This window comes from Primulina huaijiensis, chromosome 7, assembly GCF_012295235.1.
Source record: "Primulina huaijiensis isolate GDHJ02 chromosome 7, ASM1229523v2, whole genome shotgun sequence".
NCBI lineage: Eukaryota > Viridiplantae > Streptophyta > Magnoliopsida > Lamiales > Gesneriaceae > Primulina > Primulina huaijiensis.
Window position 1 is genome coordinate 123,147 of NC_133312.1, and position 254,465 is coordinate 377,611.

Genomic DNA, 254,465 nt, shown 5'->3' on the forward strand with positions numbered 1-254,465 from the left:
ATATAGATATAAAATATGTGTATCTACGGTATTAATATATCGTGTATTATCAAAAGTTGATAAATACATTATATATATTAATAATATGATAATTTTCATATAATGAAATTATAGAGTCATAGTGGGAAAATGATTAGAAATCTTTGTGGGAGAGGGACTCTTGATAGGATCAGGAGTCACACTCTATAAATATACCGCAAGGGGTCATAATACATACCGGAATTTTTGCACACAACACAAGCACACAAATTCACAAAACTCTTTCCTTCCCAATAAAAGTTTCGGCCACTTCAATTGTGATTGAAAAATAATTTTCGGTCATCTTTGTCTCCACTCACGCCACGCCTCTGACGTTGCACCGACTGCGGATTTTGAAAATTCGAAGGTCACAGTCTCAACTCTCAAATCGCTTGAGATTTCTAGTGCAATCCAAGCGGGGAAGATTGTTTCTGATCGTGGACCTAATTAGACGATCAAAGTCGAAGATCCGTTCGTAGGAAATTACAAAAAAGGCTATCTCCGCTTAAAAATAGGAATAGTTTGGTGCCAAGTATAATATACATGCAGGTATAACAATCCTAACACCATCTGAATAGTTTTAAATATACGACGTCCAATGAACATTTCGAATGTCGAAACATAAAATTTTAAACTTCTGCATTGTCTTGGGTGCGAGAAAACGGTGCCCCAAGAAAATTACTCTCCCCTTCCTTCAATGCCAAAGTCCTCGGAAAATTTTCAACAAGCTCTTTTCCAAGATAGTGATCTATCGTTGGTGATACCCTGGTAAGAACCCGGGTCATTGATGACCCGGGATATTAAATGGATTCCCAAATTAGGGTCAATTTGCAGGATGGATTCTTCTGAAGCCGGGCCGGTGCAAGCCCGGGCTCTACTCCCCGGGCAACCAGACGCCCGAGCTCTTGTATAAATCTCCAGGGAGGAATTCTACCTGGGAACCTCGAAAAGCGTGATGCACTTGAGTATATTGATATGGACAATCTTATCTGTCAGAGCAACTTGACTTTGGCGTGTCATATAAGTCATCAGGAGGTATGGACGGCCGACTTGACATATTTAGTAGGTAGGCGCGGGAAACGAGGTACCTACCCCATTTTCTCCTATAAATAGCAGGTATCCTTCTCATTTACTGATTCTGAAATCTTTGAACTCTTAAGCATTATACATATTTTCTCCCAAATATTGCTTGTGTTCATCTTCAACCTGCTGACTTAAGCATCGGAGTGGCTATGCCGGACACTCCTCCGGCGCCCATTCACGAGTTCATTTCTTGTTTGCAGGTGATTGTTACAACCATTCTTTCACTCAAATTCCCCAAACATTATAAATTATTGATTTGACCCGTTGGAGCTCCTTACCCGGCTCATCTATTTCAACGAGATCACATCATTGGTGCCGTCTGTGGGAAATTGAGACTAAAGCGTTGATATGGCTCATACTCGAAGAACTAACCAAGAAAATTCCCAGGCTCATGGGGATAATGCGCGTACTTCGGGGCAAGGTGATAGTGTTCCTCCCACGGGACCCAATCTTATTACCATGACCCCGGAGGAGTTGGCTAGAATAATCTCCGAAGCAGTGGAGAAGGCTGTGGCCAGGAGAGAAACTTCTCATCAAGTTACACCACCCGGAGAGGGGCAAATCAAGGAGCAGGAGCAAGAGCAAGAGTTGAGGGAGGAGGAAGTGAGAGGAGATGATGAGGAGTCTAGTGCTGGATCCAAATCACCTACCGTGGCTGAGGAGCTGTTGGAGCTAAGACAGAAAATGAAACTTCTAGAAGGGCAGTTGGAGAGCCGTAGTATTTCTCAGACGATTACTAAGGGTTGCCCGTTTGCTGATATCATTATCCGGGAACCTCTTCCCGGGAACTTCAAATCCGTCAAAGTAAAAGATTACGATGGCAATGCGGATCCTGAGGAGCACCTAGCCAGGTTTGAAAACATGGCCATGTTACACTGCTACACAGGTCGAATCAAGTGTAAAGTGTTCCTCACCACTTTGGTGGATTCAGCTCAAAGGTGGTTTGAGGGACTGGCCTCTCAGAGTATTAATTCATTTAAAGATTTCCAGAAGTTGTTCCTACACCACTTCAGTAGTAGCAAGAAATACAAGAAGACTACTTTTAGTCTTTTCGAAGTTAAGCAAAACCTGGATGAAAGTTTAAGGGCTTATATCAAAAGATTTAATAGAGTGGCTTTGGATGTACCCACCTGCGCCACTGAAACAAAAACTACGCCATTCACACAAGGCTTGAGGGGGGGTGAATTTTTCAAGTCGTTGACCAAAAAAGTGCCCGGGGATTTCGAGGACTTATTATCTCGGGCAGAAAAATACATTNTGCCAAAGTCTGTGACGGATAGGTCAAGACACCGGATGTTTGGTCATATCGAAGTGGATAGAATTGGAGTTGCTTCTATTACTGATGTTCGATATGGAAAGGGCCAAAGTCTGTGAATAAGAACGTACCACCACCCCGATCGGGAGTGTAGGTGGGTGTATGTTCTTACTCAGATCGGGATCCCTAGATTAGGTCTGAGTCGAGTCTGAGTCTCACGGAGAGTGATTCATTGATTGATATTGATTTATGTTCCTGATTTTGGTACATTTTTAGAATATGACTGNGAATTCACCCCCTGCTACAGGATTGATAAAAATGATATCAGGAGGCTCTACTGATGGAGGCTCCAACCGGGCAAGGAAGTTGAGGAGTAGGAGGGAGTGTGTGGGGACCCGGACGCTAATCATGTTCTTAATCGTCATTTGGGATGATTTAATCAATTATAATAAACATGGTCTAAAATTTTTTTTATACAAAGCGGAAACGTAATGTAAATCGATCTGAAATACATATTAAACATAAACATACAAATCTTGTATTGTCTATAATAATTCAACTAGGTCCAACTACATATCAGTGATGAATCCTGATTTACTTCTGAGCCCGGATCTCCACGCTAACTAATCCTGTCTCGTTCTCTTCTTGACCCTGATCCTGTCTCACCTGTTGTCATGCACACATACAAACAAGACAACAGCCGGATAACTCCGGTGAGAATTATATTCTCAGTATAAACCATGTACACATGCAATCATATAATCAATGTAAAAGCATATAAAAGATATTCATAACATGCATCCTAATCAAAACATGAATAAAGTATTCGTCGCATGTATCACAATCCGAAACATGGATCAATATCAATAAACAGTCATATTCTAAAAATGTACCAAAATCAGGAACATAAATCAATATCAATCAATGAATCACTCTCCGTGAGACTCAGACTCGACTCAGACCTAATCTAGGGATCCCGATCTGAGTAAGAACATACACCCACCTACACTCCCGATCGGGGTGGTGGTACGTTCTTATTCACAGACTTTGGCCCTTTCCATATCGAACATCAGTAATAGAAGCAACTCCAATTCTATCCACTTCGATATGACCAAACATCCGGTGTCTTGACCTATCCGTCACAGACTTTGGCATTTTCACCAATATCCTATCCTGTGACAATGTGCAATGTGCCAGTGACGATTCCATCACTATCCGGCACTACTGTCACAAGATTACTCATTTACAATTAGGCGTATCCGCTTATGACTCAATACATAACTCAATAATTCAAATATATCAATCTCATTTAATTGCAAATATCAATGCAATAAAGTAAAGTATGTGATTTTTGGAAACTCGAGTCAAACCTCACTCGAGTTGTGCAATCCCAACTCAACATTAATTTATACCTTTTTCTTCTCGGTCCGACGAAGACGAAGTCTCGAATTCAACTCTGTCCATACCCAATCTGGCAATGACAATATCGAATAGATACAATATCAGTAAATAACTCAGTTCAACCTGTTCTGATCAATATTCAAATCAAAACACAATCTGATCAATGTCAATAGACATACGGTACCACAATACAATCTCAATAATGAATCTGATCAAATGTCAATCTGCTGATGTTTCAACGGTATAACAATACAGTCTCGATAACCCCGCCAATCTCAACATCACAGAAATAATACCAGAACTCATAATCAGTAGCAGTACAACTCATAATTTGAATAACAACACAAATCTGATATCGAATCTCAATCAAATCGACTCAAAAAAAAATCATAACAATTTCACACAGTACTCGTTCTTCAATCCGGTTTCGATGATACGATGTCTGCTATATCAAGAATAGCATATATGAATCATATCCGATTCTGACAATATCATACTTTCAATTCATGTCTAAACGTAACAAAACTTACGTCCAGTCGTAGCCTGCGTTGATAGGAACACAGTACTGAAGTCGGATTCAAAATCGGATAGACGGATCTTCCGTAACCTTCAAATTTCTAAAAGAAAAGGCGTAAGGATTTTCTACAGAGCTTTCCTCGATCGATTTCCTTGAAAATCTGAAGGAACAATTGCAATTCTTATATATATCAATGCATGCTCAAGAAAACGTGGCTTCATCTTCGAACAGCACGTCTCGCGCATATGCGCGAGACCTTCGAGTCTCGGCGCTTGTGTTCTTGACAGCTCGCGCATATGCGCGAGACTTACTGTCTCGTGCACACCCACACTCGCGCATATGCGCGCCTCCATCCGGCGCATATGCGCCAACTCCTCTGGACTTTTTCTTTGGCTAACTGGACACCTCGCGCATATGCGCGCCTTCACTCCGCGCATATGCGCGCAATGTTCTGCCTACCTCGCGCATATGCGCGAGGGCTCATCCTCGCACATATTTTACGTCTTTTCTTGTCTTTCCCGATCTAATCCTTTCCGTCTATAATTACCGAGATTAATCAATAAATCATTTAAGATTAATCTCAGATTACGGTAATCAAAATCTCGGGCCTTACAGAGTGTATGGAGATAGAGGGAATGAGGAGGAGTGAGGCGGTCATCAGTTTTGGCCCAGAGGATTTGAAGGGGGTGAATCTACCCCACAATGATGCCCTGGTTATCCAAGCCCGGGTGGCAAATTATAACATTCTGAGAGTCTTTGTTGACTCGGACAGTTCTGTAAATGTAATTTTTAAAGATGCCTTTGTGCAGATGGACTTGCAGGGTTATCATTTGGAAGCCGTGGAAACTGCCCTCTTTGGCTTTGCTGGCCATGTGGTTTACCCGGGGAGATTGTCTTACCACTAACCCTGGGATCCCAGGATCTCAAGAAAACGGTGATGACCTCTTTCACTGTGGTGGACTCCCCATCATCTTATAACATCATACTAGGGAGGCCGGCCATGAATGAGCTAAGGGCTGTGGCATCTACCTACCACCAAAAGATAAAGTTTCCTGTGGGAGCCCGGGTAGGAGAAGTCCGGGGAGATCAGCCTTCTTCCCGAAAATGCTATGTGGAAGCAGTCCGGGCGGACCAGAGCAAATCCAAGAGGGAAGGGACGAGAGCTAGAATGGATGAAGTAGGAGGAAGAGTGGTGGAGAAAGGAGAGGTGCATTTTGTCGCAGAGGAGGAGCAGGAAATGGTAGAAGTCGGACTAGGCCAGCAAATCCGAGTGGCTCGGGACCTCAGTGCATCCACCCGGGTTAGACTGATTGATTGTTTAAAAGCTAATATTCATGTGTTTGCCTGGTCCCAACAGGAGTTGACGGGGATCTCTCCCCTGATATCGGAGCACCAACTGAATATCCTCCCTGGATCTCACCCGATAAAGCAAAAAAAGAGACACTTTGGTCCTGAAAAGGACAAAGTTATTGATGAGCAAGTAAAAGAGCTTTTGAAAGCCGGCCACATTCGGGAAATTCAATTCCCTACATGGCTCTCGAATGTGGTATTAGTACCCAAATCTACCGGAAAGTGGCGCATGTGTGTAGACTTCCGCGATCTCAATAAGGCTTGTCCCAAGGATCATTATCCTCTGCCCCGTATTGATCAATTGGTGGATTCCACATTGGGCTTCGAATTACTGAGTTTCATGGAAGCATACCAGGGGTATCATCAAATCCCCCTGGCCAAGAGTGATCAGGATAAAGCTAGCTTCATCACCTCGGGAGGTACATTTTGTTATATTGTAATGCCTTTCGAGTTAAAGAATGCAGGAGCTACTTACCAGCGTTTGATGAACAAAGTCTTCGAGAAGCAACTGGGACGAAACGTGAAAGTCTATGTGGATGATATCCTGGGCAAGACCTGGGAGGTTGCCAGCTTTATTGATGATCTAGAAGAAACCTTTGCCACTCTCGTACATTACGGAATCAAGCTTAACCCAGCCAAGTGCATTTTTGGCGTAAAGAGTGGCAAATTCTTGGGATTCATAGTGACAGATCGGGGAATTGAGGTGAATCAGGAGAAAGTCAAATCCGTGCTGTGCATGCCATCTCCTCGATCTGTCAAAGACGTACAAAAGCTGACCGGGAGGATTGCTTCCCTCTCTCGATTTATTTCCCGATCAGCACACAGGAGTTATCCTTTCTTTCAAGGCTTGAGGAAGGCCCGACAATTTGGATGGGATGACAAATGTGAACATGCCTTCTAGGACTTGAAGATCCATCTTGCAGAGCTCCCTGTGTTGGTGAAACCAGAGCCCAGGGAAAAATTATTTGTTTATTTATCCACCACAGAGTACGCTTTCAGCTCGGTTCTAATAAAAGAAGAAGGCTCAGATCAAAAGCCTGTTTATTATGTCAGCCATGCTCTGAGAGGACCCGAGCTCCGGTACAGTGAAGTGGAGAAGATTGCTCTGGCCTTGATCATGACTGCCTGGAAGCTAAAGCCTTACTTCCTGTCACATCGAATAATTGTCTTGACTAATAGTCCTTTAGACAGGATCATGACTCATTCTGAAGTATCTGGGCGAATGATCAAATGGGCAGTGGAATTAGGAGAGTATGATATCGAATACAAACCCCGGGTGGCCATTGAAGCACAAGCCTTATCAGACTTTTTGTCCGAGATGGTACAACCCGATGAAGATGAAGTATGGAGGGTGTTTGTGGATGGGGCGTCTAGCCTTGCAGGGCGTGGAGTAGGTGTTGTAGTAATATCTCCTCCAGGAGAGAAGATTAAATTGGCTTTAAGAATTGATTCCCGGGTGACTAACAATGAAGCGGAGTATGAAGCTGTCCTTGCTGGAATCCGAGCTGCTCAAGAGATTGTAGCTTCCCGTGTTATTTTGTATTCTGATTCACAATTAATCACTCAGCAGATAAAGGGTGCTTATGAAGCTAAAGATGACAGGATGGTCAAATATTTACTCCTCATAAAAACCCAGGCAGCTATCTTTGTGGATTGGAGTATCGAACAAATACCACGGGAGGAGAATGGAGAGGCAGACGCTCTAGCAAAAATGGCTGCTTCATTATCAGAAGTCAACACCCGGGAAATTTTGCATGTTTCCCGTTTGGTCCTGTCCACCGAGGAAGAAATATTACCAGTACGCGATGACTCCTGGATGACGCCATTGATCAAATTCATTACAACAAATGAATTACCTAAAGACAAGACTCGGGCTCAAAAAATCAAGAGACAAGCTCCCATGTTTGTTCTCTTAAATAAAATCTTATACAGAAGATCATTTCAGGGACCTTTGCTAAAATGCTTATCTGAAGGAGAAGTGGATTTTGTCCTCCGAGAAATACATGAGGGATGTTGTGCTGAACATCTCGGAGGAATGGCTTTGGCCCGGAAGACAATGCTTGCCGGGTTCTGGTGGCCAACTCTTAGCCAAAATTCTGCTCGAGGGGTTCAGGCTTGTGAGAGATGTCAACATCACTCAAACTTCCAGCACAGTCCGGCCACTTCCATGAAGCCTATCTGGGCATCTTGCCCCTTTGATCAATGGGGCATGGATATTGTTGGCCCTTTCCCAACTGCCCGGGCTCAAAAGACGTTCTTGCTGGTGGCTGTGGATTACTTTTCCAAATGGGTAGAAGCCGAGCCATTGGCTAAAATCACTGAACAGGAAGTATTGAAATTTTTGTGGAAGAACATTGTGTGCCGGTTTAGAGTGCCCAGAAGACTAATCTCAGATAATGGGAGACAATTTCAGGGCAAAGGAATTACATCTTGGTGTCATGAAATGAAAATCACTCAGTCTTTAACTTCTGTTGCCTACCCTCAAGCTAATGGTCAAACAGAAGTTATTAACATAATTATTGTACAAGCATTGAAAACCAAGCTATAAGGCAAGGGAAAAGACTGGGTGGAAGAATTACCCAGTGTTCTCTGGGCGTACAGAACTACTCCCCGAGCACCTACTCAAGAAACTCCTTTCAACTTGGTATATGGTTCTAAAGCAGTCCTTCCTGTTGAAATTGGGCAAACTTCTCCCCGGGTAGAATCTTACCCAGACAGCAATGATCAAAGTCGGGCCATGGAATTGGATTTGGTAGAAGAGAGAAGAGATCGAGCAATAATTCGAATGGAAGCATATCGAGGTCGGGTCATGAAATCATACAATAAAAAGGTCCGAGTTCGAGATTTTCAAATAGGGGATTTAGTCATGAAAAAAGTTAATCCTGCCGGGGATGTTGGGAAACTAGAAGCTCGGTGGGAAGGACCTTATAAAATTACCCGGAGGGTTAGCTCGAGATCTTTTTATTTAGAAGACACGCAAGGACGCTCTCTCAAAAGGCCTTAGAATGTATTTAATTTAAAGCAGTACTATGCCTAACAGATGTAATTGATTGGTTGAAGATATAATGAAAGATCTGTTCGTCTCAAAGACAAGTATTATATTATTTGTCGTATCTTAGACTCGGGAAGAACCAATCTAAAAGCCCAGGGCACTACACCCTGGCTCGGGGAACCACACCTCGACCATTCACAAGTCCCGAGACATGCCAGGGGAACCACACCTCGACCATTCACAAGTCCCGGGACATGTTCTCCGGCCCAAGGCTCCGCACCTTGGTTCTAAAAGTCCAGGGATCCGTATCCTGGTTCGGGGCTCCGTACCTCGACCATTCATGAAGGCCAAGGCTCCGCACCCTGGTTATCTATTAAATCCAGGGACCCGTACCCTGGCCCGGGGAACTGCACCACGATCATTTCGAGCCCGGGAGACACGAGGCCCCGACATCTTATCTCAAGTCCATGAGACGCGAGACTCCGACTCCTCATCCCATCTTTGGGAGACATGAAGCCCCCGATGCTTTTATATAACAAGATTGATCATCTCTTTGGGAAGCCAAGCATGACTAATCGGGACAGCGAGTATGACTCTAGACCGACTATTTAGGGATGAGTGGTGATACCCTGGTAAGAACCCGGGTCATTGATGACCCGGGTTATTAAATGGATTCCCAAATTAGGGTCAATTTGCAGGATGGATTCTTCTGAAGCCGGGCCGGTGCAAGCCCGGGCTCTACTCCCCAGGCAACCAAACGCCCGAGCTCTTGTATAAATCTCCAGGGAGGAATTCTACCTGGGAACCTCGAAAAGCGTGATGCACTTGAGTATATTGATCTGGACAATCTTATCTGTCAGAGCAACTTGACTTTGGCGTGTCATATAAGTCATCAGGAGGTATGGACGGCCGACTTGACATATTTAGTAGGTAGGCGCGGAAAACGAGGTACCTACCCCATTTTCTCCTATAAATAGCAGGTATCCTTCTCATTTACTGATTCTGAAATCTTTGAACTCTTAAGCATTATACATATTTTCTCCCAAATATTGCTTGTGTTCATCTTCAACCTGCTGACTTAAGCATCGGAGTGGCTACGTCGAACACTCCTCCGACGCCCATTCACGAGTTCATTTCTTGTTTGCAGGTGATTGTTACAGCCATTCTTTCACTCAAATTCCCCAAACATTATAAATTATTGATTTGACCCGTTGGAGCTTCTTACCCGGCTCATCTATTTTAACGAGATACATCAATCGTGTAATAAGATAAGCATCTCAAATCAACATCGGTCAACATATTTGTTATATTTTTAAAGCAATAGAACATAATTGTTAGATTCATCTACCGGAAAATTTGATCCTCGGCCAATTATTGCGTCAGAGATATAGTAATTGCAGCCGAGGACTCTGAATCCTGGCCAAGTTTTTTCTCAACGATGATCCTAGTCCAACCATCAGCAGTGGAAGCAGAGCAACTTGCACATTTTAGGGCATCTACAAATATGTTTGGTGGGTTGATAAGTAAAAAAGTCGATTTGATACGCATCCAGCCTAAAGAAACCAATAACCATTAGAAATAGATTCATAAATAGGAGTTAATTAGACCACATAAAATGTCCAGTCTCACCTATAACTTTCCACACATAACAGAGTTATGTTTTGAAAAGAAATTCTACTTGATTCAAAATCAAAAGGCCACAAATTGGGGCAAGAAATTTGCGTAAAATATTGAAACCGCTAATTAGATTATATCTAAGCCAGCCATGAAGAATACACAATCCCACTTATTCATGGTTCCGAGCAACAGCATCGAAATACATCAGTGAGATTTGTTTTAAAGTTTTGGACATTATTTGGTTTCAGATCTGGAAAAGAAAATTTTGTTTGAAATTTTTTGAAATGGCTTTAGATCTGGAGAACTTTGGTTGAAAATAAATCTTTTAAAGATTCAGTTTCGGTAAAAAAGATTTTGATTGAAAATCTTTAGGATCCAGTAAAGAGATTTTGGTCAAAATTTTTACGTTTTTGGTATGGTATTTTTGAGATTTTCATCCAGTTTTTTTAAATAAAAAAGATAGAGAAAAATTCGAAGAACAGGGTAAAATTTTTGAAAAAATCGTTTTTCGGGCTTCAATTCGCGTAGGGGCACGTCCCCAACACACAGGTGCACGATTTCGGGCCGCCGCACATGCTCAAGATTGTCCTGGCAATCACAGGCGGGCAGGGGTGCGATTTCGGTGTGCCTTCGTACACCGTAGTGAATTTCTGGGATTTTTTTTATGATTCAGATTTATTCGGTTTAAATTTAAATTTTCAATTATTCAAATAATGATAAGGTTATATATATTTTAAAAGAGATTGAATGAAATAAAATATCGCCAAGTGGACCTCTTTTATAGAGATTAATTTTATTTTGAAATATCAAAGAATTTTTAAAATATGTTATTTATATGAATATTGGAAGATTAAAATTTAATGCAATTTCATATGCAATTGTGGTAGTAAACATGTGCTAGTTGTTTGGTTTTTCATGTGAATAATAAACCGACCCAAAAGAAGATTGTTATTTGACATGATAGTTATTATCAGTGTTTGACTGTTGAGTCAAGATATCTCTTACAAGTTAATCTTTTATCCAAAGATGAAACATTAATGGAGTGATCAGTATCTTTTTTATGAGGTTTATATTATTTGAATTTATTGATTATTTTATTAGGATATTTTGTTGAGCATGTATATTTGGTTTTTTTTTTGTTTTCTATTCAGATTTGACTCATGCATATATATTCAACAAAAACTCTATTCTTATGTTAAATGGCTCGAAATTTAAATCGTGCAAAGAGAATTTAGTGATCGTTCTCGGAGTCGTGGATTTGGACCTTACGATAAGGGTTGACTCTCTTCCTGACATTACTGAGAAGAAGTTGCTGAACAAACTGAGCAAGTAACTGTTCCTTGTCCAAAGGATGCTCAACCGTCACTTTCTGCTCTTGCATCTTCTCCAGCAGGTCTTCAACTCTACACCGATACTGAGTTGTCACTAGCAAATATTGATGAAGTAATACAGTCCATTGCAAATGACATTCAGCTGAATATGATAACTATAGAATCAGTTGAAGACCCAAGCAAAATTGTACAGCTAGCATCAGAGGCTATAATATCAGAAGTTGAAACATCAGTTCAGTCGCCTGCCACGACTGAACAAATAGTCCCAGCTGAAACTGAAGTGGCTCAGCTGCAATCAGTGTCAACTGAAGAGCCTACTGAAGTATCAATTGCCAAACCAACTGACGAGCCTACCAGCTCAACTGCAGTTCAGATTCCTACCTCTACTCAAAAACCTCAACAGAAAATAGTTGAAGAAAGTGTTTCAGACATGGTTGAGACTGAATCACCAAATCGAGCCATGGTAGTTTTTAATGAAGCAGACAAAGAGCAAGAACCGGAATCATTTGAAGCTCTGTCTCCTCAGAAACCAATGGCTACTGAATCTATGATAGAAGACATTCAGTCCAACCTTCATCATCTGATTTCATCTATTTCTGATATAAAGTCAACCCAATTGCTGCACACTTTAAAGATGGACTCTATGAAGGAGTATACAATGAAAAACCTACAACAGGTTACAAAAGATATCACTTCATTATGCTTTCAACTAGACCAATTGAAGAAAGACCAAGTGATAGTTCAAACACATTTCCAAACTCAAGACATGTTTAAAAATCGTATTGAATTTTTGGAAACAACAGTGACAAAAAGAATGGATTTGATGCAAGAACAATTACTGACTGCTAGATATAATATCAACTCGGAAGTCCGTGCATTGTCCAACAAGGTTGATAGGTTTGACAAAAAAGGGGGAAGAAGAACAGCAACAGCTATCCAAGAAAAGACCAAGTCAACCAACTGATCAAGGACTAGCTGATAAGAAAGCAAAGAAATGAAGAAGTCCAGATCAGTTAGAAGACAGTCGTTATAATCAGTTGAGAGCTTTTGGCAGCTTTTCAGTCAGTTCGTAGAAGATTCTTTCATTCTTTCATTTTTGTACGAATTTGTACAGTGAATGAGTTGTCAATAAAAGATTATTTTATCTACTTAAAGTTCAGTTTGATCATTTCATAAATTCTAAGTTTTGTCAAATACCAAGAAGGGAGAAGTTGTTGAATTCTTTATTCCGGAATTTGACAAATTAAGCGTGAAAAGATTAAACAACCGATCAAGAGAACTAAAAGTAACTGAACTGAGATTCGAAAACTAATAGTTGTCCGAACTGAAGGTTAATGCGTATATAAAGGCAACTGAACTATGTAGAGCTAACTGATCTAATTAATTAACTGAAGGATCAGTTGAGACTGATCAGTTAACATCAATCAGTTAATCCTATCGGCTATGTCAACTGATGAATCAGCTAGACACATCAAAGATTCAAATGCATTCATTGTTACCGTTGGAAACAAAGCCTATAAATAGCCGAGAAGATCAGTTGAGAGAGGGTGACGAAGTTAAGCAGTTACAAAAGTTATCAAGCTATACAAACACGAACTCTGCACTCATTCTTTCATTTCAAAAGCTCACACTCATTATTCATATTCATAGTTTTCATGCTATAATTTGAGCTTAAAGCACAAACACTCACTGTTATATTATTCGATCTTGTATAGATCAGTTGTGCTAAGAAAATTACATATCAGTTAATTACTGATAAATTATATTGTTACTAAGAGTTTCAGTCTTGACAATGTTAACTCCAAACTGAAGTAGGTTTGTACAATTATTTATATAGATCAAAATCTTTTAGGGAATATCCTATCTTCGAGATAAATGAGGTGACGTTGGAATATTTGAAATGTCCAAACATCCAAAAATCTTGTGTTATCTTCTTATCGGTTTTTATTCTATCTGTCTGTCAGTTATTTCCACACTTTTATCAAGTTAACTGATAGATATTGACAACAAAATTCGTGAACTCAGTTTATCACTAAACTGATTCATAATATAGAAGTTGTGAAAATTGTAAAGTTAACTGATAGACATTGACAACAAAATTCGTGAACTCAGTTTATCACTAAACTGATTCATAATATAGAAGTTGTGAAAATTATAAAGTGTTTATTCAATCCTATTCTAAACACTTTTCACTCCCAACCGATCCTAACAAAATTGATTACTATTTATTAAAAAAAATACTAGCCTTTTTTCGTTCTGTAGATTTTCTAAAACACGAAGGTTATTATACATTTTAATTCGTTGGACTTAACTTTCATGCAATAACCAATGAAATATCATATATTTTTTACGAAATTATCCTGAGATGTCCAATTTCCATATAAAGATGAGAGATGTCTGAAAACAGCGAAAGACCTCAAAGAAGCTAAAAAGAACCACTAAAACGAGCCGCCCTAACTTACCAAACTGCTCAGAATCAAGCATCCTCTATGTTGGACCACAAAAAAAATATGATCGACTCCACAAATCTAAGAAAAGAATCGACAATGGCATGAGCATATCACAGTTTCATCTCTCCGACAATTTTGAATAAGTAATACTCCAATCCTACACCACCTCTAAACTCAAAACCCGTAAAATTGAATCGGCCTAAAGAATTTAGGCAACTTTTCAAACCGTAGAAGAAGTTGATAATCCTCAGATGGTCTAAAGAACCAAGGTAACTTTTTCTTGAGATACAGCCACCGAATGGTGAGCTATAAGTGGTTCATAATGATCAGCCCCGGCTCCACACCATCCTGTGAGAAAAAGAACAAGGGGTTTTTATCATCTCAAGTGCAATTTAAACATTATATCTAGTAATAATTTGTATGCTTCAAGCTTTATCTCTTCAAATTGTGCACTAGGTCGTTAGAAATGGTAAATATGTAGTCACAAAGAATAACCACTTACCAGTTCCTTTCATGAACAAAAATAAAGGAGGCTCGCAGATTTCGCTTCTCGGATGATGAGGTAGGAAGAAAACACAATTTTCCTCGTCAACCATGGCATCAGATCCATGTGCTTGCACCTGTCAGTTATGAACCAACACTTAAATTCGACATGAACAAGTTACTGAAATTCTCTAATATGAATCTGAAAATAAAGCCAAGGTATAAAACAGAAACTTGCACAAACAAATTTGTTGCTAGTTCTATAGGGAAGAGGTTCCAACAATGAAGTGATGCATCATCATCAAAGATACCACAAAAAAAGAAATCCGCTCACCACAAAAATCTCTCTTTTGTACTCCGTTGCAAGACATTCTATTGCAATGTCGTCGCCGAAGGCAGCCGCATGGCCGTATCTATTCTCATCTACAGTTAATAAACCATCCTCAGTATATTGCATATTGATGATATCATATTCGTCATGGGATGAACCAGATATTGACATGTACTTGGCCCAACTCGGACCATCTTCCACAGCTATACATCTTTCTTTGTAAATAGATTCGGCAGCCAATTCTCTTCAATAATCAATCACAAGAGCAAAAATCAAATAATGAAACCACCGGAACCACGTATATATTAATGCATGCTAAAAAATGAAAAACTCCACTCTTCCAAAAGCAGCCAAAAAGCAACATAAAAACGCATCATGGCATCAGGTCTCGGAATGGATCCACAAATTTGGATGGCAGGCATGTGCAACACTCCTATCTAGCAATAGCTAAGTTAAAACGCAAGAATCATGACAAAAGCCCTAATTTCTTTCCCAAAAAATAACGACCGAAAAAAGTGATTCACACATTCCATGACACTTTAACAAAAAGATTTCCACCAGATGAGAATTGTACATTCATAGGTGACAGTAAATTCAAAACGATTAATTTTAATCCACAGGTCAAAATGAATCAAAGCTCGAGCGCTTGATGTAGCATTGCCTCAAAATCTACATAGAACAAAATCTTCAAAATTATTTTCTTCAAAAGACCCTGATAACTCGAACATGCAGCGACCTTGCCCCTTTCGTGAGAACCAAACACCACCTCAAGAAAATGAGAAAGAACACAAAAGGTGGCCTGCATTTTCTTTTGCTCTACAGTAAATCAAGAAATTTAAACGGGTGCAGAATCAGCACTTTCCGCCACCGGAGGATAACCACAGTAACAGATCCGAAGAGAATAGCAGCCATAGAGATTACAAAAAAATAAAAGAAAAAAACAGATCAGGGAAAATTTAGATCTTTACCTCGGCATACCGATCTGGACGAGCTCATCAATGGCCGAATCCATACCCACGCGATCTTGTTTCTTCGCCAGAAACTTCAGCTCCTGCAGGACATGAACTCCCCAACCGGACTTCAGATCCGGCGAGTACATGTGCCGAATCGCCAAGTCAATGGATTCTTTGGTTCCGTCATCCGCAGATCCAAGATCCTCAAGGAACCTCCTGACGGTCTTCATTCTGAGTTCACGCGGCAACACATCTACGCACATGGACTTCCGCACGGCCGTGAAAAGGCAGTTTCCATCCCCGTCCACCTCGCCCCCATGCATCAGCCTGAACACGATGTTCAGGTTCTTATCCTTAGGGTGCTTCCACAGGACCCCCTTGCTGTAGAGACGAGTGAGATGTTTCTTCTGCTGGTCTCCCAATCCAGGGACATTCTCCCAGGACGAATCAGGACAGGTAATCCCCGGCGGCGGCGGCGGCAGCGGGTTTACCACACGGTCAACGAGATCAGAAGACGGTGCTGCAGTGGGGTCACGCCATGGGATTACCGTCGACGACGCCGTCGAATCACGTATCAGCTTCCCCATTCTTTATTTATTTTTTGTAATTTTTAATGTCAACTCGTCGATTCGATTCGATGGGGAAAGAAGACGAAGAAAGAGAAAGGTAACGGATAGATTTTGACAAAGCAGGGGAAGGGTTAGAGAACACGTGGGGCTATCGTAGTGGACCATCTATAAATCGGAACCATCTATGTCATTTCACACGTATCCCCGTTTGCTCCGACCGGAGATCCCAAGGATCATCGTCGGATCCCATATTCTATTTTTATCCAGTTAGTATGAAGGTAATTATTTTTAATTTTGCGGACATCACTTCAAATGATATAAATTAATATTAAGATAAGTTGGATTTGTCATTATCATTTTTGACCTAACATAAATTAAATCATTATCTCGATCATCACATAATTAACATGAGATGACGAGTTGGATAATGAACGAGATTTGAAAGTTATGAATTTGAGTTTTTTTGTTAATTATTTGGAAGACAAAAACTTGTGTGAGACGGTCTCACGGGTCGTATTTTGTGATACGGATCTCTTATTTGGGTCATCCATGAAAAAATGTTACTTTTTATGCTAACAGTATTACTTTTTATTGTGAATATCGTATGGTTGACCCGTTTCACAGATAAAGATTCGTGAGACCGTCTCACAAAAGACCTACTATGTTTGAGAATTTCATTAATAATAATAATAATAATAATAATAATAATAATAATAATAATAATATCGGGGTCTCAGGATGAGATAACATTTTCATATCAGTCCACGATTTGCTTCGGAGATTTGAAAAATCCTCAAACTCGCTTCATTTCGAGTTGTTCCCAAAAGATCTCAAACAGGAAAATTTTTATCCTTAACCAAACGTAACTGTAAATATCTTCGTACAATCAACAACGATTTTAATAATAATATAAAAATTGGTTTAGGACTATCTATCTATATATATACAAATTTTTTGTCATATTTTAAAATTTTTGGCAAAAGAAAATTGTTATAAAAGAAATTATTTATTAATATTAATATATTTATCTACTTAACTAAATATTTGAAAAAAATAAAAAAATAAATGTGTAACTAAATGTGAAGTCTTTTACATTTTTTTTTTAAAATTCAAATTTGAATTTGATGCTACTTAAAAATATAAATTATATTTAAGTGTCTACATTGTTTATATCATTTTTTTTTAATTTCAGTTATAATTTTGAATTTTGTCTTACTTTTATTTATTTAGTTATCAATACTATATCATATACATATTAAATGAAAATATAATTTTTTGCATATAATATTACGTTTACGACTTTTAAAAAAGTGCCGTCGAGGATATCGGTATATTGGTTGCTTGTAAAGTGCTATTATTATTATTATTATTATTATTATTATTATTATGTATTTTAATTTGAATTTCAATATAAATATTTTTTTAATAAGTTCTAAAAAATAATTAAATTTTTAATCAAAATTTATTCATCTAATAAATAAAAAAGTGATTTTTTTGAAAAAAAAATTGTTATTTTTTTGAAAAAAAAAATATGTTTAGATAGACAAATAACATATGACTTTTCAGATATTTTCTATTTTTATTAATAGCAATTCCACTCAACCAAAATCAAAATGTCAATTTAACGACAAAAATCGTTATCCTTATTCAATTGTTATCTCAAATGACATAAACATTTTTTATATAATATTTTTTATAAAAATATTTATAATTTATATATATTCATTATATCATATCCATAATTTCAATAAATTTTCAAAACGCTAAAACTTAATTTTAATAATTAATTACATAAAAAAAATTACGTGCTTCAAGCAATTAGTTTGAATAATTTGATACACGTATAAAATATTTATATATAGACCCACAGTACTTTTTATCTTGAGTAAATTTTGGTATACAAATTTAAAGATTTGAATGAAAAAAAAAATCAGTTACAAAAAATATTTTTAAAAATTAAAAGAAAAAGAAGAAAAATTAAAGACCGAATGATTTCACGGAGACCGAAGTTTGAAATTGGTAGCAAAAAGTAAAATATATGAGTTTTAAAAAAACAAACGAAAAAAAAACGTTTTATGTTCATCTTTTTTAGAAAAAAATGTGCTATGCATGTTCGAATAATATATTAGACGATATTACAGTTCAACAAATATACGAACAACAATGTGAATGACATCATATGTATATACCATGAAATTTTAGGATTAAATTAAGAATACGAGGAACGAGAGAAAGCATGAAAAGATTGGAACTAGCACGAGGTGTCCATAAAATCCACCAACAAATCTTTAACCATAGCTCTATCTGGCATTTTTCCGGCAGCACCATATATTGGAGCCAACCCTCCATCGAGTGGACCTGGATTGGCTTTCACCTGATGGGATGACAAAAGAGTTAATGGTCATGAAAAACACACTCTCGTGTCAATTTGCACAGAAGACTCTGTATAGACGTAAAACTGGGAGTAAGAGGGGGTGGTCATACCTTGAAACGCACAAAATTTAAGTAAAATAAAATTCTATGCATTATATTTCATTACAGAAATGCAAGTTACGCCCCAAGCATGACCCTGCAATCATCTCTAAGTCTACAGTCAGACCTAGCAGTGGAGAACAAAGGTGCTCGTACTTACTGTTTGCACGGAATCTTTCAGATCCTTCAGCAACTCTTCCACGACATGTATGTGTTGAAGAGTCACGCAAATATGAATGCTGGGAAGAGGTTTTCAAAAATGATCAAGCAGGAAGAATGAATCAAATGAAATCAATAATTAGAATCAAGACACATCTAAACGTTAAAAACCATAACTTGGCACTTATTCTCGCATGCCCTGTGTTTCTCCAGTATTTGTTTTACTGGTTACCTGTTAGGTCTTTGCAATGCATTTAAGTGCCAGCCTTTTGAAGACATAATATCATTAACTTCAAAGATGTCCAAAATGTCTGATCCAAAAGCCACAATTGTCATATCAGGCTTTCCAACGACAAACAAACCATGAATCTCCCGGATTCTGCAATTAAAGAAATAATAATACATATGGACCCAGTATGATAATCAAGATGTTCAAAGTTGTGACGGTATATAATACCCCCTCTCGATTTTCTTTGAAGTCTCCATAATCTTCCTTGTGTTCTCCAGATAACCTGTTTGTTTTATCCACAAATCAGTATAAATGACACACATTTGTTTTGAGAGTCTGAAAAGCAATGGTCTAAATAAATGGCTAGCCTTCTAGCCCGAGAGACATCATTGCAGCCCATGCACCAGCAATAAGACCTCCAGGTCTGCTTCCAGCAATTGTTGGAGAAACGTAAAGCCCACCAGTCCATTCAGTGACTAAATGTTGGTGAAGCAACACATGAGTACATATTAGGAGATATGCTGATGGAACACAACTGTCACTTGATGAAAAAACTGTACAGTTCTGTAGGAAAGTAACTTACCAGCAACAAATTGATGCTTTACAGGAAATCCAATTTGCCAAGCGATCACCCCAACAGGAACCAATATATATATATCAAAATTGGAGGCAAAAAAAGAGTATAGGCTATGATGAACAAAGGGGCAAATAATCCAAAGAGAAATGAAATATATATATATATATATCAAAATTGGAGGCAAAAAAAGAGTATAGGCTATGATGAACAAAGGGGCAAATAATCCAAAGAAAAATGAAATATATTTTGCTCACAAAAACCTCAATGGACACATACACAGACATATTCATGTTAGTGTGGATCACTGAGTGGCTAAGATTTCTCCTTTTCCTAATTTACAGTACAAAAACTACTGTATTATGTTGAGTAGTAAGTTTGAATCAAGTTTGGCCTTGGTGGCAAGAAACGAAATTATGGATAAGGTGAGTAAGAAACTTTAGATAGGTTGTATAGCATTTAGTTATCTGGGCTAAAAAAGCCTCGCCTGGATTCAGGAACCAACTAGTTGATTAGAAAAAGCAGCACAGAAGAAGAACAAAGTATAGATGGAGAACAAAATAGTTTTGGCATTACATAGTTAACTCCATAGGGACATCAATAACATCATAATTAAACGGAGCAAAAATGAGCAAAATGCTTGCGTTCACACATAAGATAAATGGAAGTAGAATGCTTCTCCCAATAGACAACGAGAGGCAAGTTTTACAGCCCTTCCAAATTATGGTAAAAATAGCAAGTGATAGAATGTATTACCTTCCGTATGTCATGATTCCTATACAAAACCACACTTGTCCCTTTAGGAGCCAGTCCATATTTATGTACATCAACAGATATAGAGGTTACTCCTTGGACGGAGAAATCAAATGGAGGTATAGGATACCTACAAGGCAAGGGCCAACAATTATAAGGAAGATTGAGGAAAGAAGAAAAATAGAAACCAGAAGAAAGGTGATAAATCATTTCTTATAATCGATTGGTTTCATAATGGACCAAATTGGCAGCAAAACGCTAACAGCAACAATACTCGAGGAATGCCAAGTTAGCGTAATTGGAAACAAACATACCCAAGCTTACGAGCAAAAGGCAATACAAAACCACCAAGGCAAAGGTCAACATGCAAACATATCCCGAAAGTAGAAGCTAGTTCACCGAGCTCCTACAACAGCAACTGTCACTTTAGCAATTGTTAAAAGAGAAAGGAGTTGCATAGGAATAGCGAACATTCGGTTGTTTTTGCATGCCTCAATTGGGTCAATTATTCCATGAGGGAAGCCGGGTGCCGATCCAACAACCTGCGAGAGATGAATTTGGGATATAATCAAGAGTAGATAAAAGAAGGCGTAGTAAGAAGGAGAGTAATCTTGTATCTCAGATTAGAAGGCATACGTGAAAGTTCATTGGAACTAAATTGCAATGGACTTGAACATATGAAGTTGCTATCGGCTTCGCCAAAGAAAATAGCATAGTTAACCATTCAAAATTTTAAACTTTAGGTTGTGTTTGCCATGAAGTTCAACAAGAAGCTCCAGAATAACCAATGCAATAAATTAAGCACCCCATAATAATTATTGCATAAAAGTCTTACCAATATGGTGTTTCGGTTAATACACCGTTTGATTGCTTTAACATCAGCTCGAAAATCTTCGTCAACAGGAACACGCAACAATTTGATATTAAAATATTGCGCAGCCTTGTCATATGCCGAATGTGCAGAAACTGGTATAACCCTATTTTCAGGTTAAAAAGAAAAATTATTGGTATAAATTCAAAGATCTCTAAATAGAATATGACAAAAGAAAGGAAAAAAAACCAACATTTCCGGTCTAGTTATGCCCTTCTTAACTTTCATGTAGTCACGTGAGGTTTTCATAGCGAGCAATATACTTTCTGTTCCTCCTGATGTCATATTTCCACAAACTTGTCCTCCAGAAGACTTTTCCTTACTTCCTAGTATTGCAGCAGTCATTGCAACAACTTCCGTTTCAAATCTTACAACACTTTGGAATACATCTAGATGCAGGGGATTTGTATGCGCAAACCTGAAAGAAAATTTAAATTTACTGAGAGACTAATCATATTTGTGTGTCACAATCAAGGACATCATAAGAACTGACTGGTTCGAAATTTTTGGCTATTTATGGCAAATGATGTCTCAACTCTCAGGGAAAGGAATCAAACATTGATTATTGCCAGGTTTATGGTTTTCCTCAGGCCAAACACACACCAACTGAAGTGAAGATAACTTCTATGATGGGGTAACAGGTGAACCGTTCTTTAGTTTATTTAACCAAAAAAATTTGATGAAGGCAAGAAAAGAATGTAAAAACTGGATTTATCTTACTAACATTGAGCATGCCTTGTTTATCAAAGCAAAGTGTCCTTCCTGTTCATTTCCAGCAATATAGCTACAGAAAATAAATGAAGTTAGTAACTAAGTTGATGAAAATGCAGCATGGAGCATAAAAAAAATATGACCCCCGATACATACACTGTACCAGAACATTTGCCCTGCCACACCACATCCTTTTGTTTCTCATCTTTCATTTTGTCGATGACCCCACCTCCTAAACCAGCCAGGGGCAACCCAGTCCTCCAACCATCTCTTTTAGATTTGCCAGAACTTTGTAACTTGTTCACAACCTCCATGCATAGAGAACCAATGTAGCAGGTGAGGGTATGTACAATAAAAAAAATGATAAAAAAATGTGGCAGACAGATACTTAATAACCTCAGGGACGTAATTAGACTGCAAAATTTAAAATTCTGCATTTAATACTTCGATTCAATATGAGGATGCAACAGATAGATACAGATGTTAATTTGCTGAATTGAACCAGAGAAGGCAAGATGACATTAGTGAGACTGCACCAGAGCATAGGTTTTTTCAAGCACAAGTTTCAAGTGAGTCTAGTTCAACCACAAATGCAAACGCTCTTCAACTATGCAAGCAGTTAAGTGAGCTTGTAGATATGATGTTTATTTCATTTTGATATGTTACTAGTCTAGGAATGAATTTATATAAAATTGTATTATTTTCTAAAACAGGAGCATTAACTGCATTGATGAGCTGGAGCTCAAGATCATGAAGATGATCAAGATGGAGTTCAGAAATTTTCAAACGAATAAATGCAACACAAGAATTATACCTGTCTGGTGGCTATAAAGAAAACATCCTACGCACATGCATATTAAATGCTCCCCAAACAAAATCTTGCAAATCACCTGTATTTTGTCCTATTAAAAATTTCACATAAATCCTGGATATTTTAATCAAGCACATTAAATGCTCCCCAAACAAAATCTTGCAAATCACCTGTATTTATTTCTCGGAAAAAAAAAATGTATTTTGTCCAATTAAATATTCCAGTACGTGTATGCCACATTAATACTGAATCGATAAAAAAAATCGCCTCATCAAATGAAACAAACCTCAGAATCATAAAATCATAAAAAATAGTACTGCATAAATAACTTCTCGATAATCATCATAAACTCCAAAAAAAAAAAGACAAGAAAGAAAAAGAAAGCTTAGGCATACACGTACCTTTTGCTTTTCAGCATCGATGTACTTCTTGACACCAGGAATCGACCTCATAAAATAGAAATAAATAAATAAATAAATAAATAAATATAGTCAACAATTACCATAACGCACCCAAAAAAAATCACATAATAAGAAAAATTACTTGACAGCGATCGTGACGAACTCGAAGATGGCGGATTTTAGTCCTCTGTCGGAAATCACAGCAAGAATGGACCAAAGAACACGAGCGACAAACAGTGTAAAAATAAGAAAAAATATCAGCGCAAGAGGCTCGAATTGAGACAGAAATGAATTCACCGAAGCTCTAAAACGATTCAGAGGAAATAATAAAAACTCATCAAAGTCCATGGTTGCCACCAACGGAAGTCTGAAGCTTCCTAATCTGAAACTTTAATATGCTCAATCTGTAAAATTATTATCTGTTAATGAAACTTTTCGATAAAATAATAATAATTAATTACACGTATTTCTGTCTCAATTGCTAAATTTTCGTTCCTTTTTTACCTATCATTTTATGCATCTTACTATATTGGAATATATATTTTTTTTAATCGGAATGGGTGATATTATCAAATATTTTTTTTGACATTATTTTGTCTTTTAGCTTTGGGGTTAGACTCCATTATCTCCACGGAGACTAGTGTTTTTTTTTTTTAATGAAAATCTTGTAATTTATTGAGAACGGAAAATGTCTTTTATTACAAGATCAATCAACCCAAAAGGAAAAGAACCACACTCCTAAACAAAAGGGAAATGAGACGAAGAAGCAAAAGATGCAATGACGTGAGCAACACAATTCGCAGAATGTCGAGCATGACTAAGAGTGGGACTTCCATGAATAGCCAGAAGTCGTCTGATATCTAATGCTAGGGCCCCGGCATAACTGAGATTCTCTTCTTCCCACAAGACTGCTTGCACGGCGAGAAGAGAGTCTGATGAGATATGATGAAGCCGGAGATTATGTGTTCTGGACATGTAGAGCACTTTTAATATAGCGAGAAGCTCAACATACAAGACAGATGAGGGCTTCTCGATTTTGTTTCCAAAAACTAGTACCGGTTGACCTTCATGATTACGGATTACATCGCCAACTGAATATCTATGCGTGTGCTCATTATAACATGCGTCAACGTCCATCCGGAGAGAGTGCATAGGCGGGGCCATCCAGGCTATCGGAGCACACAATGGGGTCCGGGCAGGAGAAATCCTCAAAGCTAGACGAGATTCCTGGAAGTCGTGAAGAAGACTGTCACACCACTCTATATTGATAGCAGAATGACAATCTCCGTGGATGTGAGTGATACGAAGTCTCTCACTCCAAATCGCCCAAGCACGCATCACAAATGCCTCAAATTCATGAATACTCAGCTTTTCTTTCATCCAAAGGGAAATATCTATCACATCCAGATGACATGATAACTTTAGAATCTGCCAATAATACGTTCCTTTCCAGCAACGCTTAATAACCGGGCAAGTGAAAAGAGCATGGACAGTAGAATCACAATGATGGCGACATAATGGACATTCTCCAAGAACCGGGACATGATGTGCCCTTAAATTCTGCTCCGTCGGGATAATGTTATGCATAGCCCGCCACCAAAAAATACGAACCTTCGGAGGAATACTAAGAGACCAAATAAAGTGCCACCATTCAATGGAGTGATTACCCGAGCTCGAGGGAGGAGAATCAAAGAAGCCAATCTCCGCTTTATAACCGTCACGGACTGAATATTTACCCTTTGGATCGTATGCCCAAAACCGGAAGTCCTCTTTTTGAGATTGGGAGAGAGGGATAGCCAAAATGTCCTTAACAAGATGGGGAGGGAAGAGATTGTGGATTAGAGGTTCATCCAAGACTCCCTATCGAGGAGGGTACTAACTGTAGCAAAATGTTCCGACTCAAGAGGAGGTGGCACACAATCTCGTGTCCCTGGGATCCAGCGCTCTCCAAAAGTAGGAATTTTCGAGCCATCTCCCACTTTCCAACACAACCCTTTTTGCAGAAGTGGTCTACTCCATAATATCGATCTCCAAATGTAAGAAGGATTACTTCCAAGGGAGGCATTCATAATATCTTGATGACGAAAATACCTTGCTTTCAGGACTCGTGCAACCAAAGAACCTGGCTTAGTAATAATGCGCCAAACCTGCTTAGCCATCAACGCTCTATTGAATGTCTCAAGATGTCGAAAGCCCAACCCGCCCTGGCATTTCGGCTTGCAAAGATCACTCCATTTTTTCCAGTGAAGGCGCCTCTTTCCTTCCTCCTTACCCCACCAGAAGTTAGCACATTCTCGCTCAATCTCCTCGCAAATAGATTTCGGGATTCGAAAACATGACATAGCATATGTGAGAATGGCCTGAAGAACAGATTTAATCAGGGTTTCCTTGCCTCCAACAGAAAAGAATTTATTTCCCCATCGTGTATTCTCTGCACAATCCTTTCAACCAAGTAACGAAATTGTATCTTTTTGCTTCTACATGAGGCGATAGGAAGGCCTAAATACACATCATGTCCCTGAACTACTGGAATAGCCAGAGCAGATTTTATTTGATCACATACCTGTTCAGTAGTGTTAGGACTGAATGACAATGAGGATTTCTCAAAATTGATAAGTTGACCTGAGGCTCTTTCATATAACTCAAGACAATTACGAACCACCATGCAGTCCTCCAATGTCGCCCTGAGGAACAGAAGACTGTCATCAGCAAAAAATAAATGGGAGATAGACGGGCAAGATGGAGCAATCCGCACCCCAGATAAGAGCCAACGGTTTTCTAGAGATATGAGAGCCGAGGATAGGCCATGAGCACACAAGACAAAAAGGTAAGGAAATAATGGATCTCCTTGTCTCAACCCTCTACTAGGAGAAATATTCCCAACCAGCTCTCCATTTAAGGAAAAAGAATATCTAACAGAGGTCACACACCGCATAATCTTCTCAACCCAAGCCGGAGCAAATCTCAGTCGAATCATCATTTCTTCAAGAAAGCACCATTCAACTCGATCATAAGCTTTACTCATGTCAAGCTTTAACGCTGCATAACCTTTCTGCCCTTTTTTTCGATTTTTAATCCAATGCAAAGTCTCGAAACTCAGAATAATGTTATCAGAGATGAGTCGTCCTGGTATAAACGCACTTTGGAACTCATTCACGGTGTGTTGAAGAATAGGATTGAGTCTGTTCGTCAGTGCTCTGGCAATGATTTTATAGCAGACATTACAAAGACTGATAGGCCTGAAATCTTTCAAAGTCATAGGGTTTTTAATTTTCGGAATAAGTGTAACAGTAGTAGCATTCCATTCCTCAATGCAACCCCCATCGTTTAGAATACTAAGGACAGCTGCCGTTACCTCGCCTTCGCCCAAAATTTCTGAAAGAAGAAGACCGACATCCCATCTGGGCCCGGGGCTTTGTCTGGGTGCATGTCAAAAAGTGCCTTCTGGACTTCAAGAGCTGAGAAAGGCCCACACAAAGTCGCATTAGGCTGGTCATCAATTTTTGGCAACACGCGATCTAGGACAAGCCTCCTTGCATCTGCTGAGGAATTATTTGTAGAAAATAGATTCCGGAAATATTGATCAATAATTTCAGCCATACCACGTTGCTCAGTGCACCAGTCACCATGTGATGAAACCAAGCCCTTGATGAGGTTTGTTGCGCGTCGGTTCGAGGCTCGGGCATGAAAGAACTTGGAATTGCGATCTCCATGTGATAGACAATTAACTCGACTTCTCTGTCTCCAATATATTTCTTCTTTATATGCGAGATGCTCGACCTCATCCTCAAGAACACGAATCTGGTGAGTTGATTTATGCTAGTTGCTATGCGATTTCAGAGCATTTAGCTGATGACGCTTTAGTCTGAGCTGCCGAGGGAGATTCTTGAAATGCTCGCCTGCCCACACCCGTAACGATTCCTTGCATCTCAAGAGACGGACGGGTAATGAGATAGAGATATCAGACTTGCACCAGCCCTGTTCCACGACATCTTGACAGTCCGTTTCTGTAAGCCAGTGAGGTTCGAACCGGAACAAGTTAGGCTTACGAGTGGGTTGTTTCTGAGATCCCCTGAGATCAATGAGAATAGGCCTATGATCAGAATGAAAAAATTCCAACGAGGAAGCAAGAGAGGTCGGGTAGAGAAGCCTCCATTCAAACGTGGCCACATATCGGTCAAGGCGCGCAAAAATAAGATCATCCGTAGAGCGACGATTAACCCATGTAAAAAACTCACCTACTCCATGAAGATCCTGAAGAGAGCAGTCATCGAGAACATTCCAAAATTCTCGAGTCTGAGAGAGGGGCCGAGGATTGCCCCCAGATTTCTCACGATCAAAACATATCTCATTAAAATCACCCCCAACCAACCACGGAAGACGGCTAAACTCTCTCATGCAGTTTAAGCGACGAAGCAAATCCCAAGAAAAATGCATGCGGCTAGTTTCAGGGTTCCCGTAAAAACCAGTAAACCTCCAAAGCTTCTCATCATGTTGTATAGAGCAGTCAATATGGCCTAGGGAGTAAGAGTGAATGTTAACATTAAAATGAGGCTTCCACAAAAACATGAGCCCTCCACTTCAGCCTTTGCAATCTACACTAAAAGAGGCGTTGAATCCCAAAACATCCTTCCACCTTTTGCATTTGTAACCCAACATTTTAGTCTCACAAATGAAAACGAGTGTTGGGCTCTTTTCCGCGACAAGTCACTTAAGTTCGCGGAATGCTCGTTGGTTCCCAAGCCCCCGAGCATTCCAAGAAATACAACTCATTGGTGTCGACGGGGTTGCTTAGCAACCACCGCCGCTACAGAGAGATCAAGTGGATCCGAGGAAATATCAGCATTACGTTTCTTGCTGGAGTGTGGAGATTTACCAGAAATATCCTTATCAGAGTCAGGTACGTCGCTGTTCAAATGACCAGTGTGTGCTCCATGTTCACGAGCACGACGTTTCCATTTTTTCGACCCAGAATTCATCAAGGTTTCATCACTCCCCAATGGAACCGTGAAAGGAGGATCAGCCGGTGCATTGATGTTGCAAATGGCACCATCATTGATAATAAGGGCAGAGGGCTTGACCATAGGTGGATCCCGTGTTACACCCCCTGCATGTATGCCAAAACACTCTGGGGTAGAAGAAGCTTGTTTTACCGTAATACTTGTATCAAGACTGGGAGGGACCATGATAGATTTTCCTTTATTCATAGCAACTAGAGCAGTGCTTCCAACGAACTCTGACTGGGAATCCGATTCATTACTTCGAGTGTCTTCACTATGTTGAGCAAATTTACTCGGGGAAGATTTACGATTTTTGTCGCCACCACGCGGGCTACTTGCCCTAAGCCAAGTACCATACGGTAGTTTACCCATCACCGCTGGTGAAGATGCACAATCCCGAAATGAATGTCCAATACATCCACAATTGTAGCAAAAATCAAGAAGACGTTCATACGCTAGAATGACAACAGTTTCCTCTGCTTCATTATTGATGTTGACCGTAATATATTTCTTGAGAGGTTTAGATACGTTAATACGTACCTTGATCCTTGCAAATTTGCCCATAACTAAACCATTCTCACGAGTATCGATTTCCTCAACCACCCCGATTTGACTTCCCAATTTCAGAAGAATATCCTTGTGCATGAAGATGAGTGGTAAATTATAGCATTGAACCCAAATCGATATTTCATCGAACTTCATATTTCGATGGTTTTGCAGACCTTGGTGTGCTGAGAAGATAACCATATCACGAAAAAAATTCCAACAGTCTGAAGGGCCCGACATCGATCTATGGGAGATGTGAAGTCCATGATGAAAATATTATCTCCCATCGATCCGATCTCAATTGGTTTCACAGCCTGAAGAATTCTTGGCATTTGTTTTTTAAAAGCTTCACAGTTAATCATCTTAGGGGAGAGTACCTTGGCCACCAAGCATCGATCCAAATTTTGACCACTGATTTCTAGATCCGACTCATCTAGTGTTAGGGTTGCCGCACGATCAATAGAGTTCGAGAGCTTCAATTCTGTCACCAAGCGAGCCACTTCATCCGGATCCATGCTCAGAGATATTGTTTAGGAAGGATCCTCAACAAAACAATCGGAATATGCTACTGACAAAGAGGAAGAAGACCTACAGGAAGTAGGAGTGCGGAGTATATATTTTTCCGGAGACTAGTGTTTTTATTAATGCGTTGGGCCAACTTTTATGAGATTAGTACATCATACAAAACTAAGACATAATCATAAAACTTAATTAAATCAAATATATTTATCATCAAAATAGAAACCAATAAATAAATAACATAAATCATAATGTCCTAGCAAACAGATAAACCTCCTCTGAAAGCACGGTCTCCACTAGTCAACTCCCGATCCAACATGAGACATGTCTCGTGAAAATAGGGTGTCCAAGATAAAAATCAAAGACTTGAGCGACCTAATCATCCAACACGTAATGTATGTGTATACAAACCTATATTTGCAATTGTACATGCATGAATTATGAACCGGTAATCAAAGATCAAACTGAAAACTCAAGCGCGATCAGTGTCTGGGCGTCTGAGTGTGTAGCAAGCATGCTAGTCCCTTGAACCAGTTGGTGTCTCTCACACTCGAGATCTTAGACATGCAATGTCCCAGGTAATTGTAGCATGTTGGTCCGTAGAGTCAGTCGGTGGCTCATGATACTCGGTCTTTCATGAAAACAGAGTTGAGCTTCTAAAGTGATGTATTCATTTTGCTCGTGCTTTGGTGAGGATATGATTTGAATGATGAATTTGATTCGAAGAGTGATTTGAATGATGGATTTGAAACGATACTCATGTTGGGTGTATTTCAAAATCATTTATACTATATATATAGGTTGGGCCTAATAGAGACAAAAATGGACACCAAATTTTTCTTCCAACTTTGCTCTTATGTGATATCAATATTACACTTTTGTTTTAAATTAATCCAAGTAATCAAATGGTTTTATAATCCATGGATATTTCACTTTTATTTTAAATTAATCCAAGTAATCAAATGGTTTTAAAATCCATGGATTTGAAGTCCATGGCTTCAAATCCTTTTATTCAAGCACGATATTAATTATTTAACAAATAATGTCTACAAAAACATTAATATGTCTTTCTCCATCTCCCTCTCTCTAACATATCATTTTCTATTTAGATCTAGAGTTATTTTAATTATTAATTGAATGCAGTCCACTTTTGTGGTTTTTTTATATTGTAGTGATATATAGAGCCGCAAGCAATAGAAAAATCGTTGGCTTCTCCATTCTCCATAAATTATTTTTGATAATTGTAATGTCCTTACCCGAACCACTACTAAACAGACTAATAAAATTCATAATTAAACTTCATAACAGTAGTTAAACAACGAAAACCAAATAACTTAATCATCTTACAATCCAAACGAAAACATAACAATAATATCAGTTTTAAACGTTAATACAACAAAACGAATCTATAATCCTACATGAGAATACGAGAAACTAAATAAAAAACTCAACTGGATCACCACAGAAAACTCAGCTTCTCTGGCCACTGACCTGGTCATCCGAACCGTCCAAACTAAGACATCTCCCTTTAAATCTCTGAGTTACAGGCCCCACCCCGTCTACACTGGATATGTTCCCAAGAGTACCCTAAAAAAAACATTTTCTCTCCCCGTCTATTTCGGGTTAAGAATATGTGAAAGAGTGTTTATCTCAATAAGAACGTGCGTTCCGAGGTGTGAAGTGGCAAAGAAGGGATGTCATAATTGAGGTTTTGAAATGGGGCGTCCAAGATGAAAACAAGGACGTGAACGACAATCGTCCAATACGAGAATGTACGAGTATACAAACCGATATGATGCATTCGAAAATGGATATCAAGGATCAAGTCTAGAATCTCATGCTCAGTCTAGAGACTCATGAATGTGTAGTCTCTTATATACCATAGGATTGTTTTGGCTCTCGTACTCATCATCAAGACGTGAACCTACAATATTCTGGGTCATCAGATCCTGCGTTTCCCATCAGACACTGTAACTCTCAATATCCAACAGTCCACAATACAGAACATGGTTGAGCAGCCCAAACAAACAAGGTATATCTCAAAAGATATCATGTCCAACGTGATATGTCATGCATAATATGTCAGAGCAGTAAAACAAGTGTTAGGATTGGTTGGGTGAGTGAAAATGTTTAGAAAGAGGGTTGAATAAACATTTTATGATTTTCGAGTCTTTTCGGAAGAGTGAATCAGTTTAGTGATAAACTGAATTCAATAATCTTGTTGTCAATGTCGATTAGTTAACTTTAAAGTGTGGAAACAAACTGAAAGACAGATTGAATACTTGAAAATAAAGAACACAAAGTTTTATAGATGTTCGGAGACTTCAAATTCTCCTACGTCACCCCTTCTATCTCAAGGATATGATATTCACTAAAAGACTTTGATTAATTACAGTATTTGTGATAACCCACTTCCGTTTAGTCTTAAACACTGCCAAACTAAAACTCTTAGTATCTTTACAATTTTTATCAGTACGCAGTTGATATGTTTTCTTAAGCACAACTGATCTAAAAAGATCGAAAATGATAACAATGAGTGCTTGTGCTATTGCTCAAAATATAGCCTAAAAGCTATGAATGTATCTGATAAAGTGTGAGCTTTTGTAACTGATATTTGGTAACTTCTTCACAGCTGATCTTCTCGACTATTTATAGGCTTTGCTTCCCAATGGTAACATTGAATGCGTTCAAATAATTATATCCGTTGATTTTTCTTGTCTAGACACGTCATCATTTTTCTGACACCAGTACACTGTAGCATTCTGATATGTGGCGTTCCCACTACAAGTTTCAGACTGCTTTTGTATAAACTGTTTTTTCCAAATGATTCTTAAATCATTATTTAAGGCCTTCAAGATTATACTTGCCTCCATCGTTATCCTGCTGATGGCATCTCGATCTACGTGTCCTGATTCACGACCCATCCTCAAGTCGACACTAGCTTCAAAGCTTCTCGATACTAAACTGCATATAAACTGGCTAAAAACTTAAGGTATACATCTATAACTCGAGAGAGAAACTGAGGAAAAGGGCTGTAGGAAACAAATGAAATAAGTTTCTATTTATAAGCTGTATCCGGACTAGTTCAGAAGATCTGAACTCAATCTTATCAGTAACGTGTCATAATCTCATTCGTCTAGTTGGATTTATCAGGATAAGGAAATCTGAAGTAGATTGAGTTATATATTCTAAATTCGGTGGATCCCAACATGGTGATCCTTGATTAATCACTTCCTTACTAATGCTTAATTAACAAATTTTAATCATGTCTTAATTAGTACTTCATTCAAATAAGGATTTGAGTTTTTACACCATCTCCTTCTTGCAAAGATTTCGTACTCGAAATCAGAACTGAAATACAAATACAACTCAGGATTACAACGATACAACTCAAAACAAATGCGGATACTCTGAGCGCATACTGCTTACTAAGTCTCATGTCGCCTCTGCGGTACTTCGGTGTTGCCATTGCTCTGGAATAAATGTGATGTGCTTTAAATGTGGGGAGCCTTACCACCCACTACATCGATGCGTGAATAAGAGTTTAAAGGTGACCATTCTGGCCGAGGAGGATAGGGAAGAAAGCGAGATAGAGCAGGGGACAACTGAGGAGGAAATTAGCCATCAGGAGAGTGAGGTTGAAGTGTGGTAGAAAAAGCCCATGTTATTGAGTACAATACATTGGAGCTACCAATGTATTATGTCAGCGGAATTAATCATCCGCAGATGTCGAAAATGAAGGCGAAGGTGGCAGGACGAGAAGTGATGGCAATGATTGATAGTGGTGCGAGCCACAACTTCATCTCGAGAAGCTAGATCGCTGATTTGGGAATTAAGGTGGATGATGAGGTGCGATTTGGTGTGTGTTTAGGCAATGGGGTGCTGCGTAGCGTGTCAAGGGTTGTGTAAATAAGTGGTAGTCGATTTGGGTCTTTGCCAGATACAAATCGAAGGATATTTGTTTGAATTTGGTGAACTTGATCTCATTTTAGGAGTCGACTGGCTCCGAACATTAGACGACGTCATGCTGAATTGGGCCAATATGAAGATGAGATTTACATGGAAAGAGCAGATTGTGGTTCTACGGAGGGATCCGATGCTCAGTAGATCCGTGGTATCTCTCAAGTCAATTGCTAAAGTACGGGAGGTGGAAGTCTGTGGGGGCGGTACTAGTAAAGTGGAATGACAGTGGGATGAGCAAACTGGAGGTAGAGCAAGGAAATTTAAATGGGGTAATTGACAGTTACCTCACTAAATATGGAGGAGTATTTTGAGAACCTACCGAATTGCCCCCTCATCGTTTACAAGATCATGTTATTAACATCAAGGAGGGATGTGGGTCGGTGTCGGTGCGGCCATATCACTAAGCCCACCATTAAAAAGATGAGATAGAACGTATGGTGCGAGACATGCTCAAATATGGTGTCGTACAACCCAGTGGCAGCCCGTACTCTAGCCTTGTTATTTTGGTTAAAAAAAAGATGCCAGCTAGCGATTTTGTATTGATTAAACGGCCCTAAACGAAATTACCATCTCAGACAAGCATCGCATTCCAGTGGTTGAGGAATCGTTTGATGAATTGCATGGTGCTAAGTACTTTTCGAAGTTGGATCTCAAGTCGGGGTATCATCAGATTCGGGTTCAACACAAGGACATTCCAAAAAGTTTTTTGAATGCACGATGGGCATTATGAATTTGTGGTAATGCCCTTTGACTTAAAAAACACCCCAGCAACATTCCAAGCCACGATGAACGAGGTATTTCAGCTTTATCTGAGGAAATTTGTTCTTGTATTGTTCGATGACATATTGATTTATAGTAAAGGATGGGAGGAACACTTGATGCATGTGAGAACGATTCTCGATATGCTGCTGCATAACAGTCTAGTTTTGAATAAAAAGAAGTGTCAATTTGGGATGAGTCAAGTTGGATATTTGGGGTGATGGTGGATCCTGACAAGATAGTAAGTGTTAGTCTTTGGCCGAGGCCGAAAAACACAAAGTCCTTGAGGGGATTCCTTGGATTGACTGGTTACTATAGGAAGTTCATTTGAGACTATGGGAAGATTGCAAGACCGCTGACAGACCAGCTGAAGAAAAACAATTTCTCTTGGAATGACATGGCGGAAAAGGCGTTTGTTAAGCTTAAGAAGGCTCTTAGTACTGCTCCCGTTCTGAGAATGCTCAATTTTAGTCAGGAGTTTGGGGTGGAGTGTGATGCATTAGGAGTGGGTCTAGGAGCAGTGTTAGTCCAAGAGGGCAGGCCCATCGCCTACTATAGCAAGGCGTTGGCCAATAGAGCATTAACAAAATCAACATATGAAAGAGAGTTAATGGCTTTGGTGTCAGCTGTTGAACATTGGTGCCATTATCTTTTGGGACGAAACTTTACGGTGATCACGAACCATAAACTATTAAGAAGCTTCCTGCAGCAATGAATTACCACTCCGGACAAACAATAATGGTTGGCCAAACTACTAGGCTATGAGTTTGAAATCAAGAATAAGGTAGGATCGGATAATGGGGGCAGCATATGCTTTGTCACGAAGAGAGGGCATAGGTGACTTGGTTGTTTTTCAACAAAAGAAAAATAGGTTGAGATAAATGAGATTAAAAAGGCAGTATGGGAAGATCAAGAGATGAGAAAAATTATTGATAAGCTTCGAGAGGAGGATGGGGGCATCACACAATATACCTTAGTGAATGATTGTTTGTTGCACAAAGGCAGATTGGTGGTTCTGCGATCTTCGCAGTGGGTCTCCAAGTTGTTAAATGAGTTTCATAACACCCCATTTGGGGGTCATTATGGAGCATTAAAAACGTATAAAAAGGTGTCGAGCAATTTTTATTGGAAGGGAATGAAGAAAGATGTAAGTAAGTTTGTGGCTCAATGTATAAGCTGTCAGCAACAGAAGTATGAAGCCACCAAGCCTGCATGGTTTCTACAGCCGTTGGCTCTTGTGGAGGTGATTTGGGAGGATTTAGCCATGGATTTTTTTACCGGACTTCCAAATCAAAAAGGTATAATGTTATATTAGTTGTGGTTGACATGTTCTCCAAGTATGGACACTTTCTTCGTTTGAAACATCCCTACAAAGCAAGTACAGTGGCTGAGGTGTTTTTAAAAAATGTGGTGAAATTACATGAGGATCCAAAGACGATTGTAAGTGACAAGGATGCTCTGTTTATGAGTCTTTGTGTCAGAACTTTTCAGGATCCAAGGGACTCAACTTAAAATGAGTACATCGTATCACCCGATAATCGATAGACAGAGTGAGGCTTTGAATAAGTGCGTTGAGATATATTTACGTTGCTTCTGTTCGGAGCAACCCAAAAAGTATTGGTACAATGCTAACTATCAAACATCGGTGGGGATGATTCCGTTCGAAGTGGTAGATGAACGCAAACCACCGAGCATGATTCGATTTCTTCCTGGAGAGACAGTGGTAGCAGTGGTATCGTAGGCATTGTGGGATAAGGATGAGATCTTAAGGCAGCTAAAATTTAATCTTGAAAGGGCTCAACAACACATGACAAAGCATGCTAACAAAAAGCGGAGGGAGGTTCATTTTCAGAAAGGGGACATGGTACATTTGAAGTTGCGACCACATCGACAGAACTCAGTTTGCACCAGAGTTGTTCAGATATCAGCTAGGAGGTTCTATGGGCCTTTTAAGATCGAAAAAAATCGGGACAGTTGCCAATAGGTTGCAGTTACCCGAGGGTTCTAGGTTACATCCAGTTTGTCATGTTTCATGCTTGAAACAAGCAGTGGGTAACACCGATGCTGAGATCAAATTACCTGAGGAATTGGACACTGATTTACTCATGACTTTTGAACATGATATGATTTTAGCAGGGAGGATTAAACACTTAACAAGGCATATCATGATATTTAGGAATCTCTTGGATGTATAGTCTTGTCATGCGATCAAAACTATATTCCTGACTATACGGAATGAAATGTGCTAACTTATTCAGTCGATCCAAAACTATCCAAATCGCATTACAATTCTTGGAAGACAACGACAAGTGGGTGACAAAATCCATCGTCACATGCTCTCACTTCCATTCAGGGATAAGAAGATTTTGAAGTAATCCTCCTGGTAGTCGATGTTCAGCTTTCACTCGCTGAAAAAAAAACACTTGACTATAAAACGTTAAACACTTCTCTTCATACCTTTTCACCAAAACCCGACTTTCAAATCCTTATACATTTTAATGCTTTCAGGGTCATAAAACTGAGCTTCTCTGATTCTGACGTAAAACACCGATTCAGATAAAATATTCGTTACTCAATGCTTACATTCATTTCTTACTACGTAAGTGAAATATCAGATAACAACAATCTTGGATTACGCTTGAGATAAGACTTGTTTGAAGTGCAGTTAGATAATCTCACCTTGCGACTAAGAGTGTCCGCTGTGGTATTTGCTGATCCTAGATGGTACTTGATTTTGCAATCATAATCCTTTAACAAATCCATCCATCTTCTTTGACACATATTTAACTCTGTTTGAGTGAATATATACTTCAAACTATTGTGATATGTAAAAATCTCAAATCTCTCTCTGTAGAGATAATGTCGTCAAATCTTCAATGCAAACACAATCGCTGCAAATCCAGATCATGAACTGGATAATTCTCTTCGTGCTTCTTTGACTGTCTGGATGCATATGTAATCACATGATCATTCTCGGTTGAAACACACCCTAGTACTTGAAGTGATACATCAATTTAAATAATGTGTCCACCGATTCGGATGACAAAGCTAAAACTGGTGCAGTTGTCAAATGTTGGCGCGGTTCATTGAAACTATTTTCACAATCCTGTCTCCACTCGAATTGCACATTCTTACACGTTAGCTGTGTCAGTGGATTGACAATCTGAGAAAATCCCAAGATGAATATCTAATAATAACCTGTCAAACATAGAAAACTTCTTATCTATTGATCTAATTCAAGTCGTGCCCAACTCAACACTGCTTCAATATTGCTAGGATCCACCGATATCCCATATTTGGATATGACATGTCCCAAGAAGACAACGCTGTCGAGCCAAAACTCGCATCTCCTCAACTTAGCATACAATTGGTGATTCATCAATGTTTGCAAAACAATCCTTAAATGTTGTATATGCTTTTTAAGGCTACGAGAGTATACCAGTATATCGTCAATAAATATAATGATCAACTTGTCAAGATAGTCATGAAATACTTGCCTCATCAAATCCGTAAACACTGCTGGAGCATTCCTCAAATCAAACGATATCATAAAAACTCATAATGCAGTATTAAGGATATCACGTTGATGAACTCAAAGCTGATGATATTTAGACCATAAATCGATATTTGAGTATACTGAAGTCCCTTGCAGTTGATCAAACAAGTCATCTATCCATGATAACAGATATTTATTCTTGACTTTTACTCAATTCAACTGCCGATAATCTATGCAAATTCGCATAGACCATCATTCCTCTTAACGAACAACTATGGTACTCCCAAGAAGACACACAGAGTCTAATATACCATTTGTCAAGAAGATCTTGTAATTATGGCTTTGACTCTTTCATCTCCGACGGTGCCAGTCTATAAGGTGCTCTTGAGATATGTGCAGTTTCTGATACCAATTCTACCTCAGCTTCCACTTTCCTTTTATGAGGAAATACAGATATTTCATCGTAGAAAACATCAGAAAATTCATTTACAATTGGATGTTCTTCACATCGATTACATCCTCCGATGCGTCTACAACATAAATAAGGTATACATCACTACCTTTCGCTAAAGCCCAATGTGCCTTTAAAGTAGACACTACTGGCATTGGAGGTTGAGCTCCCTCACCGTAGAGGAACCAATTCTCGTCTCTTTCTGGATGAAACTGAGCGATATGTAGATAACAATCTACGGTCGCTCTATACTTGGTCAATATGTCGATTCCCATAATACAATCGAAATCTTCCATGACCAATATCATCAAATTGGCATAAACATATTTTCATTCAAACTCTAACAAACAGTCTACGACTAGTCGTTTAGATAAAACCTCTTGTCGTAGAAAATGACATTAAAACATCAAATGACAGGTAGAGTAATTTATAATTCTTAACAAACCTTGATGCTGTGAATGAATTTGATGCCCCAGTGTCAATTAATACATATGCAGAAATACCATATAAAAGGAAATTACCTGCAATGACTATCTTGTTTTCTTCCTCAGCTTGCTTTTGGTTTAGGCCAAACATTTTCCCATGGACTTGTGTGCGTTGCTGAGATCCTTGGGATGTCCTTTATGACGGGAACCTGGAGCAGGAAAACCTTTATGTTGTACAGTGGTCTCAGAATGTTTTCCACTGTAAGACCCTACCATAGAGCTTCTGCCTCCACTCTGATCTTCCAAGCTAAGACAATCCCTCTTCATGTGACCAAAACCACCACAATTGAAACAATCATTTGTCACCCATTGACATTACTTCGTCTAGTGGTTGCTTACCCAATGGCCACATTGATGCTTCTTCCTGCCAAAGCTGTGCATTCCTCTAGAACCGTAAGAAGAAGATACAAACTTTTTGTAATACTGACACCTTGGTTCCAACGAACTAGAACTCTTGCTAGCTGGCATAGCCTTCCTCCTAGTAATACTGATCTCTGCTTGAACGATTCACTAATCCTTCACACGAAGTCAGATCGTTGCAGACAGAATCTCGATAAAAAATTTACTGCATTCATAAAATGCGAATATTTGCTGTAGAATTCTTACTGATGTGAGGAGCATACGACAATTGATCAGACACTCACCATCTATTTTCATTGTTCAAATCTTGTATCGAATTTTTTATTTGTCTTCATATTAAACGCTTCTGGCCGTAATCTTCAATGCTCGAATCTCCTTACTTAGCGGTCAACAGTTCCATCTTCTTAGCTCGATGAAAAGCTGGCGGGAAGTGATGATTGATGAAGATTTAACGAAAATGTTCCCAATGAATCAACATTCCTATCACATGTCAACGGCGGAGGTCCAATTTTTATGAAATCCAAAATGTTGACACGGTTTCTACGTCTCATTTCATCATGGTCCTGGTGATGCCTTCTGTCACGATTTATACAACAATGTTCCTGGCGTGCATCGTCGTTGCCATAACGGTCATGTCCCACGCTTCTGTTTCTGGTTCATTATCCCGACTGCCCAAACAAGAAGTATTGAACTCTGAAATAAAACAAAAATCAACCTCTAGATCCTCGAAACAGAATTATTAATGTCCCAAAATCTTTGCATGCTCTAATACTATTAAATGTAGCACTCTTACCCGAGACACTACTAAACAGACTAATAAACATGCATAATTAAACTTGATAATGACAATTAAACAACGGAAACCACATAACTTAATCATCTTATAACTCAAATGAAAACAGAACAATAATCTCAGTTTTAAACGTTAATAAAACTATATAGAATTCATAATCCTGCACAACAAGAATACGAGCAACCAAATAAAAACCTCCACCGGATCATCGCCAAAAATCAAATTGCTCTAGTCACTGCACTGGCCGTCAGAACTGTCCAATCTAAGACCCGTCCCGTGGAATGGGGAGTCCAAGATGAAAACAAGGACGTGAGCGACAATCGCCCAATACGAGAATGTACGAGTATACAAAATGATATGATGCATGTGAAAATGCAATATGCTCGGATATTAAAGATCAAGTCTAGAATCTCATGCTCAGTCTAGAGGTGCATGAGTGTGTAGTCTCTGATCTGCCATAGAAATATTTTGGCTCCAATACTCATCATCAAGACGTGGACCTACAATGTCCAGGGTCATCAGAGCCCATTTGTCCCGTCGGACATTGTAGCTCTCAATATCCAACAGTCCACAATACAGAACATGGATGAGCAGTCCAAACAAATGAAGTATATCTCAAAAGATATCAAGCCCAACATTATATGTCATGCATAATATGTCAAAGCAGTAAAACAAGTATCATGCAACAGATAAATATGCAGCAATAAGTGTGTATGCTACGTTTGAATATCTCAGTCAAAACATCATGTATTTCACTAAAACAATCTAATGGAAAGTCTACTGGTCTGAACCTATACAATACAAACATACTGAAATTTTTATCATGTCGGATCCAGAATTTATAAACATGCTTCAAAGTTTTTCCTAATGATTCTTAAATCGCTATTTAAGGATTCAAGATTATATATGTGTCCGTTGTTATCCTGCTGATGGCGTCTCGATCTATATGTTCCGATTCCTAGTTGGAAAAACTTAAGGTATGTAGCTAGAACTCGGGAGAGAGAATCTGAGGGAAAGCCGTTTAGGAAACAAATGAAATCAGCTTCTGTTTATAGATGCATCTGGACTAGTTCAGAAGATCTGAACTCAATCTTATCTGTCACGTGTCATGATTTAATTTGTCTAGTTGGATTTCTCGGGATAAGGTAAATTGAATTAGATTGAGTGATTCATTCTAAATTAGGTGGATCCCAACAAACTGATCCTCAATTAATCACTTCCTTAATAATAATTAATTAACAAATTTGAATTATGTCTTAATTAGTATTTAATTCAAATAAGGATTTTATTCATTGTGGATGTTTTCTACGTTGTGTTTATTTTCTCCTTTGAAATTATTAATTATGTAATTGCTGATGGGCTTCATCATTTCCTACTGTTTACAGGATCTGGCAAATATGGAGTCGTTATTGTTGTTGTGGTGGTTGGATATGGCTAAATATGGTGGAAAGTAATTCACAGTTTTTTATGATTTGGTCCACCTGTTTTTCTATATCATTTCATCAATGCTTTATTGACGCACCTTTGCGTTTAAATGGACTTTATACCGTTATATGTCTTTCTGGTATTAGGCTCAATTAATTTCTTTCTGCTATTGTATAGAGTCCTTCATCACAAGGTTCGGAGATAATGAATACTTTCCTCACAAGTGTTGAAATATTATCATCGAACAGGCTTCATAAAACTTGATACCCGATATAATACATGGTGCTATCTTTAGTTGCAATGATGGGAAATGACAAAGAACAAAGCTTTGCGAGCGCATATTTTATGACTCACACAAAAAGAACTAGAAGCAATACCAAAAATATTCAGAGAATAATAATAGGAAAGAAATGGAAATTATACTCAACTGCAATGTAAACCCAGAGTTTTAACGCTTTGTACAACTTCACTCTCATCCTGGCAGACTCAACAAGCAATAAAGAAGAATGCCTATAACTAGCCGACTCCCTCGAATCGTTGTTCCCTCACTCACGTGTTTCTCCTTCCCTCTTCTGGAATAAACCAATCTGATTCTGGGCTTCTCCTTCTCACTACCTGGTGGGCCATTGCTGTTTGGGCCCAAGTAGTTTGGGTTCATAACATCATGCTTCCGGTGCTCTTTTTTCAGCCATGGTTATCTGCTGGCTATTGGCAAAAACTTGTGTGAGACGGTCTTACGGGTCTTATTTGTGAGACGGATCTCTTATTTGGGTTATCCATGAAAAAAAATTACTTTTTATGCTAAGAGTATTACTTTTTATTGTGAATATGGATAGGATTGACCCGTTTCACAGATTAAGATCCGTGAGACGGTCTCACATAAGACCCACTCCTGGCTGTTTACTGGCATGAGCATGATGTATCTTGGTCCTGCGTATGGACAAATTTTTTCTATTGCTGGCAAGTTACTGTTCTGAACTTAGAGATCTTCCTTTTGTCAGGTGGTTGCCGGCTTTTGGGTAGTGACAGCATAAAGTAGAAATAGCGAATGTGATGGGCATGATCCTGTTATTGAGCTAACTAGTCTGCATGTTTTCATGTGTCGAGAAAAGTTTGAGAGAAGGGATTCTTGTTCGAGATTCCTCATGATGTTCACATTTTATAGCTATTGAGCTTAGCATCACGAAGTTGTACGTGTAGCCGAGTAGCCTTTTGTCGTTTGTGAGGACGGGACAGCCATTTATTATAATCCAGTTACTGTACATTGTGAAATTAGTACATCCTTGTGTGTTTCATGTTTCTCATATGTTTTTGGATTTATTCTCATTTCCTTTTTAGTTTTGATACTATTTGGACTTCCGTGAACTTTTACGCAGCGTTTGGTTGGGCGGATTAGGTGTGATAGATTATTTTATCACACCTAATCCTGCGTTTGGTACGATTTTTATTTAACCAGCCCAATCCTTCCTATGAGTTATTAGGTGGTATTACGTGTGATAAAATAATACCTCCTTCCTCCGTAGGATTATTAATCTCTCCTCTATCCCTACTCTCTTTCCAATTTTACCCTTCTTCCTTCATCGCTATTGAACCACCTCGGCTGCCGGACCGCCGTCGCCGGACCGCCGCCGCCCTCGCTGGACCGCCGCCGGACATACGCCGGACTTTCGCCGGACCGTCGACTTACCGCCGTCGTCGGACCGACGTTGTCGCCGCCACGTCGGCTGCCGGATCCGTCGCCGGACCACTGCCGCCTCGCCGGACCGCCGCCGCCGGAGTGGAAGAAGAAAAAAAAAGAGGAAGGGCAATTTTGTCCTTTCATCAAAAATTTCAAAATTATCCTACACTTAAAAATCTTACCAAACATACTACCATATATTACATATCTACGACAATCATTTTCTTTATCATTTACATACTAATCATTAGTTTATTTTATCCTGCAACCAAACGCAGCCTTAGGGTTGGAGATTATCTGATATGATGTTTGGAACTAGACGAGGCTTAAATGATGCATGTAGTTCTGTGGCTAAGCAACTAGAAAATGTTTACTCCTCAGTGTCGGTAAGTTTTTAAAATTGAAGTTCGTTTTCATTTATATTGCATTTATGGTGTTTAATAATTTGGACTTGGGCTATTGAAAAGTTAGCAGTTTTCTCTTCTCTGTTGAGTTCTTATGAAACTAGCTAGTTTTCTAGCCCTTTTTTTTCGCCTTCCCAGGCCAATAGGAAGCATTTATCATCCAGAATTGACCGTGCAGACCGTAAAGTTGACGAGTGTGCAGATAATATAGTTGAAACAAAAGAAGAGTTTAGGCAACTATATAATTGATTACCTGTTTTAGTTTATGCCCATTTGTTTTGCATGTATCCTATCAAGTTAGAGCAATTGATGCAGGTTTCTGAGCTACGAGGTGACCTGAAACTAATAGGTTCCGATGTCAATTCGTCCATCATGCTGTCAGATCCCTGGTTATTAATAACTCCCACTTTGTTTCACTCCTATTATGCTTTCACACTAATTTCTTAATTTTGGGACTGAATCCCAAATTCATTTCTTCTCACAGGAGACTAAAATCAGTAGGATAGAAGGGAGACAGGCTATTTACTTTAGCATGAATTCACTTCTCATGGTCCTCCTATTGACAGTGGTGTTTAATGCTATGAATGTAGAATGAAACGAAATTTGGTGTGGGGAAGCTGGTCGGTCGTCCTTGTCAGGAATCTCGAAAATACTAAAACCATGGAGCAAATAGAGGCACGAGCTTAAACTAACGTTTTTGCATTTTTATCATCGAATTACTATTATTGTCATCGATGGTGTTATTGTTCCTATGTTTCCTAGGGATCTGCATCCAGGCCTGCTCTTGAATTGCCACAAGTATCTCCTTCCAGGGTAGAATCTTATCTCCTCAAGACATAGTGTTTTACATAGCCATGAAAGTTCAAATTATTGTGTTTGATTTGTCATCCACTTGTTCACTTTTGCATGTTCATAGGCCGTGTCTTTACCCTCTAATTCTTTACTTCAACCACCACCACCACCCTCGACTTCCAACGAATCTCAAAATAAGCAGGCCATATTTGCGTCTTCCGATTCTTTGCAAAGCTCTGCATCAGGCCTTAAGGTATTTCTTACTCGTCCCTGTTTCTTTCACTTGTTGTGTAGCAAGAGTCGGTAACTTAATTAACTTTTCTAGGCGAGACTTCTACTGAAGATTGATGGAATATCCGAAGGAGATGGAATCTCAAGCCTAAGCACCCCTGAGTCTACAAATGAGATTCATACATCTGAAGTAACAAACAGCGATAGCTCAAATTTTAGTGTGCTTGGGCGAAGATTTTCTTGCACAAGTTCTGCTTTTCTTACAAGAAGCCGCAGTGTGATGCAGTCTTTTAAGTAGCAGAACCTTGCAGGATGTGTTTACTTTACTGGAACCTGAGAAGAATATCTATATATATTTATGTGCTCAGAAAATGAAGAGTTTTGATAGTCGGTACTCGATGAGCCTCGCATTGTAGGAGCCAGATCCGAGGTCTGACCTTAGCTTCGAAGACGAGATCGTATCGTCATTTACCCATAAAATCTGATCTCCTAGCAAACTTCTGATTTTCATTAACATAACAATTAATCCAGAAAATGCCCTCAATTGTATTAACTCTGAGTAAAATAATCAATAGATCATTAGTTATTAATTAATTTTTTTTATCACACAATCAATTTGACTAATTAGTGATTGTCGTTAATCAACGATGGCAATTATAGGTTACAGATCGATAGGACTTTGGATGTGACTTAGAGGTGTTTGGATTAAGCCATTGAGAATTTATAAGCTTTGTCAAAATTTATTTGTGAAATATTGTGTTTTAATATAATTGCCTCTCGTATTTAATATTATGTTTTTAATTAGTTATAATTTTACATGATTTTTTTTTTTGACCATTAAACCATTTATATGTGGACTAATGATTTAAGTTAATGCTATAACACTTGTTGAAATTAATCAAAAGCTGATGTCAAATATGTGTAGCGCGCGTATGAATATTGAGATGTTGAAGAAAACTTTTTTTTAAGTGTAACACGGGATTCAAAGAGAGATATGATCGTACATGACACTTGTGTTATCTCAAATGAAAATTGGGTGTTTTTTTAAAAAAAAATAAGAACACCAATCTTTGATCCAAAAATAAATGTTTTATTTTGGAACTGTGAACATGGTCCTACTAATACCACTACCTCCACCACGGGTACTCTCGTAATTTCCATACATAATATAATATATAGAAAAAGGTCGTACGTAAACTAATTTGTTATTATTTTTACAATATTTTAAATTTCAAAACATATGCTCGCATAAAACCCGATATTAAATTTACGAACAAAAAAGAAAAAATCATCAACAAATATAGTATTAATTACTTTGAGGTATTTTTGTCAATTTATGTGGAAATGTCAAAAAATATAATTATTTTCAATATATGGGTTATTTAGCTACTTTTTTAAAAATTGAGGGTTTAACAACATATTAATATTTTATTGGAGGTTTAATGCCAGTTAAAAGTTTCACAGAGAGGTTGGATGCAATTATCTCAAATTGTAATTGATACTTAATGAGGTATATCTATCTGGAAATTTTTGGCTTTCTTTTTGGTAATATACTAATATTAACTTTAAGCATTCTATTTATTTTTTAGTTATTATATTTTTGTTATTGAAAATTATATACAAACATATAATAACTATTTTTGTCATTTTACATGCTAACGCAGTCCTTTCAAACATTAAATCTTGGATCCGCCCCCGTATACGTGAACTCGTCAGACCTATACTTGTTGGAAATATCAAGTAATTTTAAAAATTGAATAATAATTATGTCTCATGCATGTGGGAGTAACTTTTGGCTCTCCACATTCTTGAGTTAGTTGTGGCTCATTATTGTGGAAGTGTCTTTTGACTTTCCACATTCTTGAGTTGATTGAAGACTTTTGGCTCTTCATATTCTTGAGTTAATGAGAAGATTAATTGAGTTAATTAATCTTGCACGACTCTTGGTGTGCACTTTGGGGATTATAAATAGTGTGTTCATTTCCTCGTTCAACATACATAAAAAATGATTTTTACACTCAAGATCTCTTTCAAGCATTCTCTTGAATTTTATATTGTTAGCTTTCCATTTGGCCTCCGTTAAATCTCGATGATAAAGTGAAGGTATGTTTTCGGTTCGCTGGTGTAGTTACTTTGTGCTAAGTTGCTGTAAGGTTTTGCCGTTGTATCCTGGGAAACAGTTGTCCGTCGAGATCCTCGAAGCACCGTCGGAGGGGATAAATATGTTTTAAGGAAACTGTACTTCGTACAGAACTCGGTTTGATTTACTGTTTTATTGTTGTTATTTTATACACGATATTCATACTTTCAATAGTATGCTCATTTTTGTATGCTGTTTTTGATTGTCGACTATCGAGACCTCAACAAGGCGTGCACAAAGGATGAATTCCCTCTACCGAACATGGATATACTTACTCATCGACAGTGGTTTGAAAACTTTTCATTTATAGATTGATATATTAAGTATAATTAGATAAAGATAGCTCCTGAAGATGCTGCTCTATCTGTATTTTTACGAGATTGCTTTCGTTCCCTACTTCTATATTATTGTTATTAGCAATTTGGCTAACAATCTTAAAACAGATTTTGTTATACTCATTATGTTATTTGTTGACGACATGGCTACTGATTGAATGAATCGAATGTGCCAAAATTTAGTCCCTGATTATGAAAGTCATTGTTGTCGATGTGCCAGCCATGCTCATACACCGAAGAAATTCGACGGCTCAAATTTCAAAAAGAAGCAACAAAAGATATTATTCTATCTTACCGTCTTGAATCTAGCAAGGTTTCTCATCGAAGATGCTCTCAAACCAGCTGTGGTTGATGGAGATGTGTAGAGAGCTAGTGATATTGATGCATGTCACCACTCATATTTCTTGTGTAGAAAATGAATGGTTTGGCTGATTCGCTATAAAATGTGTATAGTGAAAAGAAGAAGACTCGAGAATTGTAGGAGTATCTGGATAGGAGATACAAAACCGAGGATGTCGAGGCCAAGAAACTTATTGATAGTCGATTCTTGGACTACAAAATGGTTGACTCCAAAATGGTTATCAGTCAGGTTCAAGAAATCCAAGTGATTCTTCACGAGATTCACGACGAAGGGATGACTTTGAACGAATTTTTCCAAGTAGCTGCTATTGTTGAGAAGCTACCACCGGCCTGGAAGGATTTCGAAATCTATTTGAAATTCAAATGAAAGAAGATGAATGTTGAATAACTCATTGTTCGACTTCGTACTGAGGAAGACAACAAGAGTTCTGAAAGACGATTGTTTTCTCCAGTTGATACCAAGGCAAATGTTGTCGAGCATGGCCAAAGCTCGAAAAGGAGAAATTTTCTCCTTCCAACATAAAGAAATAGTAAACCACTTGATCTAATTCACGGTGATATATGTGATTTAAAAGGTGTGCAAACACGTGGTGGAAATAAATACTTCATTATTTTTGTTGACGATGACACAAAGTTTTGTTATGTGTATCTTCTTAAAAGTAAGGATGAAGCAATTGAAAAAATTTGTCCACTACAAAAGTGAAGTTGAAAACCAACTTAGCAAAAAAATTAAGGTGCTAAGAACTGATCGTGTATGTGATTATGAATCATCATTTACTGAGTTTTGTGCTCAACCAGGAATCAAACACTAAAAAGCTGTACATTATTCTCCTCAGCAAAATGACATTGCAGAGAGAAAGAATCGCATTTTGAAAGAAATGATGAATTTGTCGTTATTAAGTTCTGGTTTACCATAGAACATGTGGGGGGAAGCTGTTCTAATAGAAAATTACCTTTTAAATAAGGTGTCCCGAAAGAAGCAAGACAAAAGTCCATACGAGTTATGGAAAGGTAGAAGACCTTTCTACCAATACTTGCGAGTGTAGGGGTGTCTTGCAAAGGTTGCAATACCCACTCCAAATAAAGTAAAGATAAGACCAAAAACTGTTAATTGCATTTTCATTGGATATGCTCAAAACAGTAGTGCTTATCGTTTTCTTGTTCTTTGAACACATATTTCCATGCAAATATAAGGAAGAACCAAGTTCATCCAAAAGATTATATGAGGCAATCGAAAGAGAAAAAGAGCTTGACCAAGATATTGAACCTAGACGTTCATCCAAACGATTATATAAGACAATCGAAAGAGAACAAGAGCTTGATCAAGATATTGAACCTAGACGTAGCAAGAAAGCTATGACTGATAAGTCATTTGGTCCGGATTTCATCACTTTCATGATGAAAAGTGAACCTTAAAGCTTCAAGGAAGCAATGAGTTCATCTGAGGAACCTTTTATGGAAAGAGGCTATCAATTCTGAAATGGATTCCATTTTACAAAACCACACATGGGAATTAGTGAATCTTCCTCCGGGAAGCAAACCACTAGGCTGTAAATTGATTTTCAAAAGGAAAATGAAATATGATGCAACCATAGATAAGTATAAAGCTAGATTGGTAATAAAAGGTTACCATCAACGGGAAGGGCTTGATTACTTTGACACATATTCTCATGTATCGAGAATAACCTCTATTCGTGTGATACTTGCTATTGCAGCCTTGCGAAATCTTGAAGTACACCAAATGGACGTAAAGACGGCTTTTCTAAATGGAAGTTGAGAAGAGGAAATTTACATGGAATAACTTGAGGGATTTTCTGCGATTGTGCAAGAAAATAAGGTTTGTAAACTAATGAAGTCTCTGTATGGCTTAAAACAAGCACCAAAGCAATGACACTAAAAATTTGATAAAGCCATGATAGAAAGTGGATTTAAATTCAGTGAATGTGACAAATGTGTATATATAAAGAATACTGAAAATGGATATGTCATTTTATAGATGACATACTTATTATTGGTAGTAATGATAAGATGATTAAATCCACCAAGAAGTTATTAAACTCAAGATTTGACATGAAAGATTTGGGCTTAGCTGATGTAAATCTTGTAATTAATATTCATAGAACATCTGACTGTCTGGTTCTAATTCAGTCACATTATGTGGACAAAATACTTGAGAAATTCAATAAAAATGACTCTGCATTGGCTAGAACCCGATAGATACCAGTTAGCATCTATCAAAGAATCGAGGTGAAAGTAAATCTCAATTAGAATACTCTCGAGTCGTTGGAAGTCTGATGTACTTAATGAGTTGTACAATATCAGACTTAGCTTGTGCAGTAATAAAATTGAGTAGATTCACAAGTAATCCAAGAGTCGAACACTAGAAAGCAATTATCAGATTGCTAAGATACTTAAGGTACACTCGTGATCATGGGCTGCACTATACCAGATACCCTGCTGTTATTGAAGGATACAGTGATGCGAATTGGATATCTGATATGAAATACTCAAAATCTACAAGTGGATTTGTATTCACTTTAGGAGGTGCATCAATTGCATGAAAATCTTCTAAACAAACTGTAAAAGCCAGATCCACGATGGAATCTGAGTTTATAGCTCTTGACAAGTGTGCTGAAGAGGTTGAATGGCTGCGTCACTTCTTAGAAGATGTTCCAGAATGAGAAAAACCAATGCCGACTATATGCATACATTGTGATAGCCAATCTAAGGTCACAAAATAAAATGTATAATGGTAAGTCTAAGCATATACGTCATAGATACAATACCATTAGACAACTGAAGTTATCTATGTTGACTATGTAAAGTCAAAGGATAATATAACGGATCCGCTAATCAAGGGATTAAACGAAGAGTTAGTTGCGAAATCGTCAAGGAGAATGGGGCTCAAGACTATAAAATAAATTGGGGCGAAAGAAAACCCAACCTACACTAACTGAAGATCCCAAGAACTAGGTTCAATGGGACAACCTAATCGCACTGATTTGGTATATCACTGTGGGGGTTATCCCTAGCCCATTCCTATTATGAAACAGTAAATGTTGAGGACAAGCTTACGAATTTTAATGATTCTGATGAGAAGAATATAGAATCACCTATGTGAGAGAGAAGTGGGGCCGCTTCGAAGGAATTGTAAGGCTCAATTCTAGATCATCTCGCAAAACCAGGCGTGTGTTCATGGCCAAAACGAACACAATCATGAGAAATGAATAATATCAGAGATAGTCTTGTGTGAAGTATATCTTAATTTACATAAACGGTAGAACAATTCAAGGACATCATGTCTACTGGTCAGCTAGTAAAGCAAATATATTTCATAAAAGAAGTAACATCTATCCTATGCAGGATTTAACTGTAGAACTTTGTCACCAAGATTTGTATCAATTTTCATTCATGTGAGGGATTGTTGGAAATTTCAAGTAATTTTAAAGATTGAATAAAAATTATGTCTCATGAATGTGAGAGTGTCTTTTGGCTCTCCTCATTCTTGAGTTAGTTGTGGCTCATTATTGTGGAAGTGTCTTTTGACTTTCCACATTTTTGAGTTAATTGAAGACTTTTGGCTCTTCATATTCTTGAGTTAATGGGAAGTTAATTAATCTTTCACGACTCTTGGTGTGCACTTTGGGGATTATAAATAGTGTGTTCATTTCCTCATTCCATATGCATAAAAAATGGTTTTTACATTCAAGATATCTTTCAAGCATTCTCTTGCATTTTATATTATTAGCTTTCTATTTGGCCTCCGTTAAATCTCGGTGATAAAGTGAAGGTATGTTTTTGGTTCGCCGGTGTAGTTACTTTGTGCTAAGTTGCTGCAAGGTTTTGCCGTTGTATCCTGAGAAACAATTGTCCGTCGAGATCCTCGAAGCACCGTCGGAGGGGACAAATCTGTTTTAAGGAAAATTTACTTCATACAGGATTCAGTTTGATTTACTGTTTTATTGTTGTTATTTTATGTACGATATTTATATTTTCAATAGTATGCTCATTTTTGTATGCATTTTTTGATTGTTGACTACCGAGATCTCAACAAAACATGCCCAAAGGATGAATTCCCTCTGCCGAACATGAATATATTTACTCATCAACAGTGGTTTGAAAACTTTTCATTTATAGATTGATATATTACGTATAATTAGATAAAGATAGCTCCTGAAGATGTTGCTCTGTCTGTATCTTTACGAGATTGCTTTCGTTCTCTACTTCTATATTTTTGTTATTAGCAATTTGACTAACAATACTTACTTCTGTATATTACATATTGGCAGTCTTTCAAAATTCTTTGATTTGTTTTATGTTTTTTGGGGTGTTTGAGATCTGGGCTTATCTAAAAATCCAATCTTTTTTAGGGAAATACCTCAATATATCATCTTTCGAAATATTTTTTCATTTTAATGAATGCCAGGTTTAAGCCTGTGCTTAAGAGTTTTGTTGGATCTTCGAGAGAGAGGAAACCATGCACGAAAATATCATTTCTATATACACTTATGTTAAGTTTCTGTTGTGCACTGTGCAATTCGCTTCTGTTTCTTTCTTTACTCTTCATGATAAGATCTGTGTTTTTTCTTTTATCTAGCTGGTACTATTTAATTTGATACTGATAAACATTGGTCCTGATTCTTCTGGAAGTACACTTGGAATGTCACCGAACAAATAAGAAGTCACATGTGAAGAAGTAACTCAGAGTGTACTTGGATCACTTGGTCATATATTCAGTCAGTTGAGAGCAGTCACATTAGTTGTTAGGGTCAACTAGTATCTATGTAAATGCATGTTATAGAAAGAGTTCAGTTCTCATTTTTTTTACTTCTGCACTTATATTATAACTTATTGTTCTCTGATAATAAAGAAGACTACTCTGGTTTTGGCTATCATGGACGTAGGTTCCATTGAACTGAACAACGTAAATCTTCTGTGTCATTTGATCTGAATTGAATGCTTTTATATTCTGTAAATTATAGACTTACTCTGATAAGCTGCACATAATTGGTTCTTGATTGATCCAACAGTTTTCTGGGAAAGGTTCGTAGCTTTGATTGTGTGTGCTTTGATATGATTATCAAATGATCACACACGTGGTATCAAGAGACAAGTTGCGAACATGGGATCAACGAAGTTCGATCTTGATAAATTTACGGGCTCCAATGATTTTAGCATGTGGTGAATCAAGATGAAGGTGCAATTAGTGCATAACAAGTTAGGAAGTGTTGGAGGCCACTCCAGACAAGAAGAAGGTTATGAATCTGGATACAAAAGCACACAATGCAGTCTTGCTAAGTCTATGTGATAAAGTCCTGAGAGAAGTGATAGAAGAAACAACCACATTGGCATTCTAGGGTAGATTGGAAAGGATTTGATCATCCTCGCTGATAGAGTGACCACAAGCAGCTAAAATATCAATAATGTTTTTCATTTTTCTTAGGTTATCCTTCATATTCTGATTTCCCTTCTTCATGGTTTGCAGTTTTAGCTTGTATTGCATCACCTTAGCTTTTGATCTTGAGGCAAATAACCTTGATACCCGAAGCCAAAGTCGGGAGGAAGTATTACTGAAATATCTACTACTAAAAATACCGCTAATTTTTTTTTTTAAAAAAAAACCAAATTTCAAATTTTAAAATCTTGCATGCATGCGCTACTACTGAGAAATACACCTTTTAAAAATAATCGTGATCAAATATCATATAAAAACACTACAGTTTAAAAATTGCCAATTCGGCCCTTAACCATGCATGAACGAAATAAAATGAGTAAAATACTGAAATTCAACATCATATCATAATAATGTATAAAATTGATCATGTCTACTCAAAGCTAATAAAAATGTGATGTGCGGAAAAGTGAGGTCCTCAGGTCTTGTGAGCACATCCAGCCCTGCCTACTCAGAGTTTGACACCTCCAGTCTCCTCCTCAAAATGCTCACCTGTATTACACACGTCTAGTGAGTCTAAAGACTCAACACACCTGTACAGATAATAACAAATACATATACATAACATGCAACAGTTAAAAATACTGTAACAAAATATGTTTCATGAACTTAAAAGCATAAACGTAAAAATGTCCTAGAAATCATATCGTGTTAAAACAGCTCATCATATCATCATATACTTATACATTTACTTGAATTGAATTCAGTTCATTAGTTGTGACTTCCGTATCATCTCTATTTGATGGATCCATCTACGTAACCATGGTACCCGGCGGCTGTCGGACCTCAGCTACAGTATTACCCATCCACTGTGCCTTGGCCTCATCATCATCGTATACATATATCGTCAGTCACAGCCAATTCACATCTTTCTAAAATATCATCATTTTCATCATTTAGCAAAAATCATGCATATACGAAATGTTTCTTAAAACCAATCATGCAACGTATTTTCATAATTTCATAAAAATCATATACGTGATACTAAACATTTTAAAATATGATAAATTATGCTCAGGGCGCTGTCAGGACTAAAATCTCGACTCGAGTGCAAAATGACCATTTTGCCATTGGAAATCCAAAATGACAATTTTACCCCTGGACCTCTACATTTCAACCCGAAACTTACCAAACTCCTTAAAACATCCCAAAACATATTTAAAAGTATTTCTTAGACGTAAACTCGAGCCCGTTTCAAAACTTAAATGATTCGTTTTAAAACTTGGACCGGGGTCTCGGTTTTAACCCGAATCAACCCGAAACTTAACCAAATCTTATCTCAAATCAATTCATGTCTTAAATATACTAGACCAGCCCCTAACCAAACAATTTCAGACCCCGTATGGCCCCCAAACCCATGCTGAAAGTTGCTGGAAAAATCTGCAACTTACCACTCGAAACCCTAGACGCACCACCTTCCATATTTTCGATCCTAGCCTACAACCGACGGGACCAGCCACACACCAGCCCCTCCTAGCCCACCTTAGAACCCTATTGGACCTACCTGACTCACGGCCACAGCCCCATGCAAGCACCACAATGCACACGCTCGCCATTTCCTGAAACTGCAACAACCGAGCCAACCCTCACCCGTCTCCCTCTTGCGACTTCTAGGACAGGACCAACAGTGTTCGAGCCTTTCCAGACCATGACTCAGACCCACCAGAGTCTGGTCCAAGGCCTGGAGTCGCTCTTGCACCATCGGTTCACACATAATCACCGACCTAGCCAAAACAAGCCCTAACCGAAAGTTTCACACTAGGTTACCCAACAACTCAACCAAGCCGTGACTCCAGCTCCTAGTTCCCTTAATCCTAGTCATGTGCAGCCCCTTTACATCATATATCTAGCAGCCCCTTGCAATAAAGTCAAGAAAACGCGAGGATACAACACAAGAATGCACAATCATATCGAAACTTGCACAAAAACGAACCCTCACGCTAGTCGAAAGGAATCATCATGCATTTACATATATAACCGCAATAATATGGCGTGGATGAAGAGGGAAGAAGATACATGCGTGCCTTGATGATTATAAGCTCACAAACTCGAAGAAACGCGCGTCAGGGAAGCACCAGAAGAGCAGAGAGGGAACTTTCTTGAAAGAAAATGGAAGAATTTCGATGGTTGCTGGTTGCTGCTGCAAAACCGAGAGGTAGAGGCTGCTGATGGGGAGAGAGGGGCGGCCACTAAGAGGGAATAGGGTTAGGGTTTGCTAAGGTAGGTTTTAAATAGATAATACGGCTTAATCAAAATTTTAAAATGATAAAAAGGAATTTTGAGCCTATTAAGCTTTAAAGCAACCCAACAAGTCCACAATTGCTCCCGAAAAATATTTCGTTTAGGTACGTTTTTGAAAATATTGCTCGCGCCTTCAAAAAGTCCTCCGAATAGTTAAAATTTGCATACCAGTTAAAAATATAGTCCGGAGGGTAAAAAACTCAGCCAAAGCTCATTTTCAAAAATCATACTTAAAACACCTCTTATAAAATAATTAAAAATAATTATTCAATAAAAATATTGTTTCCTGAATATCCCCGCTCTCCGTCCCTCGATCGAGCGCGAAATGCAACTTAAACCTTAATGTATGGAACTTTAAAATAACTCATGAAATGAACTCTACTCATGTAACAGCCATGCATTAAACACATAAAAATCAATAAACACATATTTAAATAAAATCATAGATTGTATACATTCATATATGTTACGTAATTTAAATTTCATGGACCTTACAATTATACCCAATCATTTGGCTTTGGACAGCTTCAGTCATGGAAGATAATAGAAAAGAAAATAAGAGTTGATCATGTCTACTCCAGGTGATGAACTGGGGATTGATATCATCGACAGTTCTTTTTTTTTCTTTTTTTTTTTTTTCCCAGAAACCACTTTGGGAGGGTCATGAGGATGCTTGAGTATGAAACTTTCTAACCCCAAACCACGAATTCCAACAATAACTTGGAGATGTGCCATAAAAGAAAATTATATCGCTAAGTTTAACAAAATTAATCTGGTTAGCCGAAGAGTAGAAGGCTTGCTATAGCAAGACGAATGCCTGTCTACTTGGGCTTCTCATTTATTAGCGAATATTATAATTAATAAGACCAATTGTTTATAGAACCTAAAATAAGTATTTTATGATACGATCTAATTGATCTTTTGGTTTTTGTCACAAATCTTTTTGAGTAGAACCTACGTGACAAGAAACGACGGGGACAAGTCTGATAATTCAAGACCTTCTATTATTAAAGTTGGAGAGTAGTTGGTTGGGGAAGAGAAGACAAATAATCCATGGTAATTATAATTGGACCTTGACCTTTGAATTATAAAGAAACCACAATAATAAAACTAACGTGTCTCACACATAAAATTACAGTGAATAGTGCAGTTACGCGCAGGGCCAAATCCCGCCACGCGTCTCGTTTCCCCCTGTCAACCTATTTGTCACACTGAAAAAGGCTTCATTATCCCTTGTAAATACGCTTACCTTTTTCCGTAATTACGCGATATTCGGATTCTCCGCGGATGCACTCCGGAATATACATACAAAAGGAGCTAGAAGAACTGTATATTCTTATCTTGTGGGAGTATGGGGAGGAGGAAGCTGGAGATTAAGCGAATCGAGGACAAAAGTGCCAGGCAGGTGACCTTTTCCAAACGGAGGAATGGCTTGCTCAAAAAAGCCAAGGAGTTATCGGTTTTATGCGACGTTGATGTCGGGGTCATAATCTTCTCCTGCCGGGGAAAGCTTTACCACTACAGTAGCACGAAAAGGTCAGTGATTTTGATTTGTGGTGATTGAAATGGCGCCGGTTCCTTTTCTTTTTCATGTTATATTCGTTTTCCCAACCATGAACTTCAGATCTCGTGTGGTCCGTACGTCGTTTTGCTGCTGTCATGTGGGTTTTGTTTCTTTTCGAAGCCCCAATTACCCGATTACCCAAAATAGAACTTTCGGAAGACCCGATTTAGCAATATCCTCGTCCTTTTCTTTATTAGTTTATTATCCTCGTCCTCATAAAGTATCGATTTACCAAATTCAGCGACCTGAATAAATTTATTATCGCATTTGCGACGTTCGTGCTTATTTTTGAACAATATAATGGTTATTTTTTTTGTTTACTGTAACAATGGTTTGCCAGAAGACCTTGAGACGTGCAATTTACCTGCTGCCTTTCTGCTTAGTGGAACAAATAAGCTAAAAATACATTACCGTTTGAAGTCACCGGAGATTTGTTCTTAGTGGATACCTACCAACAGTTTGAATGTTCTTGTTTTACCAAGTGTACATTTTTCGTAACTGCATATTCTTCTGGTTCTGATTTGAATCTTGATATTTCCATGTACTTTAACTCTATCATGATTTGTCTTGAGGTCCTAGACTATAAACTGCAACTTTTCATGGGTGGTGTTTTCGTAGTATGTACACCTTTTTTTTCGTTTCTCTCTTTGAAACTACATGTGATTATGCTTTCATTAGTTGTATATGTATCATATATGAATTTAGCAGTATGCAATTAACGAGTGGAGGAGCTGAAACTTAATTATAAGTCTTCGATCAGTAAAATTTATTGTCCGACAGTTACTAGCTAGCTCAGATATCTTCGATAGTATGTTGCCTCACATGAAATATAGTCTCTAGGCGGCACCTCAGCTATCAGCAGTTTCGGGCTTTTCTGGTGGATGTCAGTTTATTTCGTGTGTAACACACGGACCTTCCACATATTGAATGGAATTAAATCATAGTGTGAAACGACCATACTTCTAAATTCATTTAATTTACACTAATTTTTTTCTATACCATGCATAATTAGCATAAATAATCAAATAAACAGAATTCCATAATATCCAAAACCATTCATGCGGAATAAGTAAATAAAGCAATAAAAGTCTAAAATTCAACTCAATAAATTCTAGCACCCTAACAGTCTATAAATAAAAGCGATAATCCATAAAATCATCAAAATTCTTTAACATATGCGGAATTTCTAGCTCCTCAGGTATGCACTGCACCTCCCGGATGACTCGATAGTCCGCACCTCACGACTCAACATCATCATTACCTATAACCATTCAAACCTAGTGAGTCTAATGACTCAGCATGCTCAAACCTAATATAGAAAATATGTAGATATACACTCACATGCATAAAAATTACTTTTACTAAAAATAGATTTTTCCATGCATTCATGAAACCTTCAACATATGCAACTTTTGAAATCATGCGTGGATATGAACATTTTCCATTTAAAATTATCCTTTTATGTGAAATTTGATCCTCGAAAATGACAACATTCATTCGATTGATCAATCTATAAACCATAGTACTAGGCCGCCGGGTTCAACGTTTACTTTTTCGACGATCCCACCGACTATCATAAAAATACCTTCATCGTTCACTTCTTCAACGGATCCATTATCATTGAGATTCTCGCCCCTGTTTTCGACGGTTCACTCCCTTTTCATTGTAAGTTCACCATTCCCGTTTTCAACTGATACCTTACTACTTTTTCGTCACAATCAATTCACATTCCTCAAAAATATTTTCCTTTACTTTATCATTTCATAAAACATTCATAACTTTCCATATTATTTAAAACTTCCAAAAATGGCTTATACGTTGAGACTGCTAAAAATAGCATATACGTGGAAATACGTTAAAACTTCTAAAAATAGCATATATCATGTATATACTTTAAAACTTCTAAAAATAACATTTAACATGATTTGGAATTGTTTTAGGAAGTTGCAAACCACCCTCGACTTTTCTCGAACCGACCGCACAAGATTCAACGCTATACGTACCCGGACGACCCTATTCTTTGACTCAAGGAGACGACTCGATTTCAAAACTTTAAAAACACCCAACAATATTCAGTAGCTTGCTGGAAATTCAATCTCAGGACCTAAGTTTCAAAAACTACTCAATTCGCTTACCGGATGGCTTGTTTACCACCGTTTTCGCGTTTTATGTAAAACAAATGACCAAACTACCCTCCCGACTCGAACCAACCCGAGACCAAACCTTTATTAACATCCTAAGACACAATTTAAGCTGATGGAAGTCCCCAAGCCCAAGCCAAAACCAAAAGATGGAATAAAAATTTAACCTAGGCTCAATTCGCCCTTTTTTTTAACACGTTCGGGCAATTTACGACCCCGAACGGACCACGGCTCGAAACGACCGTGAACCAGGCCTTACACCCTAAATAAGACCATGATCAGGCCCTTTCGGACACAGACCAGACGCCCCATGCTCTGAACCCCTCGCAACAGCCGCGCACAGTATGGCTCTTCACGTGCAGCCGAGGAACAAACGCTCCAGCGGCTGTGGCTGCCCTTGACTAGACTTTTGGCTCACACTAGAACCTCACCAGGGCCCTAAGGCAAGTTCCTGGCCCCTGGACCATCCCTTTCCACCATCCCCTTGCCCAAGGAACCACATGACTCCAAAACAAGCCAACATGCATGCCTAAGGAGTCACGGCTGCTGTGCTTCACCAGCTCGTCCAAGCCCTATCCGAACCCAACCAAGACCTACCTAGGACCCTAAACAAACCCTCTCGAGCATGGCTAGGGCCCCATGCAGCCCCCTTTAGCCGTAGGAGTCCAAGCCACTCGACTTCCCTCTCTCGGCCTGCACGTGTGTTGCGTGCAGGCTGGTCCAGCAACTTCACCCTTCTCTTTTGGCTCGTATCCCTTCATGATCTACCCTTAGACGTCTAGATCGAGGCTTGATTCCCTTGGTTTGTATCCATCCCTCAACAATTCTCAGAACTTTAGAAAAATCTTGATGGAAACAAAAGATACACATGCATGAAATTGAAAACAATCAGCTTTATAAACTTTTCACACAAAATCAATTACATACAATATTATGGATTGAATGGTGCATAACGAAGGGTTTAAAAACATGCCTTGATCCTTTATTTTTACAAGCTACGAGAGACGGCACGACGACCGACGAACGGGGTGTGAATTTTTTCCTTCCTTCCTCTCCCCTATGGTTCGGCCACCTCTAGGAGTCCTAGTGTGTGTTTTTGTGTGTGCTGCAAGGTGAGTGGCTTGAATGAGGATTTGTGATACGGTAGGATTCTATTTAATTAGTTCTTAATGGGCTTTAGTTTACTTAAAGGGCCCAAATCAATTAATTAATTCCTTGCTAATCTAGGCCCAATTAAAGAATTAATTAAATACTTAATTTGTCCATTAAAAAGTCCCAACAATATTAAGAAAATATTTGGTGCCACTCGTTTCTAGTATCGTACGTCCGAAACTCCTTATTTCCTAACAAAAGTTCGTTACCGATTAAGTTCGTCCCTTACTCTAAATAGATTGTCGTTTTCCTAATTTAGACTTACTAAATATACATTTTCTATTTATAACTTTCTAAAAGTAGAAACTTTATCAAAATCGTCCCTGGTTCTCTCGTCTTTGCCGTACATCGCGTATTCGATTACAGACAGTTCACATTCATAACATTCGATTAAATAATTATTAAACCATGCAAATACTTAACATGCTTCTAGACCACTCATTTAAATAATTTCAAATAAATTTTCATTCATGCATGTGTTTAGTGTGGTCGGGTTTTCGGGCGTTACATAGTGTTTGTTAATCTCTATCATGAAAAATGGTTACCTCCAAGAACTGTGGAGTCATTTTATATAGAAAAACTTTAGAATGTTAATTTCGAGCTCATTTTAAAAGTTCTCCTTAACGATTCTCATGGGAGTTGATTATTCCAATTTGATGGATTTTAGTTTAAGTCTGTTTCCTTATTCATCGAAGCACTTGGAGTAAAAAATCTTGTTTCCTTTAAATTGTACAATCTTCAAACTATAGCTTCTTAGATCCAAATACTACTGACATGAAAATAGCCTTTGAGGTCATTTGGCTGCTAAGTATTATAAGTTTTATAATCACATAAATTTAATACTTTAGGCAATAAATTCACCATGATTAAAAAGAAATATGATTTTGCAATATATTGAATTATGAGAGGGCCCTGATGATATTTGCTTCCGTAAACACATTTTTTATGGAGTAGTTTGGTAATAAAGTGTCCATATATTGTGCAATTAGGCTATCTGTGCATGTAATTTATTTCCTTGCACTAGGGTTTCTAATGCATAGCTGAATGTTGATCGACTCGACTTAATGATCACGAACTCATTTATGGAAACAATGCAAACTACACTTTTGACGAGTTTTTCTTTATTAAGGGCTGTTAAGTTCATAACCTAACTATTATACCCACACCCACACTCACACTCACACACAAACATACACAACATTGGACTTTTAATACCCATCACACTTTGGTTTGAAGAAAGCCAATTTCCTCCATCTGTCCGGTCCAGCATCATATACTGTTTAACATTCACTTTTCATTCATCCCTTCAATTTGTGATGATTATTTAACCTTTATTGTTGTGTATATGCTGTGAGAACTATGCTATGACTTGGAATTTGGTACATATGTTTCCTATTCTATTTTCAAAATTGTATTTTTTGAGGTTTAATTTGAGTTTACTTCAATGCTCGATAATGTATTGTGTCTCTTGGAAGGGTTTAAGTTGAATATTTTTGTAATTACCACGGCCACTTTTATATTGAAATTTAGGTGGTCCGCGAAATTGCCTAAATGAGATATTTAATTTTCTTGCAAATTTTTGATAACCTGTATTGTTGGCGATCATGGTTGTTAAAGGCGCAAGACGCGAAGGGGTTTTGGAGCCTAAGGCACAAGATGCAAGGCAAGACGCGCGTCTCATGAAGCAAGGCTTTTTACTTATATATATATATATTATATTATATTATAAAACGCTATTAAATGGCAAAATTTAGAACTGAAAAATTAAGTAGTCAAAACAAAAGTTCATTAATCACACACTAAAAATTCATCAATTATCTAAATTCTTCCATTGGCTCGTCACAATCCCAAGAACTTTCGGACTCATATTCTTCTTCGTCTTCATCAGTTTCATAATCAATATCCATTTATTCTTTCTCTTCGTTTAAGATACGTGAAATCGTTCTTTTTAATAGGTTGTTTTGGACGTAGATACCTTGCCTCATTTGAACAAGATGATACATGAGACCTAAAATCGCATAACTATTCACCAACCCCGGAAGCATGAGCAACATCACCTCATGTCAAGCTATCATCCCCAAAAACTAGATTATTTTCCTCTTCATTGTCCAATCCTCCCATCAAATATTCATTGCTATCATCGATATCATTCAATGAAATATGATAAATTTTGTCACGCATGTTATATCGACATCTCAATACTCTGTTATATTTAATATAGACAAGATCATTCAGACGTTTTTGCGCTAACCTATTTCTTCTTTTTGAATGAAGATGTAAAAATTTTAAAAGAAAACTTTTATGAATTGTTATATTATATCAAGTTATGAACGATCAAATATTAAATATTTACAAGCTCAAACACACTCCAGTTTCGCTCACAACTAGATGCACTGCCAGTGAGGTTGAGAATTCTCAAAGCAAAGTCATGCAATTTTGGGGCCGAAAAACCATAAGACAACCACTATTTAAAATAAGAAATTCGAAATTTCAAATTACCATAAGAATATTCAAACATCAACTTCCGATCTTGAAACAAATAACAATGATTATTATTTCTCTGTCTAATGGTCACAGGCAAGGCCAAAATGATGTTTGATTTGATCTTGAATATCAACATCTTCACACTTCCTTTCAATATAGTCAATCTTGAATATCAACATCTTCACACTTCCTTTCAATACAGTCGTACAACTCATTCGTAACATATGCATCCTTTTCTATTCGGGGATCATATAAATTCTTGATTAAAAAAATCAGTTACTCGCAAAGGCCTATGAAGTTGAACCGTCTATCTATCATCAAAGATTTTGAAAATATTTTGGTACTAATCTTTTTTGTTGTTGAATGTCAAAGCAATAACTTCTTTAGCTCGATCCATGACCTCATATATATACCCCATTGCAGGTTTTCTTTCTGCATCAACTAAGCGAAACACTTTAACAAGTGGGTCACCAACTTTCATGGCATACACAATGTGATTCCAAAATGAAAGCATCAATATAATCTCTGTTACACGTTTACCTTGTGCTTCCTTTGCGAATCGACTTGTGGTTCACTTTTCTGAAGTAAACATCTTTATCAAATTAACCTTTTGTTTTTGAAACCGCTTCAATGTCAAAAAAATAGCGGCAAAACGAGTTTTTCCTGTCCTAACCATATCTCTTTGACTTGTAAATTCTCTAGTCATGTTCAAGACTTGTGGTCTATTATATATATGTAACTATTTATCATCACGTCCTTTTCATAAACCTTCTTCAACACATGAATCTTAAACAAATCTTTAAACAATAAATCCAAACAATGGGCGGCACATGAGGTCCAATACATGTGTTTGTACTTCAACATTAAAAGTTTCCCATGCATGTTCAAGTTTTATGTTATAATTATTTGTAATAAATGTAGCATTAATACTATAATAAATGAGAATGTATCTAAATTAATTCGTGTTCATACTTGCTGAAACAGAGACATTATCTTTAACCACTTAAACAACATTCTTATTACCAATTTGCTATATGTACTTTACAAGTAAATCATATATCTTCGTTCATGTATGAGAAAATCCGGAACCATCCGCAAATTCTAGAAATACATTCCCTCTTGAACCCTTCAACAAAAAGTTAATCAATGATATATTTTTTCCATCTGTCCATCCATCAGCCATTATAGTACAACCATATTTTGCATAATCTGCATGGTGTTCTCTCAAAATACTTTTTGTATGCTAAATTTCTTTATTCAAATAAGTTACCGTTACTTCATGATAAGTTGGAGGTTTCCAATCATAAGTGTAGCAAGTCACTACTCGACAAAAATCCTTGAAGCAATCATAATTTACAGCATTGAACGGAATGACTGCATAATACGTTCATCTAGAAAAAAATTTCACTACATCATCCCTCACTCTTTCTTGATTTTCATCATGTTGTTTTGAATCTTTTGATCATTTTTTATTTTCCTGACTCTCAGTTTGATCCAAAATATTGACAAAAAATAATCAAGTGGACCAATTATCTTTGTACTCTTACTTGAGAAAATAGGAGGGATGGTGGAACTCGCTATAGAACTTGCGATTGGTTGTTTGCTTTTTCTTAGGATTGGAAAAAACTCATCCATCATCATCCAAATTTTCAAATTGATAAGCAACTTCATCGAAATGAGACATCATGTTCATATGCTGCTTTCTTTTTTCTTATTCATAAACTGTAGTAATTCAGTTCTCACATACTCGGGAAATTTTGGACATGCTTTGGCGTTTCGATGACCTCCAACAAAATGTTGTTTGAGTCGATAAATCCCTCTATTTAAAACTTTTCAACAAAAAACACTTTGCACTACATTAGTGTCTTGGATTGTTCAATTTCGTATAAATCCAACCCGGATCTTTTCGATTTTCTGTATTTTCGAACTCGACATTAATATAAAAAAATATGATTTTGTTTGAACTATGAATGAACCTTTGTGTGCGTCTGGGTTCAAGCCCAGGCGTGGAGGCTGCGCCTAGTGGCGAAAGATGCGACTTGCTCGCCTTTTACAACTATGATGTCGATTAAATTGTATCAAATTATATTGTCCGTGATTATTCAAAAGTGAGTCAAATTTTTTAATATTTGTTATGATTTTGCATAACAGAGCCAAAAAACTTGGTGTCATGGTCTTTATTTGTTTTGTATTTTTTTCTTTATTTTTTAATTCATTATTTCAAAATTGCAGTTTAGTCCTTACTAAATTGTGATAATTTTCATGTACATGTTTAAAAAAAACTCTTTTATTTAATATTTCAATCTCTATATTAATTAGCAGTTCCAAAATAAATTCTACATAATATTTCCATAAATGTTATTCTTTATTCTTTAATTATTTTTTTATTCTTCAATTATAGCCCACAATTTCAATCTTAACTTATAAACCCAACCATAAAAATAATGATCATGGTCCTTGGTCAAAATGCCTTTTAATCATACTTTCAATCACAGCCGTAATCAATCATACAAATACCTATTTAACAAGTGTTTTTTCACAGCATATATTGTCGTGAAATAGTCCTATCATAACTCATCCATACATTATCCTATCCATCCAAATAAAAACAACTTAACAATGTTTTTAAACCGTTCAATATCCTTGATTGACCTATACGAAACCAAAAATAAAAATCTTGATGATGGTCAAATGGCAAAATAGTAATTTGGGGTTTAATCATATTTTTAATCACAATTGTAATCAGTCAAACAAACACATTATTATTTATCAAGCAAACACGTTATTATTATTTATCAAGCAAACACGTTATTGTTTATCAAGTGTTTTTTTGCATCCTATACTATCGTGAAATGATCACAAGATAACTTATCTATACATTATCATATTCATCCAAGTAAAAACAACTATGTTTGTTAACTGTTTTTCAATTATCCTTGATTGACCTCGCTCCGCTGCTCGCATAGTTTAATAGCATTCATGCTCATGGATCCTCTCTCTACACTCCGTTTAAGAAAATTAATAATAATGGTATATCACAAGGTCTTTGAGTTTTGGATGGATCAATCTTGAAATCCTCAATAATCCCTAATTGAACTCTCTTTTCCTTCACCGGTTAATAGTTTGTGTGGAAATATTTGATTGTATTGTAAATAAATATTGTTACTTTACAAAATTATAAAAATAAATTAGTGGGTATATTTTGTAGTATCCCTAGAATTGATAGGTATAGACATTTTCCTTTCCTAGGCGTGTACCTTTATGTTATCTGAGAATACTATGTAGAATTGATTGAGTTTAACGGTAGAATTGATTGAGATTAACGAGAGTTTTTCTTTTTACTTTTCTCCCATATTTCACATTATGGTACCAGAGCCCTAGATTTTTTCGTGGGTCAATTGGCCTTCAACCGTCATCACATGGGGCTTTTCCTTTTTCAATTTGTTTTTTGAGAACTCATTTTTCAGTTTCATCCATTTTCATCATCACCAATTCTTTCAAACATGTCTGAAACCAAAGTTACCCATACTCCTCAAATTGAAGACGATAGTTTCCACCATAAAAATGGTTCTGTAGAATATTCAAGCCTTAGATGGTCTCATTTTTTGCTCAAACCTAACTCAGTCATCTTCTTAGAAGTAGCTGAACAAGAGAGATCCAAGATTTAATAATTGGGATGAAGAAGACTGCATGATCATATAATAGTTGTGTGCTTCAATGAATCCTAAAATCACTAAAATTTGTATGTTCAACCACTGCCAAAGCTTTCTACAACTCCAATAGGTGAATGTACTTGAAAGCTCAAGATGCATCTTGAGTTACTGGAATTAGTGTCGAGGCTAGTGCAATTTAACAAGAGACAAAATTATGATCGAGTGCGCCGACTCTTTTAAGAATTTATGGTAAGATACCAAGTTATTGCAAGGCATGGGCTATTGCATATTTTCATTGCGATTTTAGCGAATTCGCAAAATATATAATGATTTATGGGGGCCCTGTGTGATATATAATTGGGGTTTCATGATTCGTTGTTCTACTAATAGATGATTGTTCGAGTCACTTCTTACTCAAGAAAAACGAGACGCGCACAGTTCCCAATTTTCATTCCAAGATTCAAAACCAATTTGGAGTAAGATAAAAGATTTCTGATCTTACAGTGCTCAAGATTATTTTAGTCTAGTTTTATCTCCTTATTTCAACAGAAAATCATCATGTGTAAGAACACCCCTACAAAACGGGGTTTTCGATTACTTAACTCTACCCAAGCAGTAATATTACATGTTAATGTTCGTAAAACCCATTAGGTGAGGTCGTTCTTATTTCTAGATATATTATTGATAGTTTGTCTTTTAAGAATATTGAATTTCTAAACAATACATCTACTTGCAAATTTGTCCACTCATTTGAACTTCTAATAGCCTTTCACCTAAAATGTTTTGGTGTATTTCTTTTGTTTGTGCATTTCTTCAAAATAGAAGAAAATTGGATCCTCAAGTTTGTAGGTGTCTTCAACCGTTGTTCTTCCACCAAAAAGGATACACATGATACAATCTCTTTTTTTTTAAAAAAAACTTTCTATAATAATGAATGTCACTTTTGATGAAACATATCCTTATTTCACCGAGTCTATGTTAATGGGGAGACATCAATGGAAGATAAGAACCTTGGCTTCGCACTTCATCATCATCATCATAATAGCACATTATCGCTAGTTGTGGGGTCGGATACATGAATATTAATTATCTAAACTAAACGATTTTCCCAAATATCATCTCTAAAACCTAGATCTAAGATATTCTCATTAACCACTTTTTTCCAAGTTTTCAATGGCCTACCCCTTTTTCTTCTTGGAAGTCAATCTAAGATGTGTCGGATTGGGTTCGTGTTTGGTCTTCTCTTCAAATGATTAAATATCTCATAATCATTTCATTCTTAATTCTATCATCGCACGTTTTTCCATACATCTATCTTAACATACCCATCTCTGCTATCATCATTTTATGCATATGTAGTCCTATAGTGGCTCAACACTTCTAGTCATAAAGCACAGCTGGTCGAACAATAGTCTTATAACATTTTCCTTTCAATCTCACAAGCATCCTTCCATCGCATAAAACTCCTAATGTCATCCTCTATTTCATCCATGCTGCTTTAATCATATGATCTATATCTTTTTTAATGTCCTCAGTCTTTAGAATAATAGATCCTAAATAACGAAAAGCTTCACACTCTGGGACTTCTCGACCATCAATCTGAATTGGAAAACCAATTCGTCAAATTCAGGACCAAAGTTATTAGCTAAATATTCTTTTTTCGAGCGACTAATTCTAAAACCTTTACTTGTGCTTTACGCCATATATCTAATTTTTTATTTACACCTTCTCGTCTATTTGGACGATATCATTTGCAAACAATATATACCAAGGTACCTTATCATGAATATGTCCCGTTAGCTCATCCATAACCAAAGCAAAGAGTTAAGGGCTTAAATTCGATCCTTGATGAAATCTTACTGCCATTGGAAATTCACATGACATCCCTCCAACAGACCTAACACTAGTTACGACACCTTTATACGTATCTTTAATGGTCCCGATGTAGTATTGAAGCATTTGCTTCATTCTAAGCCAGATTAATTATCTAGGCATTCTATTATAGGCTTTCTCTCAGTCGATAGATATCATATGCAAACTTTTTTGTTCTCTATATTCTGTATCATTTTTCTAATCAAGAAAGTAGCTTCCATTGTAGACCTACCTGGCATAAAACCAAATTGGTTCTCTGATACAGTAGTGTGATATTTTTAAGTCTCCGCTCTATCACTCGCTCCCATAACTTCAGCTTATGGCTCATAAGCTTAATCACTATATATTTTGAACAGTCTTACATATCTCTTTTATTATTATAAATTGGCACTACAATATTATGTCTCCAAGATTCTGACATTTTCATAGTATTTAGAATCCTATTAAAGAGCCTAGTTAGCCAATGGATCCCAACTTCCCCTAGAAAATTTCATACCTCAATTGGGATCTCATCCGGTCCAACTGCCTTCCCCAGTTTCATCATCTTCAGTGCCTCTGTTACTTCTTTAGCACTAGCTCTACGATTGAACACTGGATGTCTTATTTCCTGCATCTCATGTCTACCCACGCTGAAATTCTCTGCACTTGTCTTATTGAGTAAGTTCTTAAAGTAATCCATCTACCTATCTAGGAAAGCTTTATGTTGCATTAAAACTCTACCATCTTCATGCTTGATACACCTGATATGACTCAAGGCTTTAGTGTTTTGATTCTTGGCATTCGCTATCTTAAAAATATCTTTATTTCCTTCTTTTGTACCTAGCCTATCATACAAATCATTATAAGATCTTTTCTTAGCATCTCTTACTGCTCTACTACTGAGTCTCTTGGCTTCTTTATATAGATCATATGATCCTTGGTCTCTAGATTCTTACCAGTTCTTGAACCTTATTATTTTTTCCCTAATGGCTTGTTGCAACTCATTGTTCAACCACCATGTCTCCTTGTCGTGTTGTCATTTCCTTTTAGCCTCTCCAAGTACTTTTCTTTCCCCACTCTTTATATGGTTAGCCATGAGTTCAAATAACTTAGATGTATCGGTCTTATCCTTCCTCCTTACATCCTTCGAGGACGGGCTGACTGACTATCTGAAATCTTATTCCTGAGAGTTTGGCACACATCTCCCTTCATGGTCCACCATTTGATCCTCGGCCTAATCTGACCTTTGTTTAATCTGCTTTTACTCTTAAGGCAAAGATCGTCGAGCATTCTCTTGCTATGATCTTACAATTTTTACAACTACTTAAGTCTTGTCTCCTTACAAGAAAGTAATCAATTTAACATATATTATGCAGACTCCTAAAGGTTTACTAAATGATTTTCCCTCTTCTTATAGAAAGTGTTTACTATCCCAAGATCACCAGTGGCAAACCTTCTCGTACCCAACTCTATCCTTATCTACTTGGCCATTTAAATCTCCGCCTGAGAAGATATTTTCTTCGTGGGGGATTATACTAACTACATCTCCTAGAGAGTCCCAGAATTCCTTATGGTTAGAGCATCTCAAACGGAACTAGAGAAGTGCATTTAAAGTGTGATGATGAATATTTCAAACTTATCAAAGTTTTCTTGCTGAGGTGTTGGTAATCTAGTTGCACTAAAGATGCTGAAGTTTCATGTTAGAGCTTTTTTAGAGTTAATTAATAATTGAACTTTAGAAGGTTAATGCATCTAACGATTATTATGCGTCAAAAATTCAATTATTGTTTCAAGGACAAATGCACCCTAAGGTCCCATTTCATACTTTCAACCGAGTAGGCTACCTTACTGGTTGGTTCTAGCGTAGATCTTAGTTTTCCACATGGCTTCATTTATATAATTTTTTTAGAACCAAGTCTTTAAAATGTAGAACACAATTTAGCATCGAATACAAATTTATTTGACACGGAACAAATGGGCATCATGAAAGCAAGACATTTGCCTGGGATTGTTAGTAAGATGGAAAGGGTGTTTGAAATTTAAATAAAAACGTATCGTCCGATTCTTGAATTTATTTGAGATGGATATGCCTGATATTGTTAATAATATGGAGAAACTGTTTGAAATTGAAGTAAAAAAGTATTGACTAATTCAAGAATCAATGCAGCATTTTGAATGCATTTCATATATTTTGGCTCAAAGCTTTTTTAATGTTTTCGTAAGAAAAACGTCTTGGTCCTTTACTCTCAACTAGTTAATCAGTGGAGTTGGTCAATGAAGTGCAATCTAAAGGGCAAAGTCAATTTTTCACATCCCCATGTTTTGTGAGAAACTATACTAGAAGGTAATGTTCTTCAAAAGGGACATGACATGTTGATATACCTGTATATTTCCTTTTTGATATCTCAACTCTCAAGTTACATAAGATTGACTGGCACTTGATGTTTGATATGCTAAGGTGCTTTGTGGTTTAGCAGAATCCGGATCCTGAAAGTTAGCATAGCATGCTAAGGTGCTTTGTGGTTTAGCACAATCCAGAATTCCGGATCCTGAAATTTAGGTCAATCAGTCTTGAAGTATAAATATTGGGCACTTAATCTTTGATTAGGGTAGCATGCTAAGGTGCTTTGTACTTTAGAACTAACAGGATCCTGAAAGTTAGGTCAATCAGTGAATCTCATTTATTGTACGATGCATAGACTGACATATGACAGGTCAATCAGTGAATCTCATTTATTGTACAATGCATAGACGGACATATGATACATTTTTATTTTCTGACAATTATTCTGTTCTTAGTTCATCTCTGTGTTCTGATAACTGTGCCTGGTTTACATCCTTAAATTAGGTAACATTCCTAGATACATTCATCTGCCCTGGTTTTGTATACTTGATTGGTTTTTAAGACGATTACAATAAAATGTTTTCAGCATACATATATTAGAATGCAGTATTGCCTAGTTTATACATTTGTGAATTTGAGTAAGGTCTTGTGATGTATTAATCTGCCCTGGTTTTGTATCCTTGATTGGAACTTTAGAAAATTAATAGTGTGGTTTTAGCACATCAGCTGGATCAGAGCCATGCAAGCTATCTGGGCCTCTTAGTGTGAGTTAGCTTTGTTGAGAGCTTTTAAAAAAAAAATTGCTGGCTACGGTCTTGTGTTATTCTTATGAGCCACAAGCTATTCCCGTTACTCTTAGAACTTGAAATGGCTTACTTAATTTGATCTGTAATACCTATGTTATTCTTATGAGTCACAAGCTATCTCGTTTCTCTTAGAAATTGAGATGGCTTACTTCATTTGATCTATGATACTTATCCACCGGGAGGAGGGAACTAGAAGTTAAGGTAAATAATGTTCATTGTTCTGATGATGAAATTGTATGGTAACATGAGGTAACCAAAATAATCGATTACCTGTGCCCGTCTAAAGTATGAAATATAACATATCTGAAAAGCTGACCATTGCACGAAAACGAAAATATATGCATTGTGGGCAAAACATAGAAGTCTACATGTGAAAAGCTCAGGCATTCAAATAATTCTCATTTTCAATTTCACATTGTTCCTTGTTCATTGGTTAAAAAAAACTTATTATTGTTTAGCTCATCATTTGTGAAACTTGTACATTTTTTTTAACTAGGAATGTACACGTGCATCGCACATAGGTGACTAATAATGAAAAATATAATTACGAGAATTAGATAATGTTTAAAGTCGTTTGAATAACATCATTTTATAAGTATTTATCAATCTAAATATATCAAAACATAATACATAAAAATACATGATGACAATAAATCATATATATATTCACTTATTTATATGATATTTTTCAATCCGCGACCTAATACAGCTCTCTTAAATGATAAATCAGCAAAAATATTTTTCATTCAAAATTATTCAAAAAAAAAACAATAAAAATAAAATTAACAGAATAGTGAATTTTACCAAAATCAAAACTAAAATCTACTTAAATAGAGTACACATAGACAAGCGTCAAATAAAATTATCTTAATTTACTAAATTATCATAATAATGTTAAAATAAAATCATTAAACTTGTTATTAAGGTAAATATCACTTTTTCTTTTGCTAACTCTTAACACATTGCAAATTTTATTTAATTTCTATGTTTTTTTTAAGAATACATATTATAGATAATTAATTTTATATCAGAATCAATCATTTATAAATTAATATTCGTGATTAATAATTTAAGAGAAATAAAATTTTAACATAATACCACTCAAATAAATATATATATATTAAAAAACATAAATAAATAAAATAATATATAATACTTAGTTAAAAAATTTTATATGTAAAATTGTAATATATAAGAAATGATAATAAACTATCAATATAATTCATATTTATTATAAGGATTATATTGATTAATTTTTTTTAAAGATTATATCATAAATTTAGTTTAAAATTTAGAAAAAAAATAAGAATGTATATTAATGTCCAAATATATCTAAGATGTACAATGAATCACAAAAATTGACTAAGAAACGTAAATAAATAATTTTTTTACATAAAATTGAGAAAATAAAAAATAATGTGAATTAATATTCAAATCTATCTAAAATGGACAATGAATCACAAAAAACCTTCAAAAGATATATTAATTTAATTTGCTAACTTAAATGAACAAGGAAGTGTAAAATAATAATTTTTTTGGCAAAAAATTTAAGAAATAAAGAGGAATGTGTATTAATGTCCAAATTCATTTAAGATGGACAATGAATTACAAAAAAAACCCTTAAGAAAATTGCTCCAAATTTATCATAAATTTGTATGCATGGCTTGTTCTCTCATTAATTATATTACATGGTTTAATTCCTTTATTACCACACGCNAAGAAAATTCACAATTGAAGTGGTATATTTATATGTATGTTAGATTCCTGGCTCTTGTGCAACTTCAAACTGATGTCTAAGAAAGGATAGCCCGGTTTGTATAGGTGTCTGACCCTCGCGGAGTCTCTTTTTTGTAAGGATTTTATTTTATACGTTGAATTACACTTTTCTGATAGGAGAAATAGGTCATGTTTGAGATTTTCCAAACTGAAGTCATGAGTTTCTGAAAGACATGATCATGGTACCTGAGATGGCTACTTGAAAACATTTTCCCTATCATTAGTACGTCAACTTTATGTTGTTAGCTTGAGTTTAAACTGTATGATGATTCTCATATATGGTTGTTCCAAGTAGATTTTAATCCACCCGAATCGTTGTGTATTATATCATTTTTGCTTGCATTAATTCACCTCCTGAATGTTCTATTCACCTCCTTGGTTTATGTGCCTCGTAATTAATTTCTATAGACGAGTATCTCTTGGGACTAGAACTAATCTTGATTATTTATCCAGCCTTATGGAAATCCTGCAATCATATCACAGTCGTGCTGAGAAGGAACCAATTTCATCAACAGGAGTTACTGAGAAACAGGTGCGCATAAAAATGCACTTCACGAAGAGGACATCAACCCTGTCGTGTGTCCTATGTATGATAGCACCATGCACAAAATACATTTGTGTATTTTGTTTGAAGTGAATCTCCTGATAACCTTTACTATTTTCCGACGTAAAGAGTTTTGACGCTATTTGACTGTTTTTATACAGAAGGACTACATTGGGTTCTTTTAGATACACTGTAAAGCAGAATGTGTCCCTGGAATTCTTGGTAACATTTAAAGTTCAACTTGTTTGACCATGGACGATACATCATCGAATATTCCATCCATGACAAATAACATTTTGTATTATTCAAACTACCCTTGCTACCCTCCTCAAAAAATATTGCCACTGACAATAGAACCTCCACTATAGCAATGCAAGTGTCATGACTTCTCCCTTTCTTTTCTGGATCTCTCATCTCTCACCAGACTCTAAATCAGAATATTAGACTGAATATTTGATATATCTTTTATTTTGTCAATAATCATTGTTCCGTAATCACTTCAAGAATGATAAAGCAGTAAACACTTTACAAATTTAACTCATGAACCATGCATCTGACTTTATTTAACTAGTAGTTGTATAAACTACTAAGGTAAAACCAATAAATGCATGGCTCTTCTTCTTGAGATTTCAAGAGGAGTGGTACCCTCTTTTTAAATTAAGCTTAAAGTTTTAAAGCTAATGGATGTTGGCTTGTTTGCATTGCAGGAGCAGTGCTCTAAATTTACAGGTTTCCTCACTAGTGGAGATCTCCTTCAAATTGTGGAAAGGCAGTCATTTTATTCCTCTGCATACTTTCTTAATTTTCATAGACCCATTGACTTGTTTTATACATGATGTTTGACTCAATTCTCACAGGGAACTTGGGGAGCCATGCATTGATAAGCTTAGTGTGACTGACCTTGTGAATCTGGAGACTCAACTTCAGGCTGCACTTATACGAGCAAGATCGACAAAGGTTCACCTTTCACATTGTAGATTTTACTTACTATAGCATCTGCAAACATCATAATTTCCTTTTTCTGCTCAACATTGATTACTTTTTGAGTCAGTTTTACTACTTGTTTTCATCTCTTTTTTACTTGTGAGATGAAATATCATAAATAAGATTAGAGTTTCTGGGTCAACCAGGTAGGGTGATGCAACCCAAGTTTAAGGTTTTAGTTTTATATTATCGACAAAGGTTTACCTTTCACATTGTAGATTTTACTATAGCATCTGCAAACATTACAGTTTCCTTTTTCCAATCAATATTGATTATGTTTTCTTTGCAATTTTTACTACTTGTTTTCATTTCTTTTTTTAACTTGTGAGATGAAATATCATAAATAGGATTAAAGTTTCAGGGTTCAACTAGGTAGGGTGATGCAACAAAAGTATAATGTTTAATTATATTTTCAAGAATTTTATGTCGTTAAAGTGCATTAGATTTAAAGTCTTTGTGTTCTACCACGACTTGGTAGTAATCTAATTTCCTTAGAATTAGTATATCATGCATTCTGTTTTTTGAGGGATAGTATTTTATGTATTCTGATTACATAAGAACTCTTGGTATTTTAAGAGATGAGCAACATTAATATATAACTTTCTTTAGCTACATTAGTATATAACTTTCTTTAACTAACCGCATGATCCAAAGCTTGTTTGATTAAGGTAAATTTTTAAGACAGAAATTTTGTGTAAGATTACTTGTCTAGTTCTCCCATGAAACTATTGGCTTACAAGTAGATTATAGGCAATTCCTATACCAAAAAAATCAAAATTACAATTGCATGGTGGATGAATACGAGGATTCTTATTGATTGAATGCTCGAGTCGATTTGTATGAGACGGAGGATCACTTAATTGTTCGTTATATTGGAGGTTTATAGTTGATTATTATTCAATTCCGACTGCTACTTCAAGGAGTTTGGACCGTGACGAACGTTGTTGATGTGGCAATGAAAGTGGAAAATAAAGTCAATAGATCACTATGAGACCTCCTTATTGACTACCAACTTAGGAGGGTTTGTCCACTCCAAAGGGACCTACAACTTTTCTTAGAAACGAAGACCATGGTAATGATACCCATTCGACACAAAATCTAATCCCTAATCAGAATAGAACTTCAGCTCCTATTCGACCTAATACTCTGGATCGAAATCAGCGACCACAACGAATCAATAATGACCCTGATGCATGTCCTACTCTTGGGAAATGTTTTTTGTTGCTACCAACTGGGTCATCTATCAAATAATTTTTCACAGAGTCTCAATTATGTAGAAGATAATGGTGATGATGAGATAGTCTCTTAATTATGCAGAAGACAGTCATATTTTAAGAAGATATTTATGAGTGGTTCCGAATTGATGTGGGCAGAGTGGAAGAATGTATTGTTCAACATTTCTTACTAGCCCTTGAGTGTTTCCAAAGTTTTGGCAAAGACGCTTAATTTTGGCCAAGGGCTGGAAGGTTTTGAGAGGCTTCATTGTTAATTGGTGAATTTTATAAGAATGAGCTTTTATATGATATGGTGGATATGTTTGTCATTTCCCATTGGGAAGGCCGTAGCACTATGATGCTTTTGTCTTGTGGCGGTTCGATGATAAGATTGTCTTGATGCTACAATCTCAATTGTTTAACATCAATTAGTTACTAAGAAAGATAAACCGGTGTTTTACCAACATAAAAGTGTTAACTTACTTTGCTGCAGCGAGATTTTTAATGAGGGAAGTTTGGTGATGCTGTGTTTATGCAAGAACAGATTTCTGGCCAGCAAGTGCAGTAAGCTGAAGAACAAGAAAATTGGTCATTAGAACTAATATTAGTACTCTGTTTAGTATCTTGTTTGTATTAAAAAAAACTTTCGTGCGAGACTTGGTGACCAGCAATTTTTTAATTTGTTGTCTTTGTCCAACTTTCTAAAATGCCCTTTCTTGCTTGTCAAGAATTTTTTTTCTTCTCTTTTCTCTTTTTATTATTCCATTGTCTTGTAAATGTTGTCCATTTAGTTATATAGCATAAATTGGCAGAGTATCTTCACACACATATAATATATATACGCACACCATTAAATGAGTTGATAATCATTTATTTAATTCACGCAGACACGTTTGATGCTGGATTCAATATCAAGTCTTAATGAACAGGTATTCTGCCATCTATTTTCCATTCCATCACTGTTTGTAGGACTTCGCCACTAAATATTATACTTTAAGAGTTCAAAAACTCTAGTCACAAACTAGATGAGTGATCATCGTATTAGCTTTCTTGATTCAGAAGCAGATATTCTTCACCTTGTTACCATAGACTCAAATACCTTCTCCTGGCATACAAACTTTCTTCTCAACTAAAATCCGCTTAATTGGAAGTTTTTGGACGGCAGCGTTATAGTTATTTTAGTCAATTAACAAGAAAACCAGACAAGCTTCATCTAGTTTGACTTCCTAGTAATTTTGTCTCCTAACTTGAGCTCATCTCCTGCAGCAACCATTTGAGAACCCATATCTAGAGATTCTATCCATGAAACGCCTATCTAAATGCTGTAAATTACTTCATCGTCCTGCTAAATTGTTTATAGCTTTCATTAGCACTGTATCTGAAGCTAGTCGATTATAATCTTGAGCCATTCAAATTAAAGCTCCTCCAGTTGGCGCAAGTATAATGTTCGTCTAAAATGACTTGACTGGAGCATTCGGAGATGAAGTTCATGGTTTGAATTCAATGAACACCGCGTCTCAAACAAAATTTACGCATATAAAAGATACACGAGCAAAATATTTATAACGGATGAAAGTATTTGTGTTGCTACTTACCTGGTCCCCCCTGTATGAGCAGGAAAAGATGCTGGCTGAAGATAATAAGCAGATGGAGGAAAAGGTGATACGAGCCCGAGACTTGCCATTTTATTTGAATGAAAAAGAGATTAGTTTTGGACCTAAAATATAAATAGAAGAGCAAAATAACATAACCCGGGAATCCATTTTATGTACAGATTGTTGGAACTAAGAACAGCAATGCAATGAAGATGATAGATCTCAACGTGGTTGCTGACAGCCAAACAACGGGAGCACAACAGCATCATTTCTAAGATCGAGCAAGCCTACAACATTTTCGTTCTCCGGTGTGGAGACATTATGTGATGTCGTATTTATTTAACATTAACATAATAAATACGCAGCAGAAGTATTCAGTTGGTCGAATGACTCGAGTGGTTTCGTATTATATAGTTGCTTCACGGTGAAGACACCCCCCCTCATTGGTGGAGCCGGGGGTCCTCGGAAGGGTAAGTTTATAGATAGACTTAGTCTCGTTTTATCCCCTTCTAATCAATCAATCATCATTTTTTAAAAACAATTTTATGTCGATTATTTCAAATACACTTTATCAGATTATTTTTTTAAAAAAAAAAATTTGATTGACAAAATCTATTTTCTTAAATATCTCTGTTTTAAATTTTAAATTTTAAATTAAGCCCATCAATAAAGTAATAGGTCACCAATTAAAAACATCGGAATTAAAAGAGTATGGCGGTGAGGGTAGAAACCCACCAATCAGAATTGTTCGTGCATGTATGCATCTATTAAATAAATACTTATAATTTTTTAAATGATTAATTAGTGAAGAGTATAATATTAATATTATTTTGGTGTAATGATATATTATACACATGATTGGGTGTGAGTGCTGTTTTTAGAAATCTAATATTTCTTCTAATTTCTTAGCTGTTGTAGACTTTCTGTTAATCAAGTTTCAATAATAATAATAATAATAATAATAATAATAAAATGAGAGAATTTAATTTAAGAGCTCAACGATGACGTGAAATGGGCTCGTGAAGGCCATGGGACCACCGTTCACTTTGTTGTCTGCTGATGCTTCGATTTTCTTGTTTTTTACATGAATGAAATGTCGTGTTTTCTTGATAGTACTTTTACTTTTATTAAAAATAAAAAATAATATATATAATAATTTAATTAATACCAGGGCGTGTTGGGTCATTAAAATATATAGGCTTTATCTGAGTTGAAATGAATATGATTTTTTTAATTGAGTGAATTTAAGGATGTTTTAGTTTTTTCACTCTTATTTTTTAAAAGGAAAAAAAAATTTTGATAGCAACTTATTGAAATGGTTAAGACTCGAACCCAAATATAATTTTGCAGGAACTCGTCTTACCATCAAGTTAATTTCAACATTTTATTTTTATTATGCAAGAAAATACAAAAAACCCATAAGAATTCTGGGGTCGAGTTTGGGTCTAATTTTTTTTCATTGGATCGATTTTGGGTTTAATTTTTCATCAATAGGTCGATTTTTTATTCATTGGGTCGATTTTTCATCATTAGATCAAGTTTTAGTCATCATTGGGTTGAGTTTTTATATTGAGTTGAATTATAACTGGATAGAGTTTTTCATCACTAAATCGATTTTGAGTCTAATTTTTTATCTTGATGGGTTGAGTTTTTTTATTTGAGTGGAGTTTGGGTTGATTTTTTTATATTTGGATCGAGTTTTTATCACGGGGTCGAGATTTTCAACACTGAATCAAGTTTGAGTCTAATTTTTCATTACTGGGTCGATTTTGAGTTGAATTTTTTTATTTGAGTTGAGTTTTTATATTTGGGTTGAGTTTGAGTTGTGTTTTTATATTTGAGTTGAGTTTTTCGTATAATTGGAGTTCGAGTTCAGTTTTTATGTTTGGAATGAGTTTTAATTTTAAGTTGAATTTTAATACGGCAAAAATTGTCTTTTGATATGTTAAAACAAGACCCCACCCGTACCATTCATTTTCACGGCGGGTCGATGTGAAATGGAGTCGCAGCAAAATTTGAAGGTGATACAGGAAGCCATTAATCAACTGCTGGTGGAGGAAGAAGAAGATGGGTATGAAAATGGAACCTCTGTCCATCGGCGGACTTTGCTCTCCGACCTACGTACTCAGGTATCCATCCATCCACCCGCGATTATTTACTTATAAAGAAGCTTTCTTTTTTCTTTTTTCTTTTTTTTTTGGTTTCAATTCCTCTGTATGATTCTTCTTATTTGAGTACCCCTGTTCCCACCACTTGAGGTAACTCATAGTTTTTTGATTTTTTTTTTAAATTATTCACCAGGGTAGAAGAATTATTAGGGTTTTACATACATTATTAGTTATTGGTGAATTGATAATTAAATTATTGGAAGGAAAATAATTCCTGTCTATCTTCATTTCTTGGCTAGAGCTGCAATGCAAGACATACTGTTTATATTTGATTGATTGGGAAGGTTTTACTTGCAATTTTTGCGAATTGACCGACAGTTGGAACAAGAAAACTGGGAGCCTGATGAATCCGAATCTGGACATGTTAATACTCATAGCTGTGACGAAATCATGGAAGAATTGAACAAGGTAAAGAGGCAGAACTTGATTACACACGGCCTTCTCTCAGCCATGATTCTGGTAACCCTTACCTGGCAGCTATCGGAAGTCTCCCTCATTTTGAAAATCAAACATGTATTGTCCAGTCCTCTCGAATCCCTGGGAGGTATTGCGAAAAGATTTTTCAATGGCCAGCCTAAAGTGAATGTGAATGTGAATGTTCAACAAGTGATGAAACAGGTCTCCTCTATCAAGGACAAAGTTTCTTTTGAGTCTCCATCTGTTCCGGAGCTTCCCCAGTTGGAATTGCCTGGTTTCGATACCAGCGAAGAAGAGTTGTAGGAATCATATGGCAAGATTGGATCTTTCTTTCTTTCTTTCTTTCTTATTACCTTGTATTGTGAGAGCTTAAAGTCAATGTTGAAGAATTAACAGACCTCCTCTATCAAGATAAATACCATATATATATATATATATATTTATAGAGTTCTATTTGTGACCTTACTATTATGACCTCTTATTTTGCATTTTGACATAGTTGATAGGGTTATTTTAGTCATTATCCATGTTAAGGTTAATAGGATTTAATTCATTTTAGTAGTTATCATTCAATTGTATTTATGTTAATAGAAATTGATGTCTTGTATATTTATTTTTTAGTTCATGTGTTTATTATATTCTTGTGACCTTTAGTATTAGCTTTGTATTTTTTTTCCACTTGTTTTATCATTCTTTTCACTTTTTTTAAATTGTTTTCTCCATGCTTTTCTTTTTCTTCTTTGTGACATTCGTTTTTTTGTTATTTTCACCTTTTTTTACTTCTTTGTGGCATTTGTTTGTCGAAAGAGGTTTTCAATTCTATTATGATGATGTAGTATTTTGTTTCCTTTTTGTTTTTCATTTCATTTCTTCACATACATAATTTGTTTAACCTTTGATGTTTCAGCTTGCAATTGATGATACAAATAAATTGAAATACTTTTATTGTGCTTGACATTCTTGATCCATTTTTATCTGATGTCTCTTTATTGGTTAGTGCATTTTTTTTATCATCTGAGAAGAAAAGTAGAATATATATTTATATTAACTTAGTTTTTAATTTAGTCCCAAAGATGATGTTAAATATTTAGAAATTCGCTCTATTATAGTTAATAATGTTCGAGTCATTTTCATTTTTTATCATATCTTATTCTGTTATATTACAATCATGTGAATGAAAATCTTTCATAATAGCAAGTGATTCAAGTTTTTTGTAATAAAACTTGATAGTTATAGCAGTTGATTTACTGATTTAGCATATGATTTTTTTATCGATCATTAATGAATTTTTGACTAAATTTGAGATTATTTTGAAAATAATTTTAGAAATATTTTTTCTCCTTAAAATGGATGTTAAAGGAAGTGATCTCTATGTTTTGTTTACAATCATTGCTCGAAAGCTATAAGATGTAAATTTTTGTTTTATGAAGCATTTTTGCATGTAGAAATTTTTTTAATGAAATTTAGTTAAAAGTATCCACCGGAAAATATGTATTCTGATATAAAATTAATTATCTAAATATGTAATTTTAAAAACCAAACATAAAAAGGTAAACAAAATCTATAAAGGGTTAAAAGTTAGCAAAAGCAATTGAATTAAACTTGATAACAATTTTAGTGGTTTTATTTTGAAAATAGGATGCTAATTTTAATCAATTAAGAGATTTTTTTTATTATCACTTATAATTTTGTGTGCTTCATTTAAGTATATTGTGATTTGGGCCATAGTAAATCCATTACTTTATTAATTTATTTTTATTATTTTTCTTTTATGAATGGTATTTGGATGGAAAAAATCTTTTCTGGTTTGACAAAGTTGTTATTATGTCATAATCACGTTGATTGAAAAGTTTGTCATATAAACAAGTGAATATATATGTTTATGGTCATGATGTTATTTTATCTATTGTGTTTTGATCTGTTTAGGTTAGCAAATACTCTAAAACATGATATTAATCAAATGATTTTAGACAATATCCAAATTTCATAATTATGGTTCGATCATTTGTTAACCACGTGTAACGCACGTGTCCTTTCTAGTATATATATATATATATATATGCTCCTAGTCCTAGTGCGGCGATGCAGTTGTATTACTTTCAGAAAACCACATTTGATTTATAAAACGTGACCTTGAAAGATAAGGACTTTATCGAATTGTAATAAAACTTGAACAGATTGAATAAATGAAAACGCAGTTTCAAAAAGAAATTCGTCAATTGTTTTAATAAATAAATAAATAAAATTCATTTTTTCGTGTGGGGCCCACATAAATTTATGCCCTAAAATCATTAGGGGATTCGCGGGGACGAATTCGCAATAATCAAATTTTCGTGCTCCTACTCCTGCTCCATAGGGTCGGTCTGGTCTGTAGGCATTTTTCTCGTTTAAGGTATCCATCTCTCTATCACAAGGTTTGTGTTTTGATGATGACCGATCATCTGATTAAGGGTTTGTTTTCGGGATTGAAATGTGATTTCCTAAGCTTTTAATTGGTATGTTGTTTTAGAGTTACGCTCCAGTTCTTCAGCTTTTGGTGCTTGTAATCTTTTTTCATTCACTTGTTTGCAGTGGCAAGTTAGCGTTACTGGATTTTAAATGACATTTTCTATTTCTTATTTTGTTGCAGTTCTCTTTTCACAAGTAATTTTGAGATCTTGGTATTGTTATATCTTGGAATTATTTGATGACTTGATGAAAAGTGCTGATTGTGCATTTCTTGGCTGTTTTTATTTGTTCTCTAGCTTGGTTAATTTACATTCTCCTATGTTCTATTTGAAGATAGAATGTAGGATCAGTTTTCTTCTTCCTTTTTTTTTTTTGGAATTCTGATGACGAGTGTGTTTTGTTTTAAGTGCCGTTTAGTGTGATGATACAAGGAGGATGGAGGTAGAGAGAATCCAAGTGTCAATGGAGTGCAACAGAGATGAGGCTGTGAGAGCGAAAGAAATTGCTGAGAGGAAGTTTGTAGCAAAGGACATTAAGGGGGCAAAAAAATTTGCTTTGAAGGCTAGGAATTTATATCCTGAACTTGACGGAATTTCCCAAATGTTGATTACTCTTGAGATCTATCTTTGCGCTGAAGAAAAGAAAATGCAAGAAGAATGTGACTGGTATGGTGTGCTCGATGTGAATCCTTTCACTGATGATGAGACCATAAGAAAACAGTATAGAAAACTTGCTCTCCTCCTCCATCCTGACAAAAATAGATTCATTGGGGCTGAAGGGGCATTTCAACTTGTCTCGCAAGCCTGGAATTTACTTTCAGATAAGTCCAAGAGAATAGCATATGATAGGAGGTATGGTGTGGCATTCCAGCAAAGAAATCGGTCTATGAAGGCAGATCCTTCAACGCCAATGCAAAATGGGTTCTACAAGTTTGCAGTAGCTTCGCAGCCAAGGTTTACAAATTGCAATTCTAATAAAACGAAACGGATTCCTAAGGATTATTCTAGTAACAGGAATGGGGTTCCGAAGGATGATTTTCATAGCAGAGATGGGGTTACAAAGGGTAATAATACTGTCAAGAGGGACCTCTCTTCTGCTCCTCCCCCATTTCTCATGGAGCGTCGCACGTTTTGGACTGTCTGTGATCGATGTAGGCTGCAATATGAATATCTCAGAGTGTATCTCAACCACCATCTTCTTTGCCCCAATTGCCATGAGGCCTACTTTGCTATTGAAATCGAGCCTCCATCTAGCCGAGGCTCCAAGAGATCATCATCTCAGACTGCGAATTCTAAGCTATGGAAAAATACAAGCTATCAGGGAAGTAATGCCCTGCGAAAGAACTCAGCCACAACTCATGCAAGAACTCCAGGTTTCAGTCGCGATAACGAATCCAATCATAGTAACTTCCGGTGGGCTCCATTCTTTGAGTCAACAGGTTCTGCTACTGCTGTTCAAGCGGCAAATATGGTTAAGCAAGCTTATGAGAAAGTTAAGAAGGAAAGGCAGAAAGCACAGGCTGCCACAAGAAGAGGGGAGACATTGCGAGGAAAGAATCTTGCATCAAAAAGACCAGTGGGTGCTGAAATCTCTGGCCGTTCTGATGCTGTGAAGAGGAGAAAAGGTGTTGACAGCTTTGGTAATAGCATGGAGACTACAAAACATGGGATCTGTGAAACTGGAACCATTCGGGTCACAGATTTCTCTGCTGTCAAACAGGATACCTTGAAGAAACATACAAGCAACCATTTGCTAATGGAGAAGGGTCGTGAGGAAATACTTAAGAAACTAAATGAACACGTGCCATATAACATGATGAATCCAGTAGCAGTGGTGGTTCATGAAAATACCAAAGAAAATGGCACGTCAAACACAAACAATTGTAGTTGTACACGTGTTACTAAGTTATGTAAGCCAGTCGAGACTAACAGTCGAGTCCCTTTGAATAAACTGTGTTATAGTACTTCAGGTCTTTCTGCGGAACACGTCGAGCGAATGTTGGTGAATGTTCCTGATCCAGATTTTCATGGTTTTGATAAAGACAGGACAGTGCAATGTTTCAGAGACAACCAGGTATGGGCCGTGTATGATGATGATGATGGAATGCCGAGACATTATACCATGATTCACAGTGTGATATCTCTAAATCCATTCAAGATTAGGCTGAGTTGGCTAAATTCTATGACCAACGATGGACTAGGCCATGTAAATTGGTTTATTAATGGCTTTTCTAGAACATGTGGGGAATTTAGAACTGGCAGACTTGACATCTGTACCTCGTTGGACTGTTTCTCACACAAAGTCCAATTTGTAAAATTCACTTCTGAGACCGTTAAAATATTTCCTCAAAGAGGTGACATTTGGGCTTTGTACAGGAATTGGTCCTCGGATTGGAATGAGCTCACTGAAGATGAAGTAATACACAAATACGACATGGTGGAAATACTTCAAGACTATGTTGAGGAATACGGTGTAATTGTAGTTCCCCTTGTTAAAATCTCTGGGTTTAAAGCCGTTTTCCATCAGCATTTTGACCCAAATAAAATACGTAGAATTCCTATGGAAGAAATGTCTCGGTTTTCTCATCAAGTGCCGTCCAATTTGCTCACCGGTAAAGAAGGAGCAAAGGTTCTAAAGGGTTGCCGTGAGCTAGATCCTGCATCTATTCCATTAGAAGTTCTTCAAGCGTTGTCAGAATTTGAGGGAATCAACTTTCTGGAGACTGACAAAGACATTGAGTCTGTGAAGGAAGTTGATTGTGATGGAAATGCCGACAACAACATGGATGGAGGAGTTTCTCAAATTAAGGGAATTGAACTTCTCTCGGAGAACAACGGGTGAACTAAATCATCATAAAAATGGACACATGGATAACTCTTAGGGTGTCATCAGATCACAAGGGGCGAAACTTTTTCATAGCTGGATGCACTGAGAATACCCTGTTAACCAGCATATGAACATGGATTAGGACACTAAATCTATGTAGAGAAATGGTTGACAGGGTATTCTTGAACTTCAAATGTTGTTGAAGTAGAGCATTTGCTATTTTTCTTGGAATTGTTCGAAGGTGCTCAAGATTGTATGAAATTACGGGGGGTGCTTGTATGAAGGCTATACACACTTTTTTGACAGTCAGATCTAAGCAAATGTATGAAAGGCTGGATTTTCCTTTCATGGATCATCGCTCCAGGACAGCACAAGGCCACAATCGTCGAGCAGATTAATCAGGCACCAAAACCAACTCACAAGGCCACAACCCAAAAATGAGTATCCAGGATTTTCACTTGTGTAATGTCCTTAGAGCACCGAACTGTGTTAATTCTCAGTTCGAGTGTCATCTGTATGTCTGAATTGAACTTATTGTTTAATTTTTCTTTCTTTTTTTTCCTTTTCGATCCGATTGGAAATTTTTTTATTAGTACTATCGAATTTGGCCCTCTTCTGGCTATTAGGGCTACGGCATGGTTTGGGCAGGAAAAGGATCAGTCGGGGCATTTGCCGCATGTCTTGGCCCTTGGGTGAAATTTGTGTTGAATTATACATCATGTGCCAAATATTCAGAAATTGATGCATCATAAATGTTCTGTTAGCATAGCATAATAATTGGATTACTATGAACAATTGCATAATGGTAGTGTATGTATAGCAATACGAGTAGATACTTCTCCATTGAAAAACTTGGATGACCATTTGTTTCTGTCAACTTTGTTTGAGCCCAAACGGCTCTAATAGACTGTATTGCGAATGGAATCGACTTAGCCTAAGACTCTATCTAGGTGCGATTCATGACTTGTTGATGGAATCCATTTTAATGCTAAATCAGCTGTGTTTTGGCAAGAAAAAAGATAATTTGGAAATGAGATGGAGGTGATGTCTGTCGAGGGCAGCCAGCCAGCCAGCCAGCCATTTTTGTTCTAAACTCAATGTAAGAAAACACGCCAGTTGCTATGCTACGTTTTTTATGGTGGTAAAATGTAATTGACTCGTGTGGAGAAACAAGAAACAGAGTGTTGGTAAGCTTCCCACTATATCATATAATAATAATAATAAATAAATAAAACTCCTCAAAAAATAATAATAATAATAATAATTAAAAATAATGGATTTGTATCGAAATTTGAAGCAAAATAAAAGTATTAAATTTCTTGGAAAATTTTGCGAGGACAAGGATTTTACAAATAACTTTCCATCCACGTATTAAAGTAATTGGTCGTTGTGCACAAATTAATGAGTGATTGATTAACAAGGAAATCGGATTAACCAAGCTACTTCCATGTATTTCGATTGTCTAGTCTAGACTTAAGAATCATTTTTGGGATATATTCCAATAATCCCCCTTCCACTTCTTCACACTCTACTCTCTCTCTCTAATAACGGCTCATTCCATTTTCTTTATCGGGTAATTGTCCTTTTTCCTTTTTCCCCTGTTTGCATGTTTTTTTTTTAACTATGTGCATCAGATTAACTGACTCTCTGTTGCTGTGATGATTACCCACCAAACAGCGAAAGGCCTTATTGATTTCCAGCCGGGGGAAGTAAATTCAGTCATTAATGAAGCGTTTACGGTAAAAATGATGGGTTTGCTTTGATTTTTAATTCCTATTTTTGGAAGAGCAGTAGAGTGATTTTTTGTTTTTTTTTATTGAAAAGATGTGCTAAACGCGAAGAAAATTCGGCCTGGGAATTGGGGAAAAGATTATATCTTTCTCCATACCTCTGCTGATTTTGCATTTTAAAAAAAAATAAAAGTTAGTGGCTTTTTGTATGGTGTTTGATGCGTTTCCACGTCCTTGCAAAGCGATCTCGTTAAGTGGTTTTTTGTTCTGATTTTCCTTCGGGAAAGACATTCTGTCTGGAGCTGAAAAGCTTTTCCTTCTACTTTCGGTTACCGAGGACACTAACAAACCCTAGATGGGGGGACCATAAACTAGACCCATTATTTTAATTGTGCTCAATTAATCAATGTATTAAAATAAGCGAATTATACTGCATGTTTATATTATCTTCTGTTCTAGTGTAGGAAAAAAAAATTGTAGGCCTTTGTACTTCACTTGAGTAGCAATCCATGCAAATTTTATTGGGGAAAAGGACTTGGTTTGGGTTTGGTAAGGAGGGGGAAGTCACAGATGGCGACTCCCTGAGGTTTTTTTATCCTTGGGGATATTTTATTACTGATGGCTTTGTTTGATGAATGATAAAGTTATTTTCCAATATTATGCCTATAATATTAGCTTCATTCAAAACATGGAGTCCCCTTTCATTTAAATTTCTTAGTCGATCTCATTAATGTATATGGCCTTCTCTGTTTTGAGGAAGTCAAAGGCAATTCCTTCACTGTAATTAAAAGTTACTTTTATTTTGTAAACAAGAATTCTTACAAAATTTGTTGAAGTAAAATGGGTAGCAGAAGGAAAAGCGTTAGCTTGTCGGCCTTTCTTCTTTTTAATAGAAAATAAGTAGTTCTCTGCTTCAAGGGAGCTGCATATATTCACCACTATAGTTGGATACTTTTCTGTTTATATTTTGTTGTTGTAGGCTTAATCTGGCTGCTTGATTCTTGAATTTTGAGGATGCAAGAATTAAAGTTCTTTTGAATTCTGGAATCTGGGGCTCATTGTTCCTTACGTGTGGTGATGTTTAGGAGTCAGTTTGTCTGAAAACCGTGATTTTGGGAGTGAAGTGTATTGATATTTCGCTTCACTATCTCTGCATGAAACAGTGAGTTGCAACCTCTCCATGGGATGATTGATTAGCAAATCGTACAGTTAAAGTTTCTCATTAATTTCTTGAAACCTTATATTGTTGTCTCTGTTCTTTGTGAGGTTGTTTTGTGAATGCTTGTTCTTTAAATTTGCAAATCCACTGTGAATTCATGTATAGATCTCATTGCTCAAAGATCAAGTGAGTGAGGTTGTTTAATGAGCTACTTTCCTGACATGGAGTGAAATTCTAAGTGGGTTTTCCCAAACTTTGGTGGATTCGGTTGGAAAGCTAATGAAAGTCCCTAGAGGTTGCATTTAGCAGACTGGATGATTGTTGATGATGGAGAAATCAATGGCGGATACTTCAATCCGTCAGGCGGAGGCGGTGTAAGTAGTGCCTCTGGCTCTGATGGTGATCACGGCTCTTCAGCTAAAAGCTCAATTTCAGCTTCTGTGGATTCCTCTACAAAGGATGGGATGCAAACTCCTAACTTCAGATTCATGTCCTCTGGAAATTTTGGCAAGAAAATGGACATGAATGGAATTGAGATTTCTGGAACTTCTTCACCTTTGAACGCTTTAGAGGAACCGCTAATTGATCTGAAACTTGGAAAGAGGACTTATTTCGAGAATAGTGGGAACATGGGAAATACTAAGATGGCTTCATTTTTTGTGATGCCTACTTCGTCCAGCAGTACACCTAAGAAAACAAAATCATCTGGTCAGAATATCCCTATGCCACGGTGTCAAGTCGAGGACTGCAATCTTGATCTTTCAATGGCCAAGGAATATCACAGAAAGCACAGAGTTTGTGATAGCCATTCTAAATGTCCAAAGGTTATTGTTGGAGGTGTTGAACGTCGTTTTTGCCAGCAGTGTAGCAGGTGATACTCTGTGGATAAAAACCCTTTTATTGGTTTTACGAGTCTAATAATATATCTGGCACAGGATATCTATGGGAGAGTCGAGAGTACGACTTAAAATATGACATGAGTTCTATCTCTTGCTATTATTATTATTATTATTTCTGGGAAAATTTTAAGAGATTTGAATTTTCTTCTTTGATTCTTTCTCTGTGAAGGTTTCATGGTTTGTCTGAATTTGATGAAAAGAAGCGCAGTTGTCGAAGAAGACTTTCTCATCATAATGCACGACGCCGCAAGCCACAGCAGGAAACTATCCAGTTAAAAGCAGGGGTTTCATCGCAATTTTATGGTATTCCTGCTGTTGTTTATTTAAACTTTATTCTATAGACAGTGTATACCATATTCGTTACCCCATTTTCAACATGGAATGGTAATGGACTTCTTGTTGCCTGTAATATTGCAATGATTCTTCTTCCAAGCTAGAGGTCCTGCAGTATAGTATATCAATATTTTGAATTATATACATTTGATAAATTTGTAGTTTTAAAATTAATATACATAGCGCAGTTATGATATTCGGCCAAATGAACTGTATGATTTAGTGGTGTGATGTGAAGCAGTTTCTTTTTCATTAAAAATATTTTTTTGCTAGGTAAATTTTTTATCAAACAAATTGTAAATTAACTGAAAAAAAGTTGTATTTGCAAATTTGTAGTGTTTTTACCAAAGAGATCTAGGTAGTTACTCTAGCATGCTCTCTCTTTACTTGCGGTCATGCACGATATGTTTCTAAACTTAAAATTAAAATACAGTGTATTATGATATTTTGACAAATGTTGTATGATTTAGTGGTATGATGTGAAACAGTTTTCTTTTTTCCATTCTTCATCTGGATTAGTTTTCTTCTGTCCATGTCATTAAGCATTTTTTTTAATTAAAAAATATTTTTTCCTAGATAAAATTTATATCAAACAATCGTAAATAAACTGAAAAATGGGTTGTATTTGCAATTTTGGAGTGACCATACCAAAGAAACCAGATTAGTTACTCTAGCTTGTTCTCTCTTTATGATATGGTAAGATAGTAAGATAATGACATGCTTTTGGATAGTTCTCTACCATCTAAACCAAAAGCAGGTAATAATTTAAAATCTCAAATGATACTGACGAGGACAGGAAATGGTCGAGGACTAGTCTCATTATGTTTCGTAAAATTTATTCAAAGCCCATCTAAATTCCTTTTTTACCTGTACAGGAGGAAGGCAACAAATGAGTTTTCTGCCGAACAACACCCCAATTCTTCATTCTCGAACTCCTGCACGTTCTATATGGGATAGCGCATGCAACCCCGAGTTCACTATTACTAAAGGATATTCTTTGAAGTCTAATGGATATGGAATTACTGATGAGCAATTGCATGTACCAGGTCCAAGTATCAAGTTCAATATGCATGGGAATACAGCCAGTTTTTTGACATCCAAGAATTCCGCATCTGAGATCTTGAATCCAGGTTGGTTTCCTACTTTATGTGCTTTCAGAAATTTTTTCCAGATTATATGAGCATTTCGGATCATATTGGTTAACTTTGCTCCTACCCTAATAATTAGTCCAGAATAAACTATATTGAACTTGGTTTCTTTCAATGTGGATAGCTTATCACTAAGAATCATTTATTGGTTCTGTAATATTATATTCTGAAAAAGAAAATCTTAATTGAATTTTCTGCTCTTTGTTCTGATGCCATAACATGTAGACAAATTCAATCTGATAGCTGGAAGCTCAATGGTGATTCAAGTTACTTGATCTTACTTGATTTACTTCTCAGGTTCTGAGGGAGCCCTTGGGTCTTCCCAAGTAGATGCAGCACCGGAGTTTGACCGTGCTCTCTCTCTTCTGTCAACTAATTCCTGGGGTTCAGAATCCATTGCAATGCATGAAAATGTTGCCAACTTCACTCATCCTATGACACAGCATTCGATACTAGAAAGCGTTCCCCTCGCTTCTTCAGAAATGTGGCTGTCTGGACAGCAGTCCACTGATTCCAGACCTCAATTATTGGCCACCACCTACAAATTTCAGGAAAACCACCTTCTCAAAACGCCGTACGAGCCTGATTTTTATCTCAGTATCTTGAACTGACCATTCAAAACTAAGCTTCTATTTAGGCATGTTATGTTTGATTCTTTTCTAAAGGATTTGATTGCTGCTGTCTATTATGGTGAGTGGTTTCTATAGCATGTCGCCTCGCCGCATGTAAACTGAGTTTTGGTGGTTGATTGATTTTGTATTCAAACCCAAGCAACTTGATGTAATTTTTATGTAGTGTATTAATTCTGTGCGAAGCAGCAGTATTATGTGGTTTCCTCGTTGCTTGAATGCTTTTGAGTTAATTTTTCGGCTTGTGAACTTCCCATAGATACACCGGTTTTTTTATTTTATTTTATTTTATTTTTGGCAAACAAAATATGATCACTGTTTTAATAATTTTCTGGCACCTTTTATTTTTTTTATTTTTTAAAAAAAGCAGAAAACGAAGAGGAATAATATTTATTATCTTTGTTTTTGTATTTTTAACCTCTATGCATATCATCTTTGTGGTCATCTTGATGATATTTATTAGCATAAATTTCATCATTGCGCTTGTCATCTGGATATTTCACATCAAATATACAAACTTTGGCAAACACCGTGCTTGTGAAAGAGTCCTATCGCCAATTCATTTTTGTTGGAATTGCCAGGTTTTAAAAGCTATTCTTATCAGATTTTATGGGATTTAATTTGGATTTGGAGATTTTATTAACCTCCTTTTGCTTCTATTTTTTCACCATCAACGTTATTCTTCTTCGATCTCGCCTCTACGAGGTAATTAGGCCTACTTTCTTTGCTTTTTTTTTAAAAAAAATCTTAATCTTATTTGCTGATCGGGAAAGCATTTTTTCAGTTGTTTATCTCTGGTTGCTACAAAATTCTAAACCAGAAGATCAATTTATGGGGAGAAATACATGAAAACTGGATGTTATAATGTCAAACGATTGACGTAAAAAATAATTCTCCACTTCTAACATCTGTTTTTTGGAATGCATGAGAATTTTGAGATGTGTTTAGAAGATCCACTTATAATTAATGTCAAACGGTATGACGTAAAACAGATGAACGTCGTCACATGTGTCAATTCTTCATTGCATGGAGCTACAGTGTCAACTTCTAATCAGATCCAATAAATTGGCCATCATATTATTCACATATGATACAAAATGGTTTGGTACATTTTATTTGACAAATGCCTCCGGCCAACCACTAAATCGTTGATTTTGAATATGTCATTTGGATATATGCAACAAATTCGTTCGTTTGTAAAAGTTTTTTATTTTGTCATGACTATATCATTATACTCTTATTTGATCAATAAACGAATATTGTACATCTTTATTTAATTATAAATCTATATATGGATATAGGTAAAAACATTTAATCAAACTATATATTTAACAATGCAGGATCAAATATGAATCCGGAATATTATTCATAATTTATTTAATTAAAGTTCACATAAAAAGAAGCCAAACAATATTACAAAACATACAGAAATAAATCGAAAACCAATATAAGTACGTAACGTTTAATTTTTTTTCTTTTCTTTTCAGTCTATATGAGACGTTTGCATAGACTGAGACCATCTCCGATGGAAAGGAGAGCTAATTCAATTCGAGAATCTTTTGCCAAGAAATTGTTGAATTCAATTATATCATTTTTCCAGGTCTTTAAAAAACTTGCAATTTTATCCTCGTCGGTTTCTGCTACTGATCCACCCCACAGAGTATTGTCGTAGGCTATTATCCCTCCGATTTTGACTAATTTCAATAGTTGTTCATGGTAGTTTATGTAATTAGGTTTATCCGCATCCACAAATGCAAAGTCAAATGTCCCTTCTTCACCCTGCAAAATTATCATTGTTTTTTGAAATTATATATATAATGCTAACAATTAATTAATTAATATCAAAGTACGTAAGTCGTCATACGTACTTTGGCAGAAAGTCCCTCGAGAACTTCAGTGGCATCAGACAGGATGAATTGAATTTTGTGCTCCACTTTTGCCTTTTGAATAAATGGCAATCCCGTCTCATAAGCTTCCCGGTCTATGTCAATAGCCATTATCTAAAACCAAAACAAGTATTTAATTAATTAATTTTCAAAGCATGCATATATATATATATACACACACACACATTAATTCCATGATTATTTAATTTGACTATTAAGTACTAGTTAACTCACTTTGCCATCATCAGGGAGTGCAAGAGCAGTCGACAAGAGTGAGTAACCAGTGAAAACCCCGACTTCAATCGTTTTCTTGGCGTTCATTATTTTCACCAGCATTGATAGGAGTGATCCCACATCTGCCGTTATACTCATCGCGCTCCTGATCATCGATCGATATTGATTAATGTGTCAATCATATCATTCCATTACTAGCTAATGATCATATTTCAAAGAAAAGAAAAATGCATATATATATTCTCCTGAAAAACATACATGTAGCTGTACTTTTCGATGGTGGCCATCCTTATTGCCTCGAGTTGCTCATGTTCTCTGGGGTATGCAAATGTATCCAAAATGTACTGCNATATACATGAAGTAGTCATCCAAGTGTAAACGAACAAATAAGATCGATCACCTTTCCAAGTGCATGGCTTTTCAGAATAGTGGGGTGATTGAACGTTTCTTTCATCTCGGAAGGGAAACACGATCTTTGAGGTGAATGACAAAAGGCAGATTTAATTTGGTTATGCTTCCTTTGCGATAACTTTGGCCCGATTTATAGAGGTGGCCAAACAACACAAAACAAAAAAGAAAGGAATATTTCTGAATTTATTATATGATTAGCGATATTGGTTATTTTCCCACCGATGCCGCCGTGAGAATTGCATCTTGACATTAATTCTTAAATCCCACGATTTTCCAATTATTTGAGTTATATAATATACAATTTATGAGAGTATAATGATTGTAATTAAACTGATTAAAATTAAGCAAGCTAAGCTAGCAACATGCAAGTCGTTGGATTTAATTCCTGATTAAAATAACAAGTCAATATGCATATTTTTTTTTCTTTTTATATATGAATTAAAAATAAGTGGGCATTTTCTCACAATGGAATTCGCTCTAAGAAATTATTAATTAGATTTTGTTTATGATTCAACACTAGTTTGATATTAAAATATAATTGATTCTTGCTAGGTGGGGTAGCTGACCGAACAATGAAATTTATTTATTAAATATCCCAAAAGTTGCTGATGCGCAACTACCAAACTTCACGTTGGTGTTTGGTGAACTGCGTGTGGTCATTTCATGTGATGTTTGTTAGGTTTTTTTTTACTTCTCTCCACTACTTCTTCTTTTTTTTAATTTCAAAACACAATATTCTATATGACTGGGAAGTATTTTAATATATATACTAGCAGATTGATATATATTATGATTTCAAGTACGCTTCCGCCACAATTTGTTAGTTAAATTCTTGATTATATAACATGATGGTTCTATAAGGATTAAATATTATGAAATCTACTAAATTCATCGAAAGCGATGCGGAGGTACATTAGATGCAACATGTGATTGATGTCGCTCTTCTTCGTTTAGAAGTAATAGTTGAATATTTATGTCAGGTTAAAGGCTTGGATGTGGATGCGCTTTTCATTTCTCACATTCAAGTTAACCAGACTCAAAAGCAAAGGCGCACTCAAGAGATCGAAAATAAATCGTATGTTGTTTATTTATTCAATCATGTGTTGTCCAAAGTTTGAACTAATAATAATTTGCTATCTCCCTACCACATTGAGCTGATTCTTTCGAAAAAGAAATAGCCGGTCAAGAAAGAGGTGAGTATAACGATTCATTTGAAATTTGTATTGATAATCCCAACATTTTCTTGAGCCCAAATCACATTCAACCTTGAGTTTGTGAGACATCATTGATGGTGGTAGGTGTTGATTGTTATGCGAAGCGAAAAATTCAGTGATTGTGAGGTAAAGTTGATGAAGAGGATCACACGATTGAATTGCACCTATAAATAGATGTGTTTTTGCTTCTTTCCAAGTCATCCAAAGCATCTCATTCTAAGCTCATTTATCACATCTCATATATTTGAGTTTGTTGTTCTATAATATTTGTTAGATGTTTGTTTTCATGTATTAATAGATTGTTTGTTCTCTTTGAAAATACAGTGAGTTGTTGTACACTACAAAATATTATAGTGAAATTCTTTTCAACTTGCATGTGGTTTTACTCTAATAAATTTTAAGAATTTTTCACGTAAATATCGGTCTTCAATTTTATCCTTTATTTTCATATTTATATCTTAAAATATAGCACCTGAGACCCAGGGGCGGATCTAGGCTTTCGACTCTGTGGGATCGCTTATAAAATATAGACAAAAAATTAAAAGAAAAAAAACAAATTTCATCGGTTATATTCAACTAAACATAAACAATACGTTTTTAATAAGAATATTTCTGACTAAAAGTATTTCGACGTTTTTTAAAATTTTCAAAGTCTTCAATAATAGCATCTATACAAATATTTTTAGCAATTTCTCTTTCAATAAATATCATCAATACATTCTAGAGAAAATCATCCTTCTTTTTGCTCCAAAGCATAGTTTTGACAATATTCATAGCTGAGAATGACCATTCTATAGTAGCGGTAGAAGCTAGAAGAGTCGACACAAGCACGATCACTCTAAAAACAAGGTCATGTGTAGCAGCTTTTTTAGTCTTCACCAACCATTGACACAACTCGGAAATGGTTGAAAACTTTTGTAGTATCCTTTGACTACATTATGTGCATAGTGCTTCAACTGCATCTTTAACTGTTTTTTTCTTCGTTAGTAAAATCTTGTGGATAAAAATTTTCAACCAAATTGCATATATCCAGATATCTCAATGAATCACTTGCATTTTGAGGATTTAAGGTGGAACTAAGCATGAGCAACTTCATCGCAACTTCACTAAAACGCATATTAATTTCTTGCATTTGTGAATCTATCGTGGCATAAAAAAGCCTCCCTGATAATGATGCGCAATGGTGTAATTTCCTTGATGACGACGGCTCGACCTCGCCTATCAACATACTGAGCACTTAAATCAAGAACATCAATATTACGAGCCACACAAAAAGACTTCACTTTTTCAAGTAAATCATCTCATTTGTCATCCCTTAGCTCTTGTATTAGTTTTTTTGTAGACGACACTAGCTCCATTGCATTCAAAATATCTTGAGACTTACTTTGCAATGTCTGACAAAGCACATCCGTGATCTCCATAATCTTGTTCATTAGATGCAATATGAATACAAAATAAAATAAAGTCATTTCATCATATACAGACGTTGCATCTGCTCTTTGAGAAGGAAATCCATCCTTCATAACTTTGAACAATACAGTATATGCTGCACTAAACATCTTGATAAAGCTCGACAATGATCTAAAATGAGAACTCCAACGCGTATCAACTGCTCGTTGTAAATTACATATCTGATTAAGTTCACGCCCTGTCTCGAGTTCATTAATAGAAATCAAATGAATAATGTCATTATGTGATCTTCCTTCAATTCATCATTACACTTGCACGAAGCACCAACCATATTAACTATGAAATTTAATTTATCAAAAAACTTATGAATGGGAGTTACATTTTTTGTTGCCGCAACAAGAGCCATCTGCAATCGATGGGCAAAGCAATGAACATAATAAGCACTATTATAATCTTTCAAAATCAAAGCTTGTAGTTCATTGAACTCACCCCTCATATTGCTAGCACTGTTGTAACCTTGACCTATAATATTTTGGACATCCAAATTCTAATGACTCAAATAAGAATATATAGCATTCTTTAATTTGAAAGCTGTCGTATCTGATACATGAACAAGCCCAAAAAAACGTTCTTGTATGCATCCATTTTTGTCCACGAACCTCAACACTATAGATATTTGTTCTCCTTTTGACTTATCACGTGCTTCATTGATGACTTTGCAATACTTGCCGGCTGCAATTTCTTCACTAATTACATTTTTCACTCTCTATGAAAACATGTGAAGTATTTGCTTTTGAATATCATGACATGTATACTTGGAATTTTTCAGAGTTTTCTGTATTGCATTTGAAAGCTCATCATTATAGAAGGCCACCACATCAAGAAATTCAAGAAAATGTTCACGATTAGATGAATTAGAGCTCTCATCGTGACCTCTAAAAGGAACGCCCTGAAGCGCAAGCAACCGAACTACATATATACCAACTTTCAACCGAAGGCAATTCTTTGCAACTGCTTCTGAGCTAATTTTGTTGAAAAACCTTGGTATATGTCAAGGTTGGTTCATTAAATCCTCACATGCATTTTCAGTCATACGATGGGGTGAAGATACATTAACTTTCCCAATATGACATTGTAAAGAACATGTTTTCCACTTCGAGCCTTCTTCCAATTATCAAATCCAACAACAGTAAATACAGTTCGCTTAAGACATCTCAATGGATTGTTAAAGATAAAGCAGGAACAACAGAAAGCTTTATCTTTTGCTAGGGAATACTCCAACCAAGGAAAAATCTCATACCAGGATGATTGAAACCTGCGAGGATGAAGATTATTTTTATTTAGTGGATATTCTGAAAGTATAAGTTACTTTGTTTTCAGATTAAGATAAGCCCGACAAATTTCTTTTTACTTGTTGGGAGAGTATTCTCATATTTGTCGACGTAATCCTAGATCACGCTCTAAGAAGTGAAGATCAACCTTTGCACTTTCAACCTTCCTTAACTTTTGAGAATGAATCTTGGGTGGAAGATTATTAGCTGAGGGTATAGATGGGGATGTAGAAATGGGATGATCTAATTGATTTGATATCTCCTCTGAAAAAATTTATCAATTGTAACATATTTTCTCCTTTATGAATAAAATCACATCTGACACAATAAATAAAATCTAGTCATTTAAATCTACTAACATCATAAATAAAATATCTATAATAATACATTACCAAAATCACTGCTACACTTAAAAATCTCAACAAAATATAATAAACAAGTGTATAAAATAATATAAACAAACAAATATCAATAACTACATAAATTAGTACAAAAATAAATTACAGTCCATAATAGTAGCATCTCAAATAATCATATGTCATGTTGAGATGACAATTTCTGAAAATACAAAATTTAACCCAACATACTATTAAATGATAGATGAATTTTAAAGAAGTTGTTGAATAATTTATGAAAAACATTTTACCAGATTAATAAATTCTGTCAAAGGTATGTAGCAATGTGCATTCTAGATGCATGATGTCAAATGATTATTACAGTTGCTAAAGTTTTAATTTAAATCTTAGTTGAATCAAGTAATTGGAATTTTAATCAGCAATAATGATCAATTGCACAGAAGCTCCACAATGTAATGAGAGCAAAACATTTAAATAAATCATAGTTTTATGCTTTATATGACATGTGTATATGCTAAAGATTGAAAAGCATATACCCGAGGGCCTAGACTTACTATTTGTAAGCAACAAATACACCTGATTAGGTTTTAAGTAACAAATAATCATAAACAAGCATCAAAGATCATGTATAAATGAAATGTAAAAGAGATTTATGGATCGGTACTTTTGAATTTTTTGCCTTCCTCATTCATTTATGTTATCTATCTTTCATGACCTCAGTTCTTAATTTTCTACAAGAATCCAAGATTTCAATTTCATAATAAACTCACAATGTTAAAACTCGTATTGATCAAGTCATTCCCAAATTTTTTGTTTTCAAGAAATGGGTTTAGAAACATTTCTAATAAAGAAGATGAAACAAATATAAATATTCTTCGATGGAAATCTTAGAACAAAAAACTGTAACAATGTGACACCACAACATGATCGCATACAGAATCACAGAAAACACATAGACATGCCCAAATACGTACACAAGCCTATTGAAAATGGTAATCGAAAAAATAACTGGAGAAAAACTCCAATCTCATAGTCCATTGACACCAAATAACGATTTCACTAGTTGATCTTCTACCACACCACAGTACCACCAACGAAGAATTGATTTGGGAAAAAATCTAAATTAGGGTAATCCATCTTTGGAAGAGTGTTATTTGAGCATAGTGAAAATAGAAAAGGCTTTTCATTGTGATAATAAATAATAAAGTATTAATTTTTTTTTTAAAGTAAATCAATTATTAAAGGGAAAAAAATAAGATGAGAATTGATGATTCGAAAGCAAGTACAGAAACTCTTATCTTGTCATGAAGATACATGCTCTTTTAATTTATTGTAATGGGCTTTTATGTATATATACTCAATTTTTCAAAAATTAATATCAACAAAAAAATTTGGTGGGGCGATGGCCCGCGTTGGCCCTTACATAAATTCGACCAACAAGTGGTATTAAAGCCTTAGTTTAAAATTTTTTTAACATTTTCTAATATTTAGATTATATGGTTAAATTCATATAATTTAAATAAAATTACTAAAAATTTTAAAATTGGATAACAAAAATATTTTCTCAAAATTTCTATCCATTTAACATAATCAGAAAATAAATCCAAACAAATTGAGAAAAAAAAGTTAAAAATTCAGTCATCAATTTATCAAAATAAACAAACCAAATTAATTGGTCCGATTGATTGTTATGATATATCAAGTAGAGTGGAGCAGGTCAATATTGTGTGAGTTCCAGGTAGCTCGATTTCAGCTCGTTAAAACATTAGATAATGGTAGCTTTCTTTCCTCCCAACGGAGATGGTTGATAGCACTACCAATAGACCAAGTAAGATTGAATTGTGAAATCCAACAGTTATGCAATCAATCATAAGAGTGATACAAAATCATGAAAGACAACCGATGATTGTGTTTGAAAAAAAAGATCGATAAGCCACCATGTTGAAACTTTGTGTGATTGAGGATGAAATCAAAAGATGCCAACTTACATGTTTATGAGATGACTCCAAACTCTATTCTAACCGCGCAAACAGTCATACTCTCATAAAAACAAGACCAAGCTATTAAAAAACAAAATAAAAAACATACACACACACACACACACACACACACACACACACCAAATCTGAAACGAAACCCTTTCAAGTCCAAGCAAGCCCTAAAATCTAAATCCATAAGAAAACTCTCTCAAACCTGCGCAGTCTCTCAGCGCCGGCCACCGGAAGCAATAGCCGCATCAGCAACTGCAAATCGCCAGAAAACCCAGCACAATCTGCTGGTTTTTGCACCCTTCAAGCTTTGGGGTTTTACTTTGTTTTTTGAGTTTTTCCCCAGTCCCATCTCCCGACGAATTATACGGAACGTATATAAGCTTGATTTTTACTGATCCTCGGGCCTCTGAAGGGTAAAATCTCAACGCTCATTTATTTTTCTTCAATTGTTTTGTTTTCGATGGTTTTTATTGATTAAAATTGTTTAAGCTTTTTATGTCAGATTTCAAGGGCATGAATGCATGTGAAGCATTATAGTGTCTTTGTAGATCGAGTTTAGAACTCGGGAAATGCAACAAGTCCACATAATAATTTTTTTAAAACTCGATTTAGATCAAAGGGCAATGCAACAGATCAATTTTAAATTTATTTTTTAATTTAATTTCAAGACGAGAAGATGAATAATTCAAATTTAGAGCCCTCACAACTCTTACCTAAACCCACGCTAACGTCCCCTTTAGGGTTTAACAGTGAATCCAAAACCCGAACCAGAAACTTTCTGTTGTGTTTCAGTTTCCAGAACCATAAAAACTTCTTCAAAAAAGTTTGGAGCGTTGTAGACAATTTAAGTCGCTAGATTTTCATTAGTGAAGTTCAAGTCCTATTATTTTCTTTTTTAATCATTGAAAATTAAAGGTTTGAAGTAGGTATTAATTTGTTTAAACTTACTTTATAACTCTTATGAATAACTGCATCCCAAACCGTGACCAATCTATCCCTTCAGGTTTTTGTCCCTACTGGGGCATCAGTCAGTCAGTCAGTCAGTCGAACCTCGCATCAGTTTATTCAGTTCCCAGCTTTATCTATTGACTTGAGGTAGAAAGATATATTGATATAGTCGTGTAATTGGAGAACAACACTAGGTAGATGGGAACAGAGAGGAAAAGGAAGGTAAGCCTGTTTGACGTGGTGGACGAGGCATCGGCGTCGGTTAAGATCTCCAGAGCCAATGGAAACGATGGCATGGCTGCTTCTGCTTCGACAATTAACCGGTGGAATGGAAGGGCTTTCTCTCAGAGATATTATGAGATTCTGGATAAGAGGAAGTCCCTCCCCGTTTGGCATCAGAAAGATGAGTTCTTTCAGGCGCTTAAAGCTAATCAAGCCCTAATTCTTGTTGGGGAAACTGGCAGTGGTAAAACCACTCAGGTCAGTGTTCGTACATGTAATTATCCTTAAACTTTCTCTGTCACGAGTTATGGCATCTGGAAAATTAAGTAGATGGTAATAGTAAATAGTCAAAATTAATTACCAGAAAGAGGTGAGGACGGACTCCTTGTTTGCCGTGGTGCCTTGTGATGTCTGATCAACTTAAGTCGATATTTTTTTGAGAACTTAAGTCAATATTTTGTTCATTATATTAAAGATTATTTTTTTCCTCCATCTTTTGTAGGGACACGTAAGTTTCTTTTGTGACTTAGTCTTGCATTTTCCTCTTTTTTTCTCTTACCCTTGTACTGCAATAGAAAACTAAATTTGATGATGAACTAGAGGGGCCTCCCGGTGCAATGTTTGCTTGCTTCAAATTCGTAATTTCAGCTTGACTCTTTATTGTGTTAGGTGTTTAGCCTTACGCTTATGCATATTGCATCCACACACACTCATTTTTATGCTGGACAAGAGGCCTTGCCGTTTACTTGCGTTGAGCACACCCTTTTGTAGTACTACATTTGAACGTTCAGAAAACTATCCTTTTATTTATTTTATTGTTTGAGCTCCATGATTGAATTTGTTTCTCGTTGCAGATTCCTCAGTTTGTTCTGGAGGCTATAGAGATAGAGTCCCCGGATAAGCGCAAGAAGTTCATGGTTGGATGCACCCAGCCTCGGAGAGTGGCTGCAATGTCTGTTTCAAGAAGAGTGGCCGAAGAGATGGATGTGACTATTGGGGAGGAGGTTGGTTATAGTATTCGTTTTGAAGACTGCAGCAGTGCTAGAACAGTTTTGAAGTAAGTTTTTTTCATCTAAATACATTATTGCTTATTATTCTCTTGTCTTTTTTATTGCCATGCCTTTATCATGATATATGTTTTTTATTTGTTAGATACTTAACAGATGGTATGCTTCTGAGAGAAGCCATGACTGATCCACTCTTGGAGAGATACAAAGTGATCATACTTGATGAGGCTCATGAGAGAACTTTGGCAACAGATGTTCTTTTTGGACTTCTGAAGGAAGTGTTGAAAAATAGGCCTGACTTGAAGCTAGTAGTCATGAGTGCTACGCTTGAGGCTGAAAAATTTCAGGGTTATTTTCATGGTGCACCATTAATGAAAGTGCCGGGAAGGCTTCATCCAGTTGAGATTTTTTACACACAGGATCCTGAAAGAGATTACCTGGAAGCCGCTATTAAGACTGTCATTCAGATACACACTTTTGAAGGTCCTGGGGATATACTTGTGTTTTTAACTGGAGAAGAGGAAATTGAAGATGCTTGTCGCAAGATGACAAAAGAAATAGCCAACATTGGAGATCATGTTGGACCAGTTAAAATAGTACCACTATACTCCACCCTTCCTCCAGCTATGCAGCAGAAGATTTTTGAAGCTGCACCACCCCCAGTGGTGGAGGGCGGTCCACCTGGAAGGAAGATTGTCGTGTCCACAAATATTGCCGAAACCTCTTTAACTATTGATGGTATAGTTTATGTTATAGATCCAGGGTTTGCAAAACAGAAGGTTTATAACCCACGGATTCGTGTTGAGTCTCTCTTGGTTTCACCTATATCAAAGGCTAGTGCTCATCAGCGTTCAGGGCGTGCTGGTAGAACTCAGCCAGGCAAGTGTTTCAGGCTCTACACTGAAAAAAGTTTCAATAATGATCTTGTGGCGCAGACATATCCAGAGATACTGCGGTCAAACCTTGCAAATACAGTACTCACATTGAAGAAACTGGGAATAGACGATTTGGTCCATTTTGATTTTATGGACCCACCCGCTCCAGAGACACTGATGAGAGCACTGGAGGTCTTGAATTACTTAGGGGCCCTTGATGATGATGGAAATTTGACCAAGTTAGGTGAAATCATGAGTGAACTTCCATTAGATCCTCAAATGGCAAAAATGCTAGTTGTCAGCCCAGAGTTCAATTGTTCAAACGAGATTCTTTCAGTATCTGCTATGCTTTCAGGTATTCAATGTTGCTATTGTGGTCTTAGTCATGGGTGTTGTCCCAATTATAATAGATCCTCTTGGTCGATTTAGTCCTTCACTATTCGTGGAGTTAATGCTTAGTTCGCTTTTATGCATAGAAGTACATCTGTGCATTGTAGTCTTAAATATTTTACTCCATACATGACTGCAGATGCACTCGTGTATGTGGTTGATATTTGAGTGTCTGCTTAGGTGTCATCAGCATGTCTTGTCTGGGTTTCATGCCTCCATAGGCATGTGCCAAAGATTTCTAAGTAAATGCTGATGCAGATAGTTGCAGTTTCTCAGTATTCTCTCATGAAGCAAATGGTATCTTCTCGCCTCTATGCATCTGCTGACCTTCCATGGGCCTCCTCTGTGATTATCAATTTTTTCTCTAGTACCCAATTGCTTTGTCCGGCCTAGGGAGGCGCAAAAGGCTGCAGATGAAGCAAAAGCCCGGTTCGGTCACATCGATGGGGATCACCTCACTCTGTTGAATGTGTATCATGCATACAAGCAAAACAGTGAGTAGACGTGATTTGTTTTTCATTTTTTTCCTCGGTCGGTGCTAATATTGCCGTCTGAATGATCTGCAGAGGAAGATCCACAATGGTGCTATGAGAATTTCGTCAATCATAGGGCTCTTAAATCTGCGGACAATGTTAGACAACAGCTAGCTCGCATAATGGCTAGGTTCAACCTGAAGTTATGCAGCACGGATTTTAATAGTCGTGATTACTATGTGAATATTAGGAAGGCTATGCTAGCTGGATATTTCATGCAAGTTGCCCATTTGGAGCGCACTGGCCACTATCTTACAGTAAAAGATAATCAAGTATTTTCTCATGACTCCGTTATTTTGTTCTTGGAATGGGCTTGTGTAGTACATTCCCAAACAATATACATTCCTGTTATATGTCTGATGTTATTTGCTTTACTTGCAGGTTGTACATTTGCACCCGTCAAATTGCCTGGACCATAAGCCAGAGTGGGTTATCTACAATGAATACGTTCTGACAAGCAGGAATTTTATCCGTACTGTAACGGATGTGCGTGGTGAATGGTCAGTTAATCCACCATATCATTTGACTTGTTTGTTGTATGATATGTTTTCCTGTTGAGTGTCGACACCTGTATACCCTCAATACATAAAGCAAAAAGTTATCTTTTGACAATGGGAAAGGCCTCATTTTAAAAAATTGGTCCAAAAAATACACTGTATAGTTCATGTGGTTTTCAGCATTTCCACGTGGTTATGTTTATGCTTATGCTGTTTGTTTTCTTTTTGGTTAAAGCTCCTTGCTATTGGCTGAATTTTTTTTATCCATGGCATTACTCCATGAGCTAGCTGAATAATCTTATGCTACTGCTGGAATTAAATAATGGTTTGCCCCTGTTTTACGACTCTTGAAGAGTCTGTTGTGTAATCCCTGTGTTCGGATTGTACCTTTAACTGCATGTTATTGTGATGACCAGGTTGAGGCTGATTTTCAGAATGGTGGTTTTTGTTTATAACGATTATTTGATTAGTGATTTTGGGTTTGGATTATTTATTTTACTTGTCGAATCAGGTGGAATGATGATCTTTTCCCTGTGGTGTTAAATGATTGCAGGTTGATTGACATTGCTCCCCACTATTATGATTTGAGTAATTTCCCGAATTGTGAGGCGAAGCGTCAACTGGAGAAGTTATATAAGAAGCGGGAGAGCTCGAGGGAGGAGGGCAAGAATAGGAAGTGATGAATTCAGTTGTTAGCATTTTAGCCCAATGCGTCTGAGTTGATATTTGATTGTGCTTTCAATTTTTAAGATAAAATCATTCAGAGTTATTAATCATTGTGTATTTTGATTTCTATTAGCATTAATCTGGTTTGACTGACTGAATGAATCAGTTTTGTTAGTGGGCGTACTTGTATTGTTGAACTGTGAATAGCGGACGTCAACATTGCATGATAATAGATAATTCTCATCTTAAAAGAACAAACGAAGAGGAAAAAGGTGATGAGAATGCCTTTTGTGATTGGTTGGGTTTGGACAAGAGATACACATTTTGATCGATTGTATTATTAATGAAACAATTATGTTTGTTAAATAATGGGTTGGCCGGCCTCTTCATTTCTATATATATAGCAATCAGATTTAAAGATATTTTGTTTGCTGGTAACCACGGAATTTTATGCGATGAAGTTGTAGGTTTCGGTCACTTTGTGGCCCTTCGTTGAGCTAAAAACAAATTTGACTCTATATTGGATTTGTGGTCACATTAGCAAAAGACACACATACGACTAGGACTAGGTATTTTTCTTTTTTAAAAATAATAATACACGTACACTTCTTAAATATATAATTGGATTTGAATCTTTAAGTTATTAATATAATAAATCATACATTTAATTAGCTATTATTGCGTGTAAACATGTACAAGTCAACTAATCTCAAAACAAAACTAAGTCATACAACAATTATATAATTATTATATCGCATTTTAGGTTCAAATCAGGGATTGACGATTTCTCCTGCATTAGCTGTTGTTTGGTTCATTTATTGCAAGCCAATCGTAATCCTTATTCTCATCGTGAAACTCTGATTATGACAGAGAATGAATCTCCCCTAGTTGATGTGATATCTTAAAAACAAAAACATGAAATTACCAAAATAATGGCTATCTAAAAGACTTTTTATGCAATCCTAAAAGAAAAATTTATAATAAAATATTCAAGTGTATTGTGGTGATTTATGTTGTGAAATACACAAATTTTATGATTAATATTATATTTAAACCAAACACCATATATTTTATAACATAATATTAATAATCCATATACTTTAATTATTTATCGTTCTTATAATTATCTTATCATAGACGTCAGTTATTTATATTTAAATGCATGAGGTTAAAGTCAATGATTTCAAATTTACAATAACATATTCATTAGTCAATGTCTATTTAAAATTTCATCATTCATACATAAGTTCATGTATAGGTATACATATTTCGGTATTTAGAGTTTTTATTATTCATATGTTTGTGACATTTATATATTAAATGAACGATATCAAAATTTATTATCAATTAATTAAATATGGTGACGAATCAAAATTGTGTATATGATTGAGACGGTCTCATGAATCTTTATCTGTGAGATGAGTCAACCCTACCGATATTCAAAATAAAAAGTAATACTCTTAGTATAAAAAATAATATTTTTTCATGGATGATACAAATAAGAGATTCGTCTCACAAAATACGAATCATGAGATGTCTCCAACAAATTTTTGACAATGTTATATTTTCATGGATGTGTATATTGTCTTGTCACGATTACCGCATTTCCTATATTGTCGCCCCTCTTTGACTGAATCCTTATCCATTCTCCCCCATTTCCTTATTTATTATTTATTCCCAATTTCTAGCGTTATCGCTCTTCACTAGTGCCTCTGCTTCCTCAAAAGTTTCCAATTTCGCAGGTAAATTTTCCCTTTTATTTAATCGATCAATCCATCTGTTCTTTTTGGATGTCTCATACTCGAGTTTCTATTAATTCTTTATGATTTTGTAATGTTAGTCTCTTTTCGTTTGAATCTACGAATGCTTTTGCTGTAGCGATTTTACTCATTGAATGAATGACTGATTCGTTCTATAGCATTTGTTATGCTTTCGAATAAGTAGATCTTGAACAATTGTGAGTTTTAAGCTGTTTATTTCCGCTTTTACGATCCAACTTCTTATGCTAAGTGACTGATTGTTTTGATCTGGATTGCTTTTTCTCCATTCTGGATCCGTTTACGTTTATATGCATCATTTTACCACCTTTTCTCATCGTGCTATTAATAGCATACTTTCAGTTAATAGTGGGCAAGGTAATTTTAGAGTTCTGATATCGTTACCTTTTTTTTCATTCTTCTTTTATTGCTTGGTGGTTGGATGTTTGTGGTGGATTTTGTGTTTGGGGTTAGTTGAGCTAAATAGTTCTCTCTTGCGAAGCTCAACTTAAGCACGTATGGATTTGTTGATTTATAAATATCAAGTTGGTGGCATATTGACTTCATGTCATTAACCTTTTTTCATTGGTGGTTTGAATCATTATAGATGCATTCCAGCAGCAGAATTTGACTAGTCATATCTCAAGCACATCTTGATTTCTGATTTCAGGAGTCCTTCGTTTTAAAATAGCCATAGTTCTCTTGATAGTTGAATCTCTAGATTAACAGTTGAATCATTTTCTAAATCTCAAAGAAATTATTTTGCACGACATCCATCAGGTTCAATGGAAGTGACGGGGGGTTAAAACTCATCAGGTTATGGCCTTGTCAGGTATTATTTTGTTTCCTTATCGACTATTCTTGGATCTGGTGTATGCTATTTTCATTAGATTTTTAATTTTATTTCTTGAAATTATTTTATCTTAATATGTGCTGGAAACTATAGGTACTCAGGAAATGTGCAAGAAGAAATATATATCAACAGAATTGAAATTGGCCACCTGCCTAGTTTGTTCAAAGAAGTTGGAACATAGAAGGACCACTGAAATTGGAATGGAATTTAAATCTTATTGGATGAAGCATAAAAGATCGGCATTAGCAGATCATGAGGTCCATTTCGCTACAACTTTCTTGCCTTGGTCTCGTAAAATTCACATCACTGAGGGATTTCATGAATTTCTCTAATTGGTATCCAAATATCGTTTAGTTGCTTTTATGCTTGTCTTCAAAGACATTTGGTTAAGTGTGGTGTCAAACTCCTGTAGTCTGTGACTTGAAGAATGCCAGGCCCTTTTCCCGTGAAGAGAATAAAAGAATCAGACATGTGTTTCTCCCATTTGGCCCATAAAGCTACTCCGGATGCTAAAAGTGATTCAATCTTAAATAATTTGAAGGTTTCCGATGATTGTCATAGTCCCATCTTACCTGGATTGCCTGATGATGTCTCTAAGCACTGCCTTGCTCTTGTTCCTCGATCTAATTTTTCCTCCATGGGTGCTGTGTGCAAGCAATGGAGGTCTTTTATCAAAAGCAAGGAGTTCATCACCGTCAGAAAACTAGCTGGGAAGCTCGAGGAATGGCTTTACATCCTTACTATGAATGCTGAGGGAAAAGAGAGCCACTGGGAGGTTCTGGATTGTTACGGACACAAACACCATCAACTCCCACAAATGCCTGGACCTGTCGTAGCAGGCTTTGGCGTGGTTGTTCTCAATGGAAAACTTCTTTTTATTGCTGGCTACTCTGTGGTAGATGGAACTCAATCTGTTTTAGCAGATGTTCATCAATATGATTCTTGCCTCAACAGGTATAATATAATTTGTCACTTTTCCATTTCCTCACTGGTTCCTATGAACGTCTGTTTGCTCAAACAGCCTAATTTGCTTATCTGATTTATTTTATCAAAGTATGAAAGTAATATAGTCTTTTTCAACTTCCTATTATGTGCAAATTAATGTGGTTTACGATATATCAGCATTGATTCAAGCATCAATAGATTTATGTTACGTTGTCACTGATTTGGCTATCCATCAACTTATTGGACATATTTTTCCCTCTCAAATTAAAGAAAATTTCGGAACATTCATGTGTACCTCTGTCCAAGGCTAACTTTTTTGGATCATCCATAACAAAATTTCTGACTCTTGCAGCTGGAGCAAATTAGCTAGCATGAATGTTGCGCGGTATGACTTTGGTTGTGCTGAGGTGAATGGTGTAGTCTATGTGGTTGGAGGATGTGGGAAGGATGGAGACTCTCTCTCATGTGTTGAGATTTATGACCCCGATACAGACAAGTGGACTGTGATAGAGAGTATGAGGCGACCAAGGTGGGGATGTTTTGCCTGTGGCTTCGAGGGGAAGCTCTATGTTATGGGAGGTAGGTCGAGTTTCACCATTGGAAACTCGAGGTTTGTTGATGTCTATAGCCCTGAGAGGCACACATGGTGCCAGATAAAAAATGGCTGTGTTATGGTTACTGCTCATGCAGTACTAGGAAAGAAGTTGTGTTGCATGGAATGGAAAAACGAACGTAGACTCGCTATATTTAACCCTGCGGACAACTCATGGAAGATGGTTCCTGTTCCTGTGGCAGGAAGCATGAGTATTGGGTTCCGATTTGGAATATTGGATGGAAAGCTTTTGTTGTTTTCGCTGCAGGAGTATCCTGGTTACCATACTCTGTTATACGATCCAAATGCCGCCCCAGGATCTGAATGGCAGATATCAGATATAAAGCCATCGGGGTCGTGCTTATGCAGTGTCACAATCAAAGCTTGAGCTGCGTGTTGAAATCAAATTTCATTGTCTGCTATTGAATTGTTGATTGTCAGTGTTCCGTCAATGCAAGAAACATGTACGTTGTTTTGGGATCTGATCTTGGTTTTGAAAAACTTCGAAATTGTAGTGTAATTCATGCTAGTGTACGACTTTGTCTTGTTGGATGTGTTGGTGGTTGGTTATTAATATTTCTACTCGATTCATTCAATGTTACTGACACCATCGGTATGTACTTTCCCAATTTCGAAAGCTTGTTCTGGAGCATCGCCAAACACTAGTCGTTCAGTGTGGACACCAAATTCAATCCACTTAATTTCCTTGACAGGATTTACTTGTAGTACGTAGTATAACTTACTATTTTTGCTACAAGATGGTGGTTGACGAAACTGACAATCAAATTGCGATTTTACCACGGAGCATAAAAGTACAATAGATAAAGATGGCGAATACAAGCTGTTGATATCAAAATGGCGAGCATGCCCCGGACCTCGTTGAACTACTGGTAGCGCACGGTCATATACGACCCAATAGAACATTTTGTTGGATTTTTGGAATCATATATTTTCTCATGCGTCTGGCTTTTATAAAGATGTTGGCGGATTATTCTATGTTTCGGAACAATGTGCAACTTCGATGAATAATGGGTTGGATTGAGAGTAGAGCAGAATTCATAAATGTCAAGTTCAGACAGGTGTAAGTAAAATTAAGGTCGTCGTAGTACATGCGACGTATACCAAATATGTGCGAGCACTAAAAACTTTGTTCGCCTAATTGGGGTACAGCTAGCGGAAAAATACAGACAACATTCAGTTGCCACATAATAACCACATACTCCTTCAGAATTTTCGGCGCCTGTTTATATTGATGTAACTTGTTCGAAACCTCTGAGAATCCATAATACTATTTACTTGTACTCTGATTCTTTCAAATTTAACATTCTGAAGTTTTTACTGAAGCCTATCTCCATTCATCTGCGGAGACGAAATAAAAACTTGTCCTCCAATTCACCTGCCCTCGTCATATTTCAACCTTTGAAAAACCCAGACAAATCTCGGGCTTTACATCATATTGATCCACAATAAAAGTAGAATTTGTGGCGTAAATAACATCAAAACTCCTTCATATGCTACAAACCGAGCCTCTTTGGTCTCAGATAGGTAGAAGAGCCTTGCTTCAAGCCAGGCAACGAAACTCGCTGTTGCTGCTCGGCCCTCTTCCTCTTTTCCTTCTCCTTGCTCTCTCTCTCCTTATCAGCTTGAACCTTCCTCAAGTTCTCCATTTCTTCTTCCATGGAAGTTTTCTCTTCCTTCTGTCTCTTCTTATGCTCTATCATTGATGTATCTGAGTCCTTCACTGAGAAAAACATGGGTCCTAACTCAGCTAGCCACTGGGGTTCAACTGCTGTCGCGCATTGCATGTATTCTTTCGTTGTAAGTATCAATTCATGATAAACCACGTAATCTGGAGTATAACCCAAACCATATATAGCACTGCTTGGATGTAAGTGGCATGGCATTCCATTCCTGCAGTTGACGTACTCCCCGATACCTTTCAGTCGTGCAGCGTTGTGAAAATAAGCCGAGCATATGGCTTTTCTCACAACATCCCAATCAGGGCCACTAGATGTAAGTGGAATCTTCAGAGTTTTCAAAATATCTAGTAACTGGGATCTTACCTCTCTGGCCTTGCGTAACCCTTTCACGTGCAAGAAATGATCATTACACCAATCACCCCGATATTGATTAGCTTTCCATTGCTGATACACGTTGAGAAGCGTTAGGTGATCGGACTCCGGCACAAAGAACTTTTCCCTAGCAGCATCACTCTCCTCAACCCTATCCTTGGGTCTGAAGAAAACAGATGGTACCGACAGCATCGACACAATTGTCAAAACCTCATTGATGCATTCGAGCTGCTCACCCATTAAAAGCATCTTGGCAAGGGGAGGATCGAGCGGAAACTCAACCATTTTCCAACCAAGGTCTGTAAGACCCCCAACATTGTTCAAAGCACCTAAGACCCACAGCTGGTACATGGAATTTAGGATGTTTTCTTGAGGAGGGGGATCCATAAAATCAAAATCCAATAAATTATCGATTTTCAGAGACTTGAGCAATAAAACCACATTGCCAAGATTGGTTCTTTGGATTTCTGGCACAGGACTAGGTAGCATTTCATTTAGGTAGGCACTCTCTGTATAAAGACGATAGCAAGTTCCTGGACCAGTTCTTCCAGCACGCCCAGCTCGCTGGTCAGCAGCAGCACGACTAACAGGAAATACTTGGAGAGCATCCATCCCCATTCGGGGGTTATACACCTTTATTTTACCGTAACCCGTGTCAATAACATAGAAGATTCCATCAACAGTCAAAGATGTCTCCGCAATGTTGGTAGCAACGATACACTTCCGAGCACCATCTTCAGCTTTTTGGAAAATCTTTGCCTGCAAATCAGCGGGGAGCTGGGAGTAGATGGGGAGGATTAAGAGCTTTGGAGCATCCTTTTTGGAAGCAATCAATTGTTCCATGCGTTCTGAAAGCGCGTAACATGTTGCCTCAATCTCATCCTGGCCAGTCATGAAGATGAGGATATCACCGGGAGCACTAGTGATGTGGATCGTCATGACCTGCTTCACAGCAGCTTCAACATAGTCCTCACAAGGAGTTTTACTGTACAAGATCTGGACCGGAAATGTTCTTCCGGGAATGTTAAATACAGGTACGCTGCATGGAGAATGAGGTCAAATTAGAGAAGGTTAGAAATGAAAATACCCAAACTTCAATGCAAATTAAATATAAAATATACCTTCCAAAAAAATTCGAGAATTTCTGAGCATTAAGAGTGGCAGAAGTCACAATGAGCTTGAAATCACGGCGCCTTGCCACAACTTTCTTGAGGATGCCAAATAATACATCCGTGCTCAAGGATCGTTCGTGGGCTTCATCCATTACAATGACCCTACACAATTAATGTAAAGAAGGTAAATGGTAACATAAACATGATAAATAATTTAAAATCCGAGTATTTTAAGTAGAAAAACACACCTATATTTTTCCAGATCTGAATCTTTAAGTGTCTCTCTCAAAAGCACACCATCAGTCATGTACTGCAAAGTAAAAAAAATATTGATTACAAAGCTCAACAGGCACCAGCGATATCATTGAACAATAGACTTGAACTGCAAAGTAAAGAAATCATCGCTTGACAACAATCATGAGGAACGAGTCTTACTGTAAGCAAGTACTATGATACAGGTATAGAGGGTGTGGGCCTGAAGAAACAAGGGCCCATGATCCAACATGTGTACTCTAGGAGGGAAATAGGAAAGCCACGTGAGGGAGGGGAATAGTAGAAAAAAGAGAGAGAAGAATCATTCTGTTATTCTTGTGATTATGAGTTGCAACTAGCAGTGGCTAGGGAGGAAGGAGAGTACTTGTACAAAAAACTATCTCTGGGATTGTTTTTTTTGTTCCTTTCATCATATCAATACAAAATTCCTTATTACATTTCTATATTTGGTTCTTAAATTTTCCAAGCTCAGGTGAACTCTATCAATTTGGTGTGAGCCCAAAGAAACAAGGGCTCATGATCCAATATGTGTACTCTAGGAGGAAAATGGGGGAGGGAAGTAGTGGAAGCATAAAAGGTGCGGGCCTGAAGAAACAAGGGCTCATGATCCAATATATGTACTCTAGGAGGAAAATGGGGGAGGGAAGTTGTGGAAAAAGAGTGAAAGAAGAGAGAGAAGAAGCATTCTGTTATTTTTGTGACTATGAGTTGTAACTAGCAGTGGTTAGGGAGGAAGGAGAGTATTTATACAGATGCTATATCTGGGATTGTATTTCTTGTTCATTTCATCCTATCAATACAAAATTCCTTATTATATTTCTATATTTGGTTCTTAAATTTTGCAAGCTCGGGTGAACTCTATCACACTAGCATATCAAATCAGTAAGTGCGCCAACTACATATCATCATAGCCATTTATAAAAGCATCCACACATTGGTGGACGGAAATGAAAATTTTGTCGTTGAAAATAAAACATTAAAAAGATGCCTTCTTAAAATTGTAGTGAATCTATTAATGCCATCAAATCAACCAAACACTAATTTATCTTGTTAAAGCAAATAAACCTCTATGAAAAGACTGGACAAGTCGTTACCTTGATAACCGTATTAGGCCCTGTCACATCCTCGAACCGTATTGCATATCCAACTTTATCACCAAGCTCAGTTTCCATCTCTTCACTCACTCTTTTGGCTACGCTCATGGCTGCTACACGCCTTGGCTGTGTGCAACCGACAATGCCGCTGGTTGTGTACTCGTCTTCATGCAGATACTGCAAATGATTTCACAGAACACACAAAATTAAGAAATGCACATAGACAATACAAGACACACTCAAGGAGTCAGAGAGAACAAAATTAGACAAACCTACAGAGAGTTTTAACAAACTACAAACCTGAGTTAATTGTGTGGTCTTTCCAGAACCAGTTTCGCCGACCACCACCACCACCTGATTCTCACGAATCACCTGCATTCGTGATGATCATGCCAAATACGAAGATGATGATTACCATCAGAAAGAAAGTGAAAATTATAAAAACCAACAAGTTTAGGTTTCACATCGTAAAAGATGACAATATCAAAGAAAAAAATTACAATCAAAACAATATATCTGATCTTCCTCTCATCTTCTACAATATACCGACTAATTTAAATCCACTACAATTATTAATTAACAAAAGTTAGAAGACTCTTATAATATCATAAAAAGCCAAGCAAAACAAACAGAATAGTTTCCAAACCTGCAGTAATTCATCTCGTACAGAAAAAATGGGTAAATACTGTCGTTGTTGAGATATTGTTTTTGATTTTGCAAAATCGCTCACTGCTTCACCTTTCTTCAAATGCTGCGCAAATTTAGCATCCTCCTTGAAATCAACTTCACCTTGTTCACCCAGTACAGCAGTATCCGCATCAATCTTGTTATCGATGGAAAAAGCTTTAGATACTAGCACAATTTAAAAACTCAACCCTGAACTTCACAAAAATGATTCGGCATACCTGTTCTGCCGTTTTCTCGACACCAAGAATATCGCCTAGTTTTGAACCTGCAAGCTCCCAAAAACGTTGCCGCGATTTGTTCATGCTCTGTTTTTCATGGATTTCCTTAACAAGAGTTGATCCTTTTCGGGATATTATAGCCATATCTGATGTAGGGTCTTTTAATGGCATGATAGGCTCAGCTTGTTTAGTAAAAACAATCCTCCCGTCCAGAAAAGGGGGTTTGGTATCTGAAACGAGAGACATCTGAAACCTCTTTGCAAATAACAGTAACCATGACAATCATACCACGAACTACAACATTATAACATCGATACCTACCATGCACAAGAAGAATAACCTTTCGTTCATCCTCATCATCAAAGGTAGTTTGCACCTCAGTCCCTCTGACAGCCCCTGACCTCATAAGTTGCCGGTCTTCCCACTGAGCGTTATCAGCAGTGAGTTGGGATAGTTTTTTGCTCTGAGAGAGAGTCATCTTACTTCCATCTCTTCGAGTCTGTAATTAAGGAAATAATTAGTCGTAGAAATAAATTTCAAGTGGAATAAATGCTCAAAACATAAAACTAGAGGCAGATGGTGGATAACAATGAATGAAGGATACCTATCACGACGGTAACAGATCCAGACATTTTCTATTTGAATGAACTATGAAGCAATCTATAAAACAAGTAATAGAATACCATCTGCAAATTTAGCCTGAGCTTATGTTTAAAGACAACAAGAAGTCGAGAAAGTGTCATTCTGGACAGTTGATTTTCCAGAAACTTGATGCCACAAAGTAAAGAGTGAGTCTGCCAAATATTATTTTATTAACCATATTTCCTAAACTTTAATCAGATATAAAAACCACAATATCTGAGATGAATGAAATCCTAAAAACAGACCCAACAACTGTTGAAAGCAACGCCCCCGCCCCTTCTCACCTTTAAAGCATTGTTACGCTATCAAAAACTTTTACAAACAGAAATTTAATACACACAAGATCCAGATATCAGTTTTTGTTACAATGTAATAACCATAAATGAAATATACGGGTGACACAATTACACGACCCACGCTCCTATTGACAATTTAACCAAACTGTACACATAAGCAGCATCGACAACAATTCTCTTCAGAAAGTGACATAATTTTATACCGCTTGGGAAAAAAAGAATTTTGAGGTAAAAAGTATTGGTTGGACAGATATCTTCTAAATGCTACTCAAAACTAAGTCACGCTAAGGCCATGTAAATTCATACCAGTCTTTTAGCCAACTCTGCCTCTTTCTTTTGAAAAGATGCCTCGTCACCAAGAAAAAGTGAAGAACTATCTGCATCATAAATCGTGCCACCCTCTTCTCGATCATACCTAAAAAATGACAGCAACAACTCGTTCTTTATATGGACAAAATATAAAGCATTCACAGTAAACAAAATAACCAGTCACATACAATACAGCCAAAAATAACTGAGTGTTGCAGATCAAATTTGAAAGAGCTCTTCTGGTCGTGCCTTTACATAAAAAGGCATTAGAGATTCATTAAATACAATCCATCTCAATATCTTTCAAATATGAAATAAGTACAAACTATGTAAGAACTCAACTTAATAGCACATTCTCAAATTCATTTATTACGCATCTTAATAAATTTCTTTTTGCTAAAATGCTACATCCATCATTGAGGCCGCTGAGCTGATGGACCAAAAGAATTCCAATTATCAGTGACCAAGTCAACAAACTGCAAACACTACTAAATATAATATGATCTTTGACAACGCATTTCACAGAGATATAGTGAGTTAAATTACCATGCGCGATCAGAACTGTACTCCATTTCCAAACGCATGCTTTCCGATATCTCGTGATTCCGGTCTTTAGACCCATCATCCAGATCTTCTTCTCCATCCTGTTATCAGAAAAATGGGTGATGGTAAAAAAACAAGTGAATCCAATCAATCAGGTAGACTAAAACTAAACATCAGAAACATTGAAGAATATGTGGCACTAAAAAAGGAAAGTAACGATTTACCTCCGCAGATTTCAACTTATTTGCCGAGAATGCAACCTGATTGTACTTCCCTCCAGATCGGGAACTAGAAGACCTAACAGAAGACCCAGATGCTCGAATTGGAGTAGGGGAAGGAGCAATTGTATCCCAAGGAGATACGGCAGCTTCAGTGCATAATCAACGTTTAGTTAATTAATAGTAATTAGGTGCATAATCTTGCCGGAGAAACCAGAGAAGTAATTAGGTGCAGAATCTTTCCGGAGAAACCAGAGAAGATAATACCAACTTCCAGTGTGCAACTAAAAAAATGTCACGCAAAAGTATAAAACTTACAGGTAGAATTAGGGGTCCGTCCACCCAACCACGGAGAAACAAGTCTTGCATCAGGAGAGGCCCCAACAAGCATGGGGGATGGCGAAGGTCGATAGTGTTTGCTGCTAGAACTATGACCACTGTGACGAGGTGTGTCTTCCCATTCCCATCGTCCATCATCCCAGTCAGATCTGCCTGCAAGGGATTACATCATTGTCTAAGAATAAAAAGGAATAAACATGAAAACAGATTCATTAAGTTCGAGTCAAGTATTCACAGGAGAGATAATACTGAGAACATGTTAGGGTATCTGTATTTCTGTCGTGCTCTAAACCACATTTAATTCATCTTATTTATTGAAAGAAACAAAATCATTCAGGTCACAAAATAGACATACCAGGAGATTTCCTGGAACTGTGATGGCTACTTCTTTTTCTTCCATAATCTTCACCATGAATATTGTCGTGACTTTGTGATGATTCTCTGTAAGCTCTCACTTCCCTGTCAAATCTATGGCTATTTCTAGAGGCATTACATGAGCTTTTGTACTCTTCCCTGAATTTGCTTCTAGTACTATCATAATTAGCAGCATCAGAGCTAGGACTTCTATGTCTGGACCTTCCAGTAGATTCAGCTAAAACCTGAAATAGAATGCCAGTGTTAAACCACAGTTACTAACATATTTACTAGGAATTCATGAATGTGACGACACAAGCAAACTTGAGAAAATATGTCCATACGGTTTGAAATTGACAGCTTAATTAGCTACATCCAAAGCTCAGCACCTTAAAAACTTTCTGACTAAGTAATATTTCATTTACTATCACCATTACCAACTTCCAGCTGGTAAGTATTTCTTATCATGCCTAAAGAAAAAATATTTCAAAAGAATGCAGCATAAATGTACATTTATCCTTGCTAAAAATTAACCAAAAGTAAAATTTTAGAAAAAGGAACTTTCTGCTGGAATAATATCAAATTCTACAACAGTCGATAACATAAAAAGATTATCAAAATTAAAAATAAGGAATAATTATCCTCAAGATTAAGAAAAAAATTCCAGGTCTCGTGAATCATCAAGAATGATGTAACTTGTGCCCTTTGTTGATGTTACAAGAAAATAATTGCTGAGAATTCATCTCAGGCCCAGAAAATATCACATCTCAACATACCAACTTCGAACAGCCAATGACAAGAGAAAAGATGATATCACGGAATCAGCGCCAGAGGAATATAATACAAACCTTCATATTATTATCTGCACCATGATGTACATGCATTTCATTACCACGTATTTCTTCAGTAACAACACTTCCTGACATGCAGAGAACGACTATTAAGAAAAAATAAACTTGGAACAGAACTGAGAAACAAGAGCTAAATGCAGGGATCGTTCGATATCTACACAAAAATATATAGTCTGTGAAAGTAAATCCATTACAATTCTAAAAGTCATGTTCTTATTGAAGCTTTGTTTTAATAAATTTATTAAAATGGTACTAAAAAATATGCTACCTGATTCAGATGTTTCAATTGTTGCTACTTCGCGATATCGTCGGTTAGAATACTTGTGCGCGTCAGTTGACATTTTATTCTCTACTTCATCAATTACTGAACGAGTAGGCATTTCCTCTTCTTCATCCAGAGATGCTGCAATAGAGGCAACCCGGTCTTTTGGAACCTTGAAAGCACCCTCCATACTTAGTTCCTCACGTTTTTTCCTAGCGAGGACATCAAGCCCTATCATGGTAACACACATAATTGTGATAACATTATTCAAATAAACATTGCTCAATTAGAAAATTCAGTTGGAATAGAAGAAAAAATGAAATGCAAAGACAAAGTGACAAGACTAGGTGCAAAGCCAAAATAAACAGAAAAGGTAGCAAGAATGTTCCAAGTTGTAACATGAGATTATAAACATGTTCCCCAATTTCGGGCAACAATTTATCCTATGCAATTGAATTTGCCGCATATAAGCAGTAAAGCAGAGTAAAGCACGAAGCAAAAATTCAGATTGGAATTGCTTAGTTACAAAGCTAAACACAATTAGATATGATACACAACACATCCATAATGATAAGCTTCTATAAAGGTGGAAAGGAGTAAATCTGATCCAATTCCAGGAAAACTATTAAAATGCATCTATTTGGAAGATGTTTAGAGTTTTAGGTTATAGAATAATGTGAAACTTTTTCAATGCATTCCAATTTTTTTTTACAAAATACTGAATTAATAACTTGTACAACAAATAATTAAAAAACTGAACTAATAACTTCTACAAAGCATAATTAAGGCAGAACAATAGGTGCTTTAAACCCAAATTGAACCCAACCTAAAACGGATTTCTTCTCAGAAGGTCTGAACACAACTCTGTCCTTTCCAGGTACAAAAAGACCACCAAACCCGGTATTGTCTGGTTCAAGTGTATCTGTTATCTTATCAAGGTCAATTTGTCCTCCATCTCCATTTCTCTGAAGATCACAGAAAATAGAACAAAGAACAAAAGGAGCCACTGAGTCAAAAGTAAATCACATCACTAAGTAGCCAAGGGAGTTTTGATGATAGGACACTGACCTCCATGTCAATTCAATTCACCAAGGTTTTCTCAAGCAATTGTCAAAAAGTAAGCTTCTGCAATAAAGAAAATCTATTTGTCATGGCCATACCCCAAAAGGCGAAAACGGGATGACATAAAGAAGTAAGATGTTTGTAATGAAGACAAAAAATATACAACTTCCACCTTCAGAAAATAAATGCGCAAACTTTCAACATTCTCCTGATGTTCACATGTACAATCAGCAAAAGATGCCATAGTCAACAAGTACACGTGCTCCATAGTTTTAGAATTAAGATTCTTCTAGCCTGTTTTCATTATTTGACAATCTAACCACGTCCCAAATTCAAATTCGTTATGTTGTGAAATGCATGAGAACAATATTTTTGTTCAAATAGACGACACAAGGAGAAACAAACATTCCAGATCATGAGAGTTATACCGTCTCTCGCATGGGATATTTGTTTAAAACATTAGCAGCAGCAGTACTATAGTGAAGTACGTACAGGAAAAGGGTTACAAACCATAGTTGTGCTGCCGCAAGTATGAAAAACTCGGTCAAAAAAGAGAACTTATTAGGGTTTAATGAATGAAAAGAAAATACCACAAGACCGTACTAGTAAAAGTTAAGGTAAAAAATATTAAAAATCAGAATCGAAATATTCTTTTAAATCCGTGCACATAACAAATGAAATTCACAGAATGCGTCAAAAAGTACATCCAGAGAGAAACGGGGAAATTTATACAAGGAAGATATATATGTGCTGAGAAGTCCAAATCACATCCCAAATAGATAAATTTGTCGAAAATAAAGAACCTGGTGATCGACTCGAAAGAAACTCCGTACTCGAATTCAATCTGCCACCGTTGTTCTCGAGCAAGAAGAAGAACCAGCCTTGGGGGGGGTATATGTATGTTTGGTTGGTTTAATTTAATTTAATTTAATTTAATTTAATGGAAGCCCCAGTTCAGTTGGAACAAGAGCAACAAACTGAGTTTTTCTAAATAATACATACACCCACGATTGTATTTATACCTGCGAATGGTAACGATTCAAATAAATTGATTATTTTTAATAATAAAATTTCTACATGCTTTCACTTTAATAATAATAATTAATGTTATAAATAGTCGGTAATCTGGAAGAAAATACTCGACAACTCGTAAATATCCATGTATTTTGCAAAATGTTTCTCAAGACTTGGAAAATTTCGAATCGAACCCGAAGGAATAGGCACCTTAATCAAAATACATGAGATTAGGTGAAGTAAGGTTGTCTTTATGCGTGGACCATTATTGGGTAGTAGCAGTAGTAGATCTGAAATCATCCAATTTTTTTTTTTTGTAATTAATCAAATCACTTTTACGTATTTTCGACAATGATTGCACCGTTGTAATTTTATTTTTAAAAGTTTTTTATATATATATATAAACTAATCACATGGTTTTTTTATTTTAAAAAAAAAATTCTTCGGAACTTAATCAACTTTTTTGAATTGATTTGATTTATATTAAAAATGAAATAACATTATAGTCATAAAAATTGATAGACCATACTGTGATTTGACGAGAAAATATAAGTGTATATACGTATGTATAATTTTTTTAGATAAATCAGAAAAACATGACACGATCTCAGATACTTGAACCTTTAGAAAGTCACCTGAAACTGCTCAAAACCAGTGCCCCATCGCTCAAGAGTTATACGAGCTCCTCTTGCTCCCTTTATCCACTATAACCAAAATAATCATGTCTTGGTTATTAGACGTTCATTCTATCCGACAATCACTTATAACAACATCAAGAATCATCCGGTGTCGGTTCAAAGCCATCATATGAAAAAGCTCTCCCAACACCTGCCTTTTATCAGTCAATATGTTATATCGAGCTCATTGATGGTCGAAACAACATAAGTAGATGATCATCCAACGTTTTACCAAGGTGACAACTATTTATGGCATCACACCACCAATAACTCTCATTAACCAACAAATGTCAGAGAATAAAGATGTACGATCTGTTCAAATTATTGACAGGCAAATCGGTAGCGAGGTTCTTAATACAACATAAAAATGTTGAATTAACAATATTTCATCTGTATCCCTTATGTCTAAACACAACAGGAGGAGGTTAAAAATTCAAATACATCTTAAATGCTCCACTTTGTCAATGTGTATTCAGCTGCATCAAGTAGAGACTGCTTTCCTACAAAACAGATATTCAGAAATTTGAGGTTATTTTATTCGGAAGTGGAAGAGCAAAAGTGCTACCAGTTTTTTTGCACGAAACTCCAAAAACTCGAAACTTCGATAAATAATGAGGACAAAAATCAGCGTCTGCTCTTCACATTACTGAATACTTTTAATTCCAAAGAAAGAGGCTCCATGCAAAAGCAGAGCCCAGAGACAATAATTTCCACCTCTATTTCCAAAATGGCTGCACTGGATTAAAATGTAACAGACACAACATGGTGAAAGTAAAAGAAATCCGCATTTATATTCAAGACTAAAACCCAACACGAAACATTGATGCATTTCTGAGTAAGAAAGTTGCACCAAGATTGTTAACCAACAGAAAAATACCAGATTTTCAAATCCTAAGTTCTTTCGGCAAAAAAATCTGGTTGAACTGTGACATTAAACAGTTTATCCCCTTCAATATTCTTTCTACGAATCTAACTGGCAACAAAACTTAGGTTCAACGAGAAAATATAAAGTTTTTCAGATCAAGGAGGAGCAATTTTTAGAACATGGCGTAGTTCAAGCTTTAAGCATAAGAACGTTACTGGAACACTCTTTAGAGTTGGAGGTAAAAGAACTTCTGCGAAAATGAAAATTCGTTACTAGCACAAACCTGTGAAAGAATTAAGCAGCAGCAGCCTGTTTTAACTCTCTACCTGCTCGCTCCCTGATCCTTCTTTCAAGTTCAGGTCTAAAGTGCCTGATAAGCCCCTGAACCGGCCAAGCTGCAGCATCACCCAAGGCACAGATTGTGTGGCCTTCAATTTGCTTGGTCACTTCCTGAAGCATGTCGAGTAATTAGACAACCTTCGAGTAATTTGTGGGGATCGTGGCGCATGATTTCTCTATCTTTACATGTTCCAGGTTCACTTTCATCAGCATTAACAACAAGATATGATGGGCGGCCATCAGAAGTCTTGGGCATAAAGGACCATTTTAGACCAGAAGGAAAACCAGCTCCACCACGTCCACGAAGACCGGATTTCTTCATCTCATTGACAATCCAATCAGCACCCTTGAGTACCAGATCTTTTGTACGATACCAGTCTCCACGTTTCATGGCGCCTTTGAGAAAAGGATCATGTATGCCATATACATTCGTAAAAATGCGATCCTCGTCTTTAAGGCCACCGAAGTGGGTTTTTTCTGGAGGAGGTGCAGGTGGAGGAGGCTGTGGGGTAGCAGAAGTTGTTGCGGCCTTGGTTGTACTGAAAAATCTAGTTTCCAGGTCCCAATTCCCACTGGATCTCCAAACCAAAGCAATTCTTTTCAGGGAAAGAATGCTCTTTACACATGCCTGTGAAAACAAAGACGAAAGAATAGCATAACTTGAATGCACAATAAAGAGGCTGTAGAACCTAAAACTTAATATTGTAGGAAAAAATAAGTAAATCCATACTTCTTCACTAAAGAAATACGAATAACATACAACGAGTAACTGCAACCAAAACATCACAATAGTCAATCATTCTTCAAAGTATCAACTACATCCAAAATAGATCGGTAGCTGCAGAATCCCAACTATGAGGAAAGCTGTCACCATCTTTGTCTGGTGCAAAATAATGTTACTTACAATAAAATCAAAAACGTGCATGAGGGAATAATAAACACAATATTAGCAACTTTTCCAAATAATGCCTGGTGGTTGCTGGCAATTTTATTTTATAGACTCACATAGACCAAAGTGTTTGTGAGAAAATGAATTAACTAGTCACATCAACACCCTGAGTAAGACCAGGGACTGGGAAGAAAACAGGAATCTGGAACCCTCTCCCATGTGCAAGAGTAATGGCATTCTATTCCGAATAAATGTAATTGAAAAAAAATTGGCACATAGAAAATCATGATTATCTGGGATTAAGAATGGCTACAATCAAACATTAGTCATTCACAAATTTAAGCCTTCATTAGCCTGAATTTTGGCATATATCCTTGAGGCCTTTATCAATCCAAATTTTCCAAGTTCCCCATTCTAGAAAACACTAGAGACCTGAATTAGTACATAATCCCAACAACAAATGATAAGACAGAACGCACATTCATTAACTTCAATGCTCAAGTTAACTTAAATCTCATTCTCAAGTGATATTATTGAAGAGTGGATCTACTGTGAGAGAGGAGCCATAAATTTCAACTAAGATACTACTGGGCAGTCACACTCAAATGGAGTGATTATAAAAATTTAAATCTGAATTTCCTGAAATTGTTGCTGACTAAAAGGCAGCAAATTTCCTAGTTTCACCACTGTATGCAAGCAAACACGTAAAACTAATAAAGAATTGCACATGAGTCACAAAAAACTCGTAAGAGTGCATTTGGATGAGTGGATTTGAGGCCAATTTGAAATCAAATGTATTCCCTTGTCGCAAAATTAGAATAAAGAATTTGAAAACTCTTCTGTCGGCCCAATCCGTTTTTTATTTTTAATCCACACCCCAACCTAATCATGAATTTCAAATGCTATCCCACACAAATCCATATACCTCCATCCAAAAGCACCCTTATTCAGATAAAGGACTCACAACAAAAACCCTTCAACAACAAATCGATCAGTTCAAAAGCCAAAATCTCATCATTACCACCATTTCCATAGCCAATATCCAAACTTTAAACTTCTACAGGCATGAAAAATACATACCATGACGCATGAATGCTTGACCGATCGGCGATGGGGCTGGGCTGATTATCAAGTTCGAGTGTCAAGGGGGGACAAGGTGCGTGCTTGTGAGGCAATCCTACGGTCACGATGCGAGTCGTCGAATAGTTCGATTGGTACTGGGATCCAACGGTGAATGATGTTATGTGATGATCAAATGTGCGCGTGTCAGCCACGATTACAAAACACTTGGGCTTCCTGCATCGACCGCCTATAAAGAGTTAGCAAAATAACATCAGTTAAATATTTTAAAAAAAAATAATATATATTTGAATATTATTATTTTTTAAAAATAAAGTTTATTCAACCAAAATTATTTACTTTAATATCCCATACATTCCTGAGAAATTGCAAGGAAACCCCTCAAATCAAATGTAAATGATATACAGATTTTCAATTAAAAATTATATACAAGAAACGGGGATACAATAATGAATAATATATTTAATTCAATACGTACCCTAACCTTTAATTTAATTATTCATGTTTTGTCACATTAATACTATCAATATTAATATTACTATATGTTTTGAAATATGGAACTTTAGACATACGATTATGGTATTATCCTAAATATAATATCTCATTAACTCCTCACATATATGAACTTAATTCTTGATTATTTTTATTTTACAATTGTTATCCTGTTTCACCGTAAATATTTTTATATTTGAAATTGTTTTATAGATGGGACATTAAAAATCAACGGAAATAATAAAAAAAAACCGTCAAATAATAGTAAAATATATGTTAGATTTATAATTACATTTGCAATTTATTTATAAATATAATTCTAAAATTATTTTTACTATTTTCATTTTATTATATAAAAAATAATTTAGTTACGAAGATTTTATTTTTGTAATACTTTTTTATAAATATAAATCTAAATTACATTTATTGTTTTCATTTTATTATATTCAGATAATGTTGATAGACTAGTCTTTAAGTTGATCTGTTTTATTCGAACAATTTGGTTCAAGTCGTGGTGAGGGAAAAACTCTATCAGATTGAAATAACTGAACAACTCAATTTATCTGTTCGTTTTAGCTGGTAACAACGTAAATTGATCATCGTACTTATAGTCTTATTTAGTTTAGTTTAATAATATGCATTAATATAAGTTTGAGTTAGATTAGTCTATTTTGTGATCATCAAAACTTATATCTAAATTTTTTCTTAGCAGAAACCAACTTTTAAGTGTTTTTAATACAACCATTGTGAAGTATGTGTGATGTAGATGTCTATTGTATATAATTTTTTTTTAAAAAAAATGTTGGAGGGTTTGAGCTAATAAAAAGATTTCAATCATTATGTGTTATAAGCTTATTTTAGTTCTTCTTATTATATAAGAAGAATGAATAATACCTTATTTGGAAATGATTTTTCTTAGATTTTTTCTAAACAATAAGAAATTTAATCTCTAACAATAAATTTTATTTTAAAATTAAATTGATATTTGTTATTAATTAATTTCAGAAATTTTAAATGAAAACAATCTAATATTCAATTAAAAATAGTGAGTTGAATTGTGTAACGTCCAAATTGTTCTTATGCTTAATTTATTATCTTAAAATTGTATTTAATTTGTGTTTGATTTATTGCATGTGTTAAATTTGTATTTAAGTGTTAGTTTATTATGTTTGATTTATTGTGTTTATTTTTTTATATTATTATTATTAAGTTTGACTTATTGTGTTTATTTTGTACGTGTTTGATTTATTATTGTAATATTACCTTTAAATCGTGATTTATTTATGAGTTTCGATTGTGATTTTATAAAATTACCCCCTAAGTTGTACAAATAAACATCAACGTTAATGTGGATGTGTAAGTGCATGCATGTCTATTTGAGTTTAATTGTGTATTGTTTAAATTGTCTTTGTGTTTAATTTATTGTCTTAAATTGGTGTTTAATTTGTGTTTGATTTATAGTGTATGTTGAATTTGTGTTTAAGTGTAATTTATTGTGTTTATTTTGTATATTATTATTAGTTTTAAGTTCGATATATCATGTTTATTTTTTAGATTATTATTAATTTTAATTTATTGTGTTTATTTTGTGTTTAATTTATTGTTGTTATATCACCTTTAAAATGTCGATTTATTTATGAGTTGTGTATTGTTCAAATTGTCTTTGTGCTTAATTTATTGTCTTAAATTGATGTTTAATTTTTGTTTGATTTATTGTGTTTGTTAAATTTATGTTTAAATGTTTAATTTATTGTGTTTGATTTATGGGTAAATTTATTTTAAATACCCAAATTCAAAATTAATTTTACATTCAGTACTTTTCGAAAAAAATATATATCTGTACTCCATGATCGATAAAAAAAATGTTTATGTACTCTCAGAGCTACATGTTTTTTCTCGAATGAAAGTCGACACAAAACATTGAAAGTATGTTACTAATATATGATATTTGACATCAATTGTTTCAAATATTATACTAATATATGATTTGAGTACTCAAACATGTATGCAAATATTGATATTNGAATATCAACTATTTTAGATTTGTTACTAATATATTATTTTTGAGAAATCAAAAATATAAGACTAACGCAATAACCTGCAAAATCATTCTGTGTGTAATGGGTAAATGGGTAAATTAATTATAGGACTAACGCAATAACGTCAGAACCCACAGCCACTATCATTCTATGTGTAATGGGTAAATTACAGGACTAACGCAATAACTTGCAAAATCATGTTAATCAAGTAAATTTTACTAAGCAAGTCTTGTGTGACATACTCACCTAAAAAAGTCTTTGCACGGGAAATCGAGCACTCACATGCTCTACCTACTTGTTCATCTCTTAAGAATAATTTTTTGTAATCTTGTTTTATCTGGAAGACATCATAAATGTAACAACTAAGATTACGTCATGTTTGTGTTATATTTTTGTCATTATGTTCAATTACAACAAACAATATAACATATGAAAAATTCTCTTTTGATAATCAATATACAAAAACGTACAATAAAAAATTATTCATAAAAAACACTAGAGATGAAATAAATAAAAAATATAGAACCAAGTACGTTGAAATAAAAATTCATTATCAAAATCAAATACTCTTGAATATGAATTAAGTGTAAAAGAAAATTAATCATAGACTATATTCGTCAGATGAAAATGACATCGTTGTCCATTCACAATTTGAAGGAACCATGAGTGACATGGTTACTATCAAAAGTCATGCAACTCAATAATATATTATTATTATCCATAGTTATTCCTGCAGTAATATCTCAAAAGGTTGTATGGATAGCATTCTCGTACCTTTGTTGCCGACGGAGTGTGATCACAATTGATTTTACATAAACTAAGACCAAAACAATTGTTCGCTATCTTCAAGATCAAGATCAAGATCAAGATCAAGATCACAGTAATATTATAGTACAGCACACCACTCTTGCTTATTATTATTAAAATACATACAAGCTCACTCCACGATAAATATTTCCACCAGCAATCTTGCCAACTGGTTCTTTCTAATTTTGAATTTACTCGTGGAAAACCCTTTGAAAAAGCAAAGATGTTGAAAGCTCACGTGCAAGCACAATCATTTAATCTCCGGCGACTCGGAATCGATCCCGGCGCCAGGAGACCAGCTGGGAAAGTCGATATCTTTTCTGGGTCCCGGCCAAAGGTGATTCTTGGGCCTGTTATGGCTGTGATCAGCAGTGGAGATAGCAAATCTAAGTCTCGTGTGGAAACAACAGAAAAGCTTTTGGAGAATAATGGGTCTTTGGCTTCTTCCTCAAGCAGTGAAGGAATAAATTTGAGGGCAGTGATTAGAATAAGGAAGAAGATGAAAGAGAAGTTGACTGATAAAATAGAAAATCAGTGGGAATCTTTAATGAATGGGATGGGCAGAGGAATCTCAATTCAGCTCGTCAGCGAGGATACTGATCCTGGTCAGTTTTGGTCGACTTCTTTATTTTATCATAGTTTTGCCCACCATTTTGTTTGTAGTTCAAGATTATCAGCGATTTATTATTTCATTGATTTTTGGTGAAAAATAATGGTTTTGGGTGTTCTAGGTACTTAGCTAGGATGACTCCATGATTTGGTCTGTCTACACTGTGCAGTGTATTATGTTCTTTTCCCTTAGAATTATATGAATGATGTTGGGATTTGACAAATTTGATCATATTGATGCAAAGATCTTATTCATGGAATTATATGATGAGCATATTATACAGGAGTTGGAAGTAAAAGTTTATTTCAGCCTACTGCAACTACCACTCGACTTAAAGGGGAAGTTCATGCATTATTGATGTATTTCTTCTCATATAGAAATAGATCAAACTTCTGTTGAAATTTGATAAAGTGTTGAGGAATCCTAGTATCAAGCACCGATGAAACCTTGCTAGAATCTTTCATTTATGGATAACCCCATCCTCCCATGGTACCATAGGTGGGTTTGTCGAGAAAAATCAGACACAAGGTTAGAAATTATTTCATTGAGGAGCGCACGTTTTACTCCTTTTTTGGGAACACCCTTGGCCATGAACCTCATCTTCTTCTCCATGCCATTCTCTTTCTTCATTCATCTACCTGTTGATAAATGAAAACTGTTGAATCATGGTGGTTTGCAATTTAACAAGAAGTGCTAGCTTTATTTCAACTTGTTTAACTGATGAATTTTTTGGGTGTTTTTTTTTCTGTTTTTCCTTCAATCATCTCAAATCACGTTTTTTATCAGTTACCAAATCAAGAAAGAGTGTCGAGTCTTTTGTAAGGGGGTGGTTGCCAAAGCTATCAGACAGTCCCTATGTTGTCGAGTATGGTGCTGATTTGACAGTTCCACGTGATTTCGGAGATCCTGGAGCTATTCTTGTTACAAATCTCCATGACAAAGAGTTCTTCTTGATGGAAATTTTGGTTCATGGATTCAGCAACGGTCCCATATTCTTCCACTCTGACACATGGATCCATTCAAGAAAAGATAATCCTCAGAGTAGGATTATATTCAAGAATCAGGTAAGAAGCAAATCTCACATACATGACGAGTACTTGAAAAACATGCTCCGGTGCTATCAAGATCCATCTGTTTTGATGCCTTCTTTTTTTTACTGCAATAGGCATATCTGCCATCTCATACACCAGCTGGCATTAGGGATCTTCGATGTGAAGACTTAACAAGTCTTCGTGGGAACAAGAAACAAGAGAGGAAGCTTCATGAGCGAATTTATGATTATGATATTTACAATGATTTGGGAAATCCTGATAAGAGTAAAGATTTAGTTAGGCCTGTGTTCGGTACAAAAGAATGGCCTTATCCCACGCGATGTCGAACCGGTAGAAAACCAACTAAAACAGGTACTCAGGTCCTCTATTTCTCTGTTTTTTCTCTTTTTTTTTCTTTACCAAGACCAGTGATTTAGCATTCTAAAATTGTTTCTATGGATTCTAATCAGATCCTTACACCGAGAAAAGAATTGAAAAACCACATCCAGTTTATGTGCCTCGAGATGAAACATTTGAGGAGATTAAGCAGAACACATTTTCGGCTGGAAGGTTGAAGGCTCTGTTCCACAACCTGATACCATTAATTGCCGCTACATTATCAAGTTCGGATGTCCCTTTTACCAACTTTTCTGAGTTAGATAAGCTGTATTTTGATGGTGTTGTCTTGAAAGATGAAGAGGAGTTACAAGGAAAAATGAATAAGCTCTTGAACAATGTAATGAATCAAATGTTCACTGTTGGTGACAAGCTACTGAAGTATGATATACCAGCCATTATAAAACGTAATCACTTGATACTTAACATAATTTATCATTTTCGGTAGATTTTGAAGAGTTCAAAAGTCTGTTTGTGTAAATTTTCTTGAATTTTAAGCTTGAGAAGAGTTTCTTTTCTGCAGGAGACAGATTTTCGTGGCTGCGTGATATGGAGTTTGCTCGCCAGGCCTTAGCTGGGGTGAACCCTGTTACTATTGAGTTGTTAAAGGTAGATTTTTTAGTTGACACCCGATTTTACTTGATAACAAAGTACTGAAGGAGAGTTGTTAAAGGGCAGTCATGATTCGCAGGAACTTCCAATTCTGAGTAAACTAGATTCTGCAACATACGGCCAGCCAGAGTCTGCCATCACCAAGGAATTGATAGAGAGAGAGCTTCGCGGCATCTCCATAGGAGAGGTAAAAATTTCCACTTATCAAATTTTTGGTGACATTGCCTACACTCAACTGTTCAAGAACAAAATACAGTGCTGTGATTTGCTTTATATGGTTTATTTTAGTAAAACTTTACCATTCAGGACCGCTCACAAAGTGTCAGTAGCAGTTGTAATAAGAAATTTCACCAAACTACAAAATGAGTTTTTTGGTTGTAGTTTTTTGGGAGCAATGACTCTCTCATTGGCCTATCTGACTACCTATGATGTATAGAGATCGAATTGCAGTGTTTAGATCACTGTAATTTTTTTAAAAAAATGTTTGGGTTGCCGCCATTTATCCATCTATAACTGGTGGGATAGTGATAAAACACTTTTTTCTACAATTGTTGGTGGCTGAGTAAATGTCCAGGGTAATTGCTCTTCAAAATTGAATATAGTATTGTTCTTATTTTTCCCGATTCTTTAGATCGTCTTCACTTTTTGGCCCGTTGCTCCCTTTTTCTCTAATGCAGGCTATCAAGGACAAGAAACTGTTTATACTTGATTATCATGATATGCTCTTGCCATTCATAGAGAAGATAAACTCGTTACCAGATAGAAAAGCTTACGCGTCGAGAACAGTATTCTACTATACCCCTGATGGCATTCTCAATCCAATTGTCATCGAGCTTTCACTTCCTCCTACAGCTTCATCGCTGAGGAACAAGTATGTTTTTACTCACGGGCACGATGCTACTACTCACTGGATTTGGAAGCTAGCCAAAGCACATGTTTGTTCAAATGATGCAGGAGTCCATCAACTAGTTTATCACTGGTAAGACTGGTATTCTCATGATCGTTTGAATATAAGATTCTTTTGGATCTCTAGACGATACACAAAACTTTACTTCTTTTTGACATATCAATTAACTTAGGGGAGTTCTTTTATACTGGAATGAGATTTTTTCAGGCTGAAGACTCACGCTTGTGTGGAACCTTATATAATTGCTACCCATAGGCAGCTTAGCTCAATGCATCCAGTGTATAAATTGCTTCATCCCCATATGCGATACACCATGGAAATAAACGCCCTTGCGAGGCAAAATTTAATAAATGGGGGTGGAGTAATTGAAGCTTGTTTCAGCCCTGGAAAATATGCCATGGAAATGAGCTCAGCCGCCTATAAGAGTTTGTGGCGGTTTGACATGGAATCATTACCAGCAGATTTACTTGGAAGGTAAAACTTTCTTCATATCTGTTCAAAATAATCTCCGAATTTTGGATGTTATAATTTTTCATGTACAGTGTAGCAAAACAAGAGAGAGAAAATGGGAAGAATGTGGAATAGGAAAAGTCAATAGGTAACAGCATTATGAAAATGTCTAATAAAAAAAGATGAATAATTAAGTTGTGGGGGATAATTAATAAGTCAAGACAATAATAAATAATAAAAGTGGAGTGTGAGAAACAATTTTTGTGGCGGAATGACACTCCCCAATTAATTATACAATATTTATTTTGATTTATAATTATATGATATAGAAAACGCCTTTGAAATTTAAAGTTTGTCGAAATTTTTGAAGGGGTATGGCTGTTGAGGATCCATCAGCACCTGGTGGTGTCAAACTTGTGATCGAAGACTATCCTTACGCAGCTGATGGACTTCTTATTTGGTCTGCCATTAAAGAAATGGTGGAATCTTACGTTGAACACTACTATTCTGAGCCAAATTCCATCACATCTGACATCGAGCTTCAAGCATGGTGGGATGAGATCAAGAACGAGGGACACCCCAATAAAAAAACCGAGCCCTGGTGGCCAAATCTAATCACTCAAGATGACCTTTCGGGGATACTTTCAACCATGATTTGGACTGCTTCTGGTCAGCATGCAGCAGTAAACTTTGGACAATATCCATTCGGAGGGTACCCTCCTAACCGTCCCACACTCATGCGAAAACTTATCCCTCAAGTAGGCGATTCTGAGTATGAAAAATTCCTGAAAGATCCTGAATATACGTTCATGACCTCATTGCCAACTCAACTTCAGGCAACTAAAGTTATGGCAGTACAGGACACGTTATCAACTCATTCTCCAGACGAAGAGTACATCAATGAGTTGCACCATATTCACAGCCTCCCTCATATTGATCCTGAAGTTCAAAAACTTTTTGAAGCATTCCATGTGAAACTAGGGGAGATTGAAAGGATTATCCATCAAAGAAACAAGAACGTAAATTTGAAGAACAGATGTGGTGCTGGTGTTCCCCCGTACGAGTTGTTTTTGCCTTCTTCAACTCCAGGAGTAACTGGTCGAGGTATTCCTAACAGCATTTCCATCTAAGGAAATCTTTTCACTCGATTTTCTTTCATTCTAGATGGAGTGTACAATATGGTTTTTTCCCTGTTCCGTTGGGTAGATTCCTTGATCGGTTGTTATGTTGGAGGAGAAAGGAAACTTTCGTTGATGTGCAATGGTCTCTTTTATTTTGTGTATCAGCAAAGATTTGGCAGTTGCTAAACTAATCATAAGCTGGAAATGGACATTCGATGGTTAAATTATTAATCGTTATTGCAAATTTCAGTCCATGGATTTATTTGTAATTTCTCGCATATATCTATCGTTAATGTTTTTTCAATATTTTTCTCAACAACTCTTTACACATATCACTTTAAAAGGTAAAAAAATCATAACTAAATCAAATATTTGAAAATATCTTTCGGTAAAAAAATAAATAAATAGATCAAAGTATATTATACATAACATAATATTTTATTTATACATCTGCTAAATAAATCAACAGATAAATATATAGGTGATATAACATGAAAGTAAGGGTACAAACAATTATGGAGTACGCTTTGAGACTCTCTAAGGCACATATGGCATTGAAAGAATGTGTGCCGTTTGCACTTTTATTATAGATCGGAAGTTTTGCCCCGCTGGGTTGAAATTTAAATTGATGGATTTAAAATTTGTCATTCAACTACATCGTGTATGCCTTGGTTACGTGCAGTGCCAATGAAAATACTAAAGTTGTGCATGGAGCAATTTTGACAAATGACATTATTTTGAATGCTAAAATCAACACCACTATTACTATTAATGAACTTAAATATGAAATGCATTGGATAATTTTATGCAACCAATCAAGTCAACGGTTGAAATCAATAATCTTAGGTCCTCGATCCGAACACAACCTTGTTTATGCGTTATTTGAAACTTTGCCAACATCTCTTGATCTTATCTCGTAACTTACCTATAATAAATCGAAAATCATTTTAACTTACTCATACACAATTAACCACTACATTTTTTTTAAAAAAAAAAAGGAAACAAAGCTCGTTCTAATAAATTTAATTGGACAACTAACTTCCTGCATAAAATATCAGACTTTCAAACTTGACAAACCCTAACACCCACCAATCCTCCTGGAAATAGCCAAAACAGCGACCGTTTGACACCTAAAACGTTTCACAGCAATTAAGAGGAAAAAAAAAAAAAATACGCAAGCGAACTTTGTTCTTCAATGTATAATCTATACCGATAAGCTATATATTATACATCTGATTTTGGCCGGTATGGCAAACATACAGAATTCAACAACTAACACATTGCCACTGGAAAAACATGAATCCCCCCTTGTTCTCTCTTCTACGTACCATCCTCCTCAAAACAAGTTAATTGTAACATATTTCGTAACTCATGAGACATTAGAAGTCAAAGCTCATGGAAATTTGGGAAAAATAACTTCAGAATAAATCAAAAAATAGGCAAGATGCATAAAAAAATCGTGTTAGCTTTCATTAGGCGGTCGCATCCATCTGATTGTGGCAAGGCATATCGTCCAACATTTTATTCAATGGTAGTAACACAACCCCTGCTGAGCACAACATTTGATTCACCACGTTACCCAATTTTTTCCCTCAGTAATGAATCATCAATGCATTGTAGCTAGGCTAATTTTACCGACAGTCTCAAAAGAATGTGAAGTGTTCATATTATTGTATTTACTTTTTAAGTCTCCCCTACAGTAGCCCCATTTTGAAAATGAAAAATTGCAAGCCATTCACTGCCTCTTATGCATATTAATTCCTTATTTACCTCCCTCTCATTCACACAAGATATAAAGAAATCCATCGTGCCTCTGGTTTGGATCATAAGGATCCGATCAAAGATAATGGGTTTCAATTTGAAAATATATATTTTTTAAAATATTTTTTTATGAATGAAATCCGCAAATCTCTTTACAAATGATCAGAGATACAAAAGCATCTCATATCAAAAAACAAATTTCTTACGAGAAAGAATACTTCTTCGAGCCAATTTGTGTTTTACATGATTGGCGCTACGAGGACAGTGCTTGATCGAAGTATTTTCCATATTCGAGTTTAGAATGCGGATGTAATCTATCACATGAGGTTCCAACGAAAAATGTTGAAACTGATCTATTGCTTGGACTGCTAGAAAGGCATATGATTCGATGATAATCTTGTCCCAACTCAATCCTATGGCACTCAAAAAAATAGACTTAATGACAATTTACTCAGTCAGATGGAAAATAAAACCGCCTTGATTAGTCAATCATTCAACAAATATCACTGCTCTACAACTATACCTTCCCACAATTCTCACTCCAAAGCAATCCAAATTAGTAATAACAAATGGATCAACATTCACTTTGATTATTCATGGAGGTGATTCTTGTCAATGTTGAATGTCATCCAAGTTTAACTCAATATTAAGCGCTGATAAAGAATATAAGTGATATAAGCTACTTATTCTTTTTGTTCCGACAAGCACTTCAATATAATATTGGTTTTTTCCTTGGAACACATCGAGCTTTCTTGCATTCCAAATATTCCAACAAATCATTACAAACCATTAACTCTATGAACGAGTCACTGTTATCATCCAATGAAATAGATCCCCCAATCCTCTTTTGAACCCATTCAAAGAGTAGTTAAGGGAAAAAGTATATTGTCTAACAAATCACATAACACATTATATTATGATATTTGAAAAGAAAAAATGCGGATAAGATTCAGCCAAAGCCCACTCACCCACCTCGCAGTGAAACTTTCACAGGTTAGGCATGTCTTTGAATCAATTGGTGAGGCTGCCCTTATCCTCCAATGGAAGAACCAGGCGTGAAGATTCACTTATCAGGCACTCCCTGTTTTCTACGAGCAGAACCCTTAAGCCATGCCAGCAAAAGCTAAAACTTCCGATGGTGGTTGAAGCTAAAAGCAAGAAAGGAATGGCGGCGAGGCAGTACCAGCGGCAGGCACCTCCTCCATTGCCAAAGCTTGAAGATGACGGCAACCCAAAATTTGTGATATTTATTCGCATGGCTAATGTTAGTTTTTTGATTCTGTATTTTTTGCTTTTTGACACAACTTTGATTTGGTGGAATGCAGAAAAAGTTCAAGCTTTATATATTAATTCATCGATCCCCGTACCTGTTCCCACCAAGATCTTCTAAAGTCTATTTCTTTGTCACTTTTCTGATGCATTTATTTGAAATTGGTGACCTTTCATGATGTAAGAAAGGCTTTCTGTTTCTGAAGATTATGATGTCCTAACTATGAGTCTATGACTGTTGGCTTGTTTTTCTTCTTGCTCAGGTTTACCTTTGGTACCCTCTTACTATCGTGACAGGGGGGACGACTGCGAAAATCATGGTGGCTGCAAAAGACAATTTTCTGGGAAAATATATTTACAAAGATACACTAACTAGAAATCTTGCAGCTGTTATTTATAAAGTGAGTTCCTTATTAGAGTAATTTCGTATCTGGTTCATTGCAATCCCATGATATATTTGCATCTTACATTGAAACAGGATGAAAAGGAAATGCAGAAGATGGCTATGAAACAGTTTCGTGTCTTGCGGTCTGCTACTGAGTTTAAATATGGCTACAAGCTTGTTGTAATTTTTTCACCCTCTGCTTTCTTACTGTTTTTAAGTTTCAGAATTTGATATTGTTAATAAATAACCGAGGCTCATTTTCTACTTTTACTTTAACATACAGGAAAACAACAATCTGCGGGCTGCGCTAGCTGCAAATGATGTAATTGAGGTAAGGATAATGTATGATTTTGGATTTTGCTTATTGGCAAACAATCCCCTCGAGTTCGACAATGGCATCTGATTTTCTTTCGACGTTTCCAGCTCCCATCACAGGAAGAGCTCAAAACTGTGCTTGATAAGGTGAAGGACTTCTTCGGGGATGCCAAAGAATCATTCGGGAAGATGACATTCTTAAACTCAGAAGCAGAAACATCAAAAGATGATACTGAAGAAAAAACCAAGGAAAAATCAACGTTAGTACGATGAACTTTACAGATTTTCCGACACATTTTTTAAATTGAGTGTTTGCCTTTTTGAGTTGACAAGTGAAAATTAATCGATAGGGCAAAGAGCCGATGATGATCATCATAATTATAAGACAAGGAGTTCAGTTGCCGCTAAAGCTCCGGTTGTGTACACAACATTTGTTCATAGATTTTTCTTTCCAACTTCAAGTGATGTGATTTTCTCCACTCGTCTGCGCTATTTAGTTGCAGGTGCTGTGATCTAAAAACGATAAAAGAAGGCATAATCTATTAGGCATTCACATTGCACCATGCATCCAATTATGCCAGGAAATTTTGCGAATAGCTGTTCCTGAGGAAAAATGAAATTTATATCGCTATAGCTATTTTTTAGCAGCCAAATGTATATTTTCTGAGTATTCAGAACTACAATTTTAATCATCTCTGTGGTTACTTGCTTTCTATTGACAATACATTATGCGCAAACGGAAATGACAACTACAAATTTCACACCCACACACAATATGGTAACAATTTTGAATGACTGATAAATTTCCCATTTAGTTTTTGACATAGAACATATGCAAGTATTTGTATTATAAATAAATCTTTCTGGTTAGCGTGGAACAAAATTAGTTCGCACAACAGACATTACATGTGCACTATACACTGCTGCAAATATATACAAAACACAGCAAATCTAATTTAGAAAAAGCTACGCGGCAAATGCGGTTTTACATATGTGAAACTGCTTGCTTGGACCCGAAGAATTGAAACCTATACAACATTGCACCCATGGTGGATTCTTTGAAGACTTCTCCCCATATTCGTCTACTCCAAGCAACTTTTTCATCTTATCAGAAACCGCATAATCTTCTAGGTCTCCTCCAAAAAGAAAAACCTATAAGATAATCAAAGTAAAGTCAATTATTTTTTCTAAAATGATTTTAACTACTCCCCTTCAATTAATATCAAATTTATAGAAAATATCTTATCTTACCGCGTCTTCGTGGGACAAATAAGCATGTATCCTTGCAGTTGGATCCTCTAAAGTAAGTCTTAGCCTATAAAGTCCTTCTGGTGTTAGAAAATCTTTGGCCCGTGAAGGATAAGTAGCTACTACACGTACGATACATTTAAATCCACCACAAACCTGTAAGAGGAGAGAAAGACTTTGTAATCTCACATGTTCTGAGGCCCAAAAAAGAACCAGTTTCATGTGCAATCGAATGAATCCAATCAAGTGATGATAAAACTTTTAAAGAAATCTCAATACAAAAGTGTTGAGTAAAATATACCAGGGGAGAACAGAGAAGATCCAATAGCGTAGTGAAATCAGCGTCCTCGTTACCCACCACTGAAATTACAAAATGCAGAAATGTAAATAAACTGGAATTCCAGTAGAATCATTACACTCTTTTCGCATGCCATTACGATGTTGCAAAAACTTTCTTTACGCTGAAAAACTGAAAATGGGCAACTACAGATAAATTACCAGTTAAAACATCGTGTCCAGGAATCACAGCAGAAGGAATCCGACCTTGTTCGGATAATCTATCATGACCGACCCTAGCAAACATAAATTGTGATCGATGAAAATTTCACCTACATAACTCTCAACTCATTTGGGGCAAAAGAAACCAAGCAAAGGTGGATACCTTAATCTATCTTTGACACTGTTGTCCTGCTCTGACAATAGTCGAAATTTGGTTTCCAAAGTAAATATTCCCTTCCACAACCCAGATTCAGTTTTACACATTAGATTGCGCAGCCTTACCCACTTATCTCCGTGTTGAAAATGAAAACCGAATGACTCATATTTTTCATCTACTAGAACTCTCAATATGGTCCCAACACGAGGAAACTCGTGCAGAACATGTCGAGGCAAGGAGACTGGCTCAATATGAAGTGGTAGTGAGTTCCACTCGTCATCTGCAATCCTACAACGAAGTCCATTCAGAGAGGGGGTTTTGGTCATCAGAAGATAAAATTCCTACATCACATATACTCAACATTTTAAAAGCTATTATGATCGTGTCAAGACAGCAAGAGAACAAAAGCTATTATCATTGTGTCAAGACTGCAAAAGAATAACATACTCGGTACTCAAGCTTATAGGGGGAGCATCAGTCCCATCCCATACAAAAAGCATCCAGTTGCCATCAGATACTTCAGAAACATGGAGAACCTTCACTCAAATGAACATCTCAATTTAATAATAGTTCGCCAAAGTGAATATATTAAACACGCTAAATTGTGAAGCACGACATAGATAACATGAATACCTTACACACTAGATCGAAAAAGTCCATTGTATTTATGTCTGCCAACCGCAATGCATAATTGCTAACGCCTGCATAGATAAATTGCAACTTTGGAGGTGACCGGAAAAAATAAATCATAAGCTCAAGGAAGTCACAGCTTATCATAGCATTTTGTAACCAACATCCAGAAGAGTGTCGTTCACCAAGTGTTGAAGAAGATCAAAATTATTATGCATTTTAACAACATCCGAAAAAATGTACATGTTTTATATTTCAATGTGGAAATTGACAGAAGTTTTATTTAAGTCTCTGTATCTCACAATGAATTCACAATTAAAAGACGTTTTTTCCTCATTTGTCTGTACATAATGTGGATGATTGATCTTAGTGCTCAATTTCCAAACTTATGTGAAGACAAATAATGAATCAGACAGGAGTAATAACAAGTAAAAGCACAATGGTGGAGCTTAAAGTAGAGATGATTAACCCGCATCAAATCTGGTCGTAGATGACCAAAGCCGCAAGTCGCGAACAAATTTTTCAGCGCTTTGCAGGCTACGAATTCCTGGAGAAAGTTGATACGGTGTACAGTCAGGAACATCTCGGCCATCGAAGAGAGCAAAATAGCTAGTTTTAAAGAAAGAAGCACAAGGACTCTGGTTATGGATGCCAATCTGCAAAAAAAAAAAAAAATTAAAATTAAAAGCGGCAATTATTATGGCACCAGCAGAAAAGAAAAGGAAAACTCGTACCCGGACATCGCGGAGAAGAATGATGTCCAGATGACCACGTGGATGAGGCAAACCATCGATGGTCCTGTTGAAAAAATTTACGGTCAACTCGCGATCGGTGCCAGAATCGTCTATGATCTTGAGAATGACACAGTAATCTGCGAGAAAATAGTAGAAGAAGTATATGAACAAGCAGTAACTAGGGTTTAGTAGGACTCACATACATTACATACCAGGGCCTCTGCTCTTATGTGGAACGCCGGCCTCAACCACAATACCCAGCATATCAACCGTTTTCTTCAAATGATGCGGCGTTTCAGCCACCGTCACCCAGTTCCCAGCCCCAAGTCGCCGTCGATTCATCTCTGAGGCTCACGATAAACTAAAGTGAAAAAGAAAAAGGCAGCCTAGTGTTTTATATATACATGAATCCAAAATTGTGATTTTTAACGAATAAACTTAGTTATTATTCAATTAACAGTTAGGAAGCTTTTGGAGTCCATAGTTTTATATCATTGATTGATTGATAGCACATTAAACCTAAGAATTGATGATATGTTTCTTCTACTACAAGAATTAAATATGTTATTATGTAAATATATTAATTTCTTAGGATCAAAGGATTAGAAAATTATTTAAGTGACATTTGGGAACCTATCTTCACCAAAAAATGCTTGCTTGTAGTGCTTTTGTGTTGATTCAACCAAAAGTATGGAAATATTCTTTTTTTTTTTTTCCCATTCAATACACACACCCCCAACAAACGTAACATTACATTCCTAATCATTAGTTTAGGATTATGCAATATACAGACCTCGGCCTATTACAGGGTGTTCCAGAGTGTCACTCCCGTACTCGTATTCGACATCCAATGAACCATACAAATGTGGTGAAACATCATAAATGAGTTCTTGATCACTGTGACCGAAAGATTCTGCATTCCCAAGTTCCTTGGAATAACCATGGATTAACTCATCCCACAACCTGAAAGCCGTCGATCCGGTTTCAAGAATCAAATTTCTTTGGTGACATTCTGTGTTACCAAATGGGTTCTGTCCCGTGTCGTGGCTCTTGATGTTCAATGTAGAACATGCAATCGATCTCTCGGGTTGAACAGAAAACAAGGCATCTATACTTTCAACTTTTGTGACTTCTCCAGTGCCTCGACCTCTGCTCTCGCTATGATCTTCTCTTGGTATACGATTATGATTGAAAATGCTTTCTAAAGAATCCACTTGAATCGGAGACATCATGTGATCAAACCCTTTCTCTGGCTGCAATTGTGGATTATGTTCTTGTTTGAATTGAAGCGACGCGTATTGGACTTGGATCTTGTGTTCAGATTTTACGTCAGAATCACAACTAATCCTCGAGGGAGCGCTTTTCATAGAATCTTTGATGTCTCCAAAGAGAGAATACTCGCAATCTGCCACTGGCATTGAAAGAATCCCTTTCCCGTTTATATCACAGAATTTGGCATCAGTGTTCGGCGTCAGATTCTTGTGTTTTTGAGTATTTGAGTTTTCAAGACAAACATTTTCAGTAGGGCCTTTTGAAGTGATAGCTGAGTTTTTCACCCCACCAAACGTGATTTTCAGCTCATTTTCTTTCTGTAACCGGCTCAAGTAGAGCCTGTACTTCTGTAAAGCATATCAACAAAATTTCAGAGGATTTACAAAACCCTTAAAATTTTTCTTCTTTATCCGACGAAGATTTAACTGCAGATTTTTAAAATTACCACCATCCCTTTCTCACGTTTACCTGCAAGTGGCTAGCTACGTTTTCTCTCGTTAACCATGGCACTCCCATCAAGTCGAGTATTTTCTTTGGGCCAACTTCTGTCACACAGTTCAACATTCGAACATTTGAATTGATTCACAAAAAATTGATGGAAAAAGACTTTATTTTACAGATGAGAAACAAGAATGATCGTAAACTTACTGCTAAGTCCAATCTGATTCACTGCTGTCACAAACTTCTGATGAAGATCAACGGTCCAAAGGACCCTTACTTTCTTCACGGATAAAGGGTCATCACTTGCTCTTCCATCGTGCTTGTTATCAACATCTTTTCTTTTCTTTCCTGAAATCAGATCTCCACCAAACAAGTAGACATCATCAGATTGCTCAGTTACACTTTCGTGCCCTTCAATATCTCTCACCTCATGCATCCGTTTCCTCAAAACATGCTGCCATATGTTTCTAAGCTCTTTCATCCTTATTGGCTTCAGAAGATAATCACAGGCGCCATGTTGAACCCCCTTCATCACCCTGCTTGTTTCTCCATCAACGGACATCACTGTGTATGATCATAGATTAAGTCTTGTTAAAATGTAAAATCCATGAGCTCGAACTTTGGAGAAAAGTAGTAACGAGCCAATCTCTCACTTCTGATACCAACGTATCAAAAAATTGGACAAAATAGAAAGACTTTACTGATTTGTAAGCATTAATAGGAGATAAGTAGCCTACTTATGACAGGAAGATCCATCTCCAGGCCAACGTGCTCCAGAAGCTTGAAACCATCCATGTCAGGCATGTTGACATCACTGATTACGATGTCAAAACCGTTCTTTCTTTCTCGTAGCAGGTCCAGAGCCTCTCTGGCTAAGTTACAAGTCATCACTGAAACTCCAAAAAAAGAACAAGAAATTGGAGAAGGGTCAGAAGAAGTATTGGAGATTTTCGCAATCAAGGAGAAACGGCTGCCAAGTACAACGTAGATACGATTAAACCCAAAGCCTTCTGGAAAGGTCTCAACCACGCAGAATATGAGCAGGAAAAGGGTAGTATGCGAACTCCAAATAAAGTTTGTTAAATATCAGGGACAGGTAGGATTATTCTGGACAAGTTCAACCATGGCAACTAAAGCTCTTGTTGAACTAGGATTTAATGTCTGAGTAGTACCTTCGTAGTTTACTCTCTTCCCAACTCATAGATAATGAAAATCTACCCCAACGGCCCAACCCAACACATGTAGCATGATTTGAAATCTCAAACAGAATCAAACATATTCCTCTCAAAAGTAGCAAACCTTACAGTTCAAGATGCCAAATTAAATTTGAAACGAGTCATCAAAGTTCTAACTGCATATTTTAAAGGGGTGATGATTTTGAAGGAGAATAGATTCCCATTACATAAAAAATAAACAGTGAAATGAAAGGAAAATTTGGGACTATTACAGTTTCCACCTCTAGTTGATTTTGTAGAGTTTCTATAGAAAATTAACCTGGATGACAATCAAATCAACAAAGCTTGAGTTTCGAATTTAAAGGCTTCTTCATTCCTTGACTGCAGTTGATTAGGAATATTCATACTGTAGAAAATATTACACGAACTTTAGTGCATGGTACTCACGCTCAAACGGTTTTTTTAAATAAAAATTATGTATAATTTTTCAAGATCCAACAAGATGTCACCTTCCCTAATCTAAAATCCAATAATGCAACGAGTATATAGTCTGAACTTTGAATTCTCAGCAGCAAATACACTAACAATTTTTTATCACCTGGCTACACTCGGAAAACTCAACTCATTCACCTCCACCTTTCCAACAGAGAGCAGCTTTCAAAACAATTCGACCCACAACTTTTTTTTATAGTAGAACGGAGGAAAATAGTAAACAACAATCCCAACATATAATCAAAAGCAACATCTGATGCATCACAGCCAAAAAGAAACAATTTTTACCAACAAAATAATTCCCCCAAAACGTTCAACACAAACAGAAAAGAGCAATTGCGTATCTGCATGAGAAGAAACCTTCATAACTGCACTTTTTAAGCATCTTTTCAAGAATCTTCAACCAAGTGGGATCATCGTCCACAACAAGAACCCGAAGACCCGCGGGAAAACTATCAGGCTTCGGCGAAGAGAATCCATTTAAATCCATCATTAAATTTGGGATATTGATTTTGAGACAAAAGACTGATCAGTACTGAAACCACGCACAAGGTGTGTATCCGTTTGTAAACACAATAATGGATGTATTAAATGCGTAGATTGGATTTTTTAAGGGAAGAAAGAAGCGAACAAAGAATATATGGCGCCGGCTAGAGTTAACGGTCTATGAGCACACCGCACTTTGCTTTTCTACTTTGGATTGACCATTCATGCTTGCACAACATTTTATATTTCCAACCATAAAAATTAATTTATTCTTTTTATGATTTTGTATTTCAAACAAAATTTCGTATTTCAGATTACATTAATAATTAAATTTTATTGATAGACAAACAGCCAGTTTTCTTTTAAATTAGAAAAGCAGTTGCAATTAGATTAACATAACATGACAATCAATAATTAGCATCGATGCACGCTCACGCATGTTTGTACAATATTTTTTAATAATTCATTTGATTTATATTTAAATAAAGATCAAAATATAATTATAAGAAATAACGAGAGACTACAATACAATTTTGATATATGAATTAAATTAAAAAAATAAATAGATAAAATAAAGGAATTAAAAAAAATCCAAGTAGAAATTGAACATACAACTTAATGCCTAAAAAACAAAAACTATATTCGCTGAACTACATGTGGTTTACGTTAAAAAATTTAACATTTTATTAATATATATATAATTACTAAAACTGACCATGACATCAAAAATTAGTTGTTTTAAATGTCTCAAACTTAATAATATAGTATAGATAACATAAAATATCGCAAGACAATTCTAGTATGCTCCACACAATAATGTCTTTCTTTTTTTAGGTCTATTTTTTTTTTTTTTTTTGGTATGGTTTCAATTATTTTACTTGAAAATCTAATATTAGTTGCTTATGATTTCATGACAACAATTAAAATTATTCAAGACTTTGACCAATAATTTGTTGAGCACTTTTAGCAATTCCTTGCTTTTTCTATCCCACTTGTGGACAGACGCTAAATAATCCTTATGATAGATTTATTATAAATAAATAATTAATTAACTTGCAAAAAAGCTCAATCATTCACTCTAAAGATGATTTCTTTTCTGTTTAATTCCAATAAAGCCCCTTTTAGTGTACTTGGTGTGATTAATATTGCATAAATATACTTTAGTGTACCATTAAATTTACAAATATTTTACGACATAGGACAACACGTATGTCCCTAGCTAGTTGTCTTCATGTTGGAGTGTGAATATCACCTCTCCAACATGATACAAATTTAATTCTATTTTTAATAAATAAATTTATTTAAATTATACTCCCTCGTCTCATATGTATGGAGTCTGTCTATTTGTGTTTTAACAAAAAAAAAAAATCAAATTTCAGAAAGGAGAAAAAAAAAATTCCATTTTACCTTTATTTATTTAGCTAGTGATTTAATTAATAAACGAATATAAAAAATAAATCTAAATATAGACACTGAACTATAGATTTGAGACGATCCATGCAAAGCCATATTCTATATTAAAAAATGATGACTAATTCATGATCGGGTAGCACTAAATCCTCTCTGAATTGGAAACATGGTGATTTCACTTTGCTACATTGTGGCATATTATATATGACTCAATGGAACACCAAGTACAAGTGTCGATCAGCTGTGGTTCATTGAGGATTGAAATATATATTGCTATTTTTTTTCTTTACATTCTTCAAAAATCATGTCCATGAATCGACTAATATCGCCAATACGAACCATAATCTCTAAGATTTAAGATCTGTAATTTTAATTTTATATATAAATTTTTATGGGTTTTGAAAATCAAGAATGATCTATTTTCATTCCTATAAATAATGGCTCAAATCCCTCCTCACTTTTGTTTCGAGATTAATTATTTAATGCCTAGCTTTTGCAAGTTGGGGGTAGAAATTGGATTTTTAAAGAAAATGGCTGAAAAAAGGGGTTGTGCCCACTAATATGTTCCCTTTTGGCGAAGAAAAAATATAATTTTGATAGAGATAAGACTCTTGGCATAAACTCCTCTCGCTAGCAAAATCTCAAGTTGTATTTGGATAGAGAGATTTTAAACGAAATAATTTCGAAAAATTCCACTTACCTTAATGTTTAAATATACGGATACGATATTTCTCACATATTATTTTTATTTATTTTCATAATAATTTGAAATCAAATAATCTATCTATATAATTAATTGATCTTTCGTTTGGATTTATCACACACTGACTTATAAATAACATGTATATATGTTTATTTTGATATAAGATGATTTAGACTATTATTAATTTTTTACGATCTTTAATTTATTGAAAAATATCACAATAAAATGTTTTCTCCACCTTTCCGAAATATAATTACAATTTTCCAAAAGTCGAATGCTCCTTTTCATTTGTTTATTGAAAAGCAAGAATTTCACCAAAATCTTGTTATTCTCTACTCAAAAGTACGTGCTGATTAACTTTTCAATTAACGACATTGAAGATGCCTTTAATTTATATCCTTATAATTTTTTAGAGTAAATCTAAGCGATAGACGTGGCTTATAAATTACATGCTCATAAAGTAAAATCGTTATAAAATAATAATTTGAGGGCAACAACTTGTGTGAGACGGTCTTACGCGTCGTATTTTGTGAGACAAATCTCTTATTTGGGTCATCCATGAAAAAATATTACTTTTTATGCTAGAAGTATTACTTTTTATTGTGAATATCGGTAGGATCGATCCGTCTCACAGATAAAGATTCGTGAAACCGTCTCACAAGATACCTACTCTCCCTTTGAGACCATGAGATTTTATTAATTTAGATATATATAGATTAATTATTTATTATTTTAACGATATTCAAAAAATATAAATATAATTACATATAAAGTCATTATGTTTCACCCATGCATATATCATGTTAATTGTATTAATATATAAAACTTTCATTATACATATATATTTATAAAAACATAACTTTTTTATAATTAAATAATATTTATTATATTGGCTAATCAAATAAAATTCATCATATATGCATGGGTGTCGATTATGAGAAAATGTTCTCACTTGTCATTGAAGTATTGATTAAACAGTGATATAAAAGAAAAATCCATGAATGTTTTTGAATTATCAAATGAAATTAGATTATACCTCAAATATTATGTTTTCAATAAAATAACAAAAGTCACTATGAGGATTAAGATAATCCAACTATACTCTTTATTATGTGTTGATGAATATTCCCAAGTGATTTTTCATAACAAGGTTTTAATGAGACAGTTAGCAAGAAGTAAGAGATGTCATGCTATTTTACTTCATTGGGTTTTTGTCTTATCATATTTTTCCTAGTAATGTTTTAATGAGATGCATCCATCGTCAATAATGTTGGAATTATTTTGTGGGCTCACATAATTTAATTAATTGTACATGAACAATCTATCTAATAAAGAACCCAATAAAGTGATCTAATTAATTATGAGTTTCAAAATTATTAAATAAATTGGTATGGTCCACCTTATGTGTAAAAACCCAGCCCAATTAGGTCTTCTATGATGAGTTCAAGACTGCTAAGGTTATATAAGGTTATGGTCCTCAAGGCACAGAGAATATAACACAGAATACATATGCCACACGTATTTTAGATCTCTCTCCTTCTCCCATCAAAGGCAAGAATAAGATGGTCGATTCTCTGTTGTCTTGAAAGATCCATAACTCTGACGCTAGATCAATCAATGGATTCTGGTACGTGTTTACTGTTATTCATATTTTCTGATAATTCGACATGAATTCCTGACGTGTTGTGATATATGGATTTAATCACATGATTTAGAGATTTATTTTATTAAATCTCCAACAAGTGGTATCAGAGTCACGTTCATGTTGAATTATGAGAATTTTTGTTTATTGATAGATCGAAACAGAGAAGTATGTTTTATTCTCAGATCTGAGACGATTTTCTTGTCTGTAAATTTTTTGAATTCAGATCTGATTTTTAAAATTTTCTGAATTTGGATCTGAATAAATTCATGTTCTTTGGATCTAGTATTTTCGAATTCACTTCCAAAATTCAAATTTTTTTCGAAATAAAAAAATCGAAAAATCGGATTTTTCGCGTTTTGGAATATAGCCGCCGGATTTTGGGCCAATCGAACGTTTTCCTGCCACTTTCCCGCGGCGATTGTTTGGGCGTTTTCTTTCCCATATCCTGGCGCCCATATTGGTATCATCTATTGATCGAAAACCGCCGCGACACGATCGAATTTAGCAACTGAATCCTGGAAACTCTGACGGCGCGAATTCCGTCCATTTTTTTGAAGATTTCGATCGAATTTAGGCTGATTTGCGGTCTGAGTTGGTATGGCAGTGGTCAGCCGTGGTAAGGCGACGACTGGTCATGGTCGCCATCGACTGGTTTGGCCGGAGGTGGCGGCCGCGGCGGTTTTGTGAGTTGGGGTTAGGGTTTCGCGATTTGGGGATTTTTGGTTTAATTTTGGTTTCCAATTTTGAACCAGATTTTGAAATCCAGAATTTTGACAATTTATTAAATTTTGACTTCCGCAATCTTATTTGTGAAATTAAATTAGACCTTTTCAAAATTTAATTGCGTGAAATAAAATCAATATGGAATTATTCATTATTTTATCGTATTTGTTTATTTCGATAAAATATTTGTGGATGAATAATTATAAGGTACAAATATTTTATTTCTTGCATATTTGGTCTTATGCTTTATTTGGCCCAATTAAAGTAAATTAAATTTTCTTGTGAAATTTTTAAGTTAAATTGATATCTTGTATCTCAAACTTGGTGTTAAATTTAAATTTCATGTTTATAAGGTGATTTTGAGATATGTAGATATTGTTAAAGTTTAAAATAAATTGTGTTTCAATTTATGCGAAAAATAGTCGGCCCAAACGAATACTATTTTTTGGCCAAATTTCAGACACAATAGATGAACAATCTTCAATGGCTTCAGAAATTGGAGGTGCTGTCAAACTTGTTAGAAGAATGTTTCACAAAACAAATTGAGAGCCTGAAAGACATTGAAATTCTTCTAAATGAAATGAGGGATATTTTCAAGGAAATGGATCCAGAAGTGCTGCAAGGCTGTTGTTCAATCATGGAAGTACGATAGTTGTTTGAATGTGCATATTGCTTTATGGTTACTCTTTTTCAGTGTGCTATGCAATTCTATATGCTCTTACTGAATTTTACCCTAAATGTAGAAATACTTGTTAATGTTAATCGTCTAACTTATTTCCTCCCAGCTCATGCATTTTCTCATCTGATGGTCTCTCAGTATTTTCCTCAATTTTTTTTAGGAAACTTATTCTATTTCGACCGAATCGTCCAGCTCAGATGGTGCTTTGAATATGAGTAAGTTGTTGAATGACGAGATAAATGCAGCAGATTGATAGAATATCACGTATCTTATTGAGAAGATGATTGAAAGATTTAGTCTTAAAGACAAGATACTAGCCGATAAAGTAAAAAACCTCTCTTCGTGTATGGATGAATCCATTGCAGTGCTGTTGAATGGATTACACATAACAAAATGTGGAATAATTAGTTCAACAGAGTACATAAAATCTCTAAAACAACAAGTGAAGGAGATGGAGGCAGATAAGGAAAGGAAGGAGGATATTATAGCATTGTTGGAAAATTGATATAAGAAATCTATCGTCTTCTTGTACTGACGCCGTTCAGGAAGTGAATTTAATGTGCAGAAAAATCTATCAAATCTGATTTCTATCCTCAAATTTGTAAAGTTTGATGATAAAATGTCCATAGATTTGGGAAAATTCGGTGGTGATGCCTCTGCAGGAATTGCCAGTGACCATATGAAGACAGCCGAAATGTTGTCGCATGCTTCTAGACACAGTCAAGATCTAGGTGATCTTTTCCTGGATGTCATAAATAAGTTGACGAGTGTGACCGAGGATATGCAGAAGAACTTGCAAGAATCCAAGTTAAGCTGTGATGAAGTCATGGAAGAAAGATATCTTTACAGAGATAAAATATACATGCTGGAGACGGATATAGAACCACATCAAAACTCATGTGATGAAATGAAGCTTAAGCTAGATGATTATAAGGAAAAGGAGGATAACTTGAGGAAAAGAGAGACAGAACTTTCTACTTCATTATCCAGATTTCAAGGTGCTTCATCCTCGATTATGAGAAAACATTAGCTTACGGTCATTTTCTGCAATTAACTGCTTATTNTTTTTTTTTTTTTTTTTTTTTTTTTTTTTTTTTTTGTTTTTTTCTCTGCTATCATGTTTTCTTTCAGAATTAGAAGACTGTCCCTTATCAGTGGCTCAGATAAAATCCATTTTACATAAGATGAATGGGATTGTAGTCCCTAATGTTGCATTTGAATTTGGAAACAATGAGCTGGATGGTTCAGCTAATGTAACAAAGCTTTTCTACGTTATAGATAGTTTTGATGTACCTATGAAGCAAGTAAACTCCCTGTCATTGGAAAAGGAAGAACTCTACAGTCAACCATTGAAAACCGGAATCTTGAAATTAAATTTATGAAAAGTAAATTGAAGATTACGTGATATACGAGAAATTAGCGGAAGAGTAGATGGATGAGATTGAATCAGGTTTGCATAATATTATGATGAATCTCGGGGGTGATGATTTGATGGACAACAAAGTAGCTGGAGCAAGATGCCTGCTGCACATGCTTGATAAACTTGTACAAGAGATCGCAAGTTCTGTTTGATGTTTAGTTATTTCTTGCTAACATAATCTGATCGTGCTATTTTACTCATCAACTTATAAACAGTTTAGTGAATTGGTGTATGATAGTTGTTTCTAAACTTTCAGGGAGCTCGTGGTACGAGTAACACCATTCCTCTTGTTCCATCTGCTGCTCATGCAAGGACTACAAGAAAGGGTTCAAGTGATCATCTTGCTATCAATATCGATGCTGAGTCTGAACAGTATAATGAGTCCGATGAAGACAAAGGTGAATAAATGTCTAAGAAGTTTTATACATTTTAAGGCACCTGCGGACTAACATTAAGCATGGCTTTGCAGGTCACATTTTCAAGTCCCTGAATACATCTGGTCTAATTCCGAGACCATGGAGAATAACAGCAGATCGAATCGATGGATTTTGGTAATGATACAACTAGAAAAGATGATGCATTTAATTTTTTGAAAAGCACTGACCATGTGAAGCATAGATACTAGGAACGTTGTATCGTAGGAATATACTGTGACATTCGAAAGTAGCTAAAATTTCATAGATCCCATGTGATTATCCATTGATGTGTTCATTTTTGGTTTATATTTAACTCTTTTATTTGACCTCTTTACTCATGTACTTGTCTCATCATTATAATGCCTATTGGTTGTTGGTTCATGATATCTGCGATTGGGTCTTGTTTCCTATTGCCTTTTCTTTCTTACATATTTTGTAACAACTCATGTGTAGAGCCAGCTCATCTACAAGGACTATTTTAGCTTATACAAATGATAGTCAGAACGTGCAAATCACATATCCGGCTACAATAAGTCGAAATTTTATTTAGGAAGGATAATTTCATTATACCTTTTTTCTGGTAGGTTTTTGAACTTTTATAATAAATATGTCATTTTATTCAAAATTTAATCAATCAAATGAAAAATGTTATTATTTTATTCAACCTACTCAAATATTTTAATAATCATAATATTATATATTTATAAAATCCTATCAAGTTTTATAAATGTTACCAAGCGGACCTTTCAATTATTTTATACATGTTACCAAAAAAACGTGCCTATTCTTACTTTATGTTAAAAACACCAAGGGGCGGGGTGGGGCTGGCCCTTTTTTTTTTTAAAAAAAATATATATATTTTCCTGCAAGGCACCGTGATTAGAAACTACGGTCCCTCTTATCTTTAGAGAAAGTCCGAAGCCCGGCTTTTCAGTCTTCATACACAGCGTTCGCTTGATTGATGTTCGGACTCCAAGTATGAGAATTCAGATGCTGCCTAGATATCCTGTAAGTCCTGTTGTTAATCTTCTTTGTATAAATATTAGAATTGGTTATGTAAAGCATTTTCTTTTTCTTTTTCTTTTGTTTTGTTTTTGTTTTTAAGTTATAATTATTGGTCGATGGGATCTTTCTTGAAGAGTTTTATCCTAAACATTTTAAATTTTCTTTTGCAATTTACGGTGCCTTAGTTGTTAGAGTTAAATGGTGAAAGATAAGTATTTGTATTTAGAAAAATAAATGCGAGATTCACTCTCACTCTCCCATGTGAGAGTATCTACGGATTTCATTTGTAATTTTTGTTCTTTAACAAGCCGAGTCTATTGTTAAATTTTAGCAATCAGCACGTACTTGTCTATTTTATATACTGAGTAGTTTTGAGGATAATCTCAATCAAATTTGGCACCTTTGATTCAGGGTGTTTTCTCGAAGCATAATCTGGGTAATGACGAGTTTGTATCGAAATTGCTTGACAGAAGGTGGGCCTTAAGCTGCCCAGACACGAAAATCAACCAAGTAATGACTTTGTATCGAAAGGAAGGTGGATTATGTGGGAACAATTCTTTCAAGAACATCAACAATCCTTGTCTTGGTGAAGGGATGATGCGAAAGAGTCACCCTTTTTCATCATTTTATGTTGTGAGAGACGACTTGTTACATCCATTGGTGAATGGTAACAAGGCCAGGAAATTAGACGCAATACTTCCAGTCCTTGAAGATAATGCTGCAACTGATGTGGTGAGATCACGATCTTTTGAAGTTTCATGTGGCTCTCTTAATCTCTTTCTGCCTTAAGTTGTGAATTTTGGTTATAAATCTTGCTGGCATGGCCTATGTATCTGTAAATTTTAATGTTTTGATAATCTTAAACGGCAACAAAAGTGTATCAAAAAAAAAAAAAAAAAAACAGCAACAAAAGTAATGTGGCTTTTTTGGGCACTCACATTGACTCAATGACAATTTTCGCTTTCCATTTGTTTCCTCGTTTTGCTGCAGACTACTGTTTATGAAATAATCATTTGATGACTTGAGTATTTTGCTGGTAATAAACTAAAAACACCCGAAAAAGTCAGTTTCTTAAAATACTTGTAAAAATTGGATAATGCCAGAATGGATTCTTTTAGGTCACCTGTGGCGGTTGCCAAAGTGCGCACACAGCAGCTGTAGGTATGTCCCATGCTTTTATTTTTAAGTCCTTTGCTGTTTTTCTGGAACCATATATGACACTGTCGTAACCTTTTGTTTCATTAACATGCAGCTGTTTCATGTGCAGAGAGAGGATTAAAATCTCACTTGTTACTCAGAGGAGAAGAACCTGAAATTCTAACGGGCTACAATCTGGTTTCTAAATTGTATGGAAATGTTGTTTATGTTCCAAGATCTATGTACGCCAAGAGAGAAGAAATGCTAACAAGGCATGCCGAGTTGGTTCTTGGCTGTAATGGCTCTACTTATTGGCTCAGGGATTTTCTTGAGGATCTCTCCTTATATCATCTGGCGAGTAATTACAAGTCCTCAGAAGAAGATGCTGTTGAATGTCATGAAAAAACAAGGAAAGTTGTTATTATCAATGAAGGCGCAGGAGATGCCATAGCATTGCTTGGTATCCAATTGTTTTTTGGAGCAATTATTGATTTTTTTTTTCTTTTAAGAAATGAGCATATCTTTCAGGTTGATTTAAAAATTTCCCCTAGTTGCGTGCACAAAAGTTTTACTTGTCCTCTAGTGCATTCTTATTTTATCAGATGCTTTGCTGAGATGTCATTAAAACGTTGTTCCTTATAGGCCTTGTACGTTTGGTTCGGTACTTGTCCCAGGACCATTTGTTTGGAAAAAAGCAAGCTCTAAAAATTGTTGTAGATGCTGGCAGCGGGACTACAGCTATTGGTTTGGGTCTTGGCGTTTTATGTTTAGGGTGATTAATCCACCTTATTTTTTAATACCATTTAAGTTATATCTTTATCCGAATTATGTTGATTTTTTACTCAAATTTGTTGAGAACAAGCAGTATATCGAGATTCTTTTTTGGTTGCCATTTTTGAGAACCAGGCTTCCATGGGAGATTATTGCCATAATGCTGGCTGATGATATTGAGGGATACAGAAAAATGGAGCGAAACTTGATATCTGAATTTTTTGCATGCTTTACGTCTTACCTTGGTGACTACCCCCCCGGAAGTGGAGTAGATTTTGTAATCGTAAACTGGGTGGAACGGAGCTTACCAAGAAAGTAAACGAGTCTTTCTTTCAGTAATTCTAGTCCCCAAAATATGGCTCCAAATGACAACACACTTGTGGCGTCCTTGCAGGTTTGGCAAGATATTAGAAGGGGAAGTTCAAAAATGCCAAAGAATAGCACAGCAAACCGGTATTCTTGTAGATCCTATATATACTCTATCGGCTTGGGATCTTGCTACACAACTTTCTGAGAACGGGGAAGACGATGCAAAAGTGGTAATGCTTCACACTGGAGGGACGTTGGGAATGTTTGGAGTGGCTCAGCGGTGCAAGTCTCACTTTAAAATGCCAGATAAAGGTGACAATATTACAAGTCCAAACTTTTGAAGCCACGACCTTTCCCGAAACGAATTTATCACATTCCAAGATTTGTAATTATTTCTGCCTGAGTAAAGACGGACCAAGTCTTACAGCATTGAATTTTATATACAAACTTTCGATCGCTCATAGATATTTACTCAATAAGGATGGTCCTTAACACATTTTATCTGTGTTTTGTTTTTTGTCAGGTAAAGGAATTGTGTAATAGGGCGAACTGAGACTGTCTAAATTTATATTAAAGTGAAAAGACTTTAGCACATTATAGATTATTTTTTTCAACAAATTTGTGATGGTGTACCTGTAACTGGACAGTTCTAATAAGAAGGGTGAAACCGTTTTCAAATGAGATGTATTCGAGTGGTCAGTCTAAAATTTTATCAACGGCAGCAAAACTTTTATCAACGGTGTGATTTGGAGGGACGACTCGAGAGCGGTGTTGGTGGCTGTTCAAGAGCAGTGTAGACTTGGGTCGCCCAGCTCTTCCTGACGGAAACAATTTAGGCTCTCTCGTGATATTCAATTTGGATCCAATGGATTCCCCTACGAATTTAAAATGTAAAAATATTTTCGGTTAGGTAGTACGCATCATGTTAATTAATTAACAGAAGTTCCTGCAGTCAGATTTTGTGGGGTTGATTGAATGCTTGTTTTATGCCTTCTTATTGTATGACGGGCCGTTTTCTTGAGACTACATTTATTTGGAAAAAAATGATCATTCTTGGAAGGTGCGTGGCTTTAATTTAATTTAATTTAATGCATTATGTTCTTCTTGTTTTGACATTTCGAATGGCTCATTCTTCAACATGTATGAGAGAGACCCCAAAAAATACACTCCAAAGGTTCGTGGAGTTGCATGACGTAAGAAAGGCAGCAAAAGCAATGGCGGGGATGAACGGAAAAGATACTTACGCCTAAAACACAAATTTTTTTATTTTTTTTTTAATAGAAAAACCCTCAAAATGGATAGAAACAAATTGTCAACATGACCACTCCTCAGGCTACATCGACACTCTATAAAGCCTTTCACCATCAAAGCTGGGAAGCCTTCAATTCAAGAAAAATCTGCGATGTAACCTATTCAAGATTACGGGCAAATATTATTATACATATTGTGGTGTTATGCATTTTGTTTGTTATTTACCAATGGCAAATTATATCGTATGTGGAAATGGATGAAAATTTGAAGAAGCATTAAGAGAACACTTTAAGAACTCCAAGTTCGTGGAGTGTATGCCTGTTGTGTTCGTGCCGGCTCTAGATGGTTGGAGACTGACCGAACCGGTCCCGATAATTTGCCGAGATCTCGCTGTCTCCGACTAATTCTGCCACCAGCTCTCAAGAAACTCGATCAGAATTACAACCAGACGTAAACTGGCAGCTAGCAAACAGTCAATAAAATAGCTTTAACTAGCTAGTTGAGCCCCAAGGCTCTGTCATCTCGTCAGCAGAGAGATTTCGAGGGTCACTGTGAGAGTTGAGTGCCATAATTATGGGAAGCCTGAATTTCTTTATCTTCCTGTTTTCGAATGATATTTCCCTTTTAGGTGTAGTGAGTTAGTGATTAGCATGTGGAAATATTTTAGTTAAAGCTTCGGTTTCCAAACACGTAATGAAATGGAAAATTTGCAGAAAACGAAGGAATCAAAGGGGAGCATGCCATTGGGTACGTCTCTCTGTCTTCTTGCGAAATAAGGCCCAATCGTGCCTGTTTGTCAATTAATTAATTAATAATAATATATTTCTAGGAATCGAATCATTTGCATCTTACAGTAATCCATTTGAAATTTTAATGAAATTTTTAAGCCCGTTCATTCTTGCATCTAGGAAACCACTTCTTGAGTTTTATATATGATTTCCATTTTCGTGTGTTAACGTTTTTGTTTCTTGCATTTGATCATAAACAAGTTCAAAACGAGAAGAGACAGGCGCTTACATCTACTACATGTTCCTTCTCGAATTCTTTTGTTTTTTGGATTCTTATTATCTTCGGGGTACAGCACAGCCGGCCAGTTTATTCCAAGTTAAACCATGTAAAGAACTCAGTTTTAGTGTCGGATGAAATTATATATATAAATTTCGAAGCATTTTTCTCGTGGGGCAGTTGCAGTGATGTGGCCGGCCATTTTAAGACAATTTCAAATGCTATTTTTTTTACTTTGATTCTCTTGTCACGAAGCTAGGCCAATGCGATATGATGTCTGCATATTAGGTGTAGCCTTGTCTGTGTACCAAGCCGTTTGCATAAAAAACGCACCTATCAAATATCCCATCGAAGACGAATTGCTCTAGGACAGAATCTGGAGCCATCCGATCGATTTAAAGAAACGAAGAAAGATATCAAGTAGGTATAATCGGAAACAAACAAAACTAGTTGAGCTTCGTGAAAAAGTTCAAATTGTTTTACATACCGTGGGACAAAAGGGAAGTAACAGAATCAGTCATAATTGGGATTCTTGTGGCTAACAAATGGAAAAAATGGGGAGGAAATGGGGGATTTTTCGGTTTGCTGATGATGTCGACAAGTTACTGATGTTTCTTGGCATTTTGGGTAGTATTGCAGAAGGTTTTGCTTCTCCCATTACCATGTATACGTTGAGTGGAGCGATAGATGAATTCGGGAAGGCTGATCGGGCTATTACTAATGGTGCGGTGAACAAGGTAACCATGTATAATACATTTCACCTTTTAATACAAGAATTTGGAATTACAGTTTAACTGAGATGTAGGAAAACAGCACAGTTTGAAACTTCTGCCATTTTTTTCCTTTGCAGTATGGGCTGAGGCTACTTTATGTTGCTATTGGGATCGGATTTGCTTGTTTTATCGGTATATTTGATCCTCCGCAAATGATAAATTGTCGGCAAAATATACTTCGGTTATATAGAAAGTTAGAAACCATCGTTGGCTTGAGGAACTAGCTAACTTTGGTGGTATTTGACTTGCTGTTATTTTTGTGTTGCAATCTATATTTGCAGAAGGACTTTGTTGGACAAAAACTGCTGAGAGGCAGACATCTCGAATAAGAATGGAATACCTGAAGTCGATACTTAGACAAGAAGTCGGTTTCTTTGACAACCAAGATGACTCTTTCTCCAGCTTCCAAGCTGTCTCAAATATCTCCACTGATGCGCATTCCATTCAAGACGTTATAGCTTCCAAGGTAACTATTCATTCAAACTTTGTTGTCTTCAGCTTTTTGGATCTTAAATTGTATATTACGAAATTTGAATCAGGATTTTCTTCTGCTGCAGATTCCCAACTCTCTAGCTCAACTCTGTTCACTCGTATTTGGTCTTTTAGTCGCATTCCTACTTTCTTGGCGACTGGCATTGGCTTCTGTTCCATTTGCTATTGGATTTATAGCCCCGGGGGTTGGATTCGGAAAGCTAATGATGAACACAGGAGTCCAGAGTAAGGATGCTTATGGGGTCGCAGGTGGAATTGTCGAACAAGCAATATCAAATATAAGAACTGTTTATTCTTACGTGGGAGAGCTAAAAACAGTTGAAAGGTTCAGCCATTCACTCCAGAAAAGCACTAATCTTGGAATAAAACAAGGATTAATAAAGGGTTTGATGATAGGTAGCATGGGAATGATTTTTGTGACTTGGGCATTTCAAGCTTGGGTTGGTGGCCTTTTAGTAACCGAAAAGGGCGAAAGTGGCGGCCATGTTTTTATAGCAGGCATTTGTATCATTCTTGGAGGACTGTAAGTCCTCTTTTTCTTGAATCTACGCATTAGATTATTTGAATCTATATATATACTCCTGATTTAGATTTTGCTTATATACTCTTGCAAGTTGATTCACGGTCTTGATATTTCATCAGGTCCTGTATGTCCTCTCTTCCTAATGTACCATTTATAGTAGAGGCATCGGCTGCTGCAAAGCGTATTTTTGAGATGATTGAACGTATTCCTCACATAGACTCTGAAAACGAGAATGGGAAAATTTTGGCTACTGTAAAGGGACAAATCGAGTTCAGAGAAGTTCATTTCAGCTATCCATCAAGAAAGGATGAACCGATCCTTCAAGGGCTAAATCTTAAGGTCAAACCTGGTAAAAAAGTTGGTCTTGTAGGTGGAAGTGGTTCTGGAAAATCGACAATTGTTTCTTTGATCGAACGGTTTTATGACCCCATAAAAGGAGATATTCTGCTTGATGGACACAGAATAAAAAGACTCCAAGTCCAATGGTTTAGATCTCAGATTGGATTGGTGAATCAAGATCCAATTCTGTTTGCCACATCCATTAAGCAAAATATACTATTTGGAAAGGAGGATGCTTCAATGGAACTGGTAATAAATGCTGCTAAATCAGCAAATGCTCACAACTTCATAGTCAAATTCCCAGATGGATACGACACTCAAGTAAGTTATTTCATATGCTGAAATCTGATTAGTAGGTTGTTTATTTCAACATAACATATCGTATTGTTTCGAAATTTCAGGTTGGTCAGCTAGGTGTTCAGTTATCAGGTGGTCAAAAGCAACGTATTGCTATAGCAAGAGCACTGCTCAGAGATCCAAGGATTCTTTTGCTTGATGAAGCTACTAGTGCTTTAGATGCACAATCTGAGAGCATGGTACAGGAAGCGATTGACCAAGCTTCACAAGGCAGGACAACGATTGCCATTGCCCACCGCCTTTCTACCATACGAAATGTTGATAAAATTATGGTACTGGAGTCGGGGAGGGTCGTTGAATCAGGTTCGCACGATGAGCTGATGCAAATGAATAGAGGAGAAGGTGGAATCTACAGTCAAATGGTGAGATTACAGAAATCTGTAGTGCTAAATGAGGCTAAAAAAACACCTCATAGGCATAGCCCTATATCGCCTCATTATATAAGATCTAGCTCGTTGAATAGTTCTGCTTCTGAATTCACACCACCACTGATGTTGAGTTTAGTTCCTTCTTCAATCCAGAATAGCCCGGCTTCCTCGTTTAGTTCCCATTTCGAAAGGGATGAAAAACCAGAGACTTCTTACCCTAATCCCTCACTATACAGATTACTAGAAATGAATGCACCAGAGTGGAAGAGGGCGTTTCTTGGCTCTATAGGAGCTGTTTTATTTGGGGCTGTTCAGCCAGTGAATGCATACTATATGGGCGCTCTTGTTTCCGCTTACTTCACTAACCAAAACTCAAAAATAAAGTCCGACACAAGATTCTACAGTATCATCTTTTTAAATATAGCTGTCGTCACCTTCTTTTCTAACCTGCTACAGCATTACAACTTTGGAATCATGGGAGAACGGTTAACCAAAAAGGTTCGCGAAAGGGTTTTGAAAAATATTCTAACTTTCGAGGTTGGCTGGTTCGATCGGGAAGAGAACACGAGTGCTGCCATCTGTTCTCGTCTCTCTACCGAAGCGAGCAGGGTTAGGTCTCTAGTTGGAGACAGGATATCATTACTGGTTCAGGTATTCACAAACGCTTTCCTATCTTTCGTTCTTGGACTAGTCATTGCCTGGAAAGTCGCCATAGTGATGATTGCAATACAACCTTTTATTATAGCCAGTTTTTATTACAAAACCGTTTTGATGGAACAAATGTCTGAAAATGCCAAAGATGCACAGAATTCAGGAAGCCAGCTGGCAAGTGAAGCAGTATTGAACCACAGAACTATAACCGCATTTTCATCTCAGAAAAGAATCATTGAACTATTCGAAGAAACGCTGAAAAACCCTCGAAAAGAAAGCACGAGACAGTCATGGATTTCTGGTTTAGGACTTTTTAGTTCCCAGTTCCTAGCCATAGGTGCTGTAGCTATGACATTTTGGTACGGTGGGACACTCATGAACAAGGGGTTACTTAGTGTAAAACAGCTCTTTCTAACTTTTTTTATCTTGATGAGTACCGGTAAAACGATAGCAGATGCAGGAACTATGACATCTGATCTGTTAAAAGGTAGTAGTGCTGTGAGATCAGTTTTCGCAACTCTAGACAGAAAAAGTGAGATTGAACCTGACAAAATTGAAGGTCTAGAAGCTACAAAAAATCTGAAAGGAACCATAGAACTTGACAGTGTTTACTTTCACTATCCATCAAGACCTGAACAGTTAATCTTTCATGGCCTTAGTCTCAAGATTGACGCAGGAAAAACAATGGCACTTGCTGGAGAGAGTGGCTCTGGAAAATCCACCGTGATTGGACTGATAGAAAGATTCTACGATCCCGTAAAAGGGACAATTCTAATAGATGAAAAAGATATCAAAAATTACAGTTTGAGAGACTTAAGATCAAGCATTGCATTAGTGAGTCAAGAACCGGCTCTTTTCGCGGGAACCGTACTAGAAAACATAGTTTATGGGAAAGAAAATGCCACAGAAACTGAAATCAGAGAAGCTGCTGCACTTGCTAACGCTGATGAATTCATATGGTATTTTTCAACCTCCATTTATCAGTCACATTCACACATATTTTATTCTAGTTGGTAAGATACTAATATGGGAAGTGATACGCATGAATCGGCACTCTAAATCATCCCTATCTCTCCCTCACGTGCAGTTCAATGAAGGATGGATACAAAACATTCTGTGGCGAACGAGGAGTTCAACTTTCGGGAGGACAGAAGCAAAGGATAGCACTTGCACGAGCAATCTTGAAGAATCCATCAATCTTGCTTTTAGACGAGGCGACAAGTGCACTGGACAGTTTGTCCGAGAATCTAGTGCAAGAAGCATTGGAGAAAATGATGGTGGGAAGAACTTGTGTGGTCATCGCGCATAGGTTATCGACTATACAAATGTCTGATTCCATTGCAGTGATCAAGAATGGTAGAATAGTGGAAGAAGGATCGCATTCTGAGCTACTTGCTCTTGGAGACAAAGGCTCATATTTTAACCTAGTCAAGTTGCAACAATATTGTTACACTCCTTAGAAGGGGTAGTAAGATGCGGCTTGCACATTGGCATTAACAGATATTCAAGTCACATCGAATCCATGCTTATGATAAACAAATCCCGTAATAAATACATATTATCTATATAACAGTTTCAGTAGGTTATATATTTTAAAAAGACGATATTAGAGAATATTACGAATATGAACATTCATCTCTCTAAGCGGGGTCGAGGGTCTAGAAAAGATTCTTGATTTTGGGATTCAAGGCAAAAGGAGAGGACAGAAAATAGTGAATGTATAATGCCCCCATGCAGGATCGAACTGCAGACCTTCAGTTTACAAGACTGACGCTCTACCACTGAGCTATAGGGGCTGTTGGGGCAAGCTTGCCAAATTTGTTAGTACTTAATGTATTATACTCTTTAATTAGATTGACCCGAGGTATCGCACCAGAATTGAGTGAATCGAAAGGAACTAATTTTTATGTTGAATATTTTGTTGGGAGTCGGAGGATTCTTTTATTTACTGTGCAACTTACAATACATGCAGTTTTATTGACTGATATAATTGGCATTGCCTTATTACAAGCACACTCCAGATTTGTTTCCTTAACAAGAGAAGTAAATTAGAAATTACTCAAAACACATTAAAAAAAGGGTGAAATGTATCGCCTCACATGTTATTAAAGTAGAAGATTTGTCATCATTCTGGACAAGTAGAAGAACCGGAGCAAGTTCTCCGAGCAAAAGGGATGTATCATGGTTCCTTAGTCGGTGCAGCATCTGTACATGACGTACTTATCCATGATCTTGCCACACTCTGAGCAAACCACCTGCTCGGGGATGTATCCAGCATGCCCCGGCAGGATCAGGCGGTTACAGTGGTGTTCACGGTGGATACCACGTATCGCCTCATCCAGCACGGTGACAAACTTGTCGGGGTGATCCACCTTGTACCGCCAACTATTGTAGTCATCTAAAACAGGCAGCAATATGTCTCCTTTTCCCTTGGTCATCTCATTGTTTCCCCGGCTGAAAACTGCCCACCCTTCGTCACTGCTGTCAAATGACAGCACTTCCATGATCTGCTGCATCACATGGTCGTTGTCCACGTTTAAGGCAGTGTTTTTCTTGGAGTTCCACATGCTCCACAGCCTCACCCAGAAGTACCAGACATAGTCGTAATATTCCTTGAGTGAGAAGATGTGGCTCAGTTTCTCCCGATCAATTACTTCATGGCACCGTCGGACTTTATCCTTTGGATTGCGCTTGCCCACATAGAGCATTTCAAGAGGTACGTTTAGGGCACTTGCAACTGCTCTGGTTGACACAGTAAACTTACGGATCCAGTCAATGTCCTCCCCACCGTACAAGCATATCACACTGTTGTCCCTGATCTGTCAGACCCAAAGAAATCTCCGTGATCAGCTTCGTGCAGTGCTAGTTGGGTTGGTATTACGTACTTGCCTTACTGAACAAATGATTTTTCTAAAATGTAACAGGGGCGGTGCAGTTACCCATGTTTCGGGGTGTTGAATAGGAGAACACACACATTTCTTTGATTCTTATGTAGGATTTGTTCTGAGTGTTGTTTGTGAATATCGCATTCATTGACATGTCGTGGCAAATATAGATATATGATAGCATGATAGAAAATAAATCCACGGTAGTTTGGTGATCACATACCCAGTCGGGAATTCGTTGATCAATGGAATCTGCTAACAGTTCGATGTTCCAGGTGTTTTCTGACCAGAGAGCCGTCTCCCTGGCTTTAGTGAAGGGGAAAGCTAAACTGCCCCAAATCCACATCATAGGTAAAGCATCAAGATTGGATGGTTTCCCCTGGGGATCCAATACTACGAGCATCGGCATGTGGACAAATTTCCAGACCTCTTGGATGTATCTGATGGCTACCTGTTCAATCAATGAAGGGTGGTCCACCGAATACCATGGCATGCTATAGATCTTCAGTTCCTTAAATTGTAGTTCCTGTGATTGGGAAAGTGAGTTAGTTCGGTTGACAATGGGAAGCCATAAAACCTCGTACTCATGCCTCATTTGTTGTTGGTTGTAGATCATATGAAGGATGTTTAGCTCTTCGTGAGGCAGGTCGAGATCTGAAATCAGCAGTAGTACATACTTCGCCTTCAGTCCATCAATCCTTTCCTGTAACGCAAAGAACTTTAGCTTCTCAGAGTTTTAAGTTGTAGATATCTTGAAATTTTGTCAGGTAAAAGTAAAGAACCAACATTATATCTTTTAGAACCATCATATAGTGGCCTTTGTTCATCTGGGGCACGAATCATCCCCTTGAGTACTTTCATATTGTCAATATGAGCAGTCTCCATAAGTTTCTTGAATGCAGTGTACGAATCTTCAGACTTCTTCCTAACTGCACATACATGACCATATGATCGATGCGACGTGGGTATCACACTACCGTTTTTGTGCAGTTTGATGTATTTCATCATTCTGGTGTGTTAGTGACCAACCAAATACTCAAGCCTTGGTTTTTAAGGACATACATTGTGGGTTCGAGTTCGACCGGATGTGTGAATTTGAGGGTGAACAAAAATATTTCTAGCCTATCGCCCTTGTTTACATTTACTATCTTTGTTACCTTACCAGAGTATCCGTTATTATTAGACAACTCGAATCAACATGTGACTTACCGATTAATTCCTTACAAATCTGCAATTGCTTTTGTAGGTGCTCCAACATGACTGAGAGCTTATGGGCCAAACTTGATATCTCCCATGACTCAGCAGTTGACGAGATGTACCTTGATACACAACAAAAGACAGTTTTAAAGATTTCTCGCTGAGAAAATAAGTGGTTAGTTTCAGTTATAAGCGATAAGAAAGGGGAGATAATAAGAACTAAGAGCATCATACTCGTGACCAGTGCCGATAAGGTTCAGGAGCACTGATGCAGAGGCCAGAAGGCTCCTTATGATCCAATAAACAGCTATTGGAATATGAGCAGTGGCAGTCTCCACTTCTGGTGATTCCCGGCTAATGTAGAGAGACGGAAGTTCCTTGAATTCTATAATACAGTGGATCATCTTCGTTGTTGCAGTTAAGAGGTCAACCACCGCCTCAAATTTCTTTCTTAAATCACTGGAATGTTCCATTGGGCTGGGTAAATCTTTGAGTGTGGCAACATTCTTGGCTAGTGGATTTTTTGTGTGAAGTTGCTCAACGAGCCAGAACTCGCCATAGTTGATGGAGAAAGCAGCAAAGGTAATGACCACCTTGGCATCCCATGGGTAGTTTGACAGTGATTTTAGGAGGTCCATGGTTAGGGAATGTGCTTCTGTTCCGGAAGTACATTTGCATATTATCTGTTACATCGTGATTTTGAGTCATGTAATTAATTCAACAAAATGTCGTCTCTTGAGGGGAAATTAGGAACTTTACCTCATTGGATATCTTGTTGATGGGAAATGCCATTAGTTTAACTATTTCCGTATCATGGTAAGAACTTTGAGTGATGGCATCATGGTAAGAACTTTGAGTGACAGTATCATGGTAGGAACTGGAGATGACCTTGTTGTCAAGCGTGTCCAAATGGGCTTGAATTGGAGCAACCTGTATTTGAGCAGAAAGCAAGATAATTATTATCAACCGAAAAGGAAAGAATTCTCCAAGTGAAAAAGGTAAAGAATCATTATCATTTGAAAAAGCTTTCTTGAACTAGAAAGTGCAAGGAAAATGAAACTTCTTGTATCCTACAGCAGCAGAATCAGCAGTCAAAGGTTTTGCCAGATGGATGATATCCTCCACTATGAAAAGAACTGGCTTGACATCAAAATCTTCGATTTCTGGAGAATGGGTTCCGAGAATTTGCTTGGTAAGTGCAGTATCATCAGCAGAAAAGAAGACACGTCCCCCCCCACCTTTCACGAGCTGTCCTCTACCAGGCGCTGGCACACCCAATGGAAGGGGCTTGACAATGTTGTGTTCCATTTCATAGCTCGGCCTTAATCGTTGATCAGTTTCGTAATCCTGCACACCTCCATTGAAGATCTGAGCTTTAGTAGGTGGTACCTTTTCGGGGGCAAATGTAACATTCTTTGTCGAAGGAAACACATCCCGGCTAGCCATATCTATCGGAAAGGTATTTTCAATTAGCTATTTCTTATCTGAATCTGGTGTTCTTCTCCAGGCTTTATATAGAATGTCAGAACTTGTTGAAGGAAAAAAAAAAGGGAGACTACCGCCATGAGAAAAGAATAAAGCTGTGTTGAATCACATACCTTACTTTGGTTTTGGTTTAAAAGTCTGCAAGAGGTTTGGAATTCAGTCCCTTACAACACATTCTTTCTACTAAATCCTTTGCTTCAGACAGCAAAAAGAACATTGTGTTTAATGTTTCCACACGATCGTTTCCACATGATTTACGTTTTCTATGCGTGAAGCTTCTTTTGTATATGAATCCGGAAGAATGTTATGAATCTGGAAGAATGTAAGCCTTCAGCAAACTTGGCATCTGTTTGTTCTGGCAATGTATCAGGTTTCTTTACTTGAAACTTGAGTCTTTTTAAGGTTGTCATAAAGAATTGGAGCAGATTCAATCTTACTATTTAAATGTTTTAAAACTATAAACCTAACCAAATCATATTTCATGCATAAATTATGTTAAGATGTTCTTTTGGTCTTACTCGACTTCATTATCATCATCATCATCATCATTATTATTATTTTGAATGATTGGTTTTTGTGGCACAACCCGCGCTTTAATGTAGCATGACTATATTATTCATGTAACTAATCTCTGTTGATAAATGCACTGTAATGTGGAATAACTGATTTTTCTTTTTCGATTTCTAATCTGGTATTATTTGGGCAAAGTGAGACCATTATATATTCCAGATATGGAAAAAGTGAAACTGAGACAAATATGCAAGGAGTTTAAAAATATATTTATTTTTTGACAATTGATAATGACCCACTATGTTTTAATCAATGCATTTCCACTGCTCATTCGCACTTGGAGGAATTTTCATGAAATCAAATCTAACCGGCGGGTGGATTAGCAGGATGGTTTATGATATATTCTTTACCAGCGAGACAAGTGTGTTTGTCATATATAAATTATGAGAACTCGTCCTAATAATATATGATGATCTTCACTATGTGTATATATTTTATTAGAGCGTAAATTTGGATAAAAGTTGAGGTCGTTAGTACTTTTTTTAAATGCAAAAATGTATACTTGACATGATGGATTTTTCAGGACAGAGTAAATCCAAGTCTTGTGCTCCAGTGGCTTCTTCCTCCGGCACCACCTCTAGAAGCCAGCTTGCCACCGTGAGTCATGATTAACTAAGATTTTTGCTTAATTATTACGATTTTTACATGAATATTTTACAATTTTGATGTTATCGACTATCAGATCAAATGAAATAAAAAGTAACTATAGATACCATGCATGACTGATCTTGTGGCAACTGAAGAGCGTTTTCAATTTCTTGTATTTTTAATTTGTTTTAGGTTTTTTAATTTAAAATATATATCTTTTATTATTTCTTTTATTTTTAGATTTTTTTTTTCTTCTTCTAATTAGATAATAAATTATTTTATGTTTAAAATTAATAATGGCAGTTTTCCAAAGAATCATGTTTTCCCCCATATTGAAAAGCATATGTACGCCTTTCATCCCTAATTAAATTTCTGCACTCTGCGTTAGCCCAAATTACATCTTCTTCGCTGTGCTCAAAGGTCGTTTCGTAGTATTTGCCATATTTTAATTAACTAGTAATTTCTTAATTAAATTTCTGCACTCTGCGTTTGCTCAAATTACATCTTCTTCGCTGCGCTCAAAGGTCGCCTCAGTGTTTCATATTTTAATTATTCATATTTGAACCTTCCCAAGTTACTCATTTGTCTACTCCAGCGACGTTTTGTTTGTAAAAGGAAATGTAAATTCTCTTTCCTTTAACTTATATCCAGTTGATTTTGTTGCTTTTTTGTAATATTTTATAATCTAAATCTGCATATGTGTGTGTCTTTATTGGAAAGAAGAAGAGATGCTTGCAATATAGGGCTTTTTTTTTTTTTGTTCTGACCAAAGTCTGAATGGAGTTGTCCAAATTCAGGGGAGTCTTAAGTTGGAACTTCATTGTCCCCAAAATGTAAATGGCATGGCTGCGGATCCACAGCCTGATTGGAGTTTTGATGACTTACGATCAGAGCTTGATACAATTGAAAAGAAGCTCATCCCGAGTTTAGATTTTTCTGTACCTTTTGACAAGAAACGACCTAGGTAATTTTTTTATTTTGCTCCATTATTTGATGTGTACTGGTCTTAACTTTACTTTGTTCATTCAGAAAAATGAGAGCTTCAAAGGAGAATCGTTGCAACACAGGGGGATTTGCGATGCATGTGTCAGATCATGAATTGGGTTGTTCTGATAGTGACGTTGAAGAGGAGGTTGTTAACTCATCCATGGTTTCAGGCAGAACATTTTCTTTTGAAGAACTCTATATGAGGTTTGTGCTTGACTACATGAAGGGAAGTGAAATAATATAGTAGTAGACTAAATGTCCGAAAGAGATATTCAACAATAAACATGAGCATTTAGGTTACTCCAGTGTATGAAATACAAATTTTTCTGGTAAAACCCCCAAGGACATTTTTTTTAATAATGATTTTGTATAGGCTTGTTGTATTAAATATTCATTATTTTCCCAGCCTGATTAACAAGTTAACTTTTTCCTTGGTTATTAGTGTGCGCCAGGTTGTTGATGACTTTTTTTTTTATATTTTTTTTTATTTCAGTGATGGTTCTGATTATGAGTTATCTGTTGATGCTCAACGCCAATTGATGGATAAAGTGGGGTTAGCCGAAGGTGCACTCCATGAGCTAAGTTATGAATTTCAGCTTTATGTTTCGGTGAGTAGACGTACTTGATTTGTGTGAGATGATTTGGGAAAAGGATAATAATGAGGTTAATGATTCCAAACTGTCTTTTCCCATCTTTCTAATTAGTTTGATGGATTAGTGTGTGCTTGCTCTAATTTTTTCGTTCATTCTATTAACATCATAGGACTAATTGTTGTTGTTGTTGTTCACCTTTCTTACCATTTTCTTGACTCAGGAGGAAGTGAGAAATAAAATATCAACCTTAGAGACAAATTTTGTAAAGGAAAACGAGAAGTTTGCTTCTCAAATTGCTGAAATTGATAAGCATAGAAGGACACAACAAGAGAGGGAGCGAAAATTTGATTTGCAATATCACCGTACGATGTATGACCTTTTACACTGTGTACCTCGGATCTTAATTTTCGTCATGCTTCCTATTTTAAATATAGAAGTGGGCTTGAGACTTTCTAGCACGGCATATTCTATGTATGCTATGAAGATATTCCTTCTTTTAGCAACTTCATTTGTAGTGTAGTTTTTCTCCCTTAATAAATGGCAACCTTTTGTAACTGACTACCTGACAAAACTCATTGAATTTGTTACTGTTTTGAGATTATAAAGGTTCCAGGACACTTAAGACAACTGGATGGTCCTTGAGAGGTGTATGGATATGGTTGGCATATGACTTCAATTTATTCGAAAATAGTTTAACCTATCTGATCTCCATCTCACTTATGATGACCTTGATATGAATTTTCACGGTTATTGTGATTTGTGAAGTGTTTAGCTAGGCTTTTAAGGTTGTATTCCTATCATGTCTACTCCAATAATTAGAATTGGACGAGAATACTGCGATTACGAATTTATTGAATTATGGCAGTGCAGAAGCACTTGATAATCACCTTACAGCTGTACAAAGAGATCATGAGCACATATCACAACTAGAAGAGAAAAGAATAAGAGATGATGCAGCTCGTGAAGAGGCTAAAAGGAAAGAGAAGACTCTCATAGAAGAAAAATTACGTAAAGAAAAGATCAAAGCCGAAGAAGAGGTTCTTTCCGCGCCTATATCATTTAAATATTTCTGTATATTTTTCCTTCTCAGTTTCTGCAGCAGCTAATTCATTACCCTTGGGAAATTTATTTTCCCCCATGGGAATGAGGCAGATGTGACAGTTATTCACATATGTGTAGTTTTTCTGTCCACAGCTTCTTGTGTATAAACGATAAAAATGAGAACAAACTTTTAGTCAATGAAAAATCTTCAGATATCACAGCCTGGTATTGTCTTATTATCATGCTGTGTATAAATCTAATCTGAAAGTTTCCAACTATTGAAAAATTGCTCAGAAAAGAATTGCTACTAAATTGCACACCAAATGATAGATGAATCATTTCATGCATTAGATTTACCAAGAAAATTAGTTGTAGCAAGGCTTATGTGAGTATGCATCCATCATCCACTATTTGTTTCGTAACTTAAATAACTGTTTTTTTTCCTGGTACATTTGAATGATTGAATCAATGTAGGCTAGGCTTCATGCTGAGAGAGCTGAAATAGCTAAAGCGGCTGCAGAATCTGAGAAGCAATCTGTAGAAGGAAAAAGACATACTGAGAAGCAAGTTGCTGAATTAGCTGCTACCAAAAATGCTGTTGAAACTTTAAGAAATGGTGTTCCCAGGATAGAAACTCTTGGGCAGGTCGTGCCTACAGGATTTGACGATAAGAAACAGGTTTCATTATCAGGTATGTGGGTCCGTGTTATGTTGATAAACAAGAATTTTGACTTTTTCGCCATTCTAATCTGAAGTTTCAGCTGAGTCTATTTGGCAGGAAGAAGTATGACAAGAGCTTCAAAAAATGCTTTAGAATTGGAGAAAAAAAGACTACATATTTATGAAAAGTTAACTATAGAAAACGAGGCTATTAAAGCAAGTTCTGTTCAGGTAAATCACTAAGGATGATTCAAATTTCAAATTACTAGATTTTACTGTACTGTGCATTTAAATATCTTTACAGGTTTATAGAATCATTTGTCCAAAATAAGCAAGACACATAAGGTGGTCGCAACTTTGAAACGGTTAACGCATGCTAGAGTAATGTGTTTGGTGGTTCCTGTGATTCATTATCTCTCTACGATGTCCATGAGCACAATATCGATGATATGTCATTTATGAACCACGATTGTCTGTCCTATCCAGGATAATCGAAGAACTGGACAGAATTTCGATAGGCTGATTAAAACCATCTCTGCTACTGTAGAAAATGTCAGGTCAGTTGGATCTTATCATTCTTTCATTTTAACAAACCAGGAAGTCTTTCACTTTGCTGTTAAATAGCTTTTATTCTCCTCTGATATAAAATCTTATGTTATGTGCAAATTGCATTTTTTTTTTGTTTTTTCCAACAGAACAAAAGCAGATGAATTGTTCAATTTAATCAGTCGTCCAGAATATCCCCAATCCATCAGTATCCTGTCCTTTGCAGAAAAGGTATTGTTGTCGAGTATTACTTGACGGAGTTACGGTTTTTCATTTCTTTGTTTGATTGCAGAACCAATTTGATATTTAATATATTATAGGCGGAGGAAACTTTCATCATCGTGTTCAGAGAATGTCTAATAAATATGTGCTTACTTAGGGAGTCATGATTTTTACAGGTGGTCTTCAACTGTGAAAATTCTCAAAAGAGCGACGGATTCATTTTTGCCTGTAGTCGTGTCATTGTTCTTGTCACCTCCAAGGTAAACTCTGCTGTGAAGAATTCCATACTACTTGTTATATAATGATTCTAAGTAGTTATTTTGAAATCAATTGTTTGCTAAGAAGTCCTTTTATGTTCTCTTCTTTTGTGTACGATAAGTCTTCTCCGTGTCTGAATTTGTATGCTTGTGTCCATTGAAGCAGCAATTTAGCATGTTGATCCTGGATAATGTGTAATTTGATAACATTTTATTTCATTGAATACAGATTCCATTGGCTTTGGACATTCTGTTGGCAGAGTTGAACAGAGTTTGCATGTACACTGTGCCCAAATATGTAGAATACTCTCCAGTAATAAATCTAACTCAATATTTTAAGAACTTGTCTTTTGTTTGTTTTCAATTTTTCCTTGTTATGGTTTGCTGATGCAAAAGTATGGGCAGTTTCATGTACTTTTTAAGTTCTCTTCAAGAGTCACATGGCTTGATTGGACTCTAAAGTTCAGAAACATTCTTGTTCTCTTTTGGCTTTTTGACAGATCTGCTGCTGTAAATTGTTACCATATTTATGTTATCTTTTACAGGTATTGTTTCAAACCAGAGAAGCTTATTCAAAGCTATTGGCTACAAGGAAATATATGGTAAGATCGAGAACACTGATAGTTATGTAGAGCGATTGAGTTCGATCATGAGACTCTATGGAGCTTTAGTGCAGGTTTGGTGCTCTGTTACTACTTGAGCTTTTAACCATAATTTCCCAATGCATTTTAATGGTACGAGACAAGATTGGGTTCTGATATTCTTGTTTTGGCAGACTGATATTGGTGGCTTTAAGAATCTCCATGGACTTAAAGAAGGTTGGGCATGGCTTGCACGGTTTCTAAATTCTCTCCCGGCTAATCTTTATACAGCAGTTGCACTACAACATTTTCTTGAAGTAAGCTGGCATTTGCGTTTTCACATATATTTTTTAATATTGTATGCATAATGATATGAAGTCATTTACGAACGTCCAGATGTCAGGATACGCTCTTTACCGAAGATACATAAATCAATTTGAGAAGTTGCTGAATATCATTGCCCGCGATTTCCTCAAAGCACTAAAAGAGGGTAATTCAGATTCAGTAAATGCAAAGCTGATCAAGGTGAAAACATCCATCATTAATTACATAGAGTCAAGCCGGTTCAAGAAGGAATCAGAAGGATTGCAGCTGAGAGGCCACTTGGATTCGAATGATTTTTTTTTTTATGTTCAGCCATTATTTCGTAATCTATTGATGTGCAGTTCATCTGATCGATCATGTGTATCAATTAGTGTTACTCGGCGACTAGAACACAAAGGTTGAATGTTGGGAAATGTTACTCATCAATCATGGTTGCCAATTAGTATTGCTGGACTACTAGAACCCGAAGGCTTTCAGAAATGTTGCCTAATTTGGCTTCATCCTCTTTAATAATGGAGATCCTCCCAAAGTTTTTAGAAATTCAAGAAACAAGTACACTTAAGAGTGTTGAAAACTCGACAACAAACAAACACTCTACTCGGATAGCTATCCATATGTCCGACAAGTGTTAACCATTGCCCTTGGCAGCTTCCTAGGATTATAGTAAAAACCTAAATTTTACTTGTATTTTTTTGATCATCTATAATAGAAAAAAGAACGAAGGATGCAACATTACGCGGTATTCATAGAAGTGGCCATAGATCAATTCTCCTTTTGATTTGGGACTATTGATCACACTTCTAATTCTGAACATGTTGCTCTTACCAAGTGACAACAATGTATTTTGACCGTAATTTTTGTGGTCAAATAGTGTAACAAGGTTTAAGCAATCACCTCCCGAATTGGTGCCACAACTATCTACATACCATTAAATTTGTTTTTGCAAGAAATTAACTAAATTATAGTAATTGTCCATCCTGAGCTAATAAGGCAGCCGTGGAAATATTTTTGCTACCTTATTTCTAAGTTTTTATTTTACAAGTTGCCACATCGGATAAAGAAATATGGGCAAAACCCAATTCCACCACCTGATTTTTCTTTGATTTTCCTTGTGGAATCTTTTAAAATCAAGTTCGAATTTTCATTTATGCTGAAATAAAAAACATGTTCCTCTTATTTGATATTTCTCTATGCTCTAAAGATTATTTTTTTAACATTTAAATTAACTAAAAAGTTTTAATAGGAAATCATTTGATCTATTTATGTAAATTGATGTTGTTTACCGATTAGCATTGTGGAAAATCGTGTCATAATTGAAAAGGACAAGTTGATTGATAAAAATATTTTTTTGACGATTTAAGAAGTGAGCTATACGATCACCCAAGGAAAAGTTGACACGAGATTTTATATGTTTTTTTTTTTTTTTTGTTATTTGAGATTTTACTTAGTCACCCATGGCTACTAATCATCCACTCCCATATTTTATCAAAAATATTAATTTCAATAAATTTTCTCTTCCACGGGTTTCTCTGATTGACACTATATACGCATAGGGAAAAAAAATATAGGAGGAAGGTTTCAATAAGAATGGAAAAGGTAATTTCTTAAATACAATACTCTAATAAAATATAATAATTTTAATTTTACAATATGTATGTGCGTGTGATTTTCCCAAAATAATAGTGATTGATCACAAAATAAATATTAGATTTAAAACTTATATATATATATGTACCACAGTACAAATTACAGAATCAACGTATAAAAAATAATTTACAGAACTAAATTACGTGCAAGAAAAATAAAGAAATTGTTTTGCAAAACAATGATAGGATCAAGATGAACTAACGCAACCTCTACGCTTGATTGCGATACGTGGATGATGATCCATGGAGGTTCCTTTCAGGAATATGGAAACTTTCACGCTCAAATTTCAACGTCTTCATATGGAGGCAAGTAAACGGGCAGATATCTGTCTTTCAGAATTTCAAAAGCCAGAAAAATCGATTCAATTTATAAATAACCACTGAGCCACAAATGAAATTGATTGTGAAATGAAAAGTTTGATGCACCTGAATCTGAATATAGAGAAGAAGTATGCACCATCAGAAAAGTGTAGGAAAGTGCATCAACATCAAGAATTAGTTTGAATAATCCAAGTGAATGTTCACCTGAAAATTTAAGTAGCAACAAGTAAATAATATCCCTTCCTGTTTTCTGTGTGCGTGCGCAGGGAAGTGAGTGGATCTCAAATTTTTTAAAAGCAACCATATTGTTTGATACTTGGAGACGAGAACCGAGAAGAGCCTGAGACACTTTGCCTCCAGGGAAGGGGGCCAAAAGTCCTCCACATGCATGATGGCAATACAACCCAGAGCCTTGTGTGAACAAATGGCAGCCACCTCTTTGCACCCAAAAATTTCCCATCGCACCAGGGTAAGACTTAAGCTTCATTCCTGCATCCATCATTAGTAAAAAAAGTATTAATCTAGAAATCGTAAAAATTTTCACCAAATGCTCCGTGATAGGGAGCAAAATTTGGAAAACTTCATAAAAATATCTATACAAGCAAATTGAGATTTTCTTCTGCCCCTTTAGCCTGATTGGGATCTCACCAAAGAGTTGGAACCAAGCTGTCCCGTCACTCCACTCAAGAAAGCAATTTTTCTCTCACAAACTCAACAGTTTAGCTTATCTACAGCATCTTTCATCTCAGTTCGGTGAATATGCATGAGAGAACCCGACTGTAAACTCAAATGTTGTACCTGCATCACCACAGTCATCAATGTCTTTCAACCAAATAAAAGAAATAAAAATTCCAAGACTTCAAGAGACAAGAAAAAAGAAACAAGCTCACGAACCAGCTAGCTCAATTTTCAACAGTTACCCAGAAAGAAGAACCATCATAATTCTATGGACCACATAAGGTAAAACCAAATGAGAATACACGCACATATATATAAAGGGCGGAGCAGTGATTCAACCATATTGCCTAAAAATTGTTTCATCAAAGGCTGCCTACCAAACATCACAATGGCCAATCACATTTGGCAAACTTAATATTCAAAATCTAGAATGAAATATAGATTTTTTTTCCTCAACTTAATGAAAATGCAGCCGTTCAAATAGACACACCCTTCTAAAAAATTTATAATTTCGAACTTGAAATGACAAATAAACACATCGTGCAAAAAACAACTTAAAGACATAGCACAGTCAAAAAAGAAGTGTAATGAAATATTACATATAACCAACAAAAAGAAAAAGGGATACCACATGATAGATACCACCGATTAGTTTCCTCAGGACACTTCTTTTGATCTGATCGCCTTGATAAGAGCCTCCGACAAATCTCTGTCAAGCGTAAATCCTTTCTCCATCATTTGATCCCAGATTCCACATGCCAAGGAAAGCTTATTTTCCTTTAAGAGACCCCCAATAATCAATTTGAAAGTCACGTCATCTGGATAAACACCTATAGTTTGCATCTCTTCATATAGATTCAAGGCTTCACTAACTTTAAAAGACTTACAATATCCATTGATGAGAGCATTATAGGACACAACATCAGGGTAAACTCCCTGTTCTAGCATATCATGGAAAGTACTGTGAGCCATTCCTATTCTACCTGTCTTACATAGATGGTCAATAACGATGGTATATAATGCACGACTTGGAATTAGACCCATCTTTGTCATCTGCTCAACAAGGTCCCTGGCTGCACTTGAGTTGCCTTCTTTCAGAAAGGCATCTATGAGAATACTAAATGTATCCACATCTGGAAAGATTCCCTTCCTCCCCATCTCCCACAAGAGTTTATAAGCTCTGCTGGTACGACCAAATTTGCAAAGTGCATGTATCACTGTGTTGTAAGATACAACATCTACAACTCCTTTGCCCTCCATCTTATTTACTATCAACATGTATGCCTTATCTATCATACTGGCTTTGCAGAGACCCTTTAGGAGCGCATTGTAGCTGTAACTGTCAGGTTTCATCCCACCCTTCTCCATCTTCTCCATTAATTTTTCTGCCGCATCTAACATTAAGTGACCACAACAATAATTTAACAACACATTATGAGTGATTAAATCTGGCTCACACCCATTCCTCTTCATATAAGTCTTAATAGCAAGCGCCTTGTCAATCCTACCAATCTGACAAAACCCGTGTATAAGCACATTATAGATTACCGTCTCAAACCTAAGTTTTCCCCTCATATTCCCCACTGTGAGTTCATAAGCCAAATCAACCTGTCCACTCTCACTTAATCCTAGCACAAGTGCCCTGCATGCCTTGTTATCCGGTTCCAGCCCTTTCTTGATCATAATTTTCCACATTTCTCCGGCCTCCTCGTATCGTTTGACTCTACACAATCCACTAATTATAATAGTATAGCTTACTTTATCAGGTTCTCGTCCCTTCTCTCCCATTATTCTCAACACCTTCAAAGCATCATCCACTATATTCTCACTACACAAAAGATTCAAATAAATGTTATAAGCCCAAATATCAGCAACGATACCAATGGTATCCATGTCATGAAAAAGCCTGTAAATAAGCTCAAAGTTCTTAACTTCACACAACCCGGAAATAAATCTTGAGTAAGTAAAGGAATTCAAAGAGAACCCTTTCGGATTCATGGAGTTATAATAATATTCAGCCAATTCGAAACGCTGGTTTTTCACCAAAACTCCGAGAAATCGATTGTAATCCATCGAAAAAATTCTGCAATCCGAGGAGGACATTTCGTCGAACACCTGAACTGCCTGATCAATTAGTCCGGATTTGACGAAGATAGAAATGCAAGAACGGTATATATGGCGTTGTGCGCCAAGAGTTCTATACATTTATCAACGTGGGTTTCTCAGAAACTGAGGCATTTGAGCTCCGCTGGAGAAACGGGAGTTGAAAAATATCCTTACTACTTCGTGCTCAATTTCAATACAATAAAACAACACTTGTTCGCAGGTGCTACGTCCGCCGCCGGGATCGGCATTTGAGTTTTTGCTCCACCTCTTTGTGGCGGAGAACGAAAGAGAAGGCGGGGACTCGGGGGCCCAAAATCCAAGTCCGAGGTCTGGATTTGAAAAATAAAGAGAATGGGCCGGGCCTTGTAAATGACTTTTTTGAGTCGAATCTATTCAATTTTGATTTTGGGCCTACCATTTTGCAATTTGTGAGATTTGAATCCAAGATGAGTTTTGGCTTAATGTAAAATTCCAAACATCTGAAATTATTATTATTATATATAATTAAAAGTTTGAAATCCGAAGATTTTTACATTTAATTAAATAAAAAAAGCATATCCAACTGTCAGCTGGCTTAATTTCATGTTGGAGTGGCAAACTGATTAATTCATTGATTTATGTTTCTCATTAATTTTATCTAAATAGTCCCTACACCAGAATTTTGATGTCTATGAAAGGTGTTTAATTTAATTATAAAATGAAATAGTTGTAGCCTCCATTTCTCTTGACTTCAAAATTGATATTTGAAAAGTTTCAAACATAAAATTGATCAATATAAAGGTAAAAAAATTTGTGTGCGACGGTCTCACAGGTCGTATTTTGTGAAACAGATATCTTATTTGGGTCATTTATGAAAAGATATTACTTTTTATATTAAGAGTATTATTTTTTATTGTAGATATCGATAGAGTTGATCCGTTTCACAGATAAAGATTCGTGAGATCGTCTCACAATAGACCAACTCCAATATAAAAGGGGAAGGACCGACTTTAAATAAATTATCTGACATTATCGTATCATTTCATTAGTAATAATATATTTCATTAGACTAGATAGTAGGTGTAGAGCTAAATAATTATAAAATAAATTTACAAATAACATGTGTAATTTATCAATTCGATCCAGATGCAAAGCCAAAATCAAGTTTTTTTTTTTTGTTTAACAGAAAGAAAGAACCCTAGCTTTCCAAATCCGGCATGGCAAGTTTGACTACTTCGTTAATTTAATTCATTAAATAATGGATATATAATATCGCCAAGCGCTCATCTGTTTGGCGGCTCTTCTCCATTCGCTTCTTCTTCCACCCTTCTCCTTCTCTATCTAGAGAAGAAAACACAGTTTCTTTTGTTGAACGGATCTTCTTCTTTCTTCTTTTTTTTTAAAAATTATTATTTTTTTATTATTAATTTTGATTTTTTGTTCGTAACCATCATACCACCATGGGATGCTGATCAAACGTCTGCTGTTTGTGCCCGACAATCTGTAAGGACGTTCAGTTCATGTAAGTGTTTGTGATCTCCTTTTCCTTGAATAATTAATTTAGTTAATTTTTTTTGGGGTTTTATGGATATTATGTTTAATTGAATTTGAATTTTACTTTGTTTATAATTTTTGTATTTTTCTCTTGATAGCGATGTTTAATGGATTTTACTGGGTCGTGTGAAAATGAAGAATCTTTGGATTTAATATGACAGAATCTTGTTCAATATTTTTTAATTGCTGTTTTTTTTAAACGACCCTACTACTATGATTGGTCTTTCTCGTGTTTTTCTTTCAATAATTGTCTTGGGAGAATTTCGACCCATGGGTCTCATGAATGAAAATTGATGTTTTCTCGGGCTTCTAGGGAAATTTCACTGCTTATTTGTCAAATATTTCGATTGATTTATATTTTCGGTTTTCTTTTTCAATCCCGACACTAGATTTTATTTTTACAAAAATTCCTAAATTTGCTTAAATTAGATTACAGAGTGTCACCTTGTGTTTTGAAATGATAAGGGAAGAAGAGAAGGAGCAATCACCAGGTGGAAGTTGGAAGACATACTCAAGGTCGGTTTCATGGACTGAACATCCAACAAGAAAGTCTAATTCTAAACCACAATGGAACAGCAAAGCACGAGCTTGTTTGCCGCCACTTCAACCTCTCTCTATCATCAGACCGAGCTTTGAGGAGTGGCCAAAAGCTGGGTCGGATGATCTTGGTATATGGCCAAATCCTCCAACTCCCTGTGCAAGGCCTGGGTCCGCAACTCCCTGTGAAAATTCAGCCTTAGATAAACCTCCTCGAGAATTTGACTTTAGAAAAGACAAGCTTGCCTTTTTTGAGAAGGAATGCTCAAGGATTTTAGATCATATATATTTGAGTAGTGATGCCGTTGCAAAGAATCGCGAAATCCTCCACCAGAATGGAATCACTCATGTGCTGAACTGTGTGGGGTTTGTTTGCCCAGAATATTTTAAGAAAGAACTCGTGTACAAAACACTTTGGCTGCATGACTGCCCGTCTGAGGATATAACAAGTATTCTCTATGATGTGTTTGATTATTTTGAAGATGTTCGGGAACAAGGCAAGCGCGTTCTCGTACACTGCTGTCAAGGTGTGTCTCGATCAAACTCGTTGGTCATTGCATATCTTATGTGGAAAGAGGGTATGAGCTTTGATGATGCATTTCAGCATGTCAAGGCAGCCAGAGGAGTGACTAATCCAAATGTGGGATTTGCTTGCCAATTGTTGCAGTGCCAAAAACGAGTGCATGCTCTCCCTGCAAGCCCTACTTCTGTTCTTAGGATGTATCGTATGGCACCTCACTCGCCGTATGATCCCCTGCATCTTGTACCAAAACTGTTGTGTGAACCCATTGAGCAAAAACTCGACTCTCGAGGAGCTTTCATTATTCACATTCCTTGTGCTTTATATGTATGGACCGGGCAGCATTGCTCCCCTGTGATGTCAGATAATGCCATTGCAGCTGCCTCTCAAGTAATTCGTTATGAAAAGGCTCAGGGTCCAGTTATTGCTCTTAAAGAAGGTGAAGAGACATTTGAATTTTGGGATGCTCTCCGCTACTGCCATGTAAAATCCGAGAAAGAAAGTATGCCTGTGGAGTTTGATGTGGTGCCCGCTACAGCTCATCCATCTGTTGGTGAAAGGAAACTCCTAGAGTACGATTTAGATTTCGAAATATTTCACAGAGCACTTTCTGGTGGGGTCTTACCACCATGTCCGTTATTGGAAGTAGGATCTGAGACGCATCTTCCTGCTAGAGAGAATGGTTGGAACAGATTGAGGAGAAAGTTTGCCAGTGGTGTTGTGAAGGAATTTATTACCTCGTCTAAAATCAACTCTAGTGGCTTTCCAGAGCATGATTTAGATTTTGAATTATCTCACGGAGCAATTCCTGGTGAGGTTGCACCATCATATCCATTAATGGAATCAGGATCTGAAACATGTCTTCCAGCAAGAGAGAATGGTTGGAACAGATTGAGGAGAAAATTTGCCAGTGGTATTTTGAAAGAACATATCACCTCTTCTAAATTCAACCCTAGTGCCTCCCAAGTAAGTAATGGACCCTATTCAATTGATATATGTGAAGAAGTTGAAGATTTTGTATCGGCTTCTGATGTTTCAGTGTCTTCCAATAGTCGGTGTGATTCACCTCATTCATTTGTTTCGTTTGTAACCAGCAGCCCTGGTTGGTCCAAAAGTAACTTAAAAGAAGTGGAATTTGCAGCTCCTCTTTCTGAGATTGCGTTGTCTCGATCACCATCATTCAATTTGGTGGATTCTTTTTCGTCTTTTCTGGTTAGTAAATCAAAGTCCTGTTCACCATCACCGGCACTTTCACCAGCTACCTCTGATTATTCAAGTTCATTTACCTTCTCCCCATCATCATCCAACTGGTCTGACTTAACGTTTGTATCGGCTCAGCCATCTCCTAATGGACTCGAATCCAGAGATGCTGATCCTGGTAAACGTGGTCCTGTAGAGGAAACTGTTTCTGTAGGTCAAGAAGTACCCGGTCAATGTTCATCCTGTGGAGAGACTTTGCCGTCCCTTTCAGAGCATATGGGCAGCCATTTTCCTTCTAGGATGATCCTGCCCTCCACTGCAGAAGTGTCTCGTACTAAGAAAACTTGACAAGCTACATGGGAAACAATGTATTGAAAGATGTTGGATGCAACAGCTTTAATAGTGATGTTCCTTCCGAGAGGGAGGGGAAAAAGCCAATTTCAGATGCAAATGGTTATGTTCCTAATGATGAGTTTTAATCGGTTTGCAAGATGAAAAATACGATTTACTTCAAATGATTTAACTGCTCAGAAGCAAGTGACCTAGTCTTTACCTGTAAGCTTTGTACAAAAATGAACTTGCATTTTGGCAACTTTGATGCCTCAGCGAGCTTTGGGTACAAAGTCGCTGTTGTTTTATATGTGCGTTTAGCATGTTAAAAGTCACGATCAGTGAGTAATAAAGAAGTGAATGTGAAGATGGTCATACCATTTGGAAGCAGTTGTCCAGAATCTTAAGAGGAAAGTTTCATCACAGATTCTCAGATAAGGTACTTGATCCTTTTAATTGCAGCAATATTATACCATTTCGTGCATGGTTTTACTGCTAAACATTCTGTTATCACTTATCTCATGTTGGCGTTTTGAATGTGTGTTCTTGAACAATAGAGACAACTTTAATGTCCTCTCTAGGTTTTACTTTTATGGTTAAAAAAGGAAGCTAAATTTGGAACATAGAATATTTTTAACGTTGTTCTCCTCGTGGCATTTCGAGAAAGTTGAGAGATCGAAGTTAGAACTCACGAGCTTTTCAACATTTGTAGTTCATGTATTACACATATTTTTTTTCTTATTTATTTTGAAAGATTAAAGACGTCTAAATTTGTGCATGATGCTGACAGCCATACGTGAGAGTGTTGTGTTTTAAAACAAGAATCTGAATGCTCATTCCGTGGGTTCACTCTTTAGAGATTTATGTAAAAATATCATCTGAATTTTATCTCGTGCATCGCAAATAGTAGTGACTAGTGACGCATGTGTGCATATAAGCTATTTATGCATCTATCTATGCTCAAGAATAACTTGATTATTACCTTGAAGAAATGGTACCCGGTCTCGTTAAAATTACCTAACCGGTTGACAAGACGAGTTTGTGAATGATTTGTTTTAGCTATATAATTGAGGACCTTCGTAATGAGACACATCTGCACCACAGGACCTTTTGAATGAGAAAGGTGAGGAATCAACTCTTGCTCAACTGTGTCTTGTTAGACAACGAATAATATAATGGTTTCTGGTTGGATATGAGAATGAGAGACGAAGCAAGTATCTTTGATTTTTTATTCTGGGTTGCAGCAGCTCTTATCAGATGTGTTGGCATGCGGAAGCGGGACGAGTTCCTCGTTCTGGTTGTGAGATGTAAGGGAAAATCCCGTGCAAGACTGTACAAACAGGAAATAACTTTCCGTAATTTGGAAGTAGCTATTACAAGCAAAAAAAAATTGTGCTAGTGTAACGCAGTGCTAACGATTATTAATTAGATGTGCGTGTTCTTTTTAAATATATTACCTTGGGAACTTAATAAAATTTTTAATTCCAGAATGCTATCAACCCTTCAGGTTCATTGTTCAGTTGTGTGATAGTCATGTCTAGTGGCTAACGAATCAAGTTGATATGTTGAATTTAAATTTTTGGTTCATGTTCGATTCGAATCAGGGCTCGAGTTCGAGAGTGTTCTACAAACTTTGTCCACTTTCTGTACTGAACCATGACAATTTCAGCTCGACTGTTTTTCCAGTTACTCGCATGTTTCTCAAGTTATACATATTTTGAATTGAATCTGATGCCAAATTATTTTGTTTAATAATATGGGATAGTCGTCTAATGCTTATATAAATGTAATAAAAATCACTACTTGGAATCATAAAGCCAATATTAGGTTAACAAAATAAATCAAGTTTAAATTTTAGCTTTAATTCTACTTAGACTCCCTGATACTAGCTAATTTTAGCTTCCGAGTTGAATCGAAATCCTTTTAGCAAATTTCGCATTAAAATATGAATGAATTGCACCATGAAAGATATCATCGAACGAGAAGCATTTCAACAAGGCTATTTACAAAAAGCTGCAAGTGTTCGGTCGTTTTAACAGATGGAGAACATAAAAGAAATGAAAAGGAAAGAGAAGTTCATCGCAGATGGACCACGAAAATCAAGAGCCACCGATGTTTAAATTAAAACCAGTACTCATCCTCATATCTCCTTTCGCGATCTTAGGATATCTATTGTTGGGCCGAGCGCACTTCCTCTCAAAGCTTTATAGGACCATGATTTACGAGCTGGACTCTGTTTCTCAGGAATGTTTTCCACCGACGGATGTACCGTCATGACATTCTTCATCCATCTATTTCCTTGTGATGGTTGTACCTTTTTAGCATTCTTTACAAAACTAGTTCTCTCAACTAGTTGAAGCTTCTTGGGATTTTTGCCCCAACTACTTTCTTGAGATAGTTCTTCCTTTTTGGCATCTAGGGCCTCAGTGATTTGGTCCCAAACGTCCAACCCCCCAGTTTCTAAAGGAAAAGAGCCAGCCAGTGTCAAATCATCCAAGCCCACAAGTCAGCAACAACATTCATAATTCAAGGAAAAAAATACCTGCAGTAGGGGGTACTGTTTCTTCACTCTGGTTTAGTTCCCTAGTCTCTACAAACAGGACATTGTCTCTAAGCAGACCTCTTTAACTCTAGTTAACCGGACTTTCAACCTTAAAAATGAACCACAGTATATACCTGTACTGGATATCACTGTTTGTGTATTGATGTGGCAAGATGACACTGGTTTTGAAGCATTTTTGTTGTCTAGAGGACCCTCACTCACCAAACTAGCATCCACATTTCCTGGACCTGAACTTCCATCCTTGATGACGCGGACATCAACAAGCGACGAAAAATCAATCTGCACGAGAGAAGATCCAAAAGAGATTCATCAAAAGTCAAATATTAACGTAGAAAATGTAGGCTATAGGGGAAAAAATAATGATCTAGATCCGTAAGGCTTACCTCCAACGAACCATCATCTTTATAAATAGAGTTATCTAGTGGTTCAGCTCCATCCTCATCTGCCTTCTTGGAAACAATTGGATAATCTGACACTGGAAGCAATTTTGTCTGATTGGATTCAGTATTGTAAAAAGATACTTCTCCAACCTAGGTACAAGTAAAAGAAAGGTTATAAGAATTTTAGTCGTCTGATATTTTGGAATATTTAATTAATGCACAAACAAATTAAACAATACTCGATAAGCTGAAAGCTCTGGGGTCCAGGTTGAAGATAACTCCAGAATACGATAAGCAAGGAGGTCACCTTCCTGCGAAATGGAAAAAGAAAAAAGAAAAAATGCTTTTAGATTCTTCCAGTGCAAGATATTATCAGCTAAAAGATCAGGCAACATATTCCATCTGGCCCCTATAATACAGAGGAACTCAAATATACAAATCGTTCTCGAAAGAAGGAGAAATGAAAATAAACCTTAGGCATGCCAGGAAGAGTCAGAAGCTTCTCAAAGTCGATTTCTCCTACCGGCTGTTCCCTTTTTTCATTCGCGAATGCTTTGGAATTGTCTTCCTCTGTATTTTTATAGCCATTTCGTGAAGTAAGAGGAGAATTGGCCAATCCCCATTTTTGGCCCTTCTTCTTGCTAGTAATCCCATTCCACTGGATGGTTTCCTGAGAGAAAATCCTAAGTTAATTACAGAGGAAACTTGCAAAACTCTGAATGGTAAGCAGGAAACCAAGGGTACAAGGCTCAGAAAAGAGTGTCACAATCTATAAGAAAAAGAAATAGAATCTAATTATTGTGGTATTGGATGAAACTTTTAGAAATAGAACAAATTTATATAGATTGAGCCATTTTCATTCGAAAAAGAGGAGATACGTGGTGTTGGCTACACCAGTGTCAAATTCAACCAGACCATCCGCATAAGAGGTTGAGACTGGCATGGATCTCTCATTTCCTTGCTTTATAACAGATCATTTTTCCAAAATGTAAACCACAAATATTTTAAGTTGAAGTGTCTAAAAGCATGAATTTTTTTGTAAAATCCTTGTTTCCATTCACATTGCTAGGACAATGTGATCCCAAATACTTGATTTTTAATATCACTGTATTTGATAGCTTACAAGGCCAAATTTATTATGTAGCAACATGTCATTCCTAGTTGGCAAACATCCAAGAACTTGAATAGGGGTTTAAGATAAGCTGAAGCTTGAATATTGCCAAGCTTCAGCATTTCCTTAATCATTCGAAGCTTGTGAGCCAACTCACAAGTCTTTTTTTTAATATTATTATACTTCCACCGTCCCAATTATACAGGCTACCTTCCATTTTTGTTTATCCCAAAAGTTTGTACGGAATTTAGACTTATTACCTCGCCTCTTTTCCTAATATACCCCTATTTAAATTAGGTTTTGTAATTAAGTAAATATTGGAAAGATAAGAAACAATTTATATAAACAATCATTTAACAGGGGTATATTAGGGAAATTCCTTTGTATAATTGATATTTCCAATAAATTATTAATCTATGTGAAAAAGGAAATATGACTGTATAATTGAGACGGAGGTAGTAATTTATTTATATTAAATATTATTATAATATAATACATAATAATTAAATACCATAACAATTAAATTAATGGAATTATTTTTCATATACAATTATAAAGGCTTTATTTGAACTCAATTTGAAGCAGGTTGAGTTGACTTCGAAAATTCACGGATGAAGGCCTGAAAATTTTCAAAAGCTCATTTACACTACCAAAGCTCGAGTACACTTGAGGGCACCATATTGGGGAATAGTGGTAGCAAGGAGTCGTAAATTAAACCAATATGCTATAAAAATTATTTCACAATACATGATTGCAGATCAAGAAGGGTTGCAATTAATCTAGAAGACATACCAAAGTAACGTGATTTGGCTGGACATCTTGTTCTGCTGAAAAATAAAATTCAGACATCAGATACTCAGAGAAATATGGCATGATGAAAATAGAAATAGAATGACCTTAAAGAATAGTATGAAATTATCCTCAGGAGGAGTCACATAACAGCGTTCTACAATTAGTGTTATGTTCTACAATTAGTAACATAACAGCGTTCTACAATTAGTCAATGTAATAGCGTTATACAATTTCTTCCACTGGAAAATCAGTAGATTAAGTGCACGAAAATGGAGTAGGAAGGAAAATAAAAACTTATTCATTGCACTATGCTAAAATAAGAACCATAGCAACACTATGAGCCAAAAAAAACTTACAAGGCCAGCGACCATGATGTTTCAGTCGCCCGTGATTAATTTCAGTAAAACACTATTCTGTTAATTGCTTATTGGGGAAATCAAAGATTTAGAATTTAATAAAATCAACAACTCTCACACAAATGTAGACAGTAAATATTCACAGACAGATTGCAACCTTTTTCAAAAGGTTCAAAGCGGATGTGTCCTGGCCTTATTACAATGGGAACAACTTCATGCTCCTCATCGCTTTCCTGAATTGCCTGATTGGTTGTGTCTCCATTTCGAATTGGCAGTTCATGGGCATCTTCATCATTATGTGTTGGCTGTTCATGTGCATCATCATTATTATGAGTTGGCTGCTCGTGTACATCACCACTGATCTGAGTGATGTGCTCATTTACATCACTATCATTATTTTGATTTGGATGTTCACGAAGCCACCTAGTTCGATTTCGTTGCCATTTTTTGCCACTAAGAGGACTATTTTGAGGGGATTGATTCCAATATAGCTGCACATTTGAGACTTCACTTTAATCCAATCACATTAAACGTAGTCAACGCCAGTATTAAGTAAATAAGATTACCCACCAGTCCCTTAGGTTGGCCATCCACCATATTTCTTTCAGAGTGCGCTTGGTATTTTTTCCACTTTTGCTGTAAGATAGAGGCATTCAGTTTTTCACGCCAACAAAGTGGTGGGGGTTGAGAAAAGTGTGATCACTTACAAGTCCTTTTGATTGACCATCCACCTTTTTCCTTTCAGCTTTAGCTTGGTCCTCTTTCCAATTTCGCTGCACAATTAAGCCAGTCAATGTCCAACATACTTCAAATTACTGGTACCAGGGGAATCTTTAGTTGCTTATTTGATAGCTTACAAGTCCCTCTGATTCACAGACTGCATTTTTCTTCTGTATATTTGCCATTTCCCGCATCCAACGCCTCTTCGCATATTTCCGCCTGGCACTTCTACTTGGAACCTGCACATGCACATAGCAAATACCGTTTAGATTTCTGGTTTATCTTGGAAAATAGAGCACAAACAAGCAGTATAGTTACTCGTGAACCAATTCAAAGTCACATTTGGGTAACACAAAAAGAATACATCATGCCTCCTTACAGATAAACCTCAGTGATGAAAATTGAAAATGCAGAGCAGCTCACATCGAGACAATCAGGAAATGAATCAAGGAAAGGTCAAAGGAGATGCTGGGTTCAGTGAAAGGGGGTTCTCAAGAGAGATGCAGATTTTTTATTAACACAAAGTTCCTAAATCATATGATTCTTGGGAGGAATCCCCAACTATCATGCTGCGCTCTTGTAATCATCATAACAACAACTGGTAACGATCAGATAGAAGAACCGCTCCATTCTATTCTCCGTTCTCTAAAAGCTACCACGTAATGAAATAATAGATCACTTTACAGCTAATAAAAGATAACCTTTTTAGTTTCCTTCAAGGAAATTTTGGCATCATCAATTGCTTTGTCAATCTTTTGAACTTCGTCATTTCTGAAAATGTTATAGCAGAAGAAAGATATGAGAAATTCTAGAGAAAGAGATGGTATAAACAATAAGATTTCGGATACAGATGGATTGTGTACATCAAACTTAATGGAAAAGAAAAAAGGATGAGACTCTTCCAGACTTGGAATTTAAAATTAGTCAGACGTGATAACTTCATAAAGCATTTAAGTGATAAAAAAACTCTAGAAAGTCAAATAACTTGGAATTAACTGACCGCTTCATGCCAGCCATAGGCAAATCACTCTTGTCAAGTGGGTCAGGACTTTCTTCATTGCTTTCCATGTTATCTTTGGAATCAGAACCAGTTTTTTTCTCCTTTTGAGAAAGGATTTTCTGCACTGTAAGGACTCCTCCCTGATGAGAATTTTCGATTTTTCCTGTGTGGACATTGTTAGCAACAATCTGAGAGGCCTTAGCTCTTTGTTTCTTCCACCTATGTCGAAAGAAAAAGAAGGCATATGAATTTCAACAGGACCATGAAGAGTAAAGCGCGTGATCAGAACTAAATCACGCATGATCGTGTAAAATTAAAGCAAGGGAAAGAGCAGGTACTTAGAGTCTTGGAGTTTCTCTGATGCTTTTCTTTTTCGATTTCTTGGATCAGCATTTCCACCAGAAGGACCTTCCATATCTTCCAACACATTTTCATCTTCCTCGTCAGATTCCACTTCAGTGTCATCACTCTCATAACCTCCTTTTTCTTTCTCAAATTCCTCACTAGCCAAAAGCAAGGTACCATTGGGTGCAGGTTGCTTCTCCAAGGCTCTCAGTTCCACAGCTGCATTGGCGGTATCGTTTCCCTCTATGGATAAAATTTCTCTCCTCTTCCTGACTCTGATTCCACATATGCAACAGTTAAAATAATAAACATATCTTCTCCATTTCTGATTGCAAAAACCTTATGAACTAACCTGATAATTTCATTATCATTCAAAAGGGAAGTTGATTCAAACGATGGCAACGCAAAGCCAGACATCTGAAAGAAATATTGGAAAAAAGATGTGACCAAAAAGTTATGTAAATAAATTCATCTAAATCTAAAATGTTAGCGTCATTTCAATCTCATAATTGAAATATTAAAAAGTCCAAATATAAAATGAAGCATGCTGCTTCTTTAAGCTTAATTATAATCACCAGCTGCAACAAGTAAGGTTAATTCTTGTGAAGAAAGCGGGTAGAAGTAAGCTGTCTCCTTATCGCATCTCCTCCAGATAAAAAGTAACCACAGATACAGTATTGACTTAAACTAAAAAATATAGGCAATGAATCAACATAGCGACCAGGATAACAAAACGACTATCATAAATCAAAGCCGGAGCTTTTCATGGTAAACCATAAAAAACGTACAAGCAAAAGTCACATGTATGCATAAACTCTAGAGCAGGTTGTCGAACATACACATCCACGCAGTACACTAAACAATAAAATCAAAAGAGAATCAGCACATTCTTGCTCGATTTGCATAAAATATTCCAAAGCAAAAGATTTTTCAGCAACCACCCACACCAATTAACAGAAAAAGTAAATCACAAGATACCCATTCCTGGTGCCAAATCATAAACAGAAACTTTTGAGCTACTCCCACAAATCTTGAGTATGAATTGCGTAGAAGAATTTTAAAATATATAAAACAAAGATTGGAACTTGTTAAAATAATTTACCGAGAGGAGAAGGCCATGAGGGCAAGATCGGTGGAGCTGGAAAGCGTGGAGCAGATGTGAGGCAACATCGGAAACAGTGACGTGTTGGCGGGATTTTAACAGTACCCAGCTCCGATTCAAGCCCTCTAACATCTGGGGTTCGCTCAATATGTCATCATCTTTGAAAACCAGTCGGATTCTCTTGGTTTCCTCCATACGCCAAGCTAATTCTTCCAATGCTCACTCAGTTTTAGGAATTTGTTGGCATGCGGAGCGAACAAGCTTCCCTCTTAAACCCTCGTACCACACGGACAGCTAAACCTCTGTTCACTAGTTAAGGCAACATTTTTTTTTTCACTTTTACAACACTAAGTGTTGATATTAACAAATTTTTTAAAAAAATTAATAGAAAATTTGAATTTCACTCTTGATCTATTATTATTACTTTATGATTTTAATATTTTTTTTAAAGTGAGGCTCATGTGACAACAATATTATAACACTAACAAATTTAATGTCAGATCAACACTCATACTAAAAACTAAATAAAATAGTCAAACCTTGAAAAATCATAAAATACTAAAATCACAAAAAATCAAATATATAAAATTAAAAATATAATTTTCTCAATTTTTTTTGTCAATAGTTTTAGAAAAATTTTAAGATGCATTTAAATATTGTTTTAATTATCTAATATATTATTTTAAAAATATATGTTATTATTAAAAGGAGAATATTAAATTAGTTTTGACAAATGTTTAAAAAAATTATTATAGATTTTTTTCTTACTGAAAAGTTCTCAAAAAAATATTTACAAACTTCACCTGAAGAGCCGAAGAAAGAGAAGTTTTGGACATAAAAATTAAGTATAGAGGTTAATTAAGATTCGAGAAATTATGAAATTAAATGACAGAGCACCGGCTGACATACGTCGAAAATGGTATGAAACGGGATTCATGAAATGCTGAAGTAAAAACACACAAAAAAAGTTGAAAAGAGCGGAGCTATTTTAATTTAATAGCAACATACATGGTGTTTTGTGACAACTTGCTCATAATAAGCTAAATGAAGTATTCCAGAGTAAAAATCTATCATCGCCGATGTACAATGATTTGGCCAACTCGATTGAATCCTATAGATATGAGTTGACAATAAACTTGCTAGCACTCGTACATATTTTGTTTCTTCCATGATGGTAGTCAAACGACCAAAAAACTTCGAATTCGTGATACAATGTCACTTTGCACGACATGAAATAACAATTTCTGCGACATTATTTGTGTTAAAAAAATCATTCATTTTTTCTAACAAACAAAATTCGATGTTATGGCAACGCCATAGGGAGTGTCAATTGGCAACAATTATGCTTCATTCCCTTACAGTCTTGCAACCAATCTTAAAGACCCCTGCAAGCGACAAATGATTATATGTCAGCCAAAATGAATTACAGCGAGACGAGAGCATAACTGAAGAATAGAGTGATATGATACTAGAAACTGAAGTGGAACAGTAAGTATGTATTCTCTCTCCCTAGTTTATTTTACCAGGAACTTTAAACAACTTGAACTAGGGAAAAAACGATACCATTTGCCTATCCAAACAAAACTACATATTTGCATAGTAAACTCTGCAGTTGTGGAAGCTTATTGTAAAATTTATGTGACAGATATAATAATTCCTCATTATCCGCACATTCACGACTGACAACCATTCATCTGAGTCATACCACTGGTTGTTGACTTTGTTCTAGGAACGGAAACAGTATATCAATACTTAAAACAATTTCATATAAAACAAATTGCTTGAGATGCGACCTTCATTGACCTGGAAAGACATTAAGCCCTTACTGCACATCCCATTGTAGCGTGAAGTTCAAGAAATTTTGGAACATCTAACTAGTGTGTCAAATGGAAAAAGATGTGAAATAAATAATATAATCAACGACAAAATAGTGAACAATATCTGGATGATTGTAGCCTCCGCTATTTGCTCAACATAGGAGACTGTTCATCATCCATTCACAGTGGGACATTTTATTTCCACAAATAAGTCGCTCAGTATTTGAGTTTTTCTTTCATGTCCCTTATTTCCCCATTAAAAGGTAGGAAAGCAAATAAAATTTTCCCAGTTCCCAAATGCCAATTTTCAGTCAAATATCCGAAGAAGGTTGGATATTAGTAACTCAAACATCTAGCTTCAGTCAAAATTCCAACTAAGATTCAGTAAACCTACTATTTCAACAACAATATCTACTAATTGACACAATCGAGCACACAATGGAATGGAGGGATCAAACGGGAAAATTTTGATGTTACATATTCTACATGAAACACAAAGCCTCCAAATTTGGTGGTTAGAGTGTACTCGAATTGTAAGTACTGTTTATTCACTCATCAATCTCAAATTTGCTCTAAGCCATTGAGACAAAATTTGGTTCGAGGATGGGATGTTAAAGTGCGTATTACAATATATGTTTTGGGACAATAACCCCAAACTTGGAGGCCTTGTGTTTCATGTAGAATACAAAGTAATATACTAAATACTAAATACAACTTCAGTTGCAAGACGACATCCCAAGACCTGCATTCCTTGAATTATCTTATTATTGTTTTGGGACAATAACTCCCAAACTTACATTAGCTTCAACGGAATTTATCATTCTAACACAGAGTCACATGATAAAATTTCATTTCTAATTACAGCCACAAGATTGTAAATCAAACGTACCAAATTAAGACAACAATCTAACTCCCAATCCTTTATTCTACACCATACGCAACATAATTACCTATCATTCAGAAAATATCATCCTCAGCTTTTCAGCTTCATAACAGAAACCACTTCTTTATTTGAAAGCACAATTCTCCTAGAAACGGCATCCTTTAACTTTCTCCAATTACCAGAAAATATTTGAATTCATCAGACTAATACACCTTCTACACAAAATAAATTCACCGTTCCTGTCGTATATTTTCGGGGAAAATTTTGCATTAACAGATTCTTCAGTTGGCTGCACTTGGGCATTTTGCGAAATATTCGCATCACATAAATGCGTGCGAAAAGAGTAACGATCAAGTGATATCACAAAGATCACAACTTTTGATTTGTTTTACCTGACTTTTTGAACGAGAATCGCTTTGAGCTTGCGAGCGAGGTCCTGTCCACGAATCTTGCGCTCCAGATTCTTCTTAGCCAGAACACGCTTCTCGGAATTCTTGATGTGGCGTACTTGCTCGTTCTTTATTAGCCGTTCGATCCCACTAGACTGCATCTTCCGCTGCAGCACCTGTAAGGCTTGATCCAAATTGTTGTTGAGCACTTTAACTCGGATACCCCTCCATTGTCGCAGCTGCGAACTCGCCGAATTCAGAATTCCGCTCGGACAACAGTAGAGAGGCGCCGCTGATCGCTTCGCCAATGCGTGAATCATAACTCTTACGCAGGGTTTTAGGTTTCTGTTTTCAAACTTAATGCGCCGATTTCAATTGGGCTTCCGAGGGTTTTGTCCTAAGGCCGAAATGACCATGATCCACAAATTCTACTTATGCTATTAGAGGGGTAAATTCTATTTAACTAATTCATATTAAAATAAATTAATTTATTACAAAAATAATAAATATATAAAATTACATCATATGACTTACAAAATTGAAAAGTTATATTATTTTAAATCAAAACAACATTTGAAGAGATCCCTTGAAAAAAGTGATATTCAAACAACATTTTTATTAAATAAAAATAAAATGAATAACCGGACACTGTACTGTCCGGCCACTGCCAGTGACTGATAAACAAGCAAGCAATGGCGGAGCTTCGTCGCTCTAGCTCCATCGGCAACCGCGCTACTCCTTCCCTCACCGCGTCCGCCGTGGCTTCCTCGCCATTGTCATCTGACTTCCGCCCCTCCCCCGCCGACGATGATGACCACGATCTCCATCCCCCATATCGGTCTCTCCGCTCTTGCTTTCAATCTCTTATTCCGTCCACTGGGGCCTCGGGGTTATAAGAGTTTCACGAAAGATTATTTAGTCTAGAGTTGATTTGATATTAATTAAAAGACATCTGATTCATATCAGATTGAGCTAAATAATATTCTCAAGTAAATTTTAGTTGCTCTGCTTTAATTTTAGTATACATCTCTGGAAAAACGTCCACAAAATCCATGGTTGTCTTGAAAACAAATTGGTACATCTACATGGTAGATTTATTGATTCAAGGACCAGAAAATTTATCTTGTTTCTTTTGCAGATCACAAAAGAGGAACTGGCAACCCAGTTGGAGTTAGACGAGTTCAGAAAACACGTGACAAGCTTGGCTGCTCTAGACTTCCTGGTCTGCTTGAAGTCTCACGTCTTTGTGATGACCCATGGAGGAAACTTTGCTAAACTGATAAGTGGACACCGGCGGTACAAGGGCCACAGCTTAAAATCAGTAAAACCGGACAAGGGTCTTATGCCCAAATCTTGAGGTGACCCCTACATGGGCTGGGCCACATTCGTGGAAGACGTGATCATCACCCACCAGACACGAACCGGGCTACCGGAAGAAACTTTCCCTAACTATGACATTTGGGAGAACCCTTTAACAACTTGCATGTGTAGAACTTGATTTGGGAAACTCTAACAGTGCTGTAGCGCAAGACCATCGGTTGTTTATTGGAGCTAATGTACTGTGTGGATATGAACTGGGAGTAAATGAAGTAATTTTGGGGTAAATTCATCTGCAAAAATGACACTTTGCAAGGATGCATTAGAACACCAGAATCTGGGAGAGGAAAGTGGGAGAATACTTTGAGTTGCAAATTTAAGTGACTGAGGGGCTTTGAGGCGCTGGGTTTGGATTCTGCAACTTGAGATGTCACCGCAGAGTAAGATCACAAATTGGCATGTCGATGTCAATTCACTTTGTTTTGTGTAAATTATAATTACTGGGCAAGGCGAATGAAATATTAAGCTTCTTGTTTATTTTTGCCGAGTCTCGAACGGGATTATAATGCAACAATCTAATATAGCAAAAGGTCGTTATTTCACCAATTTTTGTGGCAACACGAACTTTTGTTAGTACCATTATTGGTGGAATCCTCTTACGGAAACATAAAAATCTCAAAGCTACCTGACATAAATTTTCAAGTATATGTTTGAGGTAATCAGCACAAGACCGGGTCTAAATTCTAGATTGAATAAAAAATTTAAATAGACTATATATTTTGTGTCGATTGCAGTATACAAGTCGTATGTGTGTGATATATTATGCATGTAAACACTTGACAATATTTTTAAAATTTAAAATATAATATGATGTCATTAACTAAAAGAGATAAATAATTATGTGTAATAAATTAGCGGTTTTACAATCTAAAAAATAATATTTGATCATTAATTCAATAAGAGAGTAATGTAGAATTTTTTTCTCAATACACTGAATTTTTGTGACAGCTCTAGCGCAATTGATTTTATGGGTAAGGAAATCATAAGTAACCACCTGTGCATGTATTTCTTTCCATTTGCTAATTACATGCATGTTTGTGCTTTTCATTGTTCTTCGTGTTTCAAAATCTTCATTTATCTATGCATATAAATTAAATGTTTTTCATGATCTAAAGTTGTTGAAATGAGCAAATGAACACTTGGTTGAATTAGAAATGGCAGACTTTAATTTTTAAATTAAAATGTGATATTTAAGATGGAGAGACTTCATCAGGCAGGTTGAATTAATTATCCCTTCCCTTGGTTTATGAAGATGTGTACATACATATAAATACACATACGCATACACATTTGCTACTTTAATTTGAGTATTGATTCTTGAAATTTACAGCTGAGAGCATAGGACTCCCATATGTAAGTGCATATCTTGATGCATCGGGTTCCAACTTCAGCCATGGAGCCAACTTTGCCACCGCTGGATCAACCATTAGGCCTCAAAACACCAGTTCACATCAAAGTGGTTTCAGCCCTTTTTCTTTAAACGTCCAATACTATCAGTTCAATTATTTCCAACGAAAATCACAGATATCACGCAATCGAGGTGCATAACACCCATATTTGATCAAAGACGACGCGCGCACCCACACACATGATGGATTTGGACTTGGAGTAATACATACGTAATTGTTTTTGTCGCTTGAATCACTTGTAGGAGGGGTTTTTAAGGGATTATTGCCAAAGGCTGAGGATTTTTCGAGGGCGCTGTATAGTTTGATATTGGTCAAAATGATTTAACAGCGGGTTATTTCCTCAACATGACAACAGATGAAGTTAATTAGAGCTTGTGTTCCTGATGTATTGGATCAATTCAAGACCTTTAAATAATTATTAAGTTAAAGTGGTAAACAGGTGGAAAAACATTCTTTTTAGTCATTTCCTGATAAGTGAAAATTATCATGTCTGTCGGGTCATTGAGATTTGGGGGCCGGTTGTGTCAGAATTATTTAATGCTTAAAATTCAGCTATTTTCACAAAGTTCAAGTGATTTTCTTATAATAAATACGGTCTGAATTTCGACTAGTTTAATAATAATTGGAAATATCAACCATCTTATAGTTCACTCAACTTTTTTAGCATTCGTAATTCGACCTCATGGCTTGCTAAAAATATATTTCTTTTCACGTTTGACTTTGTGCTGGTCTCATCACAAACACCATAAGATCTATCATAGATAAGATTACAAGCATAGCTTGAAGTTTGATTTGATAACTATCGATGCTAGTTCAGTTTGTTTGTTTTGTGAAGTACATGTATGATCATGGAGGCAGATCATTCTGGATGAACAACACAGGACCAGCCGGCTGCCTAACCTACGTGATGGATCAAGTGCTAATCACAGCGGGACAAATTGACAACGTAGGATGCGCTGCACCTTTCAACAACGTGGAACAAATTTTCAACCTCAAGTTAGAGGAAGCGGTAGTTCAGATGTGAAAGGACCTTCCGTTGGCTGTCTTGACCTCTGTCGACGTCTACTCGGTGAAGTATGATCTCATCAGCCATGCCAACAAATACGGTATGTATGTATGTATATAGTACTGGCTGGAATTTTAATTTATTTATTGTTGGATATATATGTTCAATCTTGATCATTGTATTGTTTTTAGAGCAGTTTTTCATAGTATCATACTGTGATTCTTCTTTCGTCTGCGAAAACGAAGGATTTGTTCATCCATTACAAGCTTGTTGTGGGCATGGAGGAAAGTACAAGTACAACAAGAAGCATGGTTGTGGAAGCAAAGTGTGTTGTGGAATTTACACCGAAACAATAACGATCATGATGATAATATAGTATCAAAATTGCAGAATAAAATAATCAACAAAAACACAAAGATTTGCGTGGTTCACCCAACATAGGCCACGTCCACGGAGCTACTGTAAATCTTTATTATAAGGGAGAAAATATTATAAGTATATACAACACTCAATCTCTCACGATCTCAACCCCGAGTATTATCGAGAAAATATTTTCTCTGACTCACACTAGCATGACACTCAATTTTTTCTTCTAACTTGAGTTGCTCTCTTGAGCTTTGGATGTTTAGAAAGCTTGTTGGGATGATCTAAATGAAGTTGTGAGCTACCTATTAGATGCTAACAAAGTGAGAGTGCATGGAAAAGAAATGACGTTGGGAAAATCTTGCCAGGATCCATTGGTTGCCATACGTTGGGATGTTGTGCATTATACTGAGGCTGCTAATAAAGGGGTTTTCGATCGAACCTTTTCACCTTTTTGATTGTTTATTATCTTGAAATTAAAACATAAGGTCAGTGTGTTCAAAATAAATTTGCTTCATTTTAATTAAAAAAATACATATATCATTTTGTCAAATATAACATCCACTAGTTAGGTTGTGGATTTCTCTCACCCCAATCAATCCAGTGCAAGATTTTGCCATGGAAAAAAAAAATTAGGATTGGGATATGTGAATGAAAGTCAACAAAATGAGTTCAATTTTGATGTAAATTTCAAGAAATGATATGTTAATTATCCAAGAATTCATAAATCAACACACGAGTAATATTAATATTAATATTGCGGATATTAAATTTACGGTTAAGGTAGTATCAACTCTTAATAAAATTTCTACACCGCGCGTGAAACCTTGAAGAATTAATTAAGCTCACAATTTTCCTTTCAAATATGGTTGACCTCTTTAAGTCAACGGTATCTAATGCAATTAAATTTATACGGTTCGAGATTTAATTTTATTGGATAAATAAGATAAACAGTTTATAATAATGTTTGAAGTTCGAGATTTAATTTTAATAATCATTTGACTAAAAAAAAGGGACAAATCTCTCATTTGCCACAAAATATTAACTAATTTCTTAAAAATAATTAATCAATTTTAACACATAATATAAGGCAAAAACTTGTGTGAGACGGTCTCACGGGTCGTATTTGTGAAACGGATCTCTTATTTGGGTCATCCATGAAAAAGTATTACTTTTTATATTAAGAGTATTAATTTTTATTTTGAATATGGTAAGGGTTGACCCGTCTCACATATTAAGATCCGTGAGATGAGATCCGTTCAAATATAATACCTCCCTCCCTCGCTCTATTCGATTCTTGTTCATAATATCCCACACATCAATTCGTCTACTTGTATTTTTCATTCAGCTTTCTGTTCTCTGAAAAACTCCTCCACGGTTTTCTCCATTCGTAATTCATGCGTTGAAAGAGCTGTTCGCCCCCACGTTTTCTTGTTTCTTTGTCGTGGTTCCCCGACCTTTGTCGGCTATATCCTCGAGATCATTTCCGGGTTCTTGCTTCCCCATTCGGGCGACTTTGCGTAAATGCTTGATGATTTAATCGCATGTACAAGGTGATTGTATCGTGTTTTTGCGGATAATGCCAAAGTTGATTTCTTTATGAAAAATATCATTGATGTTATCGAAGTATCGTTGTATCTTTAAATTTAAGCAAAGCCCAGTTGTTTGTTTCTACGTGTTTGAATTCTAATAATATCAAAATTTTCGATTATAATTTTTGTCTTAAAAAAATTAGATTTCTCTGACGAGTATAAGCTGTTATTGGTTGAAATAGTCAAAGGTTTTTCACCCTGTGGCTTGCTTAATCGGCCATATCAAAGTTGTGATCTTTGTATAAAAGTCAACTATTGAGAATATCAAAGGGTGGCATGTGCTTTGTTGCTCGCTTAAAAATGGTCCGTGGAGCTAATTGTGAAGCGATAGGCATGTGGGGGTGATCATTTTTTGCTCCTAATATTTGCTCTTTAAAGGGACCTCTTTTATTATAATCAACAGTATGGGCTTCTAAGTTTGTAATTAGTACTCTACCTATATTTGTGATTTCAATATATCCTTCTCGATTGTTTTTTGTGTTTCTGTGAAAGCATATCTGCACTTTCTTTGTACAGAGTGTCTCTGCTTGAAGCTAAATTGGGAAAGTAAAGCAGCCTCTAAACCATGAATATGGAATCTGACATGCTGTATAAAAAGGGGAATATTGCACGTAGGTATGTATCATTTGGTTACGTTAGGCAAGTGGAAAACACCTTTGATTTTGTATGTGAGGCAATTGTTACATAGCTTTCAATCTTTTTTTTTCAGCACTCTTGTCAACAAACCAAACGAAACTATGAGGATTTTCATCACGATCAGTGTCGGTATCATGTTTGGCTTCTTCATAGGAGTGTCCTTTCCTTCACTTCCCTTAACAAAGGTATGGAAAATGTTCATGTCTCTGCGAAATGACTGATTGAATTTACTGCCTTGTACTAATCTATGCTTTGTATTTTGTGCGACTACTAATTCTATTTTGTTATTTGGCAGCTAAATATCACCTCCGTTATTCTTCATGATATTACAATAATAGGGAACAAAAGTTTAGCTAACTCTACCCAAGCAACTGTTACTTCTCAGCATACGCCAACGAATGTTGGGAACAATTCTTCTGGAAATCAAACGACAAAGGATTTATCAAAGGTATAATCTTTGTTGCTAATCGAGATAACTATACGTTTATGTTATGAATAATTCAAATTATTGTAATCTTTTATATCTATTTATTTGGTTAATGTAATTGTGGATATCTTGTGGCAGAGATTTCTCGGTAAAAGAGATATCATGGTTTACCGAGATACAAAAAAGTGTCATTTTTAATGTATGAAAAAACCCCAGTTTGGCACCCAAAAACAAAAATTCAGCTTGGTCTACATAATGCCTGTATCCTTGCTATTTGAACTAGTAAAATAACACTTTCATAAGTTTCTGATAACATCGTTTTATAAACTTATTGTGTTTTAGATTTGGGTCCCATCAAATCCAAAAGGAGCAGAAAGATTGCCTCCAGCCATTGTTGCATCTGAATCAGATCTCTATTTCCGGAGATTATGGGGATTACCTAGTGAGGTGAGCATTTTACTTTCTATGTCACACTTCTCTGTTTTGGTTTCTTATTAATAGTGTCTCCGTTTGAACTGAGGAACTGATTCACCGTCGAGATTTTGAATGATGTTGCTTATGTCGATAGCAACTTCTTGTCTAGTCTATGAAGTTGGCCCTCAATATGAATGGGAACTTTCATGTTATCGGACAAGAATGGAATCATTAGAGTAAGAGGGGAGAAAGAATTGATACGAAAAATAGAAAAGTTGTATGCTATGGTGAGATTAGTGATAAAAAAAAGCTGATGTTCAGCAATGATTGGTACTTAAAAAAAAAAGTCACTTTCACTTTATTCTCCATAGAGAAAGTATTCCAACTGATTACCACTATTTTTTTCGAGTGTAAAATGGATAAAAGAAAGGCTTTGCTTAGATTATTTACACTGGAGCCAGCTGGATGCTCTTGAAAATCATATGTTTGAATTCGTTGGTTCAGTTAACTTGAATTTGATATCTTTATCGTATCACTGATTAGGACTTGGCCATCGAACCAAAATATCTGGTCGCTTTTACGGTTGGTTACAATCAAAAGAATAACATTGACGCAGCAGTGAAAAAGGTCGGTGAACTTCTAATTTTTTTTACAGCCCTTAAACTATGTTCTTATCTCACTATGTCACTACAGTTTTCAGATAATTTTACAGTTATTTTATTTCATTATGATGGACGAACAAGTGAATGGGATGATTTTGAGTGGTCCAAGCGGGCTATTCATGTTAGTGCTATAAAACAGACAAAATGGTATGATTATTATCTTTAATCCATTCTGAAACTTGTAAATAAATTGTGCTAGTAAATAATTATTGATGTTGGAATTTATCTATGAATTTCATAAAAAGGTGGTACGCTAAAAGGTTTCTACATCCAGACATTGTTGCACCGTACGACTACATTTTTATTTGGGATGAGGACCTCGGGGTTGAACATTTTAACGCAGAAGAGTGAGTCTAGTGAACATATTCTTTTGTGACATAAGTTTGGCCAGCTTACTCACATTATTTCTTCTGTGTGCGGCGAATTCTAGATATATTAAACTTGTGAGGAAGCATGGTTTAGAAATTTCACAGCCGGGATTGGAGCCAACTAGGACAACTACTTGGGAAATGACAAAACGACAAAGTGATCATGAAGTTCACAAGTAAGAAAAAATCCATGCAGTCACTATCTTAAGGCCACATTTTCTTTATTTCTTTTGATGTGAGTTCTAAAATTATCTTTCGTTTACTTTCTTTTAAACACAGGGAAGTAAAGGAGAGGCCCGGCTGGTGTTCTAACCAGCAGTTGCCCCCCTGTGCAGCGTAAGAATTCCAACACCACATTTAGTTTATTATCAAATTGTATTTCTTTTTAGCTTATTAATATCAATTTTATTTTGCATTCTAATACAGGTTTGTAGAAATCATGGCTCCTGTCTTTTCTCGGGAGGCATGGCGCTGTGCATGGCATTTGATTCAGGTAATTGTTGTTTTTGTTTTGCAATCATTACTTTTTCACGAATCCTCAAATCACTTCATTTCCCCCTTAGTCTTTGCATTTACTTGCCTCCATATGCTTATTGTAGAATGACTTGGTCCATGGATGGGGTCTCGACTTTGCCCTCCAAAAATGCGTTGAGGTCGGTCTCGTCTCTGTCTGGCAATACGACTCTTACCATTTCAATGGACCTTTTTTTTTGGGTCTGATATTTTTTTTGGCATCTGACTATATATGCTTTCATTGTAGCCTGCTCATGAAAAAATCGGAGTTGTTGATGCCCAGTGGATTGTTCACAAAACTGTTCCTTCATTAGGAGACCAGGTAAAAAACTTTAAGCTCTTAGCTTTAAAACAACATTATAATTTTACAACTTAATCAGAATCGTAAACATGACTCAAAACTTAACTCGGTCTCATTTTATGACAGGGGATGGCAGAGAATGGAAAAGCTCCATGGCAAGGGGTATGCATTCATACTTCTTTAACAATTCTTGACCTGTTAACCAGAACATGCCTTACTTTGACAACTGAGAATATATTTATAACTCCGTACTTTATGCTCTCGCAGTCTTGATCTTAATCCTTGATTGTCGTTTTAGCTCCAATATGTATGTATGTGTGTTACCCAATAATTCAGTTTGGTTTTTTGTTTTATTTGTTCTAGGTGAGATTGAGGTGTACAAGGGAGTGGGGAATGTTCAAAAATCGGTTGGAAAATGCAGAAAAAACTTATTACAAGTCCATTGGAATTGATCCTTCAAATTTTACAAGTCATAGGTAGATAATAGATAGATAGACACACAGAGAGTAAGAGAGTATGAGATGATTGAGATAATTGCATACAAACAACTCCATTGTATTTTCACAGGATAAAATTGGTGAATCTTTATAGGTTCATATTATAATTTGTACTTCATTGTCAGACCACTGTTACATGTATATGTATGTCAAATAATGTTCTGCTTGCATATTTTTTTAATCGTTTTCAAGTAGAAACAAAAACAAAATTGAGTTGATCGCACCAACTACTTCGTTTATCCCACTCAACTGGAGGGTTGCTTTTTCTTTTTAAATTCCAAGAAACCGGCCCTCGAATTTATGTTTAAAGAAACCAGGAACAATATAAACTTACAAGGAGACAAAGTTATGGGGAAAAAGAAGACAAGAGTCAATAATTAAAATGAATAATAGAATTCTAGAATGGACGAGATATTTAACACGATTTGCTAAAAGAGTAATGAATAAATGAGTTCCAATCAAAAATTTATGTACATGAGAGGTATCGAGCACCATTGCTACTACTTGTTTCTGCCATTATAACCAACTCTTAAACTTAGCACATGGATACAATCCATCCTTATGAATATCAACCTTTAGAAAAATAATGTGCAAGTCTTACTCGGTCTAACCATCCAAGAAATTCTGCTAACACAATGCTATAAATAAAGTTTGATGTGTAGCATAGTTCTAAAAGCAACATACCCAAGTCCTTGATGTTGGAAACACTTCAACAGTAGTCAAAGCTCGAATTAAACTTTCACTAAACGAACGTGGACTTCATCTACTTCGTTCACACACTCGATCCAACACAGTTTCCAGGTAAAAGAAATTTATACCGATCAGCATTCTCCAACAGATATGCAGGGAGATGGACGGCCGAGTATGAGTGAGGAACAGGTCCCATTTTCCCAATGATTTCTTTGAAAGTGTACTCTTCCGGCAGCATATCAAACAAATCGGCTCCTTTGCATATCACTCTATGGATTCTTGACGGATTCAAAAAATGAGAAAATCTCACCCTATCAACATGACTGTAAGCTTTCATCTTGAATATGAATTCACGACTATGTCTATAGCAAAAGCTACAGTGCCACCCTGCATCAGCCTAGATTTCATCATACTGCCGATAGTGTGCATATTTCGTCTTCCCTGATTGATAGATGTGCACTGAAGCTCTCCAGTTATTATCATCGACAAGAAACTCAAATGAATATGAATAGTTCTTCAAACGAAGATGTAGAATTGGAGGTATGCCATCACACAATCTTAAAAGATTAATCGTGTTTGCTCGGTATCTCATCAACATCAGACATTATTAACAAGTCATCATCCTGAATACCAGCTTGTTTAAGAAGATAATCAAGTGCAAGTCTTTGATATGCTTCCTCGACAAAAGGGTATTCGCCTTTTTTAAATCTCCCTGGAACTAGCCCATAGTTTAAATCTCGGCTCAAGAAACTTGAATTGGTCTCGAACATAAGAAAAGACATAAGGTTTGGGCAGCCCGGTGAATGTAGAATTTGACTCAAGCAACACGATTTTGATCACATAGGGGTACAACTCTTTCCAACGTAGCTTGAGGATGTCAACCTCATTGCTAAACAAGACAGCATCATAAACACGCCGAGGATATTCACGTATTTCCCAACCATGAAGTTTGCAGAGGTTTCCATAGATACGTTCTGATGATAGTAGTGAGGTATCTCATGGAAGGGCTTAGGAGGAGATTCCTATAAAGTCTTCTGGCCATGAACATATATAACAAAGACACAAGTCGGTACCAACAAGAATAGAAAGAACAAGGCTTTGATATCGAGCCCTCGTAAATTACATTTCGATCTTGACATTATCAGGCTTCGTCCAGATTCCTACAGATTAAAAATACCACCGAAATTGAAATATTTCTCCACCATTTAGTTCTCCTACTTCTCTCGCCCATCAACTTGTCTTCTCTTTCCCAGTTTGCGCTTCTTTTCCAGCAGCTCAATCATTTTCAAATAATTCTCGAAGTACAGGAAAAGAAGGAATATCAATATTCGGACAAGTTTAGCATCAGGATATACATATTCAATATAACAATATTTCGGACAAGTTTAATAACATAATATAATTAATTTAGATGATAAATCTAGTTGAAACCTTGAGTACTAATAGGAAAAAGGCTGGATGAATTGATAACCCTGTTTGACAATTGGGAGGTTAATTAATTCATGCTATCATCCATTATGTTTTACTTTTTTTTTTAATCAAAAGATTTGTGATTTTAAGTCTAATTTCAGTTGTACACGGCGGTCGGAAGCATGCAGAGAATGATTTTATATAAAATGAAACATATACCGAAAGAATTGTTTTTTTTTTCCTTGAATTTTTTAGTGACTAAATTGTAGTTAGACCCATTTGTCAAGTTTTGATATTAAACAAACAAAAGCAAGCACAATCTTTTATTGGCAAAAGCTAAAGAACACACGCAGCGACCTATTACCTTATGGAAAACCACCATTTCCATTCTTTTAATCAACAAAGATATATAAGCTGAAAGAGTGTAGTTCAATCATTCGGCAGTTCACCTTCAAACAAACCTATAGCTTCCTGATACTGAAAAACGTCTCCGAATCCCGCTATTCCATATGATGAAAAATCATTGCATGAGGAAGACGTAGAGTACTTCAATTTATAAAGCTCTCAAACTCAGGAAAATTACTTCTGTATTCGATCTCGGAGGCCGTGGAATTTTTCACTACCTGATCCTGTTTCATTGAAATTTGGAGCTCCGGCGCGGGAGGAGGATGAATTGAATCGCACATATTCTGCGGTGGCTCATCCTTAGGTTACGGGAAAAACCCATGTAAAAATTCGTGTAGCAAACCTGTATCGGACCTCTCTGTAGGAAAATAGTCCATGCAACTACCTGGGTCATTTCTTGTTACCATTTCAGAGCTGATATCTTCTTGATTTTCCGATTTCGCTAAATTTGGAGAAATATTGTTTAGGATGGTTACAGTAGGGTTCACCACACTTCTAGCGTGAGAGGTTGTAACACATGACAGATTCGTTAAAGAAGACCCCATGAAAGCACTTTGAGCTGAGGACCAAGAGTTGCTCAGAAAATTCTAAGTATTTGTTGATCTTGCAGTTGGGTACGTTGTAGGGGTTAAAGTATAAACTGTGCAGAAGCATGTTAACTGAATTACTACGATTATCACTTCTACACGAGGAGGATCCACCGAAATCAAGATCAGGGTTTCCAAACAAGTTGACGCAATGAAGGGACAAGAACCAAAGATGGAGGGTTGAGATGTTTTCGCAAGATTTTCTGCAGCAGCTGGATGCGTAGGAGTAGGGTAAGCAAAATTTGTTCTCGCCTCAACACTTGGTAGTGCAACGCTTTGGGACAGCGGAGGTGGGTGGCGGATCTGTTTCATAGTCTCTGCTGAGACGCATTCTCAAGGCTTCGTCCATTAGTTGAAGAATTCGTCAAGAGTAATTAGACTGAATTTTCCGTGAAATTTCAGTTTTTGTGTGGTTAAGGTTGAGGAAGAAGGTTACATTTATAATGAGAATTTTCATAACTCAAGCTAGGGAGGGACACGTGCATGCAACTATAAGAATTCATACATGTAATTAATATAGTACAGATATAAAATTTAAAATGATCACTCAATTTAATTACAATATTAATTTTAAAATTTTGTATTTAACTATCTTCTGCAACATTCTCTAACATTATTAATTTANACCGATAAAATAAATAAAATATATCAAAATTATATATTTAATAAATAAAATATAAATGAAAATGGGATCGCATAATTAGTGAGAATTAAATTCGCACAAAAGGAGACAAGTGTAACGAACCGTTCTAGGTCGGGGTTGTGAAATTGCGGCGGCCCCCCTGCGATGAGATCTCCAACTTTTTGCACTTCTTTGAAGAAATTAAAATGCTCAACTGAACTTTAAAAAAAATGCTTAGCGAACTTTCAAAAAAATGCTTAATCGTATACTGAAAGATGGACGGTTTTGGAGTTTCTCACCACACAATTAACACAGGTAATTTTGTGTTTTTTTTTGTTGGCGTTCACTATAATATTAGTTTTAAATGAAAGAAATAAACTCAAATTAATTGGTTAGCATGACATTAGTATTTCACATAATTACCTTTTACTGCTTTATCACCGATTTGAACCAGATGGGTTTTGTTATCAAGTTCCCAAGCTTGATATGAACACCTGGATTCTATATTCAAGCTCCGTCCCACCAATTCAAACTAAAATCTGAACATGTACACCCATAATGTGTTCATCGAGCTGAAAAGACAAATGAATGGGGATACGTCCAAGCACTAAAGCTTTTCTTCAACAGCATGGATTTACAAAATAAATGAATGACAAAACAGCAGTACCAAAATTTCCCCCTTTTCAAAAAAAAGGGCAGGTCTTTGATTAAATAAACAGCTTTGCCTCTTGACCAATCAAAATGGTGCGCAATTAGTCAAGGAGAGGCCACTCAAATTCTAAATTCGTAAAATTAGCAATATCAGTTACTCTCCGGTAACTTTGCACTGTCTACGGAGCTGGCAAGCAATAGCTAATTCATCGGGCCTCGATCGCACAACAAATTGTACGACTATAATTGAACTTGAACTGATATAAAAGACTTTCACAGTATCTCTCTTAGTCTTTCACTTGTATCTTCGCGCTCAACCTAGACAAAAAATATAGTGTTGGAGGTAATTACTTATGAACGATGAATGCGATATACAAATCTGTAGTAAAAGGGGAATCGAGGGAGCAGTGGATAAGGAATTATAGATATCAGAATTATAACCAACCTCAACAAGTACTTTTGCTTTCTTCAACTTGGCTCCATGTTCTTTATCCAGCTTTTGTGCAGAATCCTTTCTTCCTTTCTTACGTTCAACAACCAGGGTCTCTTCGATATCATCATCCATTTCATCTGCAACATTTACATTCTCTAACTAACTAATAGCTTCGCAATTAAATATCTCCAAATCAAAGGCATTGATGCTTCACAAATGAAATAAAATCGAGTATCTATTTGTTGGAATCTACCACTCTTAAAGCCCAACAAACACATGTTTTTAAGCCAAGAACAAAGCCACGAGAAATTTTACCAGCATCATCATCCATTTCAGCTTCTCTGAATTCAAACCCACCAAAATCTTCCATGTCCTCCTCCTCTTCAAGCTCCTCATATCCTTCAACATATTCTATCATAGGTTCCTGCACATACCAACAATAAAATATCGCTCAAATGGAGAACAAAATAATTGCATGGGTGAATCACCCCCCATTTTGCCTACCTCCTCTTCTTCATAGTCACTAACAGTATCTTTTACAACCTCTTTATCAAGGATTTCATTGTACTTGTCCACAGGATAATTATAGATGTCACCATAAACTCCTTTCTTCAGGCGTTCAAGTAACTCTTTTTCTATACTCTGCAAGGAGGTGTTAGTTTTAGTTTCCTCAAGGCACATCACAACACAAAATTATGCGAAACATTCTGCAGGGAAGCAATATTGTATTGGGATACTGACTTTCTCTAATACTGCTGCCTTCTCAGCTTTTTCCTCTCTCCGAGCTTCTCTTTTCTTTTCCTTCCTAGGTGTCGTCATGATCTTCTCTCTGTGCATAGTACATCACTTTAAAAGTATGTCGAAGATAAATGATAAATTATTTATCATTGATCAAGGGACAGTAGACAGAATACTTGAACAAACAATACCACTAAAAAGGAAACTAGTGAAGTTCAATTTAACTTTGCTAAAGTGAAGGCTACCACCTTTAAATTGCATAAATGCAAGTATCTAATGCTAGACAGGCAAACAAAAAGAATAAAACCAAACTTTTAAAAGTATCCACACAATTTGAGTAGAGAATCACTAAAGATCGCATCTTCCAATGCCTAAAATATCACATTAGGGCAAAGAAAGTGTGAACCTTGTTTTTAAGGTAAGTTTCCTCATGCGAATCCGCATTTGTGTCATCTTAGTTAATCTTTGCTTTGTTTTGTGCACAAGTAGCTTCGGCCAGTACATCTGTTAAATCATCAGCACTCGATGTTCAGAAAATTCGAGCAACATGACACAGATACAGCAAAATCAGTGAAACGATTCAATACCAGGTGCTTGTCAATTATTTCAAGGGCCTTCTCATAGTTTCTTGGCAATTTAACTCTTTCCCACAATTTATTGGGCATATGTGCCCTTTCTATAGTTTTCATATACAAATAAAAAACCCCTGCAAAACAAAAAAAACCCAACATCCAGCAACGAAATAAACAATTGGAGCGGATCAAAAAATAGGAACTCAAATTCAAAGCACTCAAGTTCTGTGATTAAATTGCACAAAAGCATACCTTCATGGTCGCGTATGGTGGCGTAGCGACTGTTAGCGAGAGGACAGGAGCTCCGATTGCAAATACCCGTCACATTATAAGGGTTTCGACAGAATATCCCAGTTTCGATTCTACCATTGAAATACACAAACGAAATCAACAGAGAGAAGAACCCTCACAGATCAAGACAAAACCAAAAAACAACTCAAACGACGGTTATAATTTAGGGTAAAAGCAGAAAAACGTTTACTTGGCCATGAAACTGCAATGCTTGTGCCTGATGACCTGCCATATGACCTCGTCGTGCTGCATTTTTCAAGCCTTGTAGTGGGTAGTACGAGAACGATAGCTCGTAAATGGTTATATTTCCACCAATTGGTTGATAATAATGCCCTGACTCAAGAACACCACCGCAAAGCTGAGGTTATGGCCGAGGGACTAGGGTTGGGTTTATTTCCTATGAATGTAAAAATTAAAAACTCATCCTTCATCTATATGATATTAAATATTTCAGCCCTTTATTTATTTGTATTACCGCTTTACTCCTAAAACTTTCGGCGAGTCATATAAAAAATTCGATTGGTCTAGGTTTGAAAATGTTTCTCTCAATTTGCAAACGACTGAAGGTTCACTCTGTCATGATTTTCTAATTTCTAGTGCCACAAATCAAATTATTGTTCCCTTCTCCTGTTTGATTCAAATTCCAAACGAAACGTAAAAACCCGCATTTAAAAAAAATAAGAGTTTCAAGTAACTTGTACCGCTGTGATTGATTAATTAGCTTTAGGATGAAGCACTACTGCTCCCAAACTTCATGGGGTAAGTGTCTGGACTTTTGTTTTATTTGGAAGATGTTTATATCATTACTTCATAGCGACTGCTTCCAAATTATTTATAATCAATAATTTAATTTTCTAGCACTTCAAACCCGGGAAGCCAATCTCAGGGGACCGTGCATCCATCACGGAAAGGAACCTGGCGACCGATCGAGAGTGGAAAAATTTGTCCGAAAATAAATATAATGAGGTCTTCATCAAATCCTAATAAAATCCTGGACAGGTCCTTACGACCAAAAATAAGTACAAAGATGAAGGATACACACAATTCCAGACCAATGTTATGCAGAAAAATATTCCCATTCAATTCGTGTTCTGGAAACGAATGACATGTCAACATTCCCTGCAAGAGAAACGTAGATTCTGCTATATGTGAAGTTAATGGATGATCTTCATAGCCGCCCCAGTCGTAATCTCTCATTGAGAAGGAAAAAATACAAAAGAAAAAGAAAAAGATCATGCGTATATATCTTAAATGCCAAATGATTATCTGATCTTGGCAATTTGTGGTGGCGTTTTAAGGTGATATACTGTTCAGCCGTCTTTGAAGCTCCTCGACAAGGTTGCTTCTGGGAACTTCATGCTCAGTAGCAGCAGCTAAATCTTTTAGTTTTACGATTCCTTCATTCAATTCACGTTCTCCTACAATTACCATAAACGGTATCCTGGATTCTCGGGCACGGTCAATGTGCTTCATCACTCTCTTATTGATCATAACTTCAGCTTTCAGCTTGGCACCCCACAGTTCACTCACTAATTCCGCACCCAAGGATAAATCATCACCAAGAATGCTCACAAGGACCTGAGTTTCAGTTGCTCGGATTTCCTGACAAGGGAGAGAATTCAATATCCTTATAGTTTTTACAAATACCCCAAATTTACAAACCCAAATGGCACAAAATCATACTAGGGCAACACCTTAACGGAAAGTCGAGCAAATGAATTTGCAGCATGCTGGTATGGTGATAATAGAGGTGAAATATTTTAATGTAAGTTGAATTTGTGACAGAAAATAACAGTTTATACCAGGTTTCTATCTTTTTGTAGCTGCTCCATTATCGTGAATACTCTTTCTATTCCTAAGCTGATTCCAACTGCAGGAACCTGCTTCGTCCCAAACATGCCAATGAGATTGTCATAACGTCCGCCAGCAGCAATCGAACCCACCTGCAGATAAATGCTTTAATACAGATATTTGGAAGGAACTAAATTAGGCTAATGCAATAAAAATAAAGAAAATATAGATAAGAACGAGGAGCTTGTTAAGGGCTAAAAAAAAAAAAGCATTTCATTAAGTTGAATGGGTATTTTTGTATTCAAGGACAAGTATTTGCACTTTTTTATAGATAAATAAGCCAACAGGTATTTTAGATAAACATACCAAAGATGAAGAACAGTTTTACTACAGAATTTTGAAAATACCTGCGTAGCGCCTTTAAAAACAGCTTCAAATATGACTCCAGTATAGTAATCCAAACCTCTTGCAAGACTCAAATCAAAAACTATTTTTTTATTGGACTTGGACTTCTCCAAAGCTTTGAACAAAATCTCCAATTCATCCAAAGCAAGCTCAGCTTCACTGTTTTTTAAAAACTCACTGCCTTCCTGTTTTAGCATGTTCAATAATTCCACCGGTGAGCCCCTGTGTTTAACAAAAGTTCCAATTTTCTCTGCAATCTCCTTAGTTAGACCTTTTTCTTCAACCTACACAAGTGACATGAATGGGTGATCTGTCTCAGCAAGCATTCACTAGTGGACATACTCTAAAATCCTCCAAACCAGTTATGGCAAAATCAGGACAACAGAAAATAATGTTAACACCACACCACTTAAAAGGAACTACGGCAACAATAAATGAGAACAAGATCCTGACACTCACCATTTCTCTCTTTATCTGATCAAATGTCTGTTTGTCTAGCTTGTCAATACTTGAGCAAATAGTTCTAAATTTTGCTTGTGGCACCCCACAAATTGCCAACATTCCATCGAGCAACTTCCGGTGATTCAACTTAACCTGGAAAAGTTACAATTTTAAGTTAAGTTTAAACACTAAAAAAGTTCTTAAGAAACTACTTAGAGATTTTTATGAAAAACAACTTTAAGATATTGAATGTCAGTGAACCGAGCACGAGCAAAGAACAACAAAAACAAATGACTTTCACCGGTTTTGATTTTATTTGTGCCAGCTACTAGGGTAATTAATGTTGCTTTTATGATCTCAATTACCTCATAATCCCCAATATCTAGCTCATCTAGCAACTCTGTCAATATTTTTACGACCTCAAAGTCTGGCCCCATTTTCTCAAATTGACCCGCAATATCAAAGTCACACTGATAAAATTCACGGTATCGCCCCTTCGATGGATTGTCCCTTCGGTATACCTTTGCAATTTGATATCTTTTGAATGATGTTATACCATTCATAGCAACAAATCGAGCGAATGGAACTGTCAGATCATAACGAAGTGAACAGAGTTCTCCACCCTGCCAACATAGGTATGTGAAACAAACTTATATCTAAAACAAACAAAAGAATGGAATACAAAGGATTCGGTGCATAGATTTCACTAAATGTTATCATAATAACTATGCTCCAGGCAACGGTGCCATGGTATACGTGTTTATATAGGAATTTTGAATCATGAGCGAAGCATTTAGTTTGAAAAGACAACTACAAAAAGCTAAAAAAAATGTTCTCATTATAAATGTGTGATAAAACTTGGTACCACAATTTTGTTTGAAAAAGTCAGTGTGGAAACAAATAGCGTACCTGATCAGCTAAATCATATATCAACTTTGAGTCTTCACCGTACTTTCCCATAAGAGTCTCTCTCAATTCAAAGGCAGGCGTATCTAAGGCCATGGCACCGTGCCTCTTGAAAACCTCGACTATTATCGAGAATGCTCTCTCTCTGACAGCCATCTGCTCCTTTGCAAAATCACGAGTACCCTAAGTAACATCACAGTACAAAATTATTATATTCATATCAAAACTTATCATTTCATGATTCCAAACCATATATTTTCAATTTTACTCTAAAACAAAAATTCTTATAATATTACTTATTATATTTTCCAACAATTCTTTTATTTAACAAATATCCATTTATTAACACAGTTACAAATTAATTTTTACCTAATTTCTATATAAATCCCATTCATTACTTATATAAATTAAACTACTTAAAATAATTATAATTATATTAAAATTATGTTATAAATAAATATTATTTTCAAAATAATTTAAAAAGAAAAACGGTCCCGACGCAACATTTAGGCTTTAGCTGCGGAGGGCGCCAGCCGCAGTTCTACTCATACTATCTGCACCATTATACCTTGGGGAGCTTGGGAAGTCTTCGACTCTCATTGCTTTCCACTATTTCTCTGATCTTCTTCAAAAGATGATCATAACCAGAATCTACTGGGTCCATCGAGGAAAGGAAATTCTCAGCAAATTTATCCAAGTCAAAATTTGTTGCTTCGCCCAGAAGCCGGTCCTTGATGAACTGAATGAGAGCATTAGTTCCTTTCCCCAGTTGGACCTTCCTTTTCTTATCAAACTTCTTTTCTGTTTTAGCGCTATCCGCAGTCAGAGGCCCATTCACACTTCCAATGTCGGATTGATTTTTCTCAACCAGCTCGCTTCCTTCAAGGGAAACAAATGCAACTACAGCCTCCCAAGAAACAACCTTCCTCACGGCATCTAGTAATTCATAAATTTTATGCAAGAACAAAAGGGAATCCTTATTTCGAAGTGCGGCCTGTGAAGATTCACACAGTTCTTCTAAAAGTTCGATCCTTGGACATTTAGCATCCAACATAATAGACAAACGAGATGTCAGATCCTTATTCGACATCGAATTGGTAACGATGAGCTTTATTCGTTGACAACTTAAGTCCCCCAAGTTCGAGAGAGACAAAGCCAAAGACGACAATGCAGTGGCCATGGCCTTGGGTGAACCAACTCTAAAACCTGAGTTTAATTGAACTCTAGTTTTCGAGTGGAGCAACCTCAAAATCTCCCTAAAATTCCCATGGACCGAAGGAATCTCCGCCACAGCAGAGTCCACTGGCTTCTTTCCTGAATTAACGAACTTAGAGCCGTTAAAAAAGACTTTAAAATCCGCAGCCACAGCAACATCGTCCTTGGCTGAAGAACCATCACCAGAATCGATCAAGTTAAAGGGCGAACCATCAGCTCCCAAAGCCTCGCATGAAATAGCAGCAACGGCGTCAGCAACAGTTGATACGCCGGAAGAGCAGTGGTCTATCAAAGCAGAAACGCCATCGATCGCCGCCATTGCGTAATCTACGACGCCCACTTCATTAAAAACGGCGCCTTCTAGGTTGTAATCGGAACTCATGGCATCTTGTTCAATAATTTGGAGAAGCTTAGAAGAGGCGGATGCAGAGGAAGAGGAAAGTAGTACCTTGCTCAAAAGGAGAAGCAAGGAAGCCCTGACTTCCTCCGGAGAAAAGTAATTGGGAATTGAAAATGAAAGATCACAGGTGGAATTGGAAGTAACGGTAGGGCGTCTGGAAAGAGCAGAGGAATCGATGGTGATACGAGAAATGCCGTGTGCAACCTCAAACACGTCCGAGGATGTGAGTAACGAACCCTTCCCACCGAGTGTCACCAGCCGTCTCGCTGTCGCCGCCATTGCTGCTGCAGGTGGAGCGAGAAGACCAAATGAGTGAGGTATGATACACGAACTGCATTGGCCAGCCCAATTTGAAAACTAAACCCACTTCGACAAATGGGCCTATCAATACCCGTTTATCAGATTCGGGCCCTGAATTGGGTGTAACATCCTCAGTCCACTTATTCTGTTCCACTTTGAAAGAATTTAAACCATTTAATTTTATGACTAAAAATAATTACAAATTTATGAAATTAACAATCATCTCCTTATAATTTATTTGACATGTTTATGTTAGTGGAACTACGAGCTGAGCACGCAATGCCAATGCCCGGTAGAGTGACATCAAAAAATGAAACAAATCTCATGTTCAAGACTCGCTTCTCCACCGATTGTAATAAAAAAAAAATAAAGTTGATGTTGAAAGTTTGGAAGTAGTTGGGTTGTTAATACCTCAAATTATCGCAATATACATTCCGATTTTTCAAACAATAGCATTCTAAATTCTGTTAGATTTCTATTTCTTTTTTATTATCACTTCTATTCTCATTCAAGATTAAAGTTATATTATTCATATTCCTAAGATTATAACACAAATCTTTAGTAACATCTGAAATGCCAAAAACTAATCACTGCACCATGTCAAAGTGAAATATAGGCATTAAACAAGAATGAATAATTGTCATTGCTTTTCTCTGTGAAAAGAGCGACATGTCATGAAGCCAACTCTATGCTTCTCAATGGAAAGAATCCAAGAACCACCACGATGGACAAGAAATCTCTTCACCGAGAAACATGTAGCCTCCATCCTCGTGTCAGAAAAAATTCGAGGAGCTTTAACCGCTGTAGAATTCCAATTTAGACTACCGGGGTGACTCTAGATATGATTGAGAGTATTAATGGTCATTGTCTTCTGCTTATGTCATATGATTCAAACCTTGTAGGAGCGAACGTGTGTCTTTCTTTAAGTAAATATCTGCTGGCTGTGCAGATCACGCAACAGCATCGGCCTGCCTTCTGATTAATCGTGCATACAAGCCATCTCTTTGTAGAAGCTCCAAGTGGCTACCCATCTAAATATTGTTCTTGGAATCCATGAAAGAAGCAAGATGAACGAATCATGTATCATTTAAAATCAAGCACCGATACATACCTCGACAATTTTGCCACCATCCATCACTATTATTCTATCCGCAGCTTGGATTGTTGAAAGCCTATGCAAGGAAGTCACCAACAAAAAAGTCTTCAGCTAGCTTACATAAATAATGGTAAACTCAAGTTGTTAGAAGAGTAATCATATAAAGTCATTCATATATCCCCACAATCTGATACAGGACAGCTCATTACACGGCCGTTAGACAACTAACCTATGAGCAATTATGACAACCGTTCTCTTGGTTTCTTGTCCACTTTGCACTGATCGGAGAATCCCCTATATACAACAATAAGTCAGTGAATAAGTGTGCAAACATTTTTTCTACTTCCTCACGGGTCCATTTTTACCTTAACATTGTGCTCGCTTTCGGCATCCAATGCACTAGTAGCTTCATCAAGAATCAAGATACTAGGATCTCTAAGAACGGCCCTAGCAATTGCAATTCGTTGCTTTTGTCCCCCACTGAGCAAATCATCATCGACGAGTGTTTGGTAACCATTAGGAAGAGACAAGATGAATTCGTGGGCGGAGGCTTGCTTAGCTGCCCATTCCACATCCTGCTGGCTAATATTTCGGGGACATCCATATCTTATATTTGAACTGACATCCATACGGAAGAGGCGAGGTTCCTACTTAGATGAAAAACAAATGATACGTTTTACAGTAACTTATATTTTGTTCAGGATAAAAGTTACTACAAAGTACCTGTCCCACGTATCCGATTCTTTCTCTCAGCCACTTAATGTTCAGTCCTTTCAGAGGGTAGCCATCAATCAGTATCTACACTTGAGACAAGAACTATTAATAAAACTTACAACCAACACAAACCGCCACAAAGTGAAATTGTCCGACACAAATATATTTCTTAACTTACATGAACAAAGGTCTACTTTCGAACAATACCTGACCCTTGGTAGGTTCATAAAGACGAAGTAGAAGGTTCACTATAGTGCTCTTTCCACTACCACTGAGGCCAACCTTGAAAAATTATTGTAGCGAAGAGGTAATTTCATGACTCGAGGTCATCATATAAAAAATAATAAATCAAGGGATACAAAATCCAGAAAATATCCAGAGAGTTTTGTAGCACTTTCACAACTAATACTTTCACAACTTTAAAAAAAGTACACTCACAATAGCAACTACTTCCCCAGGATGCAGCACTAGGTTGAAATCTTGCAGTACAGAAACCTGTTCTCTTGGGGAAAAAAGATATAAATCATAACAAAGAAAAAATTCAAGCTCCTTGGACAAAGAAGGGACATCACGATATTGCATTTTTCCGTCGCAGTGTAAATTGAAAAAATATAGTGGTAGACAATTTTGTACATATTGAACTTGTAGTGGTCAAATTTTTCTCGGTACAATTAGCCAATTATAGACTATCAAGAATCAGCTTAGCTCCGAGGAATGGATGGACAGGCAGATACGTCAAAATCGAAAGCAACTTATACAACTCATAAAAATCTCACCGTGATGTTAGCTCCTATTGTTGTCGATAAATCTAAATATTGGCTTTTCTACTTTCTAAGAAATACACAAGCAGCTGAATAGTCTGAATTTTCTAGTATTTAAAACTGGAAGACGTGAATGATGGACTTATCATATACCATAAAGTCGTTCCTACAGACAGGGGCAAAAGTCCCACCCCCCAAATCAAATAAAAAATTGAAATTTTATGTTTTATTTCCTTAAATTGAGTTCTCTTCACCCCCTTGGCGCTGTATAGCCCTCATCCTAAGTCCATAGTCTGCTTCTGCCTATGCTCTATGTAGTATGCAAGAAAGAGAGCTTCATGGTATACAAGAAAACAAATTTTGACAATATATGAAAATCTCACCGAGGTTCTTGATGGATAGTAAAAGGTCACATCACTAAATTCAACTTGTCCCTTCAACTTTTGCAACTTTGATCCTGGAACATGTTAGAGTGACTAACTGACTAAAGAAAAAGTAAATAAATATGAATATGAGGTTTTGAGTAAATTGTACAAAGTCATAACATAATCATTAACAAAAAATTACTTTTCCGGATATGCTGCATTAATAGACTACTTAAATATTCAGGTTAAGTGTTGAGAAGTGCATGCCTTCTGCAGTAAACTGATCGCTAGGTGAAAGATCCATCAATTGGAAAACTTTTTCGCTTGCTCCTACGGACTGCATCAATGACGATAAATTGTCTCCAATCCACCATGTCGAATAGATTAGCCATTCACTGTACAATACGAACTTGGTAAGCTGCTCCGCCGTAATATGACCAGCAATAATAGACATTCCTCCTATCAGCACAGCAATAACCTATGAAAATCAACACTTCTAAGTAATAAGCACCAAACAGAACTACGCATCCATGAATAGAGACCATAAATATTTCAATTTTACATATTTACTAGGAGAGCACAATCCAGATATAAACTAAGGAAAAAAAAGGAGGACAGCAAGGAGTTTTCTCATTAAATTACTAAACCTGTGTTGAGTGATACAGAATGTTGAAGCTGAAGTTCCAAACCCCATAAGCAGCACTTTGTCGTAAGCTAATGTCAGCTAGTTTCTCCAACCATTTTTTATATCTATACATCATGAAAAGTAGATACTTTTCACATCGCTGTAACGTCAAAATTAATATATCGTCGAAAAGTTACAGAGGAAGTCACCTTTCAAATTCTAGTTTCTCTGTTCCGTAAACTCGAATGGTTCTCATTAAAGAAAATGTCTCTTGCGCAACCTACACGGGAACACATGGACAGTATATAATATGTGACAACTAGGCAACAAGGTGCAGTGCAGATGAACTATTAACTAAGAAAATCTTGATTTTACTTCATTGGCAGAAGCCGTGAACTCTTGAATTAACTTAGCAGATTTCTTCTGATACCTGTAAGAGAAGATAATCATCAATGCAAGTATGCAACTAAAGCTAAACTAAATCTAACAACATAAATAAATATGTGTAAACGGTGAAGTTAGAATAATCTAGGAGTGAGAATCAGTTTCATTTAAATACTATCATCAAAGATCATCTCTTCTGTTATTTGTTGTCATCAAATGTAATCAAAGATCACATATTTTCCTGAAGATCAGTGAGCACACGAAAAGTAGCCAACAAATTCTTACATGCCATATACAAGCATAATGCTCAAGAGTGAGGCACAAATGCCCAATACAAATAATCCAAGTGGAAGTGACAGAATCAACAGGTAGATCAAAGCGCCGGTCCCCTATACAAAGAAAAATAGTTATCACTTGATAGCCAATCTGGAGAATATATGTTAATGTTATATAACAAACGAACCTGAAGTACATTCCGCAATATGAGATTTAGGTCATTTCCTATCACGCGAGAAACTTGTTGGCAGTCAGACCCAAGCCTACTCGTCAAACCACCTACTGTTTCTGAGTCAAAAAATGATGTATCCTACAAAGAATGTACATGGAATGAATAAATAGCATATGTATTATTCACATAAGAATCAAGCTATGAGGATGCAGATGAAAAGACGGAATATTCCATAAACAAGTAGGTTAGCCCAACAACCTGAAGAAGAAGGGTGGAGTATACTCTTTCCCTCAGTCGCTTTACCTAACCATTGAGATCAAACCATATAGTTACCATACCATGAGTTAAAATAAGATAAATAAATATCATGATAATATATGTGCAAAAGATTTTGAACAGATTGGCTTTTGTGTATGAACTGGGAGGAGCCATGGTATGTGAAAATATTAGATGATAAACTCCACAGTCAACTTCTTCAATAAGAAATGAATGGATTTGCTCTCCTGTTATCAAGAAATAGCACACCCTTTTATAAGAACTAATTATTTGTGAGCTATGGAACTGAAGCTCTCTCTTTGGGCTAGTTTGGATAGAAAATTCAACTAGATCAGCCTTTTAAAGACCTTTTAGAATAGTTTTAAGTTTACTAATAGTAAAAAAGAGCTTTTCTTTCTTTTTCAAGGAAAGGCTCAAGCAGAAACTCAAAAGTCACATTTTCCATCTTCTGAAAAAGTGGTTTTAAGTCGGCTTCTCCATTGAAACACAAATATTTTTTTAAGCAAAAACCTATTTTAATAAGAGTTACTCAATCCAAATGTACTCTTTGACTGACTTATCTATATCTTATTTATGTAAGTTCCTTCGAGAAAAGAAAATAAAAACAGCATCCTGCTAGTAATATTTTATCTTTTCTTTGCAGAACGTGTGGCAGCCTCGCTGTTCTCTTGCTACGTTCCAATGGATTCAAATGTCGAAAGATGATGTAGGTTAAAGAACATAATGGTCAGAGTACTTACTAGGATCATATTCGCAATGCCAAACATGCAACCACGTATGCCACTGTAAGTTTAAAATATTGAACAAGATCAGCAGTATATACAACCAAATGTGTAACGTTGTACACGACAGGTTTAAGGCCAGCAACCCAATATTGCATGCTACAATAAGGGGGACACTGCAGTTTAGATGTCAACCTGCATACTCCTGCCATAATACATAGCATAACCAGTAGGCGCACATTCTGATGGAACAGAGCAGTTTTACTACTTTCAGCAGAAAAGATTGACGCAGTCAGGTAATGTGGAATGGATATCTCTGAAAGCTGAAGCATAAGAACGAGATTCAGGAAGGAAAGAATTCAGGACTAAACAAACACCACTTCATGCTTTACAATCAGTCAAAACAAACCAAATAAAGCTAAAACACTTCAAAACTTCTGAAAAGGTGGGGATAATTGCGTTTGAACTAGGAGCCAACCATCATATCATCAGCAAAACTAATCAGTCTAACAGCTTTAATTTGGAGTTCATAAACTTTTGAATATTCCTGACTGCTCTGCTTGTAATTTTCTGAAAAAATAAAATTTTGTCAACCTAAACAACATAACAAAGCATATTTTTTTAACATATGAATACAACTCGAGTCCATATCACAGTTCTTTAACACAACTAAGAATTTAATACTGAATATCACATACAGCTGCAACAATGAGTGTGGCAAAAGCCGTATAAACAACCCATCGATCCTGGGCTATCAACTCCCACATTTTCTGAAGAGCCCGTAAAACTGTCACCGGTTTAGACGAAAGCCCAACATCAATCTCCTCACTAGAGAGCCTCCACCACTCTCCACCGGGAAAAATTTCTCTCACAAATTTAATCCAAGTCTTCAATTTATCGCTCAAAGCTACTTGTGCATACTCTTGGGATGATTTACTGTCATCACTGCTAATAGGGTACCCGTTTACTGAAGCTGATTTTACCCGGAAAATGCAATGGTAAGTTTTGTAAGAAGAAAACAACTGGAGTTGGGACTTTTCTTGGTTGACGTGGGCTCTTATAAATCGAACTTTTGAAGGGATTCTTCTTTGTGGGAGTGGAAACACGAGAAGGGGTTGAAGATTGCATATTGCGAGGGCCATTAGTGATAATTTTACTGGAAATTATAGAAAAAGGTTGCCCTTTCTCTATGCACCAGAATTGTAAATTGTTTCTTGCGGGTGTGTTGTATCGATGAGGCACCACACAACGAATTGCGCGTCTTGTAGAAAGACGTCATGTTATTCACAGTACTCGAACACTCGAAATTTGGATTTTGTGAGAAATGTTCCGAGTATGTATTACTATGATATTTCAATACTAATTTTGTCCTCCATCGTTATTTTTTAGTTGGGACGAATGAAGCTATTTTGTTATCTAATTTTAGTCGTTCATTACATCTAAAAGTAAAAAGTTTTTTTGTGAGATATATATTTACTCGTAATACGAGTCACTTTATTTATTTTTATATATAAAAATAATAATTTTTTTATAAATAATTCCAATAAGAACTATGTCACATAAAACTGAGACGTGAGCCAATCGCACAAAATTTTTTTGTGTTATAAAAAAAAAAGATACTCTAAATTGTATTTCAAATATACTCCAAGTTCTAATTTTCAAAAAAATTGTTGACCAAGTCTATTTTTTTTATTAATATCTCTCGAAAGCTTCATCGACTATTTCCATGGTCATCTTTGTCTCAAATTTTTTAATTTTATAATATCATCTAGTAAAAAAAAAAGTAATTATTGAAAAGATATATATGTATTCTCGAAATATTATTTGATTTTAATAATAATTGTGTTCTAAAACAAATTATTAATTTTCCACTTAATAATGTCTAATGAGACAGAGGTAAGAACTCAGAAACAACTGTCTACTATCCAGTCTTCCCAACACGTCAACCACATAGATTCCTTGATCCAACCGAAAATTCCAGTTCAAAATTCCTCTAAAATCCGCCTCCTACTTTCTTCATTCATCAACAATGGCGGCTGCAATAACCCCTCCAAAACTACAACCCCAAGATAACCACAAAGCAATCGAGCATCAAGAAAAGCGAATCGAAGATGTCTTGTCGTTCCCGATCCTTCTATCCGATAAGATTCACGAATCAGTTAAGGAAGCAAAGTTCTTCAAATTCGAGTGCTCCGAGGTTGGAAAACAAGTCGAACGTCTCTGCCAGATGCTCCGCTCTGCCGCCCGTCTCGCCACCTCCAACGCCGCTGGAAGCACCTTCTATGACCGACCCCTCCGGCGCATCACGGATGACGTGTCCAAGAATCTTGAAAAATCAAGAACCCTAGTCAACAAATGCCGGAGGCGGAATATCCTCCGCCGCGTCATGACAATAGTCTCCGCCGCTGATTTTCGGAAGTTGCTCAATCTTCTGGACTCATCTGTTGCTGATATGAGGTGGGTTTTAAGCATAGTTGACGGAGGTATTGTTCTTACATTGCCTCCCATTGCTAGTAACGATCCTATACTTTCTTGGGTTTGGTCATTTATTTCCGCGTTGTATGTGGGACAATTGCAAGATAAAATCGAAGCTGCCAATGAATTAGCTTCTTTAGCTAGGGATAATGATAGAAATAAACAGATGATAGTTGATGAAAGGGGAGTTCTGCCTTTACTAAAGCTCTTAAAAGATAGCTCCTCAGAAGAAGGCCAAATTGCAGCAGCCACCACACTTTATCATCTAGCTGATAATGCTGATAGGGTCCAAGTTATCGCCAGTGAGTTAGGAACTCTCGCAATCGTTCAAGTTTTAGGCGAGTCACCAATGAGGGTTCAAACGAGGGTGGCAAAGTTAGTGGCGAGAATGGCTGAAAACTCCCTTCTTGTTCGGGAAGGTTTTGCTGAGGAGAACGTGATTAGGCCGCTTGTGACGATTTTAGCATTTGATTTATTCGTTGATGATTGTAAGCTCAAATTCGGGAAACAAAGTATTCATTCTATCGTTCAGATTAACCAAGAATTTGAAAAGAAGAATATATACAAGCCAGGGATTGGATCATCGCCTTTGCATAATCATTACTCGGTTAGAGGTAATCATCAGAAGGAGAGGGAGAATGAGAAGCCAGAGGTGAAACTTATGCTTAAAATTAGTTGTGCAGAGGCATTATGGATGTTGGCAAGGGGGAGCGTGTTAAATAGTCGGAGGATCTCAGAGACTAAAGGGTTGCTTTGTTTGGCTAAGCTTGTTGAGACGGAAGAGGGGGAGCTGTTGAGCCATTGCTTGATGACAATAATGGAGATAACTGCTGCGGCTGAATCTAATGCAGACCTCAGAAGATCTACTTTCAGAATAAATTCCCCAGCTGCTAAGGCAGTTGTGGACCAGCTTCTAAAGGTGATTAACAATGCTGATCAGCCAACGTTGCAATTTGCAGCTATACGGGGTATAGGTTACTTGGCTCGAACATTTCCAGCCAGGGAGACAAGGGTCATTGGTCCCTTAGTCATACAACTTAGCCACAAGAATCAGGACGTGGCTACAGAAGCCGTTATTTCACTTGTGAAGTTTGTGTCTTCCGAGAATTTTCTTTGTGTAGAACATTCTAAGACAATTATCGAATTTAGAGGCGTTCCTCCTCTAATGAGATTGTTGAGAGGAGATGGAAGGACACGGTTGCATGGTCTAATTCTTCTCTGTTATCTTGCGATTCATGCTGGAAAGAGTGAAGATTTGGAGAGATCGGGGGTACTTAATGTTTTGGAGGGGGTGGACCGAGTATTTGTTGTTCATCATCCTGAATTGAGAGAACTGATACCCCAGGCAATATACCATCTAAGTGTGTTTCACCAGTCCCACTCTGGCGTGCTTAATACAAGGCAGTTTTAGGTCACGTTTTTTGAAGTTTTTGTTAATAGGAAAGGGATTGCATAAAGAACTATTGTTTAATTATGCTTAAGTTGCCAGGGGAGTGATGCATTATCGCGTTTGAGCCCTATTATGTGGGATTTTTAATTCCATTGCTTGATAATTTGCAGCAGAAAGCACACATTTATCAGTTTCTCCCCTGTTTCTAGTAACTTTTGTGAAATGGTTTTTTGGATTATTTATGCAGTTATGGCACACTAAATGTGATATATAGCTAATAAACAGAGTAATATGCAATCATTCATTTTAATCAAGCACGTGATTTAAAACTAATGAAACACAGCTGCTTCTAATGAAACACAGCTGCTTTCTTGATTTAAAACTCATGAATATGTAACCTAGGTTTCAATGCTCATCAATTTACTCGAACTCGAGATATAAAGTTAATTTTTATAAAGTTTTATTTGAACTCTTATTACATAAAAATTTTTTGTAAAAAAATTATTACATAAGATTATGAGGTCTACCTGAGAGATTAACTTGAAATTTCAAACTTTTCAAGCTGGATCAACTTGGTACATATGAAAGTTGAATTCGAGCATAACATAATAATGGATCGAGTCTGAGTCGATCAGATATGCAAGCTCGAATTCACTGCTTGAGAACAATTAAACATTTAAGCACTCTCTACTCTTGAGAATTACCACAAGATGCAAATAATTATCTATCTTTTACCATAGAAGCCAATTTGATACATGACCAACTTTATAGCAACAGTCAGTAAAAAAGGATCAAGTTTCATACAATTCACATTACACAGGGTATTCTCAGTAGATGCAACTCAGTATATACATAATGAAGAGCTATCCTAGGTACGAAATATGCAAGTAAAAGTGTCAAACAAAGATTCAGCAAGTGGAAGGCAAAGCACGCCAATTGTCAGCAAGAAACATTGCTCTATTGAATGACGATGCAGAAAGTTGCTGAAGTATAACGTTTTTCACATGAGCTGCAGCCCTCTCGCCAGACCTCGTTGCCAGCTCTAGGTACACCACAGCCTTCAGCATCTCCCCTTCCTGTGCAAGTAGTAATGCAATCTCAATGAATTACATAAACCGAAATATATATATATGTGGTATCATGCTGCTACCAAGTGATGGCACGGTGAGAGAGATTGAAATGAGGTCTTTTATTTATTTATTTATTACAACGGAGGTGGGGTCTTTTGCTTTTACGTGGAATCGAACCCAAGCCTGGAAAGATTTATGATACTACACCGCAGGGAGTGTTGGCGAAATGTAGTCTATTATTTAGAAAGAATAAAGATTTTATTCCAATAAAGTAGGGGGCATCGCGAAATACTTTCATAAATTATTATAGAGGACGTTGGCTACGTACAGAAAATAGACCCAGTCCATGCTCGAACTGAGCTTTGCTATGGCCACGATCAGCGGCCCTCTTCATCCATTTTCTTGCTAACCTGTGGGATTGTGCTAAACCTTCACCCAGTGAATAGCAAAGAGATGTATTATACATAGCACGTACATATCCCCCTTCAGCAGCTCTCAGATACCAACGGGCCTGTCAAAATTTAATAATCCATAAAGAAAAGAATTGGAGGGATCAATGTAAGAAAACGAGATCCAGTGATAAATAATTGGAAAGAAAATAAGATAATTTCAAAAACTCATATCTAGCAGTCAGCACTCCAATGGCCAAAAAAAATACAAAGATAAGGAAAGAAAGAAGTAAAGATGCGCGAAATGATACCGCTGCTTGGAGACTTTGTTTAACCCCTCGACCTTGATGTAAGGAAAGTGCCAGTTCGTATTGAGCCCGAACATGGCCAGCAATGGAAGCCCTGTGTAACCATTCAATCGCCTCTTTCGTGTTTGGAGGATTAGCTGCATTATACACAATCTTCAAAACATGATGAAAAAAATCAAGTCCATCGGATCTCTGTTAGTGAAACCAGTTAAATACATCTATAACTCGACTACCATATTGGATTTTTGAAGCCTTGCTAAGAAGAAAAATGGCTATTATCAACACAAATTGGTGATGTTTTAATCTAAATGGAATGTTATTCATCTCCAGTTTCCCATTTCACTGAAAGTATAAAATTGATGACACTCACTGGTAAAATTAGTACTAGTACTTCCTGGCAGAGAGTGCTGATATAATTTTATTTTTTCATTCAAGCATGGAAGCAATATATATTTTGGAGTGCAAAAAACATAGCAATTCAGAACATCGGCTACCAGCTTAAAAGATTTGGACCACTGCTATCTTTTACTCCCCAATCTAAAATATTCTTCAAAATGGCTAGGGTCAATATTGCATTCCTATAATCAAACAAGACAACACTGAAAGTGGAACTACTAACATTGCGGTTTATTTTCATGGCCAATATCACTAAATGCGGCTTTGTGACTATAAAATTTTGCATTTGAAAAAAAAACAAAGAAAACACTACTTGCAAGACAAACCATATTTTACTGACTGAGAATAAAAGGCAACAAAAAAGATTTCTATCTTAACGATGATAATCGGATGCTAGTTTTATTTTTTCATTCAAGAATGGAAACAATACATATATAGGAGTACAAAAAACGGAGCAATTTGGAACATCGGCTACCAGCTTAAAAGATTTGGACTACTGCTATCTTTTACACCCCGATCTAAAATATTTCTTCTTCAAAATAGCTAGGGTCAATATTGCATCCCTATAATCAAACAAGACAACACTGAAAGTGGAATCACTAACATTGCACATTATTTTCATGGTTAAAATCACTAAATGCGGCTTTGTGACTATGAAATTTTGCATTTGAAAGAAAAAAAGAAAACACCACTTGCAAGATCAATCATATTTTACTGACTGAGAATAAAAGGCAACAAAAAAGATTTCTAGCATGAAGATGATAATCGGAAGCTAACATACACCTGCCTACACACCAAGTCCAAAGCACCACCACAAATGCATACTAAAATTTTATTCCTAGTCAAACGTCCATTTTAAAATACTCAAAATCGTGATCACAAGCCTTACATTGGCATCAAAGGAAGACACGGCAAATATGAAAGTCATAAATAATCTTGAATTCTTTTACGGCACATCAAACAATGGTTTCAATACATGAACAAGAAGGCAAGGAAAAAAGATTTCAGATCCTTCCACAAGCAAGGGAACTTCTTCTTTAGTTTTGTATTTAAAGAAAGGAAAAGGCAATCCCTTCCCTTGCCATTGATATATGCCACCAAAACTACCACAGAGAGGTAAAGTGTTGCGTCTTATCAATTCAATACTCCTAAACTTCATATTTTCAACTCCTCATATTTGAAAGGCAGAAAATTTCTGGTAAAGAGGGAGGCAAGTCCATTTGGTTCTTCCCTTTTTCATCCATTTTCTTCCAAGGAAACACAGGTAGAGGCATAGCCTCCTTCAATCCACTTTATGACCCCTCCAACCAAAAATACCCTGTCACATTTCTTAATGAAGCATGAATTTCTGGCTAGATGATAAAGAACATCAACCAAATTCCAAATTCAGAATGCAAATTGAGCCCACGAGGCACGAAATAAATTTCAATAATTTTTTAACAAAAACAAAATGATATCAAATTCAACCCTCAAGCACAAAAAGAAGAAGAAGAAGAAGAAAGTACCTTGCAAATACGAAAGAGCCAAATTACACAGTCCAGCTGGATCCCCAAGCTCAGCTGCTCTTCTGTACCAAGAAATCCCCTCCTCCCTTCTCCCCAATTCCCAATAAATCAGCCCCGCATCAACCATAGCAAGCGTAGAGCCACGCGCCGCACCTTTCAAGAAAGAATCCAAAGCCTTGCTCAAATTTGTCTTCATCCCCCTACGTCCATGCTTGAACCTCTTCCCCCATTTCAAGAATACCATCGCCTCGCGCAAGGGCTTAAGCGCGTCCCTCCACGCTCTGCAAACAAGGGAAGCAGCCCTCAAGTCCGGAAAAGTGAATGACGCCGTAATTCTCGCGAGAACATCATACGGGAGCTCGGAAAAATCGGGGCTTTTGAACAAGGAAGATGACGGGTTCGGTTTGGAAGTGAAGTATGAGAGGTAGATTTTGTAGGACTTGGTGAAATTTGATGAAGTTTGAGGTTGTTTTATGAAAGGGAGAGCTATGAAGTGAGAGCTGTCTGATTTGCATGGCCATGTCTTCTGCTTCATGAGGACGAGGAACGGCGGCTGAGTTTCGGGGTAGTGGATGTCGGCAGGGGCAGGGGCAGGGGCAGGGGCAGGGGCAGGGGAGTCACGTAAATTGAAACGTCAGACAAAAGTGTGAAAGAAAGAAAGAAACCATGTTGGAGTATAGGATTTGCTTTTTTCGAAAAAGCATGCATTTTATAAACCATACGGGGATTTATGTAATTTTTCACTTATATTATCACCCTAATTCAATAATAATACTATAAAAACACAATCACCTACTAATAAAATATATATAATTATTCAAGTTAGATTTTATATTGCCAAATACAAATATATGTTTAAATATGATCATGTACTTAAATGGTAATAGGTTTGGGGAAATAAACGATGTTAAAAAGTCCAATTCGTGTACAAATATTTCATTTAGATGAAGACTCCGAGTCGGAGCAAAAAAACATTTGTAATTTGTATTATATTTTCTTTGAGCTTCACGTTCAACTTAAGATTGAAAAAAAAAAAAAAAAAAAATCGAGCTGGGCCTTGTTGTTGTTGACTTATTTTCTCTCATAATATAATATAATATAATATAATATGCCTTGTTTCCCTTTTGAACGAACACATGGGCTTCTGGTGTTTTCCAATTGTTTAGCAAACGCCCAAACAATCTTTCATGTATTGTTTACAAAGTCAAGTCTCACCAGTAACACGGTTTTGAAAAGCTACACATTAATAATTTATAAGTTGATACGAAAGAAGTTAATATATAGTTTACTTGATCCGTCACAGGTCAGAGACTAAAATGATTTTAAAATATATCCAGATTAAATTTTGTAATCTGGAAACAAAAAAATAGTCCTTTCACTTCATTATCATGACATAAAATAAAAATATCCCATCCCAATATAATAATAAAAAAAAAAGTATTAATTTTGTGTACACTATAAAAATCCTACCTCTTGAAATCGACAGCAACAAGCCTCCGACTCCATCTCCGAGACTATTAGCTGGCATATATAATAAACAATAAATTTGAATATCGATGTAAATACCTCTACCTAATCCTTTTAAAATATAATATAATATATAAAAATTGTCACTTACCAAACTCTCCTTCGGCAAAGGTCAAAAAGCAATCTCTAACTACTGTTTTCCAAGGTCAAACCTTACGACCCACGATCATAAACATATATATAAGACCTGAGTTAAATTGTAACAGCAACCAAAATTTCGTGATGGGGACAAAATTTAAATTTCTTTAAACGATATTTATATGTTATTAAAAAAATTAGCTGTCCTCCCCAGTTACCAGGGGAGTCTGAATGGAAAAGAAAGTAAGAGAAATGATGATTTTTTTTGAGTGAAAGAAATAAAAGAAAGATTGAAAACAATTTTTTTGTTAGTGCTTCTTTCCATTTTTGTAAGGAAATAATCTGGAAAAAAATTTATTTCCTCCCATGTCCAAACGAACCCAGTCTTATCTTACTTGTTGATTTTTGCTCTTCTAAAAATAGGAAGAAAGAAAGAAAACCTGATCTCCAGTTACGTACCATGAAATATTGCGAGTACTTTTTACCGATCACGGCCACTTGTTGACTAATATTTAGGTATATATACACAAATATTAATATAAAATATTTTTCAATAAGAAAGGACGTGTGGGCCATTACATCAACACCTACCATATTTACCAACACGGTTTTTAAATTCATGCATTGGCCCCGGCCCATTATGTTTTAATTATTATTAAATAAAATATGTACATCTTTATATATCTACACTAGTTAAATAAATCTGGTGAAGTTCCAGTTTGAGTTGCAAGCCAAAAATGGAGAGCAAAGGTCTAATTCTGGTTCTGATTCTATCTCAAATTCTAAGCAATNTATACACATATATATTTTTAGAGTGAGTTCTTTTTTTACTGGCAAATTTCTATTGGTTTGTTTTTCAAATCAGAATCCTGAACCGCACTGCTTTTTTTCTTTTTTCTTTTTTTTTGAGAATGTGAACCGCAGTTCTAAGAAAATTAATAAGCTTCATGTTTATGTTAATTATTTTCTTTTACTTTTTTAGAACTTGCATATATTTTGATGTTTAGGTGAAAAAGGAAAGCATTCATTTTGGCACCTCAATCGCCATGGCGGTAGCAGAAAGCTTATCGGGGTAGTCGCATGGGTATACCGCAGAAAAGGGCTGCCGCCACCTCCGCCACCTAGGGTCAGGGGCCCAACTCATTACTTTGTGGCGGAGCCGCCGCCATATTATGCCTAGTACTCTGGCTGCACAATTCTTGCACCGTTGAATCATTTAAACACATGTGTGCATAAAATTTCAGTTTTTTTTAGCTAATTTCATGCGACTCAAGATTTCATGTCAATACTGCAAATCAAGTTCCCGTCCATACAAATATTATAACTCATCTTCTCGATCCAATAGTTTTGTTTTGTATTAAATAAATAACGTGTTTTTTCAAAACACTCACCCATTGAATNTATCACGATTGCTGTTTAATAAAATAAAAAGTATTAATAAGTGTAAAAGCTGAATTCGGCTTTCTTAATTTGTCTCAGCCCCAGACGTACATATGCATAACACCTTGATTTTGTAAAGGTTGAACGTGGAGTACAACCATATGAAGAAGCTTAACTGGAACTGCTAACCCTCCATTTTATATATTTCAATAGACATATTCAACATTCTAATGCTGATTAGTTGATTTATTTACAAAATCAAAACTACAGTTTTAACTTTTTTTTTATCTAGACTTTCGCAATCTTCAATTATGAATCCAAATTAAGATCTAAACCACGATCGTTGAGGGCCGGAACCACCACTTTGAAATCTATTTCAATTATCACCAGCTAGATTTGCAAAGACTTTAACCAGCTTAAGGGCTTCTCGAACTCTCAACACTTCCGCTGTTGATTATGATTTAGATATATATACAATATATGTGAGCGAATTAGTTAGCATATTTGGTTAAACACATCATAAAATACAATGGACTCCTCGTATCCACATATAGTAAGTACTATATTATTTATCAGGCAAAATAAGTACTCTCGCTGAAAGTTAGATTCCGACTAAATGCCCCGCATGTATTATAGTACTTATTCTAATAAATGCAACATGGACACCAACCCCAAATATATTAAATAATAATGTATATTATTTATATATGTGTGTATGTGTGTATAAAATACATGTGCTTGGTTTGACAAAGACTCATAATATAATTTTTATTTTTAATTATTATAAAACTCGAGTTAAATACACAATTAAAAAAGATGTTTATTTCTATATTTCAATATCACAAATGATTAGTATGTATATTTTAGATAGGTAAATTTTATGTTGAAAAGTTTATATTTAAAGTTGATTTTGAGAGAATAAGTTCATCCACTTACCAAATGCACACCATCCCAATTCCCATAGTCTCAATTAATTAGTAATTTACCCGCTTAATTTCATGAGTTTTTCACCGAATCCAGCAACTACGTACATTCGATCTTTTCCTTTTTAAAAGTCTTACTCTAAGTCTTACATTTTATAAAAAAATTTACTATATTATACTCAAATGTGTATAATTTAAGCTACCCTCTGAAAAAACTTGTGAATTTCAAGGCAAGCAATTTGATCAGACCGAAATATAGGTTCTTTTTTTAAAAAAAAAAAAATTGAGGAGGCTATATCTAATATCATGTTTTCGGACCCAACCCACAGCAGAGGGTGCTATCTATTAAATTTTTTTTTAATTAGTATTTTTATATTTTAATTATTTCAAAATCAAAATTATATTTTTATAAGAGTTGAAAAAATTATAAAAGAAAAATTAATAGTTCTTTTACCCCTACAATATATATTTGTAACCAAAAATAAAATTGTAACTTTAAATTAGATTATTAATCACATATTTTAATATAAAAATATAATTTTGATTTTAAAATAATTAAAATATAAAATATCAATATTTAAAAAAAATATAGACAGCACCACAGCGAACCCACAGCAGAGGATCTTGATTCCATGTTTTCCGTCTTTGTTGCTCCCTAGATACCGAAATCGGAATTGTGAAACAGCGATGATGATCGTAAGTTAATATTAACTTTTAAATAAACATATATAAACAACTCATGTGTGAGAGCCCAGTCTATTTTTCCTAAAGCCCAGCCCAATTTTGATTAAGTAAGTTTAAAAAAAAAAAAAAGAAGATAATTATCATCCAACTTTTCCTTCTCTCCCTGCATCGGCCGAGTTCTTCATCTTCTTCCATTTCGAAATTTTCTTTTCATCGATTGTGGCCGTTTCGATAATCCAAAAATTAAAGTAAGCATAGTTTCGGAATCCTCTCGACAAGGGCTATCCATTGATACCACTTTTGCTAGTAAAACTCGCGACGTTCAGAAACCCGTCGGAAATCAGCCGCCTCTTTCGCCGTTAAATCTTCGCCATACGTCGTCGGAGTTCGAAAATTTGTTGAGGACTTTTGTTCTCTGAGTCGTAGGCTTCATTTTGGTATATATATTGAGGTGCAAATCATGATTCCATAAATTATTCAAGGTTGATAAATTTTTGGGTTAAATTTGGTACCTATATTGATATTTATTATATTATTGATTGTAGGTGCAAGAATTGAGCTGATTAGAGGTATCTAACGAATTTTCGGAATTTATTTGGGAATAATTTCGAAAATTCAGAATTTATAACTGGGTTTTCGAATGTTAGTGTTCAATAATTAGATGTTATAGAATTGTCATATATTAATTTTAGAAATTGTAAGCCTAAATTATGAATTTTTGGAATTTTAGGCTAAATTGTCAAATATTAGAAAAATAAATAGAATTTGATATGAAATGTATTATTTGCCACATGATTGGTTTCTGCGAGAAATCCTTAAGATATTTCGGTGGTAAATTAGTTAACAGTTGAGGTACGTATGAACCGTTTTCTTATGATGTCTATAGTGATGTGGAATGACGTTAAGTATTTTGTAATGAGTTGTGGCGTGCTTTATGTGCTTATGTGAATAACGTGATTGCATTCATGCATTTATTTGCGTTGATACTAAGTGCATAACATTTCGAGCCTTGACTTCGTTGATTGCTATCATTATTGATCTGTTATGATGTTGCGTCATCTATGGAGCGAGTGATAGGACTAGATCACTCATGACATCTTATCGATGGAACGAGTGATAGGATTAGCACACTCCTGATGACTGCTCGAGGACTAACCGGGTCGCTACCGGACCCTCGATGCTACGTGCATGGATGAGCGGCGGCATGATATTACGTTGCTGTAGTCCTGGCACCGGTGGCCACTGTTCCTGTTGCTGATGCGTTTCATTTGGACTCCGTTTTGGTATCCGTTATTTCGTTGTTACCGACATGCATTGCATTTCATTTCATTGCATTTTACTTGATTTTATTTCACGTCAGTTATAATTGTCATAATTTTACTGGTTCGTCGTACTGGAGCCTGACCCCTCTTTTCTGTTTATGTTGTGGTTGTTATTGATGTCATAGCAGATTATCCAGGAGGATTTGACGCGTCTGGTGGAGCGTCAGGTAGCGGTGCCCAGTAATTAGATTGTTGTTGAGAGTTCCCAACTATATATGTAGATATATGTATGTATTACATTATCGATATTTGCCAGGGGATGCCCTGCGTAGTTGTAGTGTTGCTTTTACGATATTTTGGATTGTTGTTGTGTGATCGAGCCTTGTTGGCTCTGTATGTGTTAGTCCTGGCCAGTGCGGCTATATGTTTGTGAATTTACGATATGACTTTATTTCGAGTATATAAATGTTGTTTGTGTTGTTTGGAAATTTTTGGGATGTCCTACTTACGAGGAGGTCATGCCGAAATTTCTATTGGCCCAAAAGTAAAATTTTTAATCGCTTTCGCTGTTTACATTAACGAATCCTGTTTGTTTGGACATTAAACGTTATTCAGGAGCACGGGCCCCCACAGTTATAGTCTAGGGCACTTGAGTCTAGACACAAATAACATGATCGCGTATGTGTTTGACTATTTGCTCTTGTTTGAACTATGTGCTATGATTTATTTGATTTGCCTCAGTTGGCACTATTAGTTGATTAGATTTGAACTTAGTTTAATAACTATTAGTTTCGAATTTCCTTTAGTTCTTTCGTGCTTATTAAATTATTTTGCTTTGGTAGTAAATCCTCGTGTCTTATAGAACGGCACCTGGAGGAAAAACCAAAAAGGGAAAAGAAGTGGTACAGGAGTCAGAAGCACATAATGTTAGAGGACTTGATGATATTGTCAGGGGTCGACGTGGTCGTCCTGCAGCCCAGGTTGCTAGAAACGTGGAAGAAGAAGTGAACCAAGAAGTAGAACAGTTAACTCAGAAAGTTGGATGGATGCAGTTGATAATCTCTCAATTTCAAGAACTACGTCCTCCTAAATTTTTTGGCACTGAAAGTGGCGAAAAAGCAGCGGGATGGTTGAAAAGTATTATCCATTTATTCAATTTGCTCGAATATTCCCAAAGTGTCAGACTGAAGCTGGCAATCTATCAGTTAAAAGATCGAGCACAACTTTGGTGGGAAGCTGCAGAGGAAGCACTTAAAGCATCTGGTGAAATCATAACTTGGGACATATTCCGTGCTCAGTTTACCCAAAAATTTGCACCACCTTCGTATTATTATGCTAAAGAAGAAGAGTTTAATCAATTGGTGCAGGGCAATAAAACGGTTGTTGAATATGCTTCTCAATTTTCTGCTCTTTTGCCATATGTGCCACATGTTGCAAGAAATGACTAGTCCAAACTTTCCCGTTTCCTGCATGGACTACAAGGGACTGTTCATACTTTGGTGATGACTGGATCGCCGAATACCTATGTTCAAGCAGTAGAGATGGCGAAAAAGATAGAGGCTAGTCTGCACAGGGGAGCATCACAGCCAGTTCCAGTTCCAGTTCCAGTTTCTATTTCTCAGGGATCTGGAAGTCATATGCCTATGCCAGCGGGTTTACCTCCGTACCAACCTTTACAGTCCTCACAGCAACCAAAACAACAACGATTCAAGGTAAGAGGCAAACAATTCAAGAAGAAATCGCAATCTAGCTCCTCCAGTTCAAGCAGTACTAGAGGGAGCAGTGTTGTTGGGTCTTCGAATGTTGTGTATTGTGACCACTGTGGTGGTACACATTTTAGTACACAATGTGTAGGAGTTCAAGGGTCTTGTTATATATGTGGTCAAGTTGGGCATTTTGCCAAAGTATGCCCCAATGCACAAAGACAACAATTTCAGCTACAACAGTCTGGACAGGTTCCTCGAGGGCCAGCTTTCAGGCCGTACGCTCCTGCACAGTCATTTCAGCAGTCCAGTTATCCACCACCTAGAGGTCCTCTTTAGCAACAATTTCCAGTGTCGCAGCAGGCTCGAGTACATGCATTGACTTAGGATCAGGCTCGGGATGCACCAGGAGGAGTGATTGCAGGTATTTGCTAAGTTTTCGATTATCCTGCACGTATATTGATAGACACTGGAGCATCTCATTCATTTTTAGCTGCTGCATTTGTTGATGAGCATGAGATTGCTACTATTCTGTTGTTGGATACTATGTCTGTGGCTACTCCTGCCGGTGTATACTTGATGTCTTGTGAGATAGTCATAAATTGTGTGATTAGATTTGAGGATAATATTATGATAACTAATCTAATCAAGTTAGCTATGTCTGATTTTGATTGTATCCTTGGTATGGATATATTGACGAATCATCGAGCTACTGTGGACTGTTTCCATGGAATTGTCAGATTTAGACCGTATTATGGCAGCAAATGGAATTTCTACGGTTGTGATTCACAGTCTCGCATTCCGTTAGTATCGGCAATGGAAATGTTCAGATTGTTGTCGATAGGTAACAAAAGATTTATGATTTATGCTCTCGACGTGGCACAAGAAGAACGATTGAAAGTTTCTGATATTCCTATTGTCGAGGATTTTCCTGACGTATTTCTTGATGAGATTCCAGGCTTTCCGCCTCAAAGGGAAATCGATCTTAGCATTGAATTGATGCCAGGGACAAATCCTATTTCAAGAGCACCATATCGTTTAGCCCCGACAGAGTTGAAAGAACTCAAAGAACAGCTTCAGGATTTACTGGAAAAAGGTTATATCAGACCCAGTATGTCGCCGTGGGGAGCTCCAGTATTGTTTGTAAAGAAAAAAGACGGAACGATGAGAATGTGCGTCGATTATCGGCAGTTGAACCGGGCTACCGTGAAGAATAAGTATCCCCTGCCGCGTATTGACGACTTGTTTGATCAGTTACAGGGTACATCTGTGTATTCCAAGATTGATCTTCGTTCCGGATACCATCAGCTTAGAGTTCGAGATGAAGATGTTCCTAAGACAGCATTTCGGACACGTTATGGACACTATGAATTCCTAGTTGTGCCGTTTGGTTTGACTAATGCTCCAGCGGTTTTTATGGATTTAATGAATCGTGTATTCCGAAAATTCATAGATAAATTTGTTATCGTTTTTATTGATGACATCTTGATTTATTCCAAATCTAAGAAAGAGCACGAAAAACATTTGAAATTAGTTCTCCAAACACTTAGAGAAGCGCAGTTGTATGCCAAATTTTCTAAGAGTGAGTTCTGGTTGGACAAAGTTTTATTTTTAGGTAATGTTATATCTGCACAAGGAGTATCTGTTGATCCTAGTAAAGTTGAAGCCGTTATCAATAAACCAACCAATGTGTCAGAAATTCGAAGCTTTTTGGGATTAGCTGGGTATTATAGGCGTTTCATTGAGGGATTTTCTAGAATAGCTAGGCCTATGACCCAGTTGACACAGAAAGATCGACGTTTTGTGTGGACTGCAGAATGTGAGTCTAGTTTCCAGACTTTAAAAGAAAAATTGACCACAGCTCCAGTGCTAGCTTTGCCTTCAGGCTCAGGTGGATTTGTTGTCTGTACAGATGCTTCTCTAAATGGACTGGGTTGTGTTTTGATGCAACATGGGCGAGTGATTGCGTATGCATCTCGTCAGTTAAAGTCACATGAGACTCGATATCCAGTTCATGATTTGGAGTTAGCCGTTATTGTGTTTGCATTGAAGATATGGCGTCATTATCTGTACGGAGAACAATTTGTGATTTATTCTTATCACAAGAGTCTGAAGTATCTTTTCACACAGTCTGACTTGAATATGAGACAGCGTCGATGGTTGGAATTACTCAAGGACTTTGATTGTGAGATTCAGTACCAACCAGAACGAATGAATTAAGTTGCAGATGCTCTGAGTAGAAAGGTTCAGCCGAAAATGTTGACATCTTTGACTATTTCAAAAGTTCATGAACATTTGGGAACTTCAGGATGGACGTACCAGTCTAGGGGCGACTACTTTATAGTTTCATCTATTCAAGTTGAACCACAGATTGTTTCTAAAATAAAAGCAGCACAGAGAACTGATCCACATGTTCATAGATTGAAAGAATTGACTCAGACAGGTCAATCAGACAAATTCAGTGTTGCTTCATATGGATGTCTACGCTATAATGGTAGACTTGTGGTTCCGAATTTGATAGATTTAAAAGAAGCTATACTTCGAGAAGCTCATTGTAGTCGACATAGTATTCATCCTGGAATCAGAAATATGTATCATATTTTGAAATCTCATTACTGGTGGGAAGGTATGAAGAAAGAAATTTCTGACTTTGTGGCTAGATGTTTGACGTGCCAACAGGTTAAAGCTGAGAGAATGAGACCTGGTGGTATGTTACATAGTCTTGAAGTGCCACAATGGAATTGCGAGCACATTGCTATGGATTTTGTGACACACCTACCTCGTTCTAATCGTGGTTGTGATGCGATTTGGGTGATTGTGGATCGATTGTCTAAATCAGCCCATTTTATTCCTTATGATCGTACTTGTACTTATAAGAAAATGGCAAAAATGTACATTGATCATGTAGTGAGATTGCATGGTGTGCCTGTAACCATAGTATCAGATCGTGATCCCAGGTTTGCTTCGGAGGTTTGGGGTAGTTTGCAAACAGCATTGGGTTCAAAGTTGGCAATGAGCACTGCATATCACCCACAGACAGATGGTCAGTCAGAGAGGACCATTCAGACACTCGAGGATATGTTGCGAGCAGTCGTGATGGATTTTAGTGGTGGTTGGCAGGAATCCTTGTCACTTGTTGAATTCTCTTACAATAACAGCTTTCAAGCAATTATCGGGATGGCACCATTTGAAGCCTTGTACAGTAGAAAGTGTAGATCTCCTATATGCTGGGAAGATTTGGGAGAAAGACAGATGTCAATGCCAGAATTTATACAAGAAATGAAAGAGAAAGTTGAAATGATCAGGAAAAGAATGAAAGCAGCTCAGGATCGTCAAGCCAGCTATGCTAATAAAAGGCGTAGGCTTTTAAAATTTAAGGTTGGCGATCAAGTTTTCTTGAAAGTATCACCGTTTCGTGGTACTATGAGATTTGGACGCAGAGGGAAGCTAGCTCCGCGTTATATTGGTCCATATGCGATTGTTGAGAGGATTGACACTTTGGCTTATCGTTTGGACTTACCGCAGAGTTTGTCTGCGATACATGATGTGTTTCATGTATCTATGTTACGAAAGTACGAGCCTGATCCTTCTTATGTCTTGAGGACTGATGAGGTGGAGTTGGATAGTTCCCTTAGCTATGTTGAGCATCCAATGCAAATTCTTGATCGTAAAGAAAAGCAACTCAGGAATAAAACGATTCCACTAATGATGGTGCAGCGGAGTAGACATGGGAGAGAAGAAGCTACATGTGAATTAGAGGCTAAGATGCGTCAGGAATGGCCTCATTTGTTTGAAAATGTAATAAATTATTCCATGTATTCTGATTTTCCTATGTTCTATCAGTGGTAAATGTTTATAAATCAGTTTTGTATACCAGATTTCAAGGACGAAATCTTTTATTAGTAGGGGAGAATGTGAGAGCCCAGTCTATTTTTCCTAAAGCCCAGCCCAATTTTGATTAAGTAAGTTTAAAAAAAAAAAGAGATAATTATCATCCAACTTTTCCTTCTCTCCCTGCATCGGCCAAGTTCTTCATCTTCTTCCATTTTGAAATTTTCTTTTCATCGATTGTGGTCGTTTCGATCATCCAAAAATTAAAGTAAGCATAGTTTCGGAATCCTCTCGACAAGGGCTGTCCATTGATACCACTTTTGCTAGGAAAACTCGCGACGTTTAGAAACCCGTCGGAAATCCGCCGCCTCTTTCGTCGTTAAATCTTTGCCATACGTCGCCGAAGTTCGAAAATTTGTTGAGGACTTTTGTTCTCTGGGTCGTAGGCTTCATTTTGGTATATATATTGAGGTGCAAATCATGATTCCATAAATTATTCAAGGTTGATAAATTTTTGGGTTAAATTTGGTACCAATATTGATATTTATTATATTATTGATTGTAGGTGCAAGAATTGAGCTGATTAGAGGTATCTCACGAATTTTCGGAATTTATTTGGGAATAATTTCGAAAATTCAGAATTTATAACTGGGTTTTCGAATGTTAGTGTTCAATAATTAGATGTTATAGAATTGTCATATCTTAATTTTAGAAATTGTAAGCCTAAATTATGAATTTTTGGAATTTTAGGCTAAATTGTCAAATATTAGAAAAATAAATAGAATTTGATATGAAATGTATTATTTGCCACATGATTGGATTCTGCGAGAAATCCTTAAGATATTTCGGTGGTAAATTAGTTAACAGTTGAGGTACGTATGAACCGTTTTCTTATGATGTCTATAGTGATGTGGAATGACGTTAAGTATTTTGTAATGAGTTGTGGCGTGCTTTATGTGCTTATGTGAATAACGTGATTGCATTCATGCATTTATTTGCGTTGATACTAAGTGCATAACATTTCGAGCCTTGACTCCGTTGATTGCTATCATTATTGATCTGTTATGATGTTGCGTCATCTATGGAGCGAGTGATAGGACTAGATCTCTCATGACATCTTATCGATGGAACGAGTGATAGGATTAGCACACTCCTGATGACTGCTCGAGGACTAACCGGGTCGCTACCGGACCCTCGATGCTACGTGCATGGATGAGCGGCGGCATGATATTACGTTGCTGTAGTCCTGGCACCGGTGGCCACTGTTCCTGTTGCTGATGCGTTTCATTTGGACTCCGTTTTGGTATCCGTTATTTCGTTGTTACCGACATGCATTGCATTTCATTTCATTGCATTTTACTTGATTTTATTTCACGTCAGTTATAATTGTCATAATTTTACTGGTTCGTCGTACTGGAGCCTGACCCCTCTTTTCTGTTTATGTTGTGGTTGTTATTGATGCCATAGCAGATTATCCAGGAGGATTTGACGCGTCTGGTGGAGCGTCAGGTAGCGGTGCCCAGTAATTAGATTGTTGTTGAGAGTTCCCAGCTATATATGTAGATATATGTATGTATTACATTATCGATATTTGTCAGGAGATGCCCTGCGTAGTTGTAGTGTTGCTTTTACGATATTTTGGATTGTTGTTGTGTGATCGAGCCTTGTTGGCTCTGTATGTGTTAGTCCTGGCCAGTGCGGCTATAGGTTTGTGAATTTACGATATGACTTTATTTCGAGTATATAAATATTGTTTCTGTTGTTTGGAAATTTTTGGGATGTCCTACTTACGAGGAGGTCATGCCGAAATTTCTATTGGCCCAAAAGGAAAATTTTTAATCGCTTTCGCTGTTTACATTAACGAATCCTGTTTGTTTGGACATTAAACGTTATTCAAGAGCACGGGCCCCCACATCATGAATTTATAACAACCTGATTTATTTAAACAAAATTCCAACTTATATTTATTTTTTAGTAAAAATAAATAAATTCAGTTTAGTTTTAAAATAAAATAACCAAAGTATTTAATGAGCAATGACGAGATCGATACCGTATAATGTGAATTAAAAAATTAGACTTTATTATATCATTAATTGTTTAACGTAACCAACAGTCTCAGAGCAAACCGGCCTATGAAGACGTCGATATTAACTATGAATTTAGTCAACAGTCAAACATGAACTTTCACATTATTATTATTTTTGCAAATATAAATGTGTACATTCATCAATCTTGAATATTATTGCTTCAGTTCTCCAATGGATAACACCAGGAATAGGATACTGATAGCTGCAATCCTGATTTCTTTTTTGATCCCTCTTATTGTTTCAGCTTCCTCATCACCAGGTATATCGTTCGTAATTCTTGATATTTTTTGAGAAATTTTCTATTAAGTATATATATATTCACAAAAAGATCAGAGTACAAATAAATTAATATTTGTTTTCTTATTTCTCCTCTTTTTGTAAACAAAGGAAATCGAGGTGCAATTCCCTCGTCATGGCATCGTGGAGCTGGGAAACTTACTGCTGATAGCGGGACTGTGGGATCGGGTGCAACCGCCGTGAGTTTCAGGGCGGCGCTAAGCACTCCGCCGCCGCCAAGATTCAGCGAAACACCACCACGCTAATAAATTAAATTAAGATGCTCTATTTTTTTCTGCCAACAAATATTGCTGCAAAAAAGTAGCCATAATTTTCTTGTTTGCCTATGAGTGTTTGAGCCGAAACTCCTTGCTTTATTTCTTATTTTATATATTTAGACGTTAACAGCAAGTGTCCAGTAAGTTGAACTTCGGAAAATTTGTTTTCGGAATTTCCAGTTGGAAATGAAATACATGGTGAGATTTTTTTTTCGAATGANTATGGTCCGATCCCACAAATGTTATTTTAATCTAACCTCATCAGAGCTCGATAATATATAGAGTACAAAATGATTAAATGCGAATCAAACCAAACTTTTCCTCACCTATGTTTTTTTCTTCTTGTTATGTATTCTATTTCTTCCATTCTCGTATCCATATATTTATTTTATTCAGAATTATTAAATTAAAATTATATTATACTTATACTATTATAAAAATTTATCCCAATTACTAGCACTAGCGCTACGGCTGCCATCGTATTTTGGTATGACCATTTTTAGTGAAAGTATTACCTTTATTCTCTTAAACAAGGTTTATGCCACATTAAAGTGCTTAATGACACAAGTTACCTTCTGCATGAAATGATGGTCATCTTTTTGGATATTTCACCAAACATACTGGAAAAAAGACGCACTTTTTAAAATAGTGGTTCTTTCGTGCCAAAAAGATATCATCGGTGCTTCAGGTTTAATAGTGTGTCCATGGAGTCCCTCTCTCTGCTGGTGCGAGTTCATATAGTTTGAAAGGAAATGTGTCTTGTCAAAACACAAATTTATGTCCTGAATTCTTTTCTTTTTTTATAAGATTTAGCATAAAAATTTTGTATTTCATATTGAGTTTCTTCAACTCTATATTTGATGTTTAATATTTAAAGAATTTGTTTCCTAATAAAAGATTACTTTCCTTATTTTGTAGGACTTATTCAATGAATTATATCAAGCGACACAAGTCTATATATATTAAAAAATAATTGACGCACAAGGTATGCAAGAGTACATGCGTGAGGAAAAGTGAAGAGAGATATGAGAGGAATTTTTAGAAGAATTTGCATAATTTTACTGTGTTACCGTGTTATGTTGGAGATATTTGAAGACAACATTCGACCAAAATGTTGATTGAAGAATTGTTTTGTTGCTTCGAATTTCTACTACACATATTTGCATTCTTGTGTTTTGATTATTTTTATTATTGAGATTTTAGGATACAATTTATTTTCTTGATTTGTTACGCAAGATATTTTTTCGTTCCTTCACTTGTATAGGTTTTGTAAACTCGATTTCTTTTATAGTAATTATTTTGTCATGAGGTATAACGCAAGTGTGTTCACTTGCACATAAATATATATGTGTTATTTAAATTATTTGTGTTTTATATTATTCCGCTGTATGTTATCACAAGATGTTATAATATCCAAGATAATATTTATCTTATACACACCATTCTTACCGTCATGTTAAACATAATACTTTCATCTCCGGGAATTTTTTTTTGGCTTTGTATAATATGTGTGGGGAATAATGCGGGTGCCGTATTATAGTTCCTTGCTTGGGAAATAAGTCGCGCATACATCAATTTTTTTATTTTTAAATAAATAAGAAATCTTTCTTATATAATTTTGATTTTGTAGAACTAATAATTACCCGACCAAATATCGCGACTATATAAACGGCTCAGCTCCCAATTTTCCCCGCAGTTCTAAAATTCGGAAATGGCGGAATCAGCAGTAACAACTCCCTCCAACTCAACCTCCTCGGTCATAGATCAATGGAATATTCAATACGCGCGCTTCATGAACTACAGCTCCACCGTTGTCAACCGCACTCATCCTTCTCTCACGCCGATTTCCGCCGCCGGGAAAAATCGCCATCAAGGAGGCACTTGGATCACCACCTTGTCCGCTGCCTCACTCAAGCTCATATTCGAACGAACTGCTGAGGGGTTGGATGACGTAGTTCTAACCATTTCTCTTCGATCTCACGTACTTGTAAGTTGAAAATTCTGGTGGAAAAAAATTTCTCTGTATATGATGAAGCCTGTGATTTTATCGATTCACTAGTACTCGAATCAAATCAATTAAAATGTAGTGTAGAACTTAAGCTCGGTTTAGGTGCTTGAACGAGATCGATCTCCAGCACATTGATTTCCTGTAAATATTTCTGAGATGTCGTCCCCTGTGATGTCGTTAATGTACGTTATTCAGGTGCTTGAATAAGATTGAACAATCTCCTGCTATTTAACATGTAGCAATATCTATATGTAGTAGCTTGCCCATTTTCTTATCATAACTTGATTTGGCTTGATATGTCTACATTGAAAGGGATATACATTTTCCGTGTAAGTTGGAATTGACAATGAGAGAAGTGGACTTGGTGATGCTTATACGTTGTTACCTTGATGTTATCTGAAATTGTGGACTAGATTTTCTGCTTAAAAGTATCCTCAGAAAAGGCTACAGAAGTTCACATAAACAAAAGTTATTTGAAGTAATTATTTGTGGCCTCCAAATCTCATCTCAATATTTTTGGCAAAGAAGAGCTTACTTTGGATTCCACTGGAAATTAAACAGTAGGTGCCACATTTAATTTATGTGAGCCCCAACTTTTGAATTCAATTCATGCCAAATTCTCTAAATTTTCGATTTGTTGCATGTGATCCAGTTTGTCACGACAGCTTGTGCGCATTTTTAGTTGTTTCAAAGGAAGGTCTATTTATAAGAAAAGTACAATTGTGATGTTTCTCACCAAGAAAAGGGGATCCCTGACGTTACTCTTCTTGTTCTCTGCAAACAGAAGTGTATCCGTGATTTTGTCCTCCAAGTCTAATGATACCCCGGTTGAGCATGGATAGTGTAATATCCTGTATTTAGTAAATTTGGCAGGGATATTATTTTAAAAAATTTAGTTGTCTTACAGGAAGAACATCACATCTCAAAGATGTATTTTTCATGGCCTCAAGTTTCATGTGTGTCTGGGTTCCCTGCAAGGGGGAGCAGGGCTGTCTTTGTGAGTTATAAAGACGGTATTGGTCAGGCAAGTAGCTGGAACTTCGACCCTCGTGATAATTTTTCAAGGATTCTGTGCTACATTTTAGAATGATCCTCACATTAAAAATTCAAGTTTATGCTTCTCCACAGATCCAGAAATTCGCACTGCATTTTTTCACCATCTTTGAAACAGAAAAGTTCATGGATGTTCTGATGGTAAATATGGCACTACCAATAATTATAGCTGCTGAAACTAGTTATATGTTTCCACTTGGTATAATAATGTGATTAATGTCTGCTCAGGAAATTTTTCAAAATGAAAGTCCCCGACTGCTTGAATACCCTGGACTTCAATCTGAAATATCATCCCAGGCCGAGGTATTACCTTTGGATGGACCCACATGCAGGTTAGTAGAAGTATCTACCGTTGACTACTCACGTACCCTTTCAATGAACTTTGTCAACAACGAAGAAGAGTGACTAGTATATACGGGTGGACCAGAAAATTCAATCAAAACGAATTAGTGCATCAAGGAGTGATAGTTTCAACTTTAAAAAAATTACAAAAAAATTTGAAGACGTTTAGTGGGATGGTGACTGGGCAAGGTCAACCTCCGGTTATAAATGCTTTTACAAAACGATGTCTGATGTCATGCTTATTTAGTATCAGGTCCGATGGGGATTGGCAGTGCACAGCGTCAGCAGAAACCAGTTCCAAGCTAATGCTTCCAGTCCTTGAATCTAATGCAGTTCAAGAACAATTTGTGCCTGAAACAATAAAAATTCAAGAAGCCGCAGAGACAATTGCATCGTTTCCTCCCAGTTTCAGGCAGTTACTGAGTAACTGTACCCCTGCAGTTGATGAGGGTATTTTGCCTCATTAGTGATATGCTTACTATGCCCGCAGTTATTTTGTTAATTCTAGTCCTCTGGCTTACTATTGCCAGTTAATTATCTGTGTGCAGCAAAGCCTATAGAACACGAGGAAGATCTTAAAACCCAATTTATGGTACACCCTCTACCTTTTTTCATGCAACATTCTCTCCTTTTTGCAGGATTCCATAGCTTCGTAAATATCTTACATTCACGTTGAGTTTGAGATAAATATTTAACCTAATCTGGTAACATGTTTCAAATATTTAACAGATCCAAGATACATAGGTTCAAAGTAATTGTGAGTAAAACCATTGCTGTAGTATTAATTAGTTATTAACTTTCTTACAGCGATACCTGGAGGGAACTTCATTAAAAGGTATGAATTTAGAGAAGCAATCATCTTCATTTGAATTGTTTGATCATCAAAGGAACGAGCAAAAAATAACTGAAACAAAATTTCTAATTGATTAAAATCTTTTGGATTCGTGCCTAACTACGGAGAAAACATGGCTTCCTTTAACTAATTAAGGTTTTGTTTGATCTTCTAAACATGACAGAGATTATTGCAACCGTTGACAACGTCATCAACGAATTGGGCTATGATATCGCTCTGTAAATGAAGCTTATCAAGTGACACCACACTGCAATCACATATAAATCCACGGTAACTAGTTGTGCTCTATCATTCACACTCGGATGTACATTGACAAGTGCGCTGAAGACAAGATCATGCATATACTTTTACTACCCCGGAATCTTTCTGGTTGGGCTTGATAGTTATTTCAAATATATGGAGTGGGTGGATTTGAATCTCTCGTTTGTCATTGTTCTAATTTACATATTCAACATCAACATAGTAACCTCAAATCACTATCTATTCTGTTTTCCTTGCCAACGAATTTGAATCTTTGGTCTATCGCATGGAATAATGATTGTGTGCATTTTAATGCATAATAAATAATCAACGCTGAACATGATCTCGAACTACAAATCTCAGATACAATGGAATCGTCATCTGACTCATCTCCATACTCAGAAATGGCAGTACATGAAAATACCATATTTCGATCATTAATCTGAAACAAATGCACATGTAAATTTTTCTACGACCCCACCTTGTTGGAAACGTGAATATCTCATCAATTACACATTAATCCACGCACTAAATATTGACAAAAAATAAACACAGCATTAATATTTAATGGATATCAAATAAAATAATATCATAGAATAAATTAATGGGACTCATGGCTTCGTCTCGACAATAGCCAACAGAGTGCTGCTCAACTTCTGTATCTCCGCAGTAAACTGATCCACCTCCGTGGAAGAAATACCAAACTCATCAAGCCCATCTTTGCAATCTGAGAAAGAAGTTGCGGACAGGTGAACTCTCAAAGAAGAGTAGGGATCATTCTTAACGAATCCAAGGCAAGATTGGATGTTGTCAACCAGGGATTCGTAAGCTTCATGGCATGTGCTGTCGATGGACTCTTTTGTCTGTGGCTTAAAACTGGACGGCAGCTTGGACCCAACCATGTCGGCTATGGATTTGGCGGTTTTGGCCTTCCGTAGGGCGGCATTGAGCACATTAGTCATGGCTTGCTCCCAGGTTTTGGCTCCCTTTGCGAGAGAGTTGCAGAAGGTCTTGTCATCAGCGGTTTTGCAGAAGGGGTTGGCGGCAGTTGCGGTGGCGGAGGAGATGAAGAGGGTGGTGGCGATGAGGGCGATTGAGAAAGCAGTTGCGGTTCTTGGTGAGGCCATTGTGTTTCTAGGGGGGACTTTGATTATTGTTTCTCTCGCTTATTCGTCCTTTGAGGCGTTTGAATGCCAATTAAGGACGTAATATTAAAAGGGTGATTGGGTTTTGGTTTGTAGTTTGGTTAAATAAGCGTAGGAGTGGAGGCGGAGGCTGCGTTATTTTCTCGTTTGTTTTTGGTTTTTCGTGACTTTCCTAAATTAGGTGTGGATTATATTGGATTGTGTTAATATTAATGATGTGTGTTTGGTTTCCACTTTTGAGCCTTGAAGTTCGATGAGCCATTTCTTCGACTCGTGGAATGGAATAATTCTCGTGAAACATAACTGCCATAGATAATGAACATATATTATTATATATGAGTGCACAGTTAATGGGTTTTTTTTTTAAAATAATTTAATTTTAAAATTTTCTTCAAAAATAATGTAAAAAAAAAAATTTCCAAAACTACTGCAATCCGCGCTTACGGAGCGCGGACGTTGTTCACGTGGAGCAGCGTCCGCGCTTCGTAAGCAAGGTCGTTGGTCCACGTGTAAGCGACGGAATATTTTAGCGACATAATTTATATAAAAACCGTCGCTAATTAGCAACGGTGTAATAACCCGTCGCTAAAATTGAATCAGCGACGGTTTATAAACAGTCGCTAATTTTAGCGACGGTTTATTAAAACCGTCGCTGTATTGGCATCAGCGACTGTTAAAAACCGTCGCTAATTGGAAATACCACCTGCACATGTAGAACTTTCAAATGCTTGCAATTTTGCAGCGTGCAATATGCGCTACGAAAAGCCATTTTTGTTGTAGTGAAGAAAGAGAAAAAAACAAACAAGAAATAAATCAAGACTGAGATATCTCAATTGAATGTTGTTCATTTTCCTCAACATCATTCTGTGGTCGAATGTCATGTACAAGATGCTGCGGACCAAAATTAAGCAAATTTGTAAAACTGTGTATGTTCGACCGAGACGGAGTCTTAAAATCCTGCTGACCAAACAAACCAAAGTCAGCCACCCCTGAATCACTGAAAAAACTAGGTTGAATCGTAGAAGTTCCTGAAAAAACTTATTTTTGAGAAGCTTATTGTCTGTTTTTTTCTCAATCTTCACCACAACAAAAATGGCTTTTCGCAGCGCTCAAATTTTTTTTCCGTAGCGTATATTGCACGCTGCAAAGTTGCAAGCCGTTGAAAGTTTAAGATTATCCGCGACGTACATGTGCACGCTGTTGATACAATTATGCGTGGGGTGTGATAGTGTAGGTATTTAGCGACGGCTTTTTAACCGTCGCTGATCCAATAAAGCGACGCTTTAAAATCGTCGCTAAAATTAGCGACGTGTTTAATAAACCGTCGCGGGTTCCATTTTAGCGACGGTCAATAAACCGTTGCTAATTAGCGACGGTTTTTTATATATTCCATAGCTACAATATTCCGTCGCTTACGTGGACCAGCGTCCGTGTTTCGTGCTCACGTGGAGCAGCGTCCGCGCTCCATAATCGCGAATTGCAGTAGTTTTTGAAATGTTTTTTTTTTTACATTATTTTTGAAAAAAAATTTTAAACTTAAATTATTTTTTAAAAAAACCCCACAGTTAATATAACCTTATATTATTATATTTGAATTGGTTCCGTACTAGCTATTGCCATAGTGCGATAGCTACAAGAGTTTCTCTCTTCTTTTATCATATCTTACTTAAAATTGAAATCTTAAATATGATTTAGATTCAAAATATGTTGAATAGCTTAACATATTTATGATTTTCATTTATATCCAATTTTTGTTAGTATATTCATTTCTAAGGACTTGCCAATTCAAAACATGTTAAAATGGAAACCCTAGAGTAAAGTCACAGCCCATCATTTCAGATATGAAGCAAACATTAATAATAAAAAAAAAAAAAAATTCAGACTTGAGAAACAAATCACATTTCTATATCTAATATAATCAGGAAAAAATTATTAGTACGAAAAAATTTCGAAGATGCATGAATCATTCATGTAAAATATAAAGCATAATACCAAATATATCCAAATTAGAAACCGATCGTTTATAAAATCTAATAACTCGAATATTACAACTGTATATTGCGAGTAGGATGAATTATTATTTTTAAGAAATATACAAGATCAATTCCTTTTTCCACTTTTTTTGGAGTCGATCAATTTCCAGCGTAAAAATGACCAGAGAGATTCTCCATTATGGCCAACTGCATGTTCTCGGATGGTTTCCAATGGCGTTTCCTTTGATTTATGAACCAATTGTTGATTTGCTTCTGATCTAATCCTGTCGATTCTGCCAAAGATATCTTATCCGCTTCCTGCACATAAATCCAGCTCATGGTTTATTAGAAGAAAACACTCGACTTATTCGGAGTTCGCCAGAGAATACCTGAAAGATAATGGCTACGGATACCACGACATAATATAAAAAAAAAAACCTCGTGCATATATCTTCCCCAACAACATAAGCTTTAGTCTCCTCCCTGTCGTGAAAAAAACCAATAAAATGGGATACTAACCGTTGGATATGGCCATTTGGAGTGCACATTCCACCATTCGAGCAACATTTGCCTAGCCTCCTTTGGTAGTTTTCCTTTCTTCTTCTTCTTAGAAAACTCTTTCTGTAGACTACTAATATGGCTACCATACCTCTGCAAAAGCCTGTCCTTCAGCTCACGATCTTCTCTCTTCATGGAGGCGTCCTGAGTCTCTGTCTCGCCTCCGCTTAAATCCTCTTCCGATGATAGACCTCCGTCATCTACAATTAAACTTACATAATCAATGCAAGTACTAAAAGACTGATCTCGTCCCATAATTCAAATGATTTAATGACCACTTGATGTGCAAACAAATAGGATATCTGTTAAACATAGGATCATCAATTTGTGGTATGTATCCAATCTCTGAGCAAGAGATTAGGTTATGTATCACGACATCGAATCGTCACTTCAGAGACTAAAAAACATTTAACTTCATATAGAATGATGCAACTAAACCGTAATTACATATATATAATTTGGGCTAATTAAACCGCAACAACCATATATTATCAAGAACGATGAAGGAACCAAATTTCATGGGTCACATATAGAATAGAGCGAAGACTAGGAACATAGAATCAACGGAAGTTGTCCATTTGATTATTGGGAAAATCTATTTCGTTAATCCCACTGTTTTATATATTAATTAATAAGCTTTAAAAACAAATTAAATTTATTTAATTGCACGTGTTATATTTTATTAGAAGAAACACAACTGGATGGGCCTCTTGACGTACGTAGACCCCACGGTAAAATGGGCACAGGTTCTATGATCCTACCCAAGTTTCAAGACTTCAAATTGAAACCGCAAATTATCAATTATCAAATTCAAAAAAGCATGTCCAGACAAGATTCCCCGATTACCACTACCTCATTTTTAAAAATAATAATAATGTGGCACGATGTTCAATGAATATGTTTGATTTGACGACGTTAATGCAAAAATCTGGAAAGAACAGGTGGTGTGCATGTGTGGGTAAGATAATGAATGTGGGCCGGGCCTTCAGCGTAAACCCCGGGCGTCCATATGAAAATTCGACCACCCGCCTTATCCGGGCTTTTTCACATTATTATTGAAAAGTTGATACTACCATCCCATAGCCCCCCTCGTCGTTCTTGTTTTCACTCCAGTTTCTACAACACCACCATTTGGGATTCTTACATGCCAGCCTACCCAATCTATTTCTTCAATTATAAAAACAGCATTCAACGTATTATCGACCTAAGGAAATGAAAATCACAACTTCAAACTTACCATTTCATTTTTTTTAATGGAATAGTTTGCAGATGAATTCTCAATCCCGGGAGTCCCTTTGAATAGAGAGACATGAAGAATATAAAAGAAAAGTGTAACTTTTCTCTTAACACAGATAAAGATTAAACTAAGTAAAAGAGCTGTGCCAGCAATAGATTTAAGATCAGATCCCGATGGTACTTAAACCACATACAAGTACACTTTGCACTCAATTATTTAATCGAATAGACAATGCAAACTCATCAAAGATTATAATAATCCTTAAAAAATACACAACAATTAGATGTAAATAACACGTTAATGATTATGAACAATGACATCATCAGAAAAACACCATTTAATCTAATATATTATGTTATGTCACACAACCATATGCAAAATACTTAACTTTACAGCTTAATGATCAGCAGGGTGATCATATTCTGTTAGGAGTCCATTTGAATAGAGTAATATCATATGCACCACTAAATTTTTAGTGTAATTTTTACAACACAAAAAATTCATTTATCAAAATCTCATAATAAATTCATTATAAAATCTCGCGAAATAATTGTTCGAAATATTGTTGTACGATATATTTTTTGTCATTTGAATAAATATATTTTCAGTTTTTTTAAAAAAAACGTGCAAATTCATTCTAAAAATTTGCTCGAATAAGTATTGTTTTCAGAAATAAAAAATACGTTTCATGCATTTCTTTTTTATAAAATGAGGGAAGAGATTTACCTAAAACTTACTTAACTAAACATCCCACCCAGTCGGTGGGCCGTTCTATGCGTTTCTACTCAAACCTTTTACTGAAAAATGGAAAAAAAAAAGGCTTAGAAAGTCTATTTTTCGCTGCTGCATCCAAATCTAAATATTAGAAATGACTCTGCTCTTTATAAATAAGTATTTAGGAAGTAATGGTGTTTTTCAAGGTGTGATTACCGTGCCTAAACTGATCCTAAATACATGCAAGATAGCTAAATATTTCGAGTAAAGCTTATTCAAGCTGGAAATATTCATCTTTTCATCTTCTGCAAGCACATATTTAATTAATAAAGTGGTTCAATTATATCAACTTCAAAGAGAAGACGTAGCTCTTTAACTTCCCACCAATTAGCAATTAGACACTTTCCAAATTCCAATGTTCATTTCTCGTATGTCATGCCAACAAATTATCCCTTGGAACTTGAAACCATCACAAGTGTCGCCATGTATATTGCATATAGCACCACAATTCAAGAACCAAAATTCTTAAGAAACTTCCCGTCATCCATCAAATGAAAAATATATATCAAAATTTTCCATTCTATCTCAACAAATGCATGACAATATTCATATGCTGCAACGCTTTGTTTTCGCACACATTTCAACCAAAAATAGGCTTAAACATGCACTATCAAGGTCATCGGTACTAATCTTCCTCAACTGGAGAACGTGAGATGTTATATCTGAAGACTTCACAAATTAAACCTCGGAAAGTTTTTGAAGCATGTTTCTTTGTTCTTTCTCATTGTAGAAACAAACGGTAAGTCCATTTACACAATGGTGAATATATAAATCCCATTTTCGTTAAGATCCTAGTAACCCAAGAGAACCTTGATTTCCAAGATTTTATTCCAAGATTTAGAATAAATACATTCTATAAAATATATCTTGAAAACAACATTCATTCTTTAAATTTTCAGAAAATTGATAGCGAAGTGAATGGTTTTCAGGCAAGACCAACTCTACTGATAATAGACTAATGTACTGAAACAGAAGTTGATCTTTTCAGAAATATCTGATCTATTGAATTATGTGCCTTGGGTATAAAAAATAATCGATAAAAATAGATAGGGAATGAACCTAATAAAAACTCCAAAGGAAAACCAATGACAACGGAACAAGGAGACAAGTGTTCACAGTTTTGCAGTGTTTTTTGATTGTGGAATACCCCTTGACTTTTCGTTTAAGGTTTACTCTTAACTGTACAAACAAGAAAAAGAGATCACATGTCACAGTAACACTTACAGACATTCCATATACTAATTAAAATATATAGATCAGCAATGTCTGGAAAATAGTTCTGAAGAAAAACTTTACACTTTCTTTATATTACTGTTATTATAAGTTATTTAAATTCTAAACTAAACAAAAGCAAGAACCTTGAGAAACACCGGCAACCAACAAAGTTAAGGGTTTATGATTTTTCGTTATTAGGGTCAGAATTCTATAAATAAAATCTAAACACAGAACAAACGCATGGACGGTAATGAATTAAATGGTCTCGTTTGTAAAGTACACAAACAAGAGAAAAGACATGAAACCCGTAACTGCTGGGAGAAAACTCATGAATATGACTTACCTATGCTTAAATTGCAGAGTTGGGTTTCGATATTGTTTAGAAAAGATGTAGCTTCTTCGAATGGCTTTGACAGATCCGACTTGTACTTCATCAGTATGTCGCAATATGTTTCCTTCAAGGAAAAAGCTCCGACTTTCAACAACTGCAAACGATGAAATATACTGGTGTGTGTTTTGTGCGTTTTTTTTAGAGAGAGAGTCGGAGAGAGATACCATAAACTCATCGAGTTCAGGATCGATTCCTATGCACGTTGCGACTGTATCTTGTCTATATAAATCCTTCTCTCGCCGGATTTCGTCCAGTAAACGAGCTATCTCTGGAGGAGCTCCAACCTTCAGATATATATAACATAAAAAAAAGAGAAATTTACAGCTGACTCCAAACCTTCTGCTAGTATGAATAATAAAAAAAAGATTTTTTTAAAACAATCCACCAAAAACCCATGATTTTTATTTGAAATCATCAGAGAGAAACCCACGAAACCATGATCGAATAAGTACACCAGCTATTCATAAACAGCGAAGAAATGTATAAAAGAATCAGTTCTTGAAAACACCTAGGAAAAACAATATTTTTCAAATCATTTAAACCTTCTGGCAGTCAATATAGGCGTCGAGTAATTTTGGGTAGGAAGGATGTGAAGCGATTCTGGCCTTAAGCACCATGGAATCAGCCTGTTCATTTTCATCATCCCCTTCTCTTTGGTTCTGAAAATTAATGGAAGCTGATTCCGATGGCACCGAACTCTGAAATCCCAATCCTTCCGATCCAAACACCGGAATCCGGTGGCGCTGGTCGGCGGAGTAGACAAAAGAAGGGTAGTAATATTGCTGGTATTCAGCTGGAATTATAAGATTCTCGGGAGACATTAAAGCCTTGTCTGCGTAGTCATGATCGGTAATTGTCGAATGAATTCCATATATTTCATCCATATATACTGATTCAGAACTCGTCAAATGTTTCCGCTGCAGTGAAAGAATATGTGTGTGCTTGAAGAAACTTCACGCAAAACTTCAGCAATAAATAGATTATCCTTTTGTATTCCGAGGAGGAAAACTAAACAACAGCACTGTTCGGAGTGTCAGAGTTCTCCACAGCGCTGGCAGCGCCGGTGGCTGTAGCGGCTGTGAAAGGGTTATGACCGTGACTTAAAATGAAACGAGAGGGGGTGGAAATAAAGTATATTATTATAATTAACCCTTAAATTGCTGATTTTCGTATATTTATTGAGTTATTATTATTATTATTATTATTATTATTTATTGAGTTATTATTATTTATTAAATAATAATCATTATAAATTCTGAGAAAATTTATTTTAGTTGATGTATTAAAAGAACTAAAACATCCACTTTGTTTATAGTAGAATACATCGTTGGATCTACAAATTTGTATATATTTATATTGCAAAATTATCAGATAATTAGTATGTCTCCCGTTAAAATAATTAAATTAAGTAATATTTGTGTGAAATTTTAAAAAAAAAAAAAAAGTAGAAAAGAATGCATAAACAAAGCAAGAACAAGTTGGGGGCAATGTTTGATTGATGGATTGATTTGATGTGATCTGATATGTTTGCTGTTAAAGCTGAGAACAGTATTCAATTCATTCTTCCATTACCCAAAACCAATATTATCTCCGTTTGTTTTATTGCTCTAAAACTGCATTTTAGACGTCAAATTTACCAAATTAATATAATATCAGCTTCTACGACAAACCATTTATGTTGTTAATGGCTACACTTGGGTGAAGCTGATTGGTCTACACTTGGGTGAAGCTGATTGGTTTATGGAATTGATTTTTAGGTCAATGTCAAATTGATTTTTAATTAAATAATTTAATTAATATGATCTAAACAATTATTAATTTAATATATAAAAATACAACCAAATAACGATGAGATCTAATTATTTTAAAATAATCTCATCCAATATATCCAACAAAACACAACCTTAACTATATATATGTATACTTTATTATATATTAAATATTATTATATAACAAATTTATATACAATCATCCACATAATAATTTTACAAATTATAAAAAAAAATCACAAATATTTTCATTAAAATTATTCGTAATATAAATATTGACTTAACTCCAATAAGTCCAACAATAATTATTTATACAAACCAAATGTACAAATACACAATAAGTGCGTAATATTATTAATATATATAGACCCATACATGAGTACAGAGGCGGACAAAATTTTCAGTCTGCGTAATACAAAATCTAATCTTCATGTTTACCCGTACATACTGACCTGGAAATTCTATTCTAATTAATCTTATTTAAATGACCAAATAACAACTAATATAAAAAAAAAAAACTATGATGAAATATTATAAATTTAAGAATTTCCATATTTAAATAATGAGTTTTATATCTAATAAAAACCATCTCCAAATTTTAACATAATGTCCAAATATTTTAGAGAAATTACTCCATCCTAATCAGGCATCGACTGTCAAACATTATTAAATTAAATTATCTATCTATGCAACCAAAAAACAGCATATCAAGTTGTAAAGTACATCTTAATAAATTAGTGTTGCGTTTAGAATATTAATTAATTAAGGAAACCTCGTTCCTTTAATTGTTTAAGCACTCACTTTAATATCAGACCCTGAAATTAAGAGGGGAAACGAGCTTTGTTAAAAAGCATCGCCTATTAAAATAAAGTGGATTATGTATATAATATAAATTATTATAAAGTCACTTCCAAGAAACTAGCGTACTAAAATAAATTAATAATTTATTTATGATTTGAATGTTGCGCTCATCCAATTTTTCCCTACAGTTTGACGTTGAAGTCCTTTAAAATATATATATA

At 36.2% G+C, this 254,465-nt stretch overlaps 33 protein-coding genes, 2 long non-coding RNA genes, 1 other non-coding gene and 3 pseudogenes across 71 annotated transcripts; 19 read left to right on the forward strand and 20 right to left on the reverse strand.

The window, feature by feature from the left end:
- Positions 1-13,886: 13,886 nt before the first annotated feature.
- On the reverse strand, positions 13,887-16,493 carry LOC140980092 (uncharacterized). The gene is made up of 4 exons (XM_073445765.1): positions 15,797-16,493; positions 14,832-15,072; positions 14,517-14,634; positions 13,887-14,362 (listed from the first exon to the last, which is right to left on the reverse strand). Exons 1-4 carry the CDS (start codon positions 16,366-16,368, stop codon positions 14,271-14,273), a joined length of 1,023 nt encoding a protein of 340 aa, XP_073301866.1. The 5' UTR covers positions 16,369-16,493; the 3' UTR covers positions 13,887-14,270.
- A 1,919-nt stretch (positions 16,494-18,412) lies between these two features.
- LOC140980806 (sphingosine-1-phosphate lyase) lies at positions 18,413-23,773 on the reverse strand. The gene is made up of 15 exons (XM_073446856.1): positions 23,474-23,773; positions 23,332-23,377; positions 22,276-22,427; positions 22,133-22,192; positions 21,602-21,826; positions 21,373-21,514; positions 21,029-21,079; positions 20,852-20,943; positions 20,541-20,667; positions 19,794-19,809; positions 19,579-19,686; positions 19,439-19,493; positions 19,214-19,360; positions 18,983-19,061; positions 18,413-18,724 (listed from the first exon to the last, which is right to left on the reverse strand). Exons 1-15 carry the CDS (start codon positions 23,677-23,679, stop codon positions 18,602-18,604), a joined length of 1,629 nt encoding a protein of 542 aa, XP_073302957.1. The 5' UTR covers positions 23,680-23,773; the 3' UTR covers positions 18,413-18,601.
- Positions 23,774-24,069: 296 nt separating this feature from the next.
- Positions 24,070-26,931, reverse strand: LOC140980745 (uncharacterized). Its single transcript, XM_073446790.1, has 4 exons — positions 26,687-26,931; positions 25,895-26,528; positions 25,479-25,772; positions 24,070-25,191 (listed from the first exon to the last, which is right to left on the reverse strand). The coding sequence occupies exons 1-4, from the start codon at positions 26,929-26,931 to the stop codon at positions 24,070-24,072; spliced, it is 2,295 nt and encodes a 764-aa protein (XP_073302891.1).
- Positions 26,932-27,150: 219 nt separating this feature from the next.
- Positions 27,151-28,085, reverse strand: LOC140980746 (uncharacterized). Its single transcript, XM_073446791.1, has 2 exons — positions 27,968-28,085; positions 27,151-27,848 (listed from the first exon to the last, which is right to left on the reverse strand). Exons 1-2 carry the CDS (start codon positions 28,083-28,085, stop codon positions 27,151-27,153), a joined length of 816 nt encoding a protein of 271 aa, XP_073302892.1.
- Positions 28,086-55,892: 27,807 nt separating this feature from the next.
- On the forward strand, positions 55,893-77,298 carry LOC140980505 (agamous-like MADS-box protein AGL27). Its single transcript, XM_073446356.1, has 7 exons — positions 55,893-56,297; positions 72,986-73,064; positions 73,784-73,845; positions 73,934-74,033; positions 76,162-76,203; positions 76,892-76,933; positions 77,049-77,298. The coding sequence occupies exons 1-7, from the start codon at positions 56,113-56,115 to the stop codon at positions 77,142-77,144; spliced, it is 606 nt and encodes a 201-aa protein (XP_073302457.1). The 5' UTR covers positions 55,893-56,112; the 3' UTR covers positions 77,145-77,298.
- Positions 77,299-78,810: 1,512 nt separating this feature from the next.
- LOC140981230 (uncharacterized) lies at positions 78,811-79,974 on the forward strand. The gene is made up of 2 exons (XM_073447559.1): positions 78,811-78,998; positions 79,356-79,974. Exons 1-2 carry the CDS (start codon positions 78,867-78,869, stop codon positions 79,755-79,757), a joined length of 534 nt encoding a protein of 177 aa, XP_073303660.1. The 5' UTR covers positions 78,811-78,866; the 3' UTR covers positions 79,758-79,974.
- Positions 79,975-81,589: 1,615 nt separating this feature from the next.
- On the forward strand, positions 81,590-85,287 carry LOC140980962 (uncharacterized). Of its 4 annotated transcripts, none has more exons than XM_073447110.1 (2): positions 81,590-81,926; positions 82,320-85,287. In XM_073447110.1, the coding sequence occupies exon 2, from the start codon at positions 82,338-82,340 to the stop codon at positions 84,741-84,743; it is 2,406 nt and encodes an 801-aa protein (XP_073303211.1). In that variant the 5' UTR covers positions 81,590-81,926; positions 82,320-82,337; the 3' UTR covers positions 84,744-85,287. The 4 variants fall into 4 exon arrangements, with proteins under 4 accessions (XP_073303211.1, XP_073303210.1, XP_073303208.1 ...); XM_073447109.1 differs by having other exon boundaries at positions 81,590-81,846; XM_073447107.1 differs by having other exon boundaries at positions 81,591-81,846; positions 82,084-85,287.
- A 1,047-nt stretch (positions 85,288-86,334) lies between these two features.
- LOC140980836 (squamosa promoter-binding-like protein 3) lies at positions 86,335-90,830 on the forward strand. Of its 3 annotated transcripts, none has more exons than XM_073446899.1 (5): positions 86,335-86,467; positions 87,783-88,488; positions 88,686-88,819; positions 89,725-89,979; positions 90,295-90,830. In XM_073446899.1, exons 2-5 carry the CDS (start codon positions 87,932-87,934, stop codon positions 90,606-90,608), a joined length of 1,260 nt encoding a protein of 419 aa, XP_073303000.1. In that variant the 5' UTR covers positions 86,335-86,467; positions 87,783-87,931; the 3' UTR covers positions 90,609-90,830. The 3 variants fall into 3 exon arrangements, with proteins under 3 accessions (XP_073303000.1, XP_073302998.1, XP_073302999.1); XM_073446897.1 differs by having other exon boundaries at positions 86,340-87,666; XM_073446898.1 differs by having other exon boundaries at positions 86,340-87,620.
- A 1,140-nt stretch (positions 90,831-91,970) lies between these two features.
- Positions 91,971-139,781, reverse strand: LOC140980396 (flavonoid 3',5'-methyltransferase-like). Its single transcript, XM_073446195.1, has 6 exons — positions 139,777-139,781; positions 93,147-93,232; positions 93,005-93,090; positions 92,747-92,891; positions 92,495-92,626; positions 91,971-92,405 (listed from the first exon to the last, which is right to left on the reverse strand). The coding sequence occupies exons 2-6, from the start codon at positions 93,198-93,200 to the stop codon at positions 92,115-92,117; spliced, it is 708 nt and encodes a 235-aa protein (XP_073302296.1). The 5' UTR covers positions 93,201-93,232; positions 139,777-139,781; the 3' UTR covers positions 91,971-92,114.
- On the forward strand, positions 93,974-97,352 carry LOC140980231 (uncharacterized). Its single transcript, XR_012175908.1, has 3 exons — positions 93,974-94,065; positions 94,138-94,232; positions 96,611-97,352. It is a non-coding gene; the product is annotated as an uncharacterized lncRNA (long non-coding RNA).
- LOC140980566 (probable pre-mRNA-splicing factor ATP-dependent RNA helicase DEAH2) lies at positions 99,579-104,810 on the forward strand. Of its 4 annotated transcripts, XM_073446456.1 has the most exons (8): positions 99,582-99,872; positions 100,463-100,887; positions 101,484-101,686; positions 101,782-102,866; positions 103,270-103,395; positions 103,468-103,706; positions 103,816-103,934; positions 104,485-104,805. In XM_073446456.1, exons 2-8 carry the CDS (start codon positions 100,606-100,608, stop codon positions 104,609-104,611), a joined length of 2,181 nt encoding a protein of 726 aa, XP_073302557.1. In that variant the 5' UTR covers positions 99,582-99,872; positions 100,463-100,605; the 3' UTR covers positions 104,612-104,805. The 4 variants fall into 4 exon arrangements, with proteins under 4 accessions (XP_073302560.1, XP_073302559.1, XP_073302557.1 ...); XM_073446457.1 differs by lacking the exons at positions 99,582-99,872; positions 100,463-100,887 and adding an exon at positions 101,301-101,399 and having other exon boundaries at positions 104,485-104,810; XM_073446459.1 differs by lacking the exons at positions 103,468-103,706; positions 103,816-103,934; positions 104,485-104,805 and having other exon boundaries at positions 99,579-99,872; positions 103,160-103,395.
- On the forward strand, positions 106,507-109,351 carry LOC140980600 (F-box/kelch-repeat protein At1g67480-like). Its single transcript, XM_073446527.1, has 3 exons — positions 106,507-107,186; positions 107,301-108,161; positions 108,505-109,351. The coding sequence occupies exons 2-3, from the start codon at positions 107,635-107,637 to the stop codon at positions 109,130-109,132; spliced, it is 1,155 nt and encodes a 384-aa protein (XP_073302628.1). The 5' UTR covers positions 106,507-107,186; positions 107,301-107,634; the 3' UTR covers positions 109,133-109,351.
- LOC140980599 (pre-mRNA-splicing factor ATP-dependent RNA helicase DEAH7-like) lies at positions 109,783-120,017 on the reverse strand. 3 transcript variants are annotated; one of them, XM_073446525.1, is made up of 19 exons: positions 119,880-119,979; positions 119,482-119,550; positions 119,083-119,139; positions 118,841-118,979; positions 118,021-118,245; positions 117,750-117,820; positions 116,903-117,146; positions 116,527-116,700; positions 116,215-116,357; positions 115,994-116,091; positions 115,445-115,553; positions 114,522-114,699; positions 114,201-114,430; positions 113,942-114,118; positions 113,596-113,667; positions 113,296-113,472; positions 112,177-112,238; positions 111,938-112,090; positions 109,783-111,855 (listed from the first exon to the last, which is right to left on the reverse strand). In XM_073446525.1, exons 3-19 carry the CDS (start codon positions 119,086-119,088, stop codon positions 110,259-110,261), a joined length of 3,855 nt encoding a protein of 1,284 aa, XP_073302626.1. In that variant the 5' UTR covers positions 119,089-119,139; positions 119,482-119,550; positions 119,880-119,979; the 3' UTR covers positions 109,783-110,258. The 3 variants fall into 3 exon arrangements, with proteins under 3 accessions (XP_073302626.1, XP_073302624.1, XP_073302625.1); XM_073446523.1 differs by lacking the exon at positions 119,482-119,550 and having other exon boundaries at positions 119,880-120,017; XM_073446524.1 differs by lacking the exon at positions 119,880-119,979 and having other exon boundaries at positions 119,482-119,718.
- Positions 121,058-124,161, reverse strand: LOC140980247 (NADH dehydrogenase [ubiquinone] flavoprotein 1, mitochondrial-like). 4 transcript variants are annotated; one of them, XR_012175909.1, is made up of 3 exons: positions 123,882-124,161; positions 121,916-122,599; positions 121,058-121,267 (listed from the first exon to the last, which is right to left on the reverse strand). XR_012175909.1 is itself a non-coding variant. In XM_073445973.1 (2 exons), the coding sequence occupies exons 1-2, from the start codon at positions 123,891-123,893 to the stop codon at positions 122,063-122,065; spliced, it is 549 nt and encodes a 182-aa protein (XP_073302074.1). In that variant the 5' UTR covers positions 123,894-124,161; the 3' UTR covers positions 121,915-122,062. The 4 variants fall into 4 exon arrangements, 1 of the variants encoding a protein (XP_073302074.1); XR_012175911.1 differs by having other exon boundaries at positions 123,941-124,155; XR_012175910.1 differs by having other exon boundaries at positions 123,786-123,925.
- On the forward strand, positions 127,203-132,667 carry LOC140980595 (lipoxygenase 6, chloroplastic). Its single transcript, XM_073446517.1, has 9 exons — positions 127,203-127,883; positions 128,675-128,952; positions 129,054-129,291; positions 129,390-129,722; positions 129,839-129,924; positions 130,007-130,114; positions 130,605-130,906; positions 131,042-131,308; positions 131,655-132,667. The coding sequence occupies exons 1-9, from the start codon at positions 127,502-127,504 to the stop codon at positions 132,412-132,414; spliced, it is 2,754 nt and encodes a 917-aa protein (XP_073302618.1). The 5' UTR covers positions 127,203-127,501; the 3' UTR covers positions 132,415-132,667.
- LOC140980397 (protein HHL1, chloroplastic-like) lies at positions 135,082-136,884 on the forward strand. 2 transcript variants are annotated; one of them, XR_012175940.1, is made up of 7 exons: positions 135,082-135,430; positions 135,699-135,836; positions 135,914-136,000; positions 136,104-136,151; positions 136,244-136,395; positions 136,486-136,578; positions 136,819-136,884. XR_012175940.1 is itself a non-coding variant. In XM_073446196.1 (6 exons), exons 1-6 carry the CDS (start codon positions 135,167-135,169, stop codon positions 136,499-136,501), a joined length of 705 nt encoding a protein of 234 aa, XP_073302297.1. In that variant the 5' UTR covers positions 135,083-135,166; the 3' UTR covers positions 136,502-136,884. The 2 variants fall into 2 exon arrangements, 1 of the variants encoding a protein (XP_073302297.1); XM_073446196.1 differs by having other exon boundaries at positions 135,083-135,430; positions 136,486-136,884.
- Positions 136,967-139,862, reverse strand: LOC140980395 (protection of telomeres protein 1b-like). 4 transcript variants are annotated; one of them, XR_012175939.1, is made up of 11 exons: positions 139,615-139,861; positions 139,403-139,539; positions 139,138-139,324; positions 138,672-138,739; positions 138,486-138,574; positions 138,045-138,326; positions 137,882-137,955; positions 137,685-137,743; positions 137,540-137,577; positions 137,387-137,450; positions 137,234-137,287 (listed from the first exon to the last, which is right to left on the reverse strand). XR_012175939.1 is itself a non-coding variant. In XM_073446192.1 (10 exons), exons 1-10 carry the CDS (start codon positions 139,742-139,744, stop codon positions 137,102-137,104), a joined length of 1,365 nt encoding a protein of 454 aa, XP_073302293.1. In that variant the 5' UTR covers positions 139,745-139,855; the 3' UTR covers positions 136,967-137,101. The 4 variants fall into 4 exon arrangements, 3 of the variants coding, with proteins under 3 accessions (XP_073302293.1, XP_073302294.1, XP_073302295.1); XM_073446192.1 differs by lacking the exon at positions 137,540-137,577 and having other exon boundaries at positions 136,967-137,287; positions 137,387-137,539; positions 139,615-139,855; XM_073446193.1 differs by lacking the exon at positions 137,540-137,577 and having other exon boundaries at positions 136,967-137,287; positions 137,387-137,539; positions 139,403-139,466; positions 139,606-139,739.
- A 224-nt stretch (positions 139,863-140,086) lies between these two features.
- LOC140980394 (two-component response regulator ORR26-like) lies at positions 140,087-143,468 on the reverse strand. Of its 4 annotated transcripts, none has more exons than XM_073446187.1 (5): positions 143,143-143,468; positions 141,853-142,005; positions 141,323-141,679; positions 141,143-141,216; positions 140,087-141,021 (listed from the first exon to the last, which is right to left on the reverse strand). In XM_073446187.1, exons 1-5 carry the CDS (start codon positions 143,273-143,275, stop codon positions 140,179-140,181), a joined length of 1,560 nt encoding a protein of 519 aa, XP_073302288.1. In that variant the 5' UTR covers positions 143,276-143,468; the 3' UTR covers positions 140,087-140,178. The 4 variants fall into 4 exon arrangements, with proteins under 4 accessions (XP_073302288.1, XP_073302287.1, XP_073302289.1 ...); XM_073446186.1 differs by having other exon boundaries at positions 140,088-141,021; positions 141,143-141,219; XM_073446188.1 differs by having other exon boundaries at positions 140,088-141,021; positions 141,143-141,219; positions 143,071-143,279.
- Positions 143,469-148,225: 4,757 nt separating this feature from the next.
- On the forward strand, positions 148,226-150,634 carry LOC140981349 (trans-Golgi network-localized SYP41-interacting protein 1-like). Of its 5 annotated transcripts, none has more exons than XR_012176070.1 (4): positions 148,226-148,392; positions 148,589-149,426; positions 149,560-149,989; positions 150,105-150,634. XR_012176070.1 is itself a non-coding variant. In XM_073447722.1 (3 exons), the coding sequence occupies exons 2-3, from the start codon at positions 149,048-149,050 to the stop codon at positions 149,808-149,810; spliced, it is 630 nt and encodes a 209-aa protein (XP_073303823.1). In that variant the 5' UTR covers positions 148,226-148,392; positions 148,589-149,047; the 3' UTR covers positions 149,811-150,634. The 5 variants fall into 5 exon arrangements, 3 of the variants coding, with proteins under 3 accessions (XP_073303823.1, XP_073303825.1, XP_073303824.1); XR_012176069.1 differs by having other exon boundaries at positions 149,560-149,973; XM_073447722.1 differs by having other exon boundaries at positions 149,560-150,634.
- A 456-nt stretch (positions 150,635-151,090) lies between these two features.
- LOC140981073 (D-cysteine desulfhydrase 2, mitochondrial) lies at positions 151,091-154,157 on the forward strand. 4 transcript variants are annotated; one of them, XM_073447326.1, is made up of 8 exons: positions 151,101-151,272; positions 151,681-152,001; positions 152,388-152,430; positions 152,522-152,866; positions 153,049-153,178; positions 153,313-153,492; positions 153,572-153,798; positions 154,010-154,157. In XM_073447326.1, the coding sequence occupies exons 1-8, from the start codon at positions 151,243-151,245 to the stop codon at positions 154,024-154,026; spliced, it is 1,293 nt and encodes a 430-aa protein (XP_073303427.1). In that variant the 5' UTR covers positions 151,101-151,242; the 3' UTR covers positions 154,027-154,157. The 4 variants fall into 4 exon arrangements, with proteins under 4 accessions (XP_073303429.1, XP_073303428.1, XP_073303427.1 ...); XM_073447328.1 differs by lacking the exon at positions 154,010-154,157 and having other exon boundaries at positions 151,091-151,272; positions 151,740-152,001; positions 153,572-153,949; XM_073447327.1 differs by lacking the exon at positions 154,010-154,157 and having other exon boundaries at positions 151,100-151,272; positions 152,537-152,866; positions 153,572-153,949.
- Positions 154,158-155,698: 1,541 nt separating this feature from the next.
- LOC140980373 (putative multidrug resistance protein) lies at positions 155,699-160,809 on the forward strand. Its single transcript, XM_073446154.1, has 7 exons — positions 155,699-156,479; positions 156,593-156,647; positions 156,797-156,981; positions 157,073-157,530; positions 157,650-158,190; positions 158,271-160,204; positions 160,333-160,809. The coding sequence occupies exons 1-7, from the start codon at positions 156,288-156,290 to the stop codon at positions 160,703-160,705; spliced, it is 3,738 nt and encodes a 1,245-aa protein (XP_073302255.1). The 5' UTR covers positions 155,699-156,287; the 3' UTR covers positions 160,706-160,809.
- A 160-nt stretch (positions 160,810-160,969) lies between these two features.
- TRNAT-UGU (transfer RNA threonine (anticodon UGU)) lies at positions 160,970-161,041 on the reverse strand. Its single transcript has one exon. It is a non-coding gene; the product is annotated as a tRNA-Thr (tRNA).
- Positions 161,042-161,171: 130 nt separating this feature from the next.
- LOC140981863 (protein SIEVE ELEMENT OCCLUSION B-like) lies at positions 161,172-164,833 on the reverse strand. Its single transcript, XM_073448355.1, has 7 exons — positions 164,402-164,833; positions 164,087-164,257; positions 163,562-164,010; positions 163,340-163,449; positions 162,917-163,059; positions 162,354-162,833; positions 161,172-162,064 (listed from the first exon to the last, which is right to left on the reverse strand). The coding sequence occupies exons 1-7, from the start codon at positions 164,771-164,773 to the stop codon at positions 161,435-161,437; spliced, it is 2,355 nt and encodes a 784-aa protein (XP_073304456.1). The 5' UTR covers positions 164,774-164,833; the 3' UTR covers positions 161,172-161,434.
- Positions 164,834-166,390: 1,557 nt separating this feature from the next.
- LOC140981081 (mRNA export factor GLE1-like) lies at positions 166,391-171,604 on the forward strand (annotated as a pseudogene).
- Positions 171,605-174,483: 2,879 nt separating this feature from the next.
- On the reverse strand, positions 174,484-176,320 carry LOC140980979 (uncharacterized). The gene has a single exon (XM_073447150.1). It carries the CDS (start codon positions 176,029-176,031, stop codon positions 174,484-174,486), a length of 1,548 nt encoding a protein of 515 aa, XP_073303251.1. The 5' UTR covers positions 176,032-176,320.
- Positions 176,321-177,093: 773 nt separating this feature from the next.
- Positions 177,094-181,779, forward strand: LOC140980470 (protein-tyrosine-phosphatase MKP1-like). 4 transcript variants are annotated; one of them, XM_073446294.1, is made up of 3 exons: positions 177,094-177,433; positions 177,895-180,491; positions 181,157-181,779. In XM_073446294.1, the coding sequence occupies exon 2, from the start codon at positions 177,923-177,925 to the stop codon at positions 180,068-180,070; it is 2,148 nt and encodes a 715-aa protein (XP_073302395.1). In that variant the 5' UTR covers positions 177,094-177,433; positions 177,895-177,922; the 3' UTR covers positions 180,071-180,491; positions 181,157-181,779. The 4 variants fall into 4 exon arrangements, with proteins under 4 accessions (XP_073302395.1, XP_073302397.1, XP_073302398.1 ...); XM_073446296.1 differs by having other exon boundaries at positions 177,095-177,433; positions 177,931-180,491; XM_073446297.1 differs by lacking the exon at positions 177,094-177,433 and having other exon boundaries at positions 177,462-179,734; positions 179,861-180,491.
- Positions 181,780-182,024: 245 nt separating this feature from the next.
- Positions 182,025-188,755, reverse strand: LOC140980995 (coilin-like). 4 transcript variants are annotated; one of them, XM_073447176.1, is made up of 16 exons: positions 188,422-188,755; positions 187,672-187,736; positions 187,313-187,594; positions 186,975-187,193; positions 186,676-186,745; positions 186,112-186,213; positions 185,962-186,027; positions 185,825-185,890; positions 185,412-185,745; positions 184,899-184,930; positions 183,468-183,665; positions 183,235-183,306; positions 182,999-183,145; positions 182,729-182,894; positions 182,595-182,642; positions 182,026-182,512 (listed from the first exon to the last, which is right to left on the reverse strand). In XM_073447176.1, the coding sequence occupies exons 1-16, from the start codon at positions 188,614-188,616 to the stop codon at positions 182,193-182,195; spliced, it is 2,382 nt and encodes a 793-aa protein (XP_073303277.1). In that variant the 5' UTR covers positions 188,617-188,755; the 3' UTR covers positions 182,026-182,192. The 4 variants fall into 4 exon arrangements, with proteins under 4 accessions (XP_073303279.1, XP_073303278.1, XP_073303277.1 ...); XM_073447175.1 differs by having other exon boundaries at positions 184,899-184,933; XM_073447178.1 differs by lacking the exon at positions 182,595-182,642 and having other exon boundaries at positions 182,025-182,512; positions 184,899-184,933.
- Positions 188,756-189,389: 634 nt separating this feature from the next.
- On the reverse strand, positions 189,390-191,932 carry LOC140980134 (uncharacterized). Its single transcript, XM_073445822.1, has 2 exons — positions 191,514-191,932; positions 189,390-189,806 (listed from the first exon to the last, which is right to left on the reverse strand). The coding sequence occupies exons 1-2, from the start codon at positions 191,828-191,830 to the stop codon at positions 189,797-189,799; spliced, it is 327 nt and encodes a 108-aa protein (XP_073301923.1). The 5' UTR covers positions 191,831-191,932; the 3' UTR covers positions 189,390-189,796.
- A 2,150-nt stretch (positions 191,933-194,082) lies between these two features.
- LOC140980747 (GDSL esterase/lipase At3g26430-like) lies at positions 194,083-196,123 on the forward strand (annotated as a pseudogene).
- Positions 196,124-196,959: 836 nt separating this feature from the next.
- On the forward strand, positions 196,960-201,256 carry LOC140980160 (uncharacterized). Of its 2 annotated transcripts, none has more exons than XM_073445857.1 (15): positions 196,960-197,218; positions 197,776-197,872; positions 197,967-198,078; positions 198,189-198,341; positions 198,663-198,767; positions 199,278-199,361; positions 199,428-199,543; positions 199,642-199,743; positions 199,827-199,940; positions 200,044-200,100; positions 200,191-200,257; positions 200,364-200,417; positions 200,525-200,599; positions 200,705-200,740; positions 200,942-201,256. In XM_073445857.1, the coding sequence occupies exons 2-15, from the start codon at positions 197,823-197,825 to the stop codon at positions 201,056-201,058; spliced, it is 1,242 nt and encodes a 413-aa protein (XP_073301958.1). In that variant the 5' UTR covers positions 196,960-197,218; positions 197,776-197,822; the 3' UTR covers positions 201,059-201,256. The 2 variants fall into 2 exon arrangements, with proteins under 2 accessions (XP_073301958.1, XP_073301960.1); XM_073445859.1 differs by lacking the exon at positions 196,960-197,218 and adding an exon at positions 197,240-197,659.
- A 310-nt stretch (positions 201,257-201,566) lies between these two features.
- LOC140981528 (uncharacterized) lies at positions 201,567-203,718 on the reverse strand (annotated as a pseudogene).
- Positions 203,719-205,356: 1,638 nt separating this feature from the next.
- LOC140980323 (uncharacterized) lies at positions 205,357-207,894 on the reverse strand. The gene is made up of 9 exons (XM_073446083.1): positions 207,665-207,894; positions 207,436-207,545; positions 207,199-207,317; positions 207,018-207,115; positions 206,615-206,702; positions 206,378-206,515; positions 206,189-206,297; positions 205,886-206,010; positions 205,357-205,758 (listed from the first exon to the last, which is right to left on the reverse strand). The coding sequence occupies exons 1-9, from the start codon at positions 207,724-207,726 to the stop codon at positions 205,714-205,716; spliced, it is 894 nt and encodes a 297-aa protein (XP_073302184.1). The 5' UTR covers positions 207,727-207,894; the 3' UTR covers positions 205,357-205,713.
- Positions 207,895-208,427: 533 nt separating this feature from the next.
- On the reverse strand, positions 208,428-212,966 carry LOC140980863 (histidine--tRNA ligase, cytoplasmic-like). Its single transcript, XM_073446941.1, has 7 exons — positions 211,586-212,966; positions 211,021-211,200; positions 210,477-210,734; positions 210,130-210,264; positions 209,673-209,954; positions 209,277-209,417; positions 208,428-209,076 (listed from the first exon to the last, which is right to left on the reverse strand). Exons 1-7 carry the CDS (start codon positions 212,909-212,911, stop codon positions 208,768-208,770), a joined length of 2,631 nt encoding a protein of 876 aa, XP_073303042.1. The 5' UTR covers positions 212,912-212,966; the 3' UTR covers positions 208,428-208,767.
- Positions 212,967-213,430: 464 nt separating this feature from the next.
- LOC140980880 (ABC transporter B family member 26, chloroplastic) lies at positions 213,431-219,640 on the reverse strand. The gene is made up of 18 exons (XM_073446968.1): positions 219,022-219,640; positions 218,519-218,646; positions 218,342-218,384; positions 217,584-217,628; positions 217,341-217,463; positions 217,163-217,266; positions 216,869-216,923; positions 216,703-216,773; positions 216,516-216,618; positions 216,136-216,346; positions 215,887-215,960; positions 215,181-215,237; positions 214,950-215,024; positions 214,752-214,826; positions 214,394-214,675; positions 214,258-214,322; positions 214,044-214,104; positions 213,431-213,963 (listed from the first exon to the last, which is right to left on the reverse strand). Exons 1-18 carry the CDS (start codon positions 219,463-219,465, stop codon positions 213,883-213,885), a joined length of 2,097 nt encoding a protein of 698 aa, XP_073303069.1. The 5' UTR covers positions 219,466-219,640; the 3' UTR covers positions 213,431-213,882.
- Positions 219,641-220,225: 585 nt separating this feature from the next.
- Positions 220,226-222,411, forward strand: LOC140981397 (uncharacterized). Its single transcript, XM_073447787.1, has one exon. It carries the CDS (start codon positions 220,353-220,355, stop codon positions 222,207-222,209), a length of 1,857 nt encoding a protein of 618 aa, XP_073303888.1. The 5' UTR covers positions 220,226-220,352; the 3' UTR covers positions 222,210-222,411.
- A 514-nt stretch (positions 222,412-222,925) lies between these two features.
- Positions 222,926-226,463, reverse strand: LOC140981450 (F-box protein At1g70590-like). The gene is made up of 4 exons (XM_073447859.1): positions 225,857-226,463; positions 223,959-224,092; positions 223,587-223,769; positions 222,926-223,264 (listed from the first exon to the last, which is right to left on the reverse strand). The coding sequence occupies exons 1-4, from the start codon at positions 226,389-226,391 to the stop codon at positions 223,097-223,099; spliced, it is 1,020 nt and encodes a 339-aa protein (XP_073303960.1). The 5' UTR covers positions 226,392-226,463; the 3' UTR covers positions 222,926-223,096.
- Positions 226,464-231,306: 4,843 nt separating this feature from the next.
- LOC140981297 (uncharacterized) lies at positions 231,307-239,152 on the forward strand. Its single transcript, XR_012176068.1, has 3 exons — positions 231,307-231,731; positions 231,899-231,937; positions 238,715-239,152. It is a non-coding gene; the product is annotated as an uncharacterized lncRNA (long non-coding RNA).
- A 2,284-nt stretch (positions 239,153-241,436) lies between these two features.
- LOC140980442 (protein POOR HOMOLOGOUS SYNAPSIS 1-like) lies at positions 241,437-245,475 on the forward strand. 2 transcript variants are annotated; one of them, XM_073446252.1, is made up of 8 exons: positions 241,437-241,872; positions 242,801-242,917; positions 243,022-243,087; positions 243,175-243,278; positions 243,542-243,738; positions 243,837-243,880; positions 244,096-244,123; positions 244,305-245,475. In XM_073446252.1, exons 1-8 carry the CDS (start codon positions 241,597-241,599, stop codon positions 244,361-244,363), a joined length of 891 nt encoding a protein of 296 aa, XP_073302353.1. In that variant the 5' UTR covers positions 241,437-241,596; the 3' UTR covers positions 244,364-245,475. The 2 variants fall into 2 exon arrangements, with proteins under 2 accessions (XP_073302353.1, XP_073302352.1); XM_073446251.1 differs by having other exon boundaries at positions 241,442-241,872; positions 243,536-243,738.
- Positions 245,476-247,526: 2,051 nt separating this feature from the next.
- LOC140980371 (homeobox protein knotted-1-like 6) lies at positions 247,527-252,787 on the reverse strand. Its single transcript, XM_073446152.1, has 5 exons — positions 252,217-252,787; positions 251,839-251,958; positions 251,627-251,738; positions 248,019-248,257; positions 247,527-247,817 (listed from the first exon to the last, which is right to left on the reverse strand). Exons 1-5 carry the CDS (start codon positions 252,556-252,558, stop codon positions 247,659-247,661), a joined length of 972 nt encoding a protein of 323 aa, XP_073302253.1. The 5' UTR covers positions 252,559-252,787; the 3' UTR covers positions 247,527-247,658.
- Between the last annotated feature and the right edge of the window lie 1,678 nt (positions 252,788-254,465).

What these genes read in the sequence shown, in the direction of transcription:
- LOC140980092 (XM_073445765.1), bottom strand. Translation starts at nt 16,368, where the DNA reads ATGGGGAAGCTGATACGTGATTCGACGGCGTCGTCGACGGTAATCCCA. An exon ending in GTCCAGATCGGTATGCCGAG is followed by an intron (nt 15,073 to 15,796) that starts GTAAAGATCTAA and finishes TGATTATTGAAG; the next exon opens with AGAATTGGCTGCCGAATCTA. An exon ending in TTTGTTCATGAAAGGAACTG is followed by an intron (nt 14,363 to 14,516) that starts GTAAGTGGTTAT and finishes TTTTTCTCACAG; the next exon opens with GATGGTGTGGAGCCGGGGCT.
- LOC140980806 (XM_073446856.1), bottom strand. Translation starts at nt 23,679, where the DNA reads ATGGACTTTGATGAGTTTTTATTATTTCCTCTGAATCGTTTTAGAGCT. An exon ending in TCGATGCTGAAAAGCAAAAG is followed by an intron (nt 22,428 to 23,331) that starts GTACGTGTATGC and finishes CTATGCATGGAG; the next exon opens with GTTGTGAACAAGTTACAAAG. An exon ending in GGCAAATGTTCTGGTACAGT is followed by an intron (nt 22,193 to 22,275) that starts GTATGTATCGGG and finishes TATTTTCTGTAG; the next exon opens with CTATATTGCTGGAAATGAAC.
- LOC140980745 (XM_073446790.1), bottom strand. Translation starts at nt 26,931, where the DNA reads ATGGCTGAAATTATTGATCAATATTTCCGGAATCTATTTTCTACAAAT. An exon ending in GTCCTAACACTACTGAACAG is followed by an intron (nt 25,773 to 25,894) that starts GTATGTGATCAA and finishes CTTGGTTGAAAG; the next exon opens with GATTGTGCAGAGAATACACG. An exon ending in GAGCGTTGATGGCTAAGCAG is followed by an intron (nt 25,192 to 25,478) that starts GTTTGGCGCATT and finishes CCTCCTCGATAG; the next exon opens with GGAGTCTTGGATGAACCTCT.
- LOC140980746 (XM_073446791.1), bottom strand. Translation starts at nt 28,085, where the DNA reads ATGCTCGGGGGCTTGGGAACCAACGAGCATTCCGCGAACTTAAGTGAC. An exon ending in TTGGGTTACAAATGCAAAAG is followed by an intron (nt 27,849 to 27,967) that starts GTGGAAGGATGT and finishes CTTACTCCCTAG; the next exon opens with GCCATATTGACTGCTCTATA.
- LOC140980505 (XM_073446356.1), top strand. Translation starts at nt 56,113, where the DNA reads ATGGGGAGGAGGAAGCTGGAGATTAAGCGAATCGAGGACAAAAGTGCC. An exon ending in CACTACAGTAGCACGAAAAG is followed by an intron (nt 56,298 to 72,985) that starts GTCAGTGATTTT and finishes TTATTTATCCAG; the next exon opens with CCTTATGGAAATCCTGCAAT. An exon ending in CTCCTTCAAATTGTGGAAAG is followed by an intron (nt 73,846 to 73,933) that starts GCAGTCATTTTA and finishes CAATTCTCACAG; the next exon opens with GGAACTTGGGGAGCCATGCA.
- LOC140981230 (XM_073447559.1), top strand. Translation starts at nt 78,867, where the DNA reads ATGGAGTCGCAGCAAAATTTGAAGGTGATACAGGAAGCCATTAATCAA. An exon ending in TCTCCGACCTACGTACTCAG is followed by an intron (nt 78,999 to 79,355) that starts GTATCCATCCAT and finishes ATTGACCGACAG; the next exon opens with TTGGAACAAGAAAACTGGGA.
- LOC140980962 (XM_073447110.1), top strand. Translation starts at nt 82,338, where the DNA reads ATGGAGGTAGAGAGAATCCAAGTGTCAATGGAGTGCAACAGAGATGAG.
- LOC140980836 (XM_073446899.1), top strand. Translation starts at nt 87,932, where the DNA reads ATGATTGTTGATGATGGAGAAATCAATGGCGGATACTTCAATCCGTCA. An exon ending in TTTTGCCAGCAGTGTAGCAG is followed by an intron (nt 88,489 to 88,685) that starts GTGATACTCTGT and finishes TTCTCTGTGAAG; the next exon opens with GTTTCATGGTTTGTCTGAAT. An exon ending in GGTTTCATCGCAATTTTATG is followed by an intron (nt 88,820 to 89,724) that starts GTATTCCTGCTG and finishes TTACCTGTACAG; the next exon opens with GAGGAAGGCAACAAATGAGT.
- LOC140980396 (XM_073446195.1), bottom strand. Translation starts at nt 93,200, where the DNA reads ATGAAAGAAACGTTCAATCACCCCACTATTCTGAAAAGCCATGCACTT. An exon ending in CACTCCCTGATGATGGCAAA is followed by an intron (nt 92,627 to 92,746) that starts GTGAGTTAACTA and finishes TTTTGGTTTTAG; the next exon opens with ATAATGGCTATTGACATAGA. An exon ending in TCGAGGGACTTTCTGCCAAA is followed by an intron (nt 92,406 to 92,494) that starts GTACGTATGACG and finishes ATAATTTTGCAG; the next exon opens with GGTGAAGAAGGGACATTTGA.
- LOC140980566 (XM_073446456.1), top strand. Translation starts at nt 100,606, where the DNA reads ATGGGAACAGAGAGGAAAAGGAAGGTAAGCCTGTTTGACGTGGTGGAC. An exon ending in TCATGCATACAAGCAAAACA is followed by an intron (nt 103,396 to 103,467) that starts GTGAGTAGACGT and finishes AATGATCTGCAG; the next exon opens with AGGAAGATCCACAATGGTGC. An exon ending in TTACAGTAAAAGATAATCAA is followed by an intron (nt 103,707 to 103,815) that starts GTATTTTCTCAT and finishes CTTTACTTGCAG; the next exon opens with GTTGTACATTTGCACCCGTC.
- LOC140980600 (XM_073446527.1), top strand. Translation starts at nt 107,635, where the DNA reads ATGCCAGGCCCTTTTCCCGTGAAGAGAATAAAAGAATCAGACATGTGT. An exon ending in TATGATTCTTGCCTCAACAG is followed by an intron (nt 108,162 to 108,504) that starts GTATAATATAAT and finishes TGACTCTTGCAG; the next exon opens with CTGGAGCAAATTAGCTAGCA.
- LOC140980599 (XM_073446523.1), bottom strand. An exon ending in TGAGAAGAAATCCGTTTTAG is followed by an intron (nt 118,246 to 118,840) that starts GTTGGGTTCAAT and finishes TTACCATGATAG; the next exon opens with GGCTTGATGTCCTCGCTAGG. An exon ending in CAGAGTTGGCTAAAAGACTG is followed by an intron (nt 114,700 to 115,444) that starts GTATGAATTTAC and finishes CCTTAATTACAG; the next exon opens with ACTCGAAGAGATGGAAGTAA.
- LOC140980595 (XM_073446517.1), top strand. Translation starts at nt 127,502, where the DNA reads ATGTTGAAAGCTCACGTGCAAGCACAATCATTTAATCTCCGGCGACTC. An exon ending in TAGAAAACCAACTAAAACAG is followed by an intron (nt 129,292 to 129,389) that starts GTACTCAGGTCC and finishes GATTCTAATCAG; the next exon opens with ATCCTTACACCGAGAAAAGA. An exon ending in CATCAACTAGTTTATCACTG is followed by an intron (nt 130,907 to 131,041) that starts GTAAGACTGGTA and finishes AGATTTTTTCAG; the next exon opens with GCTGAAGACTCACGCTTGTG.
- LOC140980397 (XM_073446196.1), top strand. Translation starts at nt 135,167, where the DNA reads ATGTCTTTGAATCAATTGGTGAGGCTGCCCTTATCCTCCAATGGAAGA. An exon ending in TTGCAGCTGTTATTTATAAA is followed by an intron (nt 135,837 to 135,913) that starts GTGAGTTCCTTA and finishes ACATTGAAACAG; the next exon opens with GATGAAAAGGAAATGCAGAA. An exon ending in CTGCAAATGATGTAATTGAG is followed by an intron (nt 136,152 to 136,243) that starts GTAAGGATAATG and finishes CGACGTTTCCAG; the next exon opens with CTCCCATCACAGGAAGAGCT.
- LOC140980395 (XM_073446192.1), bottom strand. Translation starts at nt 139,744, where the DNA reads ATGAATCGACGGCGACTTGGGGCTGGGAACTGGGTGACGGTGGCTGAA. An exon ending in TTTTCGATCTAGTGTGTAAG is followed by an intron (nt 138,575 to 138,671) that starts GTATTCATGTTA and finishes ATTTGAGTGAAG; the next exon opens with GTTCTCCATGTTTCTGAAGT. An exon ending in CCTATAAGCTTGAGTACCGA is followed by an intron (nt 138,327 to 138,485) that starts GTATGTTATTCT and finishes ACTTCGTTGTAG; the next exon opens with GATTGCAGATGACGAGTGGA.
- LOC140980394 (XM_073446186.1), bottom strand. Translation starts at nt 143,275, where the DNA reads ATGATGGATTTAAATGGATTCTCTTCGCCGAAGCCTGATAGTTTTCCC. An exon ending in TAAAAAGTGCAGTTATGAAG is followed by an intron (nt 142,006 to 143,142) that starts GTTTCTTCTCAT and finishes TTGGAGTTTCAG; the next exon opens with TGATGACTTGTAACTTAGCC. An exon ending in ACGTAGCTAGCCACTTGCAG is followed by an intron (nt 141,022 to 141,142) that starts GTAAACGTGAGA and finishes TATGCTTTACAG; the next exon opens with AAGTACAGGCTCTACTTGAG.
- LOC140981349 (XM_073447723.1), top strand. Translation starts at nt 149,048, where the DNA reads ATGTCCATAGATTTGGGAAAATTCGGTGGTGATGCCTCTGCAGGAATT. An exon ending in TTCATTATCCAGATTTCAAG is followed by an intron (nt 149,427 to 149,559) that starts GTGCTTCATCCT and finishes GTTTTCTTTCAG; the next exon opens with AATTAGAAGACTGTCCCTTA.
- LOC140981073 (XM_073447325.1), top strand. Translation starts at nt 151,243, where the DNA reads ATGAGAATTCAGATGCTGCCTAGATATCCT. An exon ending in AGATGCTGCCTAGATATCCT is followed by an intron (nt 151,273 to 151,680) that starts GTAAGTCCTGTT and finishes CCTTTGATTCAG; the next exon opens with GGTGTTTTCTCGAAGCATAA. An exon ending in ATAATGCTGCAACTGATGTG is followed by an intron (nt 152,002 to 152,387) that starts GTGAGATCACGA and finishes GGATTCTTTTAG; the next exon opens with GTCACCTGTGGCGGTTGCCA.
- LOC140980373 (XM_073446154.1), top strand. Translation starts at nt 156,288, where the DNA reads ATGGAAAAAATGGGGAGGAAATGGGGGATTTTTCGGTTTGCTGATGAT. An exon ending in CTAATGGTGCGGTGAACAAG is followed by an intron (nt 156,480 to 156,592) that starts GTAACCATGTAT and finishes TTTCCTTTGCAG; the next exon opens with TATGGGCTGAGGCTACTTTA. An exon ending in AAGACGTTATAGCTTCCAAG is followed by an intron (nt 156,982 to 157,072) that starts GTAACTATTCAT and finishes CTTCTGCTGCAG; the next exon opens with ATTCCCAACTCTCTAGCTCA.
- LOC140981863 (XM_073448355.1), bottom strand. Translation starts at nt 164,773, where the DNA reads ATGGCTAGCCGGGATGTGTTTCCTTCGACAAAGAATGTTACATTTGCC. An exon ending in CTTATCGGCACTGGTCACGA is followed by an intron (nt 163,450 to 163,561) that starts GTATGATGCTCT and finishes TTGTGTATCAAG; the next exon opens with GTACATCTCGTCAACTGCTG. An exon ending in GATTTGTAAGGAATTAATCG is followed by an intron (nt 163,060 to 163,339) that starts GTAAGTCACATG and finishes ATGTATGTGCAG; the next exon opens with TTAGGAAGAAGTCTGAAGAT.
- LOC140980979 (XM_073447150.1), bottom strand. Translation starts at nt 176,031, where the DNA reads ATGTATAGAACTCTTGGCGCACAACGCCATATATACCGTTCTTGCATT.
- LOC140980470 (XM_073446294.1), top strand. Translation starts at nt 177,923, where the DNA reads ATGATAAGGGAAGAAGAGAAGGAGCAATCACCAGGTGGAAGTTGGAAG.
- LOC140980995 (XM_073447175.1), bottom strand. Translation starts at nt 188,616, where the DNA reads ATGGAGGAAACCAAGAGAATCCGACTGGTTTTCAAAGATGATGACATA. An exon ending in GAGAAACTCCAAGACTCTAA is followed by an intron (nt 187,194 to 187,312) that starts GTACCTGCTCTT and finishes CTTTCGACATAG; the next exon opens with GTGGAAGAAACAAAGAGCTA. An exon ending in AAGATGATGGTTCGTTGGAG is followed by an intron (nt 182,895 to 182,998) that starts GTAAGCCTTACG and finishes TCTCTCGTGCAG; the next exon opens with ATTGATTTTTCGTCGCTTGT.
- LOC140980134 (XM_073445822.1), bottom strand. Translation starts at nt 191,830, where the DNA reads ATGATTCACGCATTGGCGAAGCGATCAGCGGCGCCTCTCTACTGTTGT.
- LOC140980160 (XM_073445857.1), top strand. Translation starts at nt 197,823, where the DNA reads ATGAATATGGAATCTGACATGCTGTATAAAAAGGGGAATATTGCACGT. An exon ending in CGACAAAGGATTTATCAAAG is followed by an intron (nt 198,342 to 198,662) that starts GTATAATCTTTG and finishes ATTGTGTTTTAG; the next exon opens with ATTTGGGTCCCATCAAATCC. An exon ending in CCCTCCAAAAATGCGTTGAG is followed by an intron (nt 200,418 to 200,524) that starts GTCGGTCTCGTC and finishes CTTTCATTGTAG; the next exon opens with CCTGCTCATGAAAAAATCGG.
- LOC140980323 (XM_073446083.1), bottom strand. Translation starts at nt 207,726, where the DNA reads ATGCAGCACGACGAGGTCATATGGCAGGTCATCAGGCACAAGCATTGC. An exon ending in TGAAATGGATGATGATGCTG is followed by an intron (nt 206,011 to 206,188) that starts GTAAAATTTCTC and finishes TAAATGTTGCAG; the next exon opens with ATGAAATGGATGATGATATC. An exon ending in AAGCAAAAGTACTTGTTGAG is followed by an intron (nt 205,759 to 205,885) that starts GTTGGTTATAAT and finishes TTTTTTGTCTAG; the next exon opens with GTTGAGCGCGAAGATACAAG.
- LOC140980863 (XM_073446941.1), bottom strand. Translation starts at nt 212,911, where the DNA reads ATGGCGGCGACAGCGAGACGGCTGGTGACACTCGGTGGGAAGGGTTCG. An exon ending in TTTTTAAAGGCGCTACGCAG is followed by an intron (nt 209,418 to 209,672) that starts GTATTTTCAAAA and finishes ATTTATCTGCAG; the next exon opens with GTGGGTTCGATTGCTGCTGG. An exon ending in TACAAAAAGATAGAAACCTG is followed by an intron (nt 209,077 to 209,276) that starts GTATAAACTGTT and finishes CTCCCTTGTCAG; the next exon opens with GAAATCCGAGCAACTGAAAC.
- LOC140980880 (XM_073446968.1), bottom strand. Translation starts at nt 219,465, where the DNA reads ATGGCCCTCGCAATATGCAATCTTCAACCCCTTCTCGTGTTTCCACTC. An exon ending in ATGAACCTACCAAGGGTCAG is followed by an intron (nt 214,827 to 214,949) that starts GTATTGTTCGAA and finishes TCTCAAGTGTAG; the next exon opens with ATACTGATTGATGGCTACCC. An exon ending in AAAGCGAGCACAATGTTAAG is followed by an intron (nt 214,323 to 214,393) that starts GTAAAAATGGAC and finishes TGTTGTATATAG; the next exon opens with GGGATTCTCCGATCAGTGCA.
- LOC140981397 (XM_073447787.1), top strand. Translation starts at nt 220,353, where the DNA reads ATGGCGGCTGCAATAACCCCTCCAAAACTACAACCCCAAGATAACCAC.
- LOC140981450 (XM_073447859.1), bottom strand. Translation starts at nt 226,391, where the DNA reads ATGAAGCAGAAGACATGGCCATGCAAATCAGACAGCTCTCACTTCATA. An exon ending in GGCTCTTTCGTATTTGCAAG is followed by an intron (nt 224,093 to 225,856) that starts GTACTTTCTTCT and finishes TGTATAATGCAG; the next exon opens with CTAATCCTCCAAACACGAAA. An exon ending in ATGGACTGGGTCTATTTTCT is followed by an intron (nt 223,265 to 223,586) that starts GTACGTAGCCAA and finishes CTACTTGCACAG; the next exon opens with GAAGGGGAGATGCTGAAGGC.
- LOC140980442 (XM_073446251.1), top strand. Translation starts at nt 241,597, where the DNA reads ATGGCGGAATCAGCAGTAACAACTCCCTCCAACTCAACCTCCTCGGTC. An exon ending in AGTTCATGGATGTTCTGATG is followed by an intron (nt 243,088 to 243,174) that starts GTAAATATGGCA and finishes ATGTCTGCTCAG; the next exon opens with GAAATTTTTCAAAATGAAAG. An exon ending in ATCTTAAAACCCAATTTATG is followed by an intron (nt 243,881 to 244,095) that starts GTACACCCTCTA and finishes ACTTTCTTACAG; the next exon opens with CGATACCTGGAGGGAACTTC.
- LOC140980371 (XM_073446152.1), bottom strand. Translation starts at nt 252,558, where the DNA reads ATGGATGAAATATATGGAATTCATTCGACAATTACCGATCATGACTAC. An exon ending in CTGAACTCGATGAGTTTATG is followed by an intron (nt 251,739 to 251,838) that starts GTATCTCTCTCC and finishes TTTTCCTTGAAG; the next exon opens with GAAACATATTGCGACATACT. An exon ending in CCAAATGGCCATATCCAACG is followed by an intron (nt 247,818 to 248,018) that starts GTTAGTATCCCA and finishes ATTTATGTGCAG; the next exon opens with GAAGCGGATAAGATATCTTT.